This window comes from Oncorhynchus nerka, linkage group LG22, assembly GCF_034236695.1.
Source record: "Oncorhynchus nerka isolate Pitt River linkage group LG22, Oner_Uvic_2.0, whole genome shotgun sequence".
Taxonomy (NCBI): Eukaryota; Metazoa; Chordata; class Actinopteri; order Salmoniformes; family Salmonidae; genus Oncorhynchus; species Oncorhynchus nerka.
The window spans coordinates 33,287,433-33,575,790 of NC_088417.1; the positions used below are offsets into that span (position 1 = coordinate 33,287,433).

Sequence of the window (288,358 nt, forward strand, 5' to 3'; positions counted from 1 at the left end):
ACATTTGAAGTGTTGATTCAAGTAGGACTGTCCCAGACTAAAAAAAATCTTGGTCAAACGAAAGTTGTCTGTTCTTATTTTAAACGTGTATTTTTCTATATATACTGATACAAATAAATATGCTATCAATCACATTGGCTACACTTGGCCTGTCTGCAACGAACTTGAAACATTGTATCAACTAATAACTTGGGCCCTCATTATTCTGTGCATTCAGAGTTTGCCACACCAGTGAGCTCAGGACAGACATAGCTGTAGGCTATTTGCTCAAGAGAGCTCACCAGACCTGTGTACCAACACCTCAAATTGTCTACTGCTTGATCTCCTGTTCCTTGCATAGAATATTAGCTCAAAAGTATTGTGGACCACCTGCACTTAAATATAAATACGACCAGCACCAAAAATGAGTACCGGAACCTACAGTTGAAGTCATAAGTTAAGTTAAGTCATAAACACTTAGGTTGGAGTCATTAAAACTCGTTTTTCGACCACTCCACAAATGTATTGTTAACAAACTATAGTTTTGGCAAGTCAGTTAGGGCATCTACTTTGTGCATGACACAAGTCATTTTTCCAACAATTGTTTACAGACAGATTGTTTCACTTATACTTCACTGTATCACAATTCCAGTGGGTCAGAAGTTTGCATACACTAAGTTGACTGTGCCTTTAAACAGCTTAGACAATTCCATAAAATGATGTCATGGCTTTAGAAGCTTCTGATGGGCTAATTGACATCATTTGAGGCAATTGGAGGTGTACCTGTGGATGTCTTTCAAGGCCTACCTTTAAACTCAGTGCCTCTTTGCTTGACATCATGGGAAAATCTAAAGAAATCAGCCAAGACATCAGAAAATAAATTGTCGACCTTCACAAGTCTAGTTCATCCTTGGGAGCAATTTCCAAACGCTTGAAGGTACTTTGTTCATTTGTACAAACAATAGTACGCAAGTATAAACAGAATGGGACCACGCAGTCATCATACTGCTCAGGAAGGAGACGCCTTCTGTCTCCTAGCGATAAACGTACTTTGGTGCGAAAAGCGCAAATCAATCCCAGAACAACAGCAAAGGACCTTGTGAAGATGCTGGAGGAAACAGGTACAAAAGTATCTATATCCACAGGAAAACGAATCCTATATGGACATAACCTGAAAGGCACCTCAGCAAGGAAGGAGCCAGACTGCTCCAAAACTGCCATAATAAAGCCAGACTACGGTTTGCAACTGCACATGGGGACAAAGATCGTACTTTTTGGATAAATATCCTCTGGTCTGGTGAAACAAAAATAGAACTGTTTGGCCATAATGACCGATTTAAAGGCAATGCTACCAAATACAAATTGAGCTTATGTAAACTTCTGTCCCACTGGGAATGTGATGAAAGTTTAAATGAATTTTTATTTTACTAGGCAAGTCAGTTAAGAACAAATTCTTATTTTCAATGACGACCTAGGAACAGTGGGTTAACTGCCTGTTCAGGGGCGGAACGACAGATTTGTACCTTGTCAGCTCTAGGGTTTGAACTTGCAACCTTCCGGTTACTAGTCCAACGCTCTAACCACTAAGCTACCCTGCCACTGAAATCATCCTCTCTACTATTATTCTGACATTTCATTTTCTTAAAATAAAGTGGTGATCCTCCTTTTGACTAGGACTAAATGTCAAGAATTGTGAAAAACTGAGTTTAAATGTATTTGGCTAAGGTGTACGTAAACTTTGGACTTCAACTGCATGTGTAATCAGGTACTCCTCCTTACTCAACATTGATAGGTGCGCTCCAAACAAAAGACAATGACATTCATACTTCTTGACCTTCGCAGAGAAGTGCAGAGCTGTTGTGAAAGAAGTTGTCAAGGAAGTGCATTTGTGTTTACACAGGCTGTACCACCCCCACCTACCATCAACCATTCATGTCAATGTGGAGCCCTCTGCATTGTTACAACATATGGGAGGCCATGGTGATGCACTTCTGGGCTCGATTTGGCCTCTGCATGCCTCTGGAGGCAACACACCCTACATATGGAGTCTCTGACCACATTTTCGGAGCATAAATTTACATTTAGTCTAGGCCTGCGCAATGGATTAGTTCACTGAGATGGGTGCATATGTGAGTGACCGGCTCAAATCTGTCTTATGTAGCAACATTTTTTTTTATTTTTTATTTTTACATTGGATAAAAGTAGAGACTCATAGCTACAAAATGGTATACCATACACTACAGTTGAGGAACAATGGGAAAGTAATTTGGCTTTGAATTGGATCAACTTGTAAACTCACTTTTGAGAAAATGGCCGTTGAATATTTTGGTACTACTACTGGAGAGCCCTTCTTTGTCTACACCCATTCAGAATCGTTCAGACCCCCTTAAGCTTTAGCCACACCCATCTCTTTAAGGGTTGGTTCGAGCGTTCTGTACTAACAACAGCAGTAATGCACCTAAACTAACTTTCTAGCTACTTCCAGACACAAATGAGAGAAGAGCTCACTTAACATTACTCACCCTAGCAAAGCTGGTTAGGCTGTTATGTTATCCAGAGCGTTGGTGACTGCAACTGTGATGTCAGATTGTCCATTTCTAAATTCATAGTGTTTCACTCTCTGAGTGTTCAGAGCGCACACTGAGGTTGATCCGAACATTCTGACCTCACAACGGCAGTCATACGTTCATACGTTGTGCAGAACACACCACCCTCCGGAGAGCCTTGCGGTTGAGGGCAGAGCAGTTGTCGTACCAGGCTGTGAAACAGCCCGACAGGATGCTCTCGATTTTGCATCTGTAAAAGTTGGTCAGGGTTTTGGGTGACAAGCTAAATTTCTTCTGTCTCCTGAGGAGACTGCTGATTTTGTACGTTTGACCACGGACAAATAAATGATCAGGCTATAATTGTAATGGTAGGTTTATTTGAACAGTGAGAGACAGAATAACAAACAAAAAAATCCAGAAAAACGCATGTTAAAAATGATATAAATTGTTTTGCATTTTAATGAGTGAAATAAGTATTTGACCCCTCTCAATCAGAAAGATTTCTGGCTCCCAGGTGTCTTTTATACAGGTAACGAGCTGAGATTAGGAGCACACTCTTAAAGGGAGTGCTCCTAATCTCAGCATGTTTCCTGTATAAAAGACACCTGTCCACAGAAGCAATCAATCAATCAGATTCCAAACTCTCCACTATGGCCAAGACCAAAGAGCTCTCCAAGGATGTCAGGGACAAGATTGTAGACCTACACAAGGCTGGAATGGGCTAAAAGACCACCGCCAAGCAGCTTGGTGAGAAGGTGACAACAGTTGGTGCGATTATTTGCAAATGGAAGGAGCACAAAATAACTGTCAATCTCCCTTCGCCTGGGGCTCCATGCAAGATCTCACCTCGTGGAGTTGCAATGATCATGAGAACGGTGAGGAATCAGCCCAGAACTACATGGGAGGATATTGTCAATGATCTCAAGACAGCTGGGACCATAGTCACCAAGAAAACAATTGATAACACACTACGCCGTGAAGGACTGAAATCCTGTAGCGCCCGCAATGTCCCCCTGCTCAAGAAAGCACATATACATGCCCGTCTGAAGTTTGCCAATGAACATCTGAATGATTCAGAGGACAACTGGGTGAAAGTGTTGTGGTCAGATGAGACCAAAATGGAGGTCTTTGGCATCAACTCGACGTGTTTGGAGGAGGAGGAATGCTGCCTATGACCCCAAGAATACCATCCCCACCGTCAAACATGGAGGTGGAAACATTATGCTTTGGGGGTGTTTTTCTGATAAGGGGACAGGACAACTTCAGCGCATCAAAGGGACGAGGCCATGTACAATCAAATATTGGGTGAGAACTTCCTTCCCTCAGCCAGGTCATTGAAAATGGGTCGTGGATGGGTATTCCAGCATGACAATGACCCAAAACATATGGCCAAGGCAACAAAGGAGTGGCTCAAAAAGAATCACATTAAGGTCCTGGGGTAGCCTAGCCGGTCTCCAGTCCTTAATCCCATAGAAAATCTGTGGAGGGAGCTGAAGGTTCGAGTTGCCAAACGTCAGCCTCGAAACCTTAATGACTTGGAGAAGATCTGCAAAGAGGAGTGGGACAAAATCCCTCCTGAGATGTGTGCAAACCTGGTGGCCAACTACAAGAAATGTCTTACCTCTGTGATTGCCAACAAGGGTTTTGCCTCCAAGTCATGTTTTGCAGAGGGGTCAAAATACTTATTTCCCTCATTAAAATGCAAATCAATTTATAACATTTTTGACATGCATTTTTCTGGATTTCTGTTGTTGCTATTCTGTCTCTCACTGTTCAAATAAACCTACCATTAAAATTATAGACTGATCATTTCTTTGTCAGTGGGCAAACGTACAAAATCAGCAGGGGATCAAATACTTCTTTCCCTCACTGTATTCCAGTCTGCGTGATCAAAACAATCTTGAAGCGTGGCTTCCGATTGGTCAGACCAGTGTTGAATGGTTCTCCTCACCGATACATCCTGTTTGAATTTCCGCCTATAATATGGAACGAGCAAGATGGCGTCGTGGTTGGATTTGCCGAAAGGAGGGCGGGGGAGGGCTTTGTATGCATCGCAGAAGTTAGAGTGGCAGTGATCGAGAGTATTAGCCCTGCGAGTCGTGCAATCAATATGCTGACAGAATTTCGGCTGCCTTGTTCTCAAATTCTCTTTGCTGAAATCCCCAGCTACAATAAAGGCAGCCTTCGGAGATATGGTTTCTGGTTTACATAGGGTCCAGTGAAGTTCCTTGAGGGCCGTCTTGGTGTTCGCTTGAGGTTGAATGTACACAGCTGTGACTATAAATGATGAGAACTCTCTTGGTAGGTAAAATGGCCGGAATTTGATTGTAAAGAATTCTAGGTCATTTGAGCAGAAGGACTTGAGTTCCTGTATGTTGTTATGATTGCACAATGAATCGTTAATCATAAAGCATACACCCCCGCTCTTCCTTTTCCCAGAGAGATGTTTATATTTGTTGGCACGATGCATGGAGAAGCCTAGTGGCTGAACCAATTCCAACAACATATCCCGAGAGAGCCATGTTTCTGTGAAAACATAGACTGTTACAATCTCTGATGTCTCTATGGAAGGCAACTCTTGCTCGAATTTTGTCTACCTTGTTGTCAAGAGACTGGACATTGGCGAGTAGTATACTCAGGAGAGGTCAGCGATGTGCACGTCTACGGAGCCTGATCAGGAGGCAGCTCCGTCTGCCCCTTCTGCGGTGCCGTTGTTTTGGGTCAGTTTCTGGCATTAGGTCCATTGTCCTGGGTGGTGGTCCAAACAGAGGATCCGCTTCAGGAAAGTTGTATTCCTGGTCGTAATGTTGGTAAGTTGACGTTGCTCTTATGTCCAATAGTTCTTCCCGGCTGCACGTAATAGGACTTAAGATTTCATGGGGTAACAATGTAAGAACAAATAATGCATAAAAAAAAACTAAATACTGCATAGTTTCCTAAGAACGCGAAGCGACCATCTCTGTTGGAGCCATTTTTGTACCTAGACATATTGACTAACTCAAATAGACAGATGCGTGCTATATGGCAGACCAATCCAAACTCATCTCTCGTCATGTCCAGCCCACTCATTATCTCAGCCAATCACGGCTAGCGGAAAGGTTGATACCTTATTCTGTGGCTAAACCAATTGGACTCGTAATTTAACAATTGTATTCGTATTTACAGATAGCATTCAAGTTTGTTATTAAGGCACATGAAAGGTCACATGTTGGAGAGGGCTTTTCTGCCCAAAAAACGCATTTTGATAAAAAAAAGGTGGCAAATCTCTCTCTCTCTCTCTCTCTCTCTCTCTCTCTCTCTCTATGCTTCTGGTCAATTAAAACAATTTTGGTCAACCAAACAATCGAGCAGTTGACTAAATAGGGTCAGCCTTCGATTCAAGAGTTAAATTAACATCCAATGGTGTAAAATAACCTCAGTATTTGTGTTAATAACCAGAGTTAACCCAAAACTACACCCATCATTATCATATATCACAGCATGCTCTACTGCAGGCTGATATTTAGAACGGTTTGTTTCAATATCTAGATTTTTACATTTATATTGATTGATTAATAATCTTATACTACTCAAATATAAATAACATACATTTTTCTATACTATTGCAATGTGTTACTTGGACTTATTGAACCCCTTACTGAAATGATTATTCCAGTTTAGTTGTTTGGGGTAGTCTCATATCCTGGTCGTCCGAACCCTGGCAGTCATTGTGAATGGAGGTTACGGGTACATTTCCAAATGTTGGCCATCCCCTTTCCAATAGGAATTACTTACCACTTTACAATTCAGTATAATGTGACTTACTGGCCTGATGTGGCCTGTCAACCATGAGTTTTAGGCCACTATATTAGGCTAAAAACGGGCCCTTAAAAGCAGGCCTTATGAAATATGAATTGTCTTCATGAATACAATTTAAACGTCAATATATCCATTTATAACTTCACTTGTTAAAGGCAACAGGGAAAAAAATGAATTAGTCCAACAAGCATTTCTCTGGCACTAGCAAACAGATTTATGGGTGGTACTGGTAACTTTAAAATGCACTCGAAAGGCACCCTGGGAAATATGCAAAAAAGGCTTAAAACCCTACAGCAGGGCTATTCAATTCTGGTTCTGGAAACATTTCTGTTTTTTGATTTTTGTATGATACTTGTATGATTACTATCCATAAAATGGTTCCCTTATGGCACCGCTCTTAATAACCTTATTTGGTTCCAACTTGCAACTTTAAATAAAAAATAAAAAGTTGACACTCCGTTTCACATATATCCACTCATATGGAATTCAGGACTTTATTGAGCAATAAAAAATATACACCAGGGAAAATATTTTCCTTTTTCCGTTAATCCTTAATATTTTTCCATCCACGAAATCTGATTAAATTCTTCTGCATATTAGACCCATGATCCAAAAGGAAAACTGAAAAAAGGGGCAGTCAGTTATTCAACAGTAAAAGTAGATCAGCTGGAATGAGTTCAAAAGCATTTCTGTTTCATTGTTTTAAAATGATTTGAGGAGGAGGATTGAGAGAGAGAGAGGATTAGTTTAACAGACGTTGTGACAGACGTTGAGAGTCTAGGTCGCCACTGTCACTGCAATCGCTACATCCAACTCTGCCACATCCATATCCTCCCCGTAGAGTTCTGCCAGTTTCTGAAATTCGGGCCCCCAGTCATCCAGGTAGTTATAATCCTGTTCTGAGTGTGTTCCTGGGGAGTCCAGAGAGCTGATGGAGCCTGTGGGCGACCCTTGACCCTCGTATGCATAGGTCTGGAGGGAGTCATAGGGAGGCCCACCAGTGTCCATGTCTGCCTCCACCAGTCTCTGTTTAATAAACTTCTGCACATTCACCTGGTCCAGCTCTGGGGGACTGTGGCAGCCTTGCGCCGGCCTGCCACATTGTCGGGCCGACTGCGGCCGGACGTCCCGTCGGAACTTGAGCTCTTCAGCGGCGGCGGGGTTCCGCAGGGCAATAATGTCGAAAGCCTCAGTGTCCTCTTCACCGCCGCCCTCGTCGTCGTAGGTTACCACGTTCTCACGCACGTCCTCCTCTGAGATGATGAGGGGCTCCTTCTTGCTCCGCCGCAGGGTGATGAACAGAACCACGATCACTGGAGGAAGACAAGGACGGATGCTGTGTCAACAACAACAACAATAATATCAACAATGCCATCAAAAAAACAGTGAAGAGAATCACAACCGCTGCAAGAAGAGAGAAATTAACAGAGATATCATGTCAATAACAACAACAACAAAATGGTGATGAACAGAGCCACGATCGCTTCAGAAGAGCGTGACAAGCAGAGACACCCTGTCAACAGAAACAACAATAATGGAAAAAACATCAACAAAATGGTGGTTTTACAATGCCACTCCAGAGAGTGATGAACAGAACGATGATCGATAAAATTAGAAAATGAGACATGTAGAGAAGCCATGTCAACAACAATAATGACTGTAATGAAGACATCAACAAAACGGTTGGTTTAACAACACCCCATCATTATTGTAGCAGTTGCGTTTCAGCACAATATCCAAGCCTGGTCGCATGCTAATTCCATGCTCTGCATGTGGTGTTTGCATGTAATGTATTAAGTCATACAAAATGTGCATGTTTTGGGTCGTAAACAGCTAACAAAATGAAAGCTCTGTCTTTGTCCCAAATGGCATTCTACTCCCTATAAAGGTAAGAGTACCATTTGGAATATAGGCCCTGAAACATTCCTTCTTTTTATTATAATACATATTAATTCCTGATTATACACAGAAGCGAGCAGAGCTGTAAATCAGTATTTCACATTAGCAGTCATCAGTATTAGCTGTGAGGATGCTCTGAATGCAAGCTGCTAGGATGCTGATGTGAATCTTCTCATTATAGGCTGAGTCCCAAATGACACCCTATTCTCTATATAGTTCACTACTTTTGTTAAGGGCCAATTCTTTATTTTTGCACATTACATATTTTAATGTAATAGGAAATTAGCATTGTGAAATCATTGTCAAAACCGCAAGAGATACTGTTGTATGTAGGTCTAGAGTATTTATGTATTGATCATATCAAAACAGAAATATTAAAACATTACTTTAACAACTAAAAACAACTGTATGTGGCGCCGGAACCATTGACTTGCTGCATTATTATATTATTAAGATGCTTGATGGTAACTCTTAACTGGTTTGGACAGCTCATGAGGTCTCCTAAATATCTCAAACTGTCATGATTACCAGCTGAGAAACCTTTAAGAATTGATTTTACTCCTAGCTCAGAGTTTGTCTGGGCAGTGTCTTAACATCATCCTAAAACATACTCTAAACTGGGATTTATTTAGCCTTAAATCAGGTTAACAGGATTCCTAAGACCCTTTCTGAGATGCTTTGTGGAAACTGGCCCAGGTCTCTGCTCCGTTCTAGCAAGACGCACACAGTAGTATACACCACCACACTCAGTCACTTGCCTGCCACTCCACGAACCCAAAGGCTCTTTTAAGAGCCACCTAATAAATGTAAATACGTGTGTGGGTGGGTGTGTGTGTGTTTGTGTTTGTGTTTGTGTTTGTGTGTGTGTGTGTGTGTGTGTGTGTGCCTGTCAAACTATAAATGAGAAAATGTAGAGCCCTAGGTGGTAACGCTAACCATTACGCAACAAACCCAGTCGTAAACATGTTAACTTGACAGTCTATTTAAATGGACACTGGTGATGATAGGAAGCATTTGTTCCAAAACGTTTTTTTTGTTCATTCACTCAGTGCTGATTGAACATTTGTTTATCTTGCTTGGTTAAAAGACAACCATCTAAAACAGTTGATTTGTTGAAAACAGACTAATTTTATCATGTAGCTCAGTGGTTCCCACCCTTTTTCGGGTTAGTGTAACACTAACTGAATTTAAGACTGCCCGGAGTACCCCTGAAGTACCCCCCCATGTGCATTTTACTAGTAAGTCTATGGTCTCATGAGTCTTCTCAAGTACCCCCTTGTGGTTAGGCCAAGTACCCCCAGGGGTCCTAGTACCCCTGGTTGGGAACCACTGACGCAGCTAAACGTGTTAGCAAGCATTTCATTTTATTTGGACTACACACAGGTCACACAAGCAAGCAATGATGTTGTTGTTGTTTTACCACCTATTTTACTTTTTTGTTGTTGTAAAACAACCACACAACTTACACAACCTATGGTAGCCCAATGCTATCACTATCACACCAAAGCGACAACAGTGACACATCGAGGGAAGGCTTGTGATGCTGAGTTGTTGAGCAACCGAGTTGCTGTACCCGGTTTTAGAACTCTTGAGATTCAGATGAAAAAGATATTACTGTGGTCAGAAATGCTTTAAAAAAAGTTGCACATAGTTGGTTTTGATTGGGCACATGAGAGCAATAAATTATTCATTTAATAAAAACTGTTACACATACAAACTTGTGACTTCTGAAACATGGCAAATTCAATGGTCCCTTTACGAAGGCTGTAGTCTTCTTATTCGATGCCTAGATTTTGAGCTAGGTCGAGGCGGAACATTTTGTTTTTTCCTAATGGTCACGACCTTGTTAAAAATCGGGTTCTTAACTGGTTTTCCCTAACCTCTTAAGTTGATAGCCCCGAAATTGGGCACTAGAATTACTATGTAGATGTTTACAGTACAAATTTGGTTGATTTCTCACCATTTTATAAATCAGAAGACAGCCATCTAGAGCTTCCTAGGACCATGTCAATGTCCTCTGTCGAATAAATGTGTATTGCCTCCTGCTGGTGGTCGGCTACATCATTATATCAATTTATATCACTTCACTCCAATGTTACGTCAAAGGAGCAGAAGAACATGTATCCAGCTCGACTGCTTCACGGCACAGACATGGCAAAGCCATCACTGAACTTGTCTTGAGCAGGCAGATCTAAATAGCTCTAAGATAAAGTATGCGATCTACACACTTCCTTAAGCCTAAAATAATAAAATAAGTCATTTTGTGTGGAAGTCAAACATTTGTTTTACGTCAGACACATTGCATATGCTCAGAACAACCAAATCAAGGCCTTTACATAGCCCTTCTCCCTTGTCTGTTTGACTATCAATAATGTCATGGTATGTTTGGTGAAGAAGGTAAAATATTTTGAGTACATGTTCTTAAAACAGATTTTAATGATATATGGACATATTACGAAGTATGAAAAGGCATATTCATTCACAATGTTTAAAAAAAATATTATACCATTATATTTGTAAATGTTTTGTGTACTAGATCATATGGGTTGGAAAATATATTTTTTGTTCTTGCCATAAATAAACAGAATTTTACTCCAATCATTATCATATTTCCCAGCATGCTCATTGCAGGCAGATTTTTGGAATGGTTTGTTTCAATATCGGTTTTTGCATGTACATTGATTAAAGGTCGACTGCACTTACTCATTTGGCCTTGCTTTGAATTTTGCTCACTAAGATATGCTAGCGGCCAAGACTTTACCCAAACAAGAGTTGTCTGGGGGCTGTGGTTTGATGTGGGTGTGTTATGTTTGTATATCGTACCCCGGCAGGTACTGTTGTTAGTCCCTCTTCGGTTACCATGGCAACAACATAGCCCTTTCCTCCAAATAGTAATTTCCTTAAAATAGACAGAATCAATCTAAGATAAATCAATAAACCTGTAAATCATTTCTACATTTTTGCTAAGGAGGTCTTAGTCGTGCAATTTTACATCTAGCTAAGGCGATTGATGCAATATTTCTCAAATAAATCATGAAAGAAATGAGTCGAGAAAGTATTGCTGCGCACTAATGACATGATTTTGTCACCAAATCTATATATATTTTTGAGGGGTAAAATTCATGTAAATTAATAGTTAGCGCTCATCCAGCCGTGGGCTCCCACTTTTTTTAAAGGTACACAAATACAAAGCATTAACCACCATAATCATAACACAGAGACAAACATTAACAACCCATCCTGTGGGCCGGAAAGGAAAGAAAGTAAAAAATATATACATTTGCCGCCACCACCATGCGTCGCCGTAGTGATGGTGTCAGATTTCCTCCAGATATGATGCCTGGTATTCATGCCAAGTAGTTCAATCTTGGTTTCATCAGACCAGAGAATCTTGTTTCTCATGGTCTGAGAGTCTTTAGGTGCCTTTTGGCAAACTCCAAGCAGGCTGTGCCTTTTACTGAGGAGTGGCTTCCGTCTGGTCACTCTACCATAAAGTGCTGATTGCAGATGGTTGCCCTCCTGGAAGGTTCTCCCATCTCCACAGAGGAACTCTGGAGCTCTGTCAGAGTAACCTTCGTGTTCTTGGTCACCTCCTTGACCAAGGCCCTTCTCCCCCGATTGCTCAGTTTGGCTGGGTGTCCAGCTCTAGGAAGAGTCTTGGTGGTTCCAATCTTCTTCCATTTAAGAATGATGGAGGCCACTGTGTTCTTAGGGACCTTCAATGCTGCGGAAATGTTTTGGTACCCAGATCTGTGCCTCAACACAATCCTGTCTCTGAGCTCTGATGGCTTTGACCTGATGGCTTTTTTTTGCTCTGACATGCACTGTAAACTTCAAGTATTACTGACTAGAAACCCCCCGAAAAAAATTCAAATCTGGCAAGCTGTTTTAGCTTTCTCCCTACGGCTAGGCTAGGCAGTAGGCTTGTATTGATCATCTTTGAGGTGATAACACTATTTGCTTTGTAATTTGTTAAAAACAGTCAAATTACTTTTCAAGTCATGTGGTTCAGTTCTTGTATACAATCACATCGGACATTTTAACAAGCACATCGAAGATTTGTAATAAATGCCAAAGTGAACAAACTAAGTTGGTCTTATTCGGGCAATGGGTGCAGCCATCTTTGACTTTGTTTATTTGCGTCTTAATTAAAGGGAATGGTATTCTGGGATTTGTCAATTTCTGCTTGTCAAACCGAAACAAACATGGCTGCCATCGTAAAGAATTTAGTACTGTGTGTGTGTGTTGGTACCCACCATCTTTTCCATCCAACTTCAAAAATCTCACTCCCACTGGACCAAACCTATCTTTATCATAACCATGTCCATCAATGCAAGGCTTGGGCTCCGAGCGCCTAACAACACCTTCTACCCCTTCCATTTCATCTCCAGAACTCAAACTGGTGTCCGGCTCGCTATGTTTGGATTTAACACCAATCTTCCTCGACAAACCCTCTCCCTTGTTATTACTAGCTTCAACAGATTCAAACCCATCCTCTGCATCCCTCAGTCTTTTGAACCTCCTCTCTCTTCCCCTCCCATCCTGCTCCCCAATTACCCAATTCCTGAAAATATTCAACTTTTCCAAGCTGAAATCTCTTTTTAGCCTCCTCGAGAGACACGCCAAGCCCTGTACTCCAATGTTGAAACGTTCTTCTCAACAGTCATTGGCACAAGACATTTGTTTTTCACCAGGATGCTCAATCACTGATAATCTGTTCATAATTAGGGACATGCCTGTCAAGGCTTTCAAATGTACATTTTTAAATGGTTACCTTGGACCAGGAGGAAGCCTTAGATTGGGTGGACCATGGATATGTATTCAATGTGTTGTCTTATTTGGTTATGGTGAGAATTTTGTGGCCTGGGTTAAAGTGTTGTATGCTGGGGCTTCATGTATGGTCAAGGTCGGGGGAGGGCTCAGTAGGCCAGTCTGGATAGGGCAGGGCATTCGCCAAGGATGCCCTCTATCGGGGCCGCCATACACTCTTGTTATTCTGTCCTTTCTGGGCCTGTTACTCAGGAGACTACAGGGAGTGTGTGAGCCAGGCATAGGGTTGGCGACAGTTATAGCAGTGTCAGCATATACTGATGATGTCTCAGTGTTGGTTAAGAATGAGCAAGAAATAGTTTGAGGGTGTACGAAGCAAGAGTGAGGCTCTGTTATGTGGGGCATGGAGGGACAGGGCACCTCTGCAGTTTCGAAGGGGGTTGCAGTGTGCTGTGAGGGTCTCAAGATGCTTGGGGTGTCTGGGCTCAGGGGGGTGGGTTAGGAAGAACTGGGAAGGAGTGTGTCACAAGCAGTGCTGTCAAGGTTGACGAAGTGGAGGTGGCTCCTGTCCAAGTGTCATACAGAGGGAGGGTGCTGATCATCAACAACTTGGCAGCATCCTCCCTATGGCATAAATTGGCCGTTCTCAATCGTCTGCTTGCGGAGCTGCAGTGCAAGTTAGTGGATTTTTTTTAGTCGGGGCGTCACTGGCTGAGGGCGGCGGTTCTGTACCTGGAGAGGGGACAAGGCCTGGTGGACCTGGAGAGCAGGGTGGAAGGGATCCGACTCAAAGCGGCAGAGAAGGTACTCTACCATACTGTGCTTTGTTGAGAAGGTACTCAACCAGCATGTGCTCTATTGAGGAGGGCTGGTGGTTTGGGGCTAGATCTGCAGCTTTTCCTAATGCGCCCGGAGAGACATAGCAGTGGTCTCTGATTTTTGTGCTGCAGTACTGAGGGCCTGGCAACTGCTGAGACCCACACGAGAGGGGGGGTATGGTGCCTGGGCCATGGGTGTGGGAGGAGCCCATTTTCCACGACCCACTTATCCCTTTGAGGTCTGGTCATTCAGCCACCCTGCACAGACGTATAATGGCAGCAAGCATCAAGAGACTAGCAGACCTACGGCTGCCGGGGGGGTGGAAAACTGCCCAAGAGTTGGCACAGCAGGTGGGACTGACGGGGGCATCAGATCCAGTGTTATTATTCAAATGCATGGTCTCTGCGTGTCTTAGGTTTGAGTTCAAGATTTACAAAATGATCAACAGTGTGGAGATGTTTCCGGAGGCATGGGGGCTCAAGGGGGCTGTCTTTATAGCTGGAGAGGGGGGGGGGGGGGGCTAGATGTACTGTTGTAATGTGGTGCTGAAGGGTGTATTGTACTGTTATGTAATGTGTAATGTGATTGTGTGTTTGTGGTGTTTTTTAGTATAATGAGGATGGCTCATTACAGTAAGACCATTCAGTCAATCTCTCTCTTGGCATGAAACAGTTTTGTATCAAACTAACAATTCCTTCCCCACCTTATCTCAATATTCCTGCACCAGACAGTATCTCGCTCGCTCGCTCACTCACTCACTCGCTCACTCACTCACTCACTCACTCACTCACTCACTCACTCACTCACTCACTCACTCACTCACTCACTCACTCACTCACTCACTCACTCACTCACTCACTCACTCACTCACTGCAGTCTCACTCTGCAGTCTCTGACTCTGCAGTCTCTGACTCTGCAGTCTCTGACTCTGCAGTCTCTCACTCTGCAGTCTCTCACTCTGCAGTCTCTCACTCTGCAGTCTCTCACTCTGCAGTCTCTCACTCTGCGGTCTCTCACTCATGTGTTTGCTTCAAACAGTGATGATGGCATTTAGTTGCTGGGTGCCTCAGTCTCTGACAAAGCCGTGGTGAGACTGATATGAATATTCATCACCTTCACGCACCGATGTCCACAGACAATTAAGGGAGATGGGGTGAGTGGGTGATGGCTGATTCTGTTCATTATACACAGTCTCTTCACTGTCCTACCGCTGTTCTGTTTGCTCTGGAGAGGCACTTTGTTGGTATTTGGCAGTGGGGGCAGTGCCGTTTCCCCTATGCTGAAATTCACATGAATTCTGTGGCACATGAATTCTCTGTGATCTCTGATTATAAAGCATTTATTATTAGACAACACATTAATTTAACCTAAATAGTGTGTTTATCCTGACTCTATGGAAATAGAAAGCATCAGAAGATCTCTGGACAGGTCTAACACAGCTCTACCCCCCTTCTGTGCCACGATCTCTAAAGTCTTGTATCCCTTCCTTTACCTCCTTATATTCTCCTCTTAGTCCATTTTTCTTCACTCATCCATCTCCCCATCTGGCTCAATCTCACTAACTCTCTGTTATCCACTTCTACAGCATCCTGACCTTGTCCCTAGCCTCCCTCTTTCTAAAACCCACTTGTGTCCTTCCTTACCCTTCCATTCATCTCTCTCCCTATCTCCTCCTCTACCCTTGGTCTGTCATCCCTCCTTCTGTGAGGTCTCCACTCCTCCTCCTGCTGCTCTACTCCTTACAATTCACCCTGTCTTCTGGTGTTTTTAACACCCATACCCTTCACCACCTTGCCCCTCAGACAAGATGCCCCCGGGGTGTTCCAAAAACATGCCCTAAAGCGTGATGCCATCTAGGCCTGCACCCATACCATCCATCATCACCACCAATAATCGCCCAAAGGTGGGGGGCCTTCCAGGTGGCCCATAACCTCCTCCATACCCTTAGGCTTGATGTTACAAAGACCCAGGAAAGACCTACCCAGCAAGATGACGATGCACAGCAGGATGGCGATCAGGGCCCCCGTGCTGAGGCCTGCCGAGGAGAGGAGGCCCCTCTCATCCTGGCACGTCTGCACCCTCCCGTTCCACTGACATGGGCACACCTGCAGGGTCAGAGTGCTGGTGCCGCTCAGTGCCGGCTCACCACCATCCCACACCACGATGGGCAGCTCATACAACTCCTGGACCAGTCGGCTGAACCGCCTCCGGCGCGCAATGATACTGGCCGTGTTGTCTGGAACGAGAGAGAGACAGAGAGAGAGCGAGAGAGAGAGAGAGAGAGAGAGAGAGAGAGAGAGAGAGAGAGAGAGAGAGAGAGAGAGAAAATACACTCATTAGGACAAATTAGAGGAGAGGACTCATTCAGGACGACTAGCTACCCAGGCCGCACTTCCCATTAGGGGGGATTCTGTCCAGAGCGCTCCATTCTAACCCACTTCCACAGATGGATTTTTAATGGAGACAGCGAGCAAATGTACTTTCACTTTGAAATAGACAATTCTTCTATTCCACAAGTCTACCGATATACACATACATACTTCTTGTCTCTTTCAAGCTGGTAAATGTCTCTTTCTCTGTGTCTGTTAACTCTGCTTGTTGTTTACTTTTTGTCCCTGTTATAGTTCATATCCGAGTCATTCCAATAAACCACGAAATAAGCAGTTCACCTTGAACATTCACGAGGCCACTCTACTAATAAAGGTAAGACAGGAAGGAAAGAGACATGAAAGAAAGATGGAAAAAGGGAAATAAAGGAGGTAAAGGAGATATTCCAGTGGAGGTTGCGAGAGGCACTGGCTCCTCTCTCTTCACTGTGAAAACACTTCCTCCATACAGACGGCACTGTAGTGTAAAGTAGTAGCTACCAAACTAGTGTCCCTAGACCTCCACCACCTCACACTCTAATCTCTACTCCATCTATGGAATAATTACAATGATTGACAGTCGGAATGACAACACGTACTTCAAGCTTTATTAACTCAGACTCGCCGTATCACACTATCAGCAAGACAGGAGGGGGCGGAAGAGAGAGAGAGAGAGAGAGAGAGAGAGAGAGAGAGAGAGAGAGAGAGAGAGAGAGAGAGAGAGAGAGAGAGCTGTAAGATAAAGAAAAGAAAGAGAGAGTGATGTTTGGTATTCACGATCATAGCTTGCATTTCTGAAGCCCAGATCCAAGATAATATAGACTCCATGAGAGCCTCCTGGTGTGCAGGGACAAATAAAAGTGTTCTATGTGGCACCCAAAAAGCTTCCCCCAAAGGGAAAAATGACAGAACGTCTATTGGTTCTAATCTTTTAACAATCTGTATCATACAGTGGAGTAGGAGGAAATTCAGGCAGCTGGCAAAAGAGAATATGATATTTTTTTTAATTGTTTATTGCAATATATGTGTTTTGCATGTACACTGATTGATTAATTAATCAAATAATTGATCTTGTGTGACACAAAGATAAATAACATATCTAAAGTAATCAAATATGTTAGGTGGATTCATTGCACCTATTACTGAAAGGGTTGTTCCAGTTTAGATGCTTTAAATCAGGGGTCCCCAAACTTTTTCCTGTGAGGGCCACATAACTTTTCCCTTCTCTGATGGGGGGCCGGGGTCAGTTTGTAACAGAAAAAGTGTGACGATCGTAGGGGAGCTTAAAATTTTTATTGTTTTCCAGAAAGCCACACATAACCAAATAACCCTTTCCAGGTTCTTTACAGAAAAAAAGTCAGGAAACAAATAATAACACTATTAATGAAATAAATAATAACTAAATAACCCTCTCTGAGTTCTTCACAGAAAAAACAGGAAATAAATAATAACTAAATAACTCTCTCTGGGTTCTTCATAGAAAAAAAAGCCATGGAACATTAACTTTCTGTCGTGCCATGCACAATCTTAACAGATAAAAGTTCAGCTCAGTTGTCAGAGCAGAATCTCTGACACATATGAGCAGTCTCTTAAAGTTCTTGTGTTCCTTCCTTATAATCCTTTTGTAGGTTCCAGTAGGCTTGTAGACACCGCTGTTTGCAGCTCTCTCTCATCAACTTCCCTGTGAAAACCACAAAAGAAGCAGGTTGAGAAACTGAACTAAGTGATACAGCACCTACACAGCACAATACATTTCACTACCAGTATGGTTGTAAAGATGGATTTTATCCCAGTAGATTTTATTATGATTATATTTGTTTATGCTCAGAATGACTCATTCAAGTCAGAAAAGTGAGCTTACCTATGTATGTTCATCAGTGTGAACTGTGGGCCTGCATCTGGCTGGTGAGAAGTTGAATATCAGGTTCCATTCTAGTTACAGCCAGTCTCAAGCACTGATGCAAATGTTCATCTGTCAATCTTGATCTCATCGGGGTTTTCAGCAGTTTCATGCGAGAAAAGGTTTTCTCGCAGATATACGTGCTGCCAAAAACTGCTAGCTAGCTTTGACCAGTCCAAGTCCAACTTCTCCATGGTTTGGCACACTTTGTCAAAAATATCCTCTCCCGTTGTAGTCCCTTTGAGACTTTGGAGGGCTGCCAGCTCCTCGCATATCTCAAAGTTTGCGCTAACTCCACGAATAAAAATGAGCAGTTGCGCTGTGTCTTGCACGTCCGTGCTCTCATCCAGTGCTAATGAAAAAAAGTCAAATTCTTTCGTCTTCTGCTGCAGCTGGGCATATACATTACTCTCGATTTCTTCAACGCGTCTGGTGATTGTACTCGCCGACAGACTTACGGCATTAAATGCATCTTTCTTCTCGGGACACACCTCCTCCGCGACAGCATCCATACATTTCTTAACAAACTCTCCGTCAGTGAAAGGCTTACCGCTTCTTGCTATCAGTTTAGCAACCCGAAAGCTGGCCCGAACGGATGCCTGGTTCAGCTGAGCTTGGCGTACAAATGTATTCTGCTGAGATAGTAGTCCACTTTTTAGCTTTGAGAGTTTGTCTGCTCGTATTTGGCCTTGCAAGCTATCGTACTTGTCTTTGTGACGGGATTCATAGTGTCGGCGAAGATTGTATTCTTTGAATACCGCCACCGTCTCTTGACAGATGAGACAAACAGCCTTTTCTTTGCATTGAACAAAAAAAAAAATGTTTGTCCACTGCAGGTTAAATACCCTGCATTCTGAATAAATTTTTCTCTTACCTAACCTTTTCGCCATTATTCCGTTCTCTCTTTGACAGGGCCGGGCCTAGGATTTTTTTTCTGGAGGCCAAATAGGAAAAAAATTCGATAGCGTCTCTGGTATTGTTCAGAGGGCCGGGCCAAATGTGCTGACGGGCCGTATCCGGCCCGCGGGCCGTAGTTTGGTGACCACTGCTTTAAATCATCCTTTTCACCCTGGTAGTCATTCTGGATGCAGATTTTGGGATTCACTCTGGTTGGATTCCAATGGGAATTAAACATCCTTTTGTCAACATAATGTCACTTGATGCTATTTTTGCTTTAGCTTACGCTGGTCACAAGTGACCAAAACACAGCGAAGGCTGGTCACCAGTGAAATCATAACGATCTGCCAGCATAACCAGCTAGACCAGGCCTGGGTAAAGGCCGGCCCGCGACCTGATTCATTACGGCCTGCGGAATCAAGTTTTGCAAATTAAAAGAACATATGTGGATTTCCCTCAACTGCAAGATAAAGAGTGGATGGCTGATTTTGCCTTCCCTGTAGACATTAATGGCCCTCAAGAATGAACTGAATTCCAAACTACAGGGGAAGGGTATTTTTTCACATCAGATGTACAGCCTTGTCAAATCCTTCAATGGAAAATTTCTCCTCCTGACCCACCAAGTAGAAGCCAACAATCTCACCTACCTTCCGACACTACTAGTCTGTTCCCTATCAGATGATCAGCGGGAGAAGTATACATTGCTGCTGCGTGCTTTGAATGGTGAGTTTTCTCGTCCTTTTGAGGATTTCAAAGTTTTGGAAAATGACATGCTGTTGGTTTCCTCTCTTTTCACCTTCAATGTGGATAACGCTCCCACTGACCTGCAACTTGAGCTTATCGATCTTCAGTCTGATGCAGTGATTGGAGAACTATTCAAAATAATGTCACTTACGAGGTTCTATGCATCTCTCGATGAACAAAACTTTCCAATTATTAGGAGTTATGCTCAGAAGTTGTTTGTACGGTTTGGGTCAACATATGTATGTGAACAGACATTTTCAGTGATGAAATATAACAAGTCAAGGCACAGATCATCTCTTACTGACTCTCACCTCTCAGCAATCCTGTGCATAGCGATGTCAGAAACTATACCTGACTTTACTGCTCTAGTCAATATCCATCAGAGACTTCACTCCTGACACTGATTGAGTAGTTTGAATGTAATGTTGAGCTCTCTCTCTTTCTTGTGTTTTTGTACATACCCGTTAACAAGAGTTCTGTCCGTGGTGCTGAATGCAGTGTACTTTTCCCTCCTTGTAGTTCATTGAATGTTTAATAATGAAAATACCTACCAAAAGGAGAACATGGATGTGGTTTATTTCTGTGCATGTTAAAACAGTAAATTAAGTAGTATATCTGGATGTGATTTACAGTAGATATATCTGTCAACACAGTCATACACATGATGTATAATCCTGTAATATCATTCTGGCCCGCGATGGCAAAAATATAATCTAATGTGGCCCTCCATGGAAAATAATTGACCAGGCCTGAGCTAGACCATGCTGTTCAGACCAGCTTGACCAGCTAGACCATACTGGTCTGCATCATAACCAGATAGATCATGCTGGTCAGACCAGCTTGGTTGTCTTACCAGAGGCGACTGTTCTATCCTACCGATACAGTGTATAACCTGCCAGCTGTATGTTATTCATGTCGTCGTTCAGCCACGACTTGTGAAACACAGTCGTGGCTGAACAGTTTTTAATGTCCCTGTAATACAAACACAGTCGTGGCTGTATTACAGTTTTTAATGTCCCGTTGTTAGGATATACGTTCTTGTAGTTCGTCCACTTTATTATCCAGCGATTGTACATTGGCCAATAGTACGCTTGGCAAAGGCAGATTAGCCACTCGTCGCCGGATCCTCACAAGGCACCCCGATCTCCTTCCGCGAAACCTCTGTCTCTTTCTGCTGCAAATGACGGGGATGAGGGCCTGTTTGGGTGTCTGGAGTTAAATCCCTCTCGTCCGACTCATTAAAGAAAGAGGATTCGTCCAGTTCAAGGTGAGTAATCGCTGTTCTGATGTCCAGAAGCTCTTTTCGATCATAAGAGACGGTAGCAGCAACATTATGTGCAAAATAAATAAAAAACTATGTGAAAAATAGCACGGTTGGTTAAGAGCCCATTAAACATCAGCCATCCCCACTGGCGTCATTTTGACTAAAGGCAATATTCCCGCGTTAGTGGAGACTGCATTCATGGTGAAAGCTGCAGATGTCAGCTCAATAGGAAATTACCTTTCTTCAAAGATACAGATTGTGTAATGTCTAGCTGGCTCAGATAATATGTTATGCCATGCTACGTCACTGGATGTTTTGTAATGCATGTTATAACACATTTCATCAAATACCTGCCTCATGCAAATAGATGCTTTTTAAATGTAGGCTTTTTGATATAAATGTCTTAGTGTCTTACCCAAGTTAGCAAAACAAGCACATTTTGGAGTTAAGAATTATCGTAAACACTGGATTCTTACAGTACTCTTTGGCACAAATACTCCAAAAGCTAAGCCAGATGACCGTGTCTCAAATGTTAGATAGAAATAGAGCACCAGCGGTAAATTGTTGTAAGAATGATACACAGGCTAATTAAAATGCCCAAATATCAATGGCTTGACAGCGTTGCTTTCTACCAAGCTGGTTAGCTTGGAATAACAAAAGGTCCTCTGCATGAAAGGCCTTCACAAATCTATTGATCTATTCAAATAACTGGGTTGTTTAGAAAACATAGCCTTCTAGATAATTAACAGTGAAGAAAAGCAAATGTCACCGCAATGATGTGGCACAGAAAACTCCGATCATAGAGGGATGTAATGTTGAGTAATTGGAAATCACCATTGGGAAAGGCAACGTCTGTTTATCTTTTTTTTATGTAGATAATGTAACAAAATGTGGGATACACTGCGCTACTTTACCAGCATTATTTGAGACGAGCCCCAGATCCTACAACTCACGATTGCATTGTGTGCATCAGCTGTTGTCTTACATACCTCTTTCCCATAGACATTGTTTAATGAAACACTGCAACATAAATTACGCCATGGCTTTTTGATTGTGAAATAATGAAATAATAACTACTCATTCTGAAAAGAACAGAGAATAGCACACAATGGAATTCAGGTTTTATAATAGCTTTAGAGATTCAGCAAAGATGGGGTTGCAAGCAGACAGGAGAAATGGGCCTCTGAAGTATCCGTAATGCTTTCAGGGCTGTTTTAAAACGCAGAAACGGGCAGTCAGCTGAAACCAGAGACGACATAACACCCTTAACAATAGGAGCGTTCAGAACGTATCACTTAGCCAGTGTGTTTTCTTTAACCTAGCTTTTATGGCTAAAAGTGTAAAAGTGTTTGCAGCAGCAGTAACGCAATGATAGGGCACAGGATTTGTCCCAAATAGCACTCTATTCCTTCCCTAAATGGCACTCTATTCCTTATATAGTACCCAATGGTCCCTGGTCAAAAGTAATGCACTATAAAGTGAATAGGGTGCCATTTGGGATGCAAAATCCAAGATGTTGTGTCTATGAGGACCATTTTGAACATAACAGGGAGACTGGGGGTGGAGAGAGGGATGAGGGAGGAGGTGTTGAGGGAGGAGGAGGAGGGGTTGTCTGTCTGAGGGTGTGTGTGAGGAATTTTCTTAAATTTCACGACAACAGATGGGAAGTATTAGGCGCTGGCAGACAGACATCCACTCCCAACCTCTGTAGTAGTGCAAGAGCCTGCTGTAAAGAGGCAAGAGCTTACTCTATACGGGGGGGGGGGGGGGGGGGGATTCTTAAAAGGGTTCTTCCTCAGCTCTTAAGGTTCCTTGGAGAACTCTTGCCTAATAAAGAACCTTTGAGTTAATTGTGGGTTTTCTTGATGTGGCATCTACGGTTATTCTGAACTCTGAAAGGTTCTTGAAATAAATGGAAGGCTGCAGATACTATATGTCCCTTTCTAGCACACAGCAAATTAGCCAGTGTTATCTAGTATATATTTTTGTGTGACTTTTCTTGTGTTGACTTAAGAGTAGAATTAAAACTGTAAAGAGTTCAATTAACACTCAGTGGTGTAACATACCCTGTGTTGGTGTTAACAACCAGCATTGAACCAAAACCATGCACATCATGGTTATATTTCCCAGCGTGCTCTATTGCAGGTAGATTTTTTTGAATTGTTTGTTTCAATATCTGTGTTTTTGCATGTACATGGATTGGTTCATTAATATTGTTTTACTCAAATATAAATAACATACATTTTTCTAAACTATTCCAATATGTTACTTGAATTTATTGCACCCGTTACCAAAATAGTTGTTCCAGTTTACATTTTTAATATAGTCTCATATGTATGTATGTATGTATGTCTTTCTGAAATAATTGTGAATGCAGTTTGCAGGTGAATATTTCCAAATGTTGGATATCCCCACTCAGGATAGATTCTATAAGGAGTTAAACATCACTTTTCGATCAAGCAAAATGTGACTGATGTGGCATGCACTGAGTTTCAGGCCACTATATTAGCATAAAACTAGGACATCAAAAGAAGGCCTTACGAAATATGTATTGTCTTAAAATATACATTTGAATGATATTCACTTAGGAACTGACTCAGTGAAAACCACAGGAAAGGAATGAATGCAACAACAATGTCTCTGTCACTACAAAATACAGTCATGGCTGGTACTGGAAACTCACATGCAAATAACCCTGGAAAATATGCAACTAAACCCTTACAGCAGGGCTATTCAATTCTGATCCTGGAGAGCCGAAACATTCCTTGTCTGGGATTTTTCTATGGTTCTTCAAAGAACCATCACATTTATGGTTATTCAGAGACCCTAAAATGGTTCCCATATGGCATCGCTCTCAATAACCTTATTTGGTTCCAACTTGCACTTTTATTTTGAAGAGGATATCAAATAGAGTACAGAGTCAACAGTACGTGCAGGGTGGGTTCTATGACTCACACTCTGACTAGCTGCTAACACTGTGAGTACAGTACAGACTGAAAATAACCTTGGTAATAGATTGTGACATGAGACCAACCCCTTTTGAAACCTGAAAAAAAGATATCTTAATTCAAATAAAATAAAATGTTATTTGCCACATGCTTTGTAAACTATAGGTGTAAACAAACAGTGAAATGCTTACTTTAGGCTATTTTTCCAGCAAAGCAGTTAAAGATAATAATTTTAAAAAATGAAATAGTGGCATTTCAGTACGACTAAACAAGAAACATGCTTTGTTAATGGATAAAGAGAAGTAAAAGGGTAAAATGGCCACGTGAAGAGACAGAGAGTGGGAGTCTGTATTGCAAACGAATGGGAATAGGAACTATTGATGAGTTTTTGAGGAAGGAACTCACACTAACAGAAAGTGAATCCAAGATAGTACTCCTAATTACGGTGGAACCGTTCATCAAGGGTTATAGGAAGAACCCTTCAACGATAAAAGGGTTATCGGTAGAACTCTTCATAGAGTGATCAGGTAATCAAATGGCTACCAGGACTCTTTGCATTGTCCCGACCCCTCCCAACCCCTCTTTTACGCTGCTGCTACTCTCTGTTTATCATATATGGATTGTCACTTTAACTATACATTCATGTACATACTACCTCAATTAGCCCGACTAAACGGTGCCCCCGCACATTGGCTACCTGAACAATCTGCATTGTGTCCCGCCACCCATCACCCCCCCTTTTACGCTACTGCTACTCTCTGTTTATCATATATGCATAGTCACTTTAACCATACCTACATGTACATACTAACTCAATTAACCCGACTAACCGGTGCATGTACAGTGCCTTGCAAAGGTACTCACCCCCTTGGTGTTTTTCCTATTTTGTTGCATACAACTTGTAATTTAAATTGGTATTTATTTGGACATCATGTTGGACATACGCAAAATATTCCAAATTGGTGAAGTGAAATAAAATAAAATACTTATTTAAAAAAATTCAAAAAATAAATTAAACGGAAAAGTGGAGCGTGCATATGTATTCACCCCCTAAATAAGATCTGGTGCAACCAATTACCTTCAGAAATAACAATTATAATAATTAATAATTATGTGCAATCTACACCTGTCCTGAAAGGCCCCAGAGTCTGCAACGCCACTATGCAAGGAGCACCACCAAGCAAGAGGCACCATGAAAACCAAGGAGCTCTCCAAAAAGGTCAGGGACAAAGTTGTGGAGAAGTACATAAAAAAATATCCGAAACTTTGAACAGCCCACAGAGCACCATTAAATCCATTATTAAAAAATGGAAAGAATATGGCACCACAACAAACCTGCCAAGAGAGGGCCGCCCACCAAAACTCACGGACCACGCAAGGAGTGCATTAATCAGAGAGGCAACAAAGAGACGAAAGATAACCCTGAAGGAGCTGCAATGCTTTACATCAGAGATTGGGGTATCTCTCCATAGGACCACTTTAAGCCGTACACTCCACAGAGCTGGGCTTTATGGAAGAGTGGCCATAAAAAAACAATTTCTTAAAAGAAAAAATAAGCAAACACGTTTGGTGTATGCCAAAAGGCATGTGGGAGACTCCCCAAACATATGGAAGAAGGTATTCTGGTCAGATGAGACTAAAATTTTGCTTTTTTACAATCAAGGGAAAACCTATCTCTGGCACAAAAACAACCCCTCCCATCACCCCGAGAACTTCATCCCCACAGTGAAGCATGGTGGTGGCCGCATCATGCTGTGGGGATGTTTTTCATCAGCAGGGACTGGGAAACTGGTCAGAATTGAAGGAAGGTGCTAAATACAGGGAAATTCTTGTGGGAAACCTGTTTCAGTCTTCCAGAGATTTGAGACTGGGCTCTACAAAGTATTGACTTTGGTGGGATGAAAAGTTTTGCACGCTTAAGTTTTCTTTGTAAATCAAATGATACAAACTCCCAATAAATCTATTTTGATTCCAGTTTGTAAGGCAACAAAATAGGAAAAATGCCAAAGGGGGTGAATACTTTCGCAAGGCACTGTATTTAGCCTCGCTACTGTTATAGCCTTGCTACTGTATTTGGCCTCACTACTGTTATTTTTCAATGTCTTTTTCTGTTGTTTTTTATTTCTTTACTAATCTATTGTTCACCTATGACCTATTCTTTACTTAAGAATTGCATTGTTGGTTAGGGCCTGTAAGTGAGAATTTCACTGTAAGGTCCATACCTGTTGTATTCGGCGCATGTGACAAATAAACTTTGATTTGATTTAATTAGAAGGTTCTAAGAAGAACCTTTAGAGGATAAAATTGTTCTTGGTAGAAGCGTTCATAGAGGGTTAGATATAGGGTTCTAGGTAGAACCCACATTTTTACAAGAGTGTATTAGTATAATTTAATCAAATCAAGCCACAATCGACAAAGGTAAGATATAGGCACATTTGATCAATCCTGAGAAGGAAATTGTTCAGAGATAGGTACACACAAGTCACAGACTATCTAAAATTGGAAGAAAACATGATGTCAAGTTGGACAGACAATTCAAGGGCAAACCCAGTTGCATGCATACTATTTTGCATCATTTTTAGTTTCACACATAAACACATTTCGACCACTGTTTTCAATTAAGTGCAACTGCAGCCTGCAATTTGGAGCATTCCTGCACGTGAGCATTCCCTTGAGCATCCCATTGATTCCTACATGAATGCCCCCCCCCCCACGAACATCCCATTGGTTTCTACATGAATAAGAATATGTACATATAAATATATGGATGAGCGATGGCCGTGCGGCATAGGCAAGATGCAGTAGATGGTATAGAATACAGTATATACAAATGAGATGAGTAATTTAGGATATGTAGACATCATTAAAGTTGCGTTTTTTTAAAGTGATTAGTGATACCTAAATTAAATCAATTTTTTTTGTATTAAAGTGGCCAGAGATTTGAGTCTGTAAATTGGCAGCAGACACTCTATGTTAGTGATGGCTGTTTAACGGTCTGATGGCCTTGAGATAGAAGATATTTTTCAGTCTCTCGGTCACAGCTTTGATGCACCTGTACTGACCTCGCCTTCTGGATAATAGCGGGGTGAACAGGCAGTGGCTCGGGTGGTTGTTGTCCTTGATGATAATTTTGGCCTTCCTGTGACATCGGGTGGTGTCCTGGAGGGCAGGTAGTTTGCCCCCGGTGATGTGTTGTGCAGACCGCACTACCATCTGGAGAGCCTTGCGGTTGTGGGTGGAGCAGTTGCCGTTCCAGGCGGTTATACAGCCCAACAGGATGCTCTTGATTGTGCATCTGTAAAAGTTTGTGAGTGTTTTAGCCAAATGTCTTCAGCCTCCTGAGGTTGAAGAGGTGCTGTTGCTCCTTCTTCACAACACTCTCTCTGTGTGGGTGGAACATTTCAGTTTGTTTGTGATTTGTACTTCATGGAAGTTAAAACTTTCCAACTTCTCCACTACTGTCCTGTCGATGTGGATGGAGGGATACTCCCTCTGCTGTTCCCCGAAGTCCACGATCATCTCCTTTGTTTCATTGACGTTGAGTGAGTGGTTCTTTTCCTGACACCACACTCTGAGGGCCCTCACCTCCTCCCTATAGGCAGTCTCGTCATTGTTGGTAATCAAGCCTACCACTATAGTGTCGTCTGCAAACTTGATGATTGAGTTGGAGGCGTGCTTGGCCACGCAGTTATGGGTGAACAGGGAGTACAGCAGAGGGCTGAGAACGCAACCTTGTGGGGCCCCAGTGTTGAGGATCAGCAGGATGGAGATGTTGTTTCCTACTCTCACCACCTGGGGGCGGCCCGTCAGAAAGTCCAGGACCCGGTTTCACAGGGCGGGGTCGAGATCCAGGGCCTCCAGGTTAATGACGAGTTTGGAGGGTACTATGGTGTTAAATGCAGAGCTGTAGTCAATGAACAGCATTCTTCAATAGGTATTCCTGTTGTTCAGATGGGATAGGGCAGTGTGCAGCGTGATGGCATTGCGTGGTCTGTGGACCTATTGGGGCGGTAAACAAATTGGAGTGGGTCTAGTGTATCGGGTAGGATGGAGAGGATATGATTCTTGACTAGTCTCTCAAAGCAATTCATGATGACAGAAGTGAGTGCTACGGGGCGATAATCTTTTTGTAATCCGTGATTGACTGTAGACCCTGCCACATACGTCTCGTGTTTGAGCCGTTGAATTGCGACTCTACTTTGTCTCTATACTGATGCTTTGCTTGTTTGACAGAGGGAATAGCTACACTGTTTGTATTCTGTCATGTTTCCAGTCGCCTTGCCATGATTAAAAGCGGTGGTTGGTGCTTTCAGTTTTGCACGAATGCTGCCATCAATCAATGGTTTCTGGTTAGGGAAGGTTTTAATAGTCACCGTGGGTACAACATCACCGATGCACTTGCTAATAAACTCACTCACAGAGTCAGCTTATACATCAATGTTATCGTCTGAGGCTACCCAGAACACATTCCAGTCCACGTGATTGAAGAAATCTTGAAGCGTGGAATCCGATTTGCCAGACCAGCACTGGATAGACCTGAGCATGGGCGTTTCATGTTTTAGTTTCTGTCTATAGGCTGGGAGCAACAAAATTGAGTCATGGTCAGATTTGCCAAAGGGGGGGAAGGCTTTGTATGCATCAAGGAAGTTAGAGTAGCAATGGTCCAGAAAGCTACCAGCTCGTGTCGCGCCTTCGATATGCTGATAGAATTTAGGAAGCCATGTTCTCAGATTAGCTTTGTTAAAATCCCCAGCTACAATAAAGCAATCTCAGGATATATGGTTTCCAGTTTACATAGAGTCCAGTGAAGTTATTTCAGGGCCGTCGAGGTATCTACTTGGGGGTGGATATACACGGCTGTGACTATAATCGAAGATAACTCTCTTGGTAGATAATGCTTTCGGCATTTGAGTGTAAGGAATTCTAGGTTAGGTGAACAAAAAGGCTTGAGTTCCTAGTGTTAGCAAACTGTCTATCTTACAAGTTAGGAACACAATGTGCTAGAGCTAGAGCTAGCAGACGGTGTTGCTTCCGCCTGCTGTGTACCAGCCTAGCTAAGCTAGCACACAGAGTCCTTTGCTACCGCCTGACGAATACCTGCCCACGCCGTCGGGAAACAGTGCACGACAGGCGGGGACGAAGGACACTGTCTAACTGTGTACAGCTAGCTAGCGACAGTTGTTGACACCACCCCCTCATTCTGTGGAGTTTATCGGCGGCTGGCATCCACCTTTATTATGCATTTACGCCACCTACTGTACTGGAGCGCCCCACCTTCTGCTTGTCCTAGCTTAAAAATTGACCAATAGAAAATTATTATGGGTTCCTGCAGACGCAGGAATGCCCACATAAAGGAACTCCCTGAATTGCAGGCCGTAATTGCACCCTTGTCACTTTATTTACCTCAACATTAAACACTCCAGACCAGTCAGTACTTTTGGTTGTTGACCTAACTACCTCCATGGAAGGTATAGGTTGAGAGGAGGTGAGGAGGGTCTGCAAGTGCCACTTGGATAAACACGGTAAATCCAGTCTCTGGGCTGGGTTTATAAAGGGAAGGTGCACAGAGGAGGCGGATGGTACAGAGCTACGGTAAGGTCTGCATCCTAAATGGCACCCTATTCCCTTTATGGTGAACTACTTTGACCCAGGCCCATAGGGCTTTGGTTAACAACTATATAGTAGAATAGGGTGCCATCTGGGACACATTCATCGTCTCTGGTCTGTATTGGTGGTGTGGACCTAAGGTACTATAAAGGCTCAACAGCCTTATCTCCTATTATCGCATTGATTTTCTTTCGCTTCTTTCCCCTTCCTCTTTCTCCCTCAGGGATCCATCCAGAGATCTGTGAACTCTCATCTCCCAGGGATACCTACCTATGGGGTCTATCGTCCGCAGAAGAGAGTGTAAAAGCCTCATGATTGCAACACAGAAACCAACCTGTGGGTCTTAGAGCTAAGATAAGTAGCCTATCTATTCCCCTGACACTCACCCCTGACTGCCAGTTGCCATGGTAACTATTCACTGCTCACTCGGCCTCTGCCTTGGTACACAATACAATAAGGCAAGTGGTAGAGCAGTACCACGAGAGAGGCACGGACTAAAGCAATGAGAGAGAGAGAGGCACGGACTAAAGCAAGTAATCTGTCTGACAACAACAACAGTCCCAAGCATTCTATTCCAATCCCTTTATGCACTCTAATGTTTTGAGGAAATCACATAATATGAGCCCTCATTGAAATTTCCTTCCCTGAAATGTCAACAGTGCCTAACTGTGATGTGTTTGACAATCAAGCTATGTATATTTACAAGTAGCAGGTATCTAAAGAGATCTGGTATTGAGTGGTTGAATGTGAAACCTTGGGTGGAGGTTTAGCCAAAGGGCATAGCTAGAGAAAACTCATAAGAAATGCACACAGACTATATTGAACGCAATAAATACCTTCATTGTCCTTGAGGGTGAAGTTGGGGTTGACAGGGATTCCGCTCAGCAAAGAGAAGGAGAATCGCTGGCCGTTCGCAAAGTCATCCTTATCCACTGCAGCGATAGTCTGAATCACCTGTTGTTTATCAGGAAAGAACAACATCAATAGCTAACTAATAATGAGTCATGACCTGTCTTCATATTAAAAACAGTGCAAACCAAAATGTAGGCACATTTTATGGTCGGCTGCTTACAAAATGTTGGATCTTAATTTGACCTTTATTGTCACATCAAAAATAATCCTGCAGTAACAGGATTTGAACGTTTGTTCCATAATGTTGCTTGATCAGTGGTTAAGCTGGCCAAAAGTAGGCTACATGATAAGTGCAATACTGTTAATATAACTGTGTTGGTGTGGGTTTTCAGTGAATTTATGTAAATCACAAAAGCAGTAAAGTGCAGTAAACTTCTCAGTAACAAAAGAGTGATCAAATTAAGATCCTACATCTGTACGTTCATGCTTAACTAACAACTAAACATCCAGAAGTCCGTCCTCGATACGCAATATGATGTGAACCACAGTTTAAAACATTTGCAGCGGATTTATAATTCATAATTGTACAACTTTACAGGCTACTTGTCATGAAATATGTATACTGACTATCAGATGATTTTGATATACTGGAGCATGACTATCGATGATGTCAATAAGATTGTATAACTTTTCCGTTTGGCATGTATCTTGATGTAATGACTGCTTCAGAGTTTGACAACTCTTCCCTAGCTAGCCAGTTACTAGTATATTTGCCTTGAATGAATAGAGTAAACCTCTAATTATATTTTAGCACTAGTAGACTAGCTACCTAGCTATGTAAACCACACCCCTCTGCGAACACGCCTGCTGCAATGTTTGTTACAAGGCGGTACTTATTTAAATTAGGTAGAAGAATAAGACGATACCATTGGTGCATTAACATAAGGCTTTTTGTGATTTCACAAAAATACCTTAATAATCCTGCCTCTTTCCCGCCTCCTGAATCCAAATGATATGGGGGAGAAGACCAGTAACTTTATGATCAAACTTTATCAACGTAAGAAGCAACAATAATTTTTCATACTTTGGCAGTTCTACTTAAATTTTTATCCTAATTGTATCCAATGATTTTGACTGTTTGGGACCTTTAAGGTCAACACTGTTACGTGAACTGAACTCTAGTTTTAAAATGGTGAAACTAAATATGAAATATTAACACTTTATTTGGATAGTCTACAGACTATCAGCAACATTTCAACTAATTATCTACTAACCATAACCCTAGCCCTAGCCCTAACTCTAACCTTAACCCTAGCCGTAACCAATACATATTGAACATTTAGTAGTCAAATCATAGTGTAAAAGCAGTTGAACTGGTTCTACTCCTTTAACCAATTTCTGGTGTTTTGTGTTGGAAAACTGAGCAGGTCGAGCATAACACGTCACATCTGTTTTTTTTTAAGCTTGCATTCAATTGCCCCTCCCTGTTGCACACAACACGCTTTCATTCCGGTCACAAGGGGATTTATGGCTGATTTAAGATGTTATGGACAAACCTGTTACTTTATTTGGCACTTAATAGGCAATTACTATAGTCTTTTGTTATTTAACGCCTTCAGATGGGAAACATTTTTTTATGAAGTTGAATATCTGCCCTTTATGACAAAATGTTAAAATTATGTGAAATATACTTAAAAACATTTTGTTTAACAAGTTAAACTTCTCAAAAGGCACTGAATGGTAAAATTCAGTTACATTTCTCCAGCCCCATCCCTCGACTTTTTACAGAAAATGATTTGTTATTGAATACGGTTACATGCACACAATAATGCGATTATTCTGGATTGATATAATAAAGTAGTCTGATTAAAATGTTTACATGCTTTGCAAGAAGAACAATTTCTTCTTGCAAGAACAATTTCCCTAATAAGAAGAACAATTTCCCTAATAATTATGTTAAGAGCGTCTGCTAAATGACTTAAATGTAAATGTAAATGTTTACATGGACACATCTGAAATCAGGCTACCTGATGGCACTCTACCACATCTACGATGTTATTTTTGGGAAGTATATTTGATTCTGAGTTCTGACCAATAAAGTTTGTATGTGAAAACTATTCCTAAAACGCATACATTCAATTGTTCTGAACTCACTTCACTCGCGTTAACGAGGAAGGCTTGCGCTACTGGCGCTGGCACATACGCAGATCAAATACACAGCTGGAATGCCGATTAAGGTGTTTACATGTCCTAATAATTTGAAAGATTTCTCAGAAAAACAGATGTTTAATCAGCGTATGCTTACCCCCGATTTTGACTTCATGCCAATTAAGATTAACAGAGTACTGTAAGGTGTTTACATGACTGTTGCATAATCTGCCTACTGCCATAATCTGTTTAATATTGACGAGTTTCATATATTGAGGTTTTCATTCAAACTCAAACTTTATGAACCCCCCTCAATTTTTTAAATAAAATATACTTATTTTCTTTAACTCAAGGTTTTGTTGCCATGGTGACACGATTAAACTTAAAAATGTATTAACTGCACCTTATCACCGCCCCCTCCACTCATGTGTACGTGCATGATGCTCACCTGTCCTGGTCTCGAGCTCTCACAAACAACGACCTCCTCATCTGTTTTAATTTCAGGAGGGTTGTCGTTCACATCCAACACCTGCACCGTGACTGGGACGTGGCTGAGTAGGCTGGGGTTGTCTGGATAAAACATCAACACAAACACTCATAAATAATATTAAAACACACAAGGGAGAATAGGTAGAGAAGTTAGGCAGGTCTGAATAATTTTCCTGCACCACAGTAATGAAAATGAGCTTTGTGATTTACATATATTCACAAAAAAATGCACCAACACAGTTGGTTAACAATATTCCACTTTTCATGTAGCCTAAAACTACGATCAAGCAACATTATGAAAAAAACATTCAAGTCCTGTTGCTGCAGGATTATTTTGCTGCGACAATACAGATACAATTAAGATCCTACATCTATATGGCAGAGGTGGGCAAAATTTTGGGCTCAAGGGCCACCTCAGGATTTCGAAATTCAAGCAAGGGCCGTACAGATATTTAACGATTTGTTTGTTGAAATCAATATGTGGGCCAGACAAGGGGTAGTTATTTGAAAATATTTAGGTTTGTTACAATTAAAAATACTTTCTCTCTAGTTTTAGAAGTTCAAGAGTGGGTTCAAGTTTTTATTAAAACATTAAATAAACCCCAGATATATAGCATACATCTTTGAACAAATATATTCACAAGGATGTAGAAGAATCACAAGGATATCATATTTTTAAAGCATCTTGGAGTAGGAGTGCTGGACAGCAAATTCTCCAGTGTTAAATAAAATACAATGAACACGGTGTTAAATCAAAAAACGCTGTCTTCCCTGGGGTAGGGGACCAGTAACTTTATGATCAAACTTTATCAATATAGAAGCAACAGTCATTTCTTTATACTTTGGTCTTGATAGTTTGATATTGTTTCATCCAGTTACCATCCAAAAACATATTTAACACAACACAATACATATTTCACAAGGCCTTATTTTGCGGGCCTAGTTTTAACCTAAAACATGGGCCTGAAACTCATTAAGATTGTTTTGAAAAAAAAAACATCATTATCATATTTACCCACCATGCTCTATTGCAGGTATATTTATTTTATTGTTTCAATATGTATATTTGCGCAATTGATTGATTAATTAATTGAGTTTATGCAACTCAAATACAAATTACAAACATTTTCTAAACTAATCCAATATCTTACATGGATTTGTTGCACACATTACTGAAACAGTTGTTCCAGTTCAGATGCTTTAGGTAATATAATAACTTAGTATTCCCAACCCTGGCTGTCGTTTTGAAAACAGGTTGCGGGTGATTAAAATAGTCAAATCTTGGATTTCCCACACTCAATGAATTCCAATAGGAATCCCTTTACAAGCCGGAATAATGTGATTTGCAGGCCTCATGTTGTGTAAACGATGAGTTTCAGGTCATTGCATTACACTCTCAGAAAAAAAAGATGTTGATTTTTTCCCAAAAGGGGTACAGACAATTGTCACTGTAGTGGTAGCCTGTAAGATCATCGTTTGTGCATTTAGTTATAAGTAGTGATGGGGAAATGAAGGTTTCCCGCCAATTGTATCGAAAATAGGTGCATTACTCAAGGCTTTGATCAACACAGTGTACGCTACTGGCACCTGCTGGTCAAAATCATTTAGAGCAGTCAAATTACTATAGATGAAGTCCCGCACCCCGAAGCACGTCCTTTTTGTTTTCTTCCAAACCAATCAGGTGGTTGTGCGACGAAACAAAGCTCCAGACGCCATTGATAAAGTACTTCTGATAAAGTGATGAAGGCATCGGCACACTGCTTCGAGGTACACTGCTTAGCGATTAGCTGGCATCAAACGTAACATCACTAATTAAAGTGTATAATTGTACCCCATTTCATAACACAGCCCACATCAGGGCTGCAAGTAGGGTTGCAAAATTCAGGAGACTTAGTTGAAGTCCTGGTTGAAGGATTTTGATTTCCTGCTTCTGTTTCCAAGAAACTTCCAAACAGGGTTTCTGGAAAACATGGGAATTTAAAAAAGTTGCCTGAATTTTGCAACCCTACCTTCAAGTCACTTTATAATGGCTTGCAAAGTGATGTCTAATTTTGAATGGAGTCCATCAGAAGCAAAGCTATCCAACAGTTGAATATTATATTTACCAGCATCCTGCATTCAGAATGCATGCCATCGTTAGATTCCTGTATTTAAAATGGAACAAACATTTAAATAACCGGTGCATAATTGAATGTTATTTATCTTTGTGAAGGATTTGGGGAGTTTCTCCAATTCTTCTCTGCAGGTCCTCTAAAGCTCTGTCAGGTTGGATGGGGATTGTCGCTGCACAGCTATTTTTAGGTCTCTCCAGAGATGTTCAATCAGGTTCAAGTCCGGGCTCTGGCTGGGCCACTCAAGGACATTTAGAGACTTGTCCCGAAGCCACTCCTGCATTGGCTTGGCTGTGTGCTCAGGGTCATTGTCCTGTTAGAAGGTGAACCTTCGCCCTAGTCTTAGGTATTGAGTGCTCTGGAGGAGTTTTCATCAAGGATCTCTCTGTATTTTGCTCTGTTCATACTTCCCTCGATTTTAACTAGTTTCCCAGTCCCTGCAGCTGAAAAATATAGTTCCCCATAGGGATGGTGCTAGGTTTCCTCCAGATGTAACTCTTGCCATTCAGGCCAAATAGTTCCTTTTGGTTTCATCAGACCAGAGAATCTTGTTTCTCATGGTCTGAGTGTCCGTTAGGTGCCTTTTGGCAAACTCCAAGCAGGTTGTCATGTTCCTTTTACTAAGGAGTGACTTCCGTCTAGACACTCTACCATTCCTTCTGAAAGGTTCTCCCATCTCACAGAAGATCTCTGGAGCTCTGTCAGAGAGACAATCGGGTTTTTGACCAAGGCCCTTCTCCCATTGCTTAGTTTGGTCGGTCGACCAACTCTAGGAAGAGTCTTGGTGGTTCCAATCGTCTTCCATTTAAGAAGGATGGAGGCCACTGTGTTCTTGGGGACCATCAATGCTGCAGAAATGTTTTGGTACCCTTCCCCAGATCTGTGCCTCGACACAATGCTGTATAGACAATTCCTTCGACCTCATGGCTTGGTCTTTGCTCTGACATGCCCTGTCAACTGTGGGCCCTTATATAGACAGTTGTGTGCCTTTCCAAATCATGTCCAATCAATTGAATTTACCACAGGTGGACTCCAATCGAGTTGCAGAAATGCTCAAGGAAGATGGAAACAGGATGCACCTGAGCTCAATTTTGAGTCTCATAGCAAAGGGTCTGAATACGTCTGTAAAATAATAATGCATTTCAAAAAAAAATTATACATTTGCAAAATTTGTAAAAACCTGTTTTCGCTTTGTCATTATGGGATATTGTGTGTAGATTGATGAGGGAAATCATTTGTTAATACATTTTAGATTAAGGCGGTAACTTAACAAAATATGGAAAAAGTCAAGGGATCCAAATCATTTCTGAATGCACTGTAGATATCTAAACAAACAAGTCTAAACCTGCAATAGAGCATGTTGGGGAATAAGATAGTGATGGGCGTGGTTTTGGTTCAATGTGATGTGTATGAGTTGCAGGCCACTGTATTAGGGTAAAACTAGGCCCTCAAAATAAGGCCTTATGAAAAACATATAGTATTTTGTTATACAGTGCCTTCAAAAAGTATTCAGACCCCTTGACTTATTCCATTTTGTTGTGTTACATCCTGAATTCAAACTGTATTAATTCGATTTTTGTCTCTCTCACCCATCTACACACAATACCCCATAATGACAAAGTCAAAACATGTTTCTAGATATTTTAGCAAATGTATTGAAAATGAAACACAGAAATATCTCATTTACATAAGTATTCACACCCCTTTGCTGTCACTCGAAAAACAGAGCTCAGGTGCATACAATTTATTTTGAGCATCCTTGATTCTGTAAACACAACTTGATTGAAATCCACCTGTGGATATGATTTAGAAAAAAACACACCTTTCTATATAATATTCAACAGTTGACACTGCATATCCGAGGAGAAACTATACCATGAAGTCAAGGATATGGCTGTAGCTCTCCGAGATATAATTGTGATGAGGCATATATCTTGGGAAGGGTATAAAACAATTTCTAGTGTTGGAAGTTTCCAAGAGCATAGTGGTCTCCATCATTGGGAAATGTAAAAAGTATGGAACTACCTCAACTCTGCCTAGAGCTAGCCATCCGACCAAAATGGGTTAGGGTTAGGGTTAGAAAGGTGTTGGTAAGGGAGGTGACCAAGAAGCCAATGACCACTCTGACAGAACTACAGAGTTCTTTGGCTGAGTTGGGAGATCCTGCCAAAAGTACAACAGGCTCTACACCAATCTGGGTTTTATGGGAGAGTGGCCAGATGGAAGCCACACCTGGTAAAAAGGCACAAGACCACCAGTTTACATAAAGGTATGTGAAAGACTTTGAGAGGCAAAATAGTTTGTGGTCTGATGAGACAAACATGTAACTCTTTGGCCTGAAAGAAAATGTCTGGAGAAAACCACACACATCTCATCACCCATCTAACACCATTCCTACCGCAAATCATGGTAGTGGCAGCATCATGCTGTGAGGACACTTTTCAGCGGCAGGGACTGGAAGACTGCTAAGGATAGAGGGAACAATGAATGGAGCCAAATACAGACAAATCCTTGATAAAAAACCTGCTTCAGAGTGCTAACAACCTTAGATTGGGGGTAAAGATGTAGGTTCCAACAGGACAATGACCCAAAGCATTCAGCAATTCAATGCTGGATTGGCTTCAGAACAAGAATGTGAAAGTCCATGAAAGCCCAGACTTGAATGCCATTGATAATCTGTGGAAAGACTTGAAGATTTCTGTTCACTGCCACTCCCCCTCTAATTGAACAACCTTGAGAAAATCTGCAAGGAAGAATGGGAGAAAATGGCCAAATCCAGATTTTCAAATCTGACAAAGACATACCCAAATGACTCAAAGCCTAAGGTGCTTCTACAAAGTATTGACTAGGGGGTATGAATACTTATGTAAAGGCAATATTTCTGTATTTAAGGTTCAATAAATGTGAAAAAAATTCTTAAAACATGTTTTCACATTGTGATTATGGGTTATTGTGTGTAGATGGGTGAGGAAAAAGGTCACTAATTAGTGAGGATCTCCCCACATCTGGTTGTCTAGGGCTTAATTGAAAGGATAAAACAAAAACCTGCAAACACTAGGCTGTCTATGGAATGAGTTTGTCACACCATGCACTTAACAGTGTGTTCATTTAACACTGTTCCGATGTGTATATGGGTCCACAGACTCCACACTTCCAGTGTTGATTTAAGACTCAGTGTTATTTATTTATCTGGATAATTTGCTCTGTGATCTAAGATCATGTTATCCCCTGTTCACATTGGCTAATCATATTAATTAAGATCTTAACTGCAAAACTGATCCAATATCAGCACTCATACTCTGAGGCGCTTTATGAATACAGGTCCTTTAAGTAAAGAAAACATAAACTGATAAATTGGTTTCCAATGCATCTTACTTTGCACACCAAAGACATATTGTGTACTTAAAATGGACTTGTATCACACTGTTTCTACATTAGATTTTCTAATAAAACAAAAAACTAAACTATTCAGCAAGATATTCTAGAAGTAGGAGAAGTCATGAAGCAATATGTTTCTTAACTTGGAAGCCAAAGAAACATAAAAAACAATATATTTTAGTATGTTTTAGTTCATTCATGTTGTGGTTGATGGATCATTTGGTCCCCAAGCTTGCATAGGTGATTATTCAGCATATCAGAGTAAGGGCCCAGTCTACTAAACCATGTGCCGGTGTCCATTCATGTGTATATGGACCATTCTCTCTGGCTAACGAATAACAGCTCTGATTTCATTGATGCATTCAAGGGAAAATTCATGCATTTATGCAAGTACTGTATACTGAACAAAAACATAAACAAAACATGTAATGTGGCAGTCCCATGTTTCATGAGCTGAAATAAAAGATTGCAGACATTTTTCAAATGCACAAAAAGCTTATTTATAATTTCTTTATATCCCTGTTAGTGAGCATTTCCACTTTGCCAAGATAATCCATCTACCTGACAGGTGGGGCGTATCAAGAAACTGATTAAAAAGCATGATAAATACACAGGTGCACCTTGTGCTGGGGACAATAAAAGGCCAATCTAAAATATACAGTTTTGTCACACAACACAATAGCAAACCTGACTCAGTTACATCAGCTCTGTCAGGAGTAATGGGCCAAAATTCACCTAACTTATTTTGTTCATTATTTTTTATTTAACCTGTTGATCCTACCCCCTACGTTTTCGAACATTCTGTTAAAAATCGCGCAACATTTCAGCGCCCTGCTACTCATGCCAGGAATATAGTATATGCATATGATTAGTATGTGTGGATAGAAAACACTCAGACGTTTCTAAAACTGGTTAAATCACGGCTGTGACTATAACAGAACGTGCGTTTCATCGAAAAGCGCGGGAAAATCTGATCACTGAAAATGGGAAAATATATCAATGCGCCACTTGAACGTATTGTTGAATAGAAACCACATTAAATGGGGCCGAGGTTGCAATACCTACAGCTTCCACACGATGACAATCAGTCTTGTCATTTGCCTGGGCTTTGTTTCTTGGTCAAACGAACAAGAGACAGCCCATTTCTTCCGGTCTCAGACCGGATATTTTGGTTGAGATTTACCCGGACATTATTTCAAGACGTACAGCTATAGAATATACATCGCCTCGTGATCAATTTGATCGATTATTAACGTTTACTAATACCTAAAGTTACATTACAAAAGTATTTCGAAGTGTTTTGTGAAAGTTTATCGTCGACTTTTTTAATTTAAAAAAATTAAGTTGCGTTATAAAACGCAGTTTTTTTCCTTGATCACACAGTCTTCATAGATCGATATCTAGGCTATATATGGACCGATTTAATCGGGAAAAAAAGACCCAATAGTGATGTTTATGGGACATCTAGGAGTGCCAACAAAGAAGATTGTCAAAGGTAATGAATGTTTTATATTTTATTTGTGCGTTTTGTGTATGCTAATTATTTTGTTTTTTACGTCCCCTGCGGGTCTTTTGGGGTGTTGCATGCTATCAGATAATAGCTTCTCATGCTTTCGCCGAAAAGCATTTTAAAAATCTGACTTGTTGGCTGGATTCACAACGAGTGTAGCTTTAATTCAGTACCCTGCATGTGTGATTTAATGAACGTTTGAGTTTTAACGAGTGCTATTAGCATTTAGCGTAGCGCATTTGCATTTCCAGATGTCTAGATGGGACGCCTGCGTGTCGGGGGGACGCAAGAGGTTTTAACCAAGTAGGCTAGTTGAGAACAAGTTTTCATTTTCAACTGCGACCTGGCCAAGATAAAGCGAAGCAAACCTGACTCAGTTACACCAGCTCTGTCAGGAGTAATGGGCCAAAATTCACCTAACTTATTTTTTTCATAATTTTTTATTAAACCAAGTAGGCTAGTTGAGAACAAGTTCTCATTTTCAACTGCGACCTGGCCAATATAAAGCAAAACACTGTGTCACAAACAACAACACAGAGTTACACATGGAATAAACAAACATACAGTCAATAATACAATAGAAAAAGTCTTATTGTGGGAAGCTTTTGGAAGGCAACCTGAAACGTTTGACCCAATTAAACTATTTAAAGGCAATGCTAACAAATACTAATTGAGTGTAAGTAAACTTCTGACCCACTGGGAATGTAAATAAATAAATAAAAGCTGAAATAAATAATTCCCTCTCCTATTATTCTGATATTTCACATTCTTAAAATAAAGTGGTGATCCTAACTGAGCTAAGACAGGGGATTTTTACTAGGATTAAATGTCAGTAGATGTGAAAAACTGAGTTTAAATATATTTGGCTAAGGTGTATGTAAACTTCCGACTTCAACTTTACACATATTTAGCAGGTGTTGTTGTGGGTGTAGTGAAATGCTTGTGTTCCTAGCTCCAACAGTGCAGTAATATCTAACAATTCACAATAATACACACAAATCTACAAGTAAAATAATGGAATTAAGAAATATATAAATATTAAATATTAGGACGAGTAATGTCGGAGTGGCATTGACCAAAATACAATAGAATAGAATACATAATATACAAATAAAATGAGTAAAGCAGTATGTTAACAGCTATGTAAAGTGATTAGTGTTCCATTATTAAAGTGACCAGTGATTCCATGACGATTGTATATAGGGCAGCAGCCTCTAAGGTGAAGGGTTGAGTAACCTGATGATAGCCGGCTAGTGATGGCTATTTAGCAATCTGATGGCCTTGATATAGAAGCTGTTTTTCAGTCCCAGCTTTGATGCACCTGTACTGACCGCGTCTTCTGGATGATAACGGGGTGAACAGGCTGTGGCTCGGGTGGTTGATGTCCTTCATTATCTTTTTAGCCTTCCTGTGAAATCGGGTGCTATAGGTGTCCTGGAAGGTAGGCAGTGATGTATTGGCAGACCTCACCACCCTCTGAAGAGCCCTGCGATTGCAGGCGGTGCAGTTGCCATACCAGGCAGTGATACAGCCCGCCAGGAGGCTCTCAATTGTGCATCTGTAAAAGTTTGTGAATGTTTTAGGGTCCAAGCCAAATGTCTTCAGCCTCCTGAGGTTGCTGTTGCACCTTTTTCACCACACTGTCTGTGAAGGTTGACCATTTCAGATCGTCAGTGATGTGTACGCCGAGGAACTTGAAGCTTTCCACCTTCTCCATGGTCCCGTCAATGTGAATAGGGGCGGGATCCATCTGCCTTTTCCTGAAGTCCACCTTTGTTTTGTTCATGTTGAGGGAGAGGTTATTTTCCTAGTGCCACTCCTCCAGGGCCCTCACCTTCTCCCTGTAGGCTGTCTCGTCATTGTTGGTAATCAAGCCTACTACAGGTGTGTCGTCTGCAAACTTGATAATTGAGTTGGAGGCGTGTGTGACCACAGAGTCATGGGTGAACAGGGAATACAGGAGGGAGCTGAGTACGCACCCTTTTGGAGCCACTGTGTTGAGGATCAGTGAAGTGGAGGTGTTGTTTCCTACCTTCACCACCTGTCATTGTCCAGCCAGGACCCAGTGGCACAGGGCGAGTTTCAGACCCAGGGCCCCGAGCTTGATGATGAGCTTGGAGGGTAATAGGGTGTTGAAGGCTGAGCTATAGTCAATGAACAGCATTCTTAAATGGGTATTCCTCTTTTCCAGGTTGGATAGGGCAGTGTTTAGTGCAATTGCATTGTCTGTGAATCTATTTATCTATTGTCAGGAAAGGTAGAGGTGATACAACCCTCATCTAGCCTCTCAAAGCACTTCATGATGACAGAAGTGAGTGCTGCGGGGCGAAGGTCATTTAGTTCAGTTACCTTTGCTTTCCTGGGTACAGGAACAATGGTGGACATAGGGAGAGATGGGATAGGGAGAGATTGAATATGTCCTTAAACACTCCAGCCAGCTGGTCTGCGCAAGCTCTGAGGATACGGCTAGGGACACCGTCTGGGCTGCCAGCCTTGCGAGGGTTAACACACTTGAACGTCTTACTCACATTGGCCATGTAGAAGGAGAGCCCACAGTCCTTGGGAGGGGGCCGCATTAATGGCACTGTGTTATCCTTAAAGCAGGCGAAGAAGGTGTTTAACTTGTCTGGGAGCAAGACGTCGGTGTCCACGACGTGACTGTTTTTCCCTCTGTTTTCCGTGATTGTCTGTAGACCCTGACATATATGTCTCGATTCTGAGTCGTTGAATTGCGACTCTCTGTACTGAGGTTTTGCCTGTTTGATTGCCTTAAAACATTACATGTTGCGTTCATATTTTTGTTCAGTGTACATGTAATGTATATTAGGTGCTCAATTTACTGAAACAGCATATTGAAATCATTCGAGGTGATACAAGAGAACACTTATGTGAATTTTGTTATTGCTCTGCATCATGTTGAGATTTTCATGCCGAGATTATAATTTTCCATCTGCAATAGTGACACATTATCTCTTTTTAAATGTTATGATACTACAGTATATCATATGACAATACACATACTATGAGTTTACAATCTGGAGAAAAATCCATCATGATTTACAATATGTGTTCTAACAGGCCCACAATGTGGATACAAAAATCAGATTTGGATATATTTGGCTATTTTCACTGCAGAATGTAGAAGTTGTCATTTTTGGCTTTAGAAAAAATATCTGGTAATTGCTAACTCCCGTTTGAATAAACTGGTAGCATAACACCAACAAATGGCTGTAAATGTACTGTAAAACTTTTACATTTAGCTGCTATAATCTATATTACAGTACAGTCCTGTAAAGAGCAATGCATTGTGGGGAGCAAAATAATCTCTGGCTCATTAACATATTTTGAGCTCCCATTAGTGAGAATGCTGCACCCCACAGACTATATTTACTGGATTTCAGTACCATCCTCCTTAATACAGTACCATAGTGTATTTTTGGACTCTAGAAATCTTTTCTTTCAAATCTACAGGAATTTACTGATTCGGTACCACTCAACAGCCTTTTGTGGATGCATGGTATTGTTAAAGTTCTCTAATTAACACATTTTGGAGGTGTGCCTTATAAGACGCAATACTTCTTGCACCTGTTACAGTACTGTACCAATATAAGTGATTTGTGGTAGTAGTTCCCTAGAAATTAAATGTGTATAGGGAACAGATCAGAGTGCCAGCATGTCGCAAACCCTTAACTGGGGAGTTTTTAGCCTTGTCCTTTTGATCTGTTTGCCCTGTAGTCACTGCCAGTTTGTAAGCCTTTGTTTAGGCCTAGGGGAGTGCAAGTGATATAAAAACACAAAATATTTTGGAGTACGCTGTGATATATAATTCCATATTCACTTTTAGCAATTGCTGTAGATGTATTAAAATGTAATTTAACAATAAAGTACAGTTATGCTATATATTTACTGCATCACCCGTTAGTCAATCAAAGCAACATAATAAAACAATCCCCATCAAAATCCGTCAGTTTAAGCTAGAGATGTTTTTTGCATGTGCTGTGTCTCAATCCACTGCATCTACCTATGTTGGCCTTCCATATCTGCGGTGTTTGTCAGACCATGAGACATCCCGAAAATCAGTCTTCTCAGGATGTATGTAGCGTCCGAATGGTTTGGCGTGCAAACTATTATGAAAGACGTTTTTCTCTACGATCCCCCACAAGGATCACAGGACGCGTCTGAAATCGGTAATGCTGTTGTGCCAACTTCTGTCTGTAGCGTCCGAACTGTTTGAGCTACAGACTAACATATATTATGGGACTCGTGACTTGTCTGAAGGTAACCCATACAAACTAATGGAAGTATGGAGGTAGTTATATATGTGGGTTAAATATGTGTCCAAAAACACAAATATATCTTGAGCTTTTTTGTATCTCTTAGATACAGGACAGACACATCAAAACCTTTTTCCTTATGATTTATTTTTTGACTGTGTTTTTTTGCCATTTATGAATGTGTTATTCAATGCATTTCTATGGGCGATAGTAGTAAAGGTCAAATTTAATATTTTATCAAATAGGCGACATGAATTGTTGTTCAGGCCGGTGAAATAAAGTAATGATGGACTGTTTTTTCTATTTGCTTATTTGAGCTGTTCTTGCCATAATATGGACTTGGTCTTTTACCAAATAGGGCTGTCTTCTGTATACCACCCTTATCTTGTCACAACACAACTGATTGGCTCAAATGCCAATTAAGAATTAAGGAAATTAAGAAATATCACAAATGAACTTTTAACAAGGCACACTTTTTTAATTGAAATACATTCCAGGTGACTACCTCATGAAGCTGGTTGAGAGAATGCCAAGCATGTGCAAAGCTGTCATCAAGGCAAAGGGTGGCTACTTTGAAGAATCTCAAATATAAAATATATTTTGATTTGTTTAACACTTTTTTGGTTACTACATGATTAATATGTGTTATTTCATAGGTTTCATGTCTTTTCTATTATTAAAACAATATAGAAAATAATACAAATAAAGTAAAAGTAGGTGTGTCCAAACTTTTAACTGGTACTATATATAAACAATAGCCTAAATGAAGGCTAATTTTGGTGGGTGGCAATTAGGAGCTTCTGTATGTACCCTGCATGGGGGGGGGGGGGGGGGGGTTTCCATTGCATTGGTCAAACTCTTACCTGCTCTATGCTTTTCAATTCAGGACTAGCCTCAATCTATGTCTGGGAAAAAAAAGGCCCATTTTAAAGAAATCAGTCTTGATATAGAAACATTATTGGCAATATTGATGGGAAAAGTTTAAACATGCCCATTGTACATACTAAAGAGAGGCAAAGAGATAAAGACACATTTGTATGCAGCCTCAGCGTCAGTTGGTGAGGGATTGCCTAATTGTGATTACAAATTAGCCTGATAGGAATTCCCGAAGTCGTCGGGGCCCGAATTGATTTAATGAATTTACAACATAATATTACGAATACAAAGAACAGTGGAACATTGACTAATTTGATAATTGATTATTTAATAGGAAATATAGCTAAGGACACAAATGTCTGACTGTCCAATTTAAACCAATGCTATAAATGTGCAAATATTTGATTTATTGTATGTATGTTTTGCATTTTCTTACCAAACGGTTTTACATTTATAAATCATAATATCAGTCTATACTGTATATGATGTGCACATTTATTGTATAAGTTCCACAATGTCCTAGCAATAGAAAGAAAGAAATGACCTAAACTTGAAGCATATAGATGTGGGTGTGAGAATATATTTTTAGTTAGTTATTGGTTAGATTTGGCATGTGCAAATTGAGGTTTCTATCCAATTGGCGACAGATTTTCAAGTGAATATTAAAAAATGTGCAAAAAACAATATGCACATCTTCCCACTAGAGATGTGCTTCCATCATGTTGACTTAATAGGATAATAATAAGCTGTGGGTGATGAGGTAGTGCACATAAAATGTTAAAATCAAATTGAACTCTACCGAGTTCAAGTCCCTTGATATTTATTGGAAAGGGTCATCAAGTGCATCACCTGGCACTTTTACTACCCTGTGAAGTTCATAATAACTTCCAGTGCCTTCAGAACGTATTAATAGCCCTTGACTTATTCCAAATGTGGTTGTCTTATAGTCAATGTACAAAATGGCTTACATACTGTAGATTCTCAACCACCTACACACGATACCCCATAATGACAAAGTGAAAACATGTTTTTAGAAATGTATTGAGAAAGTATTTACACCCCTGAATCAATACTTTGTAGCAGCACCTTTGGCAGTGATTACAGCTTTGAGTCATTCTAAGTCTATAAGAGCTTTACTCACCTGGATTGTGCAACATTTACCCATTAGTCTTTTCAAAATTCTTCAAGCTCTGTCAAATTGGTTGTTGGTCATTGCTAGACAACCATTTTCCGATCTTGCCATAGATTTTCAAGCATATTTAAAGTCAAATCTGAATATTCATTGTCTTGTTGGTAAGCAACTCCAGTGTAAATTTGGCCTTGTGTTTTATGTTATTGTCCTGCTGAAAGGTGAATTTATCTCCCAGTGACTGTTGGAAAGCAGACTGAACTAGGGTTTCCTCTAGGATTTTGCCTATGCTTAGCTCCATTACGTTTATTTTTTTTTTGTCTTTAACGATTAGAAGCATACCCATAACACCACTATGCTTGAAAATATAGACAGTGCTACTTGGTAATGTGTTGTATTGCATTTGCCCCAAACATAACACTTTGTATTCAGGACAAAAAAAGCAAATTGCTTCGCCACATTTTTTGCAGCATTACTTTAGTGCTTTGTTGCTACAATAACAGTGCCATGTTTTGGAATATTTTATTTTGCACAGGCTTCCTTCTTTTCACTCTGTCAATTAGTATTGTGTAGTATTGTGGAGTAGCTACAATGTTGTTGATCCATTCTCAGTTTTCTTGTATCACAGCCATTAAACTTTGTAACTGTTTTATAGTCTCAATTAGCCTCTTGGTGAAATCCCTGAGAGGTTTCCTTCCTATTCAGCAACTGAGTCAAGAAGGACACCTGCATTTCTATAGTGACTGGATGTATTGATGCACCATCCAAAGTGTAATAAATAACTTCACCATGCTCAAAAGGATTTTAAATGTATGCTTTTTTTCTACCGATAGGTGCCCTTCTTTGCAAGGCATTGGAAAACCTCTCTGGTTTTTATGGTTGAATCTGTGTTTAAACCCATTGAGGCAGGAAAGAAGGCAGACAGAAAAAAAATGAAGAGAGTGGAATATATTAAGAGTACATATGGGTTGCTGCAGAAGAATATTGATCATGAAGAGAGTGAGGATGAATTAACTGCGTTGGCAAAGTTTCAATCTCATCCTGATAGTGATGAATATGTTTTTTTGCCCAGTCGGAGTGACATTTTTGGAGAGAATGGATCCTTGCCTTCTGGCTGATCCATATGTGGTGTCAGGTTGAGTGGAAAAGAGGTCCGGGAATGTTTGGTCGATGAAAGGGACTCAAAGTGTAATCAGGTAGATTTTTTGCATTTCTGCCTTCCAGACGGAGTGTGTGCTCCACACCACGTGACTGGGGACAAAAACTGTGACTTGGTTTCCTCTCCATAGCAGGGCGCAGTTGAAAGGAATGATAACTGGAGAGGTGTTAAATGTTGAGGAGGGTCAACCGAAGTTGAAGATTCCTGGTGTCTGTGACGTCCTCTGTTTGGTGCAAAGCAGGCACAGTGAAGAGTGTGGTGAAACAGAGAAGACACTGTATGTACTACTGAGTTTTGATGCAGAGTTTTAACCAGATAAAGTCAAGTAAGGATGTCAAATCAAATCAAAATTCTAATGTTATTTGATGTTCTGTTTTTAATGGGTGTGGAGTTAGTTGGTAGGGCAATTATTTTCACAAAGTGTAATGAATACTACAGAATAGTAGGCTGATAGACTGCCAATACAGTACGTTGCGTTATTCACCTAAACTCAGCAAAAAAGAAATGTCCTCTCACTGTCAACTGCGTTTATTTTCAGCAAATTTAACATGTGTAAATATTTGTATGAACATAACAAGATTCATCAACTGAGACATAAACTGAACAAGTTCCACACTCATGTGATGAACATAAATAGAATAATGTGTCCCTGAACAAAGTGGGATCAAAATCAAAAGTAACATTCACTATCTGGTGTGGCCACCAGCTGTATTAAGTACTGCAGTGCATCTCCTCCTCATGGACTGCACCAGATTTGCCAGTTCTTGCTGTGATATGTTACCCCACTCTTCCACCAAGACACCTGCAAGTTCCCGGACATTTCTGGGGGGAATGGACCTAGCCTTCACCCTCCGATCCAACAGGCCCCAGACGTGCCCAATGGGATTGAGATCCAGGCTCTTCGCTGGCCATGGCAGAACACTGACATTCCTGTCTTGCAGGAAATCACACACAGAACGAGCAGTATGGCTGGTGGCATTGTCATGCTGGAGGGTCATGTCAGGATGAACCTGCAGGAAGGATACCACATGAGGGAGGAGGATGTCTTCCCTGTAACGCACAGTATTGAGATTGCCTGCAATGACAACAATCTCAGTCCGATAATGCTGACACACACTACCCCAGACCATGACGAATCCTTCACCTCCAAATCGATCCCGCTCCAGAGTACAGGCATCGGTGTAACGAGCATTCCTTTGACAATTAACGCAAATCCAACCATCACCCCTGGTGAGAGAAAACCGCGACTCGTCAGTGAAGGGCACTTTGCCAATCCTGACTGGTCCAGAGACGTTAGATTTGTGCCCATAGGTGACGTTGTTGCCGGTGATGTCTGGTGAGGACCTGCCTTACAACAGGCCTACAAGCCGTCAGTCCAGTCTCTCAGCCAATTGCGGACAGACAGTGTGAGCACTGATTGAGGGATTGTGCGTTCCTGGTGTAACTCGGACAGTTGTTGTTGCCATCCTGTACCTGTCCCGCAGGTGTGATGTTCGGATGTACCGATCCTGTGCAGGTGTTTTAAACGTGGTCTGCCACTGCGAGGATGATCAGCTGTCCGTCCTGTCTCCCTGTAGCTCTGTCTTAGTCGTCTCACAGTACGGACATTGCAATTTATTGCCCTGGCCACATCGGCAGTCTTCATGCCTCCTTGCAGAATGCCTAAGGCACGTTCACGCAGATGAGCAGGGACCCTGGGCATTTTTCGTTTGGTGATTTTCGGAGTCAGTAGAAAGACCTCTTTAGTGTCCTAAGTTGTCATAACTGTGACCTTAATTGCCTACCATAGGCTGTTAGTGTCTTAATGACCGTTTCACAGGTGCATGTTCATTAATTGTTTATGGTTCATTGAACAAGCATGGGAAACAGTGTTTAAACACTTTTCAATTAAGATCTGTGAAGTTATTTGGATTTTTACGATTTATCATTGAAAGACAGGGCCTTGAAAGAGGGACGTTTCTTTTTTTGCTGAGTTTATAACATTTGTATGCGGACCACGATAATAAAGAAGAAGAAGGGGAAGAAAAGTGGTCACTGAATTGTTTGATGAGCATGAAAACTATGTAAACCATATGCCATGGCCATCTCAGTCACCAGTTCTCAAACCAATTTAACACTTATGGGAGATTCTTGAACGGCGCCTGACAGAGTTTTCCACCACCATCAACAAAATATCAAATGATTTAATTTCTCATGGAAGAATGGTATCGCATCCCTCCAGTAGTGTTCCAGATACGTGTAGAACCTATGCCAAGGCGCATTGAAGCTGTCCTGGCTCGTGGTGGCCCAATGCCCTAAGACACTTTATTTTGGTGTTTTCTTTATTTTGGCAGTTACCTGTAGATATCATCATGATAAGTGCATCATCACCCCTTTGCAATGTTATGTCGGAGTCTTTGTGATGCTGAAATATTGCAGTTAAATACTATGCTGTTAGATAGAATACTTTATATCATTATTCCAAATACTTGTATCATAAAGATGTTGACATAGTGACATCTTGACATGTATATCATGTGGGTTTGTATGAGACACACTTATTTCAATCTCAAGTATACACGATTATTTGTTGTGGCAAACTTCCTGCAAGTTTGTCAAATTTACTGTAAACTATATAGTGTGCCACAAAATGTTGCCAGAAGATTGAAAACGTTTGCCACTATTGGTGAATTTGCAGCAAAACATTGACAAAAAAATAGTTATTGCCACTAGAGGCAAACAGAGTGCCAGAGGTTTTTATCTGGCAAACAATTTTCTCAATATTCTATTTGAATCTGTGGCAAACGTGTGGCAAGAATACTTATTGCCAGTAGTGGCAAACAGTTTGCCAGAAGCCAGTTCTGGTGAACACATGAGTTCCAAGAACAGTAACCGTTGACAAGCAGTCAGGGGGAGAAGAAAAATCTGTTGGAAAATGGAAACCAAGCTAGCTAAAATACCCACCAGGGTTGTCCGGTGAGTGTAATTTATTAAACTTCCTAATAAACTTGCAAATTGTGTATGCCAATTAAGGCCTGGTTAGCAATGTCATGTTGTGTGGGATAATTTGAAACACATCAGTTTCAATCTGTCAGCACCAATGACTGTCTAGTTAGCTAGCTAGAATGTTGTTTTTGTTTTGTGTTTTGTTAATGTTTCAGTGCATGCAGTACAATGCAAGTGGAACTAACTATGTTTATGAGAACAGTGAAGGGCATTGATGGCCAAAATGTCATGATTTTAATTATAATTTGACAAATAAAGCATCAATATTTTAATTATGAGCGAGCTTTCCCCTATTCCTTCTAATTGACCAATAACTTAAATAATAATTGTTCAATCTGAGACGGAGTACAGTACATTGCCTTTGTCAATCATCTGCTTTACCAGCAGTGAGCCTGAAGTGCTTAATTCTGTGGATGGGATATAAACAAATTGAAAGCTGTTTAAAGTCATTTTTTTCAACACTTGAGGAGAAATCTTGCAACTCATCATGACCCATGCATAATAATATACTTTTAAAAGCCAAAATGGTATGGGAATTGTATTTTTTTTCATTAAATGTGCTATGAATAGACTGTTAAAGCTTTTCCAAAACAACATCTCTATAGTTGTGCTTTTCATAAAAGAACAGCATTTTGGAAACGGTAACATAAATGACACATTAAACAACCAGAATTGAAATGCTTTATAATAGGTTATAAAACACATCATTAATTAATCATATGGTAACGTCCCAAATGGCAGCCTATTCCTTATTTAGTGCACTACTTTTGACCATAGCCCTATGGAATAGTGTGTCATTTGGGTCACACACTGTGACTCAGCCCCACAGCAGGGATGTCAACAACTTCATAAGTCATTTATCATTCAGTCACCTCCTTACAACCACAACTAAACCCCTCATTTCAAATTCAACAGTGACATACACACCGATTCATATTGAATCATCTCTAATGCAACCATCTAGGCATATACCTCAATACCATTAGTACATCATGATGTTTGTGTAAAGGCTAAAGGAAAGATTAATAGCAGTGATGAGGTCAGAACAAGAAAATATGAATTGATTGACCCTTCAAACCTCACCTCCCAAACCTCTATACGGTAGATTTGAGATTTTAAGTTTGATGCTTCCCCTACCCTTTAGACACGCACACAGACACACATACAGACACACACCCTGCTGCAGTAGGAATGGAAACCCTGGATACCTACCAACCTCCGAGGCCATCACAGTAATGTTGTGCCACGGCATGTCTTCCCGGTCCAGACTCTGGGTAGTCTTTATAACTCCGCTGTCCATGTCTATGTTAAAATACTTATCTCCATGTTCACTGAGGTTGATGAAATACCTATTTTGAGAAAGGAGGAGGTAGAGGATAGTTTAAAAACGCATTAATACCGTTTCTGCACAGTCTAATAAAAATGTCATGCAGACCTGTGGAAATGGGAAATGCATCACAATGCAAAAACAAATTACCCTTGAAGGGTTGATGTCAAATGTATCCCTGTGTGCTATGGAGTCTACGGTCCACAGTACAGTGGTTGTGCATCCCAAATTGCACCCTATTTCCTATTTAGGGTACTACTTTTGACAATGGCCCATAGGACTAGGGCTCACTATAAGATCAGGACCCATAGGACTGCAGCAATCTAAGTATCATAATAAAAAACATCCCCATCAAAATATGTCAGTTTAAGCTACAGATTTCAGTTTTTTTTGCATCGGCTATGTCTCAATCTGCCTATGTCCGCCTTACGCATCTGCGGTTGAAGATGGCCGAGCTACAGCAGTGCAGTGATGTAAAGTACTTAACCCTTGTGTAGTCTTAACATTCTGTATACTCCCCGTGTCCTAAGGGTAAACAATTACCCTCCTTCAATTAACCCCTAAAATAAAGCAGCTTAATTGAATTTTAAACCCCAAATCTATTTGCATGAAGAAACAACCTTCATCACAAACCTTGTGAATATCTGTGTTTTCCCTCTTCACAATGCAGAAAGACTGCATTTAATCAGTGGACACCACTCATTTCTATTACATAATCATAATTGTTTTATTTACTAAAGTAGAGGTTTATTATTATTATTGCTAAAGATACTGCATAGGTGTAAACATGTTTTTTTTAGCAAGAGATCGCTCTTGTATAGCCGAAAAGTTGCAGAAATGTGAAGAAAGTAGTTTTGAATGCATTTTATTGAAAGGAAGCAATAACAGTCTTGAACTTTTTTGGCAACATAGTGATATATTCTGTACAATGAGGAATTCAACTTCAAAATACTAGTCTTCTCCCATTTTTTGAACCATTTCCACCACCCACAAGGTGTATAAACAACAACAATAAATAAGAATAAAATAAGATAATAGATACAAACAAAAATGTGAAGAACATAAATCAATCTAATTTAATTAGCAAACATGTAGGACAGTATGCAAGTGTGTGTTCATGGACTTGCAGATGTATTTATCACGTGCAGGACATAGTATTTGTTTTACAGTCCTTCTTTGGGGGAAAAATGGGCAAATCCTCCTCTTGCCTGCCCCAACTGCATCCTCAGGTGGATCAGGACAAGATTCAACAGCTTTCACAAGTGCTGCAGAGGCCACTGTGCGGGGGAGGTGCTCCCTTCTTTGAATGTGTGGGGTTGCAAGTGCCTTTCCCAGCTGCTCCAGGAACACCCTCCTCTTGTTCAGGTTATCAGGCATCCAGTTAGGGTTGATCTTGTTCCACGAAGGCATTGTATGAGGACACATGAATGATGTTATGGAAGATGACCAGGGACCAGTGGGCAGTCCTCCTCCTGCAGCTGGAAGTTCCAGTCACCTTGTCCAGGTTGTCCACGCCTCCTTTGTTGTGGTTGTCATCCAGGATGACGGCTGGCTTTCTGTCCTCATGATCACTGATCTCAGCCATTTTGTGCGGTGTGCTCAGGAGGGCCACATTCTTGTTCCTCTTTGGGAGGTAAGAAACTAGAGTGGTCGTGGGGGTGAAGGCAAACTTTGATGAGAAGGCCTCTCTCCCCCTTTTTGCGAGGAGTGCAGGGAGCTCAGGCTTGTTCTTTCTAACTGTGCCAACCATGGTGATCCTCCTCTTCAGGAGCTGCTGGCTGAGTTCAATCAGTAGCACACATAATCTCAAATTCTCATTGTATGTGTGTGTGTGTGTCTTTGTGGTTTTAGTGGTGTATAAATTATTTTATAACTGCCGGGTCAAAAATGACCCTAAGACAATCTTTGTACCCTGGTGGGTTACAGCTTTTATGGAAATATGAACAAAGGCGATGTTTCACTTTTTCTAATGTTGTGGTCACTCAAATTTCAAGTTGAAAAATGATCATGTAGGGGTTTTCTTAGTCAACCTTGTGGTCTGTTTCGTTGTGTTCTTGAAAGTAGCCCTGTTTTCATTGATTTCACCTGTGTTAGTTACTCATCTGGTCTCATCAGCTCCTTATTTAGTTCAGTTCATTCTGTTTGTGCCTTTGTGAGGTATTGTTCATTTTGACTACTAAGCCTTTTTCAAGCTTCACTTCGCCACCGAAGTTAGTGGGGTTGTGCTCAATGTATTTACAGGCAAATCCCTGGATTGGGCCACTGCCATATGGACTGCCAACAGCACAGAACTCGGATCCAAGACCAATTTCTACACCCTCTTCAAAGAGGTATTCGATCACTCTCCTTCCTGTCATCCTATAGGACACCTCCTCACAGAACTTCAACAAGGATGCAATTCAGCGGCTGAGTACGCCCCGAGTTCCGCACCCTGGCTGGAGGGAGTGGATGGAGTAAGGCTGCTTTACTTATCGTCTACCGAAGAGGGCTCAACAGGGAACTTCAGGCAGAGCTGGCCTGTAGAAGTGACCTTCAGGATTTAAATCAATACGTTCATATGTCCATCTCCATCGTTGCCGACCGCCGAAGAACTCTGCCACCCAAGAACCCGAAACCTTCTCTTTCCATGATTCTGACATCCCGTCCAAGTCTTCCAGAGCCCATGCAGTTGGGCCATGCTCCTCTCCCGTGTATCGAATGTCAAAAGCGGGTCCAAGAAGGGCTCTGCCTATACTGTGGAGGGAAAGATCATCTACTCAGCCATTGCCCTGTTTGCTCCCCACGGAGAGATGAGAAGGGTCCCTCCGCTACCATGCAGGTAGGTTTGTTGTTATTTCTAAATATCTCCCAGAAGCAATTCGTCATCCTAGTATTGATAACTGTGAAGTAGAGGGCTTGATAGATAGCAGGTAATTTTATCGATCACCAGCTAGTACAAGAGCTTGACAATGATCTAACACCTGTCACCCCTCTTTCTCCCTTAAGGATTAACACCCTGAACGGGCAGCCACTGGGCACGGGCTTCATTACGCACCTAACAAAGAGTGTCACCCTCCAGATTGGAGTATTCCACACCGAAACTCTTCAACTCATGGAACTCTCCTCCCCCAAACAGCCACTCATCCTCAGACACCCAAGGTTTTGTCGTCACAACCCTGCCATCTCGTGGAGACAAGGTGAACTACTGTCCTGGTCTTCTACCTGCGTCACCAGTTGTCTCAGCCTACCCTGCAGAGTCACCACTATTGAGGACTCTGCCTTTGCAGTGCCACCCACCATACCATCTGAATACGACCAGTACAGCAATGTCTTCAGCAAAATTAAGGCCTCCACTCTGCCACCACATCGCCCAGGGGACTGTGCTATTGACTTACACCCTGGAGTGTCCCCACTGAAGGGCCGTGTTTACCCCCTATCTATCCCGGAAAATGAGGCAACATGAATTACATTGATGAATCACTAAAACGCTTTCATTTGTCCTTCTTCTTCCCCAGCTTCTTCTTCGTTGGTAAAAAAGACAGTGGTCTCCGTCCATGTATTGATTACCGTTCCCTGAATGACATCACGGTAAAGAACCATTTCCCTCTTCCTCTGATCCCAGTGACCCTTGAACAAGTGGGCCGCCCCAACATCTATACAAAACTCGACCTGCGAAGTGCATATAACCTTATCCGTAAAGGCGACAAATGGAATACGGCCTTTATCACCACACAAGGGCACTACGAATACCTGGTCATGCCCTATGGCCTCACTAACACCCCCGCCGTCTTCCAATCCTTCACAAACAAGGTTTTCCAGGATATAATCAACTGCTTTCTCATCGTCTACATTGATGACATCCTGATTTACTCACACTCCCTGAATGAACACATACAGCGTGTGCAAAAGGTTCTTCAACGGCTCCTTGACCATAACCTTTACGTGAAGACTGAAAAGAGCACCTCCCATGTAACCTTTGTAAACTTCCTCAGTTTCGTACGGACACCTGGAGGGGTCAGCATGGATGAGAACAAAGTCACCGAGAACAAAGTCACCAAGCCCACCACCGTTAAGGAACTTCGACATTTCATTAGGTTCTACAACTACTATCGCCGGTTCATTCGGAACCGCCTCTTCACCTCAGCTCCTGTCCTTCGCCAACCTGATCCGACCTTTCCTTTCATCCTGGAGGTGGATGCCTCCGAAGTAGGAGTAGAAGCCATCCTCTCTTAGCGGGTGGGAACACTTCCAAAATCACATCCCTGTACCTTCTTCTCCAGGAAGTTATACCCTGCTGAGAGGAATTACGATGTGGGGAACAGAGAACTCCTCGCCATCACGCTGGCCCTCGAGGAGTGGCGCCATTGGTTAGAGGTCGCACAACATCCTTTTCTCATCCTAACAGATCATCATAATCTGGAATATATCAGAGGGGCCAAGAAGTTGAACTCCAGACAAGCCGGCTGGGCTCTCTGCTTCACACGTTTCCATTTTTATGTTACTTACGTCACTGTAAAGAAAAACGTAAAAGCTGGTGCTCTCTCCCGCCAGTTTGACCTTCTGTCCAGTAACTCAGACCCTACACCCATTCTTCCTTTCTCATGCATTATGGGACTGGTACAGTGGGAGGTTCACTCTGCCATACAAGAAGCCCTAACCTCAGACCAGGCTCCTCCTGAGACACCAGCTGGGAAGAATTACATACCAGCAGCTGTTAGCCCCAACTGATGCAATAGTGTAACAAGTCCTTGGTGTCAGGACATCCGGGCATTACACGAACCACCGAACCACTAGCCCGTAAGTTCTGGTGGTACTGTAACGTTCTGTTTTTATTTTCTTAGTCAACTTTGTGTTCTGTTTCGTTGTGTTCTTGTACATAGCCCTGTTTCATTGTGTTCTTGAACGTAGCCCTGTCTTTCCTTTTCGTTCATTTCTTTCACCTGTGTTAGTTACTCACCTGGTCTCATCAGCTCCTTATTTAGTTCAGTTTATTCTGTTTGTGCCTTTGTGAGGTATTCTTCATTTAGACTACTAAACTTTTTCCTAACTTGTTTGTGTGAACCAGTTAGAGCCTTCAGTCCTTGTTTTGATTTACCTGCCTGTTTGCCTACCTGTGTATGACCATTGCCTGCCTGTGACTCTAATTCCTGCCTTCTGTGAATGCGAAATTAACACCTGCTATGCTCTGCGCGTGAATTTACACCTTTTTTTTAATCTACATTTTACATTTGTCATTTAGCAGACGCTCTTATCCAGAGCGACTTACAAATTTATCCCTGAGTATTCATTGCACTCTGTTTTGATCCTTAAGACATCACAAGGGTTAAGTATACTATTCAATATTTTTACTCCACTACATTCCTACAATTAATTTGAGTTTTTACTCCATACATTCTCCCTGTCTCCCAAAAGTAGTCATTACATTTTGAACACATAGAAGGACAGGAAAATGGTCCAATTCACCCACTTATCAAGAGAAAATCCCTGGTCATCTCTACTGACTCTGATCTGGCAGACTCACTAAACACAAATGCTTTGTTATAAATTATTTCTGAGTGTTGGAGTGTACCCCTGACTATCCATATTAAAAATCATAACAATAATAATAATTAAATCATGCCATCTGCTTTGCTTAATATAAGGAATTTGAAATTATTTATACTTTGATACTTTTGATACTTAATAAGTATATTTAAAATGAAATACTTTTACTCAAGTATTATTTTACTGGGTGCCTTCCACTTTTTTACTTGAGTCATGTTATATTAAGGTATTTTTACTCAATATGACGAATGACAACTTTTTCAACCACTACAGTGGTGTTTGTCAGACCATGAGACATCCCGGAAATCGGTCTTCTGATGAAAACGTCTGTAGTGTCGAATGGTTTGGCCTACAAACTAATATGGCCACTCTCTGTTTTGCTCTACAACCCCCACGGATCACGTTCGAAGGTGACCCATACAAATTAATGGAAGTATGGAGGTAGTTTTGTTGCAACACAAATCAGGGGTTAAATGTGTATCCAAAAAACTAAAATTTCCTGATCTTTCTTATATCTCCTCGATATAGGACAGACACTTCAAAACCGCATACTGCCATTTATGAATGTGTTATTCAATCCATTTCTATCGGCAAAAGTACTTTTACATTTGACATTTTATTAATTTAGCAGACGCTCTTATCCAGAGCGACTTACAGTAGAGTGTATACATTTTCATACTTTTTTCGTAGTAAAGGCAAAATTCAATATTTTATCAAATTATATATATTTGTATATTTATAATTAAAGAGGTCCTAAAATGTAAAATAAAATAGCTATATAATGCACGTTAAGACCATTTTAAAACAAATCCATATGTTAGCCTATATGCAGGTCAGATTTTTATTATGTGTAAAATGAACATTGAATGTGTGGTTGGTGTGGTCTTTTAATGAACCAATTAAGACTGAAAGAGAGATGTTAACAGCAAGGTTCAAGCATTTGTGATTACATGGGAGGAATCTAAAACAGAATGGGCGTTTGCATGATCATGTGATTCCATAAGACGTCGAAATAGTGAAATGTTTTGAAGTGTGAAATTTTGACAGCACAAAAAATGCCTAAACACAACCTCACATCATATCAATTGCTTGGTGTGGTGGGTTTTGCATCAGTCTATAAGGTAACTGAATACGATGGCAAAAGTTACACTCTCCTGGTAAACTGAAATCCTCCAACAAAGTTTGCTTGTCAATTATTCACATGTCAGTGTCCTGAGATGGACATTCGCTAATGGCCTATACTCCTTATAGGGGTCAAGTAAGTCCAGAATTGGGCAGGTTACTTTATAAATGTAATCTTTACAGGTTCTAGTTAACTGTCCAAAATTGTAATCAGTAACGTAACTTTTGGATTACCAAAACTCAGTAACTTAATCGGATTACTTTCAGTTACTTTCGGAATGCTTTCCCCGTAAAGAGATTCTCCAGTACTTCTGTATACTTTTAGCCAGTTGTTCTGAAAGTAGCACTCACGAGATAGAAGTGGTCCCTGAAAACTGCCTACTACCTCATATTTGCACCATGTAATTTCTCTCTCTCTCTAAGTGTGCATCTTACTAGCTGTAACTCAAATGGCGAGGGGCTGAAGCTCATTGGCAAGAACTCAAATTGCTAGGGGGGCTGGCGCACGTATGGGATAATGTAGGAAACATGGTACCAAACAGCTTCCATGAAACAGTTGCTTTCAAACTAGGATTTTCGTGTCTAATTGAGGTAAAACAGTAATTATGCTTATAGATTATATGCATGTATGAACTACATATTGACACATCAAGCCCAAAGAGGGAGGTTTAAAAAATGCTTATTATTCACCAAAATTCCAGAGTATGTCTTTAAGAGGCATTGGAAGAAAAAAAGGATCAATCAAACGCATTTGGTGTGTCATCATAGTGGTCTCTGACTTGTGGTGGAACAAACGTAAACTTGTGGCTTTTTTCACTGCTGAATTAAATGTCATTGAGAAGACTGAAAGGTGTCATAATGTATTTTTTTGCAAACATATTTTATAAATGTAAAACCCCTTTCATTGCAATATAGATAAATTTTTATGGTTCTTTATATAACCTTTATGGAGAATGGTTCTATAAAGAATGATTATTTGTAGATCCTTTCAAAGAACCATGCAGGTTTTTTTATTACGGGAAGCCATATTATATTCTTAAAATTCCATAGGTGTTATTATTGGGTTAGGTGACACATTTAATCAAATGAGCTTCCTCTGGAACAGCTGCAGTTCCCTGAGGAGAGACTTGAAAACCATTGATTGATTTAGACAACCATTCTCAATTGTTCTCAATTGACTCAAAGTCTTTTACAAGACACTTTCACTGTCCATAGTATAGAATGGCATAAAACAACGCGTTAGATGAACTGGAATGACACTCACTCACGGTTGCACAAAAAGAGCCGCCCCAAAATATTCTAATGAGCTGCTTCCCCTACATTTGAATTATGACTAAACGAGCGAAGAACCCTTTGGTGAACTGTAAAGAACCATCAAAGAACTCAAAGGTTAATTTGAGTCATTATGATTCCACATAGAACCATCACCCTCCCCAAAGCACCCTTGAGGAACCCTCATATTTTAGTGTGTACAGTTTTTTTTTTGTAATCAGATAACTCTCTAACCCTGAGTCATACATAGGGCTTTATTAAAAAATATGTTAGTACTATTACAGAAGACCATTTACAGTGCACTACGAGTGTGACACAGTTTATTACTCTCTGTAACTTAAGGAGTTGCTAGAGAACTCTCATCATGGAGGTGTCAGATCAGACAGCACCTTGGTCAGAGGAACTTGAAGATATTGCTGTGATGATTATGACTCACCACCTTGTTTGGCAATTAAAATGTGTCAATAACAAAGGGACCTGAAATTATTAAAAAAAAAATCTAACTACTGGCCTTATTTTTTCGTATCTTGAGGGAACATAAATGATACATGAGGCAAAAGCTGCATCAGAGAGAGAGAGAGAGAGAGAGAGATTGCTATCTGTCCCCAACAGCAAACCGTCAACCACTAACTCAAGGAATATTATTTTGTGGCATTTTTCTTTTCCTCAGTTCAAATGGATTTGATTCAAACCTTTCCCATTGTCTCTTCCATTCTGGTGGTGAACAGTGAGACAGAGAGCTCTACGAATTAGACGAGGGGGAGGTCTCCCACCAGGACCCTTTCATATGTAGATTTCCTTTTGTTTAACACAAATCCCTTTCAAATATCTTAAACTGTTGATTCACAATAAGAATCTTGTTTAAAAAATGTCAGACTCCGTCAGCATCTCTATCACTCCTTGAAAATGTATTATAGATACATCTTTCTTCATAAAGGGTCTGGCTAGCCAGCCTGTCTTTTGCAGACATGGCGGAAAGAGATATGGCCACAATAACATGTGAAGGGACTGCGGTTCAGTGCTTAATACAGTTGAGGAATTCCCATATGTACAGTGTGGTGTTTCACCAAACCAAGATCTTATATCATGTAATAGGGACTATTAGATTACAATCTATTGGGGTATGGATAATATACTGTATCTGATATGAGGTTATGACGCAATTCCCTCTTCATTTCTTGGAATGTGAAAATGAATACAAGGTTTGGATAGACTGAATGGCCCTAAGCTTTTAGACATGATAATTGGAGCCCATGCCGTGCAAACTAGGAAAGCTGATTCCTATTAGGACACTTGAAAGGTTGTATGTTTTTAAAATCAGGTTAATATTACCATATCTTTGCGCGTGAGCATACATGCATATTATGTGTTGTCTAGTAGTTAAATGTATACTCATAACAACAAAACATTTGCCTGACCAGATTGGAGAATCATGTTTGAACACAAAACATGGAGTGGACACATGATTAGCCTAGTTCTGGAAACTGTACTACCCAGGCTTAGCGATGAGGTGATGCAGACAGAGAATAGATTGTCTCCAAGCTCTTACCTGACAGGACTGTTTTTGCTGTCTGGATCCCGGGCTGTTACAGCCCCCACCTCTGTACCAATATGAGCGTTTTCATAAACATCCATGATGTAATAATCCATAGAGAATACAGGAGGCTCGTCCACATCTCCCACAGTGATCTTTAGGGTGGCAGTGTCTTTGAAAGGACCAAGGTAGGAAAAACGAGGTTCCACATGGGTATTCACTCCTTCAATGTGAAGGGTGTAGGTCTTCTTCCTCTCATAGTTCAGTGGCTGTATGTCCAGGAAAAAGGCACCAGGAAAACATGCAGGATTAGGAACATACTTTACCCATTACATTCAATCCCATTACATTTCATTATAGTACAACGGTCTGATTTGTCTAATCTTAGCAATTTCTTCTTAGCTAGCTACATAGTCGTCGTTGTATCAAAGATAATTGCGTAATTATCGTATTTCGTCGTCTCCTATCTGCCCAACACGTTCACCGTCTACCGTAGCACTGTAGTAACTATCACACTCAACTGAACGACTTGATTAGTGTAGTGTTAGCTAGCTACATAGTTGTCTTTGCTGTCTTCGTATCCAAGATAATTGTGTAGTTTAGAGTGTGGAGTCTTAGAGTGATAATTGCGTTATTATCGTATTTCGTCGTCCTCCTAGCTGCCTAGCAGCTAGCCAGCTAGCATACGTTCACCGGCTACCGTAGCACTGTAGTAACTATCACACTCAACTGAACGACTTGATTATTGTAGTTTTAGCTAGCTACATAGTTGTCTTTGCTGTCTTCGTATCCAAGATAATTGTGTAGTTAGAGTGTGTAGTCTTAGAGTGATTATCTTAATTTACCGAGGTTAGCTAGCCAGCTATTTTGTCGTCCTTAACGTAGGAGACACTCCTAGCTAGCCAATAGCCAGCCAACGTCTACTGAATAGAACTTTCGCATTCCGGTCGCATTCCGCTTCGCTCCACAGGTAGTATCATTTTTCATTTCATTTCATTACAGTCCCAACGGTGTGATTTGTTTGATCGTAGCTAGCTACAAAGCTAGCTACATAGCCGTCTTTGTTTCAAAGATAATTGTGTAGTCTAGAGCGATTTTCTAGGTTAGCTAGCCAGCCATTGTCGTTCTCCTAACGCAACGTAACGTAACCAACACTGCTAGCTAGCCAGCGAGCCCCCGAAAAGCAGCATTGTAGAAACTTCACACTCAACGGAACGACTTGATTAGGGTAGTGTCAACAACGCAGCTAGCCTACCTCAGCAGTACTGTATCATTTTAATCATTTTAGTCAATTAGATTCTTGCTACGTAAGCTTAACTTTCTGAACATTCGAGACGTGTAGTCCACTTGTCATTCCAATCTCCTCTGCATTAGCGTAGCCTCTTCTCTAGCCTGTCAACTATGTGTCTGTCTATCCCTGTTCTCTCCTCTCTGCACAGACCATACAAACGCTCCACACCGCATGGCCGCGGCCACCTAATCTGGTGGTCCCAGCGCGCACGACCCACGTGGAGTTCCAGGTCTCCGGTAGCCACTGGAACTGCCGATCTGCGGCCAACAAGGCAGAGTTCATCTCAGCCTATGCCTCCCTCCAGTCCCTCGACTTCTTGGCTCTGACGGAAACATGGATCACCACAGACAACACCGCTACTCCTACTGCTCTCTCTTCGTCCGCCCACGTGCTCTCGCACACCCCGAGAGCTTCTGGTCAGCGGGGTGGTGGCACCGGGATCCTCATCTCTCCCAAGTGGTCATTCTCTCTTTCTCCCCTTACCCATCTGTCTATCGCCTCCTTTGAATTCCATGCTGTCACAGTTACCAGCCCTTTCAAGCTTAACATCCTTATCATTTATCGCCCTCCAGGTTCCCTCGGAGAGTTCATCAATGAGCTTGATGCCTTGATAAGCTCCTTTCCTGAGGACGGCTCACCTCTCACAGTTCTGGGCGACTTTAACCTCCCCACGTCTACCTTTGACTCATTCCTCTCTGCCTCCTTCTTTCCACTCCTCTCCTCTTTTGACCTCACCCTCTCACCTTCCCCCTACTCACAAGGCAGGCAATACGCTCGACCTCATCTTTACTAGATGCTGTTCCTCCACTAACCTCATTGCAACTCCCCTCCAAGTCTCCGACCACTACCTTGTATCCTTTTCCCTCTCGCTCTCATCCAACACTTCCCACACTGCCCCTACTCGGATGGTATCGCGCCGTCCCAACCTTCGCTCTCTCTCCCCCGCTACTCTCTCCTCTTCCATCCTATCATCTCTTCCCTCTGCTCAAACCTTCTCCAACCTATCTCCTGATTCTGCCTCCTCAACCCTCCTCTCCTCCCTTTCTGCATCCTTTGACTCTCTATGTCCCCTATCCTCCAGGCCGGCTCGGTCCTCCCCTCCCGCTCCGTGGCTCGACGACTCATTGCGAGCTCACAGAACAGGGCTCCGGGCAGCCGAGCGGAAATGGAGGAAAACTCGCCTCCCTGCGGACCTGGCATCCTTTCACTCCCTCCTCTCTACATTTTCCTCCTCTGTCTCTGCTGCTAAAGCCACTTTCTACCACTCTAAATTCCAAGCATCTGCCTCTAACCCTAGGAAGCTCTTTGCCACCTTCTCCTCCCTCTTGAATCCTCCTCCCCCTCCCCCTCCTCCCTCTCTGCAGATGACTTCGTCAACCATTTTGAAAAGAAGGTCGACGACATCCGATCCTCGTTTGCTAAGTCAAACGACACCGCTGGTTCTGCTCACACTGCCCTACCCTGTGCTCTGACCTCTTTCTCCCCTCTCTCTCCAGATGACATCTCGCGTCTTGTGACGGCCGGCCGCCCAACAACCTGCCCGCTTGACCCTATCCCCTCCTCTCTTCTCCAGACCATCTCCGGTGACCTTCTCCCTTACCTCACCTCGCTCATCAACTCATCCCTGACCGCTGGCTACGTCCCTCCCGTCTTCAAGAGAGCGAGAGTTGCACCCCTTCTGAAAAAACCTACACTCGATCCCTCCGATGTCAACAACTACAGACCAGTATCCCTTCTTTCTTTTCTCTCCAAAACTCTTGAACGTGCCGTCCTTGGCCAGCTCTCCCGCTATCTCTCTCAGAATGACCTTCTTGATCCAAATCAGTCAGGTTTCAAGACTAGTCATTCAACTGAGACTGCTCTTCTCTGTATCACGGAGGCGCTCCGCACTGCTAAAGCTAACTCTCTCTCCTCTGCTCTCATCCTTCTAGACCTATCGGCTGCCTTCGATACTGTGAACCATCAGATCCTCCTCTCCACCCTCTCCGAGTTGGGCATCTCCGGCGCGGCCCACGCTTGGATTGCGTCCTACCTGACAGGTCGCTCCTACCAGGTGGCGTGGCGAGAATCCGTCTCCTCACCACGTGCTCTCACCACTGGCGTCCCCCAGGGCTCTGTTCTAGGCCCTCTCCTATTCTCGCTATACACCAAGTCACTTGGCTCTGTCATAACCTCACATGGTCTCTCCTATCATTGCTATGCAGACGACACACAATTAATCTTCTCCTTTCCCCTTCTGACAACCAGGTGGCGAATCGCATCTCTGCATGTCTGGCAGACATATCAGTGTGGATGACGGATCATCACCTCAAGCTGAACCTCGGCAAGACGGAGCTGCTCTTCCTCCCGGGGAAGGACTGCCCGTTCCATGATCTCGCCATCACGGTTGACAACTCCATTGTGTCCTCGTCCCAGAGCGCTATGAACCTTGGCGTGATCCTGGACAACACCCTGTCGTTCTCAAATAACATCAAGGCGGTGGCCCGTTCCTGTAGGTTCATGCTCTACAACATCCGCAGAGTACGACCCTGCCTCACACAGGAAGCGGCGCAGGTCCTAATCCAGGCACTTGTCATCTCCCGTCTGGATTACTGCAACTCGCTGTTGGCTGGGCTCCCTGCCTGTGCCATTAAACCCCTACAACTCATCCAGAACGCCGCAGCCCGTCTGGTGTTCAACCTTCCCAAGTTCTCTCACGTCACCCCGCTCCTCCGCTCTCTCCACTGGCTTCCAGTTGAAGCTCGCATCCGCTACAAGACCATGGTGCTTGCCTACGGAGCTGTGAGGGGAACGGCACCTCAGTACCTCCAGGCTCTGATCAGGCCCTACACCCAAACAAGGGCACTGCGTTCATCCACCTCTGGCCTGCTCGCCTCCCTACCACTGAGGAAGTACAGTTCCCGCTCAGCCCAGTCAAAACTGTTCGCTGCTCTGGCCCCCAATGGTGGAACAAACTCCCTCACGACGCCAGGACAGCGGAGTCAATCACCACCTTCCAGAGACACCTGAAACCCCATCTCTTTAAGGAATACCTAGGATAGGATAAAGTAATCCTTCTCACCCCCCCCCCTTAAAAGACCTAGATGCACTATTGTAAAGTGGCTGTTCCACTGGATGTCATAAGGTGAAAGCACCAATTTGTAAGTCGCTCTGGATAAGAGCGTCTGCTAAATGACTTAAATGTAAATGTAAATGTTTACTCCACTTGTGTACCATGTAATTACAATGCAAAGCCCACTAAAGTACTATGTTACAACATTTTAAACCAATGCGTCCCACAGCAACACCAGCATGTTTTAAACCAGTGTGTTTGAGATGTCTACAGACTTCTGGGTCATACCATTGGTTTAGTCTATTTATTCTGTATCAATAGATATCAACCATTAGTATGTGTGATTCATGGGGGCTGAGCTAGAGCGGTGTTTGTGAGACCGAATGGTTTGAGGTTTAAACTATTAGCTCTATCAATGAAAAGCTGAGATGCTCACGAACACGCACATGGAACATTTGCTCTATGACGCTCACAAGCTATAGAAGTGTTGTTACAAGGTAAGGGGTTCTTCTACAAAGAAGATCATTAGAAATCCCATGACATATTGTAAATAATACTGTAATAATCTCACATGGTTGCTGTCACAAACTCCACACAATTGTCACTGACTAGTTGCATATTAATTTCACAGCGAGCAAACCATTTCTGTACAGCATTCATATGAATTCATATTTATCAGGTTTTTGCTCTGGCAAAACATTTTTATTGACATTTGTAAAATGGAATGGAAAAACACTTAAGTGTGAGGCCAAATACAGGGGCTGGACATGCAGATAAATGAAAAGCCAATCTTTGCTGGGGTCTCGGGAGAGATAGGGTTAATACAAGTGTTCCCAAACTAGGGTATGCAACCCCAAGTTTCCAAGACCACAGTGTTCTCCATCATTGGGAAATGGAAAAAGTATGGAACTACCCAGACTCTGCATAGAGCTGGCCGTCCTAACAAACTGAGCAAACGGGCAAGGAGGACGTTGGTCAGAAAGGTGACCAATAACCCAATCACTAGTGACAAAAAATACAGAGTTCCTTTGCTGAGATGGGAGAACCTGCCAGAAGGACAACAAACTCTGCACCAGGGGCTCCCAAACTAGGGTTCGCGACCCCACGTGGGTTCGTGCACTATGAAAATGGAATAGCTGGAGAATTTCTACAAAACAATAAATAATAATACATACATATATCCTACCAGCAAGACATTAGAAACTGTAATATCTTATGTTTCACCAATTCGTGGCTGAAAGATGACATGAATAACATACTTATTATACACTGTACTGGCAGGATAGAACAGTAACCTCTGGTAAGACAAGGGGTGGCGGTCTATATACATTTGTAAACAACAGCTGTTGCACGATATCTAAGGAATGCTCAAGGTTAAATGAGTCAGGTTTGTAGGCCTCCTTGCTTGCACACACTTTTTCAGTTCTGTCCTACACCTGTCCTTCACGGTTGGGAGGGTGTTTTCTGCTTGCAAGCCTCCCCTTTTTTCCTCCAAACATAATGATGGTCATTATGGCAAAACAGTTCTGTTTTTGTTTCATCAGACCAGAGGACTTTTCTCCAAAAAGTACCATCTTTGTCCCCATGTGCAGTTGCAGACCGTAGTATGGCTTTTTTATGACCGTTTTGGATCCGTGGCTTCTTCCTTGTTGAACAGCTTTTCACCTTGTTCTGTTTAGGACTCGTTTTACTGTGGATATAGATGCTTTGTACCTGCTTCCTCCAGCATCTTCACAAGGTCCTTTGCTGTTGTTCTGGGATTGATTTGCACTTTTCGCACCAAAGTACATTCATCTCTAGGAGACAGAACGCTCCTCCTTCCTGAGCGGTATGACGGCTGCGTGGTCCGATGGTGTTTATACTTGCGTACTATTGTTTGTACAGATGAACGTGGTACCTTCAAGCGTTTGGAAATTGCTCCCAAGCATGAACCAGATTTGTGAAGGTCTACAATTTTTTTCTGAGATCTTGGCTGATTTATTTTGATTTTCCCATGATTTCAAGCAAAGAGGCACTGAGTTTGACGGTAGGCCTTGAAATACATCCACAGGTATATCTCCAATTGACTCAAATTATTTCAATTAGCCTATCAGAAGCTTCTAAAGCCATGACATCATTTTCTGGAATTTTCCGAGCTGTTTAAAGGCACAGTCAACTTAGTGTATGTAAACTTCTGACCCACTGGAATTGTGATACAGTGAGTTATAAGTGAAATAATCTGTCTGTAAACAATTGTTGGAAAAATGACTTGTGTCATGAACAAAGTAGATGTCCTAATCGACTTGCCAACACTATAGTTTGTTAACAAGAAATATGTGGAGTGGTTAAAAAACAAGTTTCAATGACTCCAACCTAAGTGTATGTAAACTTTCGAATTCAACTGTATGTGAGAATGCTATTCATTGACTACAGCTCAGCTTTCAACACCATAGTGCCCTCAAAGCTCATCACTAAGTTAAGGACCCTGAGACTAAAAACCTCCCTCTTCAACTGGATCCTGGACTTGCTGTCGGGGCACCCGCAGTTGGTAAGGGTAAGGCTATTTTTTTGTGGTATTTTTCGTAAAACTGCATTGTTTGTTAAAACTTCTTAGGCTAGGGGGCACTATTTTCACGTCCGGATGAAAAGTGTCTGCCTGCTACTCAGGCCGAGAAGCTAGGGTAGGCATATTATTAGTAGATTTGGATAGAAAACACCCTGAAGTTTCTTAAACTGTTTGAATGATGTCTGTGAGTATAACAGAACTTATTTGGCAGGCAAAACCCCAAGGACAAACCCCAAGTGACCCCAAGGTCACTCTCTTTTCAATGGTTTTTCAATGGAAATCTAGACATCTAAGGCAGTTGCTTGCAGTTCCTATCACTTCCACTAGATGTCAACAGTCTTTAGAAATTGGTTAATGTTTTTCCATTGAGAAATGAAGAACTAGGGCTGTCCAGAACGAGGATCGAGTGAAGTGTACTGTTGTGGTTGAGGCGCGCGACCTGAAATCACGCTCCACTTTGTTTTCCTCCGGTATTGAACACAGTTTATTCCGTCTTAAATTTAATCAATTATTTATGTTTAAAAATACCTGAAGTTGGAATAGGAAAGTTGTTTGAAATGTTTGGATCAAGTTTACATGTAACTAATTAGATCATGTGTAGTCATGTTGCGGGAGTTGGAACCGGTGTCTTTTCTGAATCATACGCGCCCCAAAAAAACATTTGTGATGTTTAATGGACATAATGGAGTGCCGACAGAAGAATATCTTCAAAGGTAAGGCATGCATTATATGTTATTTCTAACTTTTCTGTTGTGCCTGGTGGGTTGAATTATGATTTTCATGTGTATGTTTGATGGGGTGCTATCTTTAGATAATAGCATGGTTTGATGGATTAACCTCTTGAAGCTAGAGGGCACAACTTTTTTTTTTTAAATATCGTTCCCAAAGTAAACTGCCTATTTCTCAGGACCAGATGCTAGAATATGCATATAATTGACAGCTTAGGATATAAAACACTCTAAAGTTTCCAAAACTGTAAAAATATTATCTGTGAGTATAACAGAACTGATATTGCAGGCGAAAGCCTGAGAAAAATCCAATCAGGAAGTGACTCTTATTTTGAAACCCTTGTCTTTCTATGCATCCCTATTGCCCATTGAAAGGGTTAACATCCAGATTCCTTTTTCTGTGGCTTCCCTAAGGTGTCTACAGCCTTTAGATGTAGTTTCAGGCCTTTATTTTGAAGAATGAGTGTAAACGTCCACATTGCGTAAGGGGTCAGTTGTTAGCTCGCAGTGTGATTTTTGCGCAAAACAGAGAGGTAGCCATTTTTCCTCCCGGTCCTGGTGAAAAGCCAACTGTCCCGGTTGATATATTATCGAATAGATATTTGAAAAACACCTTGAGGATTGATTATAAAAAACGTTTGCCATGTTTCTGTCGATATTATGGATATATTTTGGAATTTTTGTCATTCTCTGTGGAATGGTACTGCTTGACCTACAGAAAGCCTTTGATACAGTTAACCACTGTCTCCTAATCTCCAAACTGGAGGCACTGGGGTTGAGCAATATCCCTCTAGACTGGATAAAGTCAGGAAGGGAGCAAGCTGGTAGAGGTTAGTGGTTCAGTTGTGGCGTTCCGCAAGGGAGCGTGCTTGGGCCTCTGCTGTTTTTATTCTATATTAACGATATGGATGACTCTACACTTCTGGTGTCTCACAAAAGTAAAACTATGTTGGAGAGCATACTTAGCACAGAGGTTACTAACATTAGCAAATGGCTTGGAGATAATAAGCTATCTCTGCACTTAGGGAAAACTGAAGCAATTATTTTTGGATCCAGACCTACATTGAGTAGGCCCTCTGAAATCAGTGTGGAATTAGGGTGCTGACTACTAAAACCTATGTTAGTTACTTGGGATGTATCCTTGATGGAAGCTTGGGAGGTGTGAGCATGGGCAATAAAGTGCTAGGGAAGGTTAATGCCAGGATAAGTTTTTGGCTAGAAAGTCCAAGCTGCTTGATAAGGACTCCATGAAAGTGCTAGCTACTGCCCTCATTCAATGCCATTTTGACTATTATAGTACTTCCTGGGTTTGGGGCTTATCGAAGCTTATGAAGGTGTTGCTGATGTGTACTTATACAGGTTCAGGAGTAAAGCTGGGAAAGGTACTTCATACTTTTTATTTGTATACTGGAGCCTCAGAATGGAATGAGTTGCCTCTGCCCATAAAAACAACGTCCTCTCTGGGCAGCTTTAAAAAAAAAAGTTAAAATATGTTTGATGTCTTCTGTGCCCATATAAATGACCCCTATGATGTAACTGGAATGATGAGATAGATGTCCTTCTTCTCTGTTTTTGTTTTATTTTTTCACTGCCATACTGTGTTCGATCTTGTCTAGCCATCTTGTCTCAAGAGGATCACAATAGAAATAAGTCCCAGACTTTATTGTGTGTTATCCTCGATGATTTTATTAATGTGCATGTATGGCTTTTTCAAGTTTTATGTGTGCTTGTTTTTTAAAATGGTCGAACTAATGAACTAAACTAAAAACTACTGACCGTATTATCTCCCTAGAAAAGTATCTTCGGTTATAGTCACAGCCTTGTATATCCCCCCTTAAGCCGACATCATGATGGCCCTCAAAGAACTTCACTGGACTTTATGCAAACTGGAAACCACATATCCTGAGGCCACATTTATTGTAGCTGGGGATTTTAACAAAGCACATTTGAGAAAAAGGCTGCCGAAGTTCTATCAACACATCGACTGTAGTATTCACGCTGCTGAAACACGCGACCATTGCTACTCCAACTTCTAGGATGCCAACAAGGCCCTCCCCCGCCCTCCTTTTGGCAAATCTGACCACAACTCCATTTTGGAGTAAATTACCTTTTAATTACGTCAGACCGAGGCTCTGCATCTGTCCTCGTGCTCCTAGACCTTAGTGCTGCTTGTGATACCATTGATCACCACATTCTTTTGGAGAGTTTGGAAACCCAAATTGGTCTACACGGACAAGTTCTGGCCTGGTTTAGATCTTATCTGTCGGAAAGATATCATTTTGTCTCTGTAAATGGTTTGTGCTCTGACAAATCAACTGTAAATTCCGGTGTTCCTCAAGGTTCCGTTTTAGGACCACTATTGTTTTCACAATATATTTTACCTCTTGGGGATGTCATTCGAAAACATAATGTTAACTTTCACTGCTATGCAAATGACATACAGCTGTACATTTCAATGAAACATGGTGAAGCCCCAAAATTGCCCTCGCGAGAAGCCTGTGTTTCAGACATAAGGAAGTGGATGGCTGCAAACGTTCTACTTTTAAGCTCGGACAAAACAGAGATGCTTGTTCTAGGTCCAAAGAAACAAAGAGATCTTGATGGTTGTACAGTCGTCTCAAATAAAACTGGGAAGGACCTCGGCGCTACTCTGCACCCTGATCTCTCTTTTGACGAACATATCAATACTGTTTCAAGGACAGCTTTTTTCCATCTACGTATTCTATTGCAAAAATTGGAAACTTTCTGTCCAAAAAGAATGCAGAAAAATTATTCCATGCTTTTGTTACTTCTAGGTTAAACTACTGCTCTACTTTCCGGCTACCCGGATAAAGCACTAAATAAACTTCAGTTTATACAGCTAAATACGGCTGCTAGAATCCTGACTAGAACCAAAAGATTTGATCATATTACTCTAGTGCTAGCCTCCCTACACTGGCTTCCTGTTAAACCAAGGGCTGATTTCAAGATTTTACTGCTAAACTACAAAGCATTACATGGGCTTGCTCCTACCTATCTTTCCAATTTGGTCCTGCCGTACATACCTACACGTACGCTACGGTCACAAGACGTAGGCCTCCTAATTGTCCCTAGAATTTCTAAGCAAACAGCTGGAGGCAGGGCTTTCTCCTATACAGCTCAATTTTTATGGAATGGTCTGCCTACCCATGTGAGAGACGCAGACTCGGTCTCAACCTTTAAGTCTTTACTGAAGACTCATCTCTTCAATAGGTCATATGATTGAGTGTAGTCTGGCCCAGGAGTGTGGAGGAGAACAGAAATGCTCTGGAGACTAGTCAAGGATCATATCACCTCTACCTTACCTGTCATCCTAGACGCATTTGCTTACCGCCCCAATAGATCCACAGCGATCGCACTGCACACTGCCCTATCCCATCTGGACAAGAGGAATACATATGTAAGAATGCTGTTCATTGACTATAGCTCAGCATTCAACACCATAGTACCCTCCAAGTTCTTCATTAAGCTCAAGACCCTGGGTCTGAACCCCACCCTGTGCAACTGGGTCCTGGACATCCTAACGGGCCACCCATAGATGGTGAAGGCAGGAAACAACACCTCCACTTCGCTGATCCTTAACACTGGGGCCCAACAAGGGTGTGTGCTCAGCCCACTGCTGTACTCCCTGTTCACCCATGACTTCATTGGCCAAGCACGCCTCCAACTCAATCATCAAGTTTGCAGATAACACAACAGTAGTAGGCCTGATTACCAACAATGACGAGATAGCCTACAGGGAGGAGGTAAGGGATCTGGAAGTGTGGTGTCAGGAAATCAACCTGTCACTCAACGTCAACAAAACAAAGGTGATGATAGTGGACTTCAGGAAACAGCAGAGGGAGCACTCCCTTATCCACATCGATGGGACCGCAGTGGAGAAGGTGGAAAGCTTCAAGTTCCTCGGCATACACATCACTGAAAAATGAAATGGTCCACCCACACAGACAGTGTGGTGAAGAAGACACAACAGCGCCTCATCAACCTCAGGAGGCTGAATACATTTGACTTGGTACCTAAAACCCTGACAAACTTTTACAGATGTACAATTCAGAGCATCCTGTCAGGCTGTATCTGAAGAACTTTGCTTGGCATGTAAGACCCTCACAAACTTTTATAGATACACAATTGAGAGCATCCTGTATCACCGCCTGGTATGGCAGCTGCACCGCACGCAACCGCAAGGCTCTCCAGAGGGTGGTGCGGTCAGCCTAAAGCATCACCGGGGCCAAACTACCTGTCCTCCAGGACACCTAGAGCACTCGATGTCACAAGAAGGTCGAAAAGATAATCAAGGCCAACAACCACCCGAGCCACTGCCTGTTCACCCTGGTATCATCCAGGGTAGCTACTGCCCCATCAAAGCTGGGACCGAAAGACTGAAAAACAGCTTCTATCTCAAGGCCATCAGACTGTTAAACATTAGAGGCTTTTTCCTATATACATAGACTTGAAATCACTAGTCACTTTAACAATGTTTACATATTTTGCATTTCTCATCTCATATGTATACAATGTATTTTATTGTATTCTACTGTATCATAGTCTATGCCGCTCTGACATTGCTCATCCATATGCTTAGTTCCATTCCTTTACTTAGATTTGTGTGTATTGGGTATTATGTTGTGAAATTGTTAGATATTAATTGTTAGATATTACTGCACTGTCGGAGCTAGAAACACAAACATTTCGCTAAACCCGCAATAACCTCTGCTAAACACATGTATGTGACTGATAAAATTTTATTTTGTTTTGGAGATATGGGATCAGAGAATAACAATGTTCTATTTCACACCAAGGTTTGGTGGTTATCGAGGGGGGGTTTTGGAAAGATTTTTTGCGTTGAAAGTGGATCTATTGTCATTCAAAATGGGTGTGAAAAAACGGACTTGGTGTCGGACTTGTGTCTCCATGCCTCTGTAACAGACATATTTGGGAAACTGAACCAAAGCATGCAGGGATAATACAAAAACATTCTACAGATGAGTGACCGAATCAGTGGATTCAGAGGAAATAATAATTATTGGATAGAGTCTTTCAAAAGCGAACCAAGTCCCCTTTCCGCGGCTGTGCATGTTTATTGACAGAAAACAGTATCATTAAGTGTCCCACACAACTGATGACTTCTCACCTCTAACGCTCAGAGGAGCAGTTTGGGACATACTTCCCAATTTGTTTGACTGTGATCCTGGCTCAGTTGACATGCCGGTAAGCGAAATCGTGAAGTGGGCACGACAAAGCCTATTCCACCTCAGGAAACTAAAAAGATTTGGCATGGGTCCTGAGATCCTCAAAAGGTTATACAGCTGCAACATCAAGAGCATCTTGACCGGTTGCATCACTGCCTGGTACGGCAATTGCTTGGCCTCCAACCGTTTTTTTCGCACTATTGGTTAGAGCCTGTAAGTAAGCATTTCACTGTAACGTCTACACTTGTTGTATTCGGCGCACATGACAAATAAACGTTGATTTGATTTGAATCGAACAGCTGATCGAATGCATTCAAATTATGTGCGACTGTCGACCACGCCCCCTGACTTTGAGAAGTTCTGACGTAACATGCATCAAGCACACCGATCTCATTAGTGGTGGTGAGACAAGATACTGTACATTATGTCAGACTAATTTGCAAATTGACTGTCATAGCCCAACATTTAAAGTATGTGATGGTGAGTTGAGAAAACAATCAGAAATACTGTTAATGTTTTTCAATTGACTGTTATAGCCCCAAATAAAAAAGTTAACATTGGCTATTAATTACATAATTATTTTCACATGGTTGGGGTCACGACAATTTTCCGATATCAAAATGGGGTCGTAGGCCAAAAACGTTTGGGAACCCCTGAGTTAATACAATGTTTTTACTAAAAATAATAACAGTGTTATTACACAGGAATAGAGAGCAATATCATTGTTTGCCTAAAGTTTGCATTTGCAAAATATGTCACATGGATTTTTACAATGGTAGAAACTCTCTCCAACCAATGCTTACAACAATTGTATGCTTTTAAATCCATGACGGGGAGTGTGCAAGTACACAGTTCTGGAAAAGAGTGCCTTAAGCACAACTTTGTCAAGTACCTTCATGAAGTTGATTATTCCCTCCCTGTTGTCCCTGTTACTGTTTCATTCATTCATTGATTCATTCATTTACTCTGTCATGTACCTACTTGAGATTGATTATTCCTCCCCTAGAGTACCTGCAATTGTTAATTCATTCATTTATTCTTTAATTAATTAATGAATTTATTAATTCACTCTGTATACCTTCTTGAGGCTGATGATTCCCTCTCTGGTGTCTCTGTCTGTGGCGATGGAGAACATGGCTGCTCCTTCTGAGTTGATGATGCTGTACTTGATCGCTGCGTTTACGCCAAGGTCCTCATCATTGGCTTTAATCTTCCCTACTGGCTTGCCCACCTGGGCTGATTCAGGGACGTACAACTGGTAATTTTCTGTGGATCATGAACATAACAATACAGACATTGTTTGCATCTCAAATGGCACCATATTCCTTAGAGTGTACTAAATAGGGAATAGGGTGGCATTTGGGACAAAGGCTAAGAAACAGCTTAACATCACTAGTTGGTGCCATATTTTGGGTGGATTTTCCAAATGATGATGTATTTTACCTGTGTCACCCTGATTTGACTTAACAGAATGGAATTGTTACTAAATACCTTTTGATATCAAGTCAGATTGCTTGAATCACCATTTAGAGCTACAATGTGTCTGAGGGCACTTGAATAGAATTTACTTTAACTTGGACTCTAAAAGAGATGTGATTATTGAACTATAATTTTACAGTATTGATGTTCAGTGTTCCTACATATTTATTCAGCCAGCATGGCATTTGATGAGATAGATTTTGAGATCAAATGTCATATCAATATATGATTATTATTACATAGGATAGATGATAAAAAAATATATAAAATCAGGATTCACAATTGGTAAGGTTTTACTCAATGCTATACTCATCTAACTAATGTATGTTGAACATCTGTTAATTATTAAGGATTGGGCTCCTGACAGTCAATTAAAGCTGTTTAGTTTTTCTGTAATTAAGCTCAATCCATTTGAGTGAGGAGGAGTGTATTTCGATTCTTTAATAGATATATGAGAAATCTCCATTTGTAATTGGCTAAACATACTCTCAAATTGACATTGTGCCAGTCACGTGACATATCTGAGAAGCACTGCTGTTTATTAAACAAAGGAATTAGTATTTAGCAGAAATAGACAGTCGATTTCTTAGATACTGTAAAGCCATTTTTAAAATCACGTTCCAAGTGATATGGAGTAACTGGGCAACGTTCTGTAAATGGTGTGAAACGTTGCTGACATCCATTCCACGAATAAAACTGACATGATTCCTTATTCCACATGTCAGAGAGGTATCTTATGTTCTTTCTCTCTGAACACTCTACAACGTTTGACTGCTGGAAGGCAACCCTGGTGTCTGTACAGTACTCACTTTGCGGGAACTTGGGAGGGTTGTCGTTGACGTCGGTGAGGGTGATGTTGATGGTGGTGGATCCAGAGAGTCCTCCAACCGATCCTGCCATGTCTTTGGCTTGAATGACTACAGCATAGTGTTCCCTCGCCTCCCGGTCCATGTTGGCTAAGGCAGTCCTGATGACTCCTGGACAGGGGGAGGAGAATATAAATAATAGAAGAGTACCAATGTTACTACACACTTAAAAATAAAGGTGCAAGTTGTAAACAAATAAGGTTCTTGAGAACTATTCCATAGGGGAACCATTTTAGTCTCTCTGAAGAACCATAAATGGGATGGTTCTTTGAATAACCACACAAAAATCCCAAACCAGAAATGTTTCAGCCCTTGAGGATCTGAATTGAATAGCCTTGCTGTAGGTTTTTAACCCCTTCAAATTCATTTAGAGTTAGCAGTACTACCCATGACTGTGTTTCCTGGTGATGGAGACATGGTTGTTGTATTCTTTGAGCCTTCACCAAGTGAGGTCCTAAGTGAATATGTTGTCATTAAAATGTAATTATTTAAGACAATACAAGACCTGTGTGGTTCAGTTGGTAGAGCATGGAGTTTCCATCACCAGAGTTGTGGGATTTATTCCCACGGGGGACCAGTATGAACATGTATACACTCACTACTGTCATATGTTCTAGTGTCTACCAAATTACAACATATTTTTTTACATGTTTCATAAGGCCTTCTTTCGCGGGTCTAGTTTTACCCTAATACAGTGAGCTGAAACTCATAGTTTACAGGCCTCATCAGGCCTGCAAGTCACATTATGCTGGCTTGCAAAGTGATGTGTAATTTCTATTGGAATCCAGACAGAATGGGGATTTCCATCATTTTGCATTTGTATTCACCCGCAACCTGTATTCAGAATGACTGTCAGGGTTGGGAAGACTTAGATATGAGACTACCTAACCCATTCACATCCTTGTACTATACAGTGGCTTCAGAAAGTATTCAGACCAACACTTTTTCCACATTTCCTTAAGTTCCAGCCTTCTAAAATGTGTTCAATAAAACGTCCTCAGCAATCTACACACAATACCCATAATGACAAATCAAAATAAATGGAAATACCTTAATTACATGAGTATTCAGATCCTTTGCTATGAGACTCGAAATTGAGCTCAGGTCCATCCTGTTTCCATTGATCGTCCTTGAGATATTTGTAAAATTTGATTGGAGTCCACCTGTGGTAAATTCAATTGATTGGACATGATTTGGAAAGTCACACACCTGCCTATATAACGCCCTACAGTTGACTATGCATGTCAGAGCAAAAACCAAGCCATGAGGTCGAAGAAATTGTCTGTAGAGCTCAAAGACAGGTTGTATTGAGACAAAGATCTGGAGAAGAGTACCAAAAAATATCTGCAGCATTGAAGGTCCCCAAGAACACAGTGGCCTCCATCATTCTTAAACGGAAGAAGTTTGGAACCACCAAGATTCTTCATAGAGCTGGCCACCCGGCCAAACTGAGCAATCGGAGGGGAAGGGCCTTGGCCAGGAAGGTCACCAAGAACCCGATGGTCACTCTGACAGAGCTCCAGAGTCCATCTGTGGATTTCGGAAAACCTTCCAGAAGGACAACCATCTCTGCAGCACTCCACCAATCAGGCTTTTATGGTAGATTGGCCAGACGGAAGCCACTCCTCAGTAAAAGGCACATGACAGCCCGTTTGGAGTTTGCCAAAAGTCACCTAAAGACTCTCAGACCATGAGAAACAAGATTATTTGGTCCGATGAAACCAAGATTGAACTCTTTGGCCTTAATGCCAAGCATTACGTCTGGGGGAAGCCTGGCATTATCCCTACGATGAAGCATGGTGGTGGCTGTGCAACAACGCTCCTCATCCAACCTGACAAAGCTTGAGGGGATCTGCAGAGAAGAATGAAACTCCCCAAATACAGGTATACCAAGCTTTTAATGTCATACCCAAGAAGACTCGAGGCTGTTATTGCTGCCAAAGGTGCTTCAACAAAAGTCAAGGTCTGAATACTCATGTAATATTTCAGTTTTTTATATTTAATAAATTAGAAAAAAAATCTAAAATCCTGCTTTTACTTTGTCATTATGGGGTATTTTGTCTTTCTTGATGAGGGAAAAATGAATTAATCTATTTTAGGATAAGGCTGTAGCCTAACATAGAGTGGAAGAAGTCAAAGGGTCTGAATACTTTCCGAATGCACTATATTTAGAGCAATATCAAAATGCACCATTGAACAAATTCGGTTTTGGTGTGAATGAAATTTGGTGCCAGCATAGTACAAGTGTCTAGACAGGTCACATTGACATTTTAAGATTGTTATTATCTATCATACTTTCTGTGTCAATCAAAGTTGGGATTTTGAGAACATTTTCAAATATCATTAAAATAATTTCAACATATGTATTTTGAAATACATTTCAGAATTAAATAGTTTAACGTCATATAGCATTGTTATTTGACTTGTTCTATGCTCAAATATGCCAAATGTATGATTCATCTGGTTGTTGTTTTTGAAGTGTTTAGTACTACATGTGTACAAACACACCACAGACACACGCGGGTGTGTGTTGATTTCTGTGATATGTGTGTACACACACGTGTGCTTGTGGGAGAGAATGAATGGAGAATGCAGTAGCTGGCCTCACTTGCCATTGAAATATTAGATTTGCTTATGCTGTACACAAATCAAATCATATTTTATTGACCACATACACATATTTAGTAGATGTTATTGCAGGTGTAGGGAAATGCTTGTGTTCCTAGGTCCAACAGTGTAGTAGTATCTAACAATTCACAACAATACAGACAAATCTAATAGTAAAATAATGGATTTAAGAAATGTTTATATATTAGGACTAGCATTGTCAGAGTAGCAATGACTAAAATACAGTAGAATACAGGATATACATATGAAATGAATAAAGCGGTATGTAAACATTATTAAAGTGAATTGTGTTCCATTATTAAAGTGGCTAGTGATTCCAAGTCTATGTATATAGGGCAGCAGCCTCTAAGGTGCAGGATTACATAACCGGGTGGAAGCCGGCTAGTTATGGCCTCGAGTTAGACACTTTTTTTCAGTTTCTCTGTCCCAGCTTTTAATGCACCTGTACTGACATTGCCTTTTAGATGATAACAGGATGAACAGGCCGTGGCTCGGGTGGTTGATGTCTTTGATGATCTTTTTGTCCTTCCTGTGACATCGGGTGCTGTAGGTGTCCCGAGGACAGGTAGTTTGCCTCCGGTGATGCGTTGGGCAGACCCCACCACTCTTTGGCAAGCACTGTGGTTTCAGAAGGTGCAGGTGCCATACCAGGCAATGATACAGCCCAACAGGATGTTCTCAATTGTGCATCTGTAAAAGTTTTAGTGATCAAGACACATTTCTTCAATCTCCTGAGAATGAAGAGGCACTGTTGCACATTCTCCTCCACACTGTCTGTGTGGGTAGACCATTTCCGATCATCATTGATGTGTACGCCGAGGAACTTGAAGCTTTCCACCTTCTCCACTGCGGTCCTGTCGATGTGGATAGGGGCATGCTCCCTATGCTGTTTCCTGAAGTCCACGATCAGTTGCTTTGTTTTGTTGATGTTATTTTCCTGGCACCACTCAAACTGGGCCCTCGTCTCGTCATTGTTGGTAATCAGTCTCCAAACTTGATGAGGCGTGAGTGGCCACACAGTCATGGGTGAACAGGAATTGGGCTTAGCATGCACCCTTGTGGGGCCCATGTGTTGAGGATAAGCAAATTAGAGGTGTTGTTTCCTACCTTCGCCACCTGGGGGTGGCCCTTCAGGAAGTCCAGGACTCAGTTGCACAGGGCTAACGTTCCGACCCAGGGCCCCAGGCTTAATGATGAGCTTTGAGTGTACTATGGTGTTGAATGCTGAGCTATGTATGGGTATGTTACAGTCCCTGATGTCTCTCTGGATGGAGCTCCTAGCCTTGAGCTTGTCCAATTTTTGTCCAGGGACAGAACATTAGCAAGTAATATACTTGGAAACGGTGGATGGTGTACACGCCTAGAAGTCCACTCCGAACACCTCTTCTTCACCGGCGGCGTCTTGGATCAGCCTCTGAGATGAGTTCCATTGCTCCAGGAGATACGAACATGCTGGTGAGTTACCGACATTCTGATACCCAAAAGTTATTTCTGGCTGTATGTAATAACACAAAAAACTGTTCTGGGCTAATGATGTAAGAAATATATATATGCCTTGATTACAGCTTTGAGGAATAACATGACAAGGGTTTAACTCATTACTGGAGCAATTCCGCGAACCATCTACTGGGCAGCAAGCCACAATGAAAACCTCTAGAACGCTCTGTAACCCCGCCACCAGTGGTGCTTTTCCCCAGCCTACCCCGGCTTCCAGAGAACCGCGTTTACCTCCTCCGGAGCGCTATGTTGGGGAGCCTGGGACCTCCTGGACGTTTCTCTCCCAGTGCTACCTCATCTTTGAGCTGCAGTCCTCTTCATTTCCTTCAGATCGTTCGAAGGTAGCATATCTCATAATACTGATGTCTGGAAGGGTGCTTGCCTGGGCTACGGCTGTGTGGGAGCAACAATCCACCACTTGCCTTCGTCTGGAGGATTTCATAGCAGACTTGAGAAAGGTGTTCAATTCTCTGGTGTCCGGTAGAGAGGCGGCTCAGAAGCTACTTCAACTTCATCAAGACTTCCGTAGTGTGGCAGACTATGATGTTGGCTTTTGCACATTGGCCTGGAACCTGGAGTTCCTGGTTGACACCTTCCTTTATGGTTAACCTGTCTTGGACTGGGATAAAAACAGCCACATCATGAACACAAGCTAAACACCTTCTTCGCCTGCTTTGAGGATAACACAATGCAGGTTCATCAGTAGGTACGAGTACGCTGGTGGGCCATACTAGAAGTCTCCAAACTCTTATTACTCGTACTCCTCTCCATGCTATCCTGCTGTGGGGTCAAAATCTCTCCCGGTGCTCATTGACTCTGGGGCTGACAAGAGCTTCATGGATGCTACCCTGGTATCTGAGCTGGGCATCTCCACACAACTCCTCTCTATTCCCATGGACACCAGAGCATTGGATGGACACTCAATTGGCAGGGTCATTCACAGTACGGTTCTCATTAACCTGCAAGTGTTGGGCAATCACAGTGAGTCTATACAGTTTCTACTCATTGAATCTCCTCAATTTCCTGTGGTTTTGGTATTTTCATGGCTCCAGAAGTAAAATTCTACTTTTCTATATTTATTATATTTTCTATATTTCAAATTCCTTATTTATTTATTTTTTATGGAACGCAAACAAAGCATGTAGCTTTAGTGAGTCCGTCAGATCAGAGGCAGTAGTGATGATCAGGGTTGTTCGGCTGATAATGCATGAATTGGACTATTTTCTTGTCCTGCTAAGCATTCAAAATGTAAAGAATACTTTTGGGTGTCAAGGAAAATGTAGGCAGTAAGAAGTACAATGTTTTCTTAAAGACTGTAGTGAAGTAAACATACTTAAGTAGTACTTTAAAGTATTTTTACTTCAAGTACTTTACACCACTGCCCAGGACGTCCTCCTGCGGGCTTGATAAAAGCCTTAGATCTCTCCACTGTTCCTGCGGAGTACCAGGACCTCTGAGAAGTCCGGGTACTAACCAATACTCCTGCGGTGTTCAAGGCCCTGTTCAACGATGTACTCCTTGACATGTTAAACTGGTTTGTGTTTGTCTACCTCGACGACATCCTTGCCTTTTCCCGTTCGGCTCAAGAGCAAGTCCTCCAGCACCTCCTGGAGAACCAGCTGTTTGTCATTGCGGAGAAATGTGAATTCCATCGCCCCACTATCTCCTTTTAGGGATACGTCATTGCTGCAGGGAATGTTCAGATGGATCCTGGCAAGGTGAGAGTGGTGGTGGATTGGCCCTAACCCATATCTAGAGCGCAGCTAAGAAGTTTCCTGGGATTTGCACACTTTTACCATTGCTTCATTCGGTGTTACAGCACCCTGGCTTCCCCCCTCTCTGCACTCACCACTCCCAATGTTCCGTTCAAGTAGTCCCCAGCTGCTGACCGGGTATTTGTGGATCTTTCACCGCTGCCCCCATCCTAATCCATCCGGACCCGTCCCATCAGTTCGTGGTGGAGGTCAATGCATCTAATGTTGGGCCGTTCTGTCCCAACGTTCTGCCCAGGACCAAAAGTTGCATCCCTGCCCTTAACATCCCATTGCCATAATCCCGCTGAGAGGAACTATGATGTTGGTAATCCGGAACTTCTCGCAGTCAAGATGGCCCTGGAGGAGTGGAGGCATTGGCTTGAAGGGGCGGAACACCCATTCTTAGTGTGGACCGGCAATAAGAATCTAGAATATCTTTGCACCGCCAAACGCTCCAACTCAAGGCAGGCTCGTTGGGCTCTGTTATTCACTCAGTTCCATTTTACAATCTCCTACCGCCTCTGGGTCCAATAATGTTAAGCCTGATACCCTTTCTCACCTGTATAGTTCTATGGCTACACCCTCTGACCCAGAGACCATCCTCCCTACATCCCGTCTTGCAGCTACCCTTGTCTTGGGTATCGAGAGCCTGGTCCGCAAGGCGCAGTGTTCCCAGCCGGACCCAGGGGGGCAGCTAACCAGATGTTTGTCTCTGATTCGGCCAGGTTCCCGGTCCTGGAATAGGCTTATTCCGCTAAACTTACCTGTCATCCCGGCTCCCATCAGACCTTGACTTTCATTCAACAACGTTTTTGGTGTACAACCATGGTTCCTGATGTCTCCGCATTTGTCGCCGCCTGCACTGTGTACGGGCAGAACAATACTCAGCGGCAAGCTCCTGCTGGCCTCCTTCAACCACTCCCTGTTCCTCACCACCCCAGGTCCCTGGATTTTGTCACTGGTCTCCTCCCATCAAATGGAAACACCACCATCCTTACGGTTGTGGATAGGTTTTCCAAAGCCACACTTTTCATTCCCCTTTTCAAGTTAAATATTTATAATAGTGTAGTTTGATTTTCGCACTCTGCAATTTCACCGGATGTTGGCCACGTAGCATCCCACCTGACCAACATCCGGTGAAATTGCAGAGTGCGAAATTCAAACTACACTATTATAAATATTTAACTTTCATAAAATCTAAAGTGTAATACATCAAAATAAAGAGTAACTTCTTGTTAATCCAGCCACTGTGTCAGATTTCAAAAAGGCTTTATGGTGAAAGCAGACCATGCGATTATCTGAGGACAGCGCCCACACAAACACATGAAAAACATATTTCAACCAGGCAGGTGCGACACAAAAGTCAGAAATAGCGATATAAAAAACGCCTTACCTTTGATGATCTTCTTCTGCTGGCACTCCAAAAGGTCCCAGTTACATCACAAATGGTCCTTTTTATCGATAATGTCCTTCTTTATAAAAAAAACTCAGTTTAGCTGGAGCGCTTCAGTCAATAATCCATCCATTTTCCCTCCATCTAAATGCATACAAAATGAATCCCAAACGTTACTAATAAACTTTTCCAAACAAGTCAAAAAACGTTTATAATCAAACCTTAAGTACCCTTATACGTAAATAAACGATAACATTTAAGATGGAGAATCGTTATTGTCTTTACCGGCGAAAAATACCAAAGAACGTGCTCTCTTCCATGCGCTTGAAAACACTACAGCCAAAATGGGAGCCACCTAGAAAAACTACAATTTTTGGCTAATTTTTCTGAAAACCAGCCTGAAACTCTTTCTAAAGACTGTTGACATCTAGTGGAAGCCCCAGGAACTGCAATCTGGGAACGACTTGGCCTTAATTAATTAAAGTGATAGCCATTGAAAATGGAGGTAGGCTGAAATATATTATTCTCGGGGTTTCACCTGCCATATCAGTTCTGTTATACTCACAGACATTTTTAGTAACTTTAGAGTGTTTTCCATCCAAATCTACCAATTATATGCATATCCTAGCTTCTGTGCCTGAGTAACAGGCAGTTTACTTTGGAAACGCTTTTCATCCAGACGTCAAAATACTGTCCCCTATCCATGAGAGGTTAAAACCTGTTGAGGCTAGGGGGCAGCATTTTCACTTTTGGATGAAAGGTTGCAACCTTATTGCTGATTAATGTTTAAAACAACCTAAATATTGATTGCATACGTCATTTGACTTGTTTCTACGACCTGTAACAGAACTTTTTGAGTTTTTGTCTGGAGGAATTGCTTGTGCTTTTTGAGGACTGAATGCTGGGCTGAACAAGCTAACATCAAGTGGCTAAATTATGGGCTTTTTGGAACTTTATGGAACAAATCAGTCATTTATTGTCGAACTGGGATTCCTGGAACTGCCTTCTGATGAAGATGTTAAAAAGTTAGTGAATATTTATAGTGTTGTTTTGTAGCTTCTGTTGACGCCACAATGGCAGCTATTTCTTTGGGTTCTGAGCGCCGTTCTCAGATTATTATTATTCCGTAAAGTTTTTTAAAAAATCTGACAAAGCGGTTGCACAGAGGATACATTTATCTTTAATTCTGTGAATAACACTTGCATCTTCTATCAATGTTTATTGTGAGTATTTCTACAAAATCACCGGATGCTTTGGAATCAAAACATTACTGCACATTACTAGTTCTTGTTTTCTCGTCTTCCCGGTTCCGAACTTTCTGCCTGCCCTGAGCCTGCCTGCCATTCTGTCCCTTTTTGACTCTGCCTTGGCTTTCGGACCTCTGCCTGCCCTCGACCTGCCCTTTTGCCGGCCCCTTTGTTATAATAAATATTCTGAGAACCGAACCATGTGCCTCCATCTCGATCATATCCTGCGTCGTGATACAAACATTTAAGAAAGTTATTTTTGCAGTGTACTGTATGAATTCCAATGTTCCTGCTGTAGTATACAGCTAGGCCATAAAGTACAGTAATAAGGCCATCCTGGACAGGAGGAGAACATTTTCTTACCAACGTATACCAATGTAACTAATGTATTGTATGACTATGCAGTCCTGATGATTCCTGGACAGGGGGAGTTGAATAGAAGAATACCTATGTTAATATCTTACTGTTTGGAGACCCTTTATTGGATTTTTGACATGCATATGTTATTTCTATTGTTAAGTGGGGAGAAGTGACGATGGAAGCAACATATTTGTACTGTAATGGAAAACTGTAAATTATACAGTAAGTTTTTGAATTATTAACAGTATAGTACTCTGAAACGTTTCACTGCAGCATACTGTACATTTTGGTGCATTGTGGGAAAACGTTTTGTCCGGGGAAATAATTGCTGTATTTCTAACGATACTGTGATTTGACCCCACAGAATACACTACCGTACTGTATTTATGGAGCGCAAAAACCTTTTGAGCACTAGTGGCTCATTACAACTTCTTATTAATGGGGGGCAGTATTGAGTAGCTTGGATTAATATGTTGTTGCCTGCCTGCTCCTCAGTCTCAGTTGCTAATATATGCATATTATTATTACTATTGAATGGAAAACACTCTAAAGTTTCTAAAACTGTTTGAATGATGTCTGGGAGTATAACAGAACTCATATGGCAGACAAAATCCTGAGGAGAAATCAAAACAGGAAGTGAGAAATCTGAGCTTGGTATTTATTCACCACAGGTCCCAATGAAATCCCCTTGAGATAATAATGATGTTGCACTTCCTAGGGGTTCCACTAGATGTCAACCATCTATATACATTTGAATGAGACTTCTACTGTTGTTTATCATCTAGGTGTTTATGTATGTGTATGGTTGCCTAGATTGGTTCTCAATTAGAGGCAGCTGTTTATCGTTGTCTCTGATTGGGAACCATATTTAGGCATCCATCTTCTTTGGGTATTTTGTGGGTTATTGTCTATGTCTAGTTGCCTGTGGCTGCACTAGTATAATATAGCTTCATTTTAGGTTTGTTGTTTTATATAGTTTGTTAAGTGTTCTTCGTCATTCATTAAAAAGTATGTATTCTAATCACGCTGCGCTTTGGTCTCCTCACTCCGATGATCCTGACAGCTATTTTTTACATTGTGAGTGAGACTGCTGTACCAATTTAACTCCAATGTGGTTATAGTTCCCCAAAAACTTAATATGTATAGGGGACAGATAGGCACAGCAAGTCTCTATAGTGGCAGCAAGTCTCAAACCGTAAACAATATATTAGACTCTGGTTTCTCTTCATTAACCACACCAGGCGTGGGGAGCATTTTCTAGGGTTGTGTCCTTCTATCTACCGTCTTGTATTTTCTATCGACAGACTTGGGGACAGTGCTAGTAACAGTGTCTTTAACGCGGCTGGTGCTGTTCCCCTAGTTCACAGACCACTCCAATACCTGAAGGACTGGGGACGAAGGAAAGGTAACAGTGGCTTGACTATGGCCTGACCTGACTCCCAAGTCCATAGACCACCCCCCTCAACCCGCTGAGGCCCTCATCCAAATCTCCAATTAAATTATCAGACCTGGACCCCCCAATAACCCATCATGACCCTGACAACACACTCCAAATAGAAGGACTTTCCTCAGACGGCTGCTCATGGTTGCCTCCCCACTAGGGAATCCACCTATAGACAGTACAAGGTACGTACATAGAACTGCCCCCATGGAAGTAATCGTACTGAACACACCCACCAACTGTTTGTGAGTGCTCCGTGGCCAGGTGGGTCTGGGCCCTGTTTGCTCCCTCTGTCTTCAAGCATCCGGAATCCAGCTTTGCCACTGCATCGCTCCTCCTCCAACACCAACCCAGGCAGATGGACAGGCCCTCCACCAACCCCAACCCCCTGCTCTCTCTTTATCCCTTTCACCCTTCCTCCCTCTACTCTCTAACTCTCACAGAATCAGACCAGAACCAGGAACCATTAATCACCAGACCTGAAGAGGCACGGAGGAAGGACAAAAGCTCTAGACCTACACCCGGAGTGAGCAAGCCACAGGGGAGTATCATCACTGACTTCCGGGATTTGTGCTTCCAGGTGTGTCTGTTCTCTCCTTTGACTGTCCTTCCTCCACTCTGCAGATGCAACACCAGTACCATTTCCAGCAACAGACCCAGTCAATACACAGGAAGAGGCACGGAGAAGGGACCAAACAACAAACATTCACCTGGAGCGAACAAACTATAGAGTGCCACACTTGACCTCTGGGTCTAAGGCTCCCTTGTGTGTCAACCTGTTCCTCAGGTTGTCCTTCCACCCCTCCACAGATCCCAACCCATCACTAGCCCCAGCCCCAGTTCCTGCTTCTCCCAGTCCCAGCACCAGACCCCGCACAACACCGCACGATTTCCGGTAGCCGCACGATTTCCAGTCCTGGTACCAACACCAACCCAGGTTCTTCCGGTCCCAACCCCAAGACCAGCACCGACCAACCACAATTGCCACCTCCATCCAGCAACTGACTTACTATGTAAGTGATGGACTGATGATTGTTACTAGTTATTATTTGTTATTTTTTTATTCAATTTTTGCTGTTGTTGTTGCTGTTTGATTTGATTAACTTAAATTGGATAGATTGCTTATTGTTTGAATTGTTAATTATTTAGAATTTGAACTAAATTGTATTTGAAATGTAGACTTTTTGTGAATTTAGGAAAAATATGAAAAAATTGACCTTAAAAGGTTGACATTTTGCCATGTCCTTTTGGTCTGTTTGCCCTGCAGTTGCCTTTGGAAACCTTTGATAAATAAGTTCCGCATTGTAACCAACATCGGAGAAGGCATGTTTGCGGAGGGACGTGGTATATTTAGCTAGATACCCACTCTACTGGTGCCAAAATTTGACTGTAGAGTGTCAGCAAATATAATTACACATTTACACTATTCATCCATGGCAAAGATACTTACAGTGGGGAGAACAAGTATTTGATACACTGCCGATTTTGCAGGTTTTCCTACTTACAAAGCATGTAGAGGTCTATATTTTTATCATAGGTACACTTCAACTGTGAGAGACGGAATCAAAAAAAAATCAGAAAATCACATTGTATGATTTTGAAGTAATTAATTTGCATTTTATTGCATGACATAAGTATTTGATACATCAGAAAAGCAGAACTTAATATTTGGTACAGAAACCTTTGTTTGCAATTACAGAGATCATACGTTTCCTGTAGTTTACACACACTGTAGCAGGGATTTTGGCCCACTCCTCCATATAGACCTTCTCCAGATCCTTCAGGTTTCGGGGCTGTCGCTGGGCAATACAGACTTTCAACTCCCTCCAAAGATTTTCAGTCTGGAGACTGGCTAGGCCACTCCAGGACCTTGAGATGCTTCTTACAGAGCCAATCCTTAGTTAGCCTGGCTGTGTGTTTTGGGTCGTTGTCATGCTGGAAGACCCAGCCACGACCCATCTTCATGGTGTTTCCACCTTCATGCTTCACGGTTGGGATGGTGTTCTTGGGGTTGTACTCATCCTTCTTCTTCCTCCAAACACGGCTAGTGGAGTTTAGACCAAAAAGCTCTATTTTTGTCTCTTCAGACCACATAACCTTCTCCCATTCCTCCTCTGGATCATCAAGATGGTCATTGGCAAACTTCAGACGGGCCTGGACTTGCGCTGGTTTGAGCAGGGGGACCTTGCGTGCGCCTCAGGATTTTAATCCATGACGGCGTAGTGTGTTACTAATGGTTTTCGTTGAGACTGTGGTCATTGACCAGGTCCTGCCGTGTAGTTCTGGGCTGATCCCTCACCTTCCTCATGATCATTGATGCCCCACATGGTGATATCTTGCATGGAGCCCCAGACCGCGGGTGATTGACCGTCATCTTAAACCTTCAATTTTCTAATAATTGCGCCAACAATTGGTGCCTTCTCACCAAGCTGCTTGCCTATTGTCCTGTAGCCCATCCCAGCCTTGTGCAGGTCTACAATTTTACCCATGATGTCCTTACACAGCTCTCAGGTCTTGGCCATTGTGGAGAGGTTGGAGTCTGTTTGATTGAGTGTGTGGACAGGTGTCTTTTATACAGGTAACGAGTTCAAACAGGTGCAGTTAATACAGTTAATGAGTGGAGAACAGGAGGGCTTCTTAAATAAAAACTAACAGGTCTGTGAGAGCCAGAATTCTTACTGGTTGGTAGGTGATCAAATACTTATGTCATACAATAAAATGCTAAATAATTACTTAAAAATCATACAATGTGATTTTCTGGATTTTTGTTTTAGATTCCGTCTCTCTCAGTTGAAGTGTACCTATGATAAAAATTACAGACCTCTACATGCTTTGTAAGTAGGAAAACCTGCAAAATCGGCAGTGTTTCAAATACTTGTTCTCCCCACTGTATATGTTTTCCCTTTCATCTGTGTCTGCTAGTTACTAGCTAGCTAGGGCTTGAGCCAGCATGGAACAAAAGGGGGGAGGATCATTCAAAACTCTGACACAGTTGTCATGTCAACACATCCGTCAGTGCTGCTGTGAAATGCATCACAAAAGACGTCAAATGAGAGATGTATAAAAAAAATGTACATCTTTGATGCTATTTTAAATGATTGAGGAGCTTTGTGTATCACCGCATTTGCTTGAGATGATTTGATGGCAACACTGCTCACTGCATCCAAGTTGCTTGACATAGGCGTTACAAAGAACTATCAGTCAAAGTGAGCTCATGAATATATGCTCCCCGCCCAATCAACCAGTCTTTTCAAACTTCCTTGTAGTTTGCCATGAGAGAAACATTTATTTTTGTAAAATGTTAAGCATCTCTATCCCCCCAAAAATTCTAGGTGATATTTTGGTCACTCAAAACGCTATTTTATATGGGAATCAGATTGACTGTTCGGGACCTTTAAGGCCTCTAGAAGTGTAAGTGATATAAAACACAAATAATAAATTAATGTGGTGTCATGTATGTAAAGACTTTACCTAGCAGCCAACCTGCTTACACCAATCCCTTGTAATTATAGTAAAATACTGTGAAATACAAACCCCTCCCCTCAATGAATCTCATCCATCCATCCATTCCAATTATAGTAGCATTTACTTTTCTAGAGTATAATACAGTCAATTGTACAGTGTTGTACTGCGTGTCATTACACGGTACTTGCTTTGATAATGTATTTATATAACAGTAGGTCTATTGTAATAAATAATACATATTTGCCAAGAGCTGCCTGCAAGCTACTGTTAAATTCACGGCAACCCCTTTATACATGGTGGTAAAAGAGCCTGACCCTAGGCTCTTTACTTTACAGTAACTGATAATACAATTTTAGGAAATAGATTCTGAAGGGAGGAAGTTATGGTGTGGAAGTCTTTGAGTTAATATGGCATTACTGTCTAGGATGGAATTTGGATTCTCACAAGAGCCTTGTTAAAAATAATCATACAGTTTGACAGTTTAAGATGCATTCATAATAATAGGCTGCTCCAATATCCTTACGATCTTGATTATTATTTCATTGCCAAGGTTAGCTTCTCCACTATTCATTATATTTCAAATGACTATGCAACCTTTGTAGGACAGAGAATGCAACCTTACTGAAATAACCCATTCAATCATGTTTATCACTATGATAACGCAGGAATTAGCACCATGATCTTTTTATTATTTATTATTTCACCTTTATTTAAATAGGCATGTCAGTTAAGAACAGATTCTTATTTACAATGACGGCCAAACCCGGACGACACTGGGCCAATTCTGCGCTGCCCTATGGGGCTCCCAATCACTTCCGGTTGTGATACAGCCTAGAATCAAACAAGGGTCCGTAGTGATGCCTCTAGGACTGAGATGAGGTGCCATAGATCTGGAGCACCCCAAGTGGTGCAGTGGGTTACTCGGGTTAAACATAGGTACACTGCATCAAAGCATTGCATACTACAGTAAATATAGTATAAAAGTAGGAAGGTAAGTTGTCACTACAAATAAAAAATGTGTTCTCAATGTAATGTTGGAGCTGTTGTACTATATTTAATTTTCCACACATTGAAAAGAGTACATAATCTGTTCAACAAACTTCCATTTTAGTCCATTAGCAAACGTTCTAATCCAGAGTGATTTACAGGAACATTTTGGGATAAGTGCCTTGCTCAAGGGTACATCAACAGATGTTCTACCTAGTCAGCAAATTGATTTTAACCAGCAACCTTTTAGTTACTGGTTCAATCTACATAGGCTACCTGCCGGCTTGGCTACCTGACATACAGATTAGTGTGTGTGTGTGTGTGTGTGTGTTTGCGTGAGTGTGCGTATTTCAAGTTTTATTAGTCATATGTATGGGATACGTATGATATACGGTACATCGTCCAACGAAATGCTTACTTGCAGGTTCCTTCTCCAAAATGCAATAACAATAAGAAATAATAAGACAAGAATACGAACATAACGTAAACGACAGCAGAATATAATTATACATTTTAGCATAAGAATAATACAGGAAGGCACAATTTATAGTCCAATATTTACATGTGAATTGGGGAAGGGGGACGGGGGGAAAGTGTATGAATTGGGCAGTATAATAGTCTGGTAGCAGCAGTTGTGATGTGTGTAGCATGTGTGTGTGTGTGTGTGCGCATGTTTGCTAAGGTGCGGAGAATCAGAGCAAATGGCCAGTCCCGTTCAAGTCTTCAGCAGTCTGATGGCTTGAAGATACCACCAGGCTCAGAGACAGTTTTTATCAGACCTCATGCTCCGATACCGTCTGCCCGATGGTAAGGGAGAGAACAGCTCATGGCTGGGGTGTGTGGGGTCCTTTATGATGCTTCGTGTCTTCCTCAGACACCATTGAGTAAATTCCCTGGAGAGGTGGGAGCACGATCCCAGGGGTGTGTTTGGCTGTCTTCATTACCCGCTGAAGGGCCTTGCAGTCATGGATGGAGCAACTCCCATACCAGGCTGGGATGCAACTGGTCAAAATGCTCTCGATTCTGCAGCGGTAGTATTTGTAGAGGACCCGGGGCAGTATGCCAAATTTTTTCAACCATCTTAGGAAGTAGAGACGCGCTTGCGCCCTCTTGACAAGAGTAATGGTGGTGGTGTTGGTCCATGACAAGTCCTCAGTGATGTGGATGCCGAGGAACTTATAAATCATGACACTCTCTACTGCAGTCCCGTTGATGTGGATAGGGGCATGTTCCCTCCTCTGCTTCCTGAAGTCAACAATCAACTCCTTTGTTTTGCTGACATTGAGGGAGAGGTTGTCATCACAATACCACAATGCCAGTTCACTTACCTCCTCCCTATGATCTGACTCGTCGTTTTTGGTTAGGCCTACAACCGTGGTGTCGTCAGCAAACTTGATGAAGTTGGTGTCGTGCAAAGCCACACAGACTTGTGTGAACAGTCCTACTGCAGAGGACAGAGGACACACCCCTGGGAGGCCCCTGTGTTAAGAGTCAGTGTGGAGAAGGTGTGGTCTTTTCCGTTTGCCAATCCTCACAGCCTGTGGCCTGCCTGTCAGGAAGTCCAGGATCCAGTTGCAGAGGGTGATGTTCAGACCCAGGGCTCTGAGCTTGGAGTCAAGCTTGGAGGGAATAATAGTGTTGAATGCTGAACTGAAGTCAATGAACAGAATTCTCACATAGGTGTTCCTCTTGTCCAGATGTGTTAAAGCTGTGTGAACAGCAATGGAAATGGAATCTTTCATTGATTTGTTGGAGCGGTTGGCAAATTGGAGTGGTTCCAGTGTACATGGCATGCTGGCCTTGATGTGGGGTGGGGCATGACCAGCCTCTTGAAGCACTTCATGATGATCGAGATGAGCGCGAAGGGGGGATAGTCGTTTGTGCATATACAGATGAAATCACATACTGTGTTTATGTGCATGTGTGTGTGTGTGTGTGGGGGGGTTAAAGTGGCCCACTGTCTCGCCCCGCTGTACACTGAAACCAGATCAAGGACCTTGATTTACTATGTGTTGCCTGTTACCTCAGTTTTCATTCTCAATCTCTTTCTTGCTCTTGGTTTTCTGTTTCTCTCCCGGAGGCAAAACCCTAGAGCAACTGGTGAACTTGTGAACCTGTGTGTGAACTCTGTAACAGCAATCTACAGAACACAGCAGGGTCTCGCCTGTGATATAAAATCATTGATCAAGAAACAAAGTGGTTGCTACTGAAGAGGAGTGTGTCCTAGGTTATTTGAAATCACAGCTATCAATGACAAGGTTATAGAAAAGATAAGCAGTCATGTGTGATTTCATCACTACAAGGCCCCTTGAATAATATGGAATTCAGTGACTATGTTTGCAGGAATTGGGTTGTTTACTTTTAACAATATCAGGAACGTTCTAGGAGACGATCTGTAAATTCTTGGAGTAAAAGTGCAGTTTGTCTTGTTTTCCTTTTTCTTACTCAACCCCTTTTCTATGTACTTCTTCCTTGAGGGTAAAAATAATACTTGTTTACTTGGTAAGGTAGTCTCTGCATGTGTAAAAATCCTCAAAGTAACAAACAAACAAAACAAAGGTTTTACGTCTGGAAAGAGCGCATAACTAGTTACAATCTTCTCAGTTTCACGCCCACCGTTGCCATAAATCAAAATACATTAATGTGGAGAAGAAATGGGAAGCCGAAAGGCACCCACACAACAGACAGAGTTGCAATATTATGTGCATATCTAATGTAAGTATTTGCAATATGGTTTTACTATTCCTGAGCAAAATGTGCCTATTTGATTTTGGTAGGACAGAGACATTGTAACAATTTATTCATGACTTATCCATGATCACTATCTATCTGTTTGTATAGAAATAATGAAATGTTAATGAAAAATAGGCTGTTGCTTTCCATTACCAGTCCTGCTGGACATTGTTGATCTATAAAAAAACATGTATCCTCTTGTACTCTGATCGGATTCTAAGAGCAAAGCCATCTTAATATTCTAACTGTTTCAATGTTTCAAAAGAAAGGTGTTTCCATTACAATCCTGCCAGATATTGTTAATCTATAGATAAACCTTATTCGCTGTATTCTTATTCTATTGTATTCTTAGAATCCACTATATTTAGATTTTATCATGCACCATCAAACCAAGTTTGGACAAAAGAGGCCCTATTGATGTTTATTTTCTTACAGAAATCCATTCTTTCTTCTCTTTTCAAGAAGATGTTATAGGCAGAAAATTATCCAATCCAATTGCCTCGGGCAGAATAATCACTAGAAGTGGGTCAAGGAGCAATGCAGCCAACATTTTTACCATCCAATGGATATGGGAGGCTAGGTAAAATATTGTTTGTATCCCAAATGGCACCCTATTCTCTGTTTAGTGCACTACTTAAAAAATATATATAAAAAATGCCGACAGCAAGTCTACCAGACATAACGAAAAAGACATTACAGGCAAAAATGTTAACCATTAACATATACATTACAAACATATACAGTGTACAATTAATTAGTCTCCCGGTCCATGTTGGCTAAGGCAGTCCTGATGACTCCTGGACAGGGGGAGAAGAATATAAATAATAGGAGAGTACCAATGTTACTAGACACTTAAAAATAAAGGTGCAAGTTGTAAACAAATACGTTTCTTCAGAACGATTCCATAGGGGAACCATTTTAGTCTCTCTGAAGATCCATAAATGGGATGGTTCTTTGAATAACCACACAAAAATCCCAAACCAGAAATGTTTCAGCCCTTCAGGATCTGAATAAAATAGCCTTGCTGTAGGGGTTTAACCCATTCAAATTAATTTTAGAGTTAGCAGTACTACACATGACTGTGTTTCCTGGTGATGGAGACATGGTTGTTGTATTCTTTGAGCCTTCACCAAGTGAGGTCCTATGGTGAATATGTAATTATTTAAGACAATACAAGACCTGTGCGGTTCAGTTGGTAGAGCATGGTGTTTCCATCACCAGAGTTGTTGGTTTGATTCCCACGGGGGACCAGTATGAACTCACTACTGGCATTTGTTCTAGATAAGAGTGTACAAAATTACAATATATTTCATAAGGCCTTCTTTTGATGGTCTAGTTTTACCCTAATACAGTGGGCTGAAACTCATAGTTTACAGGCCTCATCAGGCCTGCAAGTCACATTATGCTGGCTTCCAAAGTGATGTGTAATTTGTATTGGAATCCAGACAGAATGGGGATATCCATCATTTTGAATTTGTATTAACCCGCAACCTGTATTCAGAAAGTCTTCCCAACCCTGACAGTCAAAGACATGAGACTACCTAACCCATTCACATCCTTGTACTATATAGTGTCTTCAGAAAGTATTCAGACCCTAAGACTTTTTCCATATTTTCTTAAGTTCCAGCCTAAAATTGATGTTCTCAGCAATCTACACACAATACCCATAATGACAGCAAAAAAAAAAAAAATGGAAATACCTTACTTACGTAAGTATTCAGACCCTTTGCTATGAGACTCGAAAATGAGATCAGGTCCATCCTGTTTCCATTGATCGTCCTTGAGATGTTTCTAAAACTTGATTGGAGTCCACCTGTGGTAAATTCAATTGATTGGACATGATTTGGAAAGTCATACACCTGACTGCATAATGTCCTACAGTTGACTGCATGTCAGAGCAAAAACCAAGCCATGAGGTCGAAGGAATCGTCCGTAGAGCTCTGAAAAAGGATTGTGTCGAGGCACAGATCTTGGGAAGGGTACCAAAACATCTCTGCAGCATTGAAGCTTCACTAACTTTATGCATCAGCTGTCAGAGCAGCTTACCAATTACTGCACCTGTACACAGCCCATCTGTAAATAGCCCACCCAACTACCACATCATTTTTTTGCTCTTTTGCACCCCAGTATCTCTACTTGCACATCATCATCTGCACATCTATTCACTCCAGTGTAATGCAAAATTGTAATTATTTTGCCACTATTGCCAATTTATTGCTTTTATTTATTATTATTATTATTTATTTTTTTTCTTTTGCTTTTCTTTTTATTTCACCTTTATTTAACCAGGCAAGTCAGTTAAGAACAAACTCTTATGTTCAATGATGGCCTAGGAACAGTGGGTTGTTCAGGGGCAGAACGACAGATCTGTACCTTGTCAGCTAGCGTCATACCCACGAAAACTCGATTCTGTAATCGCTGCCAAAGGCTGCTTCAACGAAGTACTGAGAAAAGGGTCTGAATACTTATGTAAATGTGATATTTCTGTATTTTGTTTTTAATAAATTAATAAAGTATAAAAAAAAATCCTTTGTTATTATGGGGTATTGTCGGTAGATTGATGAGAAAATAACAATTTAATCAATTTTGTAACTTCCAATTTAAAATAGTGTATATACACTATATATATATATATATATATATATATATATATACACTTAGATAGATATACACTTACACATATATACACTTAGGTTGGAGTCATTAAATCTAGTTTTTTTACCACTCCACAAATTTCTTGTTAACAAACTATAGTTTTGGCAAGTCGATTGGGGCATCTACTTTGTTCATGACACAAGTCATTTTTCCAACAATTGTTTACAGACATATTTTTTCACTTATAACTCACTGTATCACAATTCCAGTGGGCCAGAAGTTTACATACACTAAGTTGTGCCTTTAAACAGCTTGGAATATTCCAGAAAATTATGTCATGGCTTTAGAAGCTTCTGATAGGCTAATTGACATCATTTGAGGCAATTGGAGGTGTACCTTCGGATGTATTTCAAGACCTACCTTCAAACTCAGTGCCTCTGCTTGACATCATGGGAGAATCAAAAGAAATCAGCCAAGACCTCAGAAAGAAAATTGTAGACCTCCACAAGTCTGGTTCATCCTTGGGAGCAATTTCCAATTTCATCTGTACAAACAATAGTATGCAAGTATAAACACCATGGGACCACGCAGCCGTCATACCGCTCAGGAAGGAGACGCATTCTGTCTCCTAGAGATGAACATACTTTGGTGCAAAAAGTGAAAATCAATACCAGAACAACAGCAAAGGACCTTGGCCATGATGACCATCGTTATGTTTGGAGGAAAAAGGGGGAAGCTTGCAAGCTGAAGAACACCATCCCAACTGTGAAGCACGGATGTGGCAGCATCATGTTGTGGGGGGTGCTTTGATGCAGGAAGGACTGGTTCACTTCACAAAATAGATGGCTTAATGAGGAGGGAAATTATGTGGATACTTCTTTTCCCAGGCAAGTAAGTTAAGAACACATTCTTATTTTCAATGACGGTGGGTTAACTGCCTTGTTCAGAGGCAGAACAACAGATTTGTACCTTGTCAGCTCGGGGATTAGATCTTGCACCTTTCAATTACTAGTCCAACGCACTAACCACTAGGCTATGCTGAAGCAACAGCTCAAGACATCAGTCAGGAAGTTAAAGCTTGGTCACAAATGGGTCTTCTAAATGGACAGTGACCCCAAGCACACTTCCAAAGTTGTAGCAAAATGGCTTAAGGACAACAAAGTCAAGGTATTGGAGTGGCCAATACAAATCCCTGACCTCAATCCTATAGAAAATGTGTTAGCATAACTGAAAAAGTGTGTGCGAACAAGGAGGCCTACAAACCTTACACCAGATCTGTCAGGAGGAATGGGACAAAATTCGCCCAACTTATTGTGGGAAGCTTGTGGAATGCTTCCCAAAATGTTTGACCCAAGTTCAACAATTTAAAGGCAATCCTACCAAATACTAATTGAGTGTATGTAAACTTCTGACCCACTGGGAAAGTGATGAAAGAAATAAAAGCTGAAATAAATCATTCTCTCTACTTTTTTTCTGAAATTCAACATTCTTAAAATAAAGTGGTGATCCTACCTGACCTAAGACAGTGAATTTTTACTAGGATTAAATGTTAGAAATTGTGAAAACTGAGTTTAAATGTATTTGGCAAAGGCGTATGTAAACTTCTGACTTCAACTGTGTGTATATATATATATATATATATATATATATATACTGCTCAAAAAAAGAAAGGGAACACTAAAATAACACATCCTAGATCTGAATGAATGAAATATTCTTATTAAATACTTTTTTCTTTACATAGTTGAATGTGCTGACAACAAAATCACACAAAAATCACACAAATGTATCAACCCATGGAGGTCTGGATTTGGAGTCACACTCAAAATGAAAGTGGAAAACCACACTACAGGCTGATCCAACTTTGATGTAATGTCCTTAACCTCTTCAGTCGACCCTCTACTTTTTTGAACATTTTGTTAAAAATCGCGCAACATTTCAGCGCCCTGCTACTCATGCCAGGAATATAGTATGTTCATATGGTTAGAATGTGTGGATAGGAAACCCTCGGACGTTTTTAAAACTGGTTAAATCACGACTGTGGCTATTACATAACGTGCGTTACATCGGAAAGCGCAGGAAAACCTGATCACAGAAAATGGAAATAAATATCCTTGCGCCACTTCCAGCAATTGTTAACAGTGAGCCGAATTAGATAAGACCGAGCATTCAACTCCCACAGCATCCCCATGTTGTCTAGAGTCTTGTGAATTGAATCATCTTTGATTCTTGGTTGAACCGAAACAGGGGCACCGCTTACCTCCGGTCTCCACCCAGATCATTCCGGAAGAGCTCTCTCCTGAAATTTTTTCCAAGACGACAGCTAATGATTTCTACATCGCCTATGGATGATTTTTATCGCTTATTAACGTTTACTAATACCTAAAGTAGCATTACAAACGTATTTCGAAGTGTTTTGTGAAAGTTTATCGTCTACTTTTTGAATTTTAAAAAATGACGTTGTGAAATCGCTGTTTTTTTCGTTTATCACACAGTCTACATATAACGATATCTTGGCTTTATATGGCCCGATTTAATCGAAATAAAGACCCAATAGTGTTTATGGGACATCTAGGAGTGCCAACAAAGAAGATGGTGAAAGGTAATGACTGTTTTCTATTTTATTGTGCGGTTTGTGTAACGCCGAAATGCTAATTATTTTGTTTACGTCCCCTGCTGTGCTTTTGTGTTGTAGTGTATTGGTGCATGCTATCAGATAATAGCTTCTCATGCTGTCGCCGAAAAGCATTTTAAAAATCTGACTTGTTGCCTGGATTCACAACGAGTGTAGCTTTAATTTGATACCCTGCATGTGTATTTTAATGAACTTTTGAGTTTTAACTAATACTATTAGCATTTAGCGTAGTGCATTTGCATTTCCAGAGCTCTAGTTGGGACGCAAGCGTCCCAAGTAGAGGCAAGAGGTTAAAACAAGTCAAAATGAGGCTCAGTAGTGTGTGTGGCCTCCACGTGCCTGTATGACCTTCCTACCATGCCTGGGCATGCTCCTGATGAGGTGGCGGATGGTCTCCTGAGGGATCTCCTCCCAGAACTGGACTAAAGCATCCGCCAACTCCTGGAAAGTCTGTGGTGCAACGTGGAGTTGGTGGATGGAGCGAGACATGATGTCCCAGATGTGCTCAATTGGATTCAGGTCTGGGGAACGGGCGGGCCAGTCCATAGCATCAATACCTTCCTCTAGCAGGAACTGCTGACACACTCCAGCCACATGAGGTCTAGCATTGTCTTGCATTAGGAGGAACCCAGGGTCAACCGCACCAGCATATGGTCTAACAAGGGGTCTGAGGATCTCATCTCGGTACCTAATGGCAGTCAGGCTACCTCTGGCGAGCACATGGAGGGCTGTGCGGCCCCCCAAAGAAATGCCACCCCACACCAAGACCGACGCACCGCCAAACCGGTCATGCTGGAGGATGTTGCAGGCAGCAGAACGTTCTCCACGGCGTCTCCAGACTGTCACGCCTGTCACGTGCTCAGTGTGAACCTGCTTTCATCTGTGAAGAGCACAGGGCGCCAGTGGCGAATTTGCCAATCTTGGTGTTCTCTGGCAAATGCCAAATGTCCTGCACGGTGTTGGGCTGTAAACACAACCCCCACCTGTGGACGTCAGGCCCTCATACCACCCTCATGGAGTTTGTTTCTGACCGTTTGAGCAGACACATGCACATTTGTGGCCTGCTGGAGGTCATTTTGCAGGGCTCCAGCAGTGCTCCTCCTGATCCTCCTTGCACAAATGCGGAGGTAACGGTCCTGCTGCTGGGTTGTTGCCCTCCTACGGCCTCCTCCACGTCTCCTGATGTACTGGCCAGTCTCCTGGTAGCACCTCCATGCTCTGGACACTATGCTGACAGACACAGCAAACCTTCTTGCCACAGCTCGCATTGATGTTCCATCCTGGATGAGCTGCACTACCTGAGCCACTTGTGTGGGTTGTAGACTCTGTCTCGTGCTACCACTAGAGTGAAAGCACCGCCAGCATTCAAAAGTGACCAAAACATCAGCCAGAAAGCATAGGAACTGAGAAGTGGTCTGTGGTTATCACCTGCAGAACCACTCCTTTAATGGGGGTGTTTTGCTAATTGCCTATAATTTCCACCTGTTGTCTATTCCATTTGCACAACAGCATGTGAAATGTATTGTCAATCATTGTTGCTTCCTAAGTGGACAGTTTGATTTCACAGAAGTGGGATTGACTTGGAGTTACATTGTGTTGTTTAAGTGTTCCCTTTATTTTTTTGAGCAGTGTATATATATATATATATATATATATATATATATATATATAATATATAAAAATACAATAGACACACATTTACACACACACAAAAATAAGAAACAATTCAACGAAAGAATAATAATGTGTCGGTGTGTGTCATAGTGTGTGCTTGTAATTGTGCATTCATCAGTTACACAAACTTGGGCCCCGGTTAAAAGTAATGCACTAAATAGGGGATAGGTTGCCATTTGGGAGGCAGCCTCATCTGTCACCCAAGGGAACGGATCAAGTAGTCCAGTTGTCTGTGCTCTCTGATCTCCACACTACCGTAGCCTTCCATTTCAAAGAAAAGAGATAGACGGCTTTAAGCACACAATAGATAAGAGGATGCTGTGCTGGCGGGCCAGTAGCTTTGACTACCAGGGGCAGAATGCAGAAAGAATTTATAGTCACAATGGGTAGGCTTTATGTATGCCAAAGTATTAAGTCAAAGAGCCATTTTTCTGTATTTATTGCACAGGCTACCCTTGGTGGCATAACACACATTCAATACATTGGTAGCCCATCTTGTGAACTGTTCTAGATCATCTGGAATCTGGAAATAATGCAACCTTTCAAAATGTACAGCATGCATAGCTGGGTAAGCAAACTAGATAGGAAAGGAATGAATGTTTGATTTCACCTTAGCCCAGTACTTGTGCATGAAATAACCTTAACCTTTCCTGTTCATTCCTCTTCAAAAGTATCTCATGTTCTTATCCCTTACAGAAAAACCACATGAATTGTACATGTGATCTTATGTTAATGTTATAACAAGTATCATGTAAAAGCAACATGTGATGACATGAAACGACACGTGAAAAATTTGAGCATGTGAAATAAAAGTGGTATCTTGGGGATGGAAACTTCAACACGTGACAACATTTTAATGTTTGTCACATGTAAACTTGCAATTCCACATATGGGAGTTATTTTTTTTACAAGGGATGTAATAAAATGGTATGGGGGTTTTAATAAATCTTCTTAGATGTAAAGTCCCCTGTTTAGCGGACCTGCGTGGTTCTGGTACCTGTTCCAACCGACATTTTCAGTTATAAATCGACCATAGATCGAAATGGCTTGCATTGAGTGGTAGCCCTGATTCTCACAGACACAGTAGTATATTTTCAATGAAATCTGAAACCAACTGAAGCCGGGATGTCCTTCCTACCATTTGATTCGCTCTTTCGACTGTCCACCAATCCATGGCTGAACCCTACATCACAGCTACTGACAAAGGACATGCATGCAATCCTTACATCGTAGCACAGCAGGAGAGAATGGTTTCATCACTGTAGCAAATTCAGAGATCGATATATACTGTAGCTGTGAATATAAAATAATTAATGGATTTTTAAGCTCTGTGATACGTTCACAGCAAAGGGGGCAGATGTTTTGATCAAGCGATTCTTCTCTAACACTAAACATACAAATATGTATTTTACAGTTATAAGGAAGGTGAAATTGTATTATTATACTACATTTAGAAAGCATATGTCATTTCAAGCGTTACTCACACAGTTTTGTTGAATAGGAAATACATCATCAAATACTTGCATATTTCTATCATCTTTTTGCTGTGTAATTGAGCTTGTGTCCTCAAAAATGACTCCAGTGCAGCAATTTATAAAACATTTTACCAGAAAGGTTTGATTTTAACCTGGAGTATGCAGCATTGCTTTTCGATTACATTTAGTTACATTTAACTGTGAAGGTAAGTGGTGCGGTGTTCAGCAAAAATAGTGTAAACATCTTTAAACTTCTTATGGCTGGGGGAAGTATTGAGTAGCTTGGATTAATAAGGTGCCCAGAGTAAACTGCCTCCTTGGATAGAAAACACTCTGAAGTTTCTAAAACTGTTTGAATGATGTCTGTAGGTATAACAGAACTCATATGGCAGGCAAAACCTGAGAAAAAATCCAACCAGGAAGTGGGTTAGTAGATTTTCAAGTCACTGTCTATTGAATATAAAGTGTCTATGGGGTCATATTGCACTTCCTACGGCTTCCACTAGATGCAAACAGTCTTTAGAACCTTGTTTGAGTCTTCTACTGTGAAGGAGGGGGGAATGAGAGCTGATTGAGTCAGGGGTCTGCCAGAGTGGCATGAGCTGATCACGCGCGCTCACGTGAGAGCGACCTGCGTTCCATTGCATTTCTACAGGCAAAGGAATTCTCCGGTTGAAACATTATTGAAGATGTATGATAAAAACATCCTAAAGATTGATTATATACTTCGTTTGACATGTTTCAACAAACTGTAATATAATTTTTCGTCTGAACTTTCGCCTGGACTTGCCTGCGCCTCATGAGTTTGGATTGTGTACTAAACGCGCAAACAAAAAGGAGGTATTTGGACATAAATGGTGGACTTTATCGAACAAATCAAACATTTATTGAGGAACTGGGATGCCTGGAGTGCATTCTGATGAAGATCATCAAAGGTAAGTAAATATTTATAATGCTATTTCTGACTTCTGTTGACTCCATAACATGGCGGATATCTGTATGGCTTGTTTTGGTCTCTGAGCCCTGTACTCAGATTATAGCATGGTGTGCTTTTCGGTAAAGCTTTTTTAAATCTGACACAGCGTTAAGGAGAAGTTTATCTAAGGTTCCATGCATAACACTTGTATTTTCATCAACATTTATGATTAGTATTTCTGTAAATTGATAAGGCTCTCTGCAAAATCACCAGATGTTTTGGAAGCAAAACATTACTGAACGTAACGCGCCAATGTAAACTGAGATTTCTGGAAATAAATATGAACTTTATTGAACACAACAAACGTGTATTGTGTCACATGAAGTCCTATGAGTGTCATCTGAAGATCATCAAAGGTTAGTGATTAATTTTATCTCTATTTCTGCATTTTGTGACTCCTCTCTTTGGCTGGAAAAATGGCTGTGTTCTTCTGTCACTAGGTGCAGACCTAACATAATCGTTTGGTGTGCTTTCGTCTTAAAGCCTTTTTGAAATCGGACACTGTGGTGGGATTAACAACAAGTTAATCTTTAATATGCTGTAAAATACTTGTATGTTTGAAGAATTTTAATTATGAGATTTCTGTTGTTTTGAATTTGACGTCCTGCACTTTCGCTGGCTGTTGTCATACCGACGTTTTAATCAGTATGATTACATTTGACATGATTTCTCTCTCTCTCTACAACCACTGTGATTATTATTATTTGACCCTGCTGGTTATCTATGAACATTTGAACACCTTGGCCATATTCTGTTATAATCTCCACCCGACACAGCCAGAATAATCCTTGTTCCTCTCTGAGGTTCTTCCTAGGTTCTGGCCTTTCTATGGAGTGTTTCCTAGCCACCGTGCTTCTACACCTGCATTGCTTGCGGTTTGGGGTTTTAGGCTGGGTTTCTGTAGAGTACTTTGCGACATCAGCTGATGTAAGCAGGGCTTTATAAATACATTTGACTGACATGCATTGGTGGCTCTGTATAGGCAAGATATTAACTGCAACCAGTTTATTACTTAACCTGGGGGTCCTTAATTAACAGAAAATCTTGGCAAATGGCCACGGTTTCCATTAAACCAATACAAAGACAGATGATCTGACCTTTACAGTGGCTTTTTCTTGATTTACTCAGGAAGGTGCATCGCTCCCGAGCCATCATTCACCGAATATTGTTTAGGAATAGTGAGCACAGCCCCACAATGAACTATAAAATGTCTCTTGGCTCTAGATATTCTGCACTTTTCCATCCAGCTATTGTGTCTGAAAATGAATCGTCAGCCTCCTCCCAATGACCGTCTGAAATCTGTCAGGAAGATGGAAAATGGACGAAACTCACTAGACATACCACTTCTACAACAACAACAACAACAATTAAAGCCGCAAGCAGCATTGCCTGGGTTCAAGCTGTGGTCCACTATGTCACCATAGGAACATTTGGACACATTGCCGTAGGGTGTGACACTTCTGTACTCATTTACATTTGAGTCATTTAGCAGACGCTTTTATCAAAAGCAACTTAGTAGTAAAGACATTCTTTTTCAAACTTTTCTTTTTTCTTACTGGTCCCTCGTGGGAATCAAACCCACAACCTTAGAGTTGCAAGTGTCATGCAAACACCATTGCAAGCGCCATGCTCTACCAACTCCATAGCAGAGTTGGCAAATATTAGAAATCAAAATCAACCAAATCATGCAAAATGCTTTTAATGTATTTTGGACACATTTTTATGATATTGACTACTTTAAATGTCTCCTCCTGAACCGCTGAACCGATCGGAACCAAGTTTAGTACAGTTGAAGTCAGAAGTTGGCTGTTGTTCTGGGATTGATTTTCACTTTTCGCACCAAAGTACGTTCATCTCTAAGAGACAGAACACGTCTCCTTCCTGAGCGGTATGACGGCTGCGTAGTCCCATGGGGTTTAAACTTGGAATTGTGATACAGTGAACTATAAATTAAATAATCTGTCTGTAAACAATTGTTGGAAAAATGACTTGTGTCATGAACAAAGTAGATGTCCTAACCGACTTGACAAAACCATAGTTTGTTAACAAGAAATTTGTGGAGTGGTTGGTTGAAAAACTAGTTTTAAGGACTCCAACCTAAGTGTATGTAAACCTCCGACTTCAACTGTAGTATCTACTGTATGTGTGCACGTCTTTAAATGCAACATTTTCCAAGAGTCTACTTAAAACAACATGAACCAATGAGCTTGCATGAACGTTTTGTCCTTTCCATCAGCGCCACCATGCGGCCAAACTCAACCATACTCAACCATACGCTACAGGTTAGCTAGCCTCACCTCCCTGAGTGTGTGTGCCAAATTTCATCACTAAGTCAAACATATCAAGAGATATAAACATGTGCCTGTTACAGCGGCAGGTAGCCTAGTGGTTAGTGTTGGACTAGTAACCAAAAGGTTGCAAGATTGAATCCCCGAGCTGACAAAGCAAAAAGCTGTCGTTCTGCCCCTGAACAAGGCAGTTAACACACTGTTCCTAGGCCATCACTGAAAATAAGAATTTGTTCTGAACTGACTTGCCTAGTTAAATAAAGATTTTAAAAAAGTAGTGCCACTGTGTGTTCGATCAAAATGTGCTTACATATGTTGAGGCTCACAGTGTTTGCAACATGTGGACCCATTTTTCTCACAATACAAAGGTCCTTGTCTGATTTGCATGCATTTATGTACGAGACCATGCCCATGTGAATGCTCATTGATCAATAGTGGCCATGTTATTTTGTCACAAGTCTGGAAAATATTGCATTTCGAGACATTGGTCCATAAATGCCACATGTCAAATATCATGCTGATCAGTCAAATCGGTACTAGAGGAGTAGCATTTTAAGTAGTTTTCACAAAATTCAAAATGGTTAATAGTTTCATCAGGGAAATCTGTTCCTTGTGAGGAGAGGGACCTATGAACTACATTTCATGACTCTAGGTGATCTTTCAAAATATGCCTTTTCATTCGCTTGTTATAGCTCTACCATGTGGCCAATTGGCATGGTATTGCATGAGAGGGTGTGGCCCTTGGGCCTTTACCATGTTGCTAAATTGCAAAGTCATTGGCCTTTTCATCTCACAGGAATTTGATTTTTTTTCCACCAAAACTGCAGAAATAGGAACCATTAAAATAACAATAATGATCTGGAACAAATACAATAGGGTTTCACAAGTTTTACTGCTTGAACCCCTATCCATTACTGCTCGCACTAAACCTTAGATATACAATCTTAAAGGGATGCTTAAATAGGCTTATGGAAGAATCAAAAACAGTTGTTTACTGTTAATATTAATTAATATTAATATTTCTAGAACACATGCATTCAATAGATGTGTAACTATACTGCGAGAGACAAATGCTACAGTTCTGAATATTTCACTAAAATACATACTCTGGATGTGATTCCCTCCAAATTGGCCAAATGTGTTCAGGGGAATATCCTACCAAACACAACAAAGACAAAGTGCATATACTTCCTCCAAAATGAGGTACTATAACAAAAACGCACTGCTCTGAAAGGTGCCTTGACAGTTTGACATAAGAATGATCCTTGAATCGCCTCCTCTACCGATTTCCTTTAGCTTACATCCATCCCTGATAGTCTGGGCTAGGTCTCAATGGAACAAGCCCATTAATTTAGAAAATAATTGAAAAGGAGCTGTCTTGCTTGAACCCAGGGCTATTTGAGTGAGTGAGATGGTTAGCCTTAACTTCAACCCCCACCAGTCTATTAGAGTTGATACCATCACAATATACACCTCTTTGTCTGGCTGGAAACTTCTAAAGGAGGACAATCTCCAGGGTGAACAGAAAGGATTATGGGGAGATTACCAAAGCTTTTCTCCTGCTCTCGCCTGCTTCAGGGGCCCTTGATTTTGTGGTCCACAGTGCAATCCTTTGTATGTCTCTTGTCTTTATGATCCTAAGATCCTTCAGACAAACTAATTGCCTAAAGTGCCATACTGCGAGAAAAACAAATAATATTTTTTTTTGTGGTTCTGTGGTTTAACAAATAAAAACAATTATCAGATGGAACAAACTGTGGACATTGATCTTTGAATTGACAAATCTGCATGGATCTTCAAGAGTATTGGAGAACAGGAATCTTTTAAATGATGAGACAATACAGGACTTCTCACTCCTAATTTTCTTGTTACATCTTCAAGGTTTATTCAAGCATTCAAAATAGCCATCTTAATTATTTTGAACAATAACATATTTGGAAGTTTTGTTATGCATCTACCCACATGCCTTCACACTTCTGCTAAACCAAAAATGTAAAGACATAACAAAGAATTGCCAGTTACAGTGATTTAATGAAAAATACTATTTTGATTAAAGCAAATCTACATTGTAGTTACAATTCAACAACCTTTGCAGACAATAGGCTAACCAGGAGATATAACGCATTGAGAATACTACACCATTTTTTTCTTCATAAAGCATTCATGTACATTACACAAATTCCAATTCGATCTCAGTATATATACACCCTTTCTGAAAGCCCCGAAGTCTGCAACACCACTAAGCAAGGAGCACCACCAAGCAAGCGGCACCATGAAGACCAATGAGCTCTCCAAACAGGTCAGGGACAAAGATCTGGAGAAGTACAGATCAGGGTTGGGTTATAAAACATATCCAAAACTTTGAACATCCCACGAAGCACCATTAAATCCATTCTAAAAAAATTGAAAGTATATGGCACCACAACAAACCTGCCAAAAGAGGGCCACCCACCAAAACTCACGGACCAGGTAAAGAGGGCATTAATCAGAGAGGCAACAAAGAGACCAAAGATAACCCTGAAGGAGCTGCAGGGCTCCACAGGGCGTTTGGAGTATCTGTCCATAGGACCACTTTAAGCCCTACACTCCACAGAGCTGGGCTTTACGGAAGAGTAGCCAGAAAAAAAGCCATTGATTAAAGAAAAAAATTAGCAAACTCTTTTGATGTTCGCCAAAAGGTGTGTAGGAGACTCCCCAAACCCCCCCCCCAAAATATATTTTATTTACAGGTTGTAAGGCAACGAAATAGAAAAAATGCCAATACTTACGCAAACCACTGTATACGTAGGGAGTTGAAAAGAGAACAAACAAAAGGCTGTCTCTTGTCTCTGGATTACATGCACAACCATGGCATCCGTGACAGAGAGGGATAAGCATATATCCATGTATACAGGTAAAATAGTCTAGCTAGCTACATTTTCATGTTATATACGTTTCTAATTTGGTCAGAAAGTGAAAGCGTACTGTTAGATAGCTAATGCTCTCCAGAGGGTGGTGCGGTCTGCCCAACGCATTACCGGGGGCAAACTTTCCACCCTCCAGGACACCTACAGCACCCAATGCCATAGGAAGGTCAAAAAGATCATCAAGGACATTAACCACCCGAGCCACTGCATGTTCACCCTGCTATCATCCAGAAGGCGAGGTCATTACAGGTGCATCAAAGCTTTGACCGAGAGACTGAAAAACAGCTTCTATCTCAAGGCCACCAGACTGCTAAACAGCCATCACTAGCACATCAGAGGCAGCTGCCTATAGACATAGATTAGGAATAACTGGCCACTTGTAGAAATGGATCACTAGCCACTTTAATAATGTTTCCGTATCTAGCATTACTCATCTCATATGTACTGTATAAACTGCACTCCACACTATTCTATGGTATTTTAGTCACATTTAAATTGTGTTTGCATATTGCATCACCCATTTCATATGTATATATTGTATTGTATTCCATACTACACCACTGACTGTTAAACAGCCATCTCCAGCACATCAGAGGCTGCTGCCTATAGACATAGATTAGGAATCACTGGCACTTTAAGGAAATGAAACACTAGCCACTTTAATAATGTCTCCGTATCTTGCATTATTCATCTCATATGTATAAACTGTACTCTATACTATTCTACAGTATCTTAGTCACTTTAATTGTGTGTAAATATTGCATCACCCATTAGATGTATAGACTTTACTCTATACTATGCCACTATATCTTACTCTAATGCTGCTCTCTCTCTCTCTATATATATATATATTCTTAATCCATTCCTTACTTAGATTTACGTGTATTTTGGGTATGTAGACATTACTGCACTGTCGGAGCTAGAAGCACAAGAATTTCGGTCCACCCGCAATAACATGTGCTAAACATATGTATGTGACCAATACATTTGATTTGATTTGTATCCTGTGCATGTGATTAATAAACTTTGACTTCATTTCATATAGTGTGTGTTTACCAGAGACAGTAATGTGAAGAAAAACAGGACCTGCACCAAAGTCAAATTAGGATATTACGTTAGGTCTACGAGACAGTGTCTAAGTTCTAAAATGATCTGCTTTTATTTAGTCACAATCACAAACGTAAGCTATTTTCTGTAATTAGCTCACCATTAAATTGTCAATAATGATCTTGTTGTGAGTTTATTTTCCTGTAATAACAAATACAAATGAGCTAAAGTTAAGACCTTGTCAGCTATGTGATATGAAGCTACCAGCTTGGCACACCTGTATTTGGAGAGTTTCTCCCATTTTTCTCTGCAGATCCTCTCAAGCTCTGTCAGGTTGGATGGGATTCGCTGAACAGCTATTTTCAGCTCTCTCCAGAGATGTTAGATTGGGTTCAGGTTCTGGCTGGGCCACTCAAGGACATTCAGAGACCTGTCCCAAAGCCACTCCTGCGTTGTCTCTGCTGTGTGCTTAGGGTCGTTGTCCTGTTGGAAGGTGAACCTTTGCCCCAGTCTGAGGTCCTGAGTTCTCTGGGGCAGGTTTTCATCAAGGATCTCTCTGTACATTGCTCTGTTCATCTTTCCCTCAATCCTGACTAGTCTCCCAGTCCCTGCCGCTGAAAAACATACCCACAGAAGGATGCTGCCACTACCATGCTTCACTGTAGGGATGGTGCAAGGTTTCCTCTAGATATGACGCTTGGCATTCAGGCCAAATATTCCTATCTTAGTTTCATCAGACCAGAGAATTTAGTTTCTCATGGTCTAAGAGTCCTTTTGGTGCCTCTTGGCAAACTCCAAGCTGGCTGTCATGCCTTTTACTGAGGAGCGGCTTCCGTCTGGCCACTCTACCATAAAGGCCTGATTGGTGAAGTGCTGCAGAGATGGTTGTCCTTCTGGAAAGTTCTCCCATCTCCATAAAGGTACTCTGTTGGTCATCTCCCTGACCAAGGCCCTTCTCCCCCCAGGTGTGTGCCTTTCCAAATCATGTCCAATCAATAGAATTTACCACAGGTGGACTCCAATCAAGTTGTAGAGACATCTCAAAGATGATCAATGGAAACAGGATGCATCTGAGCTCAATAGCACAGGGTCTGAATACTTATGTAAATAAGGTATCTATTTTCTATTTTGAATACATTTGTAAGCTATTGTGTGTATATTGATAAAATAAGCCTGTAATATAACAAAATGTGGAAAAATTCAAGTGGTCCTATTGCACTGTACTCTCCTTTTTGGATGTGAAACATGGACAGTCTACATAAAATGCCTCGGAGGAATTTTCAAAGTGACTTGACAGGACCGTACTCCATACTCAGAGATCCTGCAGATAACCAACTGCAGGATCATTGAGGTGTCCATCACACACCACCAACTTAGATGGCTCAGCTATGCCATCCGAGTACCAGAGGATTGCCTGCCGTGACAGATGCTATATGGACAGCTACAACAGGACATGCCTTTGTGTGCTCTGTCTGTGGCAGACAGTGTGTATCCCACATTAAACAATCATCAGCAAAACCACAAGTAAGTAAGCTTAACTATCTGCTGGCTAGCTATATTAGTGAATAATGGGGAAATGCTAGCTAGTTTCACCACTCTGGGTTAGTACGTTTCACAAACTAAAATAGTTGCTTGGAGTCTGAAATGGGGAACTGAATTTGAATGGTTTGAAAATGAATCCTTTCCAAATCCATTAAAGAAAGGTCAAACAGAAAAATGATTTCCTGTCTCCTCATTTATCCTGAGTTACAAAAAAAAAATCACTTCAATGCACCTAGGTAAGTACATTGTATATAATACATGTATATCCCCTGCAACAATATTTTAATTACAGAGCTGGTTGTTAAAGATTGTTACATTTTAAGTACAGTGTCACTGGAAGGGTTATTTATACCTAACATTCTTCTATCTCCTATTTTATCCTGGTTAGCATATTGTCTACATTGTTACAAAGTGATTATAAAGGTTATACCCTACTGGGTTTCACTTTACATTAAGTGGCTTGCTCCTGGGTAGGTAGATGATCATTACAAGTATACCTTATGTAAATAAATTGTTCTTGCATTACACTTGATTCGATTAGCCTTTGAGCCATGTCATAACATAGAAATAAACACATGTAAAATGACTGGTAGTTAATGACAGGGTGTGCCTTGTTACGATTGTTGTTACCAGGTCCTAGCCTACTTATCAACCATGGTATTTCATGTGGATTCGATGGTAGTGGCACCTTGTACTTACATCTAAGGTCAGATTTTGGTTTAAGTTATTAACATGGTAATTCACAGGTGACTTTCAAACATGTAATTACAAAGCAGATACATAGTGGAAAAATAAAATGTGTAATACAATCAGTAATTAGACATGTGGAATAAGCTTCTGCATATGGATGTGTAATTACACATTCCTTGTTCCAATTGTGTAATAACTGATAGAACTACAACCTTATTACTATGTACTTACATAGTAACATCTATATAACTATTAAGTTGTTACTACAGTTATTACTGTGTAGTTACGTAGTAATAGGGGTAACTTAATGTAAAGTTTTCGAATACGGGAAGAGATGGAGACCCGCACCCTGTAGAAAAAGTACAAAATAAATCAAAAATTGAGGATTAAAGCAAAAATAGTGATGGTTAATTGTGTGAACAAGACGTATTTCCTAACATCTAGCAGTGAGGGTTAGACTGTTTTTTTGTTAACTTCAAGGTAAATCTCTTGACTGGTATAGTCTAGGTGACCAAGTGACGGTGTTTAATTTGATCCAACAAGGTGTAGAACCTAATCCATCCTCTGAGAAAACCACCCGATCTGTGTCAGCTCCTTCAATTGAATTCCAGATCAGCTGGAGAAATTAACCTACTTAAAATGCAGTGGGAACCGAGGGGTAGGAGGGTGGGTTCACCATCAGACTCAGAAACTCAGCAGTGTGCCATTTGGGACACAGCCAGAAACTCAGCCAGTGAGCTGACTACATGCCTTAGTTAACTCCCTGGGTAACTGTACTAATGATTGGAGAAGACGGGAGATATGACCCGGCTATTAAAGAGGATAAATTATTTTTTCCCTTTTGTTCTGCTGCTAAAACATGTAATGCTAAAAAAGATCCCGCTTGCATTTTGAGCAGTTCAAAACTCACTCACTGCGCTCATCAAGGGAATCCATTTAACTAACTTTTATGACATGCCGTTGATTTATATAGTAATGGTTGGCCTACTTTTCTACAAGTCAGGATTGGTTTTTCCTACTATGTGTAAACTGTCATTGTACTTTTCACAAGATTTTCACCTGCAACAGAGCAATGTCTTCTTAGGCACTCATACTGTTTGTAAACATTCAATCTATCATGCAATGTCTTATGAGAGTCGAGGATTATTCACACGAGAAGACTCCATGCCTGCAAAGAATGACGTCATCATTAATGAAGTATGCAGTGACACACACATAGATATACACTAACATTCAAAAGTTTGGGGTCACTTAGAAATGTCCTTGTTTTCATGAAAACATACATGAACTGAGTTGCAATATGAATAGGAAATATAGCCAAGATGTAGATTAGGTTAAAATAATGATTTTTAATTGAAATAATAATTGTGTCCTTCAAACTTTGCTTTGGTCAAAGAATCCTCCATTTGCAGCAATTACAGCCTTGTGGACCCTTGGCATTTTAGTTGTCAAAATGTTGAGCTAATCTGAAGAGATTTCACCACATGCCTTCCTGAAGCACCTCCCACAAGTTTGATTGGCTTGATGGGCACGTTTTACGTAGCATAAGGTCAAGATGCTCCCATAACAGCTTAATAGGGTTGAGATCCGGTAACTGTGCTGGCCACTCCATTATAGACAGAATACCAGCTTACTGCTTCTTCCCTAAATAGTTCTTGCATAGTTTGGAGCTGTGCGTTGGGTCAATGTTCAGTTGTAGGTGGAATTTGGCTCCAATCACTTTGCGTTGCAAAATTGAGTGATAGCCTTCCTTCTTCTAGATCCTTTTTACCCTGTACAAATCTCACACTTTACCACCGCCAAAGAACCCACAGACCAGCACATTGCCTCCACCATGCTTAACAGATAGATGAAACTCAAACAGGATGTACCAGTGACGAGAACCTGAACCAGACAGCTGGCTAAGGCGGCATCCTAGCCGCATCCTCAGAGCATGCGCAGACTAGCTTGCTGTTGTGTTTACAGACATATTCAATCTCTCCCTATGCCAGTCTGCTGTCCCCACATGCTTCAATATGGCCACCATTGTTCCTGTACCCAAGAAAGCAAAGGTAACTGAACTAAATTACTATGGCTCTGTGTCAATCACTTCTGGCATCATGAAGTGCTTTGAGAGATTAGTCAAGGATCACTATCACCTGTCACCCTACACACACTTCAATTTGCTTACCGCCCCAATAGATCCACAGGCGATACAATCACAATCGACCTGCACACTGTCCTATCCCATCTGGACAAGAGGAATACCTATGTAAGAATGCTGTTCATTGACTATAGCTCAGCATTCAACACCATAGTACCCTCAAAGCTCACAATTAAGCTCGAGCAGATTGTCTGTTGGTAAATTCAGAGCGTTTCACTCTCAGAGCATTCAGAGAGCACACTGGAAAATGTGGCTGAGGAGTAGGGTTGATGTGAGCGTTCTGACCTAACAGCAGCAGTCAAACATCCAGGCTAACCGGGTAACTTTGGCTAGATTGCTACCTACTTACAGACACAAATGAGGGAACAGCTCACTCTGATCATTTATCTCGCCATAGCAGAGCTGGTTAGGCTGTTTTTATGTTATCCAGAGTGTTGGTGACTCCAAGTGTGCTGTTGGAAATTTTATTACGCTTTTTTTGCCAATGTTTATTGACACCGGCCATATTCAATAGGTGTTGAGCATTCATAAATTTGTCAGTTATTCTGCACTCTGGCACATTCAGATGAGTGCTCTAAAATCAGAGTAGATAGCCAGAGCAAATTTACCAGCTTAGTCTATCGACAGTTGTCGCAGTGAGATCATGAACATTCTATTGAAATGGTTACTTGCATAGTGGAGTCTTTTGTTTAGACTTGTAGCTAGCTAGCTAAACAATGAACCATAATCCCAACATATAATGTCACTACCCTGCATGAATCTGCAGATAGCTCTAACCAGGTTCAATGTTAGCTAGCTAGCTAACATTAGGCTATAACTAGCACTGCAAATGGCTCTGAGATACAAATAATACAACTATACAGATCATACACGTAACGTTAACTAGCGAACCAGCCAGCAAAATTTAGCTATCTGGCTTACAGTATGCTTTAACTTGCAAAGAAAACGACTTTGACCAAATTAAAAACGTGTAATATCTGAAAATGTAAATAGCTAGACTATCCTATTGATGCTTCTCCCTCTCTGTCACGGATGCCATGGTTGCCTTAGTTTGAAGATGTAATCCGGAGACATGTGTTCTATACAACAGCGTTCTGTGTGTTCTCTTTTTGACTCTGCATATTTGCAATCAAACTGCAGAATTTTCTCCATCTGTTTATCTGTCATACTATAATTCCACTGTGCATTCCACTGATTTCAAAACTCGGTCCTCCAGAAAGTGAAGAACCACACCTTTGCAGTTCTACTGCGTAATATCTTTCAAAAAAGCTGCGTTAGAAAGTATTACCTACACATACTGACCTTCTCATGTTATATACAGAAGCCATTCTCCATGGCAGACCAATCCGAACTCATCTCTCAGCATGTCAAGCCCACCCATTATCTCAGGAAATCATGGCTAGCAGGAAGGTTAAACCATATTTACAGATGGCGTACAAGTTTGTTATTAAGGCACATGACAATTCACATGTTCCAGAAGACATTTCCCCCCAAAAATTCATTTTGATTTAAAAAAAAAGAAGTTTAAATTCAAATGGCTTCAAAGCACCTTTGGCAGCTATTACTTCCCCAAGTCTACTTGGATATGACACTACAAGCTTGGAAGACCTGTATTTGGGGAGTTTCTCCCATTCCTCTCAGCAGATCCTCTCAAGCTCTGTCAGGTTGGATGGAGAGCGTTGCTGCACAGCTATTTTCAGGTCTTTCCAGAGATCTTCAATTGGGTTCAAGTCCAGGATCTGGCTGAGTCACTCAATGATATTCAGAGACTTGTCCCGAAGCTACTCCTGTGTTGTCTTGGCTGTGTTCTTAGGGTTGTTGTCCTGTTGGAAGGTAAACCTTCTCCCAATCTGAGTTCCTAAGTGCTCTGGAGCAGGTTTTCATGAAAGATCTCTCTGTACTTTGCTCCACTCATTTTTTCCTCAATCCTGACTAGTCTCCCAGTCCCTGCCACTGAAAAACATCCCCACATTATGATGCTGCCACCACCATGCTTCACTGTAGGGATTGTGCCAGGTGTCCTCCAGACATTACGGTTGGCATTCAGGCTAAAGAGTTCAATCTTGGTTTCATCAGACTAGATAATCTTGTTTCTCATGTTCTCAGAGTCTTTTAGGTGCCTTTTGGCAAACTCCATGTGGGCTGTCAGGTGCCTTTTACTGAGGAATGGCTTCTGTCTGGTCAATCTACCATAAAGCCCTGATTGGTTAAGTGCTGCAGAGATGGTTGTCCTTCTGGAAGGTTCTCCCTTCTCCACAGAGGAACTCTGGAGCTCTGTCAGAGTGACCATCCGGTTCTTGGTCACCTCGCTGACCAAGGCCCTTCTACCCCAATTGCTCGGTTTGGCCGGGTGTTCAGCTCTAGGAAGAGTCTTGGTGGGTTCAAACTCTTTCCATTTAAGAACTATGCCAACCACTGTGTTCTTGAGGACCTTCAATGCTTCAGAAATGTTTTAGTACCCTTCCCCAGTTCTGTGCCTCCACACAATCCTGACTCTGAATTCTACGGACAATTCCTTTGACCTCATGGCTTGGTTTTTGCTCTGACATTCACTGTCATCTGTCACTGTCACCTTATATAGACAGGTGTGCACCTTTCCAAAGACTGGCCAATCATTTGAATATACCACATGTGGACTCCAATCAAGTTATAGAAACATCTGAAGGATGATCAATGGAAACAGGATGCACCTGAGCTCAATTTGTCTCATAGCAAAGGATCTGAATACTTATGTGAACAATGTATGTGTCATTTATTTGTATTACATTTACAAAAATTACTAAAAACTTGTTTTGGCTTTGTCCTTATGGGGTATTGTGTGTAGATGGATGAGAAAACAATACTAGTAAATTCATTTTAGAATAAGGCTGTAACGTAACAAAATGTGTAAAAAGTGAAGGGGTCTGGATAGTTTCTGATTGTACTGTACAACTGCACGCTGTTGACTAGAGCGCACATATAGCCTACATTATTAGATTAATATGGACAAAAGAGCAAGATACGTTTTATTTGTAGCCAAGTATTGATGACCATGTCACCAAAATAAGACCCTCGATATTTATTGGAAAGGATCATCAAGCATATCACTTTGCACTTTCACCAACCTTTGAAGTTCATCATAGGTTTTCATCTGTAACCTAATAAACTGCATGCTTTCCCAGGGAGTTGTAGTGGGAGGACCACACATCGTTTGAAGGTCACTTCAATATGATGGTTATTATATCAATATTTGCACATAAAAACATTTCCACTGACATTTCTCGCATAATTCATTGTACCAACACCAAAAGATCCAACCTTGTCTTGCGGATTTTGTTTTGTTTTGACATTTGGAAAGTTTACCGAAGAATCAGGCCTGTCATTACATTTTTTATCCCATGTACTGTATTCCCATAAAAAAAGTTGGAGGGAGAGCCTCCCGATTAGTGCGGGGGTCTAAGGCACTGCATCGCAGTGCTAGAGGGATCCCTACTGAGCTGGGTTTGATCCCAGGCTGTATCACAACCGGCTCTGATTGGGAGTCCCATAGGGTGGCGAACAATTGGCCCAGCGTCGCCCGTGTTTGGCCAAGGGAAGTTTATTTGGCTCATTGCGCTCTAGTGACTCCTTGTGGCGGGCCGGATGCTTGCAGGCTGACTTGGTCGTCAGTTGAACAGTGTTTCCTCAGACACATTGGTGCTTCCTGGTTAAGAGGTTGGTGTTCAGAAGTGTGGTTTGTCTGTCCTGTTTCGGGGGGGACGCATGACTCGACCTTCACCTCCCGAGCCTGTTGGAGAGTTGCAGTGATGAGACAAGATCGAAATTGGGGAGAAAAGGGGGGTCATTCTTTTTTAAAGGTTGGATGGAAACCTGTATACTACCAAAGTGTTGGCTTGGTGACCCATGCAATGATCTCCATTGATCAATACATAAAGAGTTTTATGTTCAATATAATGTGTCATAGTTCATTATTGTTGTCAAGCCAGTCTTTGTGATAAAGTTACATACCACTTTCTCAGACTTAAGTTATACATAAAAATGAAGATTGTTTCTGAGATTAATTTGACAGACTTCAGTGGGTGAAACAAGGACACAGTTTAATAACACATGCTTGGCTTGAGATACCTTAATAAGAGTAGGAAGCTGAGGAGGGAGGCATTCTAAGAACTCATAAACACTTCTTAGAATCCAAGATTCCAATCAAATCTTTTCAGCCATGCAGTCTGTCAAATTGTAATTTAACATCCAGAATTCCAAACTATAGTTATCATCAGAGTGTGAGGTATTTGGTGACAGGTTTGCACATAGTTGCCTGAAGCATGAATGGTCATGATTAGAGGTGACAGTGTAAATTGCTGACTGACCCCTGTGTGCTTGTTGAAGGCTAAGAGCATATAGGTTGCAGGCAGGTGCATCACCATGGAAACAAGCACTTCAGGTATACTTTAAGAAGGCATGTTGAAATCTGTCTGTACCTTTGGGAAAATTGTATTGGCAACAAGAAAAAAAAATGTGTTAATTGCTGCTTGATGTTTTAGGCATAATTGCAGGCAGTATTTTACACAGGTAATGAAGGAACCAAATAATATTCTGAGTGCAATAAGAAGTTTACACATTGGCCTACTGTTTATTTCTAGGAGATGTTGTTGGATTTATTACATTGTTGTTACGCAGGCCTACAGCAAGAGTAGTTTAGATTCAAGTAACACTATACTTATTGGGTTACTGCGAGATTCCCGGCAGTCAAGCCCTTATTCTACTTACCCAGAGTCAGGTAAACTTGTAGATACCATTATTATGTCTCTGCAGCCTCGAGTCTTCTTGGGTATGAATTTACCACAGGTGGACTCCAATCAAGTTGTAGAAACATCAAGGTTGATCAATGGAAACAGGATGCACCTGAGCTCAATTTCAAGGCTCACAACAAAGGGTCTCAATACTTATGTAAAATAAGGTATTTCTGTTTTTTATTTGTAATACCTTTGCAAAAACTTCTAAAAACCTGTTTTTGCTAGAATAGATTGATGAGGGACACTAATTATTTAATGCAAGGTGTATTTTTGAATATTTCTGAATGCACTGTATATACTGAACAAAAAGTTCAAATGCAAAATGCAACAATTTCAAAGATTTAACTGAGTTACAGTTCATATGAAAAAACCAGTCAATTGAAATAAATTCATTAGGTACTAATCTGTGAATTTAAAATGACTGGGAATACAGATTTGCACAGGTTGGTCACAGATACCTTAAAAAAATGGACCTCACAATGGGCAACAGGATCTTGTCACAATTTTTTTGTGCATTCAAATTGCAATCGATAAAATGCAGTTGTGTTCGTTATCCATTGCTTATGCCTGCTCAAACCAAAAACCCAACCAAAAACCCCAAAAATGCAACAATGGTTCTCTCTGTGCTACGGTTTTCTTGCGGTGAAGGAGAGGTGGACCAAAATGCGGCGTGCTTATTTAGATACATCTTTAATGAAGATGAACCACGATCAATACAAAACAACAAACGTAACGTGAAAACCGAAACAGCCTATCTGGTGCAAACTAACACAGAGACAGGAACAATCACCCACCAAACACTCAAAGATTATGGCAGCCTAAATATGGTTCCCAATCAGAGACAACGATAAACACCTGCCTCTGATTGAGAACCACTTCAGGCAACCATAGACTTTTCTAGAAAACCCCACTATACCACAATCCCAATACCTACAAAAAAACAAGACTAAACACACCACATAATAAACCCATGTCACACCCTGGCCTGACCAAATTAATAAAGAAAACACAAAATACTAAGACCAGGGCGTGACACTCTGTCCACAGTGTTGACATCAGCAAACCCCCATACACGTGGACTGAGGTTATGAGGCCAGTTGGACCTACTGCCAAATTCTCTAAAATGACGTTGGAGGCGGCTTATGGTAGCGAAATTAACATTACATACTCTGCCAATAGCTGTGGTGGAAATTCCTGCAGTCCACATGTCAATTGCATGCTCTCTCAAAACTTGAGACATCTGTGGCATTGTGTTGTGTGACAAAACTGCACATTTTAGAGTGGCCTTTTATTGTCCTCAGTACAAGGTGTACCTGTGTAATGATCATGCTGTTTAATCAGTTTCTTGACAAGCAAAACCTGTCATGTGGATTGATTATCTTGGAAAATAAGAAATTCTCACTAAAAGGGGACAAATTTGTGCACAAAATTTGTGAGAAAAAGCTTTTTGTGAGTATGGAAAATGTCTCGAATCTTTTATTTCAACTCATGAAACCAATACTGTTGCGTTTATATTTGTGTGTCTGCATGTCTATATGTATGTACAGTACCAGTCAAAAGTTTGGACACACCTACTCATTCAAAGGTTTATCTTTATTTAAACTTTTCTACATTGTAGAATAATAGTGAAGACATCAAAACTATGAAATAACATGTATGGAATCCTGCAGTAACCAAAAATGTGTTAATCAAAACTAAATATATTTTATATTTTATATTCTTCAAAGTAGCCACCCTTTGCCTTGTTGACAGCTTTGCACATTCTTGGCAATCTCTCAACCAGCTTCATGAGGTAGTCACCTGGAATGCATTTCAATTCACAGCTGTGCCTTGTTGAAAATTCATTTGTGGAATTTCTTTCCTCCTTAATGCTTTTGAGTCAATCAGTTGTATTGTGACAAGGCAAGGTAGGGAGGGTATACAGAAGATAGAAGATAGCCCAATTCCATATTATGGCAAGAAGAGCTCAAATAAGCAACGAAAAATTATGGTCCATCATTACTTTAAGACATGAAGGTTAGTCAATGTAAAATGTCAAGAACTTTGAAAGTTTCTTCAAGTGCAGCCGCAAAAACTATCATGCGCTATGATGAAACTGGCTCTCATGAGGACCGCCACATGAAATGAATACCCAGAGCTACCTTTGCTGCAGAGGATACGTTCATTAGAGTTAACTGCACCTCAGATTGCAGCCCAAATATATGCTTCACAGAGTTCAAATATCAGACACATCTCAACATCAACTGTTCAGAGGAAACAGCGTGAATCAGGCATTCTTGCTGCCAACAAAACACTGCTAAAAGGACACCAATATGAAGAAGAGACTTGCTTGGGGCAAGAAACACGAGCAATGGACAATAGACAGGTGGAAATCTGTCCTTTGGTATGATGAGTCCAAATTTTTGATTCCAACCGCCATGTCTTCATGAGACGCAGAGTAGGTGAACAGATGATCTCTGCATGTGTGGTTCCCAACATGAAGCATGGAGCATGAGTAGGTGTGTCCAAACAATTGACTGGTACTGTATATATATATATATATATATATATATATATATATATATATATATATATATACAAACACACAGAGCCTTTGGAAAGTATTTAGACCTCTTGACTTGTTCCACATTTTGTTAGGTTACAGCCTTATTCTAGATTTGATCAATTTTATCTGAACACAATACCCCATAATGACAAAGCAAAACTAGGTTTTTAGACATTTCTGCTAATTTATTAAACATTAAATATCATATTTACATAGTATTCAGATACTTTACTCAGTACTTTGTTAAAGCACCTTTGGCAGCGAGTACAGCCTCGAGTCTTCTTGGGTCACGCTACAACTACAAGCTTGGTACACTTGTATTTGGGAGTTTCTCACATTCTTCTCTGCAGATCCTCTCAAACTTTGCCAGGCTGAATGGGGAGCGTTGCTGCACAGTTATTTTCAGGTCTTTCCAGAGATGTTCGATCGGCTTCAAGTACAGGCTCTAAGGGCTGTGGAGTGCTGCAGAGATGTTGTCCTTCTGGAACTTTGGAGCTCTGTCAGAGTGACTATCATATTCTTGTTCACCTCCAGAGAGGTGCCTTTAAAAATCATGTCCAATCCATTGAGTTGACCACTGGTGGACAGGCAACATCCGCATCGAGCTAAAGGCTAAAGCAGGAACGAGACACTACTCCGGATGCTTATAAGAAATCCCGCTATGCCCACAGACGAACCATCAAACAAGCAAAGCATCAATACAGGATTAAGATTGAATCCTACTACACCGGCTCTGATGCTCATCGGATGTGGCAGGACTTATTACGGCCTACAAAGGGAAACCCAGACGCGAGCTGCATCACAGATGCGCGCCTACTAGACGAGCTAAATGCCTTTTATGCTCGCTTCGAGGCAAGCAACACTGAAGCATGCACGAGAGCACCAGCTGTTCATGGCTCACATCAACAGCATCCTCCCAGACACCCTAGACCAACTCCAATTCGCATACTGCCCCAACAGATCCACAGATGACGCAATCGCAATCGCACTCCACACTGCCCTTTCTCACCTGGACAAAAGGAACACCTATGTGAGAATGCTGTTCATTGACTACAGCTCAGCGTTCAACACCATAGTGCCCACAAATCTCAACACCAAGCTAAGGACACTGGGACTAAACATCTCCCTCTGCAACTGGATCCTGGACTTCCTGACTGGCTGCCCCAGGTGGTAAGAGTAGGCAACAACACATCTGCCATGCTGATCCTTTACACGGGGCCCCTCAGGGGTGCGTGTTTAGTCCTCTCCTGTACTTCTTGTTCACCCACGACTGCGTGGCCAAACACGACTCCAACACTATCATCAAGTTTGCTGATGACACAACAGTGATCAGCCTGATCACCGACAAAGATGAGACGGCCTATAGGGAGGAGGTCAGAGATCTGGATGTGTGGTCCCTCAATGTGAGCAAGAAAAAGGAGCTAATCGTGGACTACAGAAAAAGGCAGGCCGAACAGGCCCCCGTTAACCTCTTACCTCTACCTGGGACGCTTGCGTCCCAACTAGAGCTCTGGAAATGCAAATGTGCTACGCTAAATGCTAATAGTATTAGTTAAAACTCAAAAGTTCATTAAAATACACATGCAGGGTATCAAATTAAAGCTACACTCGTTGTGAATCCAGGCAACAAGTCAGATTTTTAAAATGCTTTTCGGCGACAGCATGAGAAGCTATTATCTGATAGCATGCACCAATACACTACAACAGAAAAGCACAGCAGGGGACGTAAACAAAATAATTAGCATTTCGGCGTTACACAAACCGCACAATAAAATAGAAAACAGTCATTACCTTTCACCATCTTCTTTGTTGGCACTCCTAGATGTCCCATAAACACTATTGGGTCTTTATTTCGATTAAATCGGGCCATATAAAGCCAAGATATCGTTATATGTAGACTGTGTGATAAACGAAAAAAACAGCGATTTCACAACGTAACGTCATTTTTTTAAAATTCAAAAAGTAGACGATAAACTTTCACAAAACACTTCGTTTGTAATGCTACTTTAAATACGTTTGTAATGCTGTTTGGGGTTTTACTTTACTTTGAGATATCAGCTGAGTAAACTATATAAATAAATTTGATTTGATTTGATTTTGATTAATAAGCGATAAAATTCATCCGTAGGCGATGTACATATCATTAGCTGTCTTCTTGGAAAAAATTTCAGGAGAGAGCTCTTCCGGAATGATCTGGGCGGAGACCGGAGGTACATCGTGCCCCTCTTTCGGTTCAACCAAGAATCAAAGAGGATTAAATTCACAAGATACTCGACTACATGGGGATGCTGTGGGAGTTGAATGCTCGGTCTTATCTAATTCGGCTCACTGTTAACAATTGCTGGAAGTGGCGCAAGGATATTTATTTCCATTTTCTGTGATCAGGTTTTCCTGCGCTTTCCGATGTAACGCACGTTATGTAATAGCCACAGTCGTGATTTAACCAGTTTTAAAAACGTCCGAGGGTTTCCTATACACACATTCTAACCATATGAACGTACTATATTCCTGGCATGAGTAGCAGGGCGCTGAAATGTTGCGCGATTTTTAACAAAATGTTCAAAAAAGTAGAGGGTAGGAGCAAGAAGTTAACATTGACAGGCTGTAGTAGAGCGGGTCAAGAGTTTCAAGTTCCTTGGTGTCCACATTACAAATTAACTATCATGGTCCAAACACACCAAGACAGTCAAGAAGAGGGCACGACAATACCTTTTCCCACTCAGGAGACTGAAAAGATTTGGCATCGGTCCCCAGATCCTCAAAATCTCTACAGCCGCGCCATTGAGAGCTGCTCGGGATTTGACAGTAAGGCGCTACAGAGGGTATTGCGAACAGCCCAGTACATCACTGATGCCAAGCTTCCTGCCATCCAGGACCTATATAATAGGCGGTGTCAGAGGAAAGCCCATAAAATTGTCTGAGACTCCAGTAAAGTTATAGACTGTTTTCTCTGCGACCGCACGGCAAGCGGTACCGGAGCGCCAAGTCTAGGTCCAAAAGGCTCCTCAACAGCCTACCCCCAAGCCATAAGACTGCTGAACAATTAATACAATTGACACCGGACCATTTACATTGACCCCCCCCCTTTAGGACACTGCTGCTACTGTTTATTATCTATGCATAGTCACTTCACCCCCACCTACATGTACAAATTACCTCAACTAACCTGTACCCCCGCACACTGACTCGGTGCCGGTGCCCCCTGTATATAGCCTCGTTATTGTTATTCTTATTGCGGTACTTTTTTATTATTACTTTTTATTTTAGTCTACTTGGTAAGTATTTTCTTAACTCTTCTTGAACTGCACTGCTGGTTAAGGGCTTGTAAGTAAGAATTTCACGGTAAAGTCTACACTTGTTGTATTCGCGCATGTGACAAATAATATGATTTGATAAAAAATATATATATATATATACATTTGCAAACATTTCTAAAAACGTTTTTTCGCTTTCTCATTGTGTATTTCATACATTTTAGAATAAGGCTTTTAATGTAACAAAATATGGAAAACTGAAGTAGTCTGAATACTTTTATTTATAAAAAAAAAAAAAAAAAAAAAATGTAAACTCTGTTTATTAAGTTTTACACACACACAGACAAGACAACAAAAAGCAATATAAATAGTATACTAAACTAGAAAAGAAAGAAAAATATTTAAATATACCATACTTTAGACAAGTTAAACACACCAGGCAGAAGGCTACAAAGGTTAAAGGGCAAGCTATAGTGCAGGGACAGAGCAAACACGTCACTATTGTTCCTGTTAACAGTCAAGGGTTTTAAGATAGCCTTGGATCTTCAATTACACAACAAATTACACATCAGAAATACACCAGAAAATGTAAATACAGACAGATAAAAAAAAAATAAACACACTCAAGAAAACAATCACACTAGTCAGCAAAAATGTCCTGAATCAACAATCTGAACTGCCCGAAAGGCACCAATACATCCATATGTAGGGAACTCTGAAGATTTTTCCATACATGTCGTGCAAAGAAACTTAACCTTTCTAGTGCGGAACCCCTCGACAACAGCGTGCGAAATTCAAAAATATTTTTCCGAAATATGTAACTTTCACACATTAACAAGTCCAATACAGCAAACGAAAGATAAACATCTTGTTAATCTACCCATCGTGTCCAAACTAAAAAATGCTTTACAGCTAAAGCACAACATATGATTATGTTAGATCACCGACAAGTCGAAAAAACACACAGACATTTTTCCAGCCAAAGATAGGAGTCACAAAAAGCAGAAATATAGGTAAAATTAATCACTAACCTTTGATGATTTTCATCAGAAGAGACTCATTGGACATCATGTTACACAATACATGTATGTTTTGTTCGATAATGTGCATATTTATATCCCAAAATCTCAGTTTACATTGGCGTGTTACATGCAGTAATGTTTTAATTCCGAAACATCCGGTGATTTTGCAGAAATACTCATAATAAACATTGATAAAAGATACTAGTGTTATTCACAGAATTAAAGATAGACCTTAATGCAACTGCTGTGTCAGATAAAAAAAAACGGAAAAAGCATAATCTGAGAACGGCGCACAGAACCCAAAACAGCCATTTTGGAATCAACAAAGTTAGAAACAACACCATAAATATTCACTTACCTTTGATGATCTTCATCAGAAGGCACTCCCAGGAATCCCAGTTCTTCATGAGGCACAGGCAGTTCATCCAGACAAAAACTCAAAAAGTTCCGTTACAGTTCTTTAGAAACATGTCAAACGATTTATGGAATCAATCGTTAGGATGTTTTTAACATACAACATCAATAATGTTCCAACCAGAGAATTCCTTTGTCTTCAAAAAGCACTGGAATGAGAGGTAACTCTGTCGGGAGCACGCATCATGAGACCTAGGCTCTCTGCCAGACCACTGACTCAAAGAGGTCTCATGAGCCTCTCCTTTATAGTAGAATCCTCAAACCAGTTTATAAAGACAATTGACATCTAGTGGAAGCCATAGGAAGTGCAACCTCATACATATCTCAATGTGTATTCGGTAGGCCAAGCTTTGAAAAACTACAAACCTCAGATGTCCCACTTCCTGGTTGGATTCTTCTCAGGTTTTCGCCTGCCATATGAGTTCTGTTATACTCACAGACATCATTCAAACAGTTTTAGAAACTTCAGAGTGTTTTCTATCCAATACTACTATGCATATATTAGCATCTGGGACAGCGTAGGAGGCAGTTCACTCTGGGAACTCTATTCATCCAAAAGTGAAAATGCTGCCCCCTATCCCAAAAAGGTTAAAGCAGATTTTCCTAAGTCTGTCGCAACATTCAGAATTTCCAGAGTTAGCCATCACTGTGATCGGGTATGGTAACTCGTGCTTCTATGGTTTAGTAAAGATGTCAGGTAATGTGGGAGTTTTAGCAAAAGGGCTTTATAAATGAATTGTCACGCCCTGACCATAGAGAGCCCTTGGGGTTCTCTATGGTGCAATAGGTCAGAGCGTGACTAGGGGGTGTTCTAGTCTAGAATTTCTATGTTGGTGTGAGTATGGTTCCCAATTTGAAGCAGCTGATGATCGTTGCCTCTAATTGGGGATTATACTTAGTGTGGTTCTATTCCCACCTGCGTTTGTGGGATATTGGTTTGTTTTGGTTTATTGCTATGTGTGCTACGAACTTCACGTTTGTTTATTCTTTGTTGTTTTGAAGTTTCACTTTAATAAATATCTGGAACTCTACTCACGCTGCGCCTTGGTCCGCTCATTATGTATACGACGAACGTGACATGAATAAAATGCAGTGCTTCGACCTACGTGAGCCATCCTACGTTCTGACAGAGAAAGCAGTAATAAGTGCAAAACCTGTCATTCGAGATAAAACAAAGTGCACTATGGTAAACTGCTTCTAACTGCTATAATGAAGTGGCAGCTGCATTCATGTAGATGATGTCGCCATAGTCTAGGAGAGGAATAAATGTCAACTGAATGATCTGCATTCTAATATTTACTGAGAGGCATGACCTATTTCTATAGAAGAAGCCCAACTTCTTAGTTAATAACTCAGAAATATGCTTTTTACCTATCCAAATGCCCAGATATTTGTAAGCAGGGACATAAACGAACAATGTTGGGACCATCCAAGGTACATATACTTAAATCATTATAACAATTTTTGTGTGCTCTAGAAAACAACATATACTTTGTTTTATCTGCATTCAATACGAATTTAAGATCAATAAAGGTTTTCTGTAAAACAATAAAAGAAGACTATAATTCAGATAGAACTTGGTCAACAGTGGGGGGCAAAAGAATACACAGTATCGTCCACATACAGGTTACAATTATTTTACAGACAAACCAGTATTGTTAATGTATACAATAAAAAGTACTGGACTCAGAACCGACTCCTGCCAGACACCTTTCATTATAATCAGAAAACTTGATTTACCACCATCAGTAGTTAGTCTCTCACTCACTCACTCACTCACTCACTCACTCACTCACTCACTCACTCACTCACTCACTCACTCACTCACTCACTCACTCACTCACTCACTCACTCACACTAGAGTCACATGCTCGTTTTTGGGAGGGGGGGCACCAGGCCATAAACCTTTCAGATACCACAAATTGTATAGGAAACTCATTCCGATACCCTCTGTGCTATAGCCCTTAGTAGACTCTCGTTGTAGTTTTTATGTTTTTTATTTACTGTCACGCACCGGATAGGTACATTGAAATGTGTTATTTTACAGGGTCAGCCATAGTACGGCACCCATGGACCAAATTAGGGTTAAGTGCCTTGCTCAAACCAGCTACCTTTCGGTTAGTGAAAAGGATTGGACAGATTAGTTACCAAAACAGCAGACAGAGACAGTATTGTATTAGCATGCATGGCTAACACTGCTATGGAGTGGAGAGAGCAGCTGCTGGCTACACCTTCGATCACCTCCCCCACACACACACATCCCTGCACCTCCCTCCATGCCTCATGCCCCATGCTGAATTACAATGCAGACAAGATGCAGAGTCAGACCGAGCAAAACAACCCATCGGAAATATGACCAAGAGCACACCGCTGCATATGGGTAAAAATGACCATTACATACTTTATGCTTGGTGCAGAATAACAATGAACCCTTTTACACTCAATAATACCAACTGCATTTACAGAGGTTTCAACATCCAGTTATTGATTAGGCAATGGGGAGATGTTAATTTTGTTGGGACATACGGTAGGCTGCAATGCTCTACTGCAACATGTTTTATCATATACATTTCTATGGAGAGACTTTCCCAAGAGACATATCTGAACTAGTCTTCAAGTCATCTTTCATTCATCTAGGTCATTAAATTGCTTCTATGTGAGTAGTTCATGTTACGAGACACATGTATGCTACACACCCTTGCCATCTTACACAGACACAGAAGTATTGTGTGCACTTTGCCATCCGCATTAAATATTTTATAGAATCATGTAAGGCCATCTAAAACAAAATATGCATTTTTGAAAAGAGTGAAACAGTTTAAACCTTTCTTTTAAATTTTATTTTAAAGGCTGACTGTAGCCCAGAGAGAGAGAGTGCATCTAATACAAATGGCCTCAGAGGAGATTGTTAGTGATTGCCTACAGAGTAAATAGGGAGCTGAACAATACCTTAAAGCAGTGGTCACCAACCTGAGCAGCTAACCAATCGCTGCAGCTGTATATAGTCCATCTGTAAAAAATGTTTACTTTGCTGCTCTTTTGCACACCAGTATGTATCACTACTTATTCACCATCATCTGCTCATCATCATCTGCCCATCGATCACTCCAGTCTTAATCTGCAAAATTGTAATTGTTTTGCTACTATGGCCTATTTATTGCCTTACCTCCTCATGCCATTTGCACATACTGTATATAGACTTTTTTTTTCTTCTATTGTGTTATTGACTGTATGCTTGTTTATTCCATGTGTAACTCTGTGTTGTTGTTTCTGTCGCACTGCTTTGCTTTATCTTGGCCAGGTCGCAGTTGTAAATGAGAACTTGTTCTTAGCTAGCTTACCTGGTTTAAATAAAGGTGAAATAAAAAATAATCAATGAAAAACTTTTCTGAGTCAAGATCACTTTCACAGTCAAAAAGCAAGCCAAGATCTACCGCTCCGATAAAAAAAAACACATTACTCAAAAAATGTAACATTAAAACCTCTTAGGGATGATGCGGAATATAGTTCCTGTGCAGGAACATCAATCAGCGGAAATTTCAGAGCGCCACCTATGGTTTTCGATAAAACTCAAACTTTCATTAAAACACACATGCAAAGTACTGAATTAAAGCTACACTCGTTGTGAATCTAGCCATCAAGTCAGATTTGTAAAATGCTTTTCGGTGAAAACATGAGAAGCTATTATCTGATAGCATGCACCCCCCAAAATACCAGAACGACACCTAAACAAAAGATTTTGCGGTAGCCGGCACTACACAAAACGCAGAACTAAAATATAAAACATTCATTACCTTTGACGAGCTTCTTTGTTGGCACTCCTATATATCCCATAAACATCACAATTGGGTATTTTTCCCGATTAAATCCGTCATTGTATAGCCAAAATGTCATTTTATGAAGGCCTATAAACTTTTACAAATCACTTCAAACTACTTTTCTAAACCAACTTTAGGTATTAATAAACGTTAATAATCTATCAAATTGATCATCATCTGTATTCGATAGCAGCAAGTCTTGAAATCATCGTCCATGTTTTCACTTTCATAACATCCTGCGGTGCGCCCTAAGACAGGAAGTGCCTATACGTCATCTAACCAAGGATAAAGCAGCCATGAAATGCCAGTACTGGCGACATCGTGTGGAAGCTGTAGGGATTCGAATGGATCCTCATCTATTTTCTCTCGCCTTAAACAATACATTGACTGGCGGATGAATATTTTTTTTGTGTTTTTGGTGAACAGTTTTCCCAGGGATTTTTACTCCTAAACACGTTCTGTTATAGCCACAGACACGATTTAACCAGTTTTAGAGACATCAGAGTGTTTTCTATACACACATACGTATCATATGCATATACTATATTCCTGGCATGAGTAGCAGGACTTTGAAATGTTGCGCGATCTTTAACAAAAAGCTGCGAAAATTTGCATCATCCATAACAGGTTTTAACCTAATAAAACAGTTCTTTAGGAATGAGGTTAGTGCTGTAATGTCTTTGGCAATGCCGTGATATGACATGCTATTCTATAAAATAATTTCTCTGTCATTAATATTACCTGATAAAGCTAATCATGTAAATGTAATTAACTAGAAAGACGGGGCACCACGACATAATGTGTAATCTTTTACGTCAGTAGCAGTCAATATTTAATCGTCACTTTATTCAGGCTCATCTGAAAGTTGTAAATTCTTGGTTATCTTTACGAACCCTGGCTAACAAGTTGAATCAGCTAATCACACTGAATTACATATACACAGAATGTATCATACATTGATTACAAATGATGTCATAAAGGTAAACGTCCCTAGCGGACGGAACAGATATGACGCCTAGTTACCCAAAGAAAGGGGGTTGGGTTTGAGTGAAAGAGAGGGAAGACTGAGGAACAAAAAGGTTTTGTGTCTCTATCGGGCCGTAGGAAGCTATGTTATCGTAAATACAGTATCTTATGCAGTCTAAATATCCCTCCATTTGAAAAAGGAAAATGCAATAAATATTTACTCTGAGCTGCGCTTCGGTAGATTGGTCGTAGATAGAAGGCGGGGTGGTCCAGCATGGATCTCTGGTCCTCTGAAGAATGTCTAGTGGTGAACTGGAGCGTGGTAGAATGGATACTCTGTCTGTCCTCTCCTAGCCCACATCTACAGTTGCTGAGCTAATGCTAAATTCGATTCGTTAGGTTATTGTCGTTCAACCAGAGCTCACGCGGACGTTGGCTTAGTTCTGTAGGTGACCTTGTCCTTTTTAACATGGGGACCGCAAATCCGCACGTCCCTGGAACAGGAAGTTTCATTTTTGTTAACGGGTTTATATCGTGGTGAAATTTTGGATGAAAAGCGTGCCCAAAGTAAACTGCCTGCTACTTAGGCCCAGAAGCTAGGATATGCATATAATTTGGATAGAAAACACTCTAAAGTTTCCAAAACGGTTCACATAATGTCTGTGAGTATAACAGAACTGAAATGAAAATCCATACAGGAAGTGTTATTATTTTGAAATGGGTGTTTTTCCATTGAAAGCCTATCCACCATTTAAAGGGATAGTACTCAGATTCCATAACCTATGGCTTCCACTAGCTGTGAACAGTCTTTAGAAATTGTTGTTTCAGGCCTTTATTCAAAAAAATGAGGGAGAATGAGCAGTTTCAATGAGAGGCCAGTGGAATTTCCCCAACCTGTTTGGGGCGCACCTTTCTTGTTATTCTTTTATATTGAAGACATTATTGTCCGCTTTAAATATTAACGATTATTTAGGCTAAAAACCACCTGAAGATTGATTATAAACATCGTTTGACATGTTTCTACAGACTTTATGGATACCATTTGGAATTTTCGTCTGCCTCTTGTGACCGCATTTGAGCCATTGGATTACTGAACAAAACACACCAACAAAATGGAGGTTTTTGAAATATAAAGAGGGACTTAATCGACCAAAACAAACATTTGTGTAACTGGGAGTCTTGTGAGTGCAACCATACGGAGATCAAAGGTAAGTGATTAATTTTATTGCTATTTCTGACTTTCGTGACTAATCTACTTGGCTGCTAACTGTTTGTAATGTTTTGTGCGCTGAGTGCTGTCCTCAGATAATCCTCATGGTTTGCTTTCGCCGTAAAGCCTTTTTGAAATCTGACAGTGGCTGGATTAACAACAAGTTACGCTTTATTTTGATGTATTGCAATTGTGATTTCATGAAAGTTAAATATTTATAGTAATTTAATTTCAATTTGGCGCTCTGCAATTTCACCGGAAGTTGGCAAGGTGGGACACCACTGATCCATAAGAAGTTAAACATTTAAAATGCACAAAAATTCCATGTGAATCTGATAACTAGAATGTGTCGACTTTCCAAGATACAATTTGTCATCCTCTCATTAGTAGTAATGTCTTACACAACAACTGATCTGAGATCATATTCATTAAGTACCAATGCATATTTTCAACTGGTTGGATTACCAAAATATGGTTCCGTTTCCCACCTTTCAATGTTACCAGACTCTCTATGTTACAAAGGCTTTACAAGAGTCAACTCTATAGAGTAGAGAGAGAGAAAAGGAGAAAGGTATTTATGGGGGTCATAAACCTCCCCCCACACGCCAATGTCATGACAGTGCATTAGGCCAAATACATTATCACAGCATATTGGACATATGCTTGCCATGACAATATTGTTCTACTCAGACCATATTATATTTCAAAACTCAAGCTTTGATAACAAAATAAAGTGGATTTGTAAAGAATTCAGACCCCTTGACTTTTTCTACATTTTGTTACGTTACAGCCTTATTCTAGCGAATAATGACAAAGCAAAAACTATTTTTTACAAATATTTTTACAAGCGCAATATTTTGTCACGAAAAGATGCTCGACTATGCATATAATTGCCAGCGTTGGAAAGAAAACACTCTGACATTTTCAAAACTGCAAAGATATTATCTGTGAGTACCCCAGAACTGATCTTACAGGCAAAACCAAGATGAAACTTCAAAGGATTTTTGACGCTGTGTTTTACCAACGTCTCCTTATATGGCTGTGAATATGCTGTGAACGAGCTTATGCGCTCTGCCGTTCATCCAAGATGTCTGCAGCATTGTGGCGTATTTGTAGGCATATCATTGGAAGATTGGCCATAAGAGACTACATTTGCCAGGGGGCCGTCCGGTGTCCTTTGTCTAAGTCGGTGCGTAATTCCCAGTGGCAATCATTGTACCTTGCGTTACAGAAGGAGACTCATACTTCCAAGAACGATACATCATTGAAGAGATATGTGAAAAACACCTTGAGGATTGGTTCTAAACAACGTTTGTCATGTTTCAGTTGATATTATGGAGTTAATTTGGAAAAGAGTTTGGCGTTTGGATAACTGTAATTTTCATTTTTTTTTGGTAGCCAAACGTGACGCACCAAACGGACCGATTTCTCCTGCACAAAAAAATCTTTCAGGAAAAACTGAACATTTGCTATCTAACTGAGAGTCTCCTCATTGAAAACATCCGAAGTTCTTCAAATGTAAATTATTTATTGAATGTTTTTGCTGGTTTTTGTGAAAATGTGGCCTGCTAATGCTAACGCTAAATGCTAATGCTAAATGCTAACGCTAAATGCTAAATGCTAGTTTGCTATGGTAGAGAAGCATATTTTTGAAAATCTGAGATGACAGTGTTGTTAACAAAAGGCTAAGCTTGAGAGCTAGCATATTAATTTCATTTCATTTGGGATTTTCATGAATAGTTAACGTTGCGTTACGGTATTGAGCTTGAGGCTATGATTACGCTACCGGATCCGGCATGGCTCGACGCAAGTAGTTAAGTTCCTTTTTCTCAAACTCCAAGCAGGCTGTCATGTGCCTTTTACTGAGGAGTGGCTTCCGTCTGGCAGAGTACTGTAGAGATGATTATCCTTCTGGAAGGTTCTCCTATCTCCACAGAGGAAATCTGGAGCTCTGTCCGAGTGACCATCAGGTTCTTTGTCACCTCCCTGACCAAGGCCCTTCTCCCCCTATATCTCAGTTTGGCCAAAAGGACAGCTCTAGTAAGAGTCTTGGTGTTTCCAAACTTCTTCCATTTAAAAATTATGGAGGCCACTGTGTTCTTGGGGACCTTCAATGCTGCAGACATTTTTTGTTACCTTTCCCCAGATATGTGCCTTGAGACAATCCTGTCTCAGACTTCTACGGACAATTCTTTCGACGTCATAGCTTGGTTTTTGCCCTGACATGCACTGTCAACTATGGTAACTTTATATAGACAGGTGTGTGCCTATCCCAATCATGTCCCCTCCAAGTCTCCGACCACTACCTTGTATCCTTTTCCCTCTTGCTCTCATCCAACACTTCCCACACTGCCCCTACTCGGATGGTATCGCGCCGTCCCAATCTTCGCTCTCTCTCCCCCGCTACTCTCTCCTCTTCCATCCTATCATCTCTTCCCTCTGCTCAAACCTTCTCCAACCTATCTCCTGATTCTGCCTCCTCAACCCTCCTCTCCTCCGTTTCTGCATCCCTTGATTCTCTATGTCCCCTATCCTCCAGGCCGGCTCGGTCCTCCCCTCCTGCTCCGTGGCTCGACGACTCATTGCGAGCTCACAGAACAGGGCTCCGGGCAGCCGAGCGGAAATGGAGGAAAACTCGCCTCCCTGCGGACCTGGCATCCTTTCACTCCCTCCTCTTTACATTTTCCTCTTCTGTCTCTGCTGCTAAAGCCACTTTCTACCACTCTAAATTCCAAGCATCTGCCTCTAACCCTAGGAAGCTCTTTGCCACCTTCTCCTCCCTCCTGAATCCTCCCCCCCTCCCCCTCCTCCCTCTCTGCAGATGACTTCGTCAACCATTTTGAAAAGAAGGTCGACGACATCCAATCCTCGTTTGCTAAGTCAAATGACACCGCTGGTTCTGCTCACACTGCCCTACCCTGTGCTCTGACCTCTTTCTCCCCTCTCTCTCCAGATGAAATCTCGCGTCTTGTGACGGCCGGCCGCCCAACAACCTGCCCGCTTGACCCTATTCCCTCCTCTCTTCTCCAGACCATTTCCGGAGACCTTCTCCCTTACCTCACCTCGCTCATCAACTCATCCCTGACCGCTGGCTACGTCCCTTCTGTTTTCAAGAGAGCGAGAGTTGCACCCCTTCTGAAAAAACCTACACTCGATCCCTCCGATGTCAACAACTACAGACCAGTATCCCTTCTTTCTTTTCTCTCCAAAACTCTCGAACGTGCCGTCCTTGGCCAGCTCTCCCGCTATCTCTCTCAGAATGACCTTCTTGATCCAAATCAGTCAGGTTTCAAGACTAGTCATTCAACTGAGACTGCTCTTCTCTGTATCACGGAGGCCCTCCGCACTGCTAAAGCTAACTCTCTCTCCTCTGCTCTCATCCTTCTAGACCTATCGGCTGCCTTCGATACTGTGAACCATCAGATCCTCCTCTCCACCCTCTCCGAGTTGGGCATCTCCGGCGCGGCCCACGCTTGGATTGCGTCCTACCTGACAGGTCGCTCCTACCAGGTGGCGTGGCGAGAATCTGTCTCCTCACCACGCGCTCTCACCACTGGCCTCCCCCAGGGCTCTGTTCTAGGCCCTCTCCTATTCTTGCTATACACCAAGTCACTTGGCTCTGTCATAACCTCACATGGTCTCTCCTATCATTGCTATGCAGACGACACACAATTAATCTTCTCCTTTCCCCCTTCTGATGACCAGGTGGCGAATCGCATCTCTGCATGTCTGGCAGACATATCAGTGTGGATGACGGATCACCACCTCAAGCAGAACCTCAGCAAGACGGAGCTGCTCTTCCTCCCGGGAAGGACTGCCCGTTCCATGATCTCGCCATCACGGTTGACAACTCCATTGTGTCCTCCTCCCAGAGCGCTAAGAACCTTGGCGTGATCCTGGACAACACCCTGTCGTTCTCAACTAACATCAAGGCGGTGGCCCGTTCTTGTAGGTTCATGCTCTACAACATCCGCAGAGTACGACCCTGCCTCACACAGGAAGCAGCGCAGGTCCTAATCCAGGCACTTGTCATCTCCCGTCTGGATTACTGCAACTCGCTGTTGGCTGGGCTCCCTGCCTGTGCCATTAAACCCTACAACTCATCCAGAACGCCGCAGCCCGTCTGGTGTTCAACCTTCCCAAGTTCTCTCACGTCACCCCGCTCCTCGCTCTCTCCACTGGCTTCCAGTTGAAGCTCGCATCTGCTACAAGACCATGGTGCTTGCCTACGGAGCTGTGAGGGGAACGGCACCTCAGTACCTCCAGGCTCTGATCAGGCCCTACACCCAAACAAGGGCACTGCGTTCATCCACCTCTGGCCTGCTCGCCTCCCTACCACTGAGGAAGTACAGTTCCCGCGCAGCCCAGTCAAAACTGTTCGCTGCTCTGGCCCCCCAATGGTGGAACAAACTCCCTCACGACGCCAGGACAGCGGAGTCAATCACCACCTTCCGGAGACACCTGAAACCCCACCTCTTTCAGGAATACCTAGGATAGGATAAAGTAATCCTTCTCACCCCCCTTAAAAGATTTAGATGCACTATTGTAAAGTGGCTGTTCCACTGGATGTCTTAAGGTGAACGCACCAATTTGTAAGTCGCTCTGGATAAGAGCGTCTGCTAAATGACTTAAATGTAAATGTAAATGTAAATGTCCAATCAATAGAATTAACCACAGATGGACTCCAAGTTGTAGAAAAATCTCAAGGATGTTCAATGGAAACAGGATGAACCTGAGCTCAATTTCGAGTCTCAGAGCAAATGTTCTGAATACTTATGTAAATAAGGTATTTCTGTTTTTTTATTTTTAATAAATATGCTAAAATCAGTTTTTGCTTTGTCATTAAATGTGGAAAAAAGAAGGGGTCTGAATACTTTCTGAATGCACTGTAGATATAAATGTAGTACTTGCGAGCCTCAGTGAAGCATATATTGAATATATTGAACATATATTGAAACTCTTCACCCGTTCCACTACACGCCCAGTCAATGTTATGTCATTTTATTGTTGTTGATATGTTGATGTGAGCCATGACCTTCAAAGCAATTCATAGCTACCGACGTGCTTCGGGGCGGTAGTCATTTAGGCAGGTTACCTTCGCATTCTAGGGCACAGGAACTATGGTAGTCTGCTTGAAACATGTGGGTATCACAGACTCGGTCAGAGAGAGCTTGAAAATGTCAGTGAAGACACTTGACAATTGGTCCATGCATGCTCTGAGTACACACTCTGGTAGTCCGTCTGGCCCCACGGCCTTGTGAATGTTGACCTGTTTAAAGGTCTTTCTCACATCGGCTATGGGGATCTTGGTCATATAGTCTTCCGGAACAGCTGGTGCTCTATCCGATTGGCTATTCGATTGGACAGCACAGTAGGAGCACTCGATTTAGCCAAAGATCCCCTGTTCCGCGCGGTAGGCAAAGTTTGTATTTTCATACAAATGAAATGGTCTACCTGGTGCACAGGGCTTCTGAACCAAGTGCACCTACTGCCAACAGCACAACACAAAAAAACTGAGCTCAAGCGTTTATGCTTTTGTCGTTGGCTTTTCTACAGAAATGTTTGGTGATCGACTAGGATGATCGACCTGTTGGTGACCACTGCAATAAAGAATGTGGAGGTTGTATAGAACCCCACAATGGAGGTGTCATAATACCTAGAAAACCCAGCGGTCAAACAGGGAAATGGTTCTAATCCTTTTTCAACCATTCATTTTTCCCATAGGGAAACACTTAAAATAAGTGCTGTGTTTCGTGAAGTGGTGTAAAGTACTTAAGTAAAAATAATTTAAAGTACTACTTAAGTAGTTTTTTGCGGTATCTGTACTTACTTTACTATTTATATTTTTGACAACTTTTACTTTTGCTCCACTACATTCCCAAAGGAAATAGTATATTTTTTACTCCTTACATTTTCCCTGACACCCAAAAGTACTTGTTACATTTTGAATGCTTAGCAGGACAGGAAAATTGTCTAATTCATTCACTCACTTCATCCCTGCTCATCCCCACTGTCTCTGATCTGGCAGACTCACTAAACAAAAATGCTTCGTTTTTAAATTATGTCTGAGTGTTGAAGTGTGCCCCTGGCTATCCGTAAATAAAAAAAATGAATAAAAAAATCCTGCCATCTGGGTTGCTTAATGTAAGGAATTTTAAGCGATTTAAACTTTTACTTTTGTTACTTGAGTATATTTAAAACCAAATACTTTTAGACTTATAATTGATGTACTTTTTACACCACTGGATTTCGTGTAAGCTTACCCTGGTGTGACTTTTTGATAATCATATAAATCTCTCTCGGACAAGGTGACTTTTATTAATATATTCGGCTATATTTACTCTCAGAATCAAAAATGCTAATTAGCATCAAAGTAGACATCATGCACGACTACAAATCCTTGTAAGCTCCTGCACGTATTCTCTAGCTGACACCTTTGCTAACAGGTATTGTGTCAATCTAAAACGTGTACAAGAGAGTCCACAGAACTGTCAATTTAAAAAAATGTAGCCAATTGAATTATTACTAAATTTAGCAAACATTAGAGAGTTAAATCAGAGATTCTTACCGTTGCCTCAATTAGGTAGTCTCGTCCAGATGATCATGGCAGTTGTAGTTCTTTATATGCTTTATGAGTGTTATGACGTATACTGTGGTACTCTATGGCTGTAGTTTGCTTACATCTCAGAGATAGCTTCTGTCATTACCTGTACACTGTATGTCATTTGCCCACGGAACCATTGTGGAGAGATTTCCGTGGAGATAATTCCGAAGTATCAATAAAAAAAATCACTGCATATCCGACGATAGTATACTATGTATAAATATTTTATGTTGATTCTATTTCATGACTAATTCAAACCAGCACTGCATTCAGTCAAAGTAAGTTGATAATGTGTACAATAATGTGTCTTACCAGTTTTGGGATCAATAGAGAAATATGGCTGTCCTTGGAGAATACTGTAGACAACTCGGGCACTATTTCCATACGTTGGGTCATCAGCGTCCGAAGCAGTAACTTGATATACAGAAGTACCTGAAAATGTAATGAAAGAAAAATCAGAATCAAGCATTCTTATCGATATGTGATACTTATGAGTATGTGTGTCTTCATGAGTGCCTTTAATTCATACAGAATTTGTTTTGATGTTGGGTAACTTCATATATTTATTTGAAGAAGTAATAGTTTCAGGACTGTTGATGGAATTTATATGTTTAAATGAATGACTAGAATATTACACCCTGAAAGCATATAATTGTATGAAATTGATTAGGATCATTACATTATTATTAATGATGTATGTAGTTTTAGTCAGTAAAATTATATATCTGTACAATATATAATTTTAGTATCTTAAACACAGACTGTCTGAGCAGAATTCGGTGCCGACCTTGCTAGGGGCCTCTGAGAGATTTGGGAGAAGGCAGTGAGTACTCCCTAATCTTGAGGGAGGACAGGGAGTGCTTCTCACAGTCCCTAATCTTTGTCGGCTGGGTATTGATACAGTATGTGCGTAGGATACTTACTGTTCGTGTGTATGTATGTGCGTATGATATCTACTGTTTGTGTGTAAAAGTATGTGCGTAAGGAGCTAGTATAAAATGAATGTTATTGTACAACGAACTAGCGCTCTCGTGAATAAACATTTTGACTATTTAGCTGGGCCTCCATCTGTTTCATTCAACCAGTATCTTACAAATTCTGGGTTGCAGACCGAGTAGTGTAATTGAATTGGGTCATGAACATTGAGAACATAATTCTTGTGACAAGGGCACAGAGAATGGTTACCTTTGGGATTTGTTTAATAACCTCTTATAGCTACCCTCCTACTTTTAGTTCCTCCTGAAAACATACCCAAATCTAACTGCCTGTAGCTCAGGCCCAGAACCAAGGATATGCATATTCTTGTTTTCATTTGAAAGAAAACACTCTGAAGTTTGTGTACATGTGAATTGAATGTAGGATAATATAACACAATAGATCTGGTTTAGATAATACAATGAAAAAACCATACGTTTTTTATTTTTATTGTTGTATCATCATCTTTAAAATGAACAAGACAAAACAAACATTCAGATTGGATGATGGGGACAATTTCAGTGGAAAACAGAAGAGGGCAACAGTACTTTTGCAAAGTTTCAGAAAAGATAACTTCCAAAACAAGTGTGCTACATGACATTTATCATGAAGTCACCCAGGTGTCCCACATAAGCAGCCCACATGTACCCAAATTGGGGAAGTTATAGATTTTGAATGGAATAACTATATATACAAAATACCAAAATGGTATTCTAACACCCCCAAAAAAAAAAATACATATACATTTACAAAATAACACTTTCAATATTTGGAAGACCCTCAGTCCTCTACACAATATTGTGCTGCTGATGCCAGGTGCCATAGCAGTCTCTTTCTGCTGTAAAGCAGAGGGTCAACAAGCATGTGGTGCAGGTAATGGGGGACTTCATTTTGCAAAGAACACAGTAACGCCTCCATGCTGTGCCCCTTTGGCCCTGAGACACATCAATGCCTGCAGAAATACATTTGGGCAGGTGAACACCACTTGTGGCAGGAGCAGAAGGGACAGAGGTAGAGGGGCCAGAACGTGGTGCAGTGGTGCTGTGGTGCTGTAGTCAGCAAGCTCCTTGATGAGCAGCTCTCTGAAGGCTAGCTGTGAGATGGGGGGCTTTCCACAGCTCTTAGCCATTTCCTTGTGTAGGATGAATGCATTCACCACAGCAATGTCGATGAAATGATAGAAGAAGGTCTTGTAATATTTCATCGTCTTTTGGAGCACATTGTAATAGCCTATCAGTGCATCTGACAGGTCCACACCTCCCATGCACTTGTTGTAGTCCTTTATTGCAGCTGGAATGGGTACATTTTTTGCAGTCCATGCCCCAGTAGCGCTGAGACAACAGGTGTCCGGCAAGATGAACCAGCTTCAGTGGGGGATGGACACCTTGGCACTGGGGGCTCCCATTCGGAGTCGGTGTCACTGTGAAAGAAAATGTTCAGTTAAAATAGTTTTACATATGAGCCCTGTATCAACAGGTATAATAAACAGATATATATAGAGCACAGGGAACATAAGGTTGAATATATTATTATAGGCCTGCTAGATCTACTGTCTCATTTATATTATTAAAGACCAGCTAGATCTACTGTCTATTTTATATTATGACATTTGGCTAGATCTATTGTCTCTATTATATTATGACAGACCAGCTAGATCTACTGTCTTTATTATATTACAACACACCAGCTGTATCTACTGTCTCCATTTCACTTTGGCCATTGTTGTGGGCCTGCCCTCCCCTCAACAGCCTCAAATAGGCTATTTCATGTGGGGGTGGGGTAAGGTGGAGCGGGAGACACACGCATCTCGGCCATGCTCCCTCTAATCCACAATATGTATATATACACACACAAACATAGGCTATGGGTCATACACATACATACAAACATACTCACTCCCACAATGTATAGCCAATGTGTACTTTACACATTTCATTACACTTTTATATATTGCTACTAAAAATTTTAAAAATCACAACTAATATTTTATATTATTAATTACAAACAACGTCATTAGCATGACAAGAACTTACCAGTCCAAAACGCGTCCTCTTTGTTGAAAAAATATTCCTCCATTTGGGAATCAAAGCTATGCTAGCTAAATGAATCGTCCTCCAACAATCTCTGTCTCATTTTCCAGATAAATTTCTTCAAAAATTATGTGTACATTTGTATATCTACACTTAGATTTAGCTTTCCCTGACTTAGTCGCCATACTGATTGATTTATAAACAGCTGAAGATGCACTTTACCAAAATAGTGCTGTGCGTAACATGCGTGGCTCCTTCCAGTATGAATCTTCAATGGCGAATGACCCTCTTTACGCCGGAGTTTACTACATGGGTTGGTCTTCCAACACATAACCATTACATACTGCCGATGACCTCAGCTCATTGGCTATCGACCAAGCTAGATTTCAAGACGATCAGTGGTCATTGGGTTAAAATACAGTCAATCAACGAAACAGCGGTCATATGCACAATGATTTCATTAATTGTTGTCTTCAAATCGGTTTCTTTCAGTCAATACGTCCCGCGAAATGACCCGCGAAATGACCCATCAGTTTAAGTTTGGTTGTGTTACAAACAACCAGTTGATTGCAATGAAACCAAACATGACTGGATAAAGTCACGTTTAGTGTGTGTATTTACATCGAATGTGTCGTTGAAAATTGAATGAGAAGGAATTCACGACACAAGCAGTTCACAAAATGTTTTGTGTTAATATATAAAAATAGATTTTATCAAACAAAACACCATTCATTGTGTAACAATGAGCATTGGGATTGCAAACAGAGGAAGATAGTCAAAGGTAAACAATTTATTTTATTACAACTTGTGATTTTGTTACGCCTGTGCTGGTTGAAATAGTTTTTTTTATTGGGCTCTGTCCTCGGATAATCGCATCGTATTCTTTCGCAGTAAATCCTTTTTTAAATCTGAAAACACAGTTGGATTAGCAAGATTCTAGGCTTACGAATCATGTGAGACACTTGTATTTTCATGAATGTTTAATATGACTATTTATGTAGCGATCACCGTATGTTGTCGAATTTAATCCCACTAATGGGTTCGGTGCACAGAGAGGTTAATTCTCAAACCTTCAAAGTAAGACATACAGTACGCCTACTCATTCAAGGGGTTTTCTTTATTTTTCCTTTTCTACATTGTAGAATAATAGGGAAGACATCAAATGATGAAATAACACATATGGAATCATGTAGTAACCAAAAACGCGTTAAACAAATCCAAATCTATTTTATATTTGTCATGTTCGTCGTGATATTGAGACCAAGGCGCAGCGTGAGTAGAGTTCCTCATAATTTTAATAAACTGAAACTCACCTAACAAAACAACAAACAAAACGTGACGCTACTGATGTGCACTGAGGCAAGTAAACATATACAAGATTCCACAACACAAATGAGGAAAATGGCTACCTAAATATGATCCCCAATCAGAGAAAAAGATAAACAGCTGTCTCTGATTGGGAACCATATCAGGCCAACATAAACATACAAAAAACCCTAGACATACAAAACCCTAGACAAACAAAACTAGAGTACCCACCATAGTCACACCCTGACCTAACCAAAATATATAGAAAAACAGAGATATCTAAGGTCAGCACGCGACAATATTTGAGATTCTTCAAAGTAGCCACCCTTTGCCTTGATAAGAGCACTCTTGGCATTCTCTCAACCAGCTTCAGGAGGTAGTCACCTGGAAGTTAACAGTGTTGTGACAAGTTTTTTGTTGTTGCCTTGTTAAAAGTTAATTTGTGGAATTTCTTTCCTAATGCATTTGAGCCAATCAGTTGTGTTGTGACAAGTTTTTTGTTGTTGTTGCTTTATTTAACTAGGCAAGTCATTTAAGAACACATTTTTATTTACAATTACAGCCTACCTCAGACCAATTGTGCGCTGCCCTATGCAACTCCCAATGAAAGCCAGTTGTGAAACAGCCTGGAATTAAACCAGGGTCCGTAGGGACACCTCCAGCACTGAGATGCAGTGTCTTAGACCACTGCGCCACTCGGGAGCCCAAGGTAGGGGTGGTACACAGAAGATAGCTTTATTTGGTAAAAGACCAAGTCCATATTATAGCAAGAACAGCTGAAATAAGCAAAGAGAAACGACAGTCCCGTCATTACTTTAAGACATGAAGGTCAGTCAATGCTGAACATTTCAATAACCTTTAACATTTCTTCAAGTGCATTCGCAAAAACCATCAAGCACTATGATGAAACTACTGTAGCTCTCATGAGGACCGCCACAGGAAAGTTAAGACACATAGTTACCTCTGCTGCAAAGGATAAGTTAACTAGAGTTAACTGCACCTCAGATTGCAGCCCAAATAAATGCTTCAGAGTTCAAGTGGCAGACACATCTCAATATCAACTGTTCAGAAGAGACTGTGTGAATCAGGCCTTCATTGTTGAATTGCTGCAAAGAAACTACTATTGTAGAACACCAATAATAAGAAGAGACTTTCTTGGGCCAAGAAACACAGAGCAATGGACATTAGACCGGTGGAAGTCTGTCCTTTGGTCTGATGAGTCCAAATGTAAGATTTTTGGTTCCAACTGTTGTGTCATTGTGAGACGCTGAGTAGGTGAACAGATGATCTCCGCATGTGTGGTTCCCACTGTGAAGCATAGAGGAGAAGTTGTGATGAGGTGGGGGTGCTTTGATGGTGACACTGTCAGTGATTTATTTAGAGTTCAAGGCACAATTAACTAGCATGGCTACCACAGCATTCTTCAGCGACATGCCATCCCATCTGGTTTGCGCTTAGTGGAACTGTCATTTGTGGCTATTTGACCAAGAAGGAGAGTGATGGAGTGCTGCATCAGATGACCTGGCCTCCATAATCATCAGACCTCAACCCATTTGAGATGGTTTGGGATGAATTGGACCAAAGAGTGAAGGAAAAGCATCCAACAAGTGCTCAGCATATGTGGGAACTCCTTCAAGACTGTTGGAAAAGCATTCCTCATGAAGCTGGTAGAGTGGATGTCAAGAGTATGCAAAGCTGTCATAAAGGCAAAGGGTGGCTACTTTGAAGATGTCCAAATATAATATGTATATATAAAAAATATATAATGAATATATTTAAATATATATATATATATGAATAGATTTGTTTAACACTTTTTGGTTACTACATGATTCCAAATGTGCCCTTTCATACCTAGTTTTGATGTCTTCGCTATAATTTTACAATGTAGAAAATAGTACAAATAAAGAAAAACCCTTGAATGAGTAGGTGGGTGCAAACTTTTGACTGGTACTATATGATACTATCATCATTTGAAATGTCCAATTGGTTATTCCCATTCAGGAGTCTCAAGCTGTTAATAAGTAAAATATGTTTCCAGTAAAGATAGTCTACTACTACTTGCCCAACAGAAGAATAATATAGCTATTGTGATCCACGTTTTTTGGCTTAGCTCAGAAGATGGATAATTTTATCCTCTTGAAAAAGGTCCCGTACAGTCAAAATCGTGTATTTTTATGATATTTGGATGAAACCAGAACAAAATATGATGACTAACGTCTGAAATATGACTTTCTTCTACATTTATAAAGTTTATCATAAAGTTACAAGTCCCCTCCCTCATGTCAAATACTGTGTTTCAGGAGGTGGGATTATTAAGGGCATTTTGTGAACTTTTGTGACGTTTCATTTTATTCTCTTTGCTAATTTAAATAAGTACTGCCTTGTGACCAACAATGCAGGAGTCTCTGTATATCGGCATAGTTTACATAGCTCGGTAGCTATTTGACTGAGCGTGTCAGCAAATATATACTGAACAAAAATATAGATGCGACATGTAAATTGTTGGCCCCATGTTTCATTAGATTAAATAAAAGATCCCAGAAATGTTACATATGCAAAAAAAGCTTATTTCTCTAAAATGAACAGAAATTTGTTTACATCCCTATTAGTGAGCCTTTCTCCTTTGTCAAGATAATCCATCCACCTGACAGGTGTGGCATATCAAGAAGCTGATTGAACAGCATGATCATTACACAATAAAAGGCCACTGTAAAATGTGCAGTTTTGTCACACAACACAATGCCACAGATGTCTCAAGTTGAGGGAGCATGCAATTGGCAAGCTGACTGCAAGAATGTCCATCAGAGCTGTTGCCAGAGAATTAAATGTTCATTTCTCTATCATAAGCTGCCTCCAACGTCATTGTAGAGAATTTGCCAGTACGTCCAACTGGCCTCACAATGGCAGCCCACGTGTAACCATGCCAGCCCAAGACCTCCACATCCGGCTTTTTTACCAGCAAAATTGTCTGAGACCAGCCACCAGGACAGCTGATGAAAATAGTCTGTAATAAAGCTGTTGTGTGGGGCAAAACATATTCTGATTGGCTGGTCCTGGCTCCCCAGTGTGTGGGCCTGGCTCTCAGAGGGTGGCTGCGCCCCTGCCCATTTGTGAAATCCAAAGATTAGGGCCTAATACATTTATTTAAATTGTTTTATATTTTTGTTCAGTATAATTACAGGTTTCCCCTATTAATCTAAGGCAAATATACTTATAGGTTTCTGATTTCATCTGTGTCTGGTGTTAGCAAGTCAGCCACCAATTGTGCAAGTTCTCCCACTTAAAAAGATGAGAGAGGCCTGTAATTTTCATCATAGGTACACTTCAACTATGACAGACAAGCTGAGAAAAAAAAATCCAGAAAATCAAATTGTAGGATATTTAATGAATTTATTTGCAAATTATGGTGGAAAATAAGTAATAGGTAAGCAGTTTGGTTTGAAGAAATCAACTGTGGGAGCAAATATTAGGAAATGGAATACATACAAGACCACTGATAACCTCCCTCAATCCGGGGCTCCACACAAGATCTCACCCCGTGGGGTCTAAATCATCACAAGAACTTGTGAGCAAAAATCCCAGAACCACACGGGGGGACCTAGTGAATGACCTGCAGAGAGCTGGGACCAAAGTAACAAAGCCTACCATCAGTAACACACTATGCCGCCAGGGACTCAAATCCTGCAGTGCCAGACGTGTCCCCCTGCTTAAGCCAGTACATGTCCAGGCCCGTCTGAAGTTTGCTAGAGAGCATTTGGATGATCCAGAAGAAGATTGGGAGAATGTCATATGGTCAGATGAAACCAAAATAGAACTTTTTGGTAAAAACTCAACTTGTCGTGTTTGGAGGACAAAGAATGCTGAGTTGCATCCAAAGAACACCATACCTACTGTGAAGCATGGGAGTGGAAACATCATGCTTTGGGGCTGTTTTTCTGCAAAGGGACCAGGACGACTGATCCGAAAGAATGAATGGGGCCATGTATCGTGAGATTTTGAGTGAAAACCTACTTCCATCAGCAAGGGCATTGAAGATGAAACGTGGCTGGGTCTTTCAGCATGACAATGATCCCAAACACACCGCCCGGGCAATGATGGAGTGGCTTCGTAAGAAGCATTTCAAGGTCCTGGAGTGGCCTAGCCAGTCTCCAGATCTCAACCCCATAGAAAATCTTTGGAGGGAGTTGAAAGTCTGTGTTGCCCAGCAACAGCCCCAAAACATCATTGCTCTAGAGGAAATCTGCATGGAGGAATGGGCCAAAATACCAGCAACAGTGTGTGAAAACCTTGTGAAGACTTACAGAAAATGTTTGACCTCTGTCATTGCCAACAAAGGGTATATAACAAAGTATTGTGATACACTTTTGTTATTGACCAAATACTTATTTTCCACCATAATTTGAAAATAGATTCATAACAAATCCCACAATGTGATTTTCTGGATTTTTTTTCTCATATTGTCTGTCATAGTTGAAGTATACCTATGATGAAAATTACAGGCCTCTCTCATCTTTTTAAGTGGGAGAACTTGCACAATTAGTGGCTGACTAAATACTTTTTTGCCCCACTGTATGAAGTGTACCCAGACTTCACCCTGTCTAGTTTCAACTCTAATAGTCCAAGATGAACTAGCTAGCTCGATAAAACAGTGCTGACAATTCATAAATAATTTGTGAAACCATAATGTGTGACAGGATTGAATGTTGCATGCAATGTTCAATGTTGTATGAGTTGCTTTGCGTATCAGCAAATTTGCTTGAGATGATCTCACCGCAGCACTGCTCAATGTGTCCATGTTACTTGACATGGGCGTTTTCTAATATCTAGGTGAGCTTCCCCACCTACTCAGGCTGTTTTTTGGACTTTCTAATAGTTAGAAAATGTACATTTTGAAAAATGCTGAGCATTTCTAGCTGGAAAAATATTATTGGTGATGTTTTGGTCATTCAAAAGATTATTTTACATGGGATTCAGAATGACTGTTCGAGACCTTTAGAACCCATGTCACATACCTCATCTTATTGTGATGCTGCATTCATAACCAAGTGGGAACAATATTTAACGGCCCTCCAAATGGTAATTAGTAGTGGGAACTCGTTCATCATCCTGAGCTCCCACTTCTCTCACATGCTCGACAACAGCATTTTTGGCATTTAAATGCAACAATACATTATTTATAAAAAGCAATCTATTAATATATTTATCTTAACACAATCATTTGTGTACAAGCTTGATAGCTGTACTTTTAGTTTATGGTTTTTGCAGCATGATGACCATTGACCAATCAGTGATTCTCAATGAGTTTAAAGCATGTGAATGCATCCAACTGGTATTTAAGACATCACAACTAGTAAATTCCCACCTCCTACTTGATTACGAATGCAGCATTACCAATGGCTTGTCCCTGCTCAATTTCATTACCTCCCATTGGTTTCAATCCATTAATCTACACTGTCTGCTGTTTACTTATTGCAGGGACCACAAACCAGTTAATGCAGTTTTGAGAGCTCAAGATGACCATCTGAAATAGGATTCAGTAAAATTCAGTGAGTCACAGCAAAAAGAGAGAAACTGTCCACCTTCAGACAATTCAGCATTACTACCACATATTTAGTTTCCGTTTGAAAACAATTCCAGTTCATGGGTAGTTTATCGAATGAGCTCAGTGCTTTATGAAAAGTATAACAAAAGCAGTAAGTGCTAAGGTGATACTTCCTGAAGCTTTTAGACTGATTATCGTCTCAGAAGACAGAAAGGGGAATCCTAGCGCAACAGACAGGTAGAAACGGACATTTAAATCCCTCTGTTAAACAGCATCTTGAAAAATGACTTTTCACGTAATATGGATTGAAGAAATGTAAAACCACTTCATCGTAGACAAAATTACTTTCTTCTTGCCAGCTCCCATGGGGTAGCATTGATCTGTATTTTATGACAGGTGACAGCACCTATTGGGATACCCATTTCTCACTTGCCAAGGGTTTAGATTGAGGAAGGGGGTAGAGGATTGAAATGTGTGTTCCATCTTTTATATTGGGGCCTTGAATTCCTTTTAATATCTAAACGTTCTAGAACAGAACAAATATAATTTTAGTTACTCAAAATGATTGTCACCCTTCCACATTTACCAGTTGAAATCACCCTTAATCTTTTAACTTGTATTTTACACCAATTAAACAACAATATTCTGGCCAGCTGAGGGAAGATGTATACAAGAAAGAGAGAGAGAGAAATGTATAAATGCACCCCCCCTGTCCATTTAAAAATGTTCAAGCAGGAGTGTTTGCCAGAGATCAGAGTCGAGTAGATGAGTAGAAAATGGATACCCCTTTCATCTAAGCCTCGGAATATTTTTTTTTCTGTTAAATTCTGAGAAGTGAAATGGTAATGTTGGAGTACCCCTGCACATGCCCAGCTAATCAATTTAGACAGCAAAAAGGAACACCACAGGCAATTAGCCGCCACACTCCCAGACAGCCCGTTCATGGGTAAGGAGAGAGCAGGTATTGACAAACTCAGGGGAATTAGAGCTGTGAAGTGTGAGGACAGTTGATTGTTACAGCCGATTTGATGCCACAGACGCCAGCAGGCCGAAGAGGATTAGCTTTAATGGACACAAGCAAAAGGGGGGAGCGGGAGGGAGAGAAAATGGGTAATTATTTTACCCATCACAGTCCTTGATTCCTCCCATTGGGTCATCAATGTTGATTGATTCTACATGTTGTAGGGACTAGCTACCTGGCTGGTTGGCAACGTTTTTCCAGGAAACAGGGAAACTTTTGAAACCTGTGGATTTTCCCCAACTGAGTCAAATCATAAAATGTCAAAGCAACACATTAGATGCAACATGGAAGCTCTCAAACCAGTAGCCAATTACATTAACATAGCAGTTTGTTAATGAGCCACCAACACATTCAGCCAATATTTTGCTTGTGAAATGCCAATTCCTACAGCCACTACATCAAACATTCCTGTCAGCTTTTATCATACGTTTACATTGAGATTACGAAGCATTTATTGTCCAGTATGAAACAGGGCCTCATAGAGGTTTATAAACATGGATGCATGGGGTTTGTAGAAAGATGTTTAGCAACACAGCTCTAAGGAATGCATGTCTGCTCATTAAAATGCATAAATACATCAAGGGTCATTATCATGACACAAGGAAAGACCCAGATGCAGACACAGGAGGCAGATGGTTGGAGTGTTTATTCATCCAAAAGGAGTAGGCAAGATAATGGTCGTGGACAGGCTAAAGGTCAAAACCAGATCAGAGTCCAGGAGGTACAGAGTGGCAGACAGGCTCATGGTCAAGGCAGGCAGAAAGGTCAGGCAGGCGGGTACAGAGTCCAGAAACAGGCAATTGTCAAAACCGGGAGGACTAGAAAAAGGAGAATAGCAAAAAGCAGGAGAATGGAAAAAACGCGGGTTGACTTGGAAAACATACAAACAAACTGGGGCAGAGAGACAGGAAACACTAGGATAAATACACTGGGGAAAATAAGCGACACCTGGAGGGGGTGGAGAAAATAACGAGGACAGGTGAAACAGATCAGGGCGTGACAGTCATATTGACTGTTTATGGATAAGGCCTCTACAGGCCTTATTGGGTTTACAGAGGTCAATATATTTTGGACAGATCCACACTGTCAATCAAGTTTTTTAAAACTCAAATACTTCTAGTAAGTTGAACTCAATGTCAATTAAACATAATTATTACTTTAAATGTTTATGTGGTACTGACTCAAATCTATATGAGACGTCACATCAACAATTGTTTTGAAAGTTACGATAAAAACATTATATTTTTGCTTGTAGTTAACCTGTTGCTTCTACTCGGGACGCTTGCGTCCCAACTAGAGCTCTGGAAATGCAAATGCGCTACGCTAAATGCTAATAGTATTAGTTAAAACTCAAAAGTTCATTAAAATACACATGCAGGGTATCGAATTAAAGCTACACTCGTTGTGAATCCAGGCAACAAGTCAGATTTTTAAAATGCTTTTCGGCGAAAGCATGAGAAGCTATTATCTGATAGCATGCAACACCCCAAAAGACCCACAGGGGACGTAAACAAAATAATTAGCATTTCGGCGTTACACAAACCGCACAATAAAATAGAAAACATTCATTACCTTTCACCATCTTCTTTGTTGGCACTCCTAGATGTCCCATAAACACTATTTGGGTCTTTATTTCGATTAAATCGGTCCATATAAAGCCTAGATATCGTTATATGTAGACTGTGTGATAAACGAAAAAAACATTGTTTCAAAACGTAACGTCATTTTTTTAAATTCAAAAAGTCGACGATAAACTTTCACAAAACACTTCGAAATACGTTTGTAATGCAACTTTAGGTATTAGTAAACGTTAATAAGCGATAAAATTCATCAGGAGGCGATGTAAAGATCATTAGCTGTCCGTCTGGAAAAATGTCCGGCTAGAAACTCAACGAAAATATCCGGTCCTAGGCCTGGAGGAGATACGGTGTCCTGTATGTGTTTGACCAAGAAAAAACTCGAAGGGAAATGACAAGACTCTAGACACCCTGTGGAAGCTGTAGGTACTGCAACCTCAGTCAATTAATTGTGGTTCACGTTTATCAATGGGTTCAAGTAGCGCATGGATATATTTTCCCCATTTTCAGTGATCAGTTTTTCCTGTGCTTTTCGATGTAAATGCCGTTCTGGTAAAGCCACAGCAGTGATTTAACCAGTTTTTTAAACGTCTGAGTGTTTTCTATCCACACAGACTAAGCAAATGCATATACTATATTCCTGGCATGAGTAGCAGGGCGCTGAAATGTTGCGCGATTTTTAACAGAATGTTCAAAAAAGTAGAGGGTCGACTTAAGAGGTTAACCTCTTAGAGCTACCCCCCTACTTTTTTCAATTTCCGCCTGAAGACAAACCCAAATCTAACAGCCTGTAGCTCAGGCACAGAACCAAGGATATGCATATTCTTGGTACCATTTGAAAGAAAACACTCTGAAGTTTCTGTAAATGTGAATTGAATGTAGGAGAATATAACACAATAGATCTGGTTTAGATAATACAATGAAAAAAAACATTGTTTTTTATTTTATTTTCAAGCTGATACAAGTCAAATCTGGACCCCATTTATGGTCACAGTGACTCTATTGGTTTGAGTAATGACTACAAATCACTATAAGTAACTGTACTCAGATATATTACGTGCGTATTTTGAGTCATGACATCACATTGGGGTTTACAGTGCAGGTCTATACAGTACACTGAGTGAATTCCACTGAAGGCCCTATTCGCTAGACCACCCCAGGCCATCACTTTGTCATTTTTCAAAAGCACCTAAGAAGCTCAAAACGATAAACACCAAAATGGGTGAATGTGGACAGAAAGGAGGATAGCTTCTCAAAGAACACAACAAGTGGCATTGATAGACCAATCATCACCAACTTTGAAAAATCTGACCAAGAGTCTAAAAGATGATGATATAAGCTTGCCACCATTCTGGGCAAAACACAACACTTTTTGGACCCAAGTCTGATATGTTTCAGCAAAATTTTTTAGAGCCATTTGGCTCCCAGGCAGAGAGAAATCCATTGCACTGAAAAAACACTAAAAACAGCTTTTGTTTGTCCATAGCTAAAATGGAGAGACAACATAGATGCTGCCACATGATGCAGGCATATCAGGAGGAGGCAACTGGACTCTTTCTCTCCTTGATGGAGAGGTTTCCAGAGGCTTGCAGAGTCTCGAGGGAGGGACGGGGGGATGATGGAGAGCACTATTGAGTGCTTCATAAAGACCTTCCTTTCTCTCTCTCTGATGGGGGATCCATCAGAGAGAGAGAGAGAGAGAGAGAGTATGTAAATATAAACAAAAAGAGAAAGAAAGAAAGAAAGAAAGAAAGAAAGAAAGAAAGAAAGAAAGGGAAGGAAGACTCCACTGCCACACGAAAAGATGAAAATGGAAATGAAAAGAGAGGAAACAACTGAGAACATGGAACACGTTGCGTGTTTTTATCATCCTGTTGTTGTACGTGTACACTATAAAACGATGTATGGGCTTTTAACAATGAATTTAGTAGTGTAACAGGGTCAGAGTTTTAATAGTCGGGTTAAATCTTTTAGAATGTCTTAAACACAGAGGTCTTGTGCCAGATGTTTTCGATTCGCAACCTGTTTCTTAAGATTCCAGTTATTTAAATAATAACATGTTGTAAATAAGAATTTCTAGATAAAGGACACACTCCAACAATGCCAAAATGGCCACCACATCTTTTATCTAGTATTTGCATACTGCAAAGTCAAGTTAACTTATTGGAAGCAGGTAGCAAATTACAGGGCTGTCCTTACCCACTTGAGACATCTCAGGCACAGCAGCTACAAAGGGACCATCTGGAAATTTGGGGGCATTGTCATTGATGTCCTGGACTTTGATGATGAATTCCGACTTTGGTTCCAGGGGCTTTTCGGTGTTGCGGTCAAAGGCTTGTGCGTGGAGGACGTAGTGTGCTTTCCTTTCCCGGTCCAGGCTCTCAGTTGCATGAATATCTCCTGTCACCTCGTTGATGATGAATATACTCCCAGCACCTTCCCCGCTCAGAATGTACCTTACGGAGCCATCCCCTTTGTCTGAGTTGGAATGAAGCTGTAAGAGAGACCAGAGACAACATATCAGAGCTCTACTACATTGCATAACCATAATTATTAGATATTTAACTCCTTTAAGTTATAGCAATTGTAAAACGTAAATATTTAATAAGTGCTAAATGCCAGTCCAAAATGCTACAAAATATGGAGATATTCTCTAGAAAATCAAAGGAAGCCTATTAGTTGTGAGTGGGCTGGTAAGCTAATACATCAGACAAACCTGTGCGTCTTAGATTATTCAGTGTAACATATTCAAAATGTCATAGACAAAGCTTTAGCCAGGGATTTCTAAACATGTGTTTGCCAGTGTTTCCCTGAGCCAGCAGATTGCTTTTACACGTGTACAGATAGGCGTGCCTGGGAGAAGACGAAAGCGGTGAATGTGTCTTTAGTCCAAATTCCAGTGAGCCAGCCTGGTTGCCTAGTCGTAAATATGTGCTGTTCAGCCAGGAACCACTCTCCTTCTCCCTGTGGCACGTCTCCCTCAACAAAGCATTTTGTTTGTATGCTCTTGTCAAGATAATAATTGTACTAGAATGACTTTACAACTGACAGCGACGAAGATTGTTATATTTATAAGTGGAGCTGTCTGAAGATTATTAGAGGACATCACCATACAATTCTACGGAATCTACAAACTGAAACTATGCTGCTGCAGAACAAATAAAAGGGTTTCTATTTGAAACTTTATTCTAAACTTCTTATTTCCCTGCTCCACCTATGTTGGTAAAGAACCTGTATTATTATAGATTGTTGATATAGTGTTTGGTAATTATCAGAGGACCTCACCTCTATAAGAAAAAAGGTGGCGTAGATTGGCTACTTACTCAGTGCTACACTTACTAACGCTTAATTCTCAGTAAGAGAGCAAAACATGGGAGAGAAAACCAAGCAGTTTGTTCAGGCATAATTGATAACTTGAGAATTGCCACTCTCATGCCAGTTATTCTGCTCAGAACTTCACAACAAATACTAACAACAAATCTCATATTATTCACCTGCTTTTAACCAAATCCCAATTAGTTGACAGTTTTAGTTTGTATCCTGTGAAGTTCTTACGATAATAGTCACCTGCTTTACCAAATCCCAATTACCTGACCGTTTTAGTTGGAACTTAAAAGCAAAACCATAAAATATGTTTGTTTTACGGGGTCAGTTATAGTTTTACAGCAAATGAGGGTTAAGTGCCTTGCTCAAGGACACATCAGATTTTTCCACTTTTTAGATTAAGGTATTCAAACCTGTGATATTTCGGTTGCTGGCCCAACACCCTAACCACTAGGCTACCTGCCGCCCAACATTACATACTATTCACCTGCTTTACCAAATCAGGACATTATAACTGTACAAAAAATGCAGTATAACCATCCATACTGATTTCATTCATTTGAATGAAGATGACAGAACTTTTTTTTTAAATATATGAGGTACTAAGTAATAGGTAACTTATCATTTCAAATGTATACAGTGATCTAACAAAGCCTGAAGAGTTCAATCGTCCATTTACATTCTCACCTTCTACATGAATTAATGTGTCAAACATCAAGGGTCTAACCACAACAGGCAATTTTGACTTCACAGCAATAATGCTTCATGATAGCAGCACCATTTTCATATTGCATTGCATATGTATCTACCCCAACCATTATTGAGCATATACAGAACTCCTGAAGCCCAAGGCAAAAAATGTACAACAAAATTTTACTCTTGGAACTTAGTATCTCATTTGAATTACTTATCTCGTTCAAACAACTTAATTGTTATTTTCTTTTAATAAGGTGTCATTTGTTATGCAGTGCCAGTTGTGCTTGTCAGACCATTGATGCAGCCATTCATTCACTGATGCCATCCATTGATATGATTATTAATTGTCAGTTTTTGATAGGGCTGCGTTTGAATGCAAAAGCATGCGTGGGCCAACATGATCTCACGGTTTTACCAATTTGACTTCAGATTCTGACATGTATCCATGTTTTTGGCACCCTTGGCTGCTCCTCCTACTCAGCATCTTCATTCATTAATTCCAGATGCTTAATTTAAAGGGGCAATCAGCAGTTGAAACAATGACGATCCATATCAACATTATATACTAAACAAAAATATAAATGCAACATGTAAAGTGTTTGTCCCATGATTGATGAGCAGAAATAAAAAATCTCAGAAATGTTCGATACTCAAATTTTGTGCACACATTTGTTTATATATCTGTTAGTGAGCAGCTCTCCTTTGCCAAGATAATCCATCTACCTGACAGGTGTGGCATATTAAGAAGCTGATTAAACAGCATGATCATTACATAGGTGGTGTGGTCAATAATTGGCCACTCTAAAATGTGCAGTTTTGTCACAGATGTCTCAAGTTTTGAGGGAACGTGCAATTGGCATGCTGACTGCAGGAATGTCCACCAGAACTGTTGTCAGAGAATTTAATGTTCATTTCTGTACCATAAGCCACCTCCGACATTGTTTTAGAGAATTTGGCAGGATGTCCAATCGACCTCACAACCCCTGCCACGTGTAACCACCCCAGACCAGGACCTCTATATCCAGCTTCTTCACCTGCAGGATCGTCTGAGACCAGCCAACCGTACAGCTGATTAAACTGTGTGTTTGCACAACCAAAGAATGTCTGTACACACTGTCAGAAACCGTCTCAGTGATGCTCATCAGGGTGCTCGTCGCCGGCACACGGGTGTTGACCTGAATGCAGTTCGGCAAATGCTCACCTTTGATGGCCACTGGTACGCTGGACAAGTGTGCTGTTCACGGATAAATCCCGATTTCAACTGTACTGGACAGTGTACTAGACAGTGTGTATAGTGATGTGTGGGTGAGCGATTTGTTGATGTCAACGTTGTGAACAGACTGCCCCATGGTGGTGGTGGGGTTATGGTATGGGCAGGCATAAGCTACGGACATTGAACGCAATTGCATTTTATCGATGACAAGTTGAATGTACAGAGACACCATGATGAGATCCTGAGGCCCTTTGTCGTGCCATTCATCTGCCGCCTTCACCTCATGTTTGAGCATGATAATTCACAGCCCCATGTCGCAAGGATCTGTACACAATTCCTGGAAGCTGAAAATGTCCCAGTTCTTCCATGGCCTGCATACTCACCAGATATGTCAACCATTGAGCATGTTTGGGATGCTCGGGATCGATGTGTATGACAGCGTGTTCCAGTTCCCACCAATATCCAGGATACATTTAAGAGGAGTGGGACAACATTCCACAGGTCACAACCAACTCTATGCGAAGGACATGTGTCGCGCTGCATGAGGCAAATTATGGACACCAGATACTGACTGGTTTTCTGATCCACACCCCTACCTTTTTTAAAAGGTATCTGTGACCAAGAGATAGGTATCTGTATTCCTAGTCATGAATGTATTTAAATGGACTGATTTCCTTATGTGAAATGTAACTCAGTAAAAACATTGAAATTGTTGCATGCTGCACTTATTTTTCTGTTCAGGGTAGTTTTAACCATGTTTTGAGGCAAAAATGTTGTTTACATTTACTGTGTTATAAACATTTGAGTAAAGCAAGATTATATGTTGGGTTCTGATGTGGTATGACAGTTAAAATAAGCTCGTGAGGCATTTATACGTTATATTCTTTAATAATCAACGTGTACATGTTATTTTATAAGTCAAAAAAAGTATGTAGCAACTCCAGGTTACCATTTTAAGGGTGAAGGTTTTGGATAGGGTAAAAAAAAGACTAATTTACCACTTGGATTGAACATGCAACCTTCGGAATGATGATGCTGAGCAATAGGAGCAAACCTGAGGTCAAATAACACTGAAAACATTTGACAATTGGAGCAATGTGGATAAGTGTCAGAATCGGCTGTCAAATTGGTAAAACCGTCTGATATTGTTGGCCCACTTGCATTCTCTGTCATTCAAAAGCAGCTCTATCAAAGAACTGTCAATGAATAATCATATCAATGGAGGGAATTAGTGAATGAATGGCTGCAGCAAAGGTCTCAAAAGCACAACTGGCACTGCATAAAAATGAGGCCTAATTAAGTCTTTTGAACAGATAATAAGCCATTTAAACGACGAAATAACTTGTTTGGACGACTTAGTTTCTCGTTTGAATGACATATTCTCAATGCGTTTTTCAGAGATCAGTAGGTAAGTGCTTGTGCAAAATAAAAAAGGTGTGTAAGCAGCATTTACATGTGTTTTCCCTCCACTAACTACACCACTGAAGGTAGCCATTATGAAGCATATGAGGTAGCCATTACTGAATTTACGAGGTAGCCATTATTGATGAGGTAAACTCCCCCTGAGTGAGCATGTGAGGTAGACTCCCAGTGAGTGACAGACAAGGGGTACTGCATTAAGTCAGCAGGGCTTGTTGGTGGTGAAATACTCTATTTACAAAGAACTCTAGTAGTCCTGCAGGACAGCACCCAAGGGATGGTTTGGAGTAATGGTCTAGTTGTCAGCTGATTTGCACTGGCAATAACAGGCTATTGAGTTCCGATTACAATGATTATCTCAATTAGACAAATACAAAACAGCAGGGGACATAAAAAAGACTTAATCGCTGGTGTCCTTCTGCATGTCAGGAATTACCCCTCCCCTACACACATCTGACCCCATCTCCCCTTGTTCCCCTCTGTATTTCACAACATTAAGTTGAGCAGTGCGAAAGGTACCGGGTCCAAATCTAATCAAAACTGGGCCGAGCAAATGAATCCCTAATTAAAAAGCTGCTGGCTGATTGTAAGGCTTGCCACTTGATGGGAGCAAACTGTCCTTTCTCTGGTACACATCAGAGCCTCTAATTAGGTAGGGAGTCAAAGACCCCATTGAGTTTTTCCTCTCCTAATCAGGAATCAGGATTAAGTTAATGACAACCCACCAACCATACGAAAGCACACAATGAAACAGGCTGTTTACACTTCCCATGGGTGATGGAGACTGCAGGAAAGAACCTGGAGTAATAGAGTAAATGTAATATTATAGATTTTAAATGTGCATTATACATGCGAGTGTTATGATCAGGGTGTGTAGTGTTTGGAGAAATCGGGAGGTAGGGAGGAAATAAACAACACCTCACTACAGGAGAAGAAACCACTTACATGTCCGAAGGAGGCAATCTGCAAGTACAAGCACATACATTTTATTTAGCCTGCGGTCAGAGTGCTAATTTGGCCATTGACTTATTTGGCAAGAGCTAATATATCACAGTCGCTTAAGAGAGTGTGAGCCACTGAGCATATGGTGACTGGTCCCTTTCCAAAGCCAGGAGATAAAAGTGATAACAGATTACGGGTCATTACCCCAACATCAAACACTATAGGGGAAGACACAGTTTGTTAGGCCACATGGGAACAACAAGACTGACACAGAAGTCATAAAGCCAAATCAGATGGACAATACCGATCAGCATCAAAGGTTGAACCTGTTAGGTAGACCAATCTATGGTGTTACAGAAAGCTTCCTTTGGGGCTATGGCTACAACTCCATGTGGAGTGCACTTCTGATACTTGTAATGCATTTGATTCCAGCAGAGTCAGGAAAAGGCTGATTGGCATAAAAGCCATAACATCATATTCGATGACCAATATTGATAGGCTAAACCTACTAGGAAGACCACTCAATGCTCTAACAGACATACTTTGTAAACGGCTACATCTCTATGCAGTGTGACTTCTAATGCATTCAATACCAGTAGTCAGGGATCATTTATTTATAGTTCATTAAAGATGATCACTCAGAAATGTTCATGACTCCTCGCCTTTTGGATGTAATTAGTGTTCATTTTGTTAATACAGTACATCAACGGGCCTGTCCGAAAAGAGCTGAACATACATCATCACTGTCTGTGTGTATGGGTGTGTATGTGTGTGTGTATGCGTGTGTGTGCTTGTGTGTGTGTGTGTGTGTGTGGAAATAATGAAGGCCATATGAAAAACAACTGCAATGTCCTGAGGAGCGGATGGAAAGATGTGTGGGGGACTGCCTGTCAGTTAGCGGTGAGTGTCCACATACAAATAAGTATAAATCCTCTCTACTGAGCTGCTTCCTCCTCTCTCTCCTCAAGGCAGGAAAAACATCGCTAGGTGAGTCGTGTCTTGATTGGCCACTAAGGGAGAGTCAGCTAGTTTTTTCTTTATTATTTTAACCAATAAGACATACAGTGCATTCTGAAAGTATTCTTCCACATTTTGCTACGTTACGTCCTTACTCTAAAATTGAGTAAATATTTTTTTTCTCATCAATCTACACACAATGCTCCATAATGACAAAGTGAAAACAGGTTTTTAGGAATACCTTATTTAAATTAGTATTCAGGAGTTTGCTATGAGACTCGAAATTGAGCTCCTGTGCATCCTGTTTCCATTGATCGTTCTTGAGATGTTTCTACAACTTGATTGGAATCCACCTGGGGTAAATTCAATTGATTGGACATGATTTGGAAAGGCACACACCTGTCTATATCAGGTCCCACAGTTGACAGTACATGCCAGAGCAAAAACAAAGCCATGAGGTCAAAGGAATTGTCCGTAGAGCTCCGAGACAGGATTGTGTCAAGGCACAGATCTGAGGAAGGGTACCAAATCTGCAGCATTGAAGGACCCCAAGAACACAGTGTCCTCCAGCATTCTTAAATGGAAGAAGTTTGTAACCACCAAGACTCTTCCTAGAGCTGGCCGCCTGGCCAAACCGAGAAATCAGGGGAAAAGGGCCTTGATCAGGGAGGTGACCAAGAACCCGATGGTCACTCTGAAAGAGATCCAGAGTTCGTCTGTGGAGATGGGAGAACCTTCCAGAAGGACAACCATCTCTGCAGCACTCCACCAATCAGGCCTTTATGGTAGAGTGGCCAGACGGAAGCCACTCCTCAGTAAAAGGCACATCATAGGCTGCTTGGAGTTTGCCAAAAAGGCACCTTAAGGACTCTCAGACCATGAGAAACATCATTCTCTGGTCTGATGAAACAAAGATTGAACTATTTGGCCTGAATGCCAAGCGTCACGTCTGGAGGAAACCTGGCACCATCCCTACGATGAAGCATGGTAGTGGCAGCATCATGCTATTGGGATGTTTTTCAGTGGGAGACTAGTCAGGATAGAGGGCATGATGAATGGAGCAAAGTACAGAGAGATTCTTGATAAAAACCTGCTCCAGAGCGCTCAGGACCTCAGACTGTTGCGAAGGTTCACCTTCCAACAGGACAATGACCCTAAGCACACAGCCAAGACAATGCAGGAGTGGCTTCGGAAAGAGTCTCTGAACGTCCTTGAGTGGCCCAGCCAGAGCCCGGACTTGAACCCGATCGAACATCTCTGGAGAGACCTGAAAATAGCTATGCGGCGATGCTCCCCATCCAACCTGACAGAGCTTGAGAGGATCTGCAGAGAAGAATGGGAGAAACTCTCCAAATACAGGTGTGCCAAGCTTGTAGCATCAACACTGCCAAAGGTGCTTCAACAAAGTACTCAGTAAAGGGTTTGAATATTTATGTAATTGTGATATTTCAGTTTTGTATTTGTTATAAATTTGCAAGATTTCTAAGAAACTGTTTTTGCTTTGTCATTACGGGGTATTGATGAGTAAAAAAACAGTTTAATCAATTTTAGAATAAGGCTGTAACGTAACGAAATGTGGAAAAGTTCAAAGGGTCTGAATACTTTCCGAATGCACTACAAGTTACTTCCAAAATGGCAACCTATTCCATATACAGTACAGTGCTCTTTTATTACAGCTGCTACTGCTACTACTGTTACTGCTACTACTGTTACTGCTACTACTGCTACAGGGCTCTGGTCAAATGTAGTGCTCTATATTAGTATATAAGTAAATAGGAAGCCATTTGAGACGTACTGTACTGAAAAGTTGAGCCCTCTCCTCCACTGTGCTACAGAGAGGAGGATGCAGGGATTCTCAGAGAGAATGCAGAGAGAGAGATGAGAAAGAGAGAGGAGAAACAAACAAATAAAGATCTTCATGTAGGTCTGACTGATGAAGGCCAGTGCAGTAGCGAAATGCTAGGTGACAGGAGAAAGGAGTGGGGAGGGGTGAGGTGGAAAAAAGAGAATGTGGGGGAAGCAGTGAGACAGGACGAAGGAGATAGTGTGGAAGTATTGTGGTGGGTGGGGTGAGGGGAGTGGGTGAGGCAGGCTGGTGGGTGTGGTGAGGTGTGTGGGTAATCTCTCTCTCTCTCTCTCTCTCTCTCTCTCTCTCTCTCTCTCTCTCTCTCTTCAATAAGACCTAGCCAAAAGGATGACTGTCTGGCGCATGGCATGCATTAGGACCTTGAGTGTTAAAGGGATCAAAATTGTCAGGGGCAACACAGTCACTGGCAGGAACATTCAGATCCCCAGACAAACCCTTTGACACTGACTTGGTCAGTGTGCAGCCTGCTAATGGAGGGGTACACAGAGACAAAGCTGTGGACATACCATTTTTACCTGCTATGACTCTGATATGTTCATGTTCATCTACCTTAGTTTATTGCACTGACTGTAAGTCGCTCTGGATAAGAGCATCTGCTAAATGACCAAAATGTAAATGTAAAAATGAACAGGTGCAAAGCAAACTGTAGGGTATTATTCTAATGTGTGCCACTCTCTTACTATTTGTATTTTGATCAAATGTGGCCTTGTTTGGGGGCGGAGCTCATTAAAATAATACCCAGCAGTGTGCTTTGCAAGTCGTAATTTTTCACATTTACATTTTGGTCATTTAGCAGATGCTCTTATCTCTTATGACTTACAGTCAGTGCAATAAGCTAAGGTCGATGAACAACAACATATCAATTCATTTGTCACAAATACCGTCATACGATTACAGTAATGCACTGTACTGTTGTTTTACGGTAACTTACAGGCAGCCAGTTGCTTGTCAGTGATCATAAAAACAATGGTAAAAAATATTACAGTAACAGTATTGGATACAGTAAAATACGGTACGCTAACACACGGTACCTTTTCTACGGTAATTATAGACAACTCTCTGACTGTAAGTTACCGTAAAATAACAGGACATTTTTACAGTGTAGTGCACTATATAGGGCATAGGGTGCTATTTGAGAGACAGACATGCATTAGCATGTACATCTACTTGTTGGGATGTGTGATTATCTCAACTGATTATCTTGTTGTTTGTGTCTGTACGTGCACTTGGAGTGTTTGTGTTTGACCATTACGATTTATATGCTGTCACATTTGCCAGCTGTGCTATGCTGCAGGAACCAAACAAGTGTTGGTGTCAACTGTCTTGCTAGGAAGCTGCCTAGATTCATCTAAGAGTTAGCATCTCTGAAAACATAGAAAAGTGCTGATGGGGAGTTGGAGAAGTTAAGGATATGTGTCTTTAGGGACGAGCTCTCTGTCTTTCCACAAATAGGCAAGGAGGAGAGGGGAAGCGGTTTGAGAAAAAGGGGTTGGCTCTTCAGCGCCAGGCCTCACATTTGCAAATAGCGAGGAGGGTTTGTTTTTTATTAAATTTCAGCCCTTATTCTTCGCTCAAGAGGACTTACTCACTTTTTATGTGGGTGCGCTTGATTATTGCTTGATTATTGCTGCATTTCGTACGTGCTTCCCCCAATCATATCCTCATAGCACTCTCTTGAGAATTGATGTGTCACAGTCTTGGGCACCTTGGTGATGATGGAACACACAGCTAATGACCGTGAATTGGGAGATTGTGATGGGGTCATGATAAAGATGTGCTGTTTGTCGCTGATGCACATCATCTTCTCTAATGGCTGTCCTCTATTTTGACTTTTACTGCTGCTGGGGGAAAAAAAATGAAACCCGGCACTCAATATGCACAAAAAGCTTCTTTCTATCAAATGTTGTGCACAGATTTGTTTACATCTCTGTTTTTGAGCATTTATCATTTGCCAAGATAATCCATCCACATGCCAGGTGTGTCATATCAATAAAATGATTAAACAACATGATAATTACACAGGTGCACCTTGTGCTGGGGACAATAAAAAGGCCATAAGCGAGCTCTAACATCATTTTAGAGAATTTGGTATCATGGGGGCGAGCGGTTTGCTGATGTCAACGTTGTCTGTACACAATTCCTGGAAACTGAAAATGTCCCAGTTCTTTCATGGCCTGCATACTCACCAGATATGCCATCCATTAAGCATGTTAGGGATGCTCTGGATCGACATGTACGACAAAGTGTTCCAGTTCCCGCCAATATCCAGAAACTTCGCACAGCCATTGAAGAGGAGTGGGACAACATTCTAGAGGCCACAGTCAACAGCCTGATCAATTATATACAAAGGAGATTTGCCGCGCTATATGAGGTAAATGGTGGTCACACTAGATACTGACTGGTTTTCTGATCCACGCCCCTAACTTTTTTTTAAGGTATCAGTAGTGACCAACAGATGCATATCTGTCATGTGAAATCCATAGATTAGGGTCTATTAATTCATTTAAATTGACTGATTTCCTTATATGAACTGTAACTCAGTAAAATCTTTAAAGTTGTTGCATGTTGAATTTATATTTTTGTTCAATACAATTGATGTTCACAGTAGAGGTCTGTGCGGGACTGATTTTTATACCACACCTGCCTGCTGCTGCTGACTTATTTTCCGACTCCCACTCGATCATGCAAGAACTAGTCCTGAACCCAACCGCAGACACTCAATGTTATTTTAGGTGTATGTGTTGCAGCTCCCTTTGCAGGCCCATGCTAGCAATTTTGACACCCTAGTCAAGTTCAAAATGTGAAAAAATTGCCTTAGAAATAGGTTAAAATACCAGAGATTCTCACATGGCTATTGGTACAGATATTTATATACAGTGGGGAGAACAAGTATTTGATACACTGCCGATTTTGCAGGTTTTCCCACTTACAAAGCATGTAGAGGTCTGTCATTTTTATCATAGGTACACTTCAACTGTGAGAGACGAAAATCTGGAAAATCACATTGTATGACATTGTAATTCATTTGCATTTTATTGCATGACATAAGTATTTGATCGCCTACCAACCAGTAAGAATTCCGTCTCTCACAGACGTGTTAGTTTTTATTTAAGAAGCCCTCCTGTTCTCCACTAATGACCTGTATTAACTGCACCTGTTTGAACTTGTTACATGTATAAAAGACACCTGTCCACACACTCAATCAAACAGACTCCAACCTCTCCACAATGGCCAAGACCAGAGAGCTGTGTAATGACATCAGGGGTAAAATTGTAGACCTGCACAAGGCTGGGATGGGCTACAGGTCAACAGGCAAGCAGCTTGGTGAAAAGGCAACAACTGTTGGTGCAATTATTAATAAATGGAAGAAGTTCAAGATGACGGTCAATCACCCTCGGTCTGGGGCTCCATGCAAGATCTCACCTCAGGGGGCATCAATGATCATGAGGAAGGTGAGGGATCATCCCAGAACCACACAGCAGGACCTGGTCAATGACGTGAAGAGAGCTGGGACCACAGTCTCAAAGAAAACCATTAGTAACACACTACGCCGTCATGGATTAAAATCTTGCAGCACACGCAATGTCCCCCTGCTCAAAACAGCGCATGTCCAGGCCCGTCTGAAGTTTGCCAATGACCATCTGGATGATCCAGAGGAGGAATGGGTGAAGGTCATGTGGTCTGATGAGACAAAAATAGAGCTTTTTGGAAGAAGAATGAGTACAACACCAAGAACACCATCCCAACCGTGAAGCATGGAGGTGGAAACATCATTCTTTGGGGATGCTTTTCTGCAAAGGGGACAGGACGACTGCACTGTATTGAGGGGAGGATGGATGGGGCCATGTATCGCGAGATCTTGGCCAACAACCTCCTTGCCTCAGTAAGAGCATTGAAGATGGGTCGTGGCTGGGTCTTCCAGCATGACAACGACCCAAAACACACTGCCAGGGCAACTAAGGAGTGGCTCCGTAAGAAGCATCTCAAGGTCCTGGAGTGGCCTAGCCAGTCTCCAGACCTGAACCCAATAGAAAATCTTTGGAGGGAGCTGAAAGTCCGTATTGCCCAGCGACAGCCCCGAAACCTGAAGGATCTGGAGAAAGTCTGTAATGGAGGAGTGGGCCAAAATCCCTGCTGCAGTGTGTGCAAACCTGGTCAAGAACTACAGGAAAAGTATGATCTCTGTAATTGCAAACAAAGGTTTCTGTACCAAATATTAAGTTCTGCTCTCATGATGTATCAAATACCTGTCACACAATAAAATGCTAATAATTACTTAAAAATCATACAATGTGATTTTCTCGATTTTTGTTTTAGATTCCATCTCTCACAGTTGAAAGTGTATGATAAAAATTACAGACCTCTACATGCTTTGTAAGTAGGAAACACTGCCGATTTTACAGGTTATCAAATTCTTGTTCTCCCCACTGTATATACAGTACCAGTCCAAGGTTTGGACACATCTAATCATTCAAGGGTTTTTATTTTTACTATTTTCTACATTGTAAAATTATAGTGAATACATCAAAACTACGTGTGAAAGAACACACATGTTGTAACCATGTTGTAACCAAAAACATGTTAAACAAATCAAACTGTATTTCATTTTTGAGATTTTTGAAAGTAGCCACCCTTTGCCTTGATGACAGCTTTGCTCACTTTTGGTATTCGCTCAACCAGATTCATGAGGTAGTCACCTGGAATGCATTTACATTAACAGGTGTGCCTTGTTAAAAGTTCATTTGTGGAATTTCTTTCCTTCTTAATGCATTTGAGCCAATCAGTTGTGTTGTGTCAAGGTAGGAATGGAATACAGATGATAACCCTATTTGGTAAAATAACAAGTCCATATTATGGCAAGAACAGCTTAATTAAATAAACAAAGAGAAACAACTGTCCATAATTACTTTAAGACATGAGGTTAGTCAATCCGGAAAATCCTCAAGTGCAGTCTCAAAAACCATCAAGCTCTATGATGAAACAGGCTCTCATGAGGACTGCACAAGAAAAGGAAGACCCAGAGTTACCTCTGCTGCAGTAGAAAAGTTCATTAGAGTTACCAGCCTCAAAAGCTGCAGCCCAAATAAATGCTTCACCGAGTCCAAGAAGCAGACACATCTCAATATCAACTATTCTGAGGAGACTGCATGAATCAAGCCTCATGGTCTAATTGCTGCAAATAAACCACTACTAAAGGACACCAATAAGAAGAAGAGACTTGCTTGGGTCAAGAAACACGAGCAATGGACATTAGACCAGTGGAAATCTGTCATTTGGTCTGATGAGTCCAAATGTGCGATTTTTGGTTTCAACCACAGTGTCTTTGTGAGACGCAGAGTAAGTGAACGGATTATCTCTGCATGTGTAGTTCCCACCGTGAAGCATGGAGGAGAAGGTGTGGGGGTGCTTTGCTGGTGACAATGTCTGTCATTTTTTAGAATGCAAGGCACACTTAACCAGCATGGCTACCACAGGATTCTGCAGCGAATCGCCATCAAATCTGGTCTATGCTTAGGGGGACTGTCATTTGTTTTTCAACATGACAATGACCCAACACCTTCAGGCTGTGTAAGAGCTATTTGAACAAGAAGGAGGGTGATGGAGTGCTGCATCAGATGACCTGGCCCTCATCATCACCCGATCTCAACCTAATTGAGATGGTTTGAGCCAACGAGTGCTCAGCATATGTAGGAACTCCTTCAATACTGTTAGAAAAGCGTTCCAGGTGAAGCTGGTTGAGAGAATGCCAAGAGTGTACCAAGCTGTCATCTAGGCAATAACCCCAAGCAAACTTTTACATTTGTGGCAAAGTGGCTTAAGGACAACAAAGTCAATGTATTGGAGTGATCTAGAAGAAAAATAAACGCACACCTATTTAGGCGAGGTGCTGGCTAGCGGAGTAGAAAACTTGAAAATAAAAGAGAGCCGAAAAAATTTAATTTACCAACGTTTCGACAGCCAAGCTGTCTTCATCATTGATACCCTGATGAAGACAGCTTGGCTGTCGAAACGTTGGTACTAAATTTTTGCATCTGAGCTCCTAGAGTGTGCGGCTCTCTTTTATTTTCAAGTTTTCTACTCCGCTAGCCAGCACCTCGCCTAAATTGGTGTGCATTTCTTTTTCTTCTAGATCACTCCAATACATTGACTTTTAAATGTATGTGGCTACGGTGAATGTAAAATTCCGACTTCAACTGTACACACTGCCGTTCAGAAGATTGGGGTCACTTTGAAATATCTTTATTTTTTAAAGAAAAGCACATTTGTTATCCATTAAAATAACATCAAACTAATCAGAAATACAGTGTAGACATTGTTAATGTTGTAAATGACTATTGTATCGTAATAGGGTTTTCTAATTATCAATTAGCCTTTTCAAATGATAAACATGGATTAGCTAACACAACGTGCCATTGGAACACAGGAGTGATGGTTGCTGATAATGGGCCTCTGTACGCCTATGTAGATATTCCATAAAAAAATCTGCCGTTTCCAGCTACACTAGTCATTGACAACATTAACATCGTCAACACTCTATTTCTGATAAATCTGATGTTATTTTAATGGACAAAAAAAAAACTTTTCTTTAAAAAACAGGGACATTTCTAAGTGACCCCAAACTTTTGAATGGTAGCGTAAATATAAATACTGGTGGGTATAGACAGTATTGAGGGTATATTAATAGAAAAGGTGTGTACACTTATATAGGATGTGCCATGACTAGAATACAGTATATACATATAAATTTGTTAAACAGCATGTAAACATTATTAAAGTTACCTATGTTCAATGACTATGTACAGTACGTAGGGAAAGCATTTCAGGGCAGGGTTATGCGTGGAGGCCGGCTAGTGGTGATTGTTACAGTCTGATGGCCTGGATATAGAAGCTGTTTATCAGTCTCTCGGTACCAGCTCTCTGTCCCAGCTGGGTGAACAGGCCGTGGCTCGGATATTTGAGGTTCTTATTGATCTTCTTGGCCTTCCTGTGACTCTGGGGGCTGTAGATGTACAGGGGCAGGCAGTTTTTTATTTTTTAAGGATCCCGATTAGCTGCTGTCACTCTTCCTGGGGTCCAGCAGCATTAAGGCAGCTATACAAAATGATAAATATTACATGACATTAAATTTCATAACACTTTTCACAACACATTAAGTGTGTGCCCTCAGGCCACAGCCTACTACCACATACACTGTATCTACAATTCGAAATCCATGTGTACGTGTGTGTAGAGTGCGTGTCTTATTATGTGTATATGTAAGCGTTTGTCTGTGCCTGAGTGTGTGTGTCTTCCCAGTCCCCACTGTTCCATAAGGTGTTTTTTTAATCTGTATTTTAAATCTAATTTTGCTGCTTGCATCAGTTACTTGATGTGGAATAGAGTTCCATGTAGTCATGGCTCTATGTAGTCTGTTCTGGGCTTTGGGATTGTGAAGAGACCTCTGGTGGCATGTCTTGTGGGGTATGCATGGGTGTCCGAGTGCTAGTAGTTTAAACAGACAGCTCGGTGCATTCAGCATGTCAATACTTCTTACAAAAGCAAGTAGTGATGAAGTCAATCTCTCCTCTACTTTGAGCCATGAGAGATTGGCATGCGTGTTATGAATGTTAGCACTCCGTGTACATTTAAGGGCCAGCTGTGCTTCCCTTTTCTCAGCCAATTGTAATTGTAATCCCTCTTAGGAAAGTGTACACCCGATGGTGCGTTGGACTGACCACAGAACCCTCTGTAGAGCCCTGCTGTTGCGGACGGTGCAAATTCCATACCTGGCAGTGATACAGCCTGACAGGATGCTCTCAATGGTGCATCTGTAGAATTTTACAAGGAGCTTAGGGGTCAAGCCACATTTTTTCAGCCTCCTGAGGTTGAAGAGGCGCTGTTGCACTTTTTCAACACACTGTCTGTATGAAGGGACAGTTTCAGGTCGTGTCAGTCCTGTGCACGATGGGAAACTTGACGCTTTTGACTGTCTCCACTTTGGCTCCTTTGTTTTGTTGACATTAAGCGAGAGGTTATTCCTGGCACCACTCAGCCATGACTCTCACCTCCTCCCTGTAGGCTGTCTCGTCATTGAAGGTAATCAGGCCTACCAATGTTGTGTGGCCAGCAAACTTGAGTTGGAGACATGCGTGGCCACGCAGTCATGAGTGAAAAGGGAGTACAGGAGGGGGCTGAGCACGCACCCCTGTGAGGTTCCCGTTTCGAGGATCAGCGTGGCAGAGGTGTTGTTGCCTACCTTCACCACATTGGGTAGGCCCATCAGGTAGTCCAGGACCCAGTTGCACAGGGAGGGGTTCAGACCCAGGGCCCCAAGCTTAGTAAAGAGCTTGGTGTTGAAGGCTTAACTTCTGCTAAATGTCGGAAATGTATAGGGCAGCGCTATTGCGATTGATTCCTCTATGGATCTGTTTGAGCGGTATGTGAATTGTAGTGTGTTGGGGTTCGTTTCCTTGTTCCTTGTCAATCATTGGCTCATTGGTGAAATTAGCATTATGACAATAACTTTAATCAAATCATTCAAAAGATTTATTATTGCAATTGCAGACAGAAGTTGACACCAGGAACATAGCATGTTATTTTATCAAACCCGAAGTCCAGCCCTAGTGATGTCACTGCCTATGTCATTATCTTTTACTCATGAGACCAAAACCATGCCTACCAACACTAAAACTCTTGTTTATATAGCTATCTAAACTTAGCAGTAAATGTCCAAGTTGATTTATCGTGGAATATCTGACTAATCTCTTATCTCTTACACTCCCTGCAGAGTTCTGTCTTCACAGTCACACATTTCTCAGAGGGGTCGCTTTATAAGAGGCAAAGTGACCAGAGAACAACTGTGGAACAATACTGAACCTCTATAATGAATATATATTGTGTAGTCTAGGACCTTAGAAATGTAAGGAGGGCGGGGTCTTATAATGTAAGGAGGGTGGGGTTTTATAACCCCTCCCCTTCTGTTACTATAACATAAGCATAATCAATTATTATAATACATCCGACATTTGGTTCTCCACCCATGCATGTAGCCTACATGCTTTTAAATTGACTCCACGCATAGGCACATTTGATCTCCCACGCTCAACACAAGAGAGCAGAGGTAGTCCACTGAACTTGAAGCAGAATTAGCCTACTAGAGTTTGTGAATGGTGTGACAGGTGCTTTAAAAACCCATTACAGTCCTGTCTTAGCAAGGGGTTCAGGGGGGGTTCAACTAAGTTATACGGAATTGTTTAAGGTCATATCAAGGATAATTTAGCTATTTGATTTATAATTTTAAGACCCCTTAAAGTATATATTTTTTTATGAATATTTAAAAAATAATTTACTAATATTTTTTTTTTTTAATCTGAAGGAAGTTTGTTCTGAAGTTAATGTCCTATATCTGATAGATATATGAAAGATCTTCATTTTTTTTAACAGGTATTGAAACCCTTATTGTTGGCACTAAACAGTCTCCATATATACTGTACTTTCAACTGGTACATTCAGGGAACATTCAGACATTATTGTGGGGCGTCCTAGAGCAAAACAGAGAACATCATCGTGTCCGTGAGAGTCTCATAGTAGTTTGTAGATGCATCCAGTACAAAACCCCTGTCACTTTCTGACCTTAGTTCCTTTTTTATGTCTTTGTGTTAGTTTGGTCAGGGCGTGAGTTGGGGTGGGTAGTCTATGTTCTTTGTTCTATGTTGTATTTCTGTGTTTGGCCTGGTATGGTTCTCAATCAGAGGCAGCTGATTGAGAATCATACTTAGGTAGCCTGTTTTCCCCATTTTGGTTGTGGGTGATTGTTTTCTGTTTAGTGTATGTCACCTTACAGAACTGTTTCGTTTCTTTCATTTTGTTTTGTGAGTTCAGTCAATAAATTATGACGAACAGTTACCACGCTGCATATTGGTCCGATCCTTCTTACTCTTCCTCAGACGAAGAAGAGATTCGTTACAACCCCAGGTGCACTGAAAGGCTGATAAAAAAATCAATACACAACTATGGATGCATGACACACACACAAGCAGGTGGTGTTTCAGGGATCTGGGAAGTGGTTTAGACTTGTGAGCGCACATAACCTAACTGTAACTGGGTTTAGAGTTTTGTAAAAACCAACTCTTGGAGGATTGTTTTTTTTCTGTATTACAAATGGTGAATGGTGCGAGCTGTGACAGTGTATTTTATTCTGTTCTAAATTACCACTCAATGGGTAATGAGCATTCAGAACCCAGCAAGCGCTCAGCTCAGCTCCTTTGCAAAGCATGGGCGCAAAAAAAGCAATTTAACTAAAACCCTTGCTTCACTTTTTTCCAATGTAGCATTAAATATAAGACAGTTGCCTGATTCTGTCACAGCACAAACCATTTATAGTGGTATGAATAAAACATTTAGGTACCTTTTCTTAGAGGTTGGCATTTTGCTCTACAAATTAAAGGTCCCGAACAGTCATTCTAATTCCCTTGTAAAACAGACTTTTGACGGACTAAACTATCACCCATCATTTTTGTTTTGGATAGTAATGCTCAAAATTAGTTTTTTCATCACTAGCCACCTGGAAGTTTGAAAAGACAGGCTGAGTGGGCTGGGAGTGTACATTCATGAGCTCACCTTGACTGACTGCTCTTTAAAATGCCTATGTCAAGCAACTTAGATGCAGTGTTGCAGTACAATCATCTTGAACCAATTTGGTGATACACAAACCAACTCAAACGACATTGAAATTGCATCAATGATGTCCCCAAAAAATTAATAGTTCTCCCGTTTGGCATGTTTTTGATGATGTGGTTCAGATCAGCACTGACGGATGTGTTGATTTGACAACTAACTGCGAGCCATTATTAACTAGCTAACACCAGACACAGATAAAAGGGGAAACATATACTGTAGACATTATTGAAACATATACATATACTGTATCTTTGCCATAGATGAATAGTGTAAACTTTTAATTATATTTTCTGACACCATACAGTACCATTTTGGCACCAGTAGAGCAGCTATTTAGCTATTTAAACCACGCCGTTCTGCAAACACACCTTTTCCGATGTGGTACTTATTTAAATGAGGTAAGAGAATATCATGTTACCATTGGTGTATTAAAATGAGAGCGTTAGGGTGATCTCACCCTATCCCTTAATAATCTTGCCTCCTTAATCCAAGTGTTTGATACAGAGGGGCCCAGTTACTTCATGATGAAAGTTTATCAATGTAGAAGCACCAGTCATTTTTTCTAATTTGTTCTTCATACTTTGATCTGGTTTCATGCAAATATGTAACTTTTTAGGCCACCCAACCAAATTCAAATGTTTCTCAGATATATGTCATTCTCATTCTTATTCTCCAGTCTTCATTGAAAGCAAGTCTAAGAAGTGGTAGATCTGTTCTATGTGCACTATTTCTATGCTTCCGGTTATTTGAGTTTAGTTTTGCAACTTTTACATTCGGTTTTGTACACCACCTTCAAACAGCTGACAATACAATATATTTAATTTTATGGGAAATATATTTCACAGCGGTTTAGATGGTACAATGATTATCTTCACTATACTTGCTTGTTTTGTCACATAAACTGAAATAAGGCGGAGCGATTTCTGCATAGTGCATCTTTAAATACATGCCTCCTGAAAGTAACCTGAATAAAATCCCAACTGATGGTTAAATGAACCCATATCAGTTCAAAGGCGTGGCCTATTGGTGGCATAGCTTTCAAATAGTTATTTCTGGCTAACCATGAGAGTAAATGTCATTCATGTTCATCATTTTGAGTTTGTACACTGCAAATAAAATGTAAAGTCAATAGTTTTGCACATTGCTTTACATGACATGACGTCTTGCCTTTTGTGCTGTTATCTGTGCCAAATAATGTTTGTACCATGCTGTGTTGTCATGTGTTTCTCCCATGCTATGTTGTTGTCTTAGGTCTCTCTTTATGTAGTGTTGTGTTGTTTCTCTTGTCGTGATGTGTTTTGTCCTATATTTTCATTCAATTTATTTTAATTCCCAGTCCCTGTCCCCGCAGGAGGCCTTTTGGTAAGCCATCATTGTAAATAAGAATTTGTTCTTAACTGATTTGCTAGTTAAATAAATACAATAAAACATAGTTCTATATACATTTTACAACATTTGAATCTTATTTAAGTGGTAACTATTGCAAAATGCATAGGCACTTAGGGAGCTCATACTCTTATGTAAACTTTATTAATTGTCCAACATCAGTATCCAACGTGTGAACAATAGAACGGAACAGGTTAACTGGAATGATATTTACTCTCACGGGTGGCCAAAACTAACTAGCGGAAAGCCACACCCCTACTAAGCCATGCCTACAGTCTTCTGATCTGACCTGGTGGTTCATAGCTCAATAACCCAGCATCAACAACCCAATTTGAAGGGTTGTATGTGACCCAACTGGATGGGTGAAAATAACCCAACATGTGTTCTGCCTAATCCTTACACAAATTGGGTTGTTTTAATCCAGCATTTTTTGGGGTGTAGAGAGAGTAGGGACATATGGGCATGGAAATGCAATTGAAGACTTGTTTTAGAATGGGCATTGTCATACAGCAGAATAGCATACTACTAATAACTAGTGTAACAACATCAGGGCACCATGTGGCTTTCCCTGGGTGACATGAACACATCCAAACCTCCCCCTGGGCCTGTGGGCGTCTTCCTGTCTGCTTCTCAAATAGCACACTATTTGTTATATAGTTCACTATATAAGAAAATGGTGTCATTTGAGACGTAGCCACCCGTCTCACTGTACATATCAGCACAAGGCCAGTCCCCTACCTTTTATTTCTCTCTCTCTCACTTACACAGACCTGTAATTTCCCAAATGCATGGGTCCCCAGAGAAGTGTCACTGGGGATTATACTACACACCACAAGTGGATTAGGGACACAGTTTGACAAACTGGCTTCCACACTCGCTCATTCAAATTCTGAGGTAGTTCTGCAATGTGTGCATATATGGATCCCACTACCACGTGTGTGTGTCCGTGCATTGGGGTACAAGCTCCGAGACAGCTTGTACCCCAAGCCAGAACACTGCTAAACAGTCATAAGACTGCTAAATAGTTAATTAAATGGTAATCTGGACTATCTGCATTGACCCTATCTTGCACTGACTCTATGCACACCCCTTACGGAAAATCCACATGTGAAATTTCCATGTGGCTTCGGAACACTTCACATGTGACGAAAAATCACATAAAGATTCACAGGTGATGCCCTGCAAATAAAAATCTGTCGTATGGATGTCAAGAAGTTGCAGTCTTTTCAAATATTTGACATACATGATAACATTTTGTTGTATTTTATTTATACAGTAATTATTCATATTATTCATTATTATGTCCTCATCTTTGATTTGAACTCTCAACCTCTTGGTTCACAGCATTCTGATCTTCCTGCTATGCCACCATGGCTGTGTAAATAACTGATTTTACTTTGAAGTCCAAAGTGTAGGAATCCAAGTATGTTAAAAAAACTCCCAAAGAAACCATTATATTTATCATAGTGATTCAGGTGTAACATTAAAACAAAATAATATGCCCCACCAACATTAAACAACTATACAGTAAGCACTCAAATTGCTGAAATAGTAAATTAAATCAATGCTGAGAGAATAGTCAGATGAACTGATAACTAAAACAGCAGTGCAGGTGAAAAAACCCACACACATATCGACACACACAGACGCAAGCACACCACCATGCACATATGCATAAGCACACACACACACATTTCATTGTGTTACAGCCTGAATATCATTTTGTGTCACTGGCCTACACACAATACCTCATAATGTTAAAGTGGAATAGTGTTTTAAGAAATGTTTACAAATTAATAAAAAATGTTAAGCTGAAATGTCGAGTCAATAAATATTCAATCCCTTTGTTATGGCAAGCCTAAAAACTAAAAAAGTTTAGGAGTAAAAATGTGCTTAACACATCACATAATAAGTTGCATTGACTCTGAGTGCAATAGTCTTTATTAACATGATTTTTGAATGTCTACCCCATCTCTTTACCCCACACATAATTATCTGTGAAGTCCCTCAGTCGAGCAGTAAATTTCAAACACAGATTCAGCCACAAAGACCAGGGAGGTTTTTCAATGCTTTGCTAAGAAGGGCACCTATTACATGTTTTTTGTAATATCCCTTTGAGCATGGTAAAGTTATTAATTACACTTTGGATGGTGTATCAATAGACCCAGTCATTACAAGATACAGGCGTCCTTCCTAACTCAGTTGTCGGAGAGTAAGGAAACTGCTCATCATGAGGCCAATGGTGACTTTAAAACAGTACAGCGTTTAATGGCTGTGATTGGAGAAAACTGAGAATATATCAACAACATTGTAGATACTACACAATTCTAACTTAAATGACAGAGAGAAAAGAATAAAGAATAAAACATATTCCAAAACATGCATCCTGTTTACACTCAAGTAAATCTGCAAAACATGTGGCAAAGAAATGTAGTTTATGTCCTGAATACAAAGTGTTATGTTTGGAACATGTCCAAAACAACACCACTGACTACCACTCTTCATATTTTCTAGGGAATTTTCTTTTATAAAAAGAAAGGAATAGAGCAAAGCACAGTTAAAATCCTAGAGGAAAACGTGGTTCAGTATGCTTTCCAACAGACACTGGGAGACAAATTCATATTTCAGCAGGACAATAAAATAAACACAAGGCCAAATATACACAGGAGTTTCTTACCAAGATGGCACTGAATGTTCATGAGTGGCCTAGTTACAGTTTTGACTTAAATAGGCTTGACAATCTATGGCAAGACATGAAAATGGCTTGCTAGCAATGATCAACAACCAACTTGACAGAGCTTGAAGAATTTTAAAGAGAATAATGTGCAAATATTGTACAATCCAGGTGAGCAAAGCTCTTAGAGACTTACCCAGTAATACTCACAGCTGCAATCACTACCAAAAATTATTCTAATATGTATTGACTCAGGGGTGTGAATACGTATGTACATTTATTATTTCTGTATTTAATTTTCAAAATATTTGCAACAATTTCTAAAAGCATATTTTCACTTTGTCATTATGAGGTATTGTGTGTAGATGGGTGAGAGAAAAATATATACTATTTAATCTATTTTGAATTCAAGCTATAGCAACAAAATGTTGAATAAGCCAAGGGGCATGAATACTTTCTGAAGCCACTACACACACACACTTTCACATTCATCACATGCTTCTGCTAATCTGTACTTCCTTCTTGCTTTTATTATTTATTATCCATTCTGATGCCAAATCACTTTACATTGCCTTTATGTACATATCTACTTCAAATACCTCGTACCCCTCCACACTGATCTGGTACTTGTACTTCCTGTATATAGCTTAATTCTTGTGTATATATATATATATATTACCTCGTGTGTTACTATTTTAAATGTGTATTGTTTATGGCATCATCGGGAAGGGCTCGTAAGCAAGCATACCACAGTAAAGTCTACACTCGTTGTATTTGGCACATCTGACTAATACAATTTAATTTGTGTCTGTGTATGTGTGTGTGGCTAAGAGATACAGATGAGCGCCCACAGAGTAATTCTGAATTCTCCCCATGTGGTCGGGTTGGGTTGCATTATGTTTCTCCCATTTTTACTAAACCAGTGAATGAAATGCAGTGCAATTAGTGTTATACTGTATGCATACTATTACTTCACCTGCTCATATTGGAGTGTACTGTGTACACCGTGTATATCAAACATTAGGAACACCTTCCTAATATTGAGTTGCAACCCGCCCTTCCCTTTTGCCCTGAGAACAGCCTCAATTTGTCGGGGCATGAACTCTTCAAGGTGTTGAATGCGTTCCACAGGGCTGGATGTCGTTTGGGTGGTGGATCATTCTTGATACACACGGGAAACTGTTGAGTGTGAAAAATCCAGCAGCGTTGCAGTTCTTGACACAAACCGGAGCACGTAAGACCTACTACTATACCCAGTTCAAAGGCACTTAAATATTTTGTCTCGCCCATTCACCCTAAGAATGGTACACATACACAATCCATGTCTCAATTGTCTCAAGGCTTAAACTTCCTTCATAAACCTGTCTCCTCCCCTTCACCTGCACGGATTGAAGTGGATTTAACAAGTGACATCAATAAGGGATCATAGCTTTCACCTGGATTTATCTGGTCAATCTATGTCATGGAAAGAGCAGGTGTTCTTAATGTTTATATACTCAGTGTAAAATGTCCTAATAGTTGGTCGCACTGGTGATTTGATGTGTTACACTTCATTAAAATAAATATTGTACAGTATTTATTTTAATGATTTTCAAAAGTATTTATTTTAAGCAATTTAAAACACACAAAAAAAAGCATGAGCACAGTTCGACATTAAAAACAAACCTGCCAATTTCTTCAGGGGAAACCTCCCGTTCCTTCATTGCCTAGTGTCTGCAATTTTTGTCAAGCGCTGTGACGAGAACAATATAGTGTTTAAATGTGAAAGATTAATCCTCCTCTCTTGGCTTAATTAGGGGTCATTCAGTCTCCTAGCCACATTAAGACATGGCACAGCAATCCCGCATAATTAAATGTTGCCCAGTTTCTCTCCAGCCATCAAGACACTTCATCATCTCTCTCCATCCAAATGTGGTGTGTCAAATGAATTCCTCAAAGTACAGTATAATATACTGTACATATATCTAGTGTTCCAGATGTTTTATGAATTATTACTTCAAATTAATTACAATATGAATTAAATAGATATCATTCACAAAAAATATAATGAACTATGTTAAAAAGCAGCTTTTCTTTGTGCCCGATCTTGATCTTTTACGACAGACCAGAGTGGTTTGGGCTCATTCAATAAGACGCTCACAAACACTTGGATATTAACTGGGGGCACAGCGGCAGACTTCCGGCTGCACCAACTCAAATTGGATGAATGGATTGAATTCAGGATTTGTAAATTATTGATGGAACTACTATGGCACTTTACTATTACAGCAACAAATGCAGGCTGATTATTTCACAAGGGTGAGTTGTTTTTGTCCTATGTTCCTGTTATTTTTGTTGTTAGCTACCTATCTAGCTAGTTAGGTCGTCATGAAGTAGCTAGCTAGCTACTACCTCTACCTACATCAGTCAACAACAGCCAACTAGGTTTCCTCTTGACATAAAATGTTTAGCAACAAACCACAGGATTTAAATTAGAATGGCGAGATGGTTCTTGTGTGGAGGATCTGCTTTGACTTGCTTTCTTGTTGGCTCACCAACTAGCTCATGATAACTCATGTTAGCATGCTAATGTTAGCTAACTGCTTCTAAAGAGCCTCTTACAAACCACAAATCTTACAAACCACATCATTTCAAATAGAAGTGACTGGCAAGACAGTTGTTGCATAGGCTTTGTCCTTTTGATAAAAACAGCTGTGGATAGCTTGGCTTGCTAGCTAGTTTGCACTTGTGCAGTAAGCTCGTTTCTCCCCTAGTCTAGAAAAAGATTGTTCTCCCCAACGGAGAATGAGGAAAAAAGAAAAAAGCTGATGGACAAATCACATAATGATGTCATTATCCAAGAAAATTTGTTTGAGATGGGGTTTTTGAAGTGTTTTTTTTTCTAATGTGTATGCTTTGGCCACAAATACTGTATGACTTTAGGATGAGTCAACAACATTATTTGGGTTAACAGAATATGAGTTGACAGAATATTAACTTTTAAAAGTGAGATTTTCACTGCAGACAGAGTAAGGATGACCTGTTTTCGTTTGTTTTCATCATCATGCATGCGTCCGAAATGTCATCCTATTGCCTATATAATGCACTACCTTTGACCAGGGCCCTGTTCAAAAGTTGTCCACTATGAAGGGAATCGGGTGTCATTTGGGACGCACGCCATCACAACTCCCTCTACTGTAGAATATGAGGGATGGAGAGACGTGGCCAATATCAACTCAGCATGATAGCGACAGCAAGCCAATCAAAGTCTTCAAATGATGAGCAGCAGCTGTATTAAATGTTAATATAATCCATGAAAGTAATTATTCTCTCATGTAATTAGTGGCCACTGATACACTGCCATTATACAATGTTGCCGTTTCAATAAGGATGTTCTCTACGCTAATATCCTTGTACTACTCCAGGTAGTCAGCTGTAATAATACAGACATAACCACAGAAAAATGCTGAGGGAATGTTTTGGTGGCACCTTGGGAATGTTGTGGTTCACTCATGCATTTTATAACCTTAGCATCAGCATGTTTCATCAATAAATAACACCTATAAGGATTTGTTTTTTCCCTGCTCTGTCAAAACCACTACCCAGGCATCTGTGATAAAGCCATGCCTTCTGTAGCACACTGTTGTCATCACGGTGATTATAACAAACTTAGTGGTGATGGTGAGTAATAACATTAAGAAGGATATTAGAGGGGTTTAGTGTTTTCTTTCCATCCCTCTATGTTGTCTCTCTGGACTGCTTTCTTTTTTTGTTGTATTTCTCTATTCCACATCATGCTCCCTCCTATGTATTGAAATACAGACATATGCGCATGCAGTCAGAGGGAGAGGAGTGATCTGCCTCCCTCGTTCTTTCTGAGTGCCGGTCGAAGGGATTAGCTTCTGCCAGAGTGCCTAGAATAATGATCACTGCAGCGGAGAAACACATTTCCACATTCCAGGAGATAAGGGGGGCAGGCAATCTGCAAGCAGAGGACTTATTAACCAGTTTCCCGTGGCCCATTGTGTAACTAACAGAAAAGTAATCACAGCGACCGCATACCAGACTTGCTGGGTTGGTCTTGTCCTCCGAGCATGAGGATAGGACCACTAGTCATCTCTGGTACCCACCTCTCAGTCTTTGTGACACCCATATGTCTGTGACAGTCTGAGCCCATAGCTGGTATGACATGCAGCTCAGACCAGCCACAGGTCTCAGAGTGGTGTGGCAGAAAAAAGTAAGGGGCCTGTAGGTTTGATATGGGCCGTGACGGGACCAGAGTTTTTCTAATCAGGTCACGTTTTAAAATATCTGATGGAAAAACTCCTTGCCTTGGGAATGATGAAAACCTTGTCAAACTGCAGCAACCGTGCACTTGTTCATATGAATTATATTTTAAATAAGGACTAGGGGGGTTTCCTATACACAGAAACAGAGAATGTAACATGATTGGACAATAAAACTCACAGGGCTGACCTTGCTTTATGCTGGTTTGTATCATGTAGTCCTGCCCTATGCATCTGTAGGCCTAATAAAACATTAACTCACAGTCTATGCTAGCTATTTGTGTTTATTGATTAATTTCAGTTAATGATTTTTGATCAAAAAAGTCTGTTGTCTAGTCAGCCCAAGTTTGAATATAAACCAAATTTGATCCTAATCACATTTTCTTACAAACTAATGGGCTATAAATACACATTGTTACTCCTTTGTTACACTGGCCAGAGGGACAGGGTGCATAGTAGGCTAGACTATGCAGGTACTTTTGTTAGTAGCCTACAGTTGATCAGACCAAAAAATTGTCTCGTTTCCATGCAATGAAACATGTCGGATCGCTAATGCTTTGGTGTATTTACTGCTACGAAGCAAATTGGTAAAAATAACAGCCCTTTGCCCCTCTTTTTTTTAGCCAATATATTTGATTAAATTAAATAAAATGTGATTTAAAAGTGCTATGGCAAATGTTGCCACGTCACAAGTTTTCCAGCAGCCCTGGCTCAGACGTACTGCTACAAAAGGCCCACAGTCACAGTAGATATCATGTACATAAATAAGTGACTTTATTCCGTTATCCTTGATAGTTTTTTTATGGAGGCTATATGTATTTTATAAATTGTAAAATAAATTCAATTCAACCCACACTAACTATGTAATCAAAAGCCATTTCAACATGGACTCAGGGATAGACATTACGTAGTATATGAAAATCCAGGACATTCAAAATAGTATGATAAAGGCGGAAGGTTACATACACCTTAGCCAAATACATTTAACCTCAATTTTTCACAATTCCCTGACATTTAATCCTAGTAAACATTCCCTGTCTTAGGTCACATCAGATCACCACTTTATTTAAAAAATGTGAAATGTCAGAATAATAGTGAGAATGATTTATTTCAGCTTTTATTGCATTCATCACATTCCCAGTGGGTCAGAAGTTTACATATACTCAATTAGTATTTGGTAGCATTGCCTTTAAATTGTTTAACTTGGGTCAAACGTTTAAGGGTAGCCTTCCACAAGCTTCCCACAATAAGTTGGGTGCATTTTGGCCTATTCCTCCTGACAGAGCTGGTGTAACTGAGTCAGATTTGTAGGTCTCCTTGCTCGCACACACTTTTTTTCAGTTCTGCCCACAAATTGTCAATAGGATTGAGGTCAGGGCTTTGTGTTGGCCACTCCAATACCTTGACTGTGTTGTCCTTAACCTCTTGAAGCTAGGGGGCACTATTTTTATGTTTGGAAAAATAACGTTCCAAAAGTAAACAGCTGTCACGAATATTACCGAAGGTGACTCCCCTTCTTGTTTGGGTGGCGCTCAGCGGTCGTCGTCGCCGGTCTACTAGCTATCACCGATCCGTTGTTCTGTGTTCCTTTGGTTTTGTCTGATTGGTATCACCTGTTTCTTGTTTGGTTGTTAGGGTGGGGTTATATAAGTTTGTTCAGCCCGCTTCTGTTTCGTGCAGGCTTGTTCCTCTGTTCTGTGTTTGAGTGTATTTTGTTTGCATTTCCGGGTTTCGCTCTGGCTGTTATTATTTCTGATCATTTGTTTTCCCACTTTTGTTCATGTTATTTTTCCTGGACATTAAAGCGTGTTTTTCCCACATCTTTTGCTCTCTGCGCCTGACTCCACACCTCTTCACTCATTTGTCGTAACAACAGCCTATTTCTCAGGACCAGATGCTAGAATATGCATATAATTGACAGATTAGGATAGAAAAAACTCTAAAATTTCCAAAACTGTCAAAATATTGTCTGTGAGTATAACAGAACTGATATTGCAGGCGAAACCCTGAGAAAAATCAAACCAGGAATTGGCTTCTATTTTGAAAACTCCATGTTCCATAGCCTCCCATTGCTCCATTTAAAGGGATATCAGCCAGATTCCTTTTCCTATCGCTTCCTCAAGGTGTCAGTCTTCAGACATAGTTTCAGGCTTTTATTTTTAAAATGAGCCAGAACGATAACATCACGTCAAGTGGTCACATGAGTTTTGCTCGTGCAACAGAGTTTGGATAGGTATTGCTTTTCCCTCTCCTACTGTGAAAGACATTTGCAGTTGATATATTATCGATTGTATATTTTAAAAACAACCTGAGGATTGATTATAAAAAACGTTTGACATGTTTCTGTGGACATTACGGATATTATTTGGAATTTGTCTGCGTTGTCGTGACCACAATTTGCGACCAAGCTTTAACTTCCTGACTGATGTCTTTAGATGTTTCTTCAATATATCCACATAATTTTCCTACCTCATGATGCCATCTATTTTGTGAAGTGCACCAGTCCCTCCTGCAGCAAAGCACCCCCACAACATGATACTGCCACCCTCGTGCTTCACGGTTGGGATGGTGTTCTTCGGCTTGCAAGCCGCTTGATGGTCAGTATGGCCAAACAGTTATATTTTTGTTTCATCAGCCCAGAGGACATTTCTCCAAAAAGTACAATCTTTGTCCCCATGTGCAGTTGCAAACCGTAGTCTGTCTTTTTTTATGGCAGTTTTGGAGCAGTGACTTCTCCCTTGCTGAGCGGCCTTTCAGGTTATGTCGATATAAGACTTGTTTTACTGTGGATATAGATACTTTTGTACCTGTTTCCTCCAGCATCTTCACAAGGTCCTTTGCTGATGTTCTGGGATTGATTTGCACTTTTCGCACCAAAGTACGTTCATCTCTAGGAGACCCTGAGCGCAATGACGGCTGCGTGGTCCCATGGTGTTTATACTTGCGTACTATTGTTTGTACAGATGAACGTGGTACCTTCAGGCATTTGGAAATTGCTCCAAAGGTGAACCAGACATGTGGAGGTCTATAATATTTTGATTGATTTCTTTTGATTCTCCCATGATGTCAAGCGAAGAGGCACTGAGTTTGAAGGTAGGCCTTGAAATACATCCACAGGTACACCTCCAATTGACTCAAATGATGTCAAAATAGCCCATCAGAAGCTTCTAAAGCCATGACATCATTTTATGGAATTTTCCAAGCTGTTTAAAGGCACAGTCAACTTAGTGTATGTAAACTTCTGACACACTGGAATCTACAAAGTAGATGTCCTAACCAACTTGCCAAACTATATATTGTTGACAAGAAATTTGTGGAGTGGTTGAAAAACAAGTTTTAATGACTCCAACCTAAGTGTATGTAAACTTTCAACTTCAACTGTATGTTATGTTTGGTATGGTAAGTATTAATTTGTGGATGTCCATCACCCATTTTGTATGATATGTTATGCTTGATATGCTCACTTCAAGGCAAGCAACACTGAACCATGCATGAAAGCACCAGCTGTTCCGGACGACTGTATGATCGCGCACTCCGTAGCCGATGTAGGAAGACCTTTAAACAGGAGTAATATTCACAAGGCCGCAGGGCCAGATGGATTACCAGGATGTGTACTCAGAGCATGTCCAGCTGGCAAGTGTCTTCACTGACATTTTCAACCTCACTGTGGCCCAGTCTGTAAAACTTACATGTTTCAAACAAACCACCATAGTTCCTGTGCCTAAGAACAACAAGATAACCGGTCTAAAAGATTACCGCTCTGTATCACTCACATCTGTATCCATGTAATCCTTTGAAAAGCTGGTCATATCAACACCATCATACCAGAAACCCTGGATCCACTCCAATTTGCATACCTCCTCGACAGATCCACAGATGAAGCAATCTCTATTGCACTTCACACTGCCCTTTCCCACCTGGACAAAAGGAACACCTATGTGAGAATGCTGTTCATTGACTACAGATCAGCGTTCAATGCCCGCTCATCACTAAGGACCCTGGGACTGAACACCTCCCTCTGCAACTCGATTCTGGCCTTCATGACGAGCCGCCTCCAGGTGGTGAGGGTAGGCAACAACACATCCAGCATGCTGACCCTCAACGGGGGGGGGCTCAGGGGTGAGTGCTCCTCATGGGTGAGTGCTCAGTCCCCTCCTGTACTCCCTTTTCACCCGCGGCTGCATGTACAACTCTAACAAAATCATTAGGTTTGGCGACAACATGACTGTGGAAGCCTGATCACCGACGATGATGAGACTATTGGGAGGAGGTCAGAGACCTGGCAGTGTGGTGTTAGGACAACAACTTATCCCTCAATGTTGGAAAGACAAAGGAGATTATCGAATGCACCCCCATTCACATCGATGGGGCTATAGTGGAGCGGGTTGAGAGCTTCAAGTTTCTCAGTGTCCACATAACTAAGAACCTATCATGGTCCAAAGTGCACGACAACGCCTCCTCCTCAGGAGGCTGAAAAGATTTGGCATGGGCCCTCAGATCCTCAAAAAGTTATACAGATGCACCATTGAGAGAATCTTGACTGGCTGTATCACTGCTTGGTGTGGCAACTGCTCGGCATCTGACCACAAGGCACTACAGAGGGTAGTGTGTAAAGCACAGTACATCACTAGGGCCAAACTCCATTTCATCCAGGAACTCTATACCAGGTGGTGTCAAAGGAACAAACCAAAAATTGTCAAAGACTCCAGCCACCCAAGTCATAGACTGTTCTCTCTGCTACCAAATCAAATCAAATGTATTTATATAGCCCTTCGTACATCAGCCGATATCTCAAAGTGCTGTACAGAAACCCAGCCTAAAACCCCAAACAGCAAGCAATGCAGGTGTAGAAGCACGGCGGCTAGGAAAAAACCCCTAGAAAGGCCAAAACCTAGGAAGAAACCTAGAGAGGAACCAGGCTATGTGGGATGGCCAGTCCTCTTCTGGCTGTGCCGGGTGGAGATTATAACAGAACATGGCCAAGATGTTCAAATGTTCATAAATGACCAGCATGGTCGTATAATAATAAGGCAGAACAGTTGAAACTGGAGCAGCAGCACGGTCAGGTGGACTGGGGACAGCAAGGAGTCATCATGTCAGGTAGTCCTGGGGCATGGTCCTAGGGCTCAGGTCAGTTGAAACTGGAGCAGCAGCACGGCCAGGTGGACTGGGGACAGCAAGGAGTCATCATGTCAGGTAGTCGCTACCACATGGCTAGCGGTACCGGAGCACCAAGCCTGGGACCAAAAGGCACCTGAACAGCTTCCGTTGGGTAGTTGGCTCGGTTGCTAACGTTAGCTAGACTAGGACTTTAGGTTAAGGTTAGGGGAAGGGTTAGCTAATATGCTAAGTACTTGCAAAGTAGCTAAAAAGTAGTAAGTTGTTGCAAATTTCTAATTAGCTAAAATGCTAAAGTTGTCCCCAATGAGAACATTTGGATTGCTCGATGTTAGCATGATAAGGTCTACCCTTCCACCCCGACCAACCACCCTCCTTTCGTTTTTTTGCCATAAGTAACCTTATGTAACCATACCAAATTTAAGAAATTATACTAATTTGAGTGTCCTGGATTTTCATTTACTGTGTTACGTCTAGTTTATGAGACCAGCCTGGCCAATTACGGGCCACCTGTGGTACATCCCTTGGGAAAGAAACAGGAATTTCTCATGATCTTATGTGAGGTTAATGTGATACCGTGACAATTTAGTTATAATTTAATCCGATTATTCTCTCATTGATTTCATTCCTTGGACACTGTGCTATCTAACCTCCAAATGAGCTTCAATGCCATACAACACTCCTTCCTTGGCCTCCAACTGCCCTTAAATGCTAGTAAAATCAAATGCATGCTTTTCAACCGTTCGCTGCCTGCACCCGCACGCCCGACTAGCATCATCACCCTGGATGGTTCCGACCTAGAATATGTGGACATCTATAAGTACCTAGGTGTCTGGCTAGACTGTAAACTCTCCTTCCAGACTCATATCAAACATCTCCAATCTAAAATCAAATCTAGAGTTGGCTTTCTATTCCGCAACAAAGCCTCCTTCACTCACGCCGCCAAACTTACCCTAGTAAAACTGACTATCCTACCGATCCTCGACTTCAGCGATGTCATCTACAAAATAGCTTCCAATACTCTACTCAGCAAACTGGATGCAGTTTATCACAGTGCCATCCGTTTTGTTACTAAAGCAGCTTATACTACCCACCACTGCGACCTGTATGCTCTAGTCGGCTGGCCTTCGCCACATATTCGTCGCCAGACCCACTGGCTCCAGGTCATCTACAAGTCCATGCTAGGTAAAGCTCCGCCTTATCTCAGTTCACTGGTCACGATGGCAACACCAACCCGTAGCACGCGCTCCAGCAGGTGTATCTCACTGATCATCCCTAAAGCCAACACTTCATTTGGCCGCCTTTCGTTCCAGTTCTCTGCTGCCTGTGACTGGAACGAATTGCAAAAATCGCTGAAGTTGGAGACTTTTTTCTCCCTCACCAACTTCAAACATCTGCTATCTGAGCAGCTAACCGATCGCTGCAGCTGTACATAGTCTATCGGTAAATAGCCCACCCAATTTTACCTACCTCATCCCCATACTGTTTATATTTATTTACTTTTCTGCTCTTTTGCACACCAGTATCTCTACCTGTACATGACCATCTGATCATTTATCACTCCAGTGTTAATCTGCAAAATTGTAATTATTCGCCTACCTCCTCATGTCTTTTGCACACAATGTATATAGACTCTCTTTTTTTCTACTGTGTTATTGACTTGTTAATTGTTTTCTCCATGTGTAACTCTGTGTTGTCTGTTCACACTGCTATACTTTATCTTGGCTAGGTCGCAGTTGTAAATGAGAACTTGTTCTCAACTCGCCTACCTGGTTAAATAAAGGTGAAATAAAAAAAATAAAAAAATACTTATTTCAGCAATTTCAATGTTTTCTGTATAGTTGTCTAATGTTGGTGGGGCATATTATTCTGTTTTAATGTCACTCTTGAATCACTATGATAAATATAATGTTTTTTCTTGAGTGTATTTTCAACGAAGCTGAGATTTATTGTACATTGAAGTCCAGAGTGTAGGAATAAAAGTGAAAATCTATTATTGCCATAGACATGGTGGCGTAGCAGGAAGATCGGAATACCATCAACCAAGAGTTTGTGAGTTAAAATCCCAGGTGAGGGCATGTTGAATAATAATTACTGCGTAAATGAATATGTAATCAAGTGTGTCAAATATGTAAGTTGAAAACACTGTGACTGCGTGACATTCTTATGACAAAGTTTTGTTTGCAGGGCATCACCTGTGAAATTTCATGTGACATATCACATGTGAAGTGAATCAAAACCACATGGTTTCACATTTTGTGCACCTACGGAGCTGTGAGGGGAACGGCACCTCAGTACCTCCAGGCTCTGATCAGGCCCTACACCCAAACAAGGGCACTGCGTTCATCCACCTCTGGCCTGCTCGCCTCCCTACCACTGAGGAAGTACAGTTCCCGCGCAGCCCAGTCAAAACTGTTCGCTGCTCTGGCCCCCCAATGGTGGAACAAACTCCCTCACGACGCCAGGACAGCGGAGTCAATCACCACCTTCCGGAGACACCTGAAACCCCACCTCTTTCAGGAATACCTAGGATAGGATAAAGTAATCCTTCTCACCCCCTTAAAAGATTTAGATGCACTATTGTAAAGTGGCTGTTCCACTGGATGTCTTAAGGTGAACGCACCAATTTGTAAGTCGCTCTGGATAAGAGCGTCTGCTAAATGACTTAAATGTAAATGTAAATGTGGACATATCACATGTGAAGTGAATCAAAACCACATGGTTTCACATTTTGTGCACAACGTGGACATTTCACATGTGAAGTGAATCAAAACCACATGGTTTCACATTTTGTGCACAACGTGGACATTTCACATGTGAAATCATGTGTTTTTTTGGTAAGGATTGGTTTGATTTTGTACTATGCTTAATTCAAACAAAGAACAAGCTATTTTCACAATTGAATGTCACATCCCTTAACAGATAGCCGAAAGTGACAGACTAAGATGATCTAATGGGAGCTTGTTGATTAATCATGAGAAGAACTTGGACAGTGTAGACCTCTTTTCTCTACAAAATATACCCAAGTGAGATTTGTTGTGCATCCCAAATGTCACTCTATTCCCTACACAGTGCACCACTTTTGACCAGAGCCCTATTGGCCCTGGTCAAAATGATTGTGCTATGTATGGAGTAGGGTGCAATTTGGAACATAGCCTTGGCTTCTACATCATTAGACAGAACAAAAGCACCTGGAATACCAACAAGGCAAGTCACATTAATAATCAAAGCTGTACCTGCCACAATGCATTTCCAACACACAAGACTGCCGAGCAGAAAAACAGAGTATTTGTCAAAAAGGGCTCCCTTTTCCATAAGTGGTGCACTACTTTTGACCATGGCTCAGGGCTGTGGTCAAAGGTAATGCATTATGTAGGGCATAGGGTGCCATTTGGGACACAAGTCAGAGCCAAGGAGTCAAATATCCTTGTAATGAAAAAGTGGTTGTTTACAAGCATCTACATTCAAGCCATGAAGTACTGTGAAGTAAGATAAAACAATACCTTTCCCACATATTGAGCATCTGGTCCAATGTGTTCTTCTAAAACAAAGAATTGGTTCCAGATCCAGCCACGTTTAGGTCTGTGGTGCACTTCCGTCTCGCCATTGGCCAGTTTGGTCTGGTTCTTTGTGATGGGCACTCTGGATGTTGGGACATGATGGCTAACCCCATAGCACCTCTGGAGAAAGCAGAGGCAGACCAGTACGGGACAGAGACAGAAGATCGTGGATATCCTCATGGTGTTTCCTCAGTATGTTTGTAAATATATCCCAGTGTTTTTTGTGCTACGTTTGAAAGTCCTCCCACCACCGCCTTCGCCACCACCACCGGCCACGCCTGCAGCCTCACGTGGCTTGCAGTCTCAACAGAAGGACGAGGGTGGCACTAAATCCAAAATGGGGAAGGCCCTGTCCGGGTTACAGTAGATCCTCTAAGGCTCATGGCCTAGCCGTCTGTTGAGTAGAATCAAGGCAAGCTTAATTTACATTATGGAACAGCCAGGGAGGGTCTGGAGAAAAACACGGATGGATTATGGCTTTTGTTTAGTTTTACCAGAAACTGGAGATGATTATGGCGACCATTTTGTGTTTCCTGGAAGAGAAAAAGAGAGAGAGAGAAGGATGTATTACATTTTTTTTAGTTTTAACTTACTTAATCTCCTAAAAATGTGTAAGAGCTGGCCATAATAATACTTGACACAGAGGGCAAGCATTTTAAATAGATGTCTTTGAATACAGAAAAGATGCCACTATCAGATGCCACTATCATTACATTTAGTTCGGAGAACACGAAACACATTTGTGGTGAGTTTAGGACTCTTACCGTGACCTTATTGGTTATTTAAGTGTATAGATGACATGTATGTATATTTATTTTTCCCATGCCCATGTTCCGTGACAGGTGCATGATAATGGTCTATTCTAAATCAAAACTAATTTCACTCATTTTATTTAGTATATGTAAAGACAACATTACATTAAGAATAGTCTGATGAGTGACAATATTAGCCTATCACTTGTGAACGATGTATTATCACCTGTGAATGATGCTCAGTGTGTGCTGTAAGGCTGAAAGCCTTTTTTTGCCAAATTTTTCAAATCATAGTTGCACACCTCATATAGCCTAGCCAAAAGCCAAATACTGTAGCTTCTTGAAATTAAGGACATTAATCTGCTTTACAACCGCTAATTGGTTGAATTTTGGAACATTCACGCTTATAGCCTACTGCCATGTGCGCATTGCTGTGCTGATGTGAAGAAATAGCCTAATAGTTCGTTAACATTTTAAGGTAAATGTTCTGATCTGTTGCATCAGCCTCATTGCTTTTAACGTTTTTTTTTGATGCGACTGGTTGTATTAATTTGGGGTCTATCGCATCCCACAACTGTCCCAGCGTATGTTTGGAAAATGTATTTCTTGCACAGAAGGACAAGATAGGTCAACGTTTGTACTGTGGGGGAAAGTAGATTGACACAGGCCAGTGCTTTTGCTTTTCATTAGGCCTACTCATTTTGATGGCTGACAAAAAAAGTAGGCTAAATGTGGACAGTTCTAACATCTTCAATATGCACCTGGAAATTTGATGAGGGACGCAAGCAGTTGCATCCCCGACATGTTGGTCTTCACTTGTAGATTCATTCTTAGCTGTGAGAAGGACCAGATCATGTGACGGCATTGGCTAATAAGAATTGAGACATAGAGCGCCATGTAAGTGAGAGGTGCCTCGGAGAACAGCACCCGGGAATTATAATTATTATATTCAGCACAATGGCACACGTTTGTATGACAACTAACGTTGCATAAATAACTCTATATTAAGCATATAGGAGGACCTGTTTCTTTGTTATTTACTCAAAACTTAATATTTCCTTGGAAATCTTTCAGAGAAAATATACTTTCGATTTTATTCAGCTATGTTCAATTGTATTCTACATACTATAAAATAATACTAAAATAATTCCACAAAACTCTAAGCAAATGTTGTCTGCTAAATGAACTAGTGAAGCCCACAACCCTATCAGGGCCTAACATAAGGACAACTCAGAGTATTCTATTCTGTTCTTCTGAAATAGACTACAGTTTCTTCATGTAATTTTTCTTTAGACCTGTCTAACATAAATCATGGACTTATTGTGATAGTGTAGGCTACGTTAAATAGATTTATTCGACTTTTAAAAATGATGTTCCAAAAGTTCTACATCAGTGGCTTGTAGGCAATGGGTGGAAGCCAGGTGATGCTAAAAATGTTTATGTTAATTACCGGTCAATTATCGGGAGACCTGCAGTTATTTGCTTGACAATCACCAGCTGAAAAACTTTCATGACTACCACAACCCTAGGTGACTTGTTCAATTATTCAAAGGTTGTCTGTGCCGGTGAGGTCACAGAAATGGTTTGCATCCCAAATAGAACTTTAGTGCACTACTATTGACCAAACCTATATGGAACCTGGTAAAAGTAGTATACTATATAGGGAATAGGGTGCCATTTGGGATGCAGTGATATGGAATTTTCTAAGTAATAGAGCCCAATGTTAGTTAGGATCCATCTATAAAGCCAGTATGGGGCTATAACTGTAGTGCAGGGGTAGGCAACCCTGTTCCTGGAGTGCCGCAGGATTTTGTTCCAATTAGGCACCACACCTATTTGATCAGTTCAGTGAATGCCTTCTAGGTCAGTTAAAAACATGAAGTGCCTGCTGCACTCCAGGACCACAGTTGCCTACCCCTGCTGTAGAGACTCACATAGATGAGTTGGTGTTTTGTTGATAATTATTATTTATTTTTCAGTGCTGGGCCATTGTATGAAAGGATTAGTTGGTGCCTTGGCAATCTGAATTATAACCAGGGCAGCAAGAAATACATTTGCGGTGATAACGACAGATATTAAGCTACTCAAATGCATGACATTTGGAGAGTGTGTTTCGGTAGGCAATGGAAAATGAAAGCGGAAACTGTTCTAGGAAATGGGTTTCTTCGAAAAACTAAATTGCATATTCAAGGCAAAATTGAAGTGCAAAAAATATGACTATTTATAATGCCCGTATTCTTTTTCTTCCCCTGTAATTTTGCACTTGATTATATTCCAGTCAGCAAAAGTGCATATTTAAAAAGAAAACACGTTTTGTTGAAATAATAATTAACTGCTTATTCCCGGATATGGTTATGGTCTATTTGAGTACCACAGAAAATTCTCCAGTGTAAAAAGACAAAAAAATGAACACTGAAAGTGTTGAGTCTGTAGACTCTTATAGAGACCGGAACAGTGTTAAATTAACACAATGCTTAATGTAAAGCCTTATTCAAATATTTCCCAGAGTGCCTAGCCTATCGAGTAAATTGTAGGGTTTACCACCCATGATTTGATTTGTTAGAGACAGAGACATGCACATTGCTTCCATCCTTTATTAGTCATGTGGACATCACAAAGTGACATAAGTGAATATGTTATAATAAAGTATGTATGTATTTAACACAAAATTGCTGAAGTTGGAGACTTTTATTTCCCTCACCAACTTTAAACATCAACTGTCTGAGCAGCTAACCGTTCGCTGCAGATGTACATAGTCCATCTGTAAATAGCCCACCCAATCTACCTACCTCATCCCCATACTGTTTTTATTGTATTTACTTTTCTGCTCTTTTGCATACCAGTATCTCTACTTGCACATCATCATCTGCTAATTTATCACTCCAGTGTTAATCTGCTAAATTGTAACTATTCGCTCCTATGGCCTATTATTGTCTATCTCCTCATGCCTTTTGCACACACTGTATATAGACTTTCTTTTTTCTACTGTGTCATTGACTTGTTTATTGTGTTATTGGCTTGTTTATTGTTTTCTCCATGTGTAACTCTGTGTTGTTGTCTGTGTCACGCTGCTTTGCTTTATCTTGGCCACGTTACTATCTGAGCTAGCTGAGCTATCTGAGCTATCTGAGCAGCTAACCGATCGCTGCAGCTGTACATAGTCTATCGGTAAATAGCCCACCCAATTTTACCTACCTCATCCCCATACTGTTTATATTTATTTACTTTTCTGCTCTTTTGCACACCAGTATCTCTACCTGTACATGACCATCTGATCATTTATCACTCCAGTGTTAATCTGCAAAATTGTAATTATTCGCCTACCTCCTCATGCGTTTTGCACACACTGTATATAGACTTTCTTTTTCTACTGTGTCATTGACTTGTTTATTGTGTTATTGGCTTGTTTATTGTTTTCTCCATGTGTAACTCTGTGTTGTTGTCTGTGTCACGCTGCTTTGCTTTATCTTGGCCAGGTTACAGTTGCAAATGAGAACTTGTTCTCAACTAGCCTACCTGGTTAAATAAAGATGAAAAAAACAACAATACCATAAGTATTTCATAAGGCCTTATTTGAGGGCCTAGTTTTATCCTAATACAGTTGCCTGGGAAAAAAACATGTATGGGTGAAGTTAAAGGTAAGGCTTAAGGTTTGGGATAGGGTTCAAACGGAAACATTTTTAATGAGTGCCTATAGCACTGGGATTGAACTCACAGTACTGTGGCATATCCCTGCATCGAGGTACATTTTCTGACCCATATCTCGCGCTGGCTCAACGACATCTTAATGTTACCATGGTTGAGTTCTCACCCCAGTGCAGATCAGTGTAAGCAAACGTAAAGGTAAGGTCGGTATCTTCTGGCAACCTGTATCACTATGCTAGATGTGTGTAAGCTACCTGTATCCAGTGGTGTAAAGTACTTAAGTAAAAATACTTTAAAGTATTTCTAAAGTAGTTTTGGGGTATCTGTACATTTATATTTTGATAGCTTTTACTCCACTACATTCCTAAAGAAAATATATACTTTTTACTCAAATACACTTTCCCTGATGCCAAAAAGTACTTGTTAAATGTTGAATGCTCAGGAAGGACAGAATTATGGTCCAATTCAAGCACCTACACTACATGACCAAAGTATGTGGACACCTGCTCATCAAACATCTCATTCCAAAATCATGGGCATTAATATGGAGTTGGTCCCACCTTTCCTGCTATAACAGCCTCCAATCTTTTGGGAAGGCTTTTCACTAGAAGTTGGAACATTGCTACGGGGACTTGCATCCATTCAGCCACAAGAGCATTAGTGAGGTCGGGTATTGATGTTGGGTGATTAGTCGGCATTCCAACTCATCCCAAAAGTGTTCGATGGGGTTGAGGGAGGTCAGGGCTCTGTGCAAGCCAGTCAAATTCTTCAACACCAATCTCAACAAACCATTTCTGTATTGACCTCGCTTTGTGCACGGGGGCATTGTCATGCTGAAGCAGGAAAGGGCCTTCCCCAAACTGTTGCTACAAAGTTAAAAGCACAGAATCGTCTAGAATGTCATTGTATGCTGTAGCATTAAGATTTCCCTTCACTGGAACTAAGGGGTCCATCCCGAACCATAAAAAACAGCCCTAGACCTTAATTTCTGTAAGCTTGTGTGGCCTACCACTTTGCGGCTGAGCCGCTGTTGCTCAAAAGTTTCCACTTCACAATAACAACACTTAGAGTTTACTGGGGCAGCTCTAGCAAAGCAGAAATTTGACAAACTGACTTGCTGGAAAGGTGGCTTCCTATGATGATGCCATGTTGAAAGGTAAGTAAGTCCATTCTACTGCCAATGTTTGTATATGGGGATTGCATGACTGTGTGCTCGATTTTTGGCTGAAATAACCGAATCCAGTAATTTGAAGGGATTTGTTCAAATATTTCAGTATATATACACGTTCCCATCCCCACTGCCTCTGATCTGGTGGATTCAATATACACAAATACTGTGTTTGTAAATGTGTTGAGTGTGCCAGTCTGTTCCTAAATTCCTAAAAAAAGATATCATGCCGTCTGGTTTGTTTAATATAAGGAATGTGATATAGCATTTACTTTTACTGAAGTATGACAATTGATTGCTTTTCCCACCACTGTACTTAAAACTAGATACATTTAGACTTTTACCCAAGTAGTATTTTACTGGGTCACTTTTTTCTATTAAATTAATGTGTCTTTACTATTACTCAATTACTTTTCCCCAGCACTGCCTGTATCCCTATGCTAGACTTGTGTGAGCAACCTGTATCCCTATGCCAGACCAAGTAAGCCTATTCTATTATCAGTGCTCTCAGGCTGGTACCTCCTGTGTAGCTCTTTAATCAGTGTGCTAATTGTGTGGTAATCATGCAGATAGGTGGTAAAACAGTGATGTCAGACAGTCATTAAATAAGCAGCAGCTGGCATAGTCAGTGAAAGGCACCATATCCCACGATCCAACTGATATGGTGGAAAAATCAGCTCAGAAGGTATATACACATATAGTACATATGATTGGGGCGTCCAAGTGTTGCAGTGGTCTAAGAGACTGCATGTCAGTGCTAGAGGCATCACTATAGACAACTTGGTTCAAATCCAGACTGTATCACAACTGGCCGTGATTGGCGGTGCACAATTGGCCCAGCGTTATCTGAGTTTGGCCGGTGTAGGCTGTCGTTATCAATAAGAATTTGTTCTTAACTGACCCGCCTAGTTAAATAAAGGTTCAATTTAAAGAAGTGTTCATACACGGTTGTTTATCCATCTGTGATAAGTGATGAGGTGAATGGTTAATTACAACAGAAAGAGAGAGAGAGTAAAGGAAGAGAGAGAGCGAGAGATTGAGGGAGCCCTTGCCTGCTGTCTATGGCTAATGTTTTGGCCACCTGCTGAGTGCAAACCCACTGCATTCGTTTCACAGCATCAGCTTTCTGCTGATGTCAACCACAAGATAGCAGAGGAGGGAGCGGGTCAAACACATATCACTGCAACAAACAGGGCCAGGGACTGAGAGGAAGGAACCACAAATAATAGAACTCTTGACTTTATACCTCTCCTAAATTGAATGAGGGTGGGTGGCATAACAAAACGGGGAAGGGAAGGAGAATTTTGAGAGACATTGTAATGACATTGTGAAATTCCATGTCTACCAAATGAGCTTAATGTTTATTTGAAAACGTTTATCAATTTGTTGCCAAACTAATCTGCATTTGTATGTCCCAATATACAAAATTGGATGCAAACCAAATCCCACAGTTGAGCCCTAACTGAAATTATATCTTGAACAGAACACAAGGTTTTTTAAATGAATATTCATATACATTTCACACTAATTTGAGACCGTTTTTGGCAACAGAATGAATGGTATTTTCTGGTCCCCAGAGTGCATATTTGATGGAGCTAACAGCTAAGCACCTGCAGATGATGACAGTTTTGGTTTCATTACACAATCAAGCGAAAGCTTGACAGAAAACACCTCTACATCATCTAATAATTATGACCTGTTTTGTGTGTTCTTTTTCTTTTCCCCTGCTGTTAAACTGAGATATGCTTAATTAACCACCTTCACAACCTCCATGAAGAGATTCAGGATAGGAGATCATTTTGTTTTCACGCTACAGGCAGAAAAATTGGCTTCCTGAGTTCTGTTGTAACAGGTTGGAGCTTTACAAATTAGGAACTGTGTGGTTGTTAAACAGACATCCAAATCTGCAATCAAATCAAGCTTTATCTATGAAGCACATTTCAGACATAGAATACACTGCAATGTGCTTTAAAGGAAAACATTTAAATAAAAAACCATGCTGAAATATTGACTACAAAACAAACAAAACAATTTAACTAAAAATTACACTAATGAAAAACAAAGCAAAAAATATGTGTTTTAAGATCTATTTTAAAATATGGTACCAGTCAAAAGTTTGAACACACCTCAATGGTTTCTTTATTTTGACTATTTTCTACATAATAGTGACATCAAACTATGAAATAACAAATATGGAATCATGTAGTAACCAAAAAAAGTGTTAAACAAATAAACATATATTTTAGATTTTAGATTCTTCAAAGTAGCCACTCTTTGCCTTGATGACAGCTTTGTACACTCGTCTACCCAGGCCCATCCATGTGATGCAAACACTTCGGACTGCATTTTTTCAATACCTGGTTTGCATACACATTGCATACACATTGTTGCCTTAGCATTTACTGGTAGATATCATCAATTGAAAAGTCTTTCCTATCCTACCGGGTACTGACGTCATTATTGTGTGAGCTGCACTATCCCAAAACCAGTTGAGAGCTGCACGCACCTGCTGCCTGCAGATAATATTATGCTTAAACTAGGCTGTGTGCGGCACTCATGTGAATATATTTCACGTGATTTGCGATTTTATAGGCTACTTTGTGCATGATTTCTCTGTTGTGCCTGAGTATACCCTCCACTACACCACTGGCTCTTTGTGTTTTACAAAAAGTGCACTCTCCTATTTCAGTGCGCTCGTATTACAGTTGCTGTCATTTCCGAATCACAAACCTGTCACACACTGAAGGCCTATATGGCCTTATAATAGATAAGGCTGTTAAGATATTAACGTTTCAAGAAAGGAGTGTATATACTTGGTCTGGGGAAGCGGTTTTATGCCCTGACTGAATGGGAGCTGATAATTAGGAATTTACTCCACTGGTCTCGGGAAGAAATTACCAGTCCTCACTGTCTGAGACCAGTCGGGAACAAGTACAAATGTACCCGACACCGAGACAAGATTGAGACACTTAATATGTGGTCTTGGGTACACAACTTAAAAGCGTTTCTGACATGTATTGGGGTGCATAATCGTGGATTGATTTAAAAACCTATAGAAGAAGCTTAAAATGAATTCTAAAACTTAAAGGCAGCCAGTGCGGATACCTTAAAAACGGTGTAATGTATGCTCAGTCTGATCTTGGTCACTGAGTGTTCTGCAGCACTCTATGTTTCGCAGTTGACCAATGGCTTTCATTGGTAGACCAGGCAGGAGAGCATTACAGTAGTCAAGCCTGCTTGATAATAAAAACGTTGATGATACACGTTGATGAGTCTCTGTATCAGCCTGAGAGAGACACGGCCACACCTTGGCATGTTCCTCAGGTGGTTAAAAGCTATTTTGGTCACATTCCTAATGTGTGACTCAAAACTTTGTTCAGAATCTAAAATAAAACACCAGGTAACAAACCTAGGTGTTATCTTGATGATCCATGAATTAAAATGTGCGGCTAGATTCTCTCTGTGCTTTGTCTCCAACAATAAGTACCCCGGTATTGTTTTGATTTAGCTGGAGGAAGTCGTGGGCTATCCAAGTATTTAAACCACTAATACAGTGTAATAATTTATCAGTGGAGCTAAAATCCTCTGGTGACACAGAAATGTAAAGTTGTGTATCGTCTGTGTGAAAATCAATGTTGCGCTTTCAGATAACGGTGCCAAGGGGTAACATATATAAACTGAACAGTCCTGGACCCAAAATCAAACTTTGTGGAATGGTACATGTGATTTGTATTTTCTCTGAGTTATGTTAATAGGTCCTAAACTAGATAAATAGGCCAACCCACCTCTCCAGTCTGTCCAGGAGGACATCATGGTCAACAGTGTCGAATGCAGCAATTAAATCTAAGGACAGAGAGCTGTTTGGCATCTATGTTGGTTCTACGATCATTTACCACTTTAACTAAGGCTGTCTCTGTGCTGAACACGAAAACCAGATTAGAATTTTTCAAAATACAGAATTTTAAAAAAGAATGGAAGGAATGGAGATTGGCTGAAAATTGCTAAGACCTGAAGAATCTAGATTACTTTTTGTCAGAAGCGGTTTCACCATAAGTTTTTAGTGCAGTGGGGAAAGTGCCTGTGAACAGTGAGTAATTAACAATAGTTTGCACTTCTTCAGATATGCAATTAAAAACTGTTGAAGAAGGTGCTGGGGATAGGATTGAGACGGCAGGTAGAAGGCTTAAATTGTGATATCACTTTCCTGAGCATGTATGTGTCAACCAGAGAAAATAAATCCATAGTGCCTTTGTGTGGTAGGCTAGGGGACATGTCATCAAACTTCTCATCAGGTCTTGCTTGACTGATACCCAGCCTAATGTTAGTTCTTATATTTAACAGTCTGGTCTTGAGATAGAAGCTGTTTTTCAGTCCAGATTTGATGCACCTGTACTGACCTCTCCTTCTGGATGGTAGCGGGGTGATCAGGCAGTGACTTGGCTGGTTTAGTCCTTGTTGATCTTTTTGGCATTCCTGTGACATCGGGTGCTATAGGTGTCCTGGAGGGCAGGTAGTCAGCCCTCTGGAGAGCCCTGCGGTTGTGGGTGGTGCAGTTGCCGTGCTTCACCATAGGGATGGTGCCACGTTTCCTCCAGACGTGACACTTGGCATTCAAGAGTTCAATCTTTATTTCACCAGACCAGAGAATATTTTTTCTCATGGTCGGAGAGTATTTAGGTGCCTTTTGGCAAACTCCAAGCGAGATTTCATGTGGCTTTACCTGAGGAGTGGCTTCAGTCTGGTCACTACCATAAAGACCTCATTGATGGAGTGCTGCAGAGATACTCATCTAGAAGGTTCTCTCATCTCCACAGAGAAACTCTGGAGCTCTCTCAGAATGACCATCAGGTTCTGGTCACCTCCCTGACCAAGGCCCTTCTCCCCCGATTGCTCAGTTTGGCTGGGCGGCCAACTCTAGGCTGAGTCTTGGTGGGTCCAAACTTCTTCCAATTAAGAATGATGGAGGCACTGTGTTGTTGGGGACCTTCAATGCTGCAGACATTTTTGGTACCCTTCCCAAGATCTGTGCCTTGACACAATCCTGTCTCGGAGCTTGGTTTTTGGTCTGACATGCACTGACAACTGTGGGACCTTATATAGACAGGTGTGTGACTTTCCAAATCATGCCCAATCAATTGAATATACCACAGGTGGATTCCAAACAAGTTGTAGAAACATCTCAAGGATGATCAATGAAAACAGGATGCACCTGAGCTCAATTTCGAGTCTCATAGCAAAGAGTCTCAATACTTATGTAAATAAGGTATTTCTGTTTGGTATTTTCCCAAAAAATTCAAACATTTCTAAAAACCTGTTTTCGCTTTGTCATTATGTGTAGATTGATGAGGCAACAAAAATAATTTAATCAATTTTAGAATAAGGCTGAGACAACAAAATTTGGAAAATAAGTAAGAGGTCTGAATACTTACGAATTCATACGTTTTCCTATCGTCTATGTAAATCGAAGATTTTGACGAGACTGACTTTGTGACCAAATGTAACACTAGAATAAATGTTTGACTCATATTGATGCCACAGGCTGTTTTTAAAATGAGAAGAAGTTTTTTAGGGGCAGTCACTTTTTAAACACAGATTAGACCGCATGGTAATTAGGTAACAACTCCCACTGAGACGTGGGCCGGGCTGCATGGCACTCATCACCTACCACCACCTCTCCCAAAGTCAACAACACCCGGCTCAGTACTGTCTCTGTATACGTCCTCATCTGCATCCCAAATGGCAACCTTTTCATTATATCGTGCACTAAATTTGACCAGGGCCCTGGTAAACATTAGTGCTCAATATTGCGAATAGCGTGCCATCCCACCATTCCCCCGCTCTCCAAAATGCTTTGTGTTCTAACCTCAAATCAACATTGATTACCTGCTCTATTATATCTGTTGCAGTAGGTGTCACTTTTCTTGTTGGTGGTAAATTAGAAAACATTCCTACACTTTTCAATCCCCCTATACGTCATTTGGCCCTGTGTCCCAAACGGCACCCTATTCCCTATGGACTCTGGTCAAAAATAGTGCACTCTCTAGGGGATAGGGTGTTATTTTGGACACTGTTTTTCTCTTACAGCACTTTTGGAGTGCCAGGACATTGCAATAAGCACCCATCTGCTGGCCACTGCAGGGAAATATACAGCTTTTATCTTTCAACTCCCATTATAATAATCTCTCTCTCTCTCACTGTCTTTCTGCTCACTGTTGCTTTATATTGGCAGGTAACCTAGTGGTTAGAGATTTGGGCCAGTAACAGAACGTTTTCTGGATCGAATCCCCGAGCTGAGAAGATTAAATATCATTATAATTTTATTTTAAATAGGCGTTTTCAAATAACCACCAGTTAAGGTGTGCTCCACGCCCACTCAGCTTACTAGCTCCTCGACCATTCAGTCTGTCTTTTTCAGACATCATGTTAATTTTACATGAGAGAAAAAGTATTTACACTGTACAAAAATATAAACACAACCATTTCAAAGATTTTACTGAGTTACAGTTCATATATGGAAATCAGTCGATTGAATTATTTTTTTGTCTTTAATCCATGGATTTCACATGACTGGGAATAGAGATATATCTGCTGGTCACAGAAAACCAGACAGTATCTGGTGTGACCACCATTTTCCTCATGCAGTGCTACATCTTTTCATATAGAGTTGATCATGATTGTGGCCTGTGGAATGTTATCCCACTCCTCTTCAATAGCCGTGCGAAGATGCTGGATATTGGGGGGAATTGTAAAACACGTTGATCAGTGGAGGCTCCTCAGAGGAGGAAAGGGAGGGCTATCCTCCCCAGTGAATTTCATAAAAATTGTGATTTTAAAAAAGTATCCTTTTTAGATAAAAACAAAATATATTTACATTGATTAAAACACACTGTTTTGCAATGACGGTCTACAGTATCCTGAACAGCTCTCTGTAGGGTAGCACCATGGTGTAGCTGGAGGACAGCTGGCATCTATCCTCCTCTGGGTACATTGACCTCAGCACAAAACCTAGGAGACTGGGGTTCTCACCCTCTTCTATAGACTTACACAGTAATTATGACAACTTCCGGAGGACATCCTCCAACATGTTGTCCACCCAATCAAAAGGATCAGAGAATTAGTTAGAATCTAGTACTGAAAGCATAAGCTACATCTAGCTAGCACTGCAGTGCATGAAATGTGGTGAGTAGTTGACTCAGAGATTAAAAGACAATAGTTTAACAGTTTTGAACAAATTAATTAATTCAAAAATGAAGGAGGATCAAGTTGGAGAGAGTGAGATAGCTACAGTTAAAGTCAGAAGTGTACATACACCTTTGCCAAATACATTTAAACTCAGGTTTCACATCTCCTGACATTTAATCCTAGTAAAAAATCCCTGTTTTAGGTCAGTTAGGATCACCACTTCATTTTAAGAATGTGAAATTTCAGAAAAATAGAAGAGAGAATGATTTACTTCAGCTTTTATTTCTTTCATCACATTCCCAGTGGTTCACAAGTTTATATACACTCAATTAGTATTTGGTAGCTTTGACCTTTAAATTGTTTAACCTGTTGCTTCTACTCGGGACACTTGCGTCCCAACTAGAGCTCTGGAAATGCAAATGCACTACGCTAAATGCTAATAGTATTAGTTAAAACTCAAAAGTTCATTAAAATACACATGCAGGCTATCGAATTAAAGCTACACTCGTTGTGAATCCAGGCAACAAGTCAGATTTTTAAAATGCTTTTCGGCGAAAGCATGAGAAGCTATTATCTGATAGCATGCAACACCCCAAAAGACCCACAGGGGACGTAAACAAAATAATTAGCATTTCGGCGTTACACAAACCGCACAATAAAATAGAAAACATTCATTACCTTTCACCATCTTCTTTGTTGGCACTCCTAGATGTCCCATAAACACTATTTGGGTCTTTATTTCGATTAAATCGGTCCATATAAAGCCTAGATATCGTTATATGTAGACTGTGTGATAAACGAAAAAAACATTGTTTCAAAACATAACGTCATTTTTTAAAATTCAAAAAGTCGACGATAAACTTTCACAAAACACTTCGAAATACGTTTGTAATGCAACTTTAGGTATTAGTAAACGTTAATAAGCGATAAAATTCATCAGGAGGCGATGTAAAGATCATTAGCTGTCCGTCTGGAAAAATGTCCGGCTAGAAACTCAACGAAAATATCCGGTCCTAGACCGGAGGAGATACGGTGTCCTGTATGTGTTTGACTGCTGTAGGTACTGCAACCTCAGTCAATTAATTGTGGTTCACGTTTATCAATGGGTTCAAGTAGCGCATGGATATATTTTCCCATTTTCAGTGATCAGTTTTTCCTGTGCTTTTCGATGTAAATGCCGTTCTGGTAAAGCCACAGCAGTGATTTAACCAGTTTTTTAAACGTCTGAGTGTTTTCTATCCACACAGACTAAGCAAATGCATATACTATATTCCTGGCATGAGTAGCAGGGCGCTGAAATGTTGCGCGATTTTTAACAGAATGTTCAAAAAAGTAGAGGGTCGACTTAAGAGGTTAACTTGGGTCAAATGTTTTGGGTAGCCTTCCACAAGCTTCCCACAATAAGTTGGGTGAATTTTGGCCCATTCCTCATGACACAGCTGGTGTAAGGTTTGCAGGCCTCCTTGCTCGCACATGTTTTTTCAGTTCTGCCCACAAATTGTCTATGGGATTGAGGTCAGGGCTTTGTGATGGCCACTCCTATACCTTGACTTTGTTGTCCTTAAGCCATTTTGCCACAACTTTGGAAGTATGTTTGGGGTCATAGTCCATTTGGAAGACCCATTTGTGACCAAGTTTTAACTTCTTGACTGATGTCTTGAGATGTTGCTTCAAAATATCCACATAATTTTTATTCTCATGATGCCATCTATTTTGTGAAGTGCACCAGTCCCTCCTGCAGCAAAGAACACCCACAACATGATGCTGCCACCCTCGTGTTTCACGGTTGGGATGGTGTTCTTCGGCTTGCAAGCATTTTTCCTCCAAAAGTTATATTTCTGTTTCATCACACCAGAGGAAATTTCTCAAAAAAGTATGACCTTTGTCCCCATGTGCAGTTGCAAACCGTAGTCTGGCTTTTTTATGGTGATTTTGGAGCAGTGGCTTCTTCCTTGCTGAGCAGCCTTCCAGGTTATGTCGATATAGGACTTGTTTTATTTTGGATATAGATAATTCTGCACCAGTTTCCTCCAGCATCTTCACAAGGTCCTTTGCTGTTGTTCCGGGATTGATTTGCACTTTTCGCAAATCTTTTTTTTCCTGAGGTCTTGGCTGATGTCTTTTGAGTTTCCCATGATGTCAAGCAAAGAGGCACTGAGTTTGAAAGTATGCCTTGAAATACATCCACAGGTACACCTCCAATTGACTCAAATTATGTCAATTAGTCTATCAGAAGCTTCTAAAGCCATGGAATTATTTTCTGGAATTTTCCAAGCTGTTTAAAGGCACAGTCAACTTAGTGTATGTAAACTTCTGACACACTGGAATTGTGATACAGTGAAATATAAGTGAAATAATCTTTCTTTAAACAATTGCTGTAAAAAAGTACTTTGGTCATGCAGGAAGTTTATATCCTAATCGATTTGCCAAAACCATTGTTTGTTAACAAGAAATTTGTGGAGTGGTTGAAAAACTAGTTTTAATGACTCCAACCTAAGTGTATGTAAACCTCCGAGTAATTGCAACCGTTACTGAAATTGTTTTTACAATTTAAACGTTTTAAGTTGTCTTCTTTTTACTTATGTACACTATGTAGGTGGATGAAAATGCCTAGTTTTGGATAGCCTATCTCTGGCTGGATTCTTATAGGAATTGCATATCACTTTGCAAGCCAGTGTACTGTGCCTTGAAGATATACAGTGCCTTGGGTAAAGTATTCCCCCTCCCCCCCGCCTCCCCTTGGCATTTTTCCTATTTTGTTGCATTACAACCTGGAATTGAAATAGATGTTTGGGGGATTTGTATCATTTGATTTACACAACATGCTTACCACTTTGAAGATGCAAAATGTTTTTTATTGTGAAACAGACAAAAAATTGGATTTCTTTCAAACTGAACTTGATTATGCATAAATGTTCACCCCTCCAAAGTCAATACTTTGTAGAACCACCTTTTGCAGCAATTACAGCTGCAAGTCTATTGGGATATGTCTCTATAAGCTTGGCATATCTAGCCACTTGGATTTTTGCTCATTCTTCAAGGCAAAACTGCTCCAGCTCCTTCAAGTTGGATGTGTTCCTGCTGGTGTACAGTAATCTTTAAGCCATACCACATATTCTCAATTGGATTGAGGTCTGGGCTTTGATGAGGCCATTCCAAGACATTTAAATGTATCCCCTTAAACCACTCGAGTATTGCTTAGGGTCATTGTCCTGTTGGAAGGTGAACCTCCATCCCAGTCTCAAATCGCTGGAAGACTGAAACAGGTTTCCCTCAAGTTCTTCGCTGTACTTATCACCATCCATCATTCCTTTAATTCTGACCAGTTTTCCAGTCCCTGCAGATGAAAATCATCCCTACAGCATGATGCTGCCAACGCCATGCTTCACTGTGGGGATGACGTTCTCAGGGTGATGAGAGGTGTTGGGTTTGTGCCAGACATAACTTTCCTTGATGTACCTTCTTCTGTATGTTTGAGGAGTCTCCCACATGCATTTTGGCGAACACCAAACATGTTTTCTTATTTATTTCATTAACCTCTCTGCGCACGGAACCCGCTAGCGGGCTGAAATTCCACAACATACGGTGATTGCTACATAAATAGTCATATTAAACACTCATGAAATTACAAGTGTCTCACATGTATCGGAAGCCTAGAATCTTTCTAATCCAACTGCGTTGTCAGATTTAAAAAAGGATTTACTGCGAAAGAATACGATGGCATTATCTGAGCATAGAGCCCAATAAAACATTTTTTTTTAACCAGCACAGGCGTAACAATCACAAACTACATTAAAATAAATCGTTTACCTTTGACGATCTTCATCTGTTTGCAATTCCAATGCTCATTGTTACACAATGAATGATCTTTTGTTTGATAAAATCAGTTTTTATAGCCTAAAACAAAACATTTTGTGAATCGCTCGTGTCGTGAATTCCGTCTCATTCCATTTTCGACGACACATTCCAGGTAAATAACCCACACAGAACGTGACTTTTCCAGTCATGTTTGGTTTCACTGCAATCAACTGGTTTGTTTGTAACACAATCAAACCTGATGGGACATTTCGCGGGATGTGTTGACCGAAAGAAACCGATTTGAAGACAACAAGTTTCGTTGATTGACTGTCTTTTAACCCAATGACCACTGATCGTCTTGAAATCTAGCTGGGTAGATAGCCAATGAGCTGAGCTAAACGGCAATACGCCATGTGTATGTGTTGCAAGACCAACCCATGTAGTAAGCTCCAGCGTAAAGTGAGTCATTCGCTATTGAAGTTTCATACCGGAAGAAGCTACGCATATTACGCACTGCATTGTTTGGTGAACGCGCAGATTCAGCTGTTTATATATCAATTATTATGGCGACTAAGTCAGGGAAAGCTAAATTTGAGTCTAGATATACAGATGTACACACAATTTTAGAATAAATTGATTGGGAAGGTGAGACAGAGATTGTTGTAGGACGCTTCATTTAGCGATTGTGGAGGAATATTTTTTGAACGGGAGAGGACATCGTTTTGGACTGGTAAGTTCTTATCATGCTAATGCCCTTGTTTGAAATTAATCATATAAAATATTATTTGTGATTTTTTTTAAAATTTAGAAGCAATATATAAACATGTAATGTCATGAAATGTGAGATGCGTGTGTCTGCCGCCCCACCCCAACCCACATGAAAAAGCCTATTTGAGGCTGTTGAGGAGAGGGCAGGACCACATCAATGGCCAAAGTGAAATGGAGACAGTAGATACAGCTGGTCTGTTGTAAAATAATAAAGACAGTAGATCTATCTGGTCTGTCATAATATAATAGAGACAGTAGATCTAGCTGAAATGTCATAATATAAAAGAGACAGTAGATCTAGCAGGTAATAATAATATAATAATATATTCAACCTAATGTATTCAACCTTCAACTCTCTATATATATATGTTTATTATACCTGTTGAAACAGGGCTCATATGTGATACTATTCTAACTGAATATTTTCTTTCACAGTGACACTGACTCCGAATGGGAGTCTTATCCGGTGTCCTGTGTGAATTTAAGTATGCTCTCTCTAATTCTCTCTTTCTCTCTCTCGGAGGACCTGAGCCCTAGGACCATGCGTCAGGACTACCTGGCATGATGACTCCTTGCTGTCCCCAGTCCACCTGGCCTTGCCGCTGTTCCAGTTTCAACTGTTCTGCCTGCGGCTATGGAACCCTAAACTGTTCATATTTACTCTTGAGGTGCTGTCCTGTTGCACCCTCTACAACCACTGTGATCTCCACCCGGCACAGTCAGAAGAGGACTGGCCACCCCGCATAGCCTGGTTCCTCTCTAGGTTTCTTCCTAGCTTTTTGCCTTTCTAGGGAGTTTTTCCTAGCCACCGTGCTTCTACACCTGCATTGCTTGCTGTTTGGGGTTTTAGGCTGGGGCTATATAAATAGATTTGATTTGATTTGGCCACTTGACTTCATGATAAATGTCATGTAGCACATTCATTTTGGAGGTTATCATTCTGAAACTTTGCACAAGTACTGTTGCCCTCTTATATTTTTCACTGAAATTGTCCCCATCATCCTATCTGAATGTTTGTTTTATCTTGTTCATTTTAAAGATGATAATATAAAAAAATACAAATAAAAAACATATTGTTTTTTTCATTGTTTTTATCTAAACCAGATCTATTGTGTTATATTATCCTACATTCAATTCACATGTACACAAACTTCAGAGTGTTTTCTTTCAAATGGTACCAGGAATATGCATATCCTTGGTTCTGTGCCTGAGCTACAGGCTGTTAGATTTGGGAATGTCTTCAGGCGGAAATTGCACAAAGTAGGGGGGAGCTGTAATTAAGCTATGGCTTTTTTTGGCCACTCTTCCAAAAAGCCCAGCTCCGTGGAGTGTACGACTTAAAGTGGTCCGATGAACAGATACTCCAATCACCGCTGTGGAGCTTTGCAGCTCCTTTAGGGTTATCTTTGGTCTCTTTGTTGCTACTCTGATGAATGCCTTTCTTGCCTGGTCCATGAGTTTTGGTGGGCGGCTCTCTCTTGGCAGGTTTGTTGTGGTGCCATATTCTTTCCATTTTTAATAATGGATTTAATGGTGCTCCGTGGGATGATCAAAGTTACGGATATGTTTTTATAACCTAACCTTGATCCGTACTTATATCCAAGATGGCGAAGCAGTAAGACGTGTTTGTTTTTGTCCCATGTAAATATTGTATTTTAAATTTGTTGTATACATTTCAATCTCTTTTTTCCATTTTCGAATTAAATATACCTTCCTGCAACCCAATGTGGTACGGATCTAATATTTTTTAGACCTGCTCTGGATAAGAGCGTCTGCTAAATGACTTAAATGTAAATGTTATAACTGGATCCTCCATCATGCTCTGCTAGCTGTCTTTTCCTTTAGCTGCTTTAGCCTGGATAGCCCGGATAATACCTGTCAGTCTGCACAGCGCGATACCATATCTAGACATATCTGACTGCTTTTTTTCCACTACACTGGATTTCTGCCGCAAGCTCTGGACCATTACACCGGATCTTCGCAGCTAGCTAGTTGCTCCCGGGTGGCTATTGTGGCTAATGCCCTTGTCCAAAAGCATGCACCAGTTAGCCTTGAACTAGGCCCATCTCCCGGCTAGCAAACAAAGTACACCAACTACAATACCTCTCTTGCCAATTGGCCTGGACCTTTCGTCACCTCGGAGCCCCACCGATCCATCACTACTGGTCTGCTGACGTAACTCAGCCGATGTGCTCTCAACCGGCCTCTGCGTTGTGGATGTTTGGTGATGATCCATCTGCTATCCCCGGCCTGCTAGCTCTCTGAACGCCTTGTCTCCCGCTCGCCTAGCGTAGTAACCGACTACCGAACGGCTCCCTGTTTCATCTATTGCTGCTCATTTGACCCTATGATCACTCGGCTACACAGCCGATGCCTGCTGGACTGTTCATTAACACGGTACTTCATTTTGTTAATCTGTCTGCCCCAGCCTCGAACTCAGGACTTGTGTGTAGCTAACTGACCCTCTCTGCCCATTCATCTCCATTTACCTTTTGTCATCTCACCTGTTGTTGTCTTCTCCCAATCAACACCTGTGATTGCTTTATGCCTTTATCTAATGTCAATATGTCTTGTATACTGTTGTTTAGGGCTGCACTCATTGTTTTATTTTACTGCAGAGTCCTGCTCTTCATGGCTCAGATATCTCCCACCCCCAACACATGCGAAGACCGCACCTAGCTTAACTTGCGCCTAAAGAGATGCAACCTCTCTCATATGCAACCTCTCTCATCGTCACTCAATGCCTAGGTTTACCCCCACTGTACTCACACCCTACCATACCCATGTCTGTACACTATGTCCCGAATATATTCTACCACATGCCCAGAAATCTGCTCCTTTTTTTCTCTGTTCCCAAAGCACTAGACGACCAGTTCTTATAGCCTTTAGCCGTACCATCATCCTACTCCTCCTCCATTCCTCTGGTGATGTAGAGGTTAACCCAGGCCCTGTGTGTCCCCAGGTGCTCATTTGTTGACTTCTGCAAATGTAAAAGCCTTGGGTTCATGCATGTTAACATCAGAAGCCTTCTTCCTAAGTTTGCTTTATTCAGTGCTTTAGCACACTCCGCCAACACTGATGGCCTAGCTGTGTCTGAATCCTGGCTTAGGAAGGCCACCAAAAATTCTGAAATTTACATCCCCCAAATACAACATTTTCAATCAAGACAGAATTGCTAAAGGGGGCGGAATGGCAATCTACTGTAGAGATAGCCTGCAGAGTTCTGTCATACTATCCAGATCTATGCCAAAACAGTTTGAGCTTATACTTTCAAAGATCTATCTCTCCAGCAATAAGTCCCTCACTGTTGCCGCTGGTTATAGACCCCCCTCAGCGCCCAGCTGTGCCCTGGACACCATATGTGAATTGATTGCCCCCCATCTACCGTCAGAGTTCATAAGTGACCTAAATTGGGATATGCTTAAAACATCTTAAGGGGGGTGTTTGGATGAATGACATGCCCAAAGTAAACTGCCAGAAGCTAGGATATGCATATAATAGCATTGAATAGAAAATCTGATGTTTTCACTCACGAGATTCCCAGTTACACAACAAATGTTCCTTTTATTCCACAAAGATGATTTTATATCCAAAATACCTCCGTTTGTTTGGCGCGTTATTTTTAGAAATCCATAGGAAAGAGCGGTCACGACAACGCAGACGAAAATTCCAAATAGTTTCCATAATGTCCACAGAAACATGTCAAATGTTTTTTATAATCAATCCTCAGATTGTTTTTAAAATATATAATCGATAATATATCAACCACAAATGTCTTTCACAGTAGGAGAGGGAAAAGTAATACCTATCTGAACTCTGTTGCGCAACCAAAACTCATGTGACCACTTGACGCGATGTTATCGTTCTGGCTCATTCTTCAAAATAAAAGCCTGAAACTATGTCTGAAGACTGTTGACACGTTGAGGAAGCGATAGGAAAAGGAATATGGTTCATATCCCTTTAAATCCAGCAAAGGGAGGCTATGGAACATGGAGTTTTTAAAATAGAAGCCACTTCCTGTTTTGATTTTCCTCAGGGATTCGCCTGCAATATCAGTTCTGTTATACTCACAGACAATATTTTGACAGTTTTGGAAACTTTGGAGTGTTTTATATCTAATGCTAATACTAATATGGATATATTAGCAACTGAGACTGAGGAGCTGGCAGTTTACCTTTTCATCCAAGCTACTCAATACTGCCCCTGCAGCCATAAAAAGTTAATGAAATCAATGGCACCAACTGGATATAAAGAAGAACTTTATCGAACAAAACGACATTTCAATGTGTAGGTGGGACCCTTGGGATTGCAAACAGAGGCAGATTTTCAAATGTAAGGGATTCATTTTATTGCTATTTGGGATTTGTGACGCCTGTGCTGGTTTGAAAAAGTATTTTGATGTGGGGCGCAGTCCTCAGATAATCGCATGGTATGCTTTCGCCATAAAGCCTTTTTAAAATCTGACAACGCGGTTGCATTAACAAGACTTAAGCTTTTAAACGATGTAAGACAATTGTATTTTCATGAATGTTTAATATTACGATGTTTGTATTTTGAATTTCGCGCACTGCAATTTCACCGGATGTTGTCATAGTGGAACGCTAGCGGGACACCAATCCCAAAGAGGTTTAGCATCCCAGTCGTCCTACAATCTAAGCTAGATGCCCTCAATCTCACACAAATTATCAAGGAACCTACCAGGTACAACCCCAGATCCATAAACATGGCACCCTCATAGATACCATCCTGACCAACTTTCCCTCGAAATACACCTCTGCTGTTTTGAACCAGGATCTCAGCGATCACTGACTTATTGCCTGTGTCCGTTACGGGTCCGCAGTCAAACGACAACCCCTCATCACTGTCAAACGCTCCCTAAAACACTTCTGAGAGCAGGCCTTTCTAATCGACCTGGCCTGGAAGGATATTGACCTCATCCCGTCAGTAGAAGATGCCTGGTTGTTCTTTAAAATTGCTTTCCTCACCATCTTAATAAGCATGCCCCTTTCAAAAAAAGTTTAACTAAGAACAGATACAGCCCTTGGTCCACCCCAGACTTGACTGCCCTTGACCAGCACAAAAAAAACCTGTGGCGTACTGCACGAGCTTCGAATTGTCCCCGCGATTTTCAACTTTTCAGGGAAGTCAGGAACCAATACACAGTTAGTTAGGGAGGCAAAGGCTAGCTATTTCAAACGGAAATGTACATCCTTCAGCTCTAATTCCAAAATGTTTGGGGACACTGTAAAGTCCATGGAGAATAACAATACCTCCTCCCAGCTGCCCACTGCACTGAGACTAGGAAACACTGTCACCACTGATAAATTCACAATAATTGAACATTTCAATAAGCATTTCTCTACAGCTGGCCATGATTTCCACCTGGCTACCCCAGCCCCAGCCAACGGCTCTGCAAACCCTGCAGCAACTGGCCCAAGAACCCCCCACTTCTCCTTCACCCAAATCCAGACAGCTTATGTTCTGAAAAAGCTGTAGAATCTGGAACCCTACAAATCAGCTGGGCTAGACCGTCTGGACCCTCTCTTCCGAAATGTATCCGCCGCCATTGTTGCAACCCCTATTACTAGTCTGTTCAACCTCGCTTTCGTGTCGTCTGAGATTTCTCAAGATTGGAAAGTGTTCGCAGTCATCCCCCTATTCAAAGGGGGAGAAACTCTAGACCCAAACTGTTACAGACCTATGTCCATCCTGCCCTGCCTTTCTAAAGTCTTCGAAAGCCAAGTGAACAAACACATCAACGACCATTTCGAATCCCACCGTACCTTTTCCGCTATACAATCTGGTTTCTGAGCTGGTCACGGGTGCACCTCAGCCACGCTCAAGGTACTAAATTATATCATAACCGCAATCGATAAAAGACAGCATTGTGCAGCCTAGCCAAGGCTATCGACTCTGTCAATCACTGTATTCTAATCGGCAGACTCGGCAGCCTTGGTTTCCCTAATGACTGCCTCGCCATGGTTCACTCAGATAGAGTTCAGTGTATCAAATCGGAGGGCCTGTTGTCCAGACCTCTGGCATTCTCTATGGGGGTGTCCCAGGGTTCAATTCTCGGGCCGACTCCTTTCTCTGTGCATATCAATGATGTCGCTCCCTTTCACACAGGTGATTCTTTGATCCACCTCTATGCAGACGACACCATTCTGTATACATCTGGCCCTCCTTTGGACACTGTTAACAAACGTCCAAAACGAGCTTCAATGCCATACAACACTCCTTCCGTGGCCTCCAACTGCTCTTAAATGCTAGTAAAACAAAATGCATGCTCTTCAACCAATCACTACCCGCACCCACGCGCCTGACTAGCATCACTACTCGGGATGGTTGTGACTTAGGTATTTATAGTTGTCCACATAATCTAGGTGTCTGGCTAGACTGGAAACTCTCCTTCCGAACTCACATTAAGCATCTCCAAACCAAAATGTAATCTAGAATCGGCTTCCTATATCGCAACAAAACCTCCTTCACTAATGCTGCCAAATATATCGTAAAACTGACCCTCCTACCGATCCTTGACTTCGGCAATGTCATTTACAAAATACAGTGCCTTGCGAAAGTATTCGGCCCCCTTGAACTTTGCGACCTTTTGCCACATTTCAGGCTTCAAACATAAAGATATAAAACTGTATTTTTTTGTGAAGAATCAACAACAAGTGGGAAACAATCATGAAGTGGAACGACATTTATTGGATATTTCAAACTTTTTTAACAAATCAAAAACTGAAAAATTGGGCGTCCAAAATTATTCAGCCCCCTTAAAACCTCTTAGAACTCCTGCTCTATACTGCCCCTGTTGGAGAAAATGCGTACCCATAGTAAACTGAAAATATTTTTACCCAAAATTGCTAATATATGCATATAAAAATTATTATTGAATAGAAAACACTCTAAAGTTTCTAAAACCGTTTAAATTATGTCTGTATGTAAAGCAGAACTCTCAGGAGTGCCATTCTCCCAAACACTCTGTCAACAATGGAAAAGTTGGGTCTACTTTGACGTCATCGCCAACACCCTTCCCAGGCAGCTACGGATCCAGGAACAGTCTCTATCAGTTCAGCGCGATGTCTGCTTTCAAATGGCGCGTTCACTGTGAGAATCGCACGAGCCCTGCACCTTTGGCGCGCGAAATTCCGCGTGTCCCTCTCAAAACCGGGCATCCCTCTCAAAACCGGGCACTCTATTGCGCGCGGCCGATTTGGAGTACGTCTTTTTCCAAAATGCAGCATTTGAAGCCGGTTTGTCTGTTAGCGCTGTCCTTTGTTCTACGTGCTAAAAACATCATAAAGCTCGATTTTGCACATCGTTTGACCAGTTTAATCGACATATAATATGTAAATTGGAAGTTTTAATGCGCAGAATGCATTTTTGATGCATTCCAGCTGAAGCTGTTAGCATATGCTAATACAGGGACACACAACGTGAAACCAAACGATGTATTGGGTAAGTATGACTCCTTCTACGTCTTCTGATGGAAGAACATCAAAGGTAAGGGAATATTTATGTGGTTATTTTGGGTTTCTGTGGACTCCAAACGTACTGCTAATATCTGAGCGCCGACTCCTAGTATAGCCAAGTGAACGATGTCTGTAACGTTAAAAATAAATGTAATACAGCGGTTGCATTAAAAAGAAGTGTATCTTTGTAAATATATGTAGAACATGTATATTTAGTCATGTTTATTGCTTGTTATCTGACGTTATCTGTCGGAGCTATCATCATTTCTCCTGACATTTGAGTAGCATGCTTTTTTTTTAAACGTTGTCAACCAAGATTTATGGATATTATATAGCATATTATTGAAAAAAAATTAAATGTACTGTGTAACATGTAATATTACTGTCATCTGATGAAGATTTTCAAAAGGTTAGTGAATTATTTATTTTTTAATCCTACTTTTAAATTTGATTTTTTCTGGGACAAAATGGCCGCCGCTTGCCTTTTTTTTCAGTGGTGATCTAATATAAATATGTGCTATGTTTTCGCCGTAAAACATTTTAGAAATCTGACTTGCTGGGTAGATAAACAACTTGTTTATCTTTCATTTGAGCTATTTTACTTGTTAATGTGTGGAGGTTAAATATTTTTAGGAATATTTTTTCGCATTGTGCGTTATGCTAATGAGCTTGAGCCCTAGTCACGAACCCGCATACGGTATTGGTGGACTATGAGGTTAAGTTAATACTTTGTAGCGCCACCTTTTGCTGCGATTACAGCTGTAAGTCGCTTGGGGTATGTCCCTATCAGTTTTGCACATCGAGAGACTGAATTTTTTTCCCATTCCTCCTTGCAAAACAGCTTGAGCTCAGTGAGGTTGGATGGAGAGCATTTGTGAACAGCAGTTTTCAGTTCTTTCCACAGATTCTCGATTGGATTCAGGTCTGGACTTTGACTTGGCCATTCTAACACCTGGATATGTTTATTTTTCAACCATTCCATTGTAGATTTTCTTCAAGAATGGTCCTGTATTTGGCTCCATCCCCATCTTCCCATCACTTTTAACCATCTTCCCTGTCCCTGCTGAAGAAAAGCAGGCCCAAACCATGATGCTGTGTCGTGGTATTATCAGAATTTGTTGGTAACATTTGTAAGATGTTTAATATTCATAAAATGTGTGTAAGTTACTTCTCATAAGAATGTTGTACTATAGTGGTGGCCATTGGCAGTTATCTGTTCTATGTCAGGTCTAAGTTGCATGCGCCACTAAGAGGGGAGAGGTCAAAGTGTCATCATGTGTAAACATATATTTTACTCCCTACCTTTCCCAGTGGGGAAAGGAGGGTTTGCAGTGTCTGGAATCATTCTATGCTCCCTCTTATGTTGTTTCTATCTTAACCTATAGCCTCACCCCCTCTCTGTGAGTTTGTCCAGGAGTTTGTATTTAGAGTGGGTTGTATATAAATGACAATTTAATATATGCCTGTTGATATGGAGGATTTGGTTTATGGTTATGGGGTTTGGGAAAGGAGACAAAGCTGAACGATGAGTTATGTCTATGCTGTCTGACTATGTGTGTCTTTACTATTAAAAGGAACTCAGTTGCATTGTAAGGGGACTCTCAGAGAATTCACTGGGGAGACACTGCATTTATCTGAGAGTCGCAGGATTGTGATAAGAGCTCATATAATTAAAGATGGACTTTTATAACTAACTTTGACGCGTGTGTGTGGTTTGCTCCCATGATTTGGTAAATAGAGGAAATTTCCACGACAGCTGCCACCACCATGTTTGACAGTGGGGATGGTGTGTTCAGGGTGATGAGCTGTGTTGCTTTTACGCCAAACATAACGTTTGGCATTGTTGCCAAAAAGTTCAATTTTGGTTTCATCTGACCAGAGCACCTTCTTCCACATGTTTGGTGTGTCTCCCAGGTGGCTTGTGGCAAACTTTAAACGACACTTTTTATGGATATCTTTAAGAAATGGCTTTCTTCTTGCCACTCTTCCATAAAGGCCAGATTTGTGCAATATACGACTGATTGTTGTCCTATGGACAGAGTCTCCCACCTCAGCTGTAGATCTCTGCAGTTCATCCAGAGTGATCATGGGCCTCTTGGCTGCATCTCTGATCAATCTTCTCCTTGTATGAGCTGAAAGTTTAGAGGGATGGCCAGGTCTTGGTAGATTTGCAGTGGTCTGATACTCCTCCCATTTCAATATTATCACTTGCACAGTGCTCCTTGGGATGTTTAAAGCTTGGGAAATCTTTTTGTATCCAAATCCGGCTTTAAACTTCTTCACAACAGTATCTCGGACCTGCCTGGTGTGTTCCTTGTTCTTCATGATGCTCTCTGCGCTTTTAACGGACCTCTGAGACTATCACAGTGCAGGTGCATTTATACGGAGACTTGATTACACACAGGTGGATTGTATTTATCATCATTAGTCATTTAGGTCAACATTGGATCATTCAGAGATCCTCACTGAACTTCTGGAGAGAGTTTGCTGCACTGAAAGTAAAGGGGCTGAATAATTTTGCACGCCCAATTTTTCAGTTTTTGATTTGTTAAAAAAGTTTGAAATATCCAATAAATGTCGTTCCACTTTATGATTGTGTCCCACTTGTTGTTGATTCTTCACAAAAAAATACAGTTTTATATCTTTATGTTTGAAGCCTGAAATGTGGCAAAAGGTCGCAAAGTTCAAGGGGGCCGAATACTTTCGCAAGGCACTGTATATTCCAACGCTCTACTCAGCAAATTGGATGCAGTCTATCACAGTGCCATCCGTTTTGTCACCAAACCCCATATCCTACCCACCACTGCGACCTGTATGCTCTCATTGGCTGGTCCTCACTATATATTCATCGCCAAACACAGTTTCCAGGTCATCTATACGTTTTTTCTAGGTAAAGCTCCGCCTTATCTTAGCTCACTGGTCACCATAGCAACTCCCACCCATAGCATGGCTCCAGCAGATATATCCCCAAAGCCAATACTTCCTTTGGCCGCCTTTCCTTCCAGTTCTCTGCTGCCAATGACTGGAACGAATTGCAAAAATCACTGAAGTTGGAGACTTATATCTCCATCACTAACTTTAAGAGTCAGCGGTCAGAGCAGCTTACCGATTGCTGAAGCTGTACACAGTCCATCTGTAAATAGCCCATCCAACCAACCAACTACCTACCTCATCCCCATGTTTGTTTTTCTGTTCTTTTGCACACTGGTATTTCTACTTGCACATCCTCATGTGCACATATATCACTCCAGTGTAAATTGATAAATTGTAATTACTTTGCTAATATTGGCCTATTTATTGCCTTACCTCCTTTCTTCATTTGCACACACTGTATACAGATTTTTCTATTGTGTTATTGACTGTACGATTGTTTATCCCGTGTGTAATGCTGTGTTGTTTTTGTCGCACTGCTTTGCTTTGTCTTGGCCAGGTCGCAGTTTTAAATGACAACTTTTTCTCAACTGGCCTACCTGGTTAAATAAAGGTGAAATACATTTTTTAATACTTAATACTAAAAATGGGTCCCTGACCTGTTTGGAGAGCTCCTTGGTCTTCATGGTGCTCCTTGCTTAGTGGTGTTGCAGACTCTGGGGCCTTTCAGAACAGGTGTGTATATATACACTGAGATCATGTGGCAGAACATGTGACACTTATATTGCACACAGTTGGACTTTATTTAATTAATTATGTGACTTCTGAAGGTAATTGGTTGCACCAGATCTTATTTAGGGGTTTCATAGCAAAGGGGATGAATACATATGCACACACCACTTTTCCGATTTTTCTGTTTTAGAATTTTTTGAAACAAGATTTTTTTTTTTCACTTCACCAATTTGGGGTATTTTTTGTAGGTCCATTACATGAAATACAAATAAAAATCCATTTAAATTACAGGTTGAAATGCAACAAAATAGGAAAAATGCCAACGGGGGTGAATACTTTTGCAAGGCAATTTAGCCTTTGACCTCAATGGTATCACTGTTGCTAATGTGCTCTAATGTGACTAGAATGACGTTGTATTCAACAACCAACTTTCCAGGACATAGACATTTCTTATATGGGCAGAAAGCTTAAATTCTTGTTAATCTAACTGCAGTGTCCAATTTACAGTGAAAACATACCATGCAATTTTTTTGAGGAGAGTGCACAACACAAAACACTTTTATCACGGCAACTGGTTTGATACATTATCTCCGAAGACAAATAAGGAACTTACATTCAGTAATCTTGCTCTGATTTGTCCTCCTGAAGGTCCCTGAGATAAAAATATTCAGTTTATTTGATAAAAATCGATTTTTATGTTCAAAGGTAGGAACTGGCTGCTACAGTTCGACCCCACCGCTGTCTCTGGCTCCACACCCACCCCTCCCAGCCATCAAAATGTTTGAAAGTTAGTGTATAAGCTAACGATACATCATTTATGACATTCCTGGGAGTGTGTAAACAAAAATATTTTATTTCCATATAATTTTTGTATGATCACTGTAGTTATGTACTTGAAAATGTATTGACCAATTCAGCATAGTTGGGCAAACTCCTGGCAAAATATTGTGCAGTAATGTAATTCTTCACTGGATCAGTCTGAAACTTTGTACAAACACTGCTGCCATCTAGCGGCCAAGCTCTAAATTAAAAAAAGACTCCTATCTGAAAGTATGGCCTTTCTCTTGCATTTCAAAGATTGTGGAACATCAAAGTGTTTCCTTTCAAATGATATCAAGAATATGCATATCCTTGCTTCAGATCCTGAGCAACAGGCAGTTCGATTTGGGTTCTTCATTTTAGGTGAAAAATTAAAAAAGGAGTCAGATCCTTATTAATCAATAAGTGTCAGGCAACTGTACTAGGGTAAAATTAGGCCTTAAAATAAGGCCTTACTAGACATATAATGTATCTCAATAAACAGCTACATTTTAGTTACATTAATCTTAAAACTCACTTGGTGAAGGCAACATGACTGAATTTTAAAAATTCAACAACCATGTCTTTGTTACTAACAAATATCGTCATGTGTGGTAACTCTAAAATTCACTGGAAAGGCAAGGCACACTGGGAAATAATATTGGAGGTGTGGCTTTCAGTTTGGCTTTTAAATTTTAGGCCACCTGTGAGTGGAAGTGTTGTACCAGTTCGACTGTTCTATGGTTGTTATTTTAAGTGTTCCCCCTGCCAGTTTTTGTAAATGCTCACATGAGGTCATCGGACAATAAGGAATTGAGAATAATTATGTGATTCATGTGACCCTACACTAAGCAACACTGTCTTGTCAAAATGCTGACATTTTTGTAATTTAGCAGATGCTTTTATCTAGAGTGACTTACAGGAGCAATTACGGTGACTTGCTTAATGGCACATCAATGGATTTGTTACCTAGTCGGCTCGGGGATTCAAACCAGCGACACTTTGGTTACTGGCCCAACGCTCTTAACCGCTAGGCTACCAGCCGCCCAGTAATAATACGATGTTATTGCATAACATTAAAAATTCCCTAACACTGACAAAGTGTAACAGTATCAGCACCAAACACAGTGTTAATATAGCAGTTAAAAGTGTGGCCCATATGCAGTAATACTGCCCCAGTGTTTCATTTAACACTGTGAGTAATCACATTTCCATCCACAGTTTTTATGCAAGTAGTCATACCGTATCAAAAAACATCATGACAACTTTGATGGAAACAGAAATTTTGGTAAAATTGTATAAATGCCGAAAGATCATTTGTTACTTCGACATGGTGGGTTCTTTTTGTGTTGGTAAAATGTATTATGTGAGAAATGACAGTGGAAATGCCTTTACGCTCAAATATTGATATAATCACCATCATATCAAAGTCATCTTGGAGTCACGCAATTAGATGTAGTGTGGTCCTCTCACTATGACTCGGGAAACCATGCAGTTTATTAGGCTAGATTAAATAAATTATGATCATCTTCACAGGGTGCTCCTGTCCAATAAATATCGATGACTGCCATTTGACAAGTAAGAATATTCTCGCTTTAATCCATAATAATATCATCATCATGTAGACTAGCCTACCCGCACAGACTTCCCGCACTGCTAGAGTGCAGGTACCAAAACCAGAGTAGGCACATATGCTAATTAATGCAACAGCGGTGACAAAATTATCAGTAGAGTTGAAAATGCGATGCAAACACATTGAGCTTTTGATTGTTATTCTGGGTACATGAAAACGTAAGCAAGAAAAGTACATATTGTGTTCACTGTCATCACGCACTGATTTTTATCGACAACAAGTCAGTCTGGTGGACACTGTTGGGAAAACGTGCATGTTTTCTTTATGCATGTTTTATAATATTCTCAAGAATATCTGTTGCCGATTGGATGGAAACCTAGCTAGTGTTGATTCAACATTGGATTATTTGCTGTGTACATGCAGCTCTGGGAATCTTTTTTGTCTGGAAAGGTTGCATTTGGTGTAAAGCTATGGAAGTTTGGCAGCCCCCCATTTTACACATGCTAAATAAACAGAGAACTGAGAATACCAGAAATGCGTTCCAAATGGCACCCTTTTCCCTATATAGGGTATAGAGTGCCATTTGGGTATTGATTGCTCTCCTCTCCTCAAAGGAGGTCTGGAGCTGTCTGCATTAGCATTTCATACAGAGACACTGAATGTCCTCCTGTTGCCAGGTGGATTCCCCCGTGAGAGGAGGTGGTAGAGAAAGGTGTTCGTTTTCACATAGCCCCTCGTCAAGCAGAGAGAGAGAGAGAGAGAGTGAGACACCAATAGAGATGGATAGACAGAGAGAGAGATGAGAAAGAGAGAGGAGAAACAAACAAATAAAGAGCTTCATGTAGGTCGGACTGATGAAGGCCAGTGCAGTAGCGAAATGCTAGGTGACAGGAGAAAGGAGTGGGGAGGGGTGAGGTGGAAAAAGCAGAATGTGGGGGAAACAGTGAGACAGGACGAAGGAGATAGTGTGGAAGTATTGTGGTGGGTGGGGTGAGGGGAGTGGGTGAGGCAGGCTGGTGGGTGTGGTGAGGTGAGTGGGTAATGTGTGGACAGCGCCCTGCGGCTTCTCTCTCATCTAAGTTCTGTAAATCGATGGAGACGCCCTGCCTATCTCTCTCTCTCTCTCTCTCTCTCTTTCTCACTCAGAGTGTTGGCATGGGCCAATTAGCATCTCTCTCACATTTCCCCGTCTCTGCATTACACGTGAAGGGCACAGAGTCACAGGCAGGCCGCTCGGCACACTGTTTTATTATCAGTGAGACACATCAGGCATCCTCTCTCTCTGCACTCAACACACCACTGACTGACTGATACCCTTGTACTTGATGGATGACTCAAGGTCACTAATTAGTAAAGAACTCCCCTCATTTGCTTGTCTAGGTCTTAATTGAAAGGAACAACCAAAAACCTGTAGACACTAGGCCCTCCATGGAATGAGTTTGACATCCCTGGACGAGAACAAAAGTACATTTTGTGCGTAGCAAATGACACCCTATTGCCTATAGTGAATGGCGTTTGACCAGGGCCCATAAGGGACAGGGTGCCATTTGGGTAATGACCTAGTACAGCAGTTACACTACACAGTATATGCAAAAGTATGTGGACACCCCTTCAAATTAGTGGATTTGGCTATTTCAACCACTCCCGTTGCTGATGGGTGTATAGAAATCGAGCACACATCCATGCAATGTCCAATGAAAAACATTGGTCTTACTGAAGGGCTCAGTGACTTTCAACGTGGCACCGTCATAGGATGCCACCTTTCCAACAACTCAGTTTGTAAAATGTCTGCCCTTCTAGAGCTGCCCCGGTCAACTGTAAGTGCTGTTATTGTGAAGTGAAAACGTCTAGGAACAACAACGGCTTAGCCGCGAAGTGGTTGGCCACACAAGCTCACAGAACGGGACCGCTGAATGCTGAAGCAGGTAGGACGTAAAAAACGTAAATTCTTGGTTGCAACACCGTGTTCCAAACTCCCCCTGGAAGCAAGAACTGTTCGTTAGGAGCTTTATAAAATGCTATTCCATGGTCAAGAAGCCGCACACAAGCCAAAGATCACCATGGGCGATGCCAAGCGTCAGCTGGAGTGGTGTAAATCTCACTGCCACTCTGGAGCATTGTAAACAGGTTCTCTAGAGTGATAAATCATGCTTCACCATCTGGCAGTCCGACGGATGAATCTGGGTTTGGCGGATGCCAGGAGAGTACTACCTGCCCCAATGCATAGTGCCAACTGTAAAGTTTGGAGGAGGAGGAATAATGGTCTGGGGTTGTTTTTCATGGTTCGGCTAGTCCTCTTACTTCCAGTGAAAGAAAATCTCAACGCTACAAAATACAATGACATTCTAGACGATACCGTGCTTCCAACTTTGTGGTATCCGTTTGGGGAAGGCCATTTCTTGTTTCTAGCATGAGGGGGCCTGCAGAGACTGGCCTGCACAGAGCCCTGACCTCAACCCCATCAAACAACTTTGGAATGAATAGGAATGCCGGCTGCGAGCAAGGTCTTTTCGCCCAACATCAGTGGCCGACCTCACTAATGCTCTAGTGGCTGAATGGAAGCAAGTCCCCGCACGAATGTTTCAACATCTAGTAGAAAGCCTTCCCAGAAGGGTGGAGGCTGTTATAGCAGCAACAGGCCAACTCCATATTAATGCCCATGATTTTGGAATGAGATATGCGACAAGCAGGTGTCCACATTCTTTTGGTCATTCAGTGTATTTCCCCCCAGTGTTTGGATGGAATCTAAAATCTCTGCTTGCTCATTTATGGGAGTCCGTAGTTTATATAACAATCAATCTGAAGTTGAAAAATAGTGTCTGGAGCTGTACTAAAATTGAAAGTTTACCCATATCTTAACACTGTCTAGACTGAATAGTATTGACTGTTTCTATTGACCCCCTGCAATAAAGGGATGGAGGAAATAGGGTTTAGATAGAACAAAACCAAGTAAATACTTCCTAGGTGTTCGCCAAGCCTTGAGTATGGATTGTAAGTCCCATATAAATCACACCTTCGCCCTTTAAAGTGGCAACGAGGTATACCTACAGTGCTGTAGCGATTTTAGCACATGGCAACAGTGCAACTCCACTTGCGGATCTCAAACTCAGCCCATAGGCAGAGCTGCTAACCAAGTCTAAACCATAACTGATTTGAGGAGAAAGAGTAGGACCAGGAGGCAGACCTTAGGTTCCCAGCAGTAGCTCCAGCAGGGATATTACATAATCACTATTCCTCTTAACAGCTCTTTAAAAAAGGAAGGGGAAAAAATGTAATATCTCCTAGCAAACACTCTCAAATGAAGAAGGAGAAAATCCTAGCAATCCCAAAATGCGAAATTAAATATTAACCCAACCTTTTGCCAATCATCTATTTATTTGGCATTCTTTCCTCAAGTTTTATAATGTAGACCTTTACTGAAAACATTATTATTTAATTTTTTGGAGGGCGGGAAATTATTTATGAATCATGCTCTGTTCACAAGGATGTTTTTTTTGTAAAGGTCCCCAAAAGTATGTAATTTTCTCTGCAGCCACAAATATGGAGTTTTCTAACTGACCCTCTAATGCCATTTTCATACCCCATGGAATAAGTAGAGATCACAGGTCCTTTGCAAATGGAGGCTATATTCTCGTATATAGTATTTATTTATCTCAGGAAGATAGTTCTTTGATTGCCCAGGTGATGGATCTCTGTAAAAGTTTAAAATAAATCATTGGCTATGTTTCAATGCAAATCTATAGACCTACACATACTATTTCTGTTGGTTTGGCGACTAATATGTAGCGAGGGTCAGCTAAAGAGAGCATACAGGTCGCAGTGGTGGGTAGTACATGGGGCTTTGGTGAAAAAACGGATGACACTGTGGTAGACTACATCCAATTTGCTGAGTAGAGTGTTGGAGGCTATTTTATAAATGACATTGCCGAAGTCAAGGATCAGTAGGATAGTTAGTTTAACGAGGATATGTTTGGCAGCATGAGTGAAGGAGGTTTTGTTGTGAAATAGGAAGCCAATTCTAGATTTAATTTTGGATTGGAGATGCTTAATGTGAGTCTGGAAGGAGAGTTTACAGTCTAACCAAACACCTAGGTATTTATAGTTGTCCACATATTCTAACTCAGAACCGTCCAGAGTAGTGATGCTAGACGGGTGGGTGGGTGTGGCAGCGATCGGTTGAAGAGCATGCATTTCGTTTTACTAGCATTTAAGAGAAGTTGGATCCAACGGAAGAAGGGTTGTATGGCATTGAAGCTCGTTTGGAGGTTTGTTAACACAGTGTCCAAAGAAAGGCCAGATGTATACAGAATGGTGTCGTCTGCGTAGAGGTGGATCAGAGAATCACCAGCAGCAAGAGCGACATCATTGATATATACAGAGAAAAGAGTCGGCCCGAGAATTGAACCCTGTGGCACCCCCATAGAGACTGCCAGAGGTCAGGACAACCGGCCCTCCGATTTGACACACTAAACTCTATCTGAGAAGTAGTTGGTGAACCAGACGAGGCAGTCATTTGAGAAACCAAGGCTATTGAGTCTGTCGATAAGAATGCGGTGATTGACAGAGTCGAAAACCTTGGCGAGGTCGATGAAGACGGCTGCACAGTACTGTCTTTTATGTTGGTAGGTTCATTTTCAAATATACATTTACATTTTGGTCATTTAGCAGACACTCTTATCTGGAGTGACTTGCTCAAATAAGGTAGAAAAACATATCACAGTCATAGCAAGTAAAAAGGTTTCTGTAACCGTTACTGAGCATGTTGTTGGTGTTCGTGCCATCTACTTGCCAATGTATTTTAAAATACAAAAATACATGTATTTTAATTAAATACATTACGAAATCATTTGTTGTTTATTTTGATACATTGAGCTTTATGGTATTTTGTCATTCTTGCCCATCCCTGCTTTTGACAATTTTAAAGAGTAGCTTTTTGGCACTCCTATTATTTTCCCTGCCTCTGGGCTCTTTTCAATCTGCATCGCTGAAGCATTACAGATTATGTGCTAGAAATGTAAAGGTAATTTCAGATTGACCTGACATATGCAGCGTTTACCGTGAATGCAGTCTCCTTGACTACGGGAACATGGTCTTTTATTGTCAATTGTGCTAAAAAGCTGAACTTCCGCGATACGGATTGAATAGAGCCCTAGGTTGAACCATGTTTTGAGGCTTTACAGTGTGTTTGTTTACATTTACTTTGTTTACAAACATTGCAATAAAACAAGCTTATATTTATATATTTATAATTTAGAAATCCAAATATGTATGGAGCAACTGCTGATTGCCCCTTTAATAAATACACCAAAACATAATCAGCCTTCATCACAGAGTTATCACTGACCTCTGGCATGCTGATTAAAATCATTAGGATGCCATTTGTTAGACTGTGACTGAAGGTGATCTGGAAATGGAAAAACATCATGATTTCACTGCACCAGTTGTGTTTCTTATGGAGAGAAAAAAGGATGATAAAAAATGAAGAAATTATGTAAGAAATACATTTGTCAGCTCTTGCTGACTGACCATGCATTGTTCAGAAACAACCTTTGAATTCATTACTATTACATGAGAAACTGAAGCTAGACAACCCACAGCAGAACATACTTATCTCAGTTTTACCACAAGTCCCTCCTACAGAGATATAGAATGAAATGGGGAGGATAAACTCCATATTCTCTCTTCTTGTTAAATTGGTGTTTTGAAACCCACTCACTCACAAAGTAAGAAACCTCTAAACCAGTAGATGTACAGGACATATCACAGCTGGAGAACAATAACAATATGCTTGTTCTAAGACTGTTTGTTTGTAGGCAAAATGTGTCTATATCTTTGATATTCTATTCAGGCTACATTTTGACTGCCTACTCTGTGTCTCATCAGTGCTTGATGTTTAATTCCTTTAACTTTGATGTATAACTAGCATCATATTGACAGATATCAAATTTCAAATTGACATGCTGTATAGTAAGAGGGGTTTACAGTGTTACAAAGCATTGATTATTATGATAAGCAAGAAACCAATTAATTTGATTATGGTTTCAAAGAAGCCTGATAAATGCTTTGCTAACATTATACATTCTGAAGAGACAAACAAACAATGAACACCAATATTTAGCAACATATATCATCATCAAGTTCTACTGCGCAACAAGTAAGAGGAAAGAGCATGCTCACACACTGGAGACACTATTAGCTATTAGCATAACTGTACCCAATTTATGGATTACATTTTTTTCCTCATCAATCTACACACAATACCCCATAATGACAAAGCAAAAAAGGTTTTTAGAAATGTTTGCAAATTTATCAAAAAAGAAAACGTATTTGCTGTGAGACTCGAAATTGAGCTCAAGTCCATCCTATTTCCATTGATCATACTTGAGTTGTTTTGACAACTTGATTGGAGTACACCTGTGGTAAATTCAAGTGATTGGAAATGATTTGGAAAGGCCTGTCTATATATGTTCCACAGTTGACAGTACATGTCAGAGCATAAACCAAGCCATGATGTTGAGGGATTGTCTGTAGAGCGCCGATACAGGATTGGGTCGAGGCACAGATCTGGGAAAGTGTACCAACACATTTCTGCAGCATTTAAGGTCCACAAGAAAACACAGTGGCCTCCATCAATCTTAAATGGAAGAAGTTTGGAACCACTAAGACTCTTCCTAGAGATGGCTGCCCATATAAACTGAGCAATCGGGGGAGAAGGGCCTTGGTCAGTAAGGTGACCAAGATTCTGAGTACCTCTGTGGAGATGGGAGAACTTTCCAGAAGGACAACCATCTCTACAGCACTGGTAGAGTGACCAGACCGAAGCCACTCCTCCGTAAAAGGCACATAACAGCCCTCTTGGAGTTTCCCAAAAGGCACATAGAGGACTCTCAGACCATGAGAAACAAGATTCTCTGGTCTGATGAAACTAAGATTGAACTGTTTGCCCTGAATGGCAAGCGGTACGTCTGGAGGAAACCTGGCACCATCCCTACGATGAAGCATGGTTGGTGGCAGCATTATGCTGTGGCTGATGTTTTTCAGAGGAAGGGACTGCAAGACTATTTAGGTTTGAGAGTAAGATGAATGGATCAAAGTACAGAGAGTTCCTTGATGAAAACCTGCTCCAGAACACTCAGGACCTAAGACCGGGTTGAAGGTTCACCTTCCAACAGGACAATGACCTTAAACACACAGCCAAGACAACGCAGGAGTAGCTTCAGGACAAGTCTCTGAATATCCTTGAGTGGCCCAGCCAGAGCCCGGACTTGAACCCGATTGATCTCTGGTGAGACCTGAAAATAGCTGTGCTGCGATGCTCCCCATCCAACCTGACAGAGCTTGAGAGGATCTGCAGAGAAGAATGAGAGAAACTTCCCAAGCTTGTAGCATCATACCCAAGAAGACTCAAGGCTGTAATCACTGCCAAAGGTGCTTCAACAAAGTACTGAGTAAAGGGTCTGAAAACTTATGTAAATGTCATATTTCCGTTTTTATAATTTTAAAACATTTGCAAAAAAATCTAAAAACATGTGTATAAATTGTAGAGGGGGGAAACTATGTAATCCATTTTAGAATAAGGCTGTAACATAACAAAATGTGGTAAAAGGGGTCTGAATAATTTCTGAATGCACTGTATACTTTAAATTCTACAGACCCTACTGAGTATTCATATATATATATATATATACAAAAAAGTATTTGTTATTGACCAAATACTTATTTTCCACCATAATTTGCAAATAAATTCATTAAAAATCCTACAATGTGATTTTCTGGATTTTTTTCCTCATTTTGTCTGTCATAGTTGAAGTGTACCTATGATGAAAATTACAGGCCTCTCTCATCTTTTTAAGTGGGAGAACTTGCACAATTGGTGGCTGACTAAATACTTTTTTACCCCACTGTAATACAGTGTTACACAAATCAAAATATATTTTCTATTCTTCAAAGTAGCCACCCTTTGCCTCTTGGCATTCTCTCTACCAGCTTCATGAGGAATGCTTTTCCAACAGCCTTGAAGGAGTTTCCACATATGCTGAGCACTTGTTGGCTGCTTTTCCTTCACTCTGAGGTCCAACTCATCCCAAACTATCTCAATTGGGTGGAGGTTGGGTGATTGTGGATGCCAGGTCATCTGATGCCACTGTCCTTGGTCAAATAGCCCTTACACAGCCTGTTTTGGTCATTGTCCTGTTGAAAAACAAATGATAGTCCTACTAAGCGCAAACCGGATGGGATAGCATATCGCTGCAGAATGCTGTACCAACACATGGGTGTGATCATTCTACAGTGGTCCCTGTAGGTACGATCAAACCGGTGTGATTAGAATGCGTATTTAGAATGTCCAGTTTCGAATGACACAACAGTCAGCATTTGAGCTGGCCATAGTTTTTTCAGAAACATTTTGCACATATAAGTTATGTCCAGAATGTGAGCAGTTTATTTTTAGAAGCAATGTTAAGACATTCACAGAAGTAGCTACAGCATAACACAATCATCCAAACTGGAAAAATGTAGGCTATATTTGTCCTAGCTCTAACTGAGGAAAGATTGAGGAAAGATTGACATAACACAAGCGGTCATATTTTTATAACTCTCGGCTGACAGAAACAACAATATTAATTATCTAATAGCAAATACTATTTGAGCTCACCATTGATCAAAATAATTGAGTACAGCACTTTCTAGAAATCTAAAGTTGTCCTAGGATAGGTATTTTGTGCGCCCCTCCATGCTTGTTTTTTTCCCGCATCAACCAAAGATAATAGGAGGAGACAAGATTAGTTTGGTCTGTTTATAGTATGCATGTTGAAGGGTGTGTGTCGTCTACGATCATCCACTTCCCTTCATTCCCTTCTGGAAGTTTACCCGAAAGGTGAGTGAACCATTCCTCCACCTCATTATAAAATCTTCCTTATGGCAGATTACGTGACACCCAGAATGCATTGTATAATGTCAAAAAACATGGCGCCACACATAGCTGGCAAATAGCTTAGCTCATTATAATCTATACAACCTTGCAACAAAATAATTTTACACACATCATAGGTGTCCATTACAATATATGCAATAATCAGAATGCATTATTTGTCACCAGTAATTGAAAACGTGAATAAAACTGTAAATACATTATGCTCCATACATACATTATTACATACTGTACATACTGTATGCGCCTACAGTAGAAACGACAACACGATATGCAGAAAATAAGGAACTTACTTTGATAGGAACACACACATGTCCAAAGTTATTATGTGTAAAGAAAACAACAACGAAGGCAAAGCGAGCGACAGCAAGAAAATGTTTCAATTCTTGCAAGACTGTGCAAATATATGCATACTTGATCTGCGCAAACATGAGTGAAGTGCGGTGGGTTCTCCTGGAAGAGAGAAGTTTATCCAGCTCTGCAAAGACTCAAACATAAATTGTCCGCAACGCTGAAATGGACTACTTCTATATGAATTAATGAGGAGGCAGAACACACCTCAATTCAATTTGTTGTTAGAAAATACTTTGAAATTGACACATAGCCTATAGATAATTAGCAGGCAGCGCTTGTTAACTGTCCTGTTGCATAATAATAACATTTTGGAACAGTGAGTGCATTCTGACATCACGTGCACAAAACAACTCACGATGGGGTGACCATTAGAGATAAACTTGGCAAAAAAGAAATGTCCCTTTTTCAGGACACTGTCTTTCAAATATAATTCGTAAAAATCCAAATAACTTCACAGATCTTCATTGTAAAGGGTTTAAACACGGTTCCCCATGCTTGTTCAATGAAACATAAACAATGAATGAACATGCACCTGTGGAATGGTCGTTAAGACACTAACAGCTTACAGACGGTAGACAATTAAGGTCACAGTTATGAAAACTTAGGACACTAAAGAGGCCTTTCTATTCACTCTGAAAAACAATCAAAAGAAAGATGCCCAGGGTCCCTGCTCATTTGTGTGAGATGGAGGGTCCGTCATGGTCTGGGACGGTGTGTCACAGCATAATCGGACTGAGCTTGTTTTGTCATTGCAGGCAATCTCAATGCTGTGCGGTACAGTGAAGACATCCTCCTCCCTCATGTGGTACCCTTCCTGAAGGCTCATCCTGACATGACCCTCCAGCATAACAATGCCACCAGCCATACTGCTCGTTCTGTACGTGATTACCTGCAAGACAGGAATGTCAGTGGTCTGCCATGGCCAGGGAAGAGCCCGGATCTCAATACATTGAGCACGTTTGGGACCTGTTGATTCGGAGGGTGAGGGCTAGGGCCATTCCCCCAGAAATGTCTGCGAACTTGCAGGTGCCTTGGTGGAAGAGCGGGGTAACATCTCACAGCAAGAACAGGCAAATCTGGTGTAGTCCATGAGGAGGAGATGCACTGCAGTACTTAATGCAGCTGGTGGCCACACCATACACTGACTGTTACTTTTGATTTTGAACCCTCCTTTGTTCAGGGACACATTATTCCATTTCTGTTAGTCACATGTCTGTGGAACTTCTCAGTTGTTGAATCTTGTTATGTTCATACAAATGTTTACACATGTTAAGTTTGCTTAAAATAAACGCAGTTGACAGTGAGAGGATGTTTCTTTTTCTGATGAGTTTATTTGGAACTCACATGTCAAAATGTTAAGTGTGCCTTGAATTCTAAATAAATCAGTAGCACAGAACCCACACACCATCTCACCTCTTCCTTCATGCTTCACGGTGGGGACCATACATGCAGAGATAATCCGTTCACGTGTTCTGCGTCTCACATAAACACGGAGATTGGAACCAAAAATCTCATGTTCCCCGCGTTGGCGGTAAACGCTGCACAAGTCGGCTTAATCGGAAATGACCTTTACATTTCTATTGTGCAAACTGTAAGTCTTTAGCAATACAGAATGAATAGAAACCTGAGGAAGGGAAAAAAAATGGAGTGCCAAAAAGTTCCTTAAAAAAATTATCCTAGAGTCACAAGCAGGTTTGACTTTTTGATGTGTATGTAGTATCCGAAATAATCAAAAAGAAGAGATTCTGCAGTTTCTAAATCACCCATCCATGCCAAACAACTCATAAATTTAACCCTTGAGCTCTATTTCAAATAACATGCACTCTCCGCGTACATTGGCAACACTCAAAGCACAGTGACATATTTCAAATCAAAATAGGCCATTCTGTTCTTTTGAAATGCATTTTCAGAAATTCCTAACGTTCCTTAAATACCTTAATTAATTAATAATGAATGATCTTTGTGATGGTGTTTAATTCATGGATTTTAACACTTTAAATTGTGCTGTTTTAGTGATTTTTCTTAACATACCAACCCTCCAAAAACATGATGCCTTAAGTTTATGCCTTAACTTTCACTCTCCAGTTAAACTGTTATATTCAATTTGTCTGTAGCCAAAGCTGTATGCTTTCAATAGCATTCTACAAACACTGTCTGCGTTATGCATCAATAAGATCTGTTGTTTGAACTGACATCACGTCAAGCAACAAAGGCTGGATGATGGCCTCTGAAAACACTGTATGGGTACGAAATGGCAATCTACTCCCTTTGTAGTGCACTATAGGGATGGGGCACAAACACTGCTTGGCAACGATGGTGGAAATGGTTGCCTGATTCATTGTTTTAATGACACTTTGATGAGACTGTTTAAATAGTAAATAGTTGTGTTTCCATTGTTCGACTAATTTCCTCAAAAAGCTAGGGAGGGATTGAATTTGCCGTAGGAAGTGCTCCAGTGATGACTGATTCAGTTTGGCTGAAGTGACTACTATGAGTCACATACGATCCGTATCAGGCCAGTATCACAGGGTTGATCCTGGTCAACATCCACAAGCTATCTAGAGGTTACTGTAAAATGTCTCATGAGGAGAGACAAATGATGGAATCCAGATTCTGTCCAGACACTTTCAAATGCCACTTCGGTATGATATTTTAGGGGATGTCAGATGAGTCTTCCTTAAAGTGTAAACTTTAACTATGTATTCAGATAAGGAATTATTAAAAACAATCAAAATATTTTCTAAAAGTATGGACCAGGTGCTATAATATCAATCTATACAAACAATATGGCTGGTATGGACTCCAATTCAACACAGTATCAGAGAAAAGCTTTGGATTGTGCTTCAGTGTTTATAATAATTTAATCATAATAATTGATTGGATTTTTATTGTGCTTTTTTCACTTAGGTGCTCAAAGCCCTTTAGGGGGAAACTCACCTCATCCACCAACATAGTGTAGTACCCACTTGGGTGATGCACGGCAACCATTTGTGCCATTGAGTTTCAGCTATGCCTCTAGAGAAAGCAGGCTTGAGCCATTAAAAAACATAATGGTAACTGCGGACACCAGTTCATTGCCCGGTCTACACCAATGACAATCACATTGATGCCAAGGTCTGTGCTTCAAACAAATAATTAAAGACATGTTCTGGTACTTCAGCAACTAAGAAAGTATTTTTTTTCCCTCCCGCTTTGGGCTGGATGTGTCAATGTGTAGTTCATGCATAATCTCTTATCAGAATGACTGTTTTACCTCAATTAGCCACGAAATCCCTAGTTTGAAAGCAAATGTTTTCTTGCAGCTGTGCTGCACCATTTTCCCAACATTTCTCCCCACGTGGGCTGGCCCCTTAGCAATTTGAGTTCTAGCCAAAGAGGCCTGCCCAGCATTATCCAATGAGTTTGCAAGGCTGTCCCAATGGCTCAGTGGACACAGCAGAGAAAAAGAGTAAGAGCAATGACATGGTGCATATATGTGACGTAGTATACAATTTTCAGGAACCACTTAGAACTACTGGCTAAAACGTACAGTATACACAAATATCAGAGAATCTCTTTAAACAGAGCCACTGATCTAGGCTGAATGAAGAGATGGGTTATAATTCTGCCTTCAAATCAGACTTTCATCCATGTTCAGTGTTCTTTTTTCTGAAGAAAAGGTCTAGATCCCCTGAAGCTAATTTAGAGACATCATGAAAAGTCATGAAGTGATTGCTATTATCCCTTATGGGCTGTTTTCTGGACACAGATTAAACCTATTGCACTGGATTAAGAATAATGCTCAATGGAGATTCTTAATTTAAAGTGTTTTGTAGACAAGCACTAGGCTTAATCTGTGTCCAGGACACTGGCAATGGATGTCCAGGTTTCATCAGGTTTCTGATGGGAGCCACTACAGAATACTCCTAAAGCCATGCTACCTGCACCAGCCAAAAATCTCACCAAAGTTGACTGCATTTAAATGCGGTTGTTTGAACGTCAGCCCAGGTAATGCAGTGAAATGTCTCCACAATAGCGGGCTGGAACTCTCTAATCAGAACAGAAAATATATTCAGTTCCTAATGCAAATAATTATGGCAATACTCTGACTTGTATATGGTACAGCGGCTAGACATACTGTACAGTATATGCATTATTATGCTGTGCAAGGATTTGATGTTCAAAAGCTGTTGTCAAAGCACAAGAGAACCTACAACGATACAAAACCAACAACAACAGTGCTTCCATAAATTCCCTCACACTCCAACCATTTTACCGTTACCCCTCACTCTGCTGAGCACACCTTCCTAGACAGAGATTTACAATCACGATATCAACAGTGCAAAACTGAGCAGAGTCCAACGAGGTACAACTACCTACCTTACACTGGGGGGGAAAAAGGTTCTTAAATGGTTCTTCCTCAGCTCTTAAGGTTTTTTGGAGAACTCTAGCCTGATGAAGAACCTTTGAGTTATGTGTGAGGTTCTTCACATGGCATCTACAGTTCTTCAGAATTCTAAAAGGTTATTGAAATGTATGGAAGCCTGCAGATGTGTCAATTTCATAGCACACAGCAAATTGGTCAGTGTTAAGTAGGGTTCATTTTTAGTGTAACATTTATAGTGTTGATTCAAGAGTTAAATTAACACTAACGAGTTTAATTAACACTCAATTGTGTAACTGTAAACAAACCCCAGTGTTGGTGTTAATAACCAGAGTTTAACCACGCCCATCATTATCATATTTCCCAGCATGCTCTATTACAGGTATATTTTTTTGAATTGCTTCTTTTAATATCTCTTTTTTTACTTGTACATTGATTGATTATTACATTTGAAGCTGCTCAAATATGAATAACATATTTCTAAAACTATTTCAATCGATTACTTGGACTTATTGCACCCGTTACAGAATTGGTTGTTCCAGTTTAGCTGTTTAGGGTAGTATCACATTGTAAGCTTCTCAACCTTGGCAGTCAATATGAATGTAGGTTGAGTGTGGAGAGAAATTCCAAATGTTGGATATCCCCACTCCGGCTGGATTCCAATAGGAATTACACATCAATTTGAAAACCAGCATAATGTAATTTGCAGGCCTGATGTGTCCCATAAACTATGAGCCCTACAGTAGGTCTAATCAATTCCGGACCTGGAGGGACGAAGCATTTCTGGTCTTACATTTTTTTGAATGCTTCTTCAAATAACCACCACATTTATGTCTAGGAAACCCTAAAATGGTTCCTTTATTGGCATTGCTCTCAAGAACCTTATTTGGTTCCAACTTGCACCTTTATAAGAGTTGTGTTTCTAAAGCATTCCAACATAAGGGCATGCCTGCCTCTCTTTTGAAATTATATTTCTGAGTGGGAGATGGAATCTGATACGGAGAAAGACCTCTGCTAATAAAAGGATAAGAAATCAATGAGTGGAGTCCCGTTTCCTGCAGCGCATTTATATTTGTGTCTGAAGCTACTGCAACAGTGGCTCTGCTCATGCATCAGCTATCCTAACTCACACTCACTATCACACCCCTACAGCAGCTGTAGCAGCGGCAGAAGCAGCAGTCCATAACTCCAGCGAGGGAGAGAGAGGGAGGCTTACAACGTACACACCACAGGAGACAGAGGCAGAGCCAACAAGCTGCAAGTGCACTCATTAGTACTGAAAAATAACCTGTGATAAACCCCCTCGCTCCGTTTCTTTGTCTCTCTCAGACATACACATACACAGAGAGAGAGAGACATTCAAACACTCACGCACATATTCTGTAGAAACAGCTCAAAGCACAAATGGTACTTTAATTTTTCCATACCTGGTGGGACTTCCTTTGCCAGGCATGACAGCTGACAGTTCGTGAGGATGAGTGAGAAGGACTTTCTGTGCTTGCCTCACCATTTTCTCTCTTTCTCTCGCTCCCTCTTTCCCTTTTTCTCTACCACCGTCTGTCTCTCTGGGGCAGTGCTTAGTGCTCGGCTAGCAGAGAGCCCACTTTCTTTCTCTCTCTCTCTCTCTCCCTCTTTCTCTCACTGTGGGTGTGAGCAGAGGATTGAAGGAGTGTGTGTGTGAATGGTATAAGCCATCGTCCAATCCAGCCTGACTACTGCTCTATGGCTGCAGCAGCTCCAGGAGGAGGAGATCTCTGATTGGTCGGTTTAGAGCTGAGTGCATGTCTGTCAGGCTTGCACCACCCTCTTCGTCTTTCACACTACCCTCCTATTTTTTTTTCTCTCTCTCTCTCTCTCATCCCTCTGTCTTTCTCTATATGTTAACCTTCATTTTCATCCACATATTTCTCCCTATTTCTCCATCCCTCAATCATACGTGTCTCCCTGTATTCTTGCTCTCCTTCTCATGCAAGTGCGCGCACACACACGCACACGCACACACTCTCCCTCTCTCAGGTACCCTAGGGCTGTTTTACTCTCTCTGGCTCCAAAGGGAAACTTAATGAATAATAAACAGAGGAGTGAAAGGGGAGAGTTGGGGGTGGAGGTAGAGGAGCGGGCAGTGGGAGAGAGGAGAGAGAGAGAGAAAGAGGTCCTTCAGGACCATGGCACATTGGAGAGATGGAGAGAGGGCTTCTTTGAGGTGTTCACCCATCAAGTAGACAAGAAGAGAGGAAGAGAATAGAAGACGTGGCAAAGTGGAAGAGGACAGGGGATAGAGGGATGAGGTGGAGGGGTGGAGGTGTCTAAATAAAGAGGGCGCTTGGTGAAGAGACAGATTACACTCCAGAGACAAGGAGGGAGGCTTGGTTTGAGAATAGAGGCAGGGGGAGAAATGGATGTTGAAAGAAAGGGGGACTCACTAGAAGACGTCACAGGAACAGCCTCTCCTTAACAATGTGGTCCATCTCCTTCATCTATCATCCAGACCCAGTTCTCTCAGACAGACCAGAAGTGTTTCTCATTTACTAAAGAGTTTAATCTGCATACTACTAGTTAAACATTTCTGAAACGTAGGATATATGTTTGAAAAGAAACAGTACATCAGAGGTTTTCAAAACTATTTTTAGATTAACCGCATTACAGAGTATATTAAATGGTTTGGTTGTTTTGGAGGATTTCGGCAATTTTTGACTCGAATCCATTCGGCATTCATATGATACACGCATCTAATGACTGGGTGGGCTGTAATATAAACTAAATTGTGGTTATTGGTGGTTTATTGATGTGGGTTAGTTAGCCACCTAGTTGCAATCATACATGAATGTTAACCACTTAGCATTTCCTTACAGACACCACACCAGTGTCTAAACGTGGCCATTTTGTTTTCCAAATAAATCAAATTACAAACTCTCACTTTGTTCAAACCAAGGGCATCCACCTCACTGCCTGTTCATTGGGCTTTAAGAGGTTAAGCCCTGACCATTGACTTCAAAGCTGGTCTGCCATTTTGTTAGCTCAAACACTGAGTGAGCGAGTGTGACCATGGATTCATGTAGTGTGAGATGGTTGTGTGTTGCTGTGGTTGGTCCCCTCCATAAGAAACACTTGTGTCAATTAATCACAGCTAAGCAGAACAGAGAGATTATGCAGTCGACTGAATCTCATTTCAAGCTGATGGTTTGTGGTATAGGTGGGTGTGTGCGTGGGACATGCTGGGGACACAGACAAATGGCCAACTCTGTGGGCTCCAGCATCAGTGGAGCTATAGGGAGACACATTACCGGGCTGGAATAAAGAATGTGTCTTCCTCCCATAACTTGTCTAATTTATGTGGTGCTGGACAAGTATCAAGGTTACATTGCATTTTTCCATTAAAAAGCGATACACCATTGTTTCACTGCAGCAAAGGAGGAAATACAGTAAATACTTTTACCCTTGGGCAAATTATCCAACAAATGAGAAGAAATAGCTACCAGACTATTCTACAGAAATACAGTGCATTCGTAAAGTATTCAGACTAATTCACTGTTTCCACATTTTGTTACGTTACAGCCTTTATCAATCTACACACAATACCCCATAATGACAAAGCAAAAACGTTTTCAAATGGTTATTTCTTTGCAAAAAATAAACAAAATATTTACAGAAATATCACATAAGTATTCAGACCCTTTACTCAGGACTTTGTTGAAGAACCTTTGGCAGCCATTACAGCCTTGAGTCTTCTTGGATATGACGCTACTAGCTTCGCACGACTGTATTTGGGGAGTTTCTCCCATTCTTTAGTGCAGATCCTCTCAAGCTCTGTCAGGATGGATGAGGAGCGTCGCTGCAGAGCTATTTTCAGGTCACTCCAGAGATGTTCGATCGGGTTCAAGTCCGGGCACTGGCTGGGCCACTCAAGGACATAAGGCGCATCTTGTTTCTCGTGGTCTGAGAGTCCTTTAGGGGCCTTTTGTAAAACTCCAAGTTTCCTTCCATGTGCCTTTTACTGAAGAGTGGCTTCTGTCTGGCCACTCTACCATAATGGCCTGATTGGTGGAGTGCTGCAGAGATGTTTGTCCTTCTGGAAGGTTCTCCCATCTCCACAGAGGAACTCTGTCAAAGTGACCATTGGGATCTTGGTCACCTCCCTGACCAAGTCCTTTCTCCCCCAATTGCTCAGTTTGGCTAGGCGGACAGATTTAGGAAGAGTCTTGGTGGTTCCAAACTTCTTCCATTCAAGAACAATGGAGGCCACTGTGTTCTTGGGAACCCTCAATGCTGCAGAAACGTTTTGGTACCCTTCCCCAGATCTGTGCCCTGAGCAGCTCTACTGACAATTCCTTCAACCTCAGGGCTTTGTTTTTGCTATGACATGCACTGTCAACTGTGGGACCTTATATAGTGTCATGACTGTCCTGTGAGTATCACAATTGGTCAGATCAGCTTGGCGATGTCTGACAATAAACAGACATTCTCTCACCCGCAGAGAGAATTCTCTCACCCGGGTTTTTGACACCTCCACACCCGGTCGTAAATTATGCAGAAGAGGACTCTCTCCAAACCCTCCAGTATTGGCTAAAGGAATGTCCCTTTGTCTCCAGAGACTTTTGCCAGGCCAAAACACTTAACGTCCAAAAAGTGGATAATTGTACAATAATTCTAACATAAAGAATGTTATGGTCAGTGGGGAGATGTAGAAAACTATTGTTTTTGATTTTGTGACGTCATTAAAAACTGCATGGACAAAATACTGTAACTTGGAAAGGATACCGTATTTATCTGTCAAGTTTCCATCTAGTACGTTGGGCATATGATATGAAAAATTAGAAAATTGTTTTTCTTAAGATAGGAATGTGATTTTAGGAGTCATAAGAGATAACTTCTAAGGGGACGAAGCCGTCCCCTTTGTGCATAGTGCATAAAAACCTTGGTAACGAATTTAACATTAGACCAGGAAACGTGAGGCAGAGAGCTAGACGTTTAAATTTTGAACCTCAAAACAAGGTGAGGAAAATTACTTTACCTACCAGACCAGGACATCACCAGTCAGCAGCTGCATGTGTAAAGTGGTTCAAACTCGGATTATCCACATGAGGTGGAGATAACTCCCCTCTCAGACAATCACTGTTACAGCTAAGAAGAAGTTCTGGAGGAAACACCCTATGGAGTTTGGACAACTAAGAAAATGGACATTGTGACCTCTGGTAGACAATCAGAGCATGTACAAGTGGGCAGAGGAAAGGCCCAACCAAGCCCTTTTCAAGAAGGCTTTGATCCGACAGAGATAAACGACAAACGAAGGCATTTCACACGTAAATACATTCATGATTTCTTACTCCAAACAGGTGGTGGTTCGTGTGCTAAGTATATGATTAATGGGATAAAAGTTATAGAACGTGTCCATAATAAGTGTCCCTTTTCCCCAACTCTCTCCATTCGTGTGTATAAGCCCGATGTTTTGTCATTCCACTAGGGACCAAGACTCATGTAGTATGTGTGTGTGTGTGTGTTTAGTCTGTGTTATTTAGTTAGCTAGTAAATAAATCATTAAATAAATTAGAATAGTAATGAAAAAGGCTGGGGTTTTTGCAGATCCAAGAGGTTATGACCGTTCAGAATGATGAAATGATGAGGTTATGACTCATATTTTGACTGTTTTATGGATGTTATCGAGTTTAATTCGGGAGATGGGAACTATTTAAACAACTTCTTCCGTGGTGCCCCAAATCATAATGAGTTAATTGTTACATGATTGATTTAAATTGGATAACAATTAAACATAGTTAGTGGATTAAAATAAATAGTCATCAGATTAATGAAAGTAAAGTCACAATAATAGACAGACGTGTGCCCTTCCAAATAAAGTCCAATCAATTGAAATTCTCACTGGTGGACTTCAATAAAGTTGTAGAAACATCTCAAGGATGTTCAATGGAAACAGGATGCAACTGAGCTCAAATTTTGAGTCTCATAGCAAAGGGTCTGAATACTTATATAAATAAGGTATGTCTGTTTTTTTTTATACATTTGCAAAAATGTATAAAAACCTGTTTTCACTCTGTCATTATGATCTATTGTGTGTGGAATGATGAGGGAAAATGAATTTAATATATTTTAGAATAAGGCTGTAACCTTACAAAATGTGGAAAAAGGGAAGGGGTCTGAATACTTTCCAAATGCACTGTATATATACACTGAACAAAAATATAAACGCAACATGTAAAGTGTTGGTCCCATGTTTCATGAGCTGTAATGACAAATCCCAAAAATGTTCCATACACACAAAAATAAAAAATAAATTCAAAAATGTGTTTACATCCTTATTAGTGAGCATCTCTGTTTTGGCTAGATAATCCATCACCTGACAGGTGTGGCATATGAAGAAGCTAATTAAACAGCATGATCGTTACACAGGTGCACCTTGTGCTAGTGACAATAAAAGGCCACTTTAAAATGATCAGTTTTGTTACATAACACAATGAGACAGATATCTCAAGTTTTGAGAGATCGTGAAATTGGCATGCTGTCTACAGGACTGTCCATCAGAGCTGTTGCTAAAGAATTGATATTAATTTCTCTACTCTAAGCTGCCTCCAACATATTTTTTGAGAATTTGGCAATGCGTCTAACCGGCCTCACTACCACAGACCACATGTAACCACGTCACCCCAGGACCACCACATCCGGCTTCTTCACCTGCGGCATCATCTTAGGGGGGTGCTGAGGAGTATTTGATGGAGGCCATTGTGTACTTGGGAACCTTCAATACTGGAGAAATGTTTTGGTATCCCTCCCCAGATCTGTGCCCACATAATCCTGTCTCGGAGCTCTACTTTCAATTCCATCAACCTCATAGCTTGGTTTTTGCTCTGCCATGCGCTGTCAACTGTGGGACCTTATATAAACACTGGTGTGCTTTTCCAAATCATGTCCAATCAATTGAATTTGCCACCGGTGAACTCAAATACAGTTGTAGAAACAACTCAAAGATGATCAATGGAAACAGGATACACCAGAGCTCAATTTCGAGTCTCATGGCAAAGGGTCTGAATACTTGTTTAAATAAGGTACACATATATATAAATTAGGAACATTCTCTAAAAACCTGTTTTAGCTTTCACATTATGGGGTATTGTGTGTAAATGGCTGAGGATTTTTATTTAATCCATTTTAGAATAATGCTGTAATGCAGCAAAATTGGGAAAAGGTCAAGGGGTCTGAATACTTCCCGAAGGCACTGTATAAACAAAAGTATGTGGACAACCCTTCATATTAGTGGATTTGGCTATTTCAGCCACAGCCGTTGCTGACAGGTTTATAAAATTGACCACACAGCCATGCAATCTCAAAAGAAAACTGGCAGTAGAATGGACTTACTGAAGAGCTCATTAACTTTCAACATGGTACCGTCATAGGATGCCACCTTTCCAACAAGTTAGTTCATCAAATTCCTGCCCTGCTAGAGCTTCCCTGGTCAACTGTACGTGCTGTTACTGTGAAGTGGAAATGTCAAGGATAAAAAAGGACTCAGCTGCAAAGTGGTAGGCCACATAAGCTCACAAAACGGGACCACCGAGTGCTGAAGCGCGTAGCAATGTAAAAATCATCTGTCCTCGGTTGCAACACTCCCTACCGAGTTCCAAACTGCCTCTGGAAGCAATGTCAGCACAATAACTCTTTGTCGGGAGCTTCATGAAATGGGTTTCCATGGCTGAGCAGCTGCACACAAGCCTAAGATCACCATGCACAATGCCAAGTGTCGGCTGGAGTGGTGTCAAGCTCGCCGACATTGGACTCTGGAGCAGTGGAAAAACTTTCTCTGGACTGATGAATCACGCTTCACCATCAGGTTGTCCAATGGACGAATAGTATTCATAAGGGCATGAAATCAGAAGGCAATGCAGGGAGAAGGCAATGCAGGTTGACATGATCAGAGTGTAGATTTATCATACAAAATATAAAAGTAGATTTAGCAAATATAAGCATGGGCAATAGCCCAAAAGAAATAGCCTCAATTTCAGCCTTAACCTGTCCTATCTGAACAGACACAGGTCGAGGGCAAGACTCTACAGACTGGTTCCCCCTGAGAAACCAAATAGAATCTGTCTAAAAGGAGCTCAAAGAGTTAGGCCTACATAATATAAGCACTTGCCTCCAGGATCATACAGTTACCCAATTGGCAATTACAACCAACAGTTTCCCCTGTGTATCAACAATGGTCCACCACCCAAAGGACATCCAGTCAACCTGACAACTGTAGGACGCATTGGAGTCAACATGGGCCAGCATCCCTGGAGGGTTACAACTCAATATTAGGAAGCTGTTCCTAATGTTTAGTATACTCAGTGTATAATGCCCAACTAGGACTGAATGAGACACTTGTTTTTTTAAGTTGAATAATTATTCTTTTTAAATAGTCAGCATGTGTAATCTCCGATGGTAGAGGGGTCTGGGTTGCTGCGTGTTCAGCTCCCATACCCATTCCCAACCGCTGCGGAGTGAGTGTCATTACTGGTGAATTTCTGGTGAAATGTATTTAACCCTTTGACGTGTGCGATCACATATTTGTGATCATTTTTGAGTGGTCCCTGCAGCGAACCATTGCAAATATTTGATTGGCAAAGTAGCAACATAATCCCAGAATCCCACTATAAGATGCAAATAAACAAAGGCAAAGATAGCTGCTCCCATTGCCTGAAAAATATTAACTTAGTTTGGACACTTTTCAGCATATTGCAAATCTTCAATGTACTTAATACAGTGTATACAACAACCAGAGTATATAACTTGACAAGTCGTTTACAGTTTATGACAAATCACAAAGGAAATAAATGTTGTTTTCACCCCACAGATCATCGTCAGATTGGGAAAAAATGCTTTGAACGATCATCCTCTTTCTAGAGCTCCGACTTTCTAACATGAACATCATTGACGTCATGATTTGACCATGATTTGAGTTCCCAATTGTCTTGAATGCTCCATAAGTCTGTCGAGTAAACTATCCCTTCACCTCGTTTTGTTATAACATCTTTGGGCTGACAGACCAAAGATAACCAGAATGCATTGTATTACGTCAACTTAACATGGCGCAACACAAAGCTGGCAAATAGCTTCGCATTAGCTCATCATAATCAGTACAACCTTCAAAAAAGTATTATACACACATTACAATCTATGCAAGAATCAGAATGCATGATTTGAAAATGTGAATTAAACAGTAAATACATTACGCTCCATACATATGGCATACATAAAATTTGATTTGATGCTATAGTAGGAGCGACAACACGCAATACAGAAAGTAAGGCACTGTCTTTGATAGGATTGCACACATGTTCAAAGTTATTATTTGTAAGGAAAACCACAATGAAGACAATGCGGGTGCGATCTAGAAAATGTACCAGGGAGAAAAAGTTTGTGCAAGGACTTTTCTGACTAGAAATACGCAAATGTCTGAATACTTGAAACACTGGGGAAGTGCTTGGGCTCTCGTTAAAAACGTTTATCCAGCTAAGTAAAGCTTTAAACAGCAAAGCCTCAACTTGAAATGGGCTACTTCTTACGTGAATTATTGAGGAAGTGGAACACACCTCAATTCAAACTGTTGTAGAAAATAATTTGAAATTGACAAGTTGAAACATAGCCTATGCAATTAGAAGGCAGCATGGGTTAACTGTCCTGTTGCGTAACAATCACATTTAGGAACAGCGAGTGCATTCTGACATCATGCTCATGAAAAAAACTCAAGCTGGGGCGACTGTTAGAGATATTTGGAACTCACACATGAAAAAGGGTAACTTGTAAATAATGAGTTTATTTTCCCGTAGTAATGAATGACAACTGTATGCAGACATGTCGATAGACGTAGTATAAACCAGCCTTCAGTCTTGAAATATTTTATTGTTTAGACATGGCTTCACGTGAATCCTTAAGGAGACGGGTGGGGATAAGGTTTACGAGGGTGTGAACGATGCTGAATGAGTGTAGACAAAGAAGAGCTCTCTAGTAGGTGTACCAAAACATTCAAGCAGCATTTTCTCAAAAGTAGGGATACAAGTTTATCAAATTTCAAAGCAGAATAAATGTCCCTATTGTTTCTCAATTGTAGTGTATGATATACCATGTTTTACCTCTGTGTCTCTACTTTTATTCCATTTTAAAAAACACCAGTTAAAATTTTGCTACAGCCGGTTGGTCACATATTCCATTTTCTATTGACATTATCGGCTTTACAGGCTTCAGACGAGTCCCAAGAAGCTTGTGGGAGTTGAAGAGCAAAACAGATAACATCATCATGTTCGTGAGAGTCTCATCTTTCCATAGATGGGTCATAACAGTTGGCCACACTGTTCGGACACTGCAAACAATTTTGTGAGAAGACCAATTTTCGGGATGTCTCACGGTCTGACAAACACTGCTCTAGCTCTGTCACTTTTTACCGCAGATGCAGAAGTGCGACATAGGCGGAATCTGAAGATTGAGACACATCCAATGCAAAAAAAACCCGGATATTTCTAGCTTAAACTGACAGATTTATATGGGTATTTTTTTATTTTGCAAATTGGATTTCCGCCGTGGCACGGACATCGACCTTAGGGGGTTAAACTGCGCAGTAGTTATTGTACCCCCGGGGAAACACTAAAGATGTTCTACATTTATATTTGAATTAAATGCAATGTTTCCCAGTAATCGCCTCTCAAACAATAATGTGTAGTACATAAATGTATCAATACGATGGAGTATGTCACTTTTTGTTGTTCGACATTTGTGACACAGTCTGTTTTCAGTCTTATGTTCCAAAATTTGAAATTGTGTTTTTTTTTTTTATCTTGGATAGAAGTACAGACTCAGAGCTTCAAAATGGCATATCATACACTGTAGTTGGAGGAAACATGGGGAAGTAGTACTGCTTTAGAAGTTGATAAACAAATAATTCAATTTAGGAGAAAAAAGGCATTCAACCATTTTGCTGTGATTATCACACTTGCTCTACTTTCATCATTGGGAAACATATTTAGAAAAGGAATACTTTCAAAAAAATTGCCAAATTTGATTTTGTGAACATTATCTCACCAAGTTATCCCATTAGGAAAACAATTTACAGTATTAAATTGCCTATTGTTGTATAATAAATATAACCTTTCACATTGAACAGTTACAGTGCTGCTCTTTGTTTACACACATTTAGCATCGTTCACACCTTTGGCCACATGTAAATGTGGCCAAATGCTAAAGAGGTATTGCTTAAAAAAACAAGAAAAGATTTCAACAATAAAGTACTTTATTAACTTCCAGTGCTAAAGGTAGTTGCCTACAATTAGGAAAACTTAAAACACACAAACACATGAAGGCTTAGCAAAACAAAAAATATCTAGACCTAGGCCTATATTATTACATCCTTTGAGTAACTTTGGCTCAGGTCATGTGTTGATATGAACAAAGAAATCTACAGTAGCCTGAGAGCATATTGCTGTCCTACCCTTTGGAGCAGAACATGTAATGTCCATGGCCTTTTCATTGCAAAAGTCCTGATTTTCTCCAAAATATATGTTTGCCAGGTTGTGTCCAGTCCGGGGGATGCTTTCACATCTCTCGGAGGAAGGGGTCAACATTGCACAGTAGCTGAAACCTGGTTCCATTTGAGTGAAAGCTCCTTAGCCACAACAACACCAGGCTCCAGACAATTAAAGCTGTAAAGGAGGAAAGTAGACAAAAAATAGACAAGACATTAAAACCTTGCATATGAGCAATAGCATTCATTGTCTCCTAAGTCCAAGCAATAAGGTCAAAGTAAAGACAAAATACCTGAAGTGTTGCTCGTTCACCCTCGATCATCTCTTTACACTGATCGGGGATGCAAACTGATGAGGGCCAAAAAAGATGACACTTCTTTTTGCACTGAAACATGCAAAAAAATCCCTGCTAGGGGAAAATGCAGGTTAACTAATTTACCAAGAAATAATATGATCTACATGATCAGCCTCTGCGTGTAAAATAAAAAGTGGCTATTGTGAACCTAACTCACAGCAAAAAAATGTAAAGAAAGCAATCCAATGTTGTTTGTTGCTAGACTTTACTGTAAATGACTCTCAAGTTAAGAAAAAAAACAACACACTAATATTGCAGTTAGCCATGACAGCCTTTATAATAGAACGCTTGTGAACACACACATATACATATTGAACTTGGGAAAAAAACATCTTAAGGTAGAAATAGAATGAAACAAACAGGCATTCTATCTTTGTATTTTATAGTGGCCGCTATAGTAGACATCGATCAAGTGCACAAGGCTACATGTGTGTAAACATTTTTATAATGCCCCCTCACTCACACACAAGTGTTACTGTCAAGTTCAACACATCAAAACAATATATTTGGGCTACACTGCACATTATTACATTGTACACTTTCTGCCTGTGGACATCTGTTCTACAATGTGCCAGCAGAGCATGATACCCTTTGTTGGCATAATTCTTCTCTTTTAGACCTGGCAATCTCCCTTTTTATCCACTGTATTGAAAAAGTAAGAAAGAGGGAAAGTGTGTGGTGTTCCTTTCACCTCTATAGTGGCATCCAGCTTAAGCCAGGCCCATATCCAGCTACACTTGATCCCTGAATCCACTTGTTTAACAAGCAATGCCTAATTTTCACCCTATTCTCTCATTCTGAAAATGAACAACACACTGTAGAGGGAGAACATTAGCTAACAGATAGTGGTTAGTTCTTTAGCTAGTTAACATTCCACACAGATTGCCAGGGTCCAGTAAGAAACTAACACATTATAACTTGAGGAACCGCAAGGAGTCGTATACCAGTTAATACTATTGTTAGGTTACTAATGTTAGCTCATCTGATGTTGTAACGTTAGCTAACCAAAGTTAGCTCTCTGACTTTATTAGCAACCATATTTTCACACCATAAACTCAATTATTTGATCAGATAAGTTGGCTAACGTTGCTCAACATTTCTCTGGCTAGCTAACGGAGAATTTGATCCAGCTAGCAAGATACTTAACAATGCTAACAATATTTGTTCCACAATACTTTCTTCCTCACCTCAAACTTTCCAAATGCCAGTTGTTTTTCGGTTAAAGCTCATGAAGTACGGTTCATCACCTTCTTACCCCCGTCTCCATGGTCAGGCTTCTCACCTAACGTTACCTCTTCGTTATTGTTCAGGGACGCGCTGCTGTAACTGGCAAACTGCCTTTCCAGAGCGCACACTGATGCTGTAACTAGCAAGTTGGTTGTCTCTTCTTTATTCTGTAGCGTGCTGCACTGCATTATGTTGTTATGTGAACGAATGGCTGAGCCTTGGATACAGCCAGTATTGCTCCAAACGCGCATCACTCGTTCGCTTACAGCCAGTAGTGATCCAAAGCCCCCCCATCCCCTTCAAAACTTTGGATGTACACGAATCAGGTAGGCCACCCATTTTGGATTCAAAAAGGTGACTAGCTTGCATCCCTGATTTATGCGGAAGGACAGATTCCATAAAAATAGGTTAAAATATTAATTAATTCACGTCCTATAGTTTGTTATTGCCTGTTAACTGCTACAGCTGTACTAAAATGCAATGGCAACGCAGACACAGGATACAACCTCGATTCTATAGTCCAGTAGCTAGCTAGCTATTTAGCTATCATTTCATTGGGGTTAGTTAGCTAGCCAACGATGCATGTGTCCCTATAACGTAACATGGGTTTGATTAGTATTCGCACCAGAGTGGCTATTTTCGGTAGCCAGCTAGTTAAACATAAAACAGTTTATAATCATGTCATTCATGCCTTAGCACATCAGCAATCAACATTAACAGCAGAATGCAACTGGCCAGCTAAGCTAGCTGTCTTAACAATGCTTGGTTCCACAACAAGCCATCTGTAAACAATGAATGTCTCGTTGCGGGACAATGCAAGCTATATGGTACCTGTATGCAACTGTCTAGCTAGCTAGCTATATAGCTAACAACAGCTAGACATAAAAAAAATACTTTCTGATACAGTTGAGGCAATAACACACAGTTGAAATCAGAAGTTAACATACACTTAGGTTGGGGTCATTAAAACTTGTTTTTCAACCACTCCACAAATGTCTTGTTAACAAACTATAGTTTTGGCAAGTCGGTTAGGACATCTACTTTGTGCATGACATAAGTAATTTTTCCATAGTCTAAGTTGACATTATTTCACTTAAAATTCACTGTTTCACGATTCCAGTGGGTTAGAAGTTTACATACACTAAGTTGACTGTGCCATTAAACAGCTTGGAAGATTCCAGAAAATTATGTCATGGCTTTATCAGCTTCTGATAGGCTGATTGGCGTCCCCCAGGGCTCTGTTCTAGGCCCTCTCCTATTCTCGCTATACACCAAGTCACTTGGCTCTGTCATAACCTCACATGGTCTCTCCTATCATTGCTATGCAGACGACACACAATTAATCTTCTCCTTTCCCCCTTCTGATGACCAGGTGGCGAATCGCATCTCTGCATGTCTGGCAGACATATCAGTGTGGATGACGGATCACCACCTCAAGCTGAACCTCGGCAAGACGGAGCTGCTCTTCCTCCCGGGGAAGGACTGCCCATTCCATGATCTCGCCATCACGGTTGACAACTCCATTGTGTCCTCCTCCCAGAGCGCTAAGAACCTTGGCGTGATCCTGGACAACACCCTGTCGTTCTCAACTAACATCAAGGCGGTGGCCCGTTCTTGTAGGTTCATGCTCTACAACATCCGCAGAGTACGACCCTGCCTCACACAGGAAGCAGCGCAGGTCCTAATCCAGGCACTTGTCATCTCCCGTCTGGATTACTGCAACTCGCTGTTGGCTGGGCTCCCTGCCTGTGCCATTAAACCCCTACAACTCATCCAGAACGCCGCAGCCCGTCTGGTGTTCAACCTTCCCAAGTTCTCTCACGTCACCCCGCTCCTCCGCTCTCTCCACTGGCTTCCAGTTGAAGCTCGCATCCGCTACAAGACCATGGTGCTTGCCTACGGAGCTGTGAGGGGAACGGCACCTCAGTACCTCCAGGCTCTGATCAGGCCCTACACCCAAACAAGGGCACTGCGTTCATCCACCTCTGGCCTGCTCGCCTCCCTACCACTGAGGAAGTACAGTTCCCGCGCAGCCCAGTCAAAACTGTTCGCCAGGACAGCGGAGTCAATCACCACCTTCCGGAGACACCTGAAACCCCACCTCTTTCAGGAATACCTAGGATAGGATAAAGTAATCCTTCTCACCCCCCCTTAAAAGATTTAGATGCACTATTGTAAAGTGGCTGTTCCACTGGATGTCTTAAGGTGAACGCACCAATTTGTAAGTCGCTCTGGATAAGAGCGTCTGCTAAATGACTTAAATGTAATGTAAATGTAAATTTGAGTCAATTGGAGGTGTACCTGTGGATGTATTTCAAGGCATACTTTCAAACTCAGTGCCTCTTTGCTTGACATCATGGGAAAATCTAAATAAATCAGCCAAGACCTCAGAAAAAATGTGTAAACCTCCACAAGTCTTGTTCATCTTTCGGAGGAATTTGCAAATGCTTGAAGGTACCACATTCATCTGTACATACAATAGTATGCAAGTATAAACGCCATGGGACCACGCAGCCGTCATACTGGTCAGGAAGGAGACGCGTTCTGTCTCCTAGAAATGAACTTACTTTGGTGCGAAAAGCTCAAATCAATCCCAGAACAACAGCAAAGGACTTTGTGAAGATGCTGGAGGAAACAGGTACACAACCATCTATATCCAGAGTAAAACGAGTCCTATATCGACATAAACTGAAAGGCCGCTCAGTAAGGAAGAAGCCACTGCTCCAAAACTGCCATAAAAAAGCCAGAGTACGGTTTGCAACTGCACATGGGGACAAAGATCATACTTTTTGTAGAAATGTCCTCTGGTCTGATGAAACAAAAGTTGATTTTTTTTTGGCCATAATGCCATCGTTGTGTTTGGAGGAAAAAGGGGAGACTTGCAAGCCGAAGAACACCATCACAACCGTGAAGCACGAGGGGTGGCAGCATCATATTGTGGGTGCTTTGCTGCAGGAGAGACTGGTGCACTTCACAAAATAGATGGCATCATGTGGTAGGAAAATTATGTGGATATATTGAAGCAACAGCTCAAGACATCAGTCAGGAAGTTAAAGCTTGGTCGCAAGTGGGTCTTCCAAATGGACGATGACCCCAAGCATACTTCCAAAGTTGTGGCAAAATGGCTTAAACACCACAAAGTTAAGGTATTGGAATAGCAATCACAAAGCCCTGACCTCAATCCCATAGAAAATTTGTGGGCAGACAACTGAAAAAGCATATGCAAGTAAGGAGGCCTACAAACCTGACTGAGTTACATCAGCTCTGTCAGGAGGAATGGGCTAAAATTCACCCAACTACCAGAAACGTTTGCCCCAAGTTAAACAAGTTAATGGCAATCCTACCAAATGCTAATTGAGTGTATGCAAACTTCTGACCCACTGGGAATGTGATGAAAGAAATAAAGGCTGAAATAAATTATTCTCTCTACTATTATTCTGACATTTCATATTCTTAAAATAAAGTGGTGATGCTAACTGACCTAAGACAGGGAATGTTTACTAGTATTAAATGTCAGGAATTGTGAAAAACTGAGTTTAAATGTATTTGGCTAAGGTGTATGTAAACTTCCGACTTCAACTGTAATGTACATCTTGGAATTTTAACTATAAACTCTTACCGGTGTACGGATTATAATGATTCACGGCAGACTGGAACCCTTTCAAAATAATACTTCCCATGCCACTCGGCTTCAACCAGTCCAGACTGCTTTAGCCACAGAAGACAGAGCTGTCTTCAGAACAACACTGGTATTGAAAGCTGTAGCTACACTTTGCATGTTGTCCATGATGAAAATATGAGTAAATCCAACAGATCTTTAAAATATCTGCAGTAGCAGAGAGCAGGATGTGTACCATTTGACAGAGAAGCCTTTAGTGACAGAATGGACTCTCTTTCTTGTGAATGTCCCACCCCCCTCGTTGTTTCAACCAATCATGACTAGGCAAGATTCTATATTTTCTCCATGTCTAAACAGCTTTGTGATTTCACATTTAATTTATATTTACAGATCGCATACACGTTTGTTATTAAGGCACATGTTTATTATATTAAGTTCACACTTTGATAAAAAATTAAATACGTTCAATTGCCTCTCCTGTGAAATAGTGATGGGGAAATGAAGCTTCCTGAAGCATTGAGCATTTTCAACCAATTGTGTCGAAAATATGTTCATGACGCTAGGCTTTCATCAAGACATTGTACACTAGTGACACCTTCTGATCAAAATAATTTGAAAAAGGCCAAATTATTATCGATGACATCGTGCGCAGGGTAGCCTTTTTTGTCTTCTACCGAAACCAATACCAACCCAATCAGGTAGTTGTTCGACAAAACTAAGTGTCAGATATCATTGATCACGTGCTTCTGATAAAGTGATACAAGCGTCGGCAAACTGCTTCGAAGTAAACTCTGCTTAGTGATTTTGACGCATACCTCAGACCTCCGGTATGAATTGTAACATTACTAGTGTGAAGAAGTGACGTGCGACTTCAGCCCAGCTTTCTGTAATGGGTCACATTTGAGAAAATCAATGCTGCTGTGCCAGTGAACAGCGTTTGAACACAGAGCCATTCACTGCACCGGGTGGCTGTGTAATGAGTGGGTTGCTTTTTGAAAATAGGATACCCGACTGTCTACAGCCATAAAGTTTTGAACCTAGAAGAAGACTGAGAAACGCAATAGGCAAGAAGGAGTCAACCTGAATTGGAAAGAAGAATGTTCAGTCTGAAAAGAAAGGTTAGCTACAGTAGTAATTGGTTAGCTAGATAGCTAACAAGCTGTGTTTTACAGCCAAACTGTCAGTTTTACACATAGCTAGCTAGTTAATTAACTAAACTGCAATTATTGTAAGCCATTATTATCTAGCTACCTATGGTAGCAATATCTGTAAGATGTAAAGCAAAAAAGATCATGGCATATTTTAGAAGCAATGCATGTTGATAAGCTACCTCACATTAGCTGGATCCCATCAGCTTGCTAGCTGTAGCCTACAGGTGTAAATAGGAAGTGTAGCCTACTTAAGCAGCAGAGTTGATACTTCAATAAGGTTGTCACTTAGCTCGTCTGAAATGTAGTGTGCACTTAGTCCAGCGCAAATCCTATCAACTGCTTGCTGAACATGGTTGTTTGAATAATTTATCTCCATACATCGCTTGATATATTAAACTTTTGCCAAAGCCAGTTGGCAAGCATGCTAAAACGTATCCTTTGTCAGTGATTTCTTTTTGCATAACTGTGGCAGTGTCTTAAACGATGGGTTGGACGCTGCTAAGATTCAAAATAGCTGTGTTGAAAACATCCTTAATCTGCTTTGTGCGTGTCCACACGCGGCGGAAGGGAGGGATTTGGCAGAGACTTTCTTTTTGTGAGGGACACACAACAGTCATCACAATTGTTAATGTTATTCCCCCCAGAAGTTAAATGGAAGTGACAACTTTCACAATTATTTTACTTCTAGGTAACCGAAATGAATGGCAAAGATATTTATATGTCACTGGTGTTAGCTACAGTGCCTTGCGAAACTATTCGGCCCCCTTTAACTTTGCGACCTTTTGCCACATTTCAGGCTTCAAACATATAGATATAAAACTGTATTTTTTTGTGAAGAATCAACAACAAGTGGGACACAATCATGAAGTGGAACAACATTTATTGGATATTTCAAACTTTTTTAACAAATCAAAAACTGAAAAATTGGGAGTGCAAAATTATTCAGCCCCTTTACTTTCAGTGCAGCAAACTCTCTCCAGAAGTTCAGTGAGGATCTCTGAATGATCCAATGTTGACCTAAATGACTAATGATGATAAATACAATCCACCTGTGTGTAATCAAGTCTCCGTATAAACGCACCTGCACTGTGATAGTCTCAGAGGTCCGTTAAAAGCGCAGAGAGCATCATGAAGAACAAGGAACACACCAGGCAGGTCCGAGATACTGCTGTGAAGAAGTTTAAAGCCGAATTTGGATACAAAAAGATTTCCCAAGCTTTAAACATCCCAAGGAGAACTGTGCAAGCGATAATATTGAAATGGAAGGAGTATCAGACCACTGCAAATCTACCAAGACGTGGCTGTCCCTCTAAACTTTCAGCTCATACAAGGAGAAGACTGATCAGAGATGCAGCCAAGAGGCCCATGATCACTCTGGATGAACTGCAGAGATCTACAGCTGAGGTGGGACACTCTGTCCATAGGACAACAATCAGTCGTATATTGCACAAATCTGGCCTTTATGGAAGAGTGGCAAGAAGAAAGCCATTTCTTAAAGATATCCATAAAAAGTGTTGTTTAAAGTTTGCCACAAGCCACCTGGGAGACACACCAAACATGTGGAAGAAGGTGCTCTGGTCAGATGAAACCAAAATTGAACTTTTGGCAACAATGCAAAACGTTATGTTTGGCATAAAAGCAACACAGCTCATCACCCTGAACACCCTATCCCCACTGTCAAACATGGTGGTGGCAGCATCATGGTTTGGGCCTGCTTTTCTTCAGCAGGGACAGGGAAGATGGTTAAAATTGATGGGAAGATGGATGGAGCCAAATACAGGACCATTCTTGAAGAAAACCTGATGGAGTCTGCAAAAGACCTGAGACTGGGACGGAGATTTGTCTTCCAACAAGACAATGATCCAAAACATAAAGCAAAATCTACAATGGAATGGTTCCAAAATAAACATATCCAGGTGTTAGAATGGCCAAGTCAAAGTCCCGACCTGAATCCAATCGAGAATCTGTGGAAAGAACTGAAAACTGCTGTTCACAAATGCTCTCCATCCAACCTCACTGAGCTCGTGCTGTTTTGCAAGGAGGAATGGGAAAAAATTTCAGTCTCTCGATGTGCAAAACTGATAGAGACATACCCCAAGCGACTTACAGCTGTAATCGCAGCAAAAGGTGGCGCTACAAAATATTAACTTAAGGGGGCTGAATAATTTTGCACGCCCAATTTCTCAGTTTTTGGTTTGTTAAAAAAGTTTGAAATATCCAATAAATGTCGTTCCACTTCATGATTGTGTCCCACTTGTTGTTGATTCTTCACAAAAAAAGACAGTTTTATATCTTTATGTTTGAAGCCTGAAATGTGGCAAAAGGCCGCAAAGTTCAAGGGGGCCGAATACTTTCGCAAGGCACTGTAGTAACTGACTAGCTAGGTCTTCAGCCAGCATGTAACAAAAGGTGGGGAAGGGTCGTTCAAAACTCTGAAGCGGTTATCATGTCAACACATCAGTCAGTGCTGCTGTAAACTGCAGCACAAGAGACATGCCAAATGGGAAATGTATATATATAAAAAAGTGATATTATTGATCCGTTGTTTGAGTTGCTTTGTGTTCACCAAATCTGCTTGTGAAATTTACTACAACACTGCTCACTGCATCAATTGATTTGTTCTGATCGGCATGATAGGCCTACCTCTGTTTTTTTAAGCCAAACGAAAGGAATAGGTTATCCCGCTTAGGGTCAATAAGAAGAGAAAAACAACATAAAAAGCACTGCCATCACTGGTCAAAAGTAGTGCACTATAGAGGGAATAGGGCGCCTTTTTGGATGCAACAACAGTCAAGTCAAGTGTGATAAGTCTTAATAGACTGACTGCAATTCCAATGAAGGATGGAACACTGGTTTTAATGAAAACAAGAGATACAATAATAGAAGTGGGTCAAGGAAAGAATACGAATCTCATGAAAGTATGTAAATAATCACATTTCTCTTATAAAAAAAGAATCATTTGTTTACTACTAATGTTTTTGTCTAATAACAGAACCAAAAAAACAAAACGTAGCTTGTTTATTATCAGAACTGGATATCCTTAAATATTAAACTTGCTGGTTTCATTAATACATTTTAAAGGCCATTTTAAGATATTGATGGGTAAGGATTGGTTCAGTTTTGCGATCTATTAATTCAGTTCACATATAGCACACGAGTCTGAAATTGTGCAATACAGGACATTCCCTTAGTTATAAAGGAGGTTCCATTCATGTTCTGCATTGACCTTGAATATCTCTCTAATGTGCAATAATCAGTCAGGCTCACACGTTCTCATTCTACCTTAAGGCTTTACACAGCAGGACACCATTATTCCCTCTCATTAATGCTACGCTAACCTTGATCAGAGTTACTCTAGCCTATATGCTGAGGAATAACAATGTCGTTTTTTTCTCTTTTGCCTTTTTTCCCTTTCTTTCCCTTCCATTTGTTAACATCCAATCAAGGGAGACTTGCAAAATCTGCCACTCCTGAATTCATTTTTTAATGTTACAAAAAGTGAATCTGGATGTATTTTATAGACTGAGCCAAATTGAAAACCTTAACATTACTTCCGCCCTAAAAGTGGTTTATAGGGAAGGGTATGACAGTAGAGTATCAGGATATGGGAGATTTATGGTCATTGGCAGCCATCAAGGGAGTTAAAACTAGACTTTTGGAGCCACTGGGAGATGTGAGTGGTCTTGTGTGTTTTCAGATCAATACTCAAGATCTAATACCGGAACAATCACATAAGGGAGATTCTGCAACAACAGAATTTTCTGTGTCCCTGGGGTAGATTAAAAAAATAAAAAATAAAATCCATATATATATATATACTTTCAATTTGTTGGGTAACACTTTATTGGGATAGTCCATCTGTAGATGCTCTACAGACTATCGGTAACATTTCAACTATCTATCTACTAACCCTAGCTCTAACCCCAACCTTAACCTTTATCCTAACCCTAACCTTAACACTTACCGTAACCGTAACATTAGCAAGCATTTGCTTATCAACAGATATACTGAACAAAAATGTAAATGCAACTTGCAACACTTTCAAAAATGTTACTTAGTTAAAGTTGATATAAGGAAATCAGTCAATTGAAATAAATGAATTAGGCCCTAATCTATGAATTTCACATGACTGGGAATACAGATATGCATCTGTTGGTCACAGATACCTTAAAAAAGGTAGAAGTGTTTATCAGTAAACTAGTCAGTATCTGGTGTGACCACCATTTGCCTCATGCAGCACGACACATTTCCTTCAGGCTGTTAATTGTGGCCTGTGGCATGTTGTCCCACTCCTCTTCAAGAGTGACCTCTTCCTGTCCCCCAGCACAAGGTGCACCTGTGTAATGATCATGCTGTTTAATCAGCTTCTTGATATGCCACACCTATCAGGTGGATGGATTATTTTGACGAAGGAGAAATGCTCACTAAAAGGGATGGAAACAAATTTGTGCAAAACATTTGAGAGAAATAAGCTTTTTGTGCGTATGGAACATTTCTGGGATCTTTCTTTTCAGCTCATGAAACATTAGACCAACACTTTAGATGTTGCATTTATATTTTTGTTCAGTGTAGTTTGTTGATAGTATGACCATCTGTAGATGCTCTACAGATGGAAAATCTGACGCCTCACAAGCTCTCAACTGGATCTTTCATTTAATAGTTCCGGCAAAACACCAGTCTCAACGTCAACAGCGAAGAGGCGACTCCGGGACGCTGGCCTTCTAGGCAGAGTTGCAAAGAAAAAGACGTATCTCAGACTGGCCAATAAAAAGAAAAGATGAACATGGGCTAAAGAACACAGACACTGGACAGAGGAACTCTGCTTAGAAGGCCAGCATCCCGGAATCGCCTCTTCACTGTTGACATTGAGACTGGTGTTATGCGGTACTATTTAATGAAGCTGCCAGTTGAGGACTTCTGAGGCGTCTGTTTCTCAAACTAGACACTCTAATGTACTTGCCCTTTTGCTCAGTTGTACACCCGGACCTCTCTCTCTTCTTTCTATTCTGGAGAGAGACAGTTAACTGTTCTGTGAAGGGAGGAGCACACAGCATTGTACAAGATCTTCAGTTTCTTAGAAATTTCTCGCATTTCTCAGAACAAGAACAGACTGAAGAGTTTCAGCAGACAATTATTTATTTCTGTCCATTTTGAGCCTATAATCGAACCCACAAATTCTGATGCTACAGATACTCAACTAGTCTAAAGGCGGACAGTTTTATTGCTTTTTTAATCAGTCAACAGTTTTCAAATGATAAACTTGGATTAGCTAACACAATGTGACATTGGAACACAGGAGTGATGGTTGCTGATAATGAGCCTCTGTACACCTATGTAGATATTCCATAAAAAATCTACCGTTTCTAGCTACAATAGTCATTTACAACATTAACAATGTCTACACTGTATTTCTGATCAATTTTATGTTATTTTAATGGACAAAAAATTAACTTTTCTTTCAAAAACAAAGACATTTCTAAGTGACCCCAAACTTTTGAACGGCATTGTACGCTGTGCACTTGTTGGCTGCCTTTACTTCACTCTGCGGTCCAACTCATCCCAAACCATCACAATTGCATTGAGGTCGTGTGATTGTGGAGGCAAGGTCATCTGATGCGGCACTCCATCACTCTCCTTCTTGGTCAAATAGCCCTTACACAGCATGGAGGCGTGTTGGGTCATTGTCCTGTTGAAAAACAAATGATAGCCCCACTAAGTGCAAACCAGATGGGATGGCGTATCGCTGCAGAATGCTGTGGTACCCATGCTGGTTACGTGTGCCTTGAATTCTAAATAAATCACTGACAGAATCACCTGCGAAGCACCTCCACACCATCACACCTCCCACTCCATTCTTCACAGTGGGAACCACACATGCGGAGATTATCTGTTCACCTACCAAAAATCTCACATTTGGGCTCATCCTTACCAAAGGACAGATGTCCACCGGTCTAATGTCCATTGCTCGTGTTTCTTTGCCCAAGCAAGTCTCTGCTTGCTTTTTTGGTGTCCTTTAGTAGGGGTTTCTTTGAAGGTCTGATTCACTCAGTCTCCTCTGAACAGTTGATGTTGAGATGTGTCTGTTACTTGAACTCTGTGAAGCATTTATTTGGTCTGAAATTTCTGAGGCTGTTAACTCTAATTAACTTATCCTCTGCAGCAGCGGTAACTGGGTTTTCCTTTCCTGTGGCGGTCCTCATGAGAGCCAGTTTCATCATAACGCTTGATGATTTTTGCATCTGCACTTGAAGAAACTTTGAAAGTACTTGAAATGTTCTGGATTGACTGACCTTCATGTCTTCAATTAATGATGGACTGTCATTTCTCTTTTCTTATTTGAGCTGTTCTTGCCATAATATGGAATTGGTATTTTACTAAATATGCCTATCTTCTGTATACCACCCTTAACTTGTCACCACACAGCTGATTGGCTCAAACGCATTAAGAAGGAAAGAAATTCCACAAATGAACTTTTAACAAGGCACACCTGTTAATTGAAATGCATTCCAGGTGACTACCTCATGAAGTTGGTTGAGAGAACACCAAGCGTGTGCAAAGCTGTCATGGCAAAGGGTGTTTTCTTTGAAGAATCTTAAATATAAAGTGTATTTTGATTTGTTTAACACTTTAGTGGTTACGACAGGAATCCATATGTGTTATTTCATAGGTTTGATGTCTTCACTATTATTCTACAATGTAAAAAATAGTAAAAACAAAGAAAAAAAACCTTGAATGAGTAGGTGTATTCAAACTTTGACTGGTACTGTAGATGATGAGTACCTTAGTCAGAAAATCCCAGGAGTGGTCAATGCACATCACCTGACCAGTATGGTAAATGGAACCAATGAGAAAAGCCTGTTGACATTACTGTTGTTTGGAGAGACTACCTGAATATGTGAAGCTTGGATACGTGAGATATGCGGTGTAAGCATTTGTGTCCAAACCATTACAGTGTGGAAATTGTAAAATATATGTTCACGTGTCGAATGTTTTCAGACAGTAGAAGTATGATATTGAAGAATCTGTGAATGTTTGTAACATACTCCGGTCTTCCTTGAGTGCCCTGTGAGGGTGAAGGAAGTTGAGGTGTCAAGGATCAGGGCTGTGCAGCAGATCTCCTGTGAAGAGTCGAAGGGGCAAGAGGCAACAGTGTGAATAGATTGCAATCTGTTGCTAGGGTTAAGAAGGTGGATTTTGTGTTATAGCCACAGTGATTAATTGTACAGCACACGTGTCTAAGAAGTCCAAGAAGCTGCATTATATCTGCAGCGGAGAAGTTTTTGGGTCTCCAAAACTTCACAGCAGAAACAGTAAGGACTTTTGTCGCTAGTAAATGTCCAGCCCTCACAGAAGGCTTCTGAGCATGTGTTGGGACCTGATTTAAAATGTGTTTTTACAGAAAAGCAGATTGATTTTGTTTAGTTAATTTCATCTTTTTGATAGTTTGTGTGATATTTTATTTATTTTTACCAAACATTTACCCAAATATTTTCCTTTTTTGGGATCCTTATTATCCACCCGCACTGTAGGTGGCGGAATGCCATTATACCATAGAAGAATAAGAAGTAATTTGTTGTAAGCTATGGCTATTTCGGGAAAATGAATCCATCATCGCCAGAAAAGGTGAAGAATTTATTCTGTAATGGCTATGAAAATATGTCTTGTGTGTATAAATGCGATATTGTCTACTTGAGAATTTTTTTATTACATTATTGCGGTGTAAGCTACGACGTCTGTTCCATCTTAAATAAACAGCACTCTGAATCCGATGGCCCAGAGGTAAATACTTGAAATAGCTTATCTGTTGACGACTGTGAAGTGGGTACAATAAACGAGAGATGGAACGAATGGTATCCTTGTTGTAGGCCTATGCTACCTCATGAGTATGACACCATCACAGAAAAGGTGAGGAATTAATGATGTAATGATCATGGAAATGAAATAAATAATAGCTTAGGAAATACAGTGCCTTGCGAAAGTATTCGGCCCCCTTGAACTTTGCGACCTTTTGCCACATTTCAGGCTTCAAACATAAAGATATAAAACTGTATTTTTTTGTGAAGAATCAGTTTTATTTTTTTCCTGTCAATTAAGATCTACACAACCAAGTGAGGGGAGTTCCTTCCTAATTAGTGACCTTAATTCATCACTCAAGTACAAGGGTGGAGCAAAAACCCCGCAGACACTCAGACTTCCATGGAATGAGTTTGACATGTGTGATTTAGATGGTTGGGGTAGGCAGGGTCTGCGTCCAAAATGGCACCCTATTCCATTTATTGTGCATTGCATATGACCATGGCCATGGCTCGCTGGTCAAAAGTTGTATACTATATAACAGGTGGGACTAAGTCATTGTATTACAAGTCACCAGTCTTAGCACTCAAGTCTCAAGTCAAGACTGACAAGTCTCAAGTCCTAAACTTTGAGTTTCGAGTCCTAAACAGGTCATAATGTACTCTTCACCTTTTCATATTTTTAACAAGAGTAATAGTTAGCATTTTACATTTACGCAAATCATGAATGCTTTTATATATATTTATTACTTTCCAAATAAACATATATATTTCCATGGAAATACATGGTGGCCATGAGAAAGAACCCTCCCATAGCGATCAACTATCGAGGATCGCTATGAGGCGCAATTGGACGATGTAGGCTTGTACACAATCGCCCAACCTTAACACACACACACACCCTCTCTGTGTGTGGTTACAGTAGGCTAACTGTATGCCAATGGTTTTATGAACAGCATTAACATCGGGCAGGATTTAGGCTACCAACTGCCTAGCCATTTGTAGCTCAATATTGGGTGCAATGATTACGTTCCCGCACTGACTGACTGTGTGGAGGATAATTGATTTAACGTTACGTAAACCTACATGCTACACTAGCAAAGTTATACATTATATAACATTAGCTGTCAGCTATATTAGCCATGACTTATCGTTCTTTGTGCAGCTTCAAATGTCGAACGAAGTTGGAAGTTGTTGCGCCTCCGTCTGTAATTGTCTTCCCGCATGTTTTTAAGAGCGTAGTCTTTATATCTGAAAATAATAATTTGGGGTATCATCTTTCCAAGGGCTCCATCTGAATTCACCCGCTGACATTCTTCTGCACTACCACGCGCATATTTTTCCCAGCTGGCACAATTTGATTGGCTGCTGTCCGATTCAAACTGTAATCCGTTAAATTAAGAGTTGATGCTTTTTTAATAGCATCATTTTTAATATTGGGCTTGGGGAGGGTATCAAGTCAGTTCGAGTCAAAAGGCTCAAAGTCCAAGTTAAGTCACAAGTCATTGGTGTTAAAGTCGAGTCCGACTCAAGTTCAAGTCACGTGACTCGAGTCCACACCTCTGCTATATAATGAAGAGGGTTGAGATGCAATCAGGGAAAATTGAAAAAAGGATCTTGCTATCATATTTTTTCAGCATGGATGGACGATTAAAGAAATGGATTGTGCTGTTTATGTCACTCTGCCAAATTACACATAAGGAACTCGATTGAACCGCCCAAGGATAGTTGCCATGGTATTCAAGCTACTTGAGGAATGGTGCTGTTGGGTAACCTTGCAGGATGCACAAAGCTTCTAGAACATGCTTTTATTTGTCACATCACGACAAACATATATTTCTGTGGAATCCCACTGTTGCTAGCCTGGGTACCAGTCTGTTTAGCTAACATTCCACTCATTGTACTTCTCGTCATTGCTTAGCTAGTGAGTTACATCATATTCTGATTCTCAGAATATCTCTTTGACCTCAAAACAAAAGCCGAATAAGGATCATGATCAATTGTAGATCAATGTTTCCCTCCATCACTATTGACACTGTGAAAATGTGCAATTCATCACATTCAATTATAATACAAATGGTATGTTTGTTTATTATCATGCAATGATGGAATGGCTGCCAGTGACTCACTGTGCCCTTTGAATCTTTACGGCAATCAATACTGGGTCCATGTGGTTTGACTGCAGATTAAATCTAAGTGATGGGGGCATTGAGGAACACTAACCACAATGCCATTGAATCATCCGTAATAAAAGCTTAATGCGAGACTGGATGTCTGATGACGTCTCAAACCTATGATAAATCCTATCTGGAGCATTTAGTCCATACCTTTCAACATATAGGTTTATCATCTGTCGTTTTCCTAACAGCTACCTTAGATAAATGGATTCAGAATCGATTTGAAACAAACTGACATATAATACTTTGATACAGTTTTCACACTGTTTTCTAGGCCGATTATTTGCTGATTATTCTCCCTCTGCCTCGTAGTTTGAACACTTACATGGTATTTTCTCGGAATGGCACAGCAACAGTTTCATTGGTATTGAAACTTCACACGAAACTCAACCAAACCACTATGAAATGGTCATTGATTCTGATTCGGCTATTGCATAACCCCTATACTCCCTATCTTCTGTTATTATCTGATCCAATATAACAACACTTTAGTCATCCATTTTCTTACACAAAAACAAGCCGTTTCTGTACACTTTATTTTACAACATCTTCAAAACAGCTGGTCTGTTGAATTAATGAATTCATTCATTCATCAATTACTGTGCAGTGCACATACCTACAGTTCCGTATACTATAATAATACTATTTCCTACACCAACAACAGAATTAAATCAATATAGGGAATATAAGAAATGAAAATGCAATAGTTTTGGCATCAGATTGCAATTGTAAACCTACAGTGATAGAATTATGAAATCTAAGGGTCCAATTATAATAATTTCCTGTTTCCACTACAGTCCCAGCCAGCAGTCCCGGTCAGATTCGGTCTCTGTCTACCAAATCTACATGAACATTGAAGGGTATAAAGAGCTAGTTATTGGCTAGTTATTCAGAGGATGTTCATCACAAGACATTACTGTAATTGCAAGCATCACACTAAAGAATAGCCACTCTAGTCATGGTTTTCCAAGTACATTTCACTAGTTCAATAGTATTCTATGACACATGAAATGACAAATATTCACTAGCAATTGTTCAATGACTGAGAAGACTTTAGCCAGAAGCTTTAAGGGAATTGCAGACCTGCCATCTGTGCTGTTGCCATTCACTCAAGGAAGAGGTGACCTTTAGGGACACCTGTGTAGCTCATCTGTCCCAGAGGGTGACAGTCCACAGACAGTAACATGGACTATCTGATCAGAATAGACACTGGACACAGAAGGACTTGATATACTGACACAATGAAGACAAACAATCTTTCTGCCTCTTTCTCTCTCTCTTTCATTTCCTCAGTCAAAGTGCTCTCCAGCACATGAGAATCCCCCCACCACCCCCCTCTCCAGAAAATACCTACATTTCCTTCAGCTTTCATTGTCTACCCTTGGCTAGCAGTGTTGACCTCTGATATACAGTGCCTTGCGAAAGTATTCGGCCCCCTTGAACTTTGCGACCTTTCGCCACATTTCAGGCTTCAAACATAAAGATATAAAACTGTATTTTTTTGTGAAGAATCAACAACAAGTGGGACACAATCATGAAGTGGAACGACATTTATTGAATATTTCAAACTTTTTTAACAAATCAAAAACTGAAAAATTGGGCGTGCAAAAGTATTCAGCCCCTTTACTTTCAGTGCAGCAAACTCTCTCCAGAAGTTCAGTGAGGATCTCTGAATGATCCAATGTTGACCTAAATGACTAATGATGATAAATACAATCCACCTGTGTGTAATCAAGTCTCCGGATAAATGCACCTACACTGTGATAGTCTCAGAGGTCCGTTAAAAGCGCAGAGAGCATCATGAAGAACAAGGAACACACCAGGCAGGTCCGAGATACTGCTGTGAAGAAGTTTAAAGCCGGATTTGGATACAAAAAGATTTCCCAAGCTTTAAACATCCCAAGGAGCACTGTGCAAGCGATAATATTGAAATGGAAGGAGTATCAGACCACTGCAAATCTACCAAGACCTGGCCGTCCCTCTAAACTTTCAGCTCATACAAGGAGAAGACTGATCAGAGATGCAGCCAAGAGGCCCATGATCACTCTGGATGAACTGCAGAGATCTACAGCTGAGGTGGGACACTCTGTCCATAGGACAACAATCAGTCGTATATTGCACAAATCTGGCCTTTATGGAAGAGTGGCAAGAAGAAAGCCATTTCTCAAAGATATCCATAAAAAGTGTTGTTTAAAGGTTGCCACAAGCCACCTGGGAGCCACACCAAACATGTGGAAGAAGGTGCTCTGGTCAGATGAAACCAAAATTGAACTTTTTGGCAACAATGCAAAACGTTATGTTTGGCGTAAAAGCAACACAGCTCATCACCCTAAACACAGCATCCCCACTGTCAAACATGGTGGTGGCAGCATCATGGTTTGGGCCTGCTTTTCTTCAGCAGGGACAGGGAAGATGGTTAAAATTGATGGGAAGATGGATGGAGCCAAATACAGGACCATTCTGGAAGAAAACCTGATGGAGTCTGCAAAAGACCTGAGACTGGGACGGAGATTTGTCTTCCAACAAGACAATGATCCAAAACATAAAGCAAAATCTACAATGGAATGGTTCAAAAATAAACATATCCAGGTGTTAGAATGGCCAAGTCAAAGTCCAGACCTGAATCCAATCGAGAATCTGTGGAAAGAACTGAAAACTGCTGTTCACAAATGCTCTCCATCCAACCTCACTGAGCTCGAGCTCAAGCTGTTTTGCAAGGAGGAATGGGAAAACATTTCAGTCTCTCGATGTGCAAAACTGATAGAGACATACCCCAAGCGACTTACAGCTGTAATCGCAGCAAAAGGTGGCGCTACAAAGTATTAACTTAAGGGGGCTGAATAATTTAGCACGCCCAATTTTTCAGTTTTTGATTTGTTAAAAAAGTTTGAAATATCCAATAAATGTCGTTCGACTTCATGATTGTGTCCCACTTGTTGTTGATTCTTCACAAAAAAATACAGTTTTATATCTTTATGTTTGAAGCCTGAAATGTGGCAAAAGGTCTCAAAGTTCAAGGGGGCCGAATACTTTCCCAAATCAAATCAAATCAAATCAAATTTTATTTGTCACATACACATGGTTAGCAGATGTTAATGCGAGTGTAGCGAAATGCTTGTGCTTCTAGTTCCGACAATGCAGTGATAACCAACAAGTAATCTAACTAACAATTCCAAAACTACTGTCTTATACACAGTGTAAGGGGATAAGGAATATGTACATAAGGATATATGAATGAGTGATGGTACAGAGCAGCATACAGTAGATGGTATCGAGTACAGTATATACATATGAGATGAGTATGTAGACAAAGTAAACAAAGTGGCATAGTTAAAGTGGCTAGTGACATAAGAATGCAGTCGATGATCTAGAGTACAGTATATACATATGCATATGAGATTAATAATGTAGGGTAAGTAACATTATATAAGGTAGCATTGTTTAAAGTGGCTAGTGATATATTTACATAATTTCCCATCAATTCCCATTATTAAAGTGGCTGGAGTTGGGTCAGTGTCAATGACAGTGTGTTGGCAGCAGCCACTCAATGTTAGTGATTGCTGTTTAACAGTCTGATGGCCTTGAGATAGAAGCTGTTTTTCAGTCTCTCGGTCCCAGTTTTGATGCACCTGTACTGACCTCGCCTTCTGGATGATAGCGGGGTGAACAGGCAGTGGTTCGGGTGGTTGATGTCCTTGATGATCTTTATGGCCTTCCTGTAACATCGGGTGGTGTAGGTGTCCTGGAGGGCAGGTAGTTTGCCCCCGGTGATGCGTTGTGCAGACCTCACTACCCTCTGGAGAGCCTTACGGTTGAGGGCGGAGCAGTTGCCGTACCAGGCGGTGATACAGCCCGCCAGGATGCTCTCGATTGTGCATCTGTAGAAGTTTGTGAGTGCTTTTGGTGACAAGCCGAATTTCTTCAGCCTCCTGAGGTTGAAGAGGCGCTGCTGCGCCTTCTTCACGACGCTGTCAGTGTGAGTGGACCAATTCAGTTTGTCTGTGATGTGTATGCCGAGGAACTTAAAACTTGCTACCCTCTCCACTACTGTTCCATCGATGTGGATAGGGGGGTGTTCCCTCTGCTGTTTCCTGAAGTCCACAATCATCTCCTTAGTTTTGTTGACGTTAAGTGTGAGGTTATTTTCCTGACACCACACTCCGAGGGCCCTCACCTCCTCCCTGTAGGCCGTCTCGTCGTTGTTGGTAATCAAGCCTACCACTGTTGTGTCGTCCGCAAACTTGATGATTGAGTTGGAGGCGTGCGTGTCCACGCAGTCGTGGGTGAACAGGGAGTACAGGAGAGGGCTCAGAACGCACCCTTGTGGGGCCCCGTGTTGAGGATCAGCGGGAGGAGATGTTGTTGCCTACCCTCACCACCTGGGGCGGCCCGTCAGGAAGTCCAGTACCCAGTTGCACAGGGCGGGGTCGAGACCCAGGGTCTCGAGCTTGATGACGAGCTTGGAGGGTACTATGGTGTTGAATGCCGAGCTGTAGTCGATGAACAGCATTCTCACATAGGTATTCCTCTTGTCCAGGTGGGTTAGGGCAGTGTGCAGTGTGGTTGAGATTGCATCGTCTGTGGACCTATTTGGGCGGTAAGCAAATTGGAGTGGGTCTAGGGTGTCAGGTAGGGTGGAGGTGATATGGTCCTTGACTAGTCTCTCAAAGCACTTCATGATGACGGAAGTGAGTGCTACGGGCGGTAGTCGTTTAGCTCAGTTACCTTAGCTTTCTTGGGAACAGGAACAATGGTGGCCCTCTTGAAGCATGTGGGAACAGCAGACTGGTATAGGGATTGATTGAATATGTCCGTAAACACACCGGCCAGCTGGTCTGCGCATGCTCTGAGGGCGCGGCTGGGGATGCCGTCTGGGCCTGCAGCCTTGCGAGGGTTAACACGTTTAAATGTCTTACTCACCTCGGCTGCAGTGAAGGAGAGACCGCATGTTTTCGTTGCAGGCCGTGTCAGTGGCACTGTATTGTCCTCAAAGCGGGCAAAAAAGTTATTTAGTCTGCCTGGGAGCAAGACATCCTGGTCCGTGACTGGGCTGGGTTTCTTCTTGTAGTCCGTGATTGACTGTAGACCCTGCCACATGCCTCTTGTGTCTGAGCCGTTGAATTGAGATTCTACTTTGTCTCTGTACTGACGCTTAGCTTGTTTAATAGCCTTGCGGAGGGAATAGCTGCACTGTTTGTATTCGGTCATGTTGCCAGACACCTTGCCCTGATTAAAAGCAGTGGTTCGCGCTTTCAGTTTCACGCGAATGCTGCCATCAATCCACGGTTTCTGGTTTGGGAATGTTTTTATCGTTGCTATGGGAACGACATCTTCAACGCACGTTCTAATGAACTCGCACACCGAATCAGCGTATTCGTCAATATTTTTATCTGACGCAATACGAAACATGTCCCAGTCCACGTGATGGAAGCAGTCTTGGAGTGTGGAGTCAGCTTGGTCTGACCAGCGTTGGACAGACCTCAGCGTGGGAGCCTCTTGTTTAAGTTTCTGCCTGTAGGCAGGGATCAACAAAATGGAGTCGTGGTCAGCTTTTCCGAAAGGGGGGCGGGGCAGGGCCTTATATGCGTTGCGGAAGTTAGAGTAACAATGATCCAAGGTTTTACCACCCCTGGTTGCGCAATCGATATGCTGATAAAATTTAGGCAGTCTTGTTTTCAGATTAGCTTTGTTAAAATCCCCAGCTACAATGAATGCAGCCTCCGGATAAATGGTTTCCAGTTTGCAAAGAGTTAAATAAAGTTCGTTCAGAGCCATCGATGTGTCTGCTTGGGGGGGGGGATATATACGGCTGTGATTATAATCAAAGAGAATTCTCTTGGAAGATAATGCGGTCTACATTTGATTGTGAGGAATTCTAAATCAGGTGAACAGAAGGATTTGAGTTCCTGTATGTTTCCTTCATCACACCATGTCTCGTTAGTCATGAGGCATACGCCCCCGCCGCTCTTCTTACCAGAAAGATGTTTGTTTCTGTCGGCGCGATGCGTGGAGAAACCCGTTGGCTGCACCGCATCGGATAGCGTCTTCCCAGTAAGCCATGTTTCCGTGAAGCAGAGAACATTGCAGTCTCTGATGTCCCTCTGGAATGCTACCCTTGCTCGGATTTCGTCAACCTTGTTGTCAAGAGACTGGACATTGGCAAGAAGAATGCTGGGGAGTGGTGCGCGATGTGCCCTTTTTCGGAGTCTGACCAGAACACCGCCTCGTTTCCCTCTTTTTCGGAGTCGTTTCCTTGGGTCGCTGCATGCGATCCATTCCGTTGTCCTGTTTGTAAGGCAGAACACCGGATCCGCGTCGCGGAAAACATATTCTTGGTCGTACTGATGGTGAGTTGGCGCTGATCTTATATTCAGTAGTTCTTCTCGACTGTATGTAATGAAACCTAAGATGACCTGGGGTACTAATGTAAGAAATAACACGTAAAAAAACAAAAAACTGCATAGTTTTCTAGGAACGCGAAGCGAGGCGGCCATCTCAGTCGGCGCCGGAAGTTAGGCACTGTATATGCATGTCCCAAGGCACTGTATATGCAACCTTGGAGTGCTGATCTTGTCCATCACGTTAACACTCTTTGAGGCTCTTATAGAGACTGAAAAGGAACCCTTGAGAACTTGTTCTGTGGGAAAGTACTTCAATGAAATTGAATTACTCGTTTTACACAACATACAAACATCATATAACCATTCTTGGCCCTGGATTCGGAGATGCTGTATTCACCAGAAGTAGGTCTATGTATATCTGCACTTGATCACATAATCAAATAGATGTAAATGAAGTATCTTTGTGATAATTATTTTTGTGTGAATTAAAAAAGGATAACATCAACAACATTCAGGTCTGTAATTTGGCTGAGGCAGCACTATATTTCCAAGGCCATGGACTTAGTAACATTGGCTACAGATGAATGAGAGAGCAGGAGTACTCTTCTCTTTGCCTGTTTCAAGTTTACTGCGGCTCTGTACACACACAAACCCCAAAGTACACAAAGAAACAGTATATTTTATTTTCGATGAAGCTTGCTTCATAATCTGGGAACGAGACAAGGTACTCTCCCACTGCGAAGTGAGACGGATCACAAATGTTTTGAGCTGCTCTTTCGGCATGTGGGTCTCCGCTTCAGTTCTCTCTCCCACACAAAATGTTTCTATTCCGATGGCGTTCATTATGTTCTCCTACCCTCCACCACAGCTAGAAAGGAAATGGCTCAGGGTTCTACAGCAGCTAAGATTTAAGCGTAAAATTGATGTGTCCTGGATCTGTTTATTTAACAGTAGCGACATGAACAGGGAATAACTTATTTTACCACACACAGATACACACAGACAACAGACACACACACAAACTAGGGTTGTCTAATGAGAGGCAATGTTTGTAAAAAGATGGAAATTACTCAATGTATATTTTAAAGTGTTATACTGTACCTCCAGTAGCTATTTAAAAACACAATATTTCTAATGCTGTTTAGGAATAATAAATAGTCTCCAGAAGTTATTATTTATTTATTTACATTTATTTTTGCATTTTGAATATCTTATCTTGTTCTGCTTTGCATGCCAATGATTTCTTGAGCAGTTTAAATTGGGAGAGACAAAGCAGGGATTAGCGAATCGTGAGGTACAGTGCAGTGTATCAGCAGGTAACCCAGGTTGTCTCACACTGTCCCAGAGGTCAGGCCTGTCAACATTTGCTTGTAAATCCAGCCAACAGTAGGCACAACAGTAGGCCTCTGTCTGCGTCCCAAATGGACCCTGGTCAAGGTCTGGGGAATACTAACGGATAAGCTTTTTCACCTTGTTACCAGTCAAGAACCGTTTCTACTTTCAACTCAGAACAACTCAGAATTTGGTGGATAGTTTGGCCTCAATTTCAACTCTTACTCACTCTCTTTCTCTGAAAAATAAATCTGAACATAAGTGCCTTACTCAAAACATTTCATAATGTTTAATCAATGCTACAGTTTATGGGGTCAAATGCTGGCTTTATAGCTCTGGAGGACGTCTGCATGGCAAACATGATGTCTCAGTAATCTTATAAAACATTGATTCTTGGAAAGCAAGGGTCAGGCGCCAGCTACACCTCTCAGAAGCGCAAATAGAGAAAACACAATTTATCCACAGGGTCACAGCAGTTAGACACACATCTTTACCCTGTGGGCTTTAACTCAGGCCACATCCACATACCAGACACTCTGGGTTTTAAGTACCCTGTAAACCCAAAGCCATTTTTAACTCAATACTTCTAGTAAGTTGAACTCAAAGTCAAAAGTTTATGTGGCACTGACTCAAAACTAAATAAGAAGTCACATCAACTAAATATGTTTAAGTTTTGATAATCAATGTTTTTATCCTCCATCATGCTCGACGACAGAATGATTTAAAATAATAATAATATCTGCGTTTTTGCATGTACACAACCGTCCAAAATTTTGGGTTCACTTAGAAATGTCTTTGTTTTAGTAAGAAAAGCACATTTTTTGTCCATTCAAATAATGTTTTTGAAAGAAAAGCATATTTTTTGTCCATTAAAATAATGGCATTCTAGGCAGAGTTACTCTGTTCAGTGTCTGTGTTCTTTTTTTTTTGTTCAGTGTAGTTTGTTGATGTAGATGCTCTACAGATGGAAAATCTGACGCCTCACAAGTTCTCAACTGGCTGCTTCATTAAATAGTACCCGCAAAACACCAGTCTCAACGTCAACAGCGAAGAGGCGACTCCGGGATGCTGGCCTTCTAGGCAGAGTTTCAAAGAAAAAGACGCATCTCAGACTGGCCAATAAAAAGAAAAGATGAAGATGGGCTAAAGACACTGGACAGAGGAACTCTGCTTAGAAGGCCAGCATCCCGGAGTCGCCTCTTTACTGTTGACGTTGAGACTGGTTTTCTGCGGGAACTATTTAATGAAGCTGCCAGTTGAGGACTTGCGAGGCGTCTGTTTCTCAAACTAGACGCTCTAATGTACTTGTCCTCTTGCTCAGTTGTGCACCGGGGCCTCCCACTCCTCTTACTATTCTGGTTAGAGACAGTTTGCGTTGTTCTGTGATGGGTGTAGTGCACAGCGTTGTACGAGATCTTCAGTTTCTTGGGAATTTCTCACATGGAATAGCCTTTATTTATCAGAACAAGAATAAATAGACTGACGAGTTTTAGAATAAAGTTATTTGTTTCTGTCCATTTGGAGTCTGTTTTTTAATTTAAATTTATTTTATTTCACCTTTATTTAACCAGGTAGGGTAGTTGAGAACAAGTTCTCATTTACAACTGCGACGTGGCCAAGATAAAGCATAGCAGTATGAACAGACAACAACACAGAGTTACACATGGAGTAAACAATAAACAAGTCAATAACACAGTTGAAAAAAATACAAAAAGAGTCTATATACATTGTGTGCAAAAGGCATGAGGAGGTAGGCGAATAATTACAATTTTGCAGATTAACACTGGAGTGATAAATGATCAGATGGTCATGTGCAGGTAGAGATACTGGTGTGCAAAAGAGCAGAAAAGTAAATAAATAAAAACAGTATGGGGATGAGGTAGGTAAATTGGGTGGGCTATTTGTAATCGAACCCACAAACGCTGATGCTCCAGATACCCAACTAGTCTAAAGAAGGACAGATTTATTGCTTCTTTAATCAGTGACCCCAAACTTTTGAAATGTAGTGTACTTTGAGTGATTCATTGATTCATCTTATGCCACACAAAGATAAATAACATACCTTTTTTCTAAACTAATCTAATCATTTAGTTTGATTTTTTTTGCATTCGTTACTGAAATGGTTGTTTCTGTTTAAATGGCTTAGGTAGACTACTGTCAATGTTTCTAATCCTGGCAGTGATTATGAGGGCAGGTTGAGGAGGAAAACATTTTAGATTGTTGGATATCTTAACTCTGGGTGGATTCCAATAAGAATTACACATCACTTTGCAAGCCATCATAATATGACTTGCAGGTACAGTGGAAAAACGGGTACTTTTTCCAGAAGTCCTGGTTGGAGGATTCCTGGATATCCTTCAACCAAATCTTGGAATTTTGGGAAAAGTTTGCAACCCAATTTACATGCCTGATGTAACTTTTCAACCATGAGTTTCTGGCCACTATATTAGGATTAAGCTAGGCCTCAAAATAAGGCATAGGTATTGCCATAAGAGAGTTTAATTATAATGATAACATTCACTTGGAAAACCACTTATCGAAGCCCACAGGGCTGAAAAGGACCAACATTTTTAATCACCCAGAACTTGCATTAAGAATGAATACAAGGGTTGTGACGGGCTATATATGAGAGCTAAAGCATCTAAACTAGAACAACCATTTCAGTATTGGGTACATTAAGTCCAAGTAACATGTTTTATTAGTTTAGAAAATATATGTAATTTATATTTGTGCAGGATGAGATTCATTAATTAATCAATGCTCAAACACAGATATTGAAAGAAACAATAAAAAATAATTTACCTGCAATAGAGCATGCTGGGAAATATAATGATGGGTGTGGTTTTGGTTCACAGTCACGTGAATGAGTTTCAGGCCCCTGTAGGGTAAATCTCGGCCCTCAAAATAAGGCCTTAAGAAACACTGTATGGTACTTTGTTATATTTCATATGTTTTTAATGATGACACATTGATTTAAGATCTCACTTGTTAAAGTCCATAGGATTAAAATTGGATGAATGCAACAATCATGTCTCTGTCACTAACAAGCACAGTCATGGGTGGTAACTTTTACTCAGTGTTGATTTAATTTAACACTGGTTCCAGTGTGTATATTGTCCCACTCTTTCAGTGTTGATTTAACATTGAAGAATTAGCTGTGCAGGAAGCCAGCTAGCCGAGTGAATGGTAATCTAAGGTTGTCCTTTATCTCCCAGGTTGCCTCTGTCCCAAATAGCACATTATCCCCTATTTAGTGCAATACTTTTGACCAAGTCCTATGGGCGGCTGGTCAAAAGTAGTGCACCATATAGGGAACAGGAGGCCATTTGGGATTGACACTTAATATAACCACTCAAATAAATCCTTTCCCCTGTCTGTCACATCTCACACCGACCATATTGGCCTGTCCTCCACAGCCTCCCCCACTAGAGCCACTGGATCCCTTTGGAAGGAAAGGATAAATCAGGACAGGGTGTTATGTGCTAATCTGATATAACATTAACAACATTTTAGTATGACTCCGGTGACACTTTACATTAGGTAAGTTGCTCACCTAAGGCTGTAATTATTCCAGTAACAACATGTACCATTCAGAATTAACATTAGGTTTACTTCATGACATATAAGCATTTGCCAGGTTCCCTCATTAAAACAGTTAATGGTTTCACCCTGTGAAAAATTGTCTATAACCTCCCAAGTTAGAGCTTGAGGTCTAGCTATATCAGAAAGCACTCTATCACAGCCTATCCAAACATTACGGTGAACGAGAAGCCTTTGAATCCACCATGCTAATTGAGCCTTAGCGATTGGAGGGCGGCATCTTAATCTCTTACCTCATTAAGCGCTATAATGTGGAAATATTTTCATTCAAGGCAGGGACAGGAAAGCAGCCAGACAGTGTTGAGGTTGAAGTTCCAGCAAATGATGACAATAAATCACATGCGGATGGTGGTCGGCGGTGACTTGTCGTCTGAGTGAAATGCTACAAGAGAAAACGCTTAGAAACAACCACTTTTACCCTGGGTTGCTGTTAATTCTCTGAGTAATCCCTCTTTATCATTTTAGGGAAATAAATCACATAAAGGGATTGCCTTGGTATAAATGACTTCCAACACGTCTGTTCAATAGGGACCATTTGTACTTTGCCACTTTAAATCTGCAAGGACAAGAAGTGACAATCTAAGCAACACTTTGTGATATAAAATGCTATGGTTACTTATAAGACAGATAACCGGATATAATACAAGGTGGGTTTTGGCATTGAAAAATACACTTTCATAACTATACACACTTACATTATTTACTCATATTTATTTTACAACTTATTTACTTAAACAACCCTTTTCTAACCAGGCAAGTCAAGAGCAATAAATGTTGTTTAACAAGTACTCAAGATTTTATTTCTAAAATGTATTTTTCTAAAATGTTTTATGAGATTGGAGAACATATTGGGAAGGATCTTAGACCAGTCCTCCATACAGAACCTTTCCACATCCTTGATATCCTTTGTTTGTACTTATGGACTGCCCTCTTCAATTCAAACTTCAGGTTTTCAATGGGGTTCAAATACAGTGCATTTGGAAGGTGTTCAGACCCCTTCGTTTTTTCCCACATTTGTTACATTACAGCCTTATTCTAAAATGGGAAAAAATTATTTAATCTCTCATTCATCTACACACAATACCCCATAATGACAAAGCAAAAACAGTGTTTTTTTTAATGTTTCAACATTTACGTAAATACATAAATATCACATTTACATATGTATTCAGACCCTTTACTCTACACTCTGTTGAAGCACCGTTGACAATGATTACAGTCTTGAGTCTTGTTGGGTATGACACTACAAGCTTGACACACCTGTATTTGGGGAGTTTCACCCATTCTTCTCTGAAGATCCTCTCAAGCTCTGTCAGGTTGGATGGGAGTGTCGCTGCAAAGCTATTTTCAGGTCTTGCCATAGATGTTCGATCAGGTTCAAGCCTGGGCTCTGGCTGGGCCACTCAAGGACATTCAGACTTGTCCAGAAGAAAGTCCTGCGTTGTCTTGGCTGTGTGCTTAGGGTAGTTGTCGTGTTGGAGGTCCTGAGCGCTCTGGAGCAGGTTTTCATCAAGGATCTTTCTGTACTTTGCTCCATTCATTTTTCCCTTGATCTTATCTCCCAGTCCCTGAAAAACATCCCCACAGAATGATGCTGCCACTACCATGCTTTACCGTAGAGATGGTGACTGGTTTCCTCCAGACGAGATGCTTGGCATTCAGGCCAAAGAGTTCAATCTTGGTTTCATCAGACAAGATCATCTTGTTTCTCATGGTCTGAGAGTCCTTTAGATGCCCTTTGGCAAACTCCAAGTGGGCTGTCATGTGCCTTTTACTAAGGAGTGGCTTCCGTCCGGCCACTCTGCCGTAAAGCCTGATTGGCGGAGTGCTGCAGAGATGGTTATCCTTCTGTAAGGTTCTCCTATCTCCACAGAGGAACTCTGTAGCTCTGTCAAAGTGACCATCAGGTTCTTGGTCACTTTCCTTACCAAGACCCTTATCACCCAATTGCTCAGTTTGGCCAGGCAGGCAGCTCTATGAAGTCTTGGTGGTTCTAAACTTCTTCCATTTAAGAATGATGGAGGCCACTGTTTCCTTGGGGTCCTTCAATGCTGCAGACATTTTTTGGTATCCTTCCCCAGATCTGTGCCTCGACACAATTCTGTCTGGGAGCGCCACTGAAAATCCCTTTGAACTCATGGCTTTGTTTTTGTTCTGCCATGTGTTGTCAACTGTGGGACCTTATATAGACAGGTGTGTGCCTTTCCAAATCATGTCCAATCAATTGAATTTACCAGAGGGGGACTCCAAGTTGTAGAAAACGTCTCAAGGATGATCAATGGAAACAGGATGCACCTGAGCTCAATTTCGAGTCTCATAGGAAAGGTTCTGAATACTTATGTAAATTAGGTATTTCTGTTTTAGTTTTTTTTTTTTTATCTGCAAAGCATTCTAAAAACCTGTTTTCGCTTTGTCATTATGGGGTATTGTATGTAGATTGATGAGGAAAACATTTTGTTTGATCAATTTTAGAATAAGGATGTAACGTAACAAAATGTTGAAAAAGTGAAGGGGTCTGAATACTTTCCGAACGTACGTAGACTTGTTGGCCATTGCGAAATGTTGATTTTATTAACACTTTCTTTGTGTAATTTGATGTGTGTTGGGGTTATTGTTTTAGTGGAAGTTATGTTAATTCATGGGTTATTTTTCAGGAGGTGTGGCCCATTGGGGGTGTGGATTTCAGATAGGTATTTTTGGCCACCCCTGAGAGTAAATGTAATTCGTGTTCATCATGTTATATTTCTAAACTGCAAATTTAAATTCCCCTTCAATAATTTTGCTCATAACATATTTTAATAAACAATTAATAACACTATTTAAATATCATGAAGTTGTAGATATCCCAACATTGGCATACGCATAGGCACTTGTGTAAGACTCATTAAGCTACAAAGAGTCAAGGCTCAACCTTAACATGTGTTGACAATTTTCTGATCTGACCTGGTGGCTCATAGCTTAATAACCCATCACCATCATGAACCCAACTTAAAGAAAACAGTGGGTTGTTTGTGACCTAACTTTCTGGGTCAAAATAACCCAACATGTGTTCTGTCCAATATGTACCCAAATTGGGTTGTTTTTAACATTTTACATTTACTGTACATTTCGCTGCATTTGATGATAAGGAAATCTTGAAATACTCTGCAGACATTCAGTAGCATGATATGAATATTCATGGGAAATGTGGGGTAGGTGTAAAACAAGACAACTACATTATACATGTTTGAGTGAGAGGACTAACTGGTGTCTCCAAGTGGCCACACACCTCTCCAAAATGTGCACAGTTCCAAAGTAATTTCAATGCAATGTCAGATGGGCATCATTTGAAAGCCTGTTCTATTGCCAACATGACTAGCTAAGTTATAAAATATGATATTACAGTACCAGGCTTTCACAATGAAATTCAGGGAAAAAGATTATTCATTTTCGTTAGTCCTCATAGAAGGAGTCATGAGGGCAGAGTGTGCTGCTGCAAATTGTCTTCACAATAGACAAACATAGGCTCATTCTGTTTAGAATAACCCAGGGTATGACGAAATGTAATCTTGTAACTGTACATCAAACATAGTGATCATAAGCGTTTACGATGAGCATGGTTACATGCACACAATAATGTGATTATTGTGGATAGTTAGGTTAATATAATAGTTTGCTTAAAATGTTTACATGCTTTGCAGTAGAATTATTTCCCTAATAATCCTGTTTACATGGACACATCTGAAATCAGGCTACTGATGGGACTTTTGATAAATGCAGTATATCGCCAATCAAATTAAACGTTCCACAGTGGCCATGTTCTGACATATAAAGTTTGCATGTGAAAACTATTTATAAGATGCATAATCTCAGTTATTCCGAACTCACTTCACTCACGCACAAGAAGGAGGATTGCTCAACCTGGTGCTTGCACATGCGCAGATCAACTACACAGCTGGAACGCAAATGAATCTGTTTACATGTCCTAATAATTAGAAAGATTGCTGAGAAAACCCGGTGTTTTAATAGGCATATGCTTACTTCGGTTATGACCTCAAGCCGATTAAGATAAGCAGAGTAAGGTGTTTACATGACAAATGCCATACTCTGCCTTCTGCCATAATCAGTTTAATATTGAATTATTAGTGTGCACTGTATATAATATGAGTTTTATGAAATGGAATTGTGAAGTGCAATTTGTACTCATGGGTGTTTGGCATGCTTGCATGACATCAAAGCAGTATTGATTATAATCATCAAATTCTCATCTTTCAAAATACATATGTCACGGATCCCTCCAGAACTTTCATTACACACACGTGTGCCCTATTCCTACTGATTAATACCTGTATAAGTCTGCCCCTTGGTTTCCATTGGGCTGTCGATTATTGTTACAATGTCCGTTGGTGTGTGTGAGTACCTGTGCTGTGTGTTTTGGCTTTTTTGCCATTGTGGATTGCGCAGATGATTACATGTCTCGTCCTGTGTGTTAATCATTGTGCGCCTTTGTTATTTATTCAAGGTACTTCTCTGTCTTTGTTTGGGTTTCAATCATGTGTTTTGTTACGTGTTTGTTTTGTCTTCATCCCCATGCCTTTACACGGCACGCCGTAATTTGGGCTTAATAAAAAAAACTATTACGCATTCCTGCGTCTGTCTCCCGATCCTTCATACCAGCATGACAATATAGTCTTAATTTACTGCATTTCTCTCACTTAGGCAACAAAAAATTGGCAAAAGTTGCCCAATTAGCAGGAGTAATGGGGGCAATTTTTTTTTGTGCACGAGGTACTCAAGTTCAGAATGGCCGAGAATGTTGAAAATGTTATTCCTGTTTGGGCCGGCTACTTGCAAATGTGTTTTAGTATTTTAAAACACAAAATACATGTATTTTAATTAAATATATTTCAAAATACAAATATTTGTAGTTTGTTTTGATGCATTGATCTTTATGTTATTGTAAAGTATTTAATCATTTTTTCTCATCCCTGTCAGTGCCCAAGTCTCCCATTGTCAACGTGTATACAGGAACAGTGTAAAGGGCTACGTGAAAAAGTAACTGCCGGCTTAATGCTGAAGATGTGTCAGATAGATGACAACATGCTTCACATAGGGTACCCCTTACGGAAAAACCACATTTTATTTCACGTGACATTTCCACATGTGGATTTTCACATGATCACATAATCTTTCACATGAGATTTCACAGGTGATGCCCTCCAAATAAGAAACACAGAGTGCTTTTAATCAGGGGTTGGCAACAACATTTTATTCAATTGTTTTGTTCTGAACAGAAGCATTCCTTTTTTTCCATTCGGACCAGTTCGAAGAAAACTAATCTTACGGTTTATATTGTTCCTTTCTGTTCCTTTTTAAACCTCTGAAATCTATTTTTTTTTAATTTAGCTCGACATTAAATTACTTCACCAATCAGTGTGGATAGAGCCACTTTTTTTAATTGGACAGAGTGTAGGGTGCAAGATGCAACAGACAGGTAGGGAGAGCGAAATAGAGTGCAGGAGGAGGCTTGGCTTGAAGTGCTGGGCATCTTGTTATGACATGCATTAACTGAATTAGGGCCACAGAATTATACCTACGGAGGAGCAGCTTCTTTGAAGGAACTTTGAATGCCTTTGAATTTCCGCGAGTTGGTTTAATGTTGGGCCAGTGGTAGCTAGCCAACATGTCTGTGTCAGTTACGGATTTCACCGGTATTCAGGCCAAGTAAATCTCAGCTTTGTTGAAAATACACTCAAGAAAAACTATTATATTTATGATAGTGATTTAGGAGTATCATTAAAAAACCTTGTTAAGGATAGGGCTGACTACTGGCCCCTTTGGAGGAATTGCGTGCCCATAGTAAACAGAAAAAAAATCTGTCCAAAATTGCTAATATATGCATATAATAATTATTATTGAATAGAAAACACTCTAAAGCTTCTAAAACCGTTCAAATTATGTCTGTATGTAAAGCAGAACTCTCAGGGCAGCCATTCTCCCAAACTCTCTCTTGTCATCAGAAAAGTTGGCCCAACTTTGACGTCATCGCCCCCACCCTTCCCAAGGAGCTACAGACCTGGGAACAGTTTGTATGTCTTCAGCGGGATGTCTGCTTTCAATGGGGCTTGCCATTGTGAGAATCGCGCGCCCACGAGACTTTTGGCGGGCTGAAACCTTCGGGTACTTTAATGCGCGCGGACGCTCCAGAGCTCTCTTTCTTCCAGGATTGACCAAACGATGTCGGTGTTTCTGTTCGTGCTAAGGATTGTTTTCCACGTTTATAACATGCTAAAGCTTGATTCTGCACTTAGTTTGACCAGTTTAGTCGACATATAATATGTAATTTTGAAGTTTTGGTGCGCATCCACTAGAATTTTGGCTGCATTTCGACTGGAATTTGTCGTGTTTGATAACCTAAAGACACAGACTTCAAAACCAAACGATGTTTTTGGTAAGTATAACTCCTTCCAGGTCTTCTGATGGAAGAACATCAAAGGTAAGGGAATATTTATGTGGTAAATTTGGGTTTCTGTGGACTCCAAGATAGAGGAGACGTAATGCTAATTTCTGAGCGCCGTCTCATATTATAGCCTAGTGAACGAATTCTGTAACGTTAAAAATAAATGTAACACAGCAGTTGTATTAAGAAGAAGTGTATCTTTCTATCTATGTGTAGAACATGTATATTTAGTTAAAGTTTATGATGTGTATTGCTTGTTATCTGACGTTCTCTGACGGAGCTATCATCATTTCTCCGGACATTTGAGTAGCATTTTTTTGAACATGGCATCATTGTAAACAGAGATTTATGGATATAAATGGCATATTATTGAAAAAAACATAAATGTACTGTGTAACATGTTATATTACTGTCATCTGATGAAGATTTTCAAAAGGTTAGTGAATTATTTGTCTTTTAATCCTGCGTTTGTTGATTGCATATTTTGTTCAATTTGGCTATTCAAATTAGGCTGTATCTTTGGTGGTGGTTTGACATAAATATGTGCTATGTTTTCGCCGTAAAACATTTTAGAAATCTGACTTGCTGGGTAGATGAACAAGGTGTTTATCTTTCATTTGAGCTATTGGACTTGTTAATGTGTGGAGGTTAAATATTTCTAAGAATATTTTTGCGTTCCATTGCGCCACGTTCCAGCTGAACGTGGGAGGGTTCGTTCCCAAATGGGTACCATAACCCCCTTCTGGTTAAAAGAGAATAATATGCCCCACCAACATTAGACAACTAACAGAAAACCCTAAAATTGCTGAAATAAGTCAATTAAGTCAATGATGAAAAAATAATCAGAATAACTGATAGTAGTGCAGATGGCACATTTTTGCTAAGTGCAGAGATGTACTATATGTAATGGATGTTTAGGTAAATTCTACAAACGTTGTGGTGCAGCAGAAAGATCAGTGTATGTCTTATCCAGAGGTTCTGAGTTCAAATCCCTGGTAATGTCATATTTTAGCTGAACATCGATAACACATAGAATTACACATGAAAACGTGATCAGATGTGAAGTGTTAAAAAAAAAAGTTTTCTCATGTGGAATGTCACGTGAAGTGTTCCAAAAACACATTTTCACATGTAAAATGTCACATATAAAAACACATGCTTTTGCCTAGTTAAAAAAAACGTTTTAATTTTATTTTACTAGGCAAGTCAGTTAAGAACAAATTCTTATTTTCAATGACAGCCTAGGAACAGTGGGTTAACTGCCTGTTCAGGGGCAGAACGACAGATTTTGTACCTTGTCAGCTCGGGGATTTGAACTTGCAACCTTTCGGTTACTAGTCCAATGCTCTAACCACTAGGCTACCCTGCCGTTAAATAAAATAAAAATAATCACAAATACATTTTTCACATTAAATATCACGTCAAGTGGTCCAAAAACACATTTTCACAGGATTCCACATGAAACTTCACGTTTCGTGTGTGAAATCATGTGATTTTCCACATATGAAATGATGTGGTTCATCATGTGATAATAGCCATTGCTGTTAGAGGTACATTTTACAGTCATTATATGGTATTTTTCTACAGTTATAGGATACTGTTTTAGTGTTCCGCTATACATTTACTGTCACTTGCAATGCACTTGGGTACTTTTTTGCAATTTCATTTAAACATATAGGATACTTTAGATGCGCTTATGGCACAAACTGTTATTTAAAAATCCTGTAATTTTATAGGAAGTTACATGCTACTGAGCTGCGGTGAAAATAGTGGAAATAACATTTAATGTATTTCTACAGCTGAACTGTATTGTGTCAGTAAATACACAACAATGAACTGTATTCAGGAAGTACAAAGAAATTCCAATTCGAATTAAATTATTTTCATTACCAGAAAATGTGGTTTATTTTCTAAATTAACTGGAATTTATGTATATGGAATAGACCTCAACGTTGGTTAGCAAACTTGGGATACAAACACACAGCAACCGGAATTTTCAGCTTTGCCACCAGTCTGGGACCATGACAGAGATTGGCCACAGATTTATTGGTAAGAATACATTTATGCACTTCACTAAAGGTGGCCAGATTAACATTTCCTGTATGTTACTGGTAAAAAATGGCTTGTTAGGAATGAATACATTCACTGTAATAAATGACTGTAAATGTCACAATAACATCTTCACAGTTCAGCTCAACAACAACACATTCCCTTAACAAATTTGCACAACAAACCACATTACCATCAGACACTTAAACTGCTACAACACTTCCACTGACGGCTGGCACAAATGTTCACATTTTACCACACCCTCAAATCTGCTAATGAGCCCTACCAGTACACTGCCTTCAACTATCAAAGCACAGTGATGATTGTACCTTATATTCAACATAACAGTTAGAAAAATGTCCCATTATACCTACATGGAACCAAACTGTACCTTGTATGAGTTCAATTGAATAATTGAGTTATCAAATCTGAGTTCATATGAGTAATTGTGAAGTGTACCTTTGACCTTTGTGTACCCCAGGTAACAACACTGCAGTGTACCCTAACCATACCTTATTTGTTCAGTGTGTTAATATATGTTCCAAGCAATTAATATGAATCTGATGGCACTGCATAAACATTATTGCACTGCCAACTAAGAGGTTGTAAGTTCAAATAATTCATATTTACTCTATGTCAAGTGTCCTTGAGCACTGCTAGTTTTATGATGGTGGTGATAATTTGACAATCATGTTTCAGCAAAGTGCAGAAATGCATTCTTGCCAATAAGTCTGTGGGAATATTTATTTCATGTTCATAGGTCTGGTGGTATCTGCACTGTAACAGGACATTTCAAGAAGTTATTAGTTAAAATCCTGTTTACCCCCTAGAGCTGATTGATGCACCAGTGCATCAATGTAAATTACTTAACAAAAACATCAAAGTCAGTCAATTTAATCTAGAGATATGTGCTAGGCCGGTGTTTGTCAGACATCCTGAAAATGTGTCTTCTTACGTAAACGTCTGTAGCATCCGAACAGTTTGTCCTACAAACTAATATGACCACTCTATGGAAAAAGAGACTCCCACGAACACGATGGGGGTTTGAAGTCGGGTACTCTCGATGTGCCAAATTCTGTTTGGTAGCATCAGAACCGTTTGGTCTACAAACTAATGGGATTCTCACAAACTTGATGGTTTTCTATATTTTGCTCTACGACCCCCACAAGTGTCACAGGACTCGTCTGAAGGTAACCAGTACTGGTTTAAAAAAATGAATGGAAGCATGAAGATCATTTTGTGCCTTCCCAAAAAAGGGGTTAAATATGTGTAAAGAAATTAATTCATATGTATATACATCACCAGTCAAAAGTACACACAGCTACTCATTCACAGGGTTTTCTTTATTTTAAGCTAGTTGAGAGAATGCCAAGAGTGTGCAAAGCTGTCACCAAGGCAAAGGGTGGCTACTTTGAATAATCTAAATATAAAATTTGTTTAACACTTTTTGGGTTACTACATCAAATCAAATCAAATCAAATTGTATTTGTCACATACACATGGTTAGCAGATGTTAATGCGAGTGTGGCGAAATGCTTGTGCTTCTAGTTCCGACAATGCAGTAATAACCAACAAGTAATCTAACTAACAATTCCAAAACTACTGTCTTATACACAGTGTAAGGGGATAAGGAGTATGTACATAAGGATATATGAATGAGTGATGGTACAGAGCAGCATAGGCAAGATACAGTAGATGGTATCGAGTACAGTATATACATATGAGATGAGTATGTAAACAAAGTGGCATAGTTAAAGTGGCTAGTGATACATGTATTACATAAGGATGCAGTCGATGATATAGGGTACAGTATATACGTATGCATATGAGATGAATAATGTAGGGTAAGTAACATTATATAAGGTAGCATTGTTTAAAGTGGCTAGTGACATATTTACATAATTTCCCTTCAATTCCCATTATTAAAGTGGCTGGAGTTGAGTCAGTGTCAGTGTCAGTGTGTTGGCAGCAGCCACTCATTGTTAGTGGTGGCTGTTTAACCTCTTCAGTCGACCCTCTACTTTTTTGAACATTTTGTTAAAAATCGCGCAACATTTCAGCGCCCTGCTACTCATGCCAGGAATATAGTACGTTCATATGGTTAGAATGTGTGGATAGGAAACCATCGGACGTATTTAAAACTGTTTAATCACGACTGTGGCTATTACATAATGTGCGTTACATCGGAAAGCGCAGGAAAACCTGATCACAGAAAATGGAAATAAATATCCTTGCGCCACTTCCAGCAATTGTTAACAGTGAGCCGAATTAGATAAGACCGAGCATTCAACTCCCACAGCATCCCCATGTTGTCTAGAGTCTTGTGAATTGAATCATCTTTGATTCTTGGTTGAACCGAAAGAGGGGCACGACAGCTAATGATTTCTACATCGCCTATGGATGATTTTTATCGCTTATTAACGTTTACTAATACCTAAAGTAGCATTACAAACGTATTTCGAAGTGTTTTGTGAAAGTTTATCGTCTACTTTTTGAATTTAAAAAAATGACGTTACGTTGTGAAATCGCTGTTTTTTTCGTTTATCACACAGTCTACATATAACGATATCTTGGCTTTATATGGCCCGATTTAATCGAAATAAAGACCCAATAGTGTTTATGGGACATCTAGGAGTGCCAACAAAGAAGATGGTGAAAGGTAATGACTGTTTTCTATTTTATTGTGCGGTTTGTGTAACGCCGAAATGCTAATTATTTTGTTTACGTCCCCTGCTGTGCTTTTCTGTTGTAGTGTATTGGTGCATGCTATCAGATAATAGCTTCTCATGCTGTCGCCGAAAAGCATTTTAAAAATCTGACTTGTTGCCTGGATTCACAACGAGTGTAGCTTTAATTTGATACCCTGCATGTGTATTTTAATGAACTTTTGAGTTTTAACTAATACTATTAGCATTTAGCGTAGCACATTTGCATTTCCAGAGCTCTAGTTGGGACGCAAGCGTCCCAAGTAGAGGCAAGAGGTTAACAGTCTGATGGCCTTGAGATAGAAGCTGTTTTTCAGTCTCTCGGTCCCAGCTTTGATGCACCTGTACTGACCTCGCCTTCTGGATGATAGCGGGGTGAACAGGCAGTGGCTCGGGTGGTTGATGTCCTTGATGATCTTTATGGCCTTCCTGTAACATCGGGTGGTGTAGGTGTCCTGGAGGGCAGGTAGTTTGCCCCCGGTGATGCGTTGTGCAGACCTCACTACCCTCTGGAGAGCCTTACGGTTGAGGGCGGAGCAGTTGCCGTACCAGGCGGTGATACAGCCCGCCAGGATGCTCTCCATTGTGCATCTGTAGAAGTTTGTGATTGCTTTTGGTGACAAGCCGAATTTCTTCAGCCTCCTGAGGTTGAAGAGGCGCTGCTTTCATAGTTTTGATGTCTTCACTTTTAAAATTAAAATAAAATATAGAAAATAGTAAAAATAATGAAAAACCCTTGAATGAGTGTGTGTCCAAACTTTTGACTGGTACTGTATATACACTGAAATAACAGGGAACACTAAAATAACACATCCTAGATCTGAATGAATGAAATATTCTTATTAAATACTTTTTTCTTTACATAGTTGAATTTGCTGACAACAAAATCACACAAAAATGATCAATGGAAATCAAATTTATTAACCCATGGAGGTCTGGATTTGGAGTCACACTCCAAATTAAAGTGGAAAACCACACTACAGGCTGATCCAACTTTGATGTAATATCCTTAAGACAAGTCAAAATGAGGCTCAGTAGTGTGTCTGGCCTCCACGTGCCTGTATGACCTCCCTACAATGCCTGGGCATGCTCCTGATGAGGGGGCGGATGGTCTCCTGAGGGATCTCCTCCCAGACCTGGACAAAAGCATCCACCAATTCCTGGACAGTCTGTGGCGCAACGTGGCGTTGGTGGATGGAGCGAGACATGATGTCCCAGATGTGCTCAATTGTATTCAGGTCTGGGGAATGGGCGGGCCAGTCCATAGCATCAATGCCTTCCTCTTGCAGGAACTGCTGACACACTCCAGCCACATGAGGTCTAGCATTGTCTTGCATTAGGAGGAACCCAGGGCCAACCGCACCAGCATATGGTCTCACAAAGGGTCTGAGGATCTCATCTCTGTACCTAATGGCAGTCAGGCTACCTCTGGCGAGCACATGGAGTGCTGTGCGGCCCCCCAAAGAAATGCCACCCCACACCATGACTGACCCACCGCCAAACCGGTCATGCTGGAGGTTGTTTCAGGCAGCAGAACGTTCTCCACAACGTCTCCAGACTGTCACGTCTGTCACGTGCTAAGTGTGAACCTGCTTTCATCTGTGAAGAGCACAGGGCGCCAGTGGCAAATTTGCCAATCTTGGTGTTCTCTGGCAAATGCCAAACGTCCTGCACGGTGTTGGGCTGTAAAAGCACAACCCCCACCTGTGGACGTCGGGCCCTCATACCACCCTCATGGAGTCTGTTTCTGACCGTTTGAGCAGACACATGCACATTTGTGGTCTGCTGGAGGTCATTTTGCAGGGCTCTGGCAGTTCTCCTCCTGCTCCTCCTTGCACAAAGGCGAAGGTAGCGGTCCTGCTGCTGGGTTGTTGCCCTCCTATGGCCAGTACATCTCCTGATGTACTGGCCTGTCTCTTGGTAGTGCCTCCATGCTATGGACACTACGCTGACAGACACAGCAAACCTTCTTGCCACAGCTCGCATTGATGTCCCATCCTGGATGAGCGGCACTACCTGAGCTACTTGTGTGGGTTGTAGACTCCGTCTCATGCTACCACTAGAGTGAGAGCACCACCAGCATTCAAAAGTGACCAAAACATCAGCCAGGAAGCATAGGAACTGAGAAGCGGTCTGTGATGTGGTCACCACCTGCAGAACCACTCCTTTATTGGGGGTGTCTTGCTAATTGCCTATAATTTCCACCTGTTGTCTATTCCATTTGCACAAACAGCATGTGAAATGTATTGTCAATCAGTGATGCTCCTAAGTGGACAGTTTGATTTCACAGAACTGTGATTGACTTGGAGTTACATTGTGTTGTTTAATAAGTGTTCCCTATATTTTTTTGAGCAGTGTATATATTCCCTGAGTAACAAAAAAAATAGCTCCTAGATTTAGGGCAGACACTTCAAAACCTTGTTTCTTATTTTCATTTTTTAACTGTACTTTCTGCCAGTTAAAGGTTTAATTCAATGTGTTTCTATGGGTTTTAGTAGTAAAGGCCAAAATCAATTTTTGTTGTGCATGTTTTTGTGATACCTAAAGGGGTCCTAAAATTAAAATAGCTAGCCCTTGTGTGGTGTTCGCGTCTGTGGGACACATTTTCAATGTTTACAAAAAGAATAATGATACAATTAATTATTTTTTCAACTTGAGACTCATTTGCCTTGTCTCGTTTTCGGTGAAGAACATGTAAAATTGCACATTTCCATTGAATTCACACTGTGCACCCCCCTACACATTTATATTACATCTGTGGTGTTCTGGTCCACTTGACCCGAGGGTAATTAAGGTGTGGAAAAGTGTGTGTGTACAGTAGATCAAAACAAGTACAAATAAAACAAAAAGGTTTCCTGTGTGCCATCACTCTGTTTTCCGATTCCCTGGACCTGCTCTTTAACTTCATGGTGACAGGGGGCAGTATTTTCACGTCCGGATGAAATGCATGCCCCAAATTCAACTGCCTGCTACTCATCCCCAGAAGATAAGATATGCATATTATTAGTCGATTTGGATAGAAAACACTCTGAAGTTTCTGTGATTATAACAGAACTTATTTAGCAGGCGAAACCCCAAGGACAAACCATTCAGATTTGTTGTTGTTGAGGTCACTCTCTTTTCAATGGGTTTTCATTGGGAATCCAGATTTCTAAGGGACCTTCTTGCAGTTCCTATCGCTTCCACTGGATGTCAACAGTCTTTAGAAATTGGTTGAGGTTAACCCTTTGTGTAATGAAGAAGTACGGCCATCTTGAACGAGGGTCACTTGAAGTGTACTGTTAGATAGAGGAGCGTGACCAGAAAGCATGCTACAGTTTGTTTTCTTCCTGTACTGAACACAGATCATCCCGTCTTCAATTGTATTGGTTATTTATGTTAAAAAATACCTAAAGTTGTATTACAAAAGTAGTTTGAAATGTTTTGGCAAAGTTTACAGGTCACTTTTGAGAACCAGTGTTTTCCTGGATCAAACTTCCAAATAAGACCATTTGTGATGTTTATGGGACATATTGGAGTGCCAACAAAAGAAGCTCGTCAAAGGTAAGGCATGAATTATATTTTTATTTCTGCGTTTTGTGTTGCGCCTGCAGGGTTGCAATGTGGGTTCTCTCTTTGTTTACGTAGGTGCTATCCTCAGATAATAGCATTGTTTGCTTTCCCCGAAAAGCCTTTTTGAAATCTGACATGTTGGCTGGATTCACAACAAGTGTAGCTTTAATTTGCTATTTTGCATGTGTGATTTAATGAAAGTTTGATTTTTATAGTAATTTATTTGAAATTGGCGCTCTGCATTTTCCCTTGCTTTTGGCCAGGGACGGCAGCGTCCCACATATATGCCAGAGAGGTTAAACAGAGCACCAAAAACCTGTTTGTCTCCCTGCCTGTCTCCCACCTTTCTTGCACGCTTTACCCTTTGTAGTGTGTGAAACTATGCAATGTCTTGCAGGAATCTGCACAATGTTATTACAATACATTATTTCGACACGTTGTAAACAATTCTGTATTTCCCCCCGCTCAACCCCAACCAGGTGAAATTGGGGGAGACACACAACAAATAAATAGCTTTGCATGTGGGGTTCCTTACCACAATCAAACAGTATGGCAAAAATAATCTCTGCTAATAAAGCCTTAGAAATATTTTTTTGCAGAGAGAGAAGCTAGTGTGGAAGGAGCGTCTTCCTCTTTGGAAGATAACACATTTTTCGAATATGAGGATCATGTCTCTGTCAATTCGAAGTCTGACAGTGAGTTGGAAGAAGAGGATGAGATTGACCCTCAGCCAGCCCCAGGCCAGCCCATCAGCAGAAAGCCCCAGGACCAGCCTGACAGCAACCAGCTAATCAGCAGCCTGCAGGAGGAGAAATATGAATGTCAAAAATTGTGAAATTGAATGGTCTTCTTGCCCAAGGAATGAGTCACACTGCATGGCTGCCAATGTGATAAAGATGCAACCAGGGCCAACGCGGTTGGCTATTACTCATGTGCAGGACATAAAGTTTTCTTTTGAACTCCTCATCCCAGACACCATCCATAAAATCATTCTGGACTAATTTGGAGGGAAGGCATGTTTTTGGAGAGAGATGGAAGGAGATGGACCAAACTCATTTACATGTATACTTAGTTAAAAAAAATCTTTGATGGTGTTTTCTG

The 288,358-nt window shown here is 40.9% G+C and overlaps 1 protein-coding gene and 1 long non-coding RNA gene across 2 annotated transcripts; both read right to left on the reverse strand.

Moving 5' to 3' along the window:
- Positions 1-6,788: 6,788 nt before the first annotated feature.
- Positions 6,789-235,038, reverse strand: LOC115105115 (cadherin-18-like). The gene is made up of 12 exons (XM_029626750.2): positions 234,844-235,038; positions 188,952-189,541; positions 153,128-153,422; positions 138,785-138,904; positions 76,338-76,505; positions 75,128-75,315; positions 61,242-61,495; positions 51,661-51,797; positions 32,986-33,107; positions 30,374-30,491; positions 15,793-16,047; positions 6,789-7,636 (listed from the first exon to the last, which is right to left on the reverse strand). The coding sequence occupies exons 2-12, from the start codon at positions 189,186-189,188 to the stop codon at positions 7,101-7,103; spliced, it is 2,430 nt and encodes an 809-aa protein (XP_029482610.1). The 5' UTR covers positions 189,189-189,541; positions 234,844-235,038; the 3' UTR covers positions 6,789-7,100.
- Positions 17,455-19,115, reverse strand: LOC135563764 (uncharacterized). The gene is made up of 2 exons (XR_010460471.1): positions 18,039-19,115; positions 17,455-17,858 (listed from the first exon to the last, which is right to left on the reverse strand). It is a non-coding gene; the product is annotated as an uncharacterized LOC135563764 (long non-coding RNA).
- Positions 235,039-288,358: the final 53,320 nt, after the last annotated feature.

Coding starts and splice junctions, on each gene's coding strand:
- LOC115105115 (XM_029626750.2), bottom strand. CDS start 189,188: ATGAGGATATCCACGATCTTCTGTCTCTGTCCCGTACTGGTCTGCCTC. Junction 33,108..51,660: donor TGTGATGGCCTCGGAGGTTG/GTAGGTATCCAG, acceptor TGTTTTATCCAG/ACAACCCCAGCCTACTCAGC. Junction 7,637..15,792: donor GTGCATCGTCATCTTGCTGG/GTAGGTCTTTCC, acceptor GTCTTCCTCCAG/TGATCGTGGTTCTGTTCATC.